This window comes from Manacus candei, unplaced genomic scaffold, assembly GCF_025592945.1.
Source record: "Manacus candei isolate 608988 ecotype Guabito, Panama unplaced genomic scaffold, ASM2559294v1 h1tg000002l, whole genome shotgun sequence".
Lineage (NCBI taxonomy): Eukaryota > Metazoa > Chordata > Aves > Passeriformes > Pipridae > Manacus > Manacus candei.
This window is the reverse complement of record NW_026138050.1, coordinates 6,815,057-7,049,038: the sequence shown is the minus strand read 5'-3', so window position 1 is coordinate 7,049,038 and position 233,982 is coordinate 6,815,057. Positions and strand designations below refer to the sequence as shown.

At 40.4% G+C, this 233,982-nt stretch overlaps 3 protein-coding genes and 1 non-coding gene across 7 annotated transcripts; 3 read left to right on the top strand and 1 right to left on the bottom strand.

Moving 5' to 3' along the window:
* The first annotated feature begins 32,546 nt into the window (after positions 1-32,546).
* Positions 32,547-143,326, top strand: NPTX2 (neuronal pentraxin 2). Of its 2 annotated transcripts, none has more exons than XM_051779567.1 (5): positions 32,547-33,086; positions 34,425-34,641; positions 37,998-38,242; positions 39,943-40,122; positions 143,237-143,326. In XM_051779567.1, the coding sequence occupies exons 1-5, from the start codon at positions 32,640-32,642 to the stop codon at positions 143,246-143,248; spliced, it is 1,101 nt and encodes a 366-aa protein (XP_051635527.1). In that variant the 5' UTR covers positions 32,547-32,639; the 3' UTR covers positions 143,249-143,326. The 2 variants fall into 2 exon arrangements, with proteins under 2 accessions (XP_051635527.1, XP_051635520.1); XM_051779560.1 differs by lacking the exon at positions 143,237-143,326 and adding an exon at positions 41,464-43,100.
* TMEM130 (transmembrane protein 130) lies at positions 137,805-147,189 on the bottom strand. The gene is made up of 8 exons (XM_051779580.1): positions 146,479-147,189; positions 144,735-145,025; positions 143,300-143,468; positions 142,116-142,285; positions 141,392-141,476; positions 140,229-140,431; positions 139,104-139,216; positions 137,805-138,360 (listed from the first exon to the last, which is right to left on the bottom strand). Exons 1-8 carry the CDS (start codon positions 146,534-146,536, stop codon positions 138,184-138,186), a joined length of 1,266 nt encoding a protein of 421 aa, XP_051635540.1. The 5' UTR covers positions 146,537-147,189; the 3' UTR covers positions 137,805-138,183.
* A 260-nt stretch (positions 147,190-147,449) lies between these two features.
* Positions 147,450-222,816, top strand: TRRAP (transformation/transcription domain associated protein). Of its 3 annotated transcripts, none has more exons than XM_051779412.1 (71): positions 147,450-147,542; positions 148,406-148,550; positions 148,890-148,939; positions 149,894-150,004; positions 150,569-150,673; positions 151,306-151,389; positions 152,096-152,152; positions 152,731-152,856; positions 153,187-153,264; positions 153,496-153,584; positions 154,191-154,287; positions 154,649-154,787; positions 155,630-155,708; positions 156,726-156,960; positions 157,718-158,045; positions 158,162-158,259; positions 158,900-159,094; positions 159,645-159,836; positions 161,261-161,426; positions 162,669-162,925; positions 163,438-163,638; positions 164,570-164,721; positions 165,763-165,962; positions 166,992-167,209; positions 167,338-167,535; positions 168,435-168,695; positions 169,675-169,836; positions 170,072-170,168; positions 170,611-170,732; positions 171,835-172,005; positions 172,721-172,789; positions 176,630-176,749; positions 177,074-177,193; positions 177,549-177,713; positions 178,105-178,286; positions 178,553-178,751; positions 179,163-179,291; positions 179,902-180,168; positions 180,739-180,945; positions 181,664-181,822; positions 181,909-182,043; positions 182,242-182,352; positions 183,211-183,357; positions 184,477-184,690; positions 185,378-185,503; positions 186,721-186,867; positions 188,040-188,242; positions 188,892-189,013; positions 189,879-190,092; positions 190,826-191,005; positions 191,207-191,353; positions 192,023-192,142; positions 192,434-192,721; positions 194,020-194,157; positions 194,446-194,558; positions 195,048-195,183; positions 198,160-198,351; positions 200,418-200,613; positions 200,864-201,129; positions 201,855-201,955; positions 204,498-204,699; positions 205,811-205,975; positions 207,089-207,179; positions 208,681-208,880; positions 209,643-209,904; positions 216,452-216,677; positions 217,237-217,454; positions 219,002-219,186; positions 219,438-219,641; positions 220,537-220,731; positions 221,484-222,816. In XM_051779412.1, exons 2-71 carry the CDS (start codon positions 148,451-148,453, stop codon positions 221,766-221,768), a joined length of 11,514 nt encoding a protein of 3,837 aa, XP_051635372.1. In that variant the 5' UTR covers positions 147,450-147,542; positions 148,406-148,450; the 3' UTR covers positions 221,769-222,816. The 3 variants fall into 3 exon arrangements, with proteins under 3 accessions (XP_051635372.1, XP_051635383.1, XP_051635362.1); XM_051779423.1 differs by lacking the exon at positions 147,450-147,542 and adding an exon at positions 147,782-147,854; XM_051779402.1 differs by lacking the exon at positions 147,450-147,542 and adding an exon at positions 147,977-148,046.
* On the top strand, positions 148,673-148,811 carry LOC127469185 (small nucleolar RNA ZL1). The gene has a single exon (XR_007903889.1). It is a non-coding gene; the product is annotated as a small nucleolar RNA ZL1 (small nucleolar RNA).
* Positions 222,817-233,982: the final 11,166 nt, after the last annotated feature.

Below are 233,982 nucleotides of genomic sequence, written 5' to 3'. Positions count from 1 at the left end.
CAGGAATATAATGTCAGAGTCAAAAAATACTCTGAGTAAATTTAGCTGTAGTGTAGGCTCTCCTGTCTAGAATCGTGATCCTAGAGCTTTCCAAGGCCTCAGCTTTGGGACACCTGAAGTTACACTTCTTTTGTTCAGAAATGTGTTGATATCCATGAAAAATATTTGAGATTTATCATTACCAAACACAAGGATGGGATGAACTCGATCATAACATTCTAGTGATCCATGAAGTCAGCTGTGAGTGGAGAACCTTTGGATTTACATCTTATCACTGGAGATGTTTCTGTGTTTTGTCCAGTTCCTTAGTGCTTATCCAGTAACTATTTTACATAAATACAGAAACAATTGATAGTCTGAGCACAATAATTTTCTCTTGTGAAATATCAGCTATAGCTCTGAGTTACTTCACCTTGAGGCAGGACTTGAACCTGAGTGTTTTGGGAGAGAGCTGTAAAACTGTAAGTGGAATGAGCACAGTGTTTCCAACTTTTTTTTTTGGAAGAATGTGTGTAGCCCTTTTTTCTGATTTTTGTTGAAAGGAAACCAGCAGGTCTTAGGAGATGGTAGTTCTTTGAAAGGGTGAGAGAAGTACTTCAGTGTCCATTATCTCTTTACCCAATTTTCATGAATCCCCTGTAATGTCAGGGAAGAAATTAGGCTTCAAATCTGTATCGTGGAAAATTTCTAGTGGAAGTTTTTGTGGAAATCTTACAGAATTTTTCAGAGTAACAGTGATAACAAGACCACAGCTTGCTAGAGATTGATGGGTACTCAGGTTCTATTCATCCTTCTAAATGATAGAAATTTGTCTTAGAAGAATAGGAAGAATCCAGAAAAGCAATTGAGAAGATGATAAAAAGTACTAAAAAATCTATTATGTATGTATTTATGAGTGATATTATATAAAGTAATTCAAAGAACAAATCCACATAGCTTCTGTAAAGGTAAATGATATCTTTTCAACTGCCAAAAATTCTCGAAGGCTTTGATAAAACATAGAATAAAAGAGAACTGAGAGCTATAATATATTTAGACATTTGAAAGGTTTTTGCTGTAGTAACTCGTTCAAAGTTATTAAGGAAAATTGGAGCAACTAAGGCAGGGGGAAAGTTGAGCCAGGCAGGAAGAGGTAGGAGACATAAAGAGCAAGTCTTCTGACTGGGAAGGACTAGAAAGAAGTCAAGTATTGGGGTTATTTGAGGCTTTGTACACCAGGTGATGTATTACTATGTTATCTGCCTAGAGTAATGGTGAAAAGCAGGGTGTCAATACATGGCAATGCCATAAATTTATATAAATTAGACAGTACTAGAAAAGATTACTAAGAGCTCCAGGAGAATGTAATAGAACTTAGTAATAAGATGTCAGATTAAATTCAATTTAGATAAGTGCACGGGAATTAAAGTATAAATCACTTCAGCGTGTGCAGTTCTAAATTAGTCCTTAAGAAAAGTGCTTGATATTATATTGGAGTATTTGAAAAGCAGTATTTTGATGGTGTAAGTAAAGACTATAGTAAAAAATGCAATATAGGCATAGACATTTTAAATCTGTATGGGCTGTATTCTTGCACTTCTGCATTATTGATCATTGATTATAGTGACTCTGTAAAGTGTGAGGCTATGCCAGATTCCAGTGGCTTGGTACAAACACACAAGTCCCATTCACCATGGATGGCTTGACAAGCTGGTACCTGACCTGTAGATTTCAAAGTAAAGGTTCAAATATTAATGTAAATGTTTGTTCTTTTTTCCCCAAGAGAAAAAGAATTAAAACCCTAATAAAACTATATTGAGGTAATTTGGTTTTTCCAAACCTCATCGTTCTGGCACCAGAGCTGTGAAATTTGAGGAGGTCTCTCCTTTCAGAACTTGGCTCCTGTTCTTTCAGTTCTTGGCTCCTGAGTGGGCAGAGGGCCATTTGACCTTTCAGTCTGTAGACTTCCACGGCTAGACAGAAAATATATCATCTTGCTGTAAAAGCTTAAGTTGAAGATAATTGTAATCTTTGAACCAGAAAAACAGGCCTGTTCTGAAAATGGTATTTATAGTTTCCTCTTAGGCAAACTAGATACAATAATAGGCTGTTCACAGCTCCCCAAATCAGGAAAGTTTAGACCCAGCTGGGGGCTGTTGCAGTCCCAGGCTGTGGGCAGTGTGGGGAGCAGACAGAGGGTCCTCCTCAGCCTGCTGAGGCTCAGCCACAGCACAAAGGGCCCCGAGGGAAAGAATGAACAGAAACACTAATTCTGCAGTCTATTTATTTGGGAGTTATGTCAACAGGGAATTCACTGGTCAGGAACACAAATAGTCCAGGGATCTGGGAGTGCAACCAGCATCTTTCCTTCCCTAGCTGAGTTTCAGTATGAAGGGGACTCCTGCTGCAGTTGGATTCTGCAGAGCTGTGGGCAGAGTGGTGGCATCTTTACATATCCTTGCTGAATTGTAATTAGCTGGGAATAGGCACTGAAGTGCTTCTGAACCTCTCTGAGCTTTGCTGTTCAAAACATGGGTGTTTGAATTTAGGTGCTTGTATTTTCTGAGTGCTGCTGGGGAACAGATTTCCGAGTTGTGTTGGATCTAACCAAGCTTGGGAGCCTATTTCTGTAAAGATGTGCAAGTTCCAAAATGTCAAGCTACATGAGCAGGGTGTTCCCTTACAAGTAAAGAGTAACACTGTAAGCATCACTTTTCACTTTCCATAATGAAATGATGGCTGCATTCATATTCCTGAATACCTAAAAATAGCAGCTCTAAACTAAAACCAAGACTGGGAAATCTCAGCCCACATGATGGAAATCAGTATTTTTCAGCCTTGTTTAATTCTGCTGCTTTCCTGAAAGCACTGGAAACTTTGGTGCAGAGAGTGAGAGCAGGATATCACCTGCAAGATTCAGAGACCTGTGTGTTACAATGAAAATTCTGATGAAAACTGTTCATTGTGGTTGCTCTCAAGTGTCTGCAGTAAGGCCATTTATGACTAACTGGTTGTGGATTTGACCACAAGTCTTTTCTGAATTCTCTACTAGTCTGTGCTGTAGTTGACTGCATGTTGGATTTTCGCTGACACTGGTGTTTTCTCCATTGTTTTATCAATCCCTGCCCACTGTGTAGAAGTCTTGAAGGGGACTTCTGCTCTCTGCAACTCTTCAGCAGTCTTTGCATCATCCTTGTAGTTCTTATTCAGTGTGAAATATTCCCTTTCAGTATCCTTATACTTGGGCTCCAGTGAGATTGCTCACCTTGTCACCTGTTAATTTGAAAAATTCTGTATTTTAAAGAGAGGACATTGATCACTTTATTTCTGTGTTAATAATAACAACTACTGTCAAATTATCATGGATAAAGGATGTCTCTTTTTTTTTTCATTGCTGGCAAGAGAAGTATGCTTAGTCACTGCAGTTAATTTTGGTTGTGGTTCCGGAGCCTCATAGTGAGTAATTTCAGTCTCTATTTTTGATTGTCTCTGGAGATCTGAAAAAATTTGGAGCAGTTTTCAAAGTAAGGTGTTGATGTCATCTTAAGTAACATTGGTTGCCTTTTCACATAATTTTGGTGACATCCTTCGCTTTTGTACTTTGTCTCACCAGTACAGCTAAATCTGTCACTCACTCCCAAATGATATGTGCCCAGCCTGCCCTGCAACACAGAGGATTAATACAGACTGCTCACTCTTCCAGGCTTTAGTGCTATCTGGGGGAAAAACAGTTTCCCCACTATCTGTTTCCAGAAGCGTTAAAATGTTTTACAATTGCAGTCCTTATACATTGTCTTCGATAACTGTGTTGTGAAACCATGGCAGCAATAAATCCTTTCTATCTTTAATTGAAATCCTTTGACATCACTCTTTGGGGCAGTCTGCACTTGGCAGTTATTTGCGCATGTTCCGTAGGAAACGTGTCTAGTCTCCAGTCTTTGTCCTTCAACACTGTGAATCTCATGGCCCACAAATCCATCCTGAGTGATCCTTTCTATTTGCTACATCATATTGGATCCTTTTTGTCTTTAGACTCTGTGGAAATAATTACTGTGCCTGTTTGAATCAGTTCAGTTCCTCTCCTTGCCAGCTCTAGTGTGCAGTTCTAGCTCTGTGCAAATTAAACCAGCACTACTCCTGAAGACTCAAGCCCTGGCCTGGCTGCTGTTCTGGCTGTGCAATGCCAGCAGTGGATCATAAGGCTGGCCAGGGAGATGTTCTCCAAGGAGGCAGCAGAAGTACCCAGAGACTGGTAAAGTGCTGGTGCCAGTGGTTGCACCTTCATCTTTCCAGTGTGCTGCTTCCACACTGCCAGTGCCCCACATCCACGGGCTCTGGCTGTGGGTCAGAGGGTTTGCAGGGTCTCTGGGTTTGCAGATTGAGAGCTTTTCTGTGGGGAAGTATTGCCAGTTCAATGTGTCTAGAAAAAATAGGTCTTTGTTTTTTTTTTTTTTTTTCAAGGAGAACCTTGTGAGAGGTTTTTTAGATTTAAGAGTTGTTCAACTTTTGTACCATAAAAGGATTTGCAAAATGGCAACAGTTGCCTGAAACATGAGGCTTAAGAAGTTTCTGTTTGTTTGTGGGGGTTTTTTGGTGTGGTTTTTTTTTTTTTCAAATTAAGGTAGGGCTACTGTATAAGATATGGCATGTGCATGATATCCTGCTATATGGAGCCTTTATAGCACTACAGTGTAGGCAGGGAAGGAATTTCTTTCCCTCTGCAGTCTCCTCCAGTTTCATTTTTAGGTGGCACAGAAATGTAGCTCTATTCCTGACCAAAACAATGTGTTGTACCAACATGCTCTATACAGTTGTTGAATTTTGAATGTTGTATAAAACATAAGCAACATCTTTGCTATTCACACTCTGCTTTTTCTTTACCAGTACTTTTTCTTGTACAAAAAAAAAAAAAAACCAACACAAAATCTCCACTAAAACATTGTGAGAAATGAAGTATAGTAAAGTAAAGTACCCAGTAACTGGGATGGATATGACTGCAGTGAGAAAAGGATGCCATGTCCCTTTAGGGATTACCCTGTTTATATTGCTTTTAAGTCACTGAACATGTCCATGGTGAAATATAGACTTATATTTACAGAACTCTGAACAGTGTCTAACTGAGTTTCAGACTTATGTAGTTAATAAAAGAGCCAATTCTCTTCAGACAGCCCTGAATTCTTATTAAATATATAAGTTTCATTTTAGGCAGCAGGTTTCTACATACTGGGAGCCTGAGGCTAAAGTAAAAAGGAAAGGGAACTTGTATATGTTTGTAAGTGTAGTGAGAAGGGAAAACTTCTGTTTATGCTGCCAGGGCTTCAACTAGTTTAGTTGTAAGATGGGTCTTTTCCCGTTTAAGAAGGGCAGATAAGAAATACAACTTAAAGAGAAAGTATTTTTCTTCTTTCTGTTGCTCTCAAGGAGTTAATGTGATTTAATTAGGAAAAGCACTAAAGGCAGGGGGTGGGTGAGGGAGGGAGTGGGAATAAACTCCTGTTTCTTAATGAAAAATTTTTCTCTGTTCTGCACAAAGAGCAATAGAAGTTCTCCTGAGAATTTTCACTAGAATTAATGGGACTAGCTGTAGAGATGATGCTGTGAGGAATGAAAAAACAAGGTGTGAATTAACAAAGCCTTACAACAGTACTTTGTAGTAAGTGCAGAAACTTCTTGTTTCTTTCAGAGTTTGAAAACTAAGGCAAAGAGAAGTCCTACAACTTGAATGTAGCATCATTTTTGTGTTAGAGCAAGAAAGCGAATCCAAACTGTTAATACTTAACAATATCTTCCATCCCACAGAGAAAACAGCATTTTTAATGCTTGGAGGTGGTAAAACCATTGATGTATTTTTGATAAAGTCCATGTAGTCTACATTTTCTTATTTCAAAAGTAGAGCTGAGTCAAATGAAGCAATACAATAAAAGCTGCATTTTAAGTAGGGTGATATTCACAGCCATGCCAGTGTACTTGTAAAACATACTAATATCAGATTTTTTTTCCTGTAACTTGATTTCAATGTATCACTGAAAAAACCCTCTCATACCTGAGTGACTGCTGAGAGCTTTGCCATTTAACTTAATTGCTTTCATGTCAGGCAAAGCAGCTCCCCTGAATTCTGCTTTACTTTCTTTTGTCTAATGGAAGGCCAGTAATGCTCCCTCATGGAGGCAGTCCCTGATAGCAGGAGGTAGGAGGGCATTTGGAAATGGATGTTTTAAAACTGCTCAGCCTACCTGTGGGTGGTAGAAGTGACAGCAAATTTGACATCTAATAAGTAGGAAATACATATGTATCTCTGGCACTTCTGTCTAAGGATGGATGCTTGAAGGTGCTCAACACAACAGGAGTTCTTGAAGCAGCTGCTGCTGTGAATAAACGTGTGTGAGAGTATTTATCTGGAATGCAAAGCTTAAAAAGCATTTTGGAACCATATCACTGACATATGGTACAACAGTTTAATGGGATGAGCAGAGTCATTGTTCTGATGCAGACTTTACAGATAACAGAGCAGAATTAAAACTTGAGGAAAGGTGCAGAGCCTTATGGAGTGATTTACAGAGGAACTGGATGTGACAACGCTAGTCAGCCTAAAAAAAAATAACAGCCCACAAGTTAAAACAGTGGAACAGCTTTTCCTCAAAGTGAAATGGTGAAGACAAACAGACGAATGTAGGAGGAATAAAATAAATCAGCTGTTAACACTCTCTTTGAAAGCACTTTTAAAAGAGAATAAAATTACTTTTTAATGCTTTTTAGATTTTTCATCCCTTTAAAGAAGAAATTAAAATGTCTCTCGGTTCTGTACATATAAAAAAATGCATTGCCTGATTCTGGGAGCACTTTCACATTGTGATAAGTGTTATGTCAGAATGACAGCTGTCAGTTGTGAGAACACATATCCTTCAGCCTTATTTTTAGCAAGTGCAACAAGATGACTTAACTGCCATCAGCTCTCATGATTTTGGCCTCCAGTACCAATCCATTTCATGCAAAATCCTGGGGAGGAAATGGGCTTCATGCACAGAACAGAAAATTGAGAAATATGGGTCAGACAGAGTTCCAGTTTGGTGGTTTTGTGTCAAAAACAGTCTACAATTTTCTACCTAGACTTTACAACTTGAAAGCAGCATCTGTATTTGAACTCTGAAGCAAAAAAGAGCACAGAATAAATAGTCCTGATATAAGATGCTTAATATGTCAGTTCACCTAATCAAATGATCCCATAATCTCTTGCAAATCCTAACAGAGTGTTTCTGACCTTATCTCCTCCCTATTTCTACAGAAACTAGTATTCTTTTTGGTTCTGAGTTACAAACCTGATTTCCTGGGTGTTAAGCAATTGCAGCAAGTGTGAAGTGTTTTAGGTCTGCCTTGCCATGAAGATACTGTGTGCAGGATGCAAATTCATAGGCATGGGAGTAAAATCAGTGATCTAGACTGTTGTTCTGAATAAATGTAGAACAAATGAAGTAACTGCAGCTCAAGGCAGAATCAAGACTTCCCCAAAGTTCAGAATGGGTGTATTGCTAAGGTTTCATTTACTTCGGGTGGAGGAAGAGTACATTTTTAGTTTTAAAATAGAAATTGCTGCTACCTTATATTTCTTGAAACAAAGCTCTGAAGATTGAGTATTGGGCAGTAATCTACTTTTTTGCTCTATCTCCTAATCTCACGAATTGATAATTACTTGCAAAGTTACTGCCAAGTCAGTAAGGAGTGGAATATTTTTACCTACCTGTGCTGATAAAAGGGATAATAATTTTTTTCTGTTTTTATCCATCTCAGCAGATGTATAACTGCATAAACAATTCTGTTGCTACAGCCTACTGCATGCTTACAAAACTTGAACGGCTTAAAATTACATTTTGTCTTCTTCATGTGTGGGGTTTTTTTTGGGGGGGGGGTAATGTCCCTAATTTCAGTTTGTTTTCAGTGCAGTGTAAGACTCCTTGCAGAATTATTTTCATATTTAGGGTATTTTAGGCAGTTTCAGTCTCCAGGTCTACTGACACTGTTCAGGTGTGTCACTGAGGCTCATGAGCAGGACACATCAGTGGGCAGATGACTTTCCCAGGAATGGGGGGGGTTGTCCCTCCACACCAGCCCCCACACTCTTGTAAGCACTGTTAGAAAGCCACAAAAATCTGTAGAATTTCAAGCAGGATTTAATATGACTAATCATCATCCCACTGGATTTGACTGACATTTTGGTAATGGCTTCAGTGCAGTAGAAATAAGCCTTTAAGAATAAAACATTTTCTGTATTAAAAGGATACCCTTCACATTACTGCAGCAAACCCAACACGAGCAATGACTCTGCTGTGCACTAAAATTAGAGAGCATGTGAGAGGCAAGGTGACAGCCCAGGGTTTCAGCATGTACACAAGGATTTGCTAAATTCAATAAACACAAAGAGATCTAATTCTGATGCTTTCTAACTTGGGCATACCTGACTTTACAAGTCAATAATACTTTTCAGGGCACACTATGTGTACATTATCTGGAACTGAAGAGGTGCCTTTGTCTGTTTAGGAGTGGTTTTTTTCATGAGACAATGCAACAATACACATGGAGTGTCTGGATTTGTTAAAATGTATCCTTTTCCCTGAAAATTACAAATAATGTCTTGGGTATGCTTTGAAAATATTAATACAACATTGTTCTATGAAAACATAATAACATGATGTTTATTGACATCCAGTTGTGACCTTTAATTTCTTTGAAAAACAGACTTCCAACTTCAGGTTTCTGATGTTTTGTGTTCTGTTTGTTAATGGAGGAGATCTTAGCCTGTTTTATCTTCAGAAATCCAAGTACTTATATATAAATTTCAATCCATAAAATTGATGTAAGAATAACTTTGATTACAAGGTTACAGTTAGTTACCTATGTGCAGACTCATAATTTTTTTTATTATAATTTTATTGGTGTCTTGTTCCTTATGATTCCTGGCTAAAATCTGTCATTCCACATCACTCTGTGTGGCCTTTTCAGGGCTGCTGGTTGCTCTGTCTCAAAGTTTCCTTTTTCATTTTGTTCAGCACTGTGTATTATCCTGAGATCTGTTCTCTACAGAAAATTGCCTTTTTAGCATTTTGGTACAATAAATGGCGATGAAATGAGGTGAGTTTTCTAATTGTATAAGAAAATAATGTCATTGATTTTTTCCTTTTCATTGAAAAAACATTTAAATATGTTTTAAAGCTTTTTTAGTCATCTTGGCAGTGTGCAGTGTGTAAAAGCTAAAAGTATGTGACTCAGGAGAAAATATGTTAATACTCATTTTGGAAAAAAACCCAGTTGTATTCATCCAGCGCCTGAGCTGAGGCCCAGGGGAGCAAACAGAACACTCTTCATCCCACACGGGAGGAAATGTGCAGTTGATGTGAATTTTCATAACTCACTTGACTTCAGCGAAGCGAGGCTGATTTATAGGAGCTGAAGGTTTGTTCTTTTGCACAGTGGTGGTGTTTTCTTTGTTTACTTAAAAATCAGCTGTGTTTGATATTGGGCAGAAGAGCACAATCATGTTCCCTGCCCTATATCCTTGTCCTCAGTGAAGTTCTGGATTTACATCAATGGAACTAAGATCAGTGTCTGGTTCAATATATGCAAAACACCGAGAGGAATATCTATATTTTTGGTTTTCTTACTGCTTTGAGCCACTTTCTTGGATCAAAGCTAGTTGAAAGCTGAGCTAACCAGATGGTTGAGGATTTCCCTGAGGAAGACTATCCTGGGGAGACAGAACTAGAACAAGAGATTACTTGGTTGGAGAGTTACTGAGAAGCAGTTGGCCAGTGTGGTTGGGCACAGAGGTGATTGCACACTGGAAGAATGACCTGGGGGGTTGGTGTAATGTACAGCATCCCTAAAGCTGTCCTTCACTGCACCAGGTCTGAGATGGCTGTGGGAATAGTGGAGAGAGGAGGGAATGAGTCCCCTCTTCTCCCAGCTATATGGGGTGCATCTCAGCTTCAGTGAAAAATTCAGTCTGTGAATTGTAGTCTTTACTTGAGAATCCAGAGTTTTCTGTCTGCATTTGAGGAAGTGCTGTTTTGTATGCAAACCTTCTCAAGCAACAGGATGGGAGTATTCCCCAAGGTGTGTTATTGCTGCTTCAAGTGCATGGGTTTGCAATTCATTAAACTCTGCTCTCCGGGATGACGACATTGGTTCATATAAAACCCAGTAACACACATCTACTAATGGCATGTTATAGCCATGTTAGAGTACAGCTCCTTGAAATATATCTCAGTTACTATGCAATTTGCAAATTTAACAAGTGCTATGGAACAAAGAATGTCCTCTGAATGCTGTTGAAATAGGATGTTTCAAATGATGAATATTTTCTATTTTATAATATTCCTACAACTATTTATAATATCACTTGAGAGCAGCCCTGGGGAGAAAGACTTGGGGATATTGGTGGCCAAGGAGCTCAACATGACCTGTCAGTGTGCACTGGCTGCTCAGAAAGCCAAAGTTGTCCTGGTCTGCATCAAGAGAAGTGGGACCAGCAGGTGGGGGAAGTGATTCTGCCCCTCTACTCTACTCCTGTGAGATCCCACCATCCCACCTGCTGTGCTGCATCCAGCTCTGGGGCCCCCAGCATAAGAAAGATGTGAATGAGTTGGTATGACAAGGGGTAATAACTTTAAACTGAAAGAGAGTAGATTTAGATGAGATAGAAGGAAGAGATTCTTCACTGTGGGGGTGGTGAGGCTCTGACACAGGTTGCCCAAGGAAGTTGTGGATGCCCTGTCCCTGGAAGTGTTCAGGGTCAGGCTGGATGGGAGTGGGAGCAACCTGTTTGTGGCAGGGGGCTTAGGACTGCATGATCTTTAATGCCCCTTCAACCCAAACCATTCTGTGATCCAAATATTCTATAAATACCAATAAGGAATAATACTCATAGTATTTTTTAATGGTAAAACTCACCCATTAAATCTCGATGTCACAGTGTCAGTTTAACCTGTGATGACCCAAAAGTCTTGACTGTATCTGCAGCTTGATCTCCAGGGAATATTGTGGCAGCTGAACTGTTTAAACAGTTTGAGTGAGTAGTTACCACGTGCAAAGAGCTGGCAGCAAACTTTCCAGTCAGGAGCCCATCCCAGCCCAACTGATGATGGATGTCATATTGTGGGATGATATAGGAAAATATATCAAATACAAATTTGACATATTTACAAGATTTTTTTCTCATACCATTTGTATTGTTAAAAACTGTGTCTCAATTTAGATGCTATCAGCCTGTACTTCTGGTGTTTATAGGAGTGGGAATTGGCACAGGTGTGATACCCCCACCCTACATACAATTAACAGCAGAAGAAAGGACTTGGGTGGTTTGTAATTGGAGTAAAAGTAATTTATGAAAGTTCAGTAAAGGTGTAATACCTTTAGCTGCTGCAAATGTCTAGAGACAATCTTGGCCAAGCATTTTGGTGATGGAAGCTCGCCCTTAGAATAAGGATTAATGTACATTTGAATATTTATTCATGTGGGGTTTTAATTTTTAGTTTCAGCACATATAATAGTTACTCTCAGTCAAAACATCTGTCTTAATACTAAATGAGAGTGTTTCTGGTTGTTAAGAAAACAGTGTTATGAATTGTGAGGGTAGAATAATTGTCTCTCTAATACAGCATTAAGAAATTCTCTACACAGAGAAAGACAGATTTACACTTCCTTTGTCTTATGTGGGTGTAAGAGATAATGGGAGTATAAATCTCACTAGGATAATAAAATGTATAATTTAGAGTCTCTGCATAAGATGAATGCCACACAGTTTTTTCTTCTTTCTTTCTTTTTTTTTTTTTTTTTTGAGTTCATGGGATTCATATTTTCATGGGTTACAGTTTCCTTATCAATTAAAATTATCAGCTGACCGTAATATAATTACAAGATTTTGCATTTAAAAAATAAATAAATTCATAGAGTTGTTGTTTTTAGGAATAAAATTGTTCCCCAGTAATTTTAGCATAGACTTCTAAAACTCAGTTTTTATTCAGTTGCCAGGACTTTTTATTAGGTATATTTTATGATAGTGTGTTTAGTTTAGGAATTGTTCCTTGTTAGAAATATGGTACCTTGTGATAATGAAGAAGTGGAAATACAGGAAGAAAAAGTGATATGGAAAGATGGAATGTTTTCTCATGTCAGTGTTAGCACTGGCTACCAACATGCAATAAAAATACAGTGATTTTGGGAGATACTTTGTATTATCAAGCCCATTGCCGGGTGTTCATACTTCTAAAAATAAAAGCTATTGTGTCAGTGAACTCTGCTCAGAGACTGAACAGCAGAAGGCTCTAAAGCCCTTTGTTACTGCTTCCTAAGAACTGCTGGAAGGCAGAGGAATTAAGGGGTTGTTACTGGACTAAATTAGAGGTCCCCAGTCCTGGTTGTCCTGAGTGCTTTGGCATTTCACCCCATTTGCTGTGTTTTAGTTTAAAAGGTGAAAATAGGGGTTGTGCTGCAAAGCTGCTTGAGGTTCCAAGTGATTTGGGAAAAATATAAGTGTAACAGGATGCTGTTCCATGACTTTGTTGCTAGGAGTTAGTGTTCAGCATCCTTGTTCTAATAAAACTTCGTCCTGTACTTATTTACCTGCTTTGAAATACTGCTTCTCACTGCATGAGATTGCCCTCTGACAAGTGATTCTAGTGATCATTTTGTCTTTTTAACCTTTGGATTGCTTATTGTCGAATTTCTTTGCAATTGGATTGGATCCATTTTCTTTTTGATGGATTGTAAATGGTTTCTCTTTGAGGTTAAACTTTCACATTCAATCTACAATTCTACCTGGAACTGAGGTTTCATTTTTGAGTTGAAGATCATTTCCTTTGTCAGGAAACCATTTGAGTATTTCCTCATATATGCTTTTTTACATGCCTTTTGTATGTTCATTTAAACTACTGAAATGAAAGAAATGCTTCAGTATTCCCTGGAATTTGATGGCATTCAGACATTTGTTGTTGATACCAGTGTGCTCTGTACTACAGCACACTTCCCTTAAAATCTGTGAACTCAGAATTTTAGCTATTTATTTTTAGGACTTCTCAGAAGTACTTCTTAAATATCCTTCAGCAGATGTGGGTGTGTGAAACACGCTGCAAAACGTCAGTGATTCCAGCTGTTGGGAAGTTCATTTTGCTCTGTCCAGGAAAGCATCACTCAACTATTGCTCATGTTTCCAAGCTCTACAGGGCACCCTGAGCCTTTCTGAGTGTCTCTCCACTCCAGCTTGCACTGTCTGTGTTCATCATGTGACTGTGATAATGCCACTGTTTTAGGACTCTGTTCTTAACCCTTATAATCCAGTTACAGAGAAAAGAAATGCTTTGAAAGCACCTGGCACGTTGTGGATGTTGAATTATTGCAAAGGCAACTGTTTACCCCTCATAAGTAGGCTTGTGTGTATAGGATTTCTGGCAGAGCCTGGTTAACAGGTTTAGATAAAGTGGAGATGCTGTCAGAGGCAAACAAATTCCTTTAAAATGGAAGATGAGAATACTCTGATCTGCTCTTTAAATACTTTCACTGCTCATTGTATCCTGTTTCCAGGATAAAGATCAGACTAGTTTTGTTCCAAATATCTACTGTAATATGAAACATTACCACAAAGATGCTTCCAAACCTCAGTCTTCAAGGTTTGAAAGTGCTTTTTTTCCCTAATTCTTCAACCCATCTCTGTTTTAAGAGTGCAAATAGCAGACCTTGGTCTTTTAATCCATGTTTCTTTCTATTTGTGCCTTAAATGTGTCAGAAAACAGCTGTAAATCCTTTCTTCAATCTTATACAAATGCTGCAGCATTTTCTTCTTTGGTAATCTTAAAATTGAATAATAGTAATAGTTTTACTTAGCTTTTAGTTGAACTGTATTGGGTTAAAAAAAGACCGTGTAAAGAAATTAATTAGGAAAGGCTTAATGAATATCATTGTTTTTCATTAGTTGTGCCTCTCATTGTGATAATTAAAAAGGGTTTTGTTTTTGTACTGTGCAAAGACGCACTGCATCAAGGCCAGCAGAGTGTTTACAAAGGAGTGATAAATGAGCTCTGCACAGCCATAAAATAAAGTGCAGTAAGCTGACATTGACTTGGCTTCTCTAAGTTTCTGTTATTACAGGTTTGTAATTTTACTTGGAAAATGGTGAAAGTTTATTTATATAAATGCTAGTGATGTTGTTAATAATTGTGTCCAGGATCAGCACAGTGCATCAGTGATCAAACCCCTTGTGGGGTTTTTTTTTAAATCAAATGTGAGAAATTTGACAAGCCCATGGTTGTCTACCATAGATTTTTTTCCTGATATGCTCCAGGTATCAAAGTCAGAATTGCAAAAACATCAAAGAACGAACTCCAATTTACAGATCTACCAATAATGGCAGCAGCATCATTATGATTGATGTAATTTATTATAAGATTACATGGGGAAGCTCAACACAAATGATTTCTGCAGCAGTTGTTACTTATAGATTTTACAAGCAGGAACATTTAGAATAATGATCATCTAATATACTTCTCTACAAACCACAGATAATTAATTTCAATTATTGGTTCTACTTGTGACTTGGTAGCTTGTATTGAGGTAGTTACTGCTGACAATTCTTTAGATCCTTTAGTCAGGGATTACAATGTTTAACTTTGATATTACAAGGGTTGTATTTGGCTGTTTTTGAAGAACCCTTTGAGTTCAGTTTACCAAGCAAACTGTATTGTTATTGTTCATTTATTTTCCATTCTATCCATTGTTATCCATTTGGAAATATCACCAGCTTTAATTGCATATTTGTATCAAAAGAATACATTATGTCATGGGCTGATAATCAGTCTCTAGGTAGCTTTTCACCCTAACTAATTGATAATGACTTATTAAGAAATGTAGTAGGAAGAAAGTATTTTCCCATTTGCTATTGCCATAAAGCTTCTGGGTATTCCTGTCTCTTAGAATCAGAAACTTCCATGGTATCGAGTTCAAAGCTTAAAACATGTTCAGAAATATGTTGTTAACAGTTTCTACCATTCTGTTAGTGGGAGTATTTGATCTGACAAGACTGATCTTGTTGGGTACTATGGAATTAATCCTCTAAGAGTAACTAATAATCTTTAATCAGATATCGCACGATTTTCCTTGAAATCAATATTCAGGTGGGTGAGTCACAGCAGTGTGAGTCACACTATTTAATCTTTTGAAATATTGGCAGAACAGTTTATTCTAAGGGAAGTATATCTGCTTTCTGAAATTAAATAAACACAATAAAACAATATCTTGAGACCCGTCTAAGATGCTATTTGTCTCCTGATGGCATTCTGCAGGAGCAGAGAGAATTGAGCTGGGTTTGACGTTAGTTAAGTTTGACTCAGAAAGGATTATTGGTGGGGGTTTGCTGAGAATGCTCTAGGACTTAGAACCTGTTGCTCCTTTGGAGGTGCCATAACAATCTTGTGGCTTCTTTGACATGCAGCAAAGCACCCCATTCAGCTGGGCTCCCAGAGCCATGGGAGCTGCTGCTTTCCCTTGTGAACAGGTTTACAGATATTTACAGATTATAGAATATTAATAGATTTACAGATTTTTAATGCTAATGTTGGAGGTTTATGTTGCCATAATCTTAATTGTCTGGGTGCCTTTTTATGGACAATGAAAATCTGGAGAAGAAGGGGAAGAAACCTGACATTATATACTTGTGCTTCTGGATTGTCAACAGTGGTTGAAGCTGAAGTGTAAAACAGGCAGAGACCTCCCAGCACATGTCAGACACCTGTTCTTTCCTATGGGTGACTAAAAAATCCTGGAGCTGGAAAATCAACCACTTTTCTACACAGGTCTTCTAAAACCTCGGTATCTATTACTGTGGCAGACTTGAGCAGAGCTGTGGTGGGACCCTCGATGGCTGATCTGTGACCTCTGCTCCACACTGGAGAGGGGCAGAAGGCTTTAAAGGAGAGCCACAGCCCCTGATCCTGCAGCAGTTCTAGTCCTGAACCTTCTGGGTCCTGTCAAGAAGATTGTTGTAACTTGTATTAGTGTCAGAAGGACCACAGAGGGGTTGCAGGTTTTGGGAATGCTTTTCCCAGCTCTCTGCTCCATGTTCACTTCCTGCCCAGCAATATGCAGGACACATTTCATATTGGAGAAATCTTCCTCTGCAAAGTCCTCCTTGGGACAGCTTTTGGTTTTGTGCCATGGCAAGTTTTACTAAGTTTTGAGGCACAGTGTTTTTCACAAAGATACAATTAAATTGGATTGTTGAAAACATGTAATCAAAATCTGTCTTTGCATTAATATTTTGATGGAACATTAGTGAACACACACCCTTGTTCATATCCACACTGCATTGCTTTGAATTATTTGAATGCAATAGTCGTTTGAGTTGTAGAAAATAATCTTGTACATGACCTCAATTTCAGCTTGGGGAGTGCTTAGAAACATTTAATCAGATTTGTCAGATCAATGGAAAGAAGTTTGCATAATGCAGTATAAACCACTTGCAGTAGTATTACTTAAATCAGACAGGGGAGTTTAAATTGATTCTTATTTGTTGTTTACTGTTTCAGCTTTATTAAACTCCAATCTCTTTTATAACATTATTTACAGAAGGTGCTGTCCATGTTCTGACTTCTTGTTGGCCTGTTATTTCCAGTTTTGAGCATTCTTACTTTAACTTGTCTTTAGTCTTCTAACCACGGTACTTCCCTCCATTGTCTATATTCTGGGAAATTTTGGCTCATAACTTGTCCCCCAGGTTCAGTTAAAACCTAACAACCCCTCCATTACCCAAGCAGGTGCTGTCTCCTTACCCCCACCCTCAGGACCCAGCTATATATTGATGTATGTTACTCATTCAGCATCTGTTAAAAGGCTTCCATCTTCCTACTGGGAATATACACCTTTCTTTTATACTCAGGGGTCTTCAGAATAATCAGTGCTTTGTCTTTATACACATTCAGAGACCAGGGAACCCAACTCAGTGAACTTCAGTGACTGAAAATCCGTGGTTGTGTGTGCACTGGCACAGTGTGCGAGGAAGGAAATCCAAGGGGAGGGGAGTGATCTCTGCCCCCCCTGTGAGCATTCCAAGTTCCAGCTGGCCTGCTCAGCCCTGTTGTGTGGTGTTACCCACACACTTGCTATGCCAGAGGCAGTTGAAGGTGCAGGCTTGTCTCTCACAGCTGCAGTTCTTTGCCAGATCCCTGTTTCCTGCAGAGCAAACCCATGTGCCCTGGGCCGGGTCAGCATTACAGGTTCCTCCTTCCTGGAATTTTCTCTGCTGGTCATGGTGTGCTGCCCCTGGGATCGAGATCCACCAACTCTCTCCCTGTGGGTGATTTCCTGCTTGCCTGCATCAGTGAGGGGGTGATGACTGTGGAAAGAACTCCTTTTTCCTGCATCTTGAGCCCTTTTAGTCACTGTGAGCTCCAGGCCCTTTTTGATATCACATTTTATTTGGAGGCTGATTTTTTCATTCATTGTTCACATGATGGAGGGGTAAAAGGGGTAATTGTTTCTGACACTAATGAAGCCCAACACAGAATGTTCTCTCTTTATAACACATCTTTCCTTTTTTTTATAATTTTTTATTTTTCCTAAGGAGATGTTGCAGTTACATCTTTAAGCCAGTCCCTGATGCCCGGTGTAGATTTTGCTTTCCAGCTAAGTGTAATTTGGTATTTTGCCAGGAGCATAGTTATCTGTAAAGTACCAGCTCTGACTTTTTTAAGAGATGCTTTGGGATTGTGTTTATCAGATCTGGGGAAAACCATACCTTATCAAATGTTCTTTTTTTCCCCTGCCTGAAGGTTGAAATTTTTTTTTCTGAAGTACATCAAGACTAGAATATGACAGGGCAATTACTTTTTTTTTTTTAATTTATTCAATAGTAATCAATAAACAGATACTGTCTCATACCCATTCAGCATGTTTTGTATATGCAGGTTGGTTTTGTGGAGGCAGATTGCTGTCAAGTTAGGAGCTTCAACACCATGACAGTCTATTGACAGGAATTTGATCATGTAGTATTGGCTGAATCTGGGACTGAGTTTTGGCTCTGGCAATGTTTTTAGTTGTGAGATAGTTGCTTTTTTCCCCTCAGCTGATACTAACTGGTACATAGTTTGGCTGTGCATGATAAATAGCCAATGGCAAAATAGTTTCAGATTTCTATTCCATAATTTATATGAATAATAGCATTATATTTGCTTTTTCCCTTTCAGCTGTGAATCCTGTGTCCTTTCTGTGCCACAGAGCAATTGCTGTACAGGAAAGGAGGAGGCTGCCTGCCCTCCAGAACAGGCACAGGCTGGAAGCTTTTCCTAGGATGGTGGGAGATGCACTTTGAAGCCTTTCAGGCTAATGAGGAAATGGAATCCAGGTCTCCCACTACTGGGAAGAGTTTTCTGATCTCCGGGCAGTTATTTAAACACACATATCAACATAAGCATCCCTATCTTAGGAAAAAAATTTACCAGCTCCAGATTAGCCTGGCCATAGGATGTTCTGAACATACCCTGAAAATAAACCCCTCAGCAAACCAGATTTTAGATGTGCTCAGAGGGGGGTAATTCCAGCCATGCACAGGAGAAGCTCTCAGTGTTCAGGGAGCTTTAAGGTCAAAGTGAAGTGCCTGGGAAGCAGAGGCTTCTCACAGGTTGTGAGGCAACTGTGGCAAGGCTGTTTTGGTTGTACTTTGAGATGTATATACAGAGGCTGTTCCAAATAGTATAACCTTCTTTTATAGACGTTGGGGTATTGCAGTATTGTCTTAAGGGTCACAGTAGAATCTGCATTTTTATGGTGTGAAAACAGGTGAAGACCAGGTAGTAGAGATGACCAGTGCTTTCAGCAGCCACCATCTCCACTGAGAGACAGTGGAATGGCTCTCAACAGTTTATTGAAGTGTTTTTTCCTGTGCATCTCAGTCCATTCATAGTTGCATACCGGTATTTTATTGCGGTGTCTGGTAAAAGCATAACATAATACAAATTATGCAGGCAGATTGCAGAACATCTCTGTGGTTTTCAGCGAGTTTGTTAACTTTTTATATTGTTGACTTAGATAGGATGGTGCCCTGAACAATCACCTGTCATGTGTCCACAGCCAAAAATCTCAGACAGGTTTTTGTGTGAAAAATTCATGCTCTGTATGTTGGACCAGCACTTGAATGGATAGATATAAAAGCCTCTAAGGTGGGTTCTCTGTTGCAGGATGCAATACATTATTCATGACACCTGCCTGCCTTGGCAAGCCTAAATGTATTTCTAGCATTTAACCTCAGCTATGTATCCAAATCCAGAAATTATATGTGACACAGCATCTACCACTTTGATCCAAGCACATCTTACTAAGCCTCTCACATCTCCGTCGGTCACTCGAGAGGAAGGATGTGAGTGGTTTGCCAGAATGTTACTGCATTTAAAGTTTAATACAGTAAAAAAATTGGCTGTTGCCTTGCTACATCATCTTCGTTCCAAATGGTAAACAAGTTGGTAAATGTGAATGAAAAGCCTCCAGAGTATAAATAATAAATGCTTCTTCCTGCTGTACTGGGTGCTTTACGTTTTTGAAATGATGCCAGTATTTTTTATTTTGCTTTTAAATGGATTACATTGTTACACTGTACTATGCTCTCTACTAGACTCTGTGAAGGTCTTTATCTGTGTTCAGAAGTGTTGCTTTTATATAATTACTGGCATAAAACATCATATGCTGCAAATTAAACACAAACAAATGAAATGAATATTCAGGGAATTCTTGGCAATTTGTTGTATTTTGTGTGAGCTCTGTGCAGATGTTTAGGAGTTTCTTAGTTCCTGACAAGTAATAGATGATTTTGTTTAAAATGTCTAAATTATGAATATATTTATGTGTTTTCTTACTACGATCGTGCTGTGAATTTATCTTACCCGATTTATAATTATTACATTAAATCCACACTAATCATAATAGCAAGTGAAGACAAAATGCACCCCTTCCCTCCAACCCCTGCCCCCCAGCATTTCTAACCATAGAATAATTGAAGGTGTGCTGCAGCACTGACTTACATTCCTTTAGGAGTCCTTTATCCCCTCCAGTTTGGCTTCTGGAATGTGTAAGGTTCATACAATTATATCTTAGGCACAAGACAAAAGGATAAATTAGCTATAATTCCTTTAAAAATCACAGTATGAACATGAGGTTCCGGTGATCACTTGTGGGACATTGACTTTTCTAACAGTGAAAAAGGTAATGCCTGTCAGAAAACCACCAAGTGAAACCTTAGGAGCAAAGGCTGAGTTACCCTTGGCAGCTGCTGTAGTATTCTTACTTGTTGTAGATCTGAGAGTTGGTCAAACTCCTCTTTACGTTTCACAGAAGTGGTATCAGTACATGCTATTGAACATACACACAGGGCATTCACATAGGAAGGCTTGGTGGGTCTGCAGTGTATGAAAATAAAACTGTGGGCACTGCACATTTTAATAATGGATGAAAACAGAACTGTTTTTCCAAAGTAGTCAATTTTTATAACTCATCTTTTCAGAAGTAAGTTGCAGGTGAGGGCAAAAAAATAGTTTTTATTGTCTGTCAGCAGCCTGTTGAAATAGAGTTCAAAACAAAGCATATAAACCCAATGATAGTTTTTCTGTGCTGAACTTCTGTTCATTCTTTAGATGAAAGGAAAAAGTGTAAGAGAAAAATACTGTGTGTTGGAGAATATTTTGTAGAAGTCATAAAGCAACCAAGTCACACCAGTCTTTAGGTTTGCATCGTTTTCCTTTTTTAATGTGACTAAATCTATTGCTAAACCACTGTCTACAATTTCTTTCCTGAATTGTCTCTGCTTTAACACATGGATGAAATTCCAGAGAAGTCGCCTTCATTTCCTGAATACATGGTCATATAATATGGCTCTGTATTAAATAGTATCTGCAGATAGAAATTTGATAATGGCACATTAAATCTTATCGTCCCATGGAAGTAAATGGGTATTTGAGCCATCTGTGTCACAGGAGGTGTGATTAGGGTGAAAGGGCAAGAAGTTTTTCAAAGAAGGCAAAGCTTCAGTGACAAATGAAGAATCTTAGCTGCATTTGATATGCAGCTGTACAGTGAATTCAGAGCAGAGACTTGATCACATCTCCTTTAAAAGAAAATTCTTCCTTCTCTCTTTTTTAGGTGAGGAAAATCTCCTGAGGAATTGGTCATACTTAGACTGCAGAATGAGGTACTTAGCTGCTGTTTTGCTGTATTTCCTGCTCTCTGGACATGTACTGCCTCAGGCTGTTCATTCTCAGCTCGCCAAGGCACTGAAGCTCACAATTTCTTATGCCTCTTCTGAGGGCAAATGTATTTGATCTCTACTTTGTGCAGTGCAGTGTTCTGGACCTGTTTCATCATCACGAGTTAAATCCTCTTCAGACTCCTTCAAAACCTCAAAGAGGCTTCACACAGCAGAACTTTTGCAGCTGAACTGCATTGTGCACCAGGAGTGTGTCCCTGGCTCTCTGCAGCACTTTTCTCTTTTCCAGCATGGGGAGGTCTAAAGAAGGAGGCAGCTCCTGAGCTGCATCTGAAGAGAGCTCGGGAGCACGTGCAGGAATTACAGGAACCAAGTGGTAATTGCGGGCTAAAACCACGCAGTCGATAGACACGGACAGTAAACGAATAGTCACCGAATCTGGGAACTCATTTAGGGTTTGGCTCGACAACAGCAGTAAGTGGGAGCAGATGATAATCAGCTTCTGCACTGTTGGTGCAGAGGGTAATGAGTGAACACTGACTGCTGCTGTTCTGAGGAGCCTGCTGAGGCAGCAGCAGCATTTGGCCAGCCTGGCTTTGATTTCATTACAAGTGTGAGGCGCTTGTGTCTAGACTGGTGCTTTGGCAGCTAATTGATCTCTAGCATTTGATATGCTAATTATTTCTTTCATATTATGCTAATATGTGTACAGTGAAAGAACACCTTTTAAATGCTATAAGGATATCTCAGAGGCGTATTTGGAGTTGGAAAGTAAGACCTGGAAATCTTGATGTATATCAGGACAATATACAAGTGACTGAGGGCTTATAGTTGTGGGAATTTAGCTGAAAAATGGGCATGTAAAGGCAGGAATTGTTTAGTCATGCAGTGACTGTTCAGGGCATGTGCAACAGGCTATTCTGCACAGCCCTGTGCAGAAAAATGGTGTGGATTAAGGAATATACTACTCTGTTCAACACTCTTTTTTTTGCTGCTACTATATGGATGGCTTTTTTTGTCAGTAATCTGGACATCATAGTTTTTATCATTTCCTGCAGTTAGAGAAGGAAAAACTAACAACAGAAAAGTCTAGTTGAGTCACCTCCCAGCTCTCCTCCAGGGTAGATGTACCTCTATACATTAAGATAAAAAGGGTGATTGGGCATTGCAATGGGCTGCCCAGGGAGGTGGTGGAGTCACCATCCCTGGAGGTGTTTGAGAGAAGGCTGGATGTGGCACTGAGTGCCATGGTCTAGCTGACAGGGTGGTCTAAACTTATAGGTTGGACTTGATGAGCTCAGAGGTCTTTTCCAACCTGGTTGATGCTGTGATGCTGTGATACTCCTCTAGGCAGCTGCATTACTTGCTGTCTCTCTCTAAATTTCTACCACTTAACTGTTTAAAAGCAGATGTTACTCCACTGCTTTCTGAGTTGTGCTTGTAAGATAGAGTTCATTCCCAAATTTTTTGTCCTTTCCCCTTTTTTGGATTTTCTTCATCCTCTGAGTGCTTTTAAAATACAGTCTGATGAGTCTCAGTGGTTACTTTTCTGTAGCTCCATGTGGAATTATAATTGTACACGTTGCTCAGGCTTTGAAACAAAGGTGCCATCAAGGAGAGTGTTCATGCACATTTTCTTTTGTCTGGTTCCACTTGGATATTTTGAGAAATACTTTTATTAAATATGTATTTGATAGACTTGAAAGGTATCAAAGCATGTCTGCCGAAATATAACTGCCAAGGACCCAGGGCAGAGCTGGAAGCTCACACTAATAATGTAGTGCAGAGCCAGGATCCTCACTAACCTTTGGAGATCAGCCATGTTTGCCAATTGAACAATTTAACTCCATTACATATTTTTTTTTTGTATAGATTTTTTTTCTATACAGACACCTTTTGCATAGACTAATGGTCTGCCCAGTGTCGTTTAGTAGACAGTAATTAGATTACTGAGATGTACTTAAAGTTTTAATAATAGGAAAATGTCTGATCTACATTTGGCTTCAGTCCCTGGCAGTGGATTAGCTGAGCACCTCTCAAGTGTTCTACGTGCAGGGGCAGACTCCACAGCCACTGCTGGGAACAGATACCCTGTCTGATGTGATAAACTTATGTGTATGCCCTAATCACCTTCTTGTTGACAAGAGGGAACTTTGATTTTATTCAGGAGGGTACAAGAAACTGATTATTTAACTCTGCAGACCAAACCAACCCAAATAAGACCATCCATTCATTTTAGACAGCAAAGCCAGTGAACTGATTGCTGAAAAAAGTCAGTGAGCTGTGCTTAGTGAAGTCCAAAGCAGCAAGTCAAAATGTTTTCTTTTGTCAAGAGTTATTATGTACAGTTAAATTCATCCAATAAAATCTTGTAAATGATGTGGAATCACAGTAGTGTTTTAGGCAAAGATGGTCATATTTTTGTACTGAAATTCAGTATGTTATGTTTAGTTTAATTTTGAGGTTCTTCAGAATTGATATGAAGCTGGTGACAAAGTAGAATTTCTCACCCTGATACAAGTATAGGTGATAAAATGACCTGGTCCCCCCTCAGTGACATACATTCCTTCTTGTTGTAGCTTACTTTTCAAACGTGTGATTTTGTTCACTCGTAAATACTATTTTTGGAAGCAACAAGTGTCTGACATCCTGAACCTCCCTCTTAGGCTAGAATTCTCAAGTGAGTAATTTTAATTGAAACTGAAGGGCAAAATGTACTTTTGCATTAAAACAAGGACTCCTTAATAAATCTTATTTGTGACCCTTTACTTCTGGTTCAGAAAATTATTTCCTGGACCCACTCAAACCCTGCAGCAATAGAGCTGAGAATTAATACTTGGAATATATCGTGGACTTCTTTATCTTTTGTCTTTTAGCCCAAAGAATTCCATCTGGTTGAGACCATGTGGTACTTGTACAATGGCAACTGAGTCAGACAAGATTTTAAGAATGTTCCCTTTATTTTCCCCATTATTTTTAGAATATTCCCTTTAGGGGCTTTCATTCATAAGCAATATTTTATGTAAGTATGACAGGACAACACTAGAAATTAAATGTCTATGCAGACTAGTAAATATTATTGCAGCCTAATATTTATTTTTCTTGCAGAAAGATAAATATTTGCCATTTCTTCCCATATTAGGAAGAGATTCCAAAATCTCCTCCTGGTTTTAAGAATTTCACTCATCTCTTCACAGCAAGGTGATGGGACATCAAGTCAGGCCCATCTGTAACTGGTGGCCACTACTGTGCCTGATGCCTTTGACTTCCCAGCTCAAACAGCTTCACACTCTGTTCCTGTTGCTCTGACTGAGTGTGGGCTCTGGGAACACAACCCAGGAGCAGGATCTGAACTTACACATTTGGATCTGGAGCATTTCCTCGAGCAGTGCTGACACTAAGCCTGTTATCAGATCAAACAACAGAAAAGAAATTCCTTGACTAACTTGGCTGTGGTAGCTCAGTGGCTCTGTATTGAATTATTTGCCATTGATCCAGACTAAAACAGCCCCATGCATCAGCTCACGTGGGCTGGGTAACTTCAAGTCATAATTTTTGGCAGGTATGTGGCTGAAGTCATGTTACAAGCAGAAAGAACTAAGGTGATTCAGTCCCACCCTTACAATTTTCACAGACTATAAAGTATTATTGTACTCCCATAATCACAAATAAAAATTGGTTTGGTATCTGCTTAATGATTCAGGGGAAAAAAAAAAGATGACTAAGGCCCTTAGCATTGTACAATGGATTTTAATGTATGGCCACCTAATCATCTTGAAAATTTGAATGTAAGTGCTCTCCTTTATCTTTGCTTATATTACTATTGACATCTGGGATAGTTTTACGAGAGCTTAGATTTTGCTCCTTTAATCCTCAGTTGTTTTTTAATCATTTCATTTGGAAGGGGTTTTGCTCCCTAAGAACTGCTGCAAAAGTGATCTTTAGTTAAACCTGTGAAGTGCAAAAATCATCTGCCAAGGCAGATGCACAACGTTTCTCCTGTTAATGTCTCTCCGGCCTTTAATCCTGTCTTTCCAGTTTGTGTGGGCACTGACAGTTAACTCAAGTTTCAATCAAATCTAGACAAATAGGATTTTTGTCTGCCCTACAGTCAGCTACTCAGACAATCAGTGATATTTTTCACACTGTTCAGAGACTCATTAGACCTTTGTTCAGACTGGCTGAGGCACAGCACGGATGTAGAACATGCTCTTTCATAGTCCACTGTATTTTTCACAGGCTGAACTTTAAGGATTTATAGGCAAAGCATTTTCCATTTTATTTGAAAATGAAATCTAATTTGCAACTGCACATTTTTGACAAGAACAAAAACATTGAAGTGAGATTCGTTTCACAAATGAATTAATTTAATGCCATTCATTTAATAATGCCTAAAATATTGCTAAGCATTTAAATGCAAAGGACTGAAAATTTTAAGACTGCATTACTGCTATTTTGGTATATGTTTTCTGATGAATATCCGTCAGTCTGCAAAGAAAGAAATTTAGTCTGTGAGATCATTTCATGATGGCATACCATATAAAAGACACTGAACACAGCAATTAAATGTAAAATTACCAGTGAATTCAGATATTAGACAATGAAAATATAGATGGGAGTAATATCGCTACAATACATTTGAATATTATGTCAATGGGGAGTTAGATGAGTACTACAAAACACATAGAAAATAACCAATCACTTCCCCCAAGATCTTGTCATCTTAAAGGGTGAAAAGATAACAATGGAACTGGGCAAGCAGCAGGAAGGGTAAGGTAAATCTGTTATGAGCATTAAAATCAAATAAGATGATTTAGTTCCGTGCTGCTTAAAGTGTGATTGCAGCCTGGCCAGATAGAATTAGTACAATGACAAGTAAATGCATTTTTGACAGTTAAAATCTAAAAAGATTTGGGCTGATTTACTCTCCTCACCCACAAGTACCTCTTAGTGCAAATAACCTTTACCAGAGCCCGGGGATGAAATGCCCTCCAGGGGTCAATAGTGGAGCTGCTGTTGATTACAGGAAAGCCCAAACACCTCCCAGGCTAACTGCTGGGGTAACTAAATTAATCTCCAGATTCTTTATTTTGTCATTTCCGTGTCAGTCTTCTTCCATCTGTGTGCATTCTAGTTTCTTGCAAAAACTACCTCCACAGACAATGACTTATTTTTTTCCCCTTGGCCTCCTTGAACTCTGTGGAGCCTCTCCATGGATCGTTATGTTGTCACACTCATTAGAACTTGAGATGAAACCCATCGAGGTGACTTTACATCATCCCAGAACACCTGGTGCTGTGGCATTTCACATGTCATAGGGGTCAGGACATAACAGCATTTCTAATTGTCAGTCACAGGGTGAGACACAAAAATAGTGAAAGGAGAAGGGAAATCCCTGGTGGGAGAACTCAAGGTCATCGCTCTGCTCCAGACAGAATTGAGAAACCACCTCACTGACATGAAAGACAGAGCTGCTTCTATAGTAATGCTCTGTAATGGAAAGGCACTGAAAGATGTTCTGCCTTTTGTCCCGGATTTCTAATCTCTCATGTATTCTTTTCTCTCTTTCTTTGTCACAAAGTGGGTACATAACATTCTATTCTGTAAATTCTACCACTAGATCCAAGTGTGTATTTCTGGGGGGATATCTTCAAAAATACAGTTAATTTGATGTATGTCTGTGAGTGTGCATTTTGTACACATGTGCAGAGATATGAATGACTGAGACAAACATGTATTTGTGGTTCATGCAACTGTCATGGAAAGAAAAAGGAACTTGCCAATACTATCATGACAGTGAACTATCTGGTCAAGGGACACAATTTCCTGGCCAGCAACAGGGAAATTATTCACCTGCTATTGGACTTTAAAGCTTGTAGGACTGGAAGGATTTCAAGGGACCCCAAAAAGCTTATTGACTCCAGAAAACCATGAAAAGGCCAAGTGTGGACTGTAATAATTATGCATACTTCAGTATTTGGAGATAAAGCAGGAGGTACTTTATCCTGCTTCTGTGCAGAACACTGAGACACCTGCAATGGAGTTTAATGCATTTCAGCTCCTGCACTGAGAATTTTGGTCCATGTGGGAAGTGGTGCTAATGGAGTCTGCAGAGAGGAAATGCATCTCACGTGCCACAGAAAGAAGTGTGATATTAGGTCTTTTCACAGTAGCATCTTACTTTTCAAAAAACACCAAATCTAAGTGGGCTTAGAAGTCTGAAAAGCAACTTGAGCAATAAATACCCAGATCTGAAAAAGTAAAAGCATTTGATACACTGCAATATATTTTATATATATGCTGATTTCATAATACGTTGACATGTATTTTGCATATCCCTAGGCAAATTCTGTGATTTGTCTTGCTCTTGGAATTGGCCAAAATTCACACAGTTTCAGGGAGATAGGTGTTAATAATAATTGAGTAATAAATATGAAGCTCTCAGGGTTTGTTCTCCATACAACTAACCTATTGCACTTCTAAAATGCATTTCTAAGCCTGGCATTTTGGGCTAAATGTCTGTAGAATGCCAGGAAGGGAACAGGTCCTGCAGTGGCTGCCCCGCTGTGTCTCTGGTTGGTGATTAGTGACAGGGTGACAGACAGCTTGTGTGTATTCCCAAAAATCTCCTGTTCATGTCCTGTGTTCACCAGCAGCATATGGGAACGCTGGAGGCAGTGAGCTCTCTTTTAAGTGTCTGGTGTTCTTTGAAAGTTCCTGCAGTGACTCTCTCTGACAAAGTTAGTTTTTACAGTGAGTACCTCTGCAACGAGTTCTGTCTTCCTTCTGCTGGAAGGAAGATCATCCAAATTAATGATTCTCAGAAAAGTGATGTATCATTTAAATGATCTAGTGAAATCCTGAATTTATTCAGATCAATGGCAAAATTCCTATTGACTTAAAAGGGAATACATTTTTCATTTATGATTTTCATAGACCAGCCTAGGAAAAGGCAGTATATCTCTTAATGATTGGCTTCTTCTAATATTCTATCTGTATTTTATCCATGAAAACTATATAAGATGGGAATATTAAGCACACCTAAAGTATGTTGAACAAAATCCTCATGCTACAATATCCCTGGATGCTGTGACTTTTAACTTCTGAAGGCAAGCCCAAGTTTCATATTTCTTTTCCTGTAACTGGTTAATTACCTCTCTTCCCCCCTAAATTTCCTAGTATTAATACTTGCCAGATACTGAGTTTCTTGGAACAGGCTTAAAAATTTTGGAGTTCAGTTATGTGGCACATCTCTAGTCAATAGCCAGGAGACTTTTATGCAGTCAGAAGTAGTAGACATCAATAAATAAAGAGTCAGATCATATCTGATTACTTCAGGAAACATATTAAGAAGGATACTAAACAAAATTCATCATTTCAGGCTTCATTGTTGGTGAATAGTTTTATAGTTAATAGAGTAAATGGCTAAATAGTTATATAGTAAGTAGCTAAAATTGTTATGATGGAAGTGAAATTGGTGGGCTTTTGACAGTGATACTTAAGGAATTACTCAAACTATATATTTATTTTTTTAACTTCTGGATGTTGTGAATGGCAGCCCAAGTAGCATTTTTTTGGAAGCAAATGGATTAAATAATCTCATATAACCTAGATTATATACCTAGTGTATATAAACACAAATAGTAAGCAACAAGTCCCATTGTGATACACAGACATGCAACTTCTGCCTGGTGTGAGTTTATAATATGAGAAATGCTAGAGAGGTGTAGAGAAATTAGATTTTTTTTTCAGATGTCCCTGCTTTCTGACAGAGTTGGACAGCTGGCACCTTTGGAAATTTCTCTAGGCAGTTAAACGTTTAACTTCCATTACAATGAGACCTGAATTTCTAAGTCACCTATAAAAAGGATCTACACCTGTTTCTCTTGGTCTGAGTTAAGTTGGGCCTTTCAGATAATTAGACCAATATTTCACTGAATATGTGGACAATAATGAGTGGAACAAACCTGAAGTATCAAGAAAATAAGGTGCCAATCTTTCATCTAAAGTCACTTCTACACTGCCTTTCATGCGCTCAGAAATGAGGCACAGTTTCCTAATTTAATTAGAAGAGTTTGCAAGATGTGTTAGTGATAGTGGTCAGACAGATGTGTGTTAGCAAAGTTTTATGGTAGATCTCCTGAATTCCAGACCTTTATCCTAAACACAAAACCTTTGTCTCATCGAGAACCCAAATACATTTTACACAGGCACTGAAGTTCTGGTGTTAGATACCACAGCTACACATCAAACACAGGCAGCAGTGAGCATGCAAATGCTGTTTCCAAAGAGAAGAAAGCCTTTTTGAAGGCACTAGAAACTGTCAAAGCCAAATTAAAAATTAAAAATCCATTCTGTGGGCTGCTGACACACTAGGCTGCCTGACAGCCACAGAGCCAGGAAGTTTTAAAAACCTCTCAAATGCAACGGTGAGTTGTCTGTACTCTCTGTGCTTCCCCCTCTACCCCAACTCACTTTTATGCTACAGTGAAATATCTCAGTGCCTATGAGCTGTTCATCTTGGTCATAAGGAAAAAAACCCCTCCTTTTTAAAACATCTTGAGTGATCAAGTATTCAGCTTGCTTATGCCTTAACATGTGACATATTGATGTAAAAATGATAGACTTTCTCAAAATTTTAATGATTTATTATTTATGATAATGTACTGCTGCATGCCAGTCACTCAAATGAAGAGTTATATGGCCTTCAACATGAAAAAACACTGCCTACAGTCACCAAAAGTGTTTCAATAAATTATTACATGCATTAAATTTAGGTCTCAGAGTCTGTAAGTGGGGTAAAGCAGGGTAATTCATGTTGTTTGGGTTCATAGAATCATAGAATGTCCTGATCTGGAGGAGACCCAGAGGGATCATCAAAGTCCAGCTCCTGGCCCTGCACAGGGCAGCCCCAAGAATCCCACCATGGGCTTGAGATTGTTGCCCAAACACTTGACCTTTGTCAGCCCAAACCAGCACACAGCACTGGAGGAGAGGCCCCACCTGTGCAGAGCAGAGCAGGACAATCACCTCCTTTTAATTGTGAAATCACTGAAGTACCCTAGCAAAACATTGAGGGTGTCAGGAAGCCTTTCTCCATGTCCTCCACGTTTATACCCCATTTCTTTTGTGTGATAACTGACGTTTCTGAGTGTCTTTGTGGGGATTCTTTCCTGTTTTACTGACTGCCCCTGTCAAGAAGAAACAGTATAGTAATAAAGGACAATACTTTTGTTGTCATGAGCAATTTACCACCATATATGTTACAGAACTCTGGAAGTCAGATGTTTATTGCTTGCTGCTGCTTGTATTACTTCTCAGCTTGCCTGAATAACAGATCATGACAAAAATCTATCTATAATTAAGGAAAACCTTGAAGCTATACATTGCTTGAATTTAAAAGGAAGCAATGCCTTTATCACTGTCATGCATTGAATCAAAATCTATTTGGGAACAGCTCTGACTTGTTAAGTGGGTTTTAAAATCCAGATCGGAATTTTTAAGTTTATTTTGAAGTAATGTGAGGTTATTTTCACAGGGTACCATCACAGTCCATATTATAGAGGATGGAATCAAGCTGTACAAAAGCAATGGACTTCTATTGTCCTACAGTAGTGTGGAGGGCGGCCTTAATGACAGGTAAATCCAGCATTTTACAATTATTTTATTATTTTTTTCAAACCACTTCACATGAAATTTGGGAGAAATGAGCTGTAATGTGATAGAGATGTGACTGATTAATCTTACATGTACAGCAAAAATTCTGGTACATTATTCTGTATAAGCTTTAATATTTCTCAGACTTCTGTGGACCTCTGTTGATAGGTGAGACGTGGCTCATGTGCTGGCACGGTCCTCCTCATTGCAGCATCCAGGGTCTTAATCAGCAAAGTGGTTAAGCCGGATATGATCCTGATTTCCATGGGAGTGAAATGTCTAAGCAGGCATTAGTCACAGCCTCTGTACCTGAGTGGGTACGTTTTCATTCAGCCGGGAAGCAGCAGAGTCTCCTGAGATCTGGTTTCCAGACAAAGGGAGTTCAGACAGAAATCGGAGCTTCGAGTCGCCTTTTGAACTCCGCCCGCCCTCGGGGTTCTCTCCCCCTGAATAAGCAATGGGAGCTGCATCTCACTTGTGCGGCTTAACAGCGGCTGCAGTTGGCTTTGAGCAGTCCTTTCAAACAGGACATCGCTGGAGGGCTTGAACAAACAAACTGGACTTCATGAAGCAATCAGATTTGACTATTCCTGCAGTGCACACTCCTGGAAGCTTGCTGACTCCTGTAACGAAACAATTCTCATGCTAACTGAAAAAAAGCTAAGATTATCTTCAATTACATATTCTCTACTCCTTATTTTTATTCACAATTATTTTTAAAGTTATGTGTTTCACTGTAAGAGCTACTATCGTATGGTAAAATGTCATTTCCATATATAAACTTTCTAAAAATCTGAACTTCTACTCAAAGGTTTGGGAGTCCTAAGAGCAGCCTCTGCTGATGCATGAGGAAATTGTTTCTCTGCTATTTCCAGTGGAGGTAAGAGTTTTCATTGCACATCTAAGAAGAAATTCATATAAAAGAAGTTCGCAACAACTGTTCCGTTGACGTTTTTATGGCGCTTGGAAAAACATATGAGCCTTCACGGATTATAAATTTAAAGTGAAAGTAACTCAAGTAAATAAAGCGAAAGTAATTCAAGTAGATAAATTGATCAGCATTGAAAATATCAGATGCCACAAACAATATAGCTAAAACGTCTTATGGTCCAACAGTGGTTTTATGGTACTCTGCAGAATTTTCTGATGATGCTTCTTAAGACATCCCTGTCCCTTTCCCCTCCATCATGACGCCGATGTGTAGCTTGAACTGATCCCGTTTTTGTGACGGCAAAGAGATGCTAAGGGCCGTATCCCAGGCGAGTGCAGCCAGTCGGGGCAGGGGAAGCGACGATCCCTCTGCTCGGCACTGTCCGGACCACATGGAGATTCCGCGTCCAGTTTTGACCTCTTCAATACAAGAAAGACATCGACGAGCTGGAGTGGACCCAGCAGAGACCACCTGGCGCTGCGTGGTGCGAGAACAAGGGAGCACCGGTGTCAGCAGGAGCCAGAGAGGATCAGGCTGGGCACGGGGAGAGGCTCCGGAGGGCACTGGCCCAGCCGGGCCGGACATGGCCCATCCCAGCCCTCAGGTCCCGCCGACCCCGGGTCGCCCCCGACCCCGCCCCCGCGCGCGTCATCGCCGCCCGCAGCCAACCAGCGCTGGCGGCGCCAGCCGGGCCCCGCCCCCCCCGCGCGCGCTACCCATAAAAACGGCGGCTCGGCGGCGGGCGCGAGAGCGGCGTGTGAGGGAGCGGGACGGGACGGACCGGACGGGGCGGCGGGATCCGCTCCTGCCACCGCCGCTCGGCCGCCGCCCCGCTCGCCAGCCGCGATGCTGCTCGTGGCCGCCGGGCTCCTGCTCGCCGTAGCGGCGGCGGGCGGGCGGGGGTCGCCGGCCGGCGAGCAGGAGAGCCCCCCCGGCAGCCGCTTCGTGTGCACGTCGCTGCCGCTGGACGCGGCGGGCGCGGGCTGCCCGCTGCCCCCCGTGCCCATGCAGGGCGGCGCGCTGCCCCCCGAGGAGGAGCTCAAAGCCACGGTGCTGCAGCTGCGGGAGACCGTCCTGCAGCAGAAGGAGACCATCGGTAGCCAGCGGGACGCCATCCGGGAGCTTACCGGCAAGCTCAGCCGCTGCGAGGGCGCCGACGGCAAATCCGCGTGGAAGAACGAGGTGGGCAAGGGCAAGGACACGATGGGCGACCTGCCGCGGGACCCGGCGCAGGTCATCGACCAGCTGAGCCGCACCATGCAGACCCTGAAGGACCGGCTGGAGAGCCTGGAGGTAGGGCCGGGCAAAGCCTCTTCACGTCTGGCGGTGGCTGCTTGTCATGTTCTTCTGGTTGTTTATCTGCTCTCTGTAGTGGTAAAGAACCTAAAGGGCTCCTCTTGAACGTGCTCTCCCACTGCGTGGGGGGAGATTATGGTTTCCCTGCTTATCACAGCTTAGTTTCTGTATTAATATGTCTAAATCTCTCTTTCTGGGGATGTGACTTCATTGGGGTTTGAGGTACAAAGCTGATGCCTTGGGCAGTAAGACCTCGGCATATGGTGCTGAACAGAGCAGTGGAGATGAGGAGATTGTGTGGGGCAGATTGTGCAGATAAGATGATGTATTTGGAGCTGACATAGAATAAAAAGAACCTGATTTTGTACACCCCTGAACAGAAAGGGGATGTGGTCCAAGCCCACCGATAAGTGATTTCCATGAGCCTTTGGACAGCGACCATATTTTGAGTGACATTCATGGAAATGTTTTATACAGATGATTCCCACAGGATTTGTGCCGGATGTTGTTTTGCTTTTCACACCCTGAAAGCTACACTCGTGTCCTCCTGCTGCCCTCCAAATAGTTAGTGGTGATGTGCAGGTGGTAACTTCCTAAAGCCTGTTCTGGACTGCTTTGCAAGTAGTTTTGAATGATCTGATAGTATACCATCCTTTTGTTACTATTGCTTTCCTAAGCATTCTTTTTAGGGTTGTAGAAGAAAAGCTCTGCTAGAATAATATGGTAGGTGGAACCATTGGTTTCTTCTTGTCCTTAAAGATACCAGTGTTATTTTGAGAGAGCGTGAGGTGCCTTTTTTTTCAGTTTTAATAAAAATACTTTCACTGGTTAATACTTACAGTTGATCTAAAGAGCATCTGACTTCTTTGCTGTACAAACCAAACTGAGGAGACTTTCATTTGGTGAATTTGCTTTCAAAGTAGATTAATTTTTTATTTAAAAAGAAGTGATAGTTTTTCTCTTTACTTGTATTGGCCATGTCACTTACAGTAAGTAAAGCAAAAGTTGATTGATGTGCCACATGTACACATACAAATGGAAGTGCATCAGACCTACTCCCTACATTGATTTTATTGAACTTAAATGTATGAAGGCTCCTTCATATGAAGTGCTGGAAGCCTCTAACAAAAGTGCCCTTTTGTTTCAGGACCTGTTTAGCTACAGTGCTGATAAAAGCACTGAACATGACAAGTGCTAAAAAGCAATGCCTCTTTTGTACTTGCTGGAGAGCTCCACGATCTTGCTTTCTTCCCTTTGAGTCGGGAGCATATCTGCATTTCACAGTTTCTCTGTCAGAAATGACAATTATTTTTTTGCTTCTCCTTTCCCCTAAAGCACCAGCTCCGAGCCAACGTGTCCTACGCTGCCCTGCCGAGTGACCTCCGGGAGATGCTCCAGCGGAGGCTTGGAGACCTGGAACGCCAACTGCTGAGCAAAGTGGCCGAGCTGGAGGATGAGAAGTCTTTGCTCCATAACGAGACATCAGCCCATCGGCAGAAGACAGAGTCAGCCCTGAATGCACTGCTAGAAAGAGTGTCTGAATTAGAAAAAGGTAAACTGCCCGGAATTTAAACACTCCCCCATGCTGATTAATTTTGTTTACTCCCTCCTTCCAGTGCAGTAGACTGAATGTGGGCCTTGAGGGAAAGACATTAAGGTGCTGGACTGAATAGTGGGTGACAGTGCAAATACTTGCATTCTCTTCTTCTTTTGTCGCAGGCTTCTTGCTTGACAGGCTGTTGCATGGCTTTGGCTTCCTGTCTCTTAATTTGGCATGTGTGGGTGGTTAAGATGAAACTCTTAGTGTTTGTGGGATGGAAAGATCTATAGGGAGGCAAGTGGAAATAAGAAGTATGACATGACATGAGTGTAAATAACTATGTAATGTCAAGCATCTAAATAGAGCTGCCTTTCTTTATTTGGACTGAAGATTGTATAGGCTCAATTTAATTAGCACAACTGCCTTTGATGTAATGAATGACATTTTATACCGGAATCGTTTCCTGCTGCTTTTGGAAGTATTGTTGGTGGTCTCTCCTTTAGTTGCTGGTTATGACTTGGGGTAACTGCAGATACTTGAATTGTGCCCTATCCTAAGCTTGCAGCCTTTGGAGTTTGCAGTAGATTACGCACGGTCCACTGGGGGACACTCTCGTAATCCTACTCATTCACTCTGGTATTTGGGTTAATTATTACAGAGATCTCTGTGCTTGAGTAGAATCTGTTTATTTGAATCACAAATGCCTGTGGAAGGGAGCTAAAGCACAGAACTGTCTGCATTGGCTGTGTACATGAATAGAGTGGACTGTGCAGGATTAGAGTGCCAGTAAATATCCCTGCCCCATCCTTAAATGATTTTCCAAGGTGAATAGCTCTCTGCTTAAAAGCAGCCTAATGGACATGCTTTCAAAATGATATAAACATACCTATGTCATGAATTTAAAAATGCAGCCTAATGGAGCCATTTGTGTAATATTGTATCTATTCTTGTTTCATTTAAAAAGTGTGAAGGAGGGGAAAAGGGAAGAAACAAGAAGAGATCTTCTACTAGCTCTGTCTTTTAGTATTTCCTGAGAGCCAAGATAAAGCATAACCTGCAACTAAGGTTAGGGAGAATCAGTGGCCTGTTAATGTCTCATGTGTCAAGTATATTCCCTGTTTCTGAAAGATGTGACTCATAACAGCAAGTCATCAGAAAGAGAAAGGGAGTGGTGGGAGAACAAGAATGTGTAATTTAGTCAAGCTAAAAATAGCCTGTTCCCACCTTTATTTTTTGTGTGGGGGGTGAGGGCTGTCTTAAGTCTCCAGGGAAGTGAAGAATTTGGGACAGGACCAAGACAGTCTTTCTTTTAGTTGTGTAATTTGCTTTCTATTACTGTGCAGCTTAACTGTTCTGGTTCCTTTGTCAAATCAAAGTGAAGGTAATAATGATCCAAGAATTTACTTTTATTATGGATTAAATACAGGCAATATTTCATATGACCTCTTTTGAAAATAGTATTTCTATTGTGCATTTCTTTAAAATACAGTATTGTTCAGCATCTCTTCCTGACAACTAACTAGAGTGTCATAAGTTCCTCATTGTCCCCAGACTAAATAAATTGAGAAAAAAACCTAACCTTATGAGGTGAAACTATGAACTTTGGATTTCTTTATCCCTAATTGTGACAGCTGTTTTAGTTACCAGTGGGGCAGAAGAGTTTGAAGCCTGTAGAACTGCTGTGATTCCTAAAGTCTCCTGGTCATTCCTTCACCGGTTTTCTCCATTGAGAGCAGTAGGTGATGTAGGAGAAATAATCTTGCACCTAGTAGTGCCTGGAGTTCAAAGTGATTCCTGGCTTTGCTGGATGGGTCATTATGTCTAAACCTATTTTCTCCGTCTCTAAAAGGGGATAACAGTATTTCTTGCCCATCTAGTCCAAAAATAGAGATTCCTTAGGAAAAGGATTGTCTTCTTCTGTGCAATGTGTCCATTGCCCAGACCATGAGGACCTTGTTATCATTTTGAGTTATGGATGCTTTCAAGTCATGAGAACAAACTGAAATACACACAAAAAAAGCTGAATTTTGTTTGTTCTTTTTCAGCCCATTATTGCTTTCTGAAGGTCTTTTCATAGAGCAACTAATGTTCTTAATGGAGTATGTTTCTATTTTTCTATGAGAGATTGGTGTACCAGCCTAGTGGAGGTTGCTCAACATTAGCCCTAAGGCACTGGTCTTTTTTTTGCTTAGAATTTAGAATATTTCAGGGTTTGCTCTGCAAGTCTTCAAGACAGATGCAAGCAAAAGAGAAAATTCATTCTTCTCCCACCCCCTCATTCTGGGAAAAATGCAGCCAAAACACTTCAGTTGCTTCTGAGAATGGGAACTGAGAGAATGCCAATGGTTTAAAAAATCCATATGAGAATTGTGGAAAGCTTTTGTAACAACAGCTCTTCATTTGGATTAGTGTGTGAAGTTTGGCAAGGGGACTGAATGTGTTTCAGGAATGTGAGTGAAGGAAGTGAGTGGGGCTCAGAAGAACAGGTAGCTAAAAAGGGTGACATTACTGCAGGACTGGTGGGTTTTATTTCTTAGTACTTCATTCTAGAAAATTACTTGTAGGTGACTACATCAGAAGTATACACAAACTGCATGATACAGAGTATTGCAACTTCAGAAAGTTTTGGTCTCAAGGGTTCTCAATTTCATAAGGAGGTCTGGAATATCTCACTGGTTTTTATCACGTCTTTTAGAAAAAGCTAAATGCTAATTTCTGCTTTTATATTAAATCAAATGTTTAATATTTTAATAGTTCATAACTTGATATTGCATCTTTAATTCAGGTCACTTTGAACTGTTCAGATCTTGTCCTGATTAATTGATGGGACAGAAATCAGTTCTACTGAATTTGGCTGCTTTCTGGACTATGTCGCTTTTTCAGATTGGCCACTCAAAATCAGTGTCAGTCTGAGATCTTAAAATGGGGATGCTGCTCCTTGCTGCTTGTGTAGCAGTAGTAGGAAAAGAAATCCTGGTTTTGAAGTACTGTGATGCTTTAATAATGAGCATAGATGATCCATTTTAGTAAGAGTAAATATCTTTTAAACCAGTTTGAATTGCTTGAAATAGGCAGGCCTCCAACCATGAACCAGGTGATGAAGATTGACTGCCATATATTCTCTTGCTCTAAGTGAGCAGGATAAATAAACCAAATAATTAGCATGGTGTGGATAAAATCTAAGTGTGTTTTTATGTGCTGCAAAATCAACATTCAGCAATACTACTCCAGTACATTTTTTCTGTACTTCTCTAAGGTGCTTGAAGTTCCAAAGATTCTCAATATAAATTAAATCGTGTCTTGACCTGAATTACAGATACATTGTTTAGCTTAATGTTAAAGGTTTTTCTTCCTCAATGTGGTTCCAGGTAACAGTGCATTTAAGTCACCTGATGAATTCAAGGTCTCCCTTCCTCTCCGCACAAACTACTTGTACGGGAAGATCAAGAAGACGCTGCCAGAGCTCTACGCTTTCACTGTGTGCTTGTGGCTGAGATCAAGTGCTTCTCCTGGAATTGGCACTCCATTCTCATATGCTGTACCTGGGCAAGCTAATGAAATTGTCCTCATAGAATGGGGGAATAATCCAATTGAATTGCTAATTAATGATAAGGTGAGAATTAACTAAATCTTTACTGTCCACACAACCAGAATAAGGCCTGACTCCTCAGTTCCTCTCTACTAACTCTTTCCTTCTCTCTGAGAGAAGCCTTTGAGATTGCAATGTCTGTCTGTCTGTTGTTCATTTACTCATTGCAAGTTCATAAAAAAAGAGGTCAAATGGTACAAATATTTGGATGGTGTGACAAAGCAGCATCACATCTAGGTGTGCACACGCTCAGGTGTGTTGTCTGAATTTACCAGCAGATCTTGTCTTTGTTTTTGGTTTTATGAAGCAGAAACCATATTTGAAGCCACACTATTGCAGGAGCTGTGAGATCTAAGTCAGTTGCAGTATTTCTAATAGTAATTGTAGAATTTCTAATTGCAGAAGTTAGATATGTTAAAATGAATTTTGCAGAAGACAGAGAGCAGAAGGCTGCTTTTGTGTCTGCTGTTGTTATGCCTAGTGACTGAATACCAGTTTAAATACAATGTTTTCAGACTTTTTGTACAAAACCCAGCAATTGTCTCTACTTCATACCACTGATGGCTTTTGACAAGCTGCGGAAGGAGACTTGAAGAAAACAAGACCCATAGAAACTTGGCATTAAAGCAGATTATAGATCCTTACTTTCTCCACACCTTCAGTTAGGTTTCCTAGTAACTCACTGCTCTCTGAGGGATCAGGTGTTTACAGGTGTACAGCACAACTCAGGTGGTTTCTCATATGGCCAGTTAAGGGCTTTTAACAATCCCATCATCCTCAAAAATCAATAAACCAATTATTTTTAATGGTTTGTGGAATAGAAGGAAACTTGAGTCTGCTTGTCTTTAGCAATAACTTTTTCTCTTCAATATTATGCTGGTACTATTAATATTCTGTGAGGCTTTTTTTCCTCACACATCACAACTGCTCCATAGCCCATTGCATTTGTGTCTTTATGTTGATGAGTAAGTTTTCAAATCAAATTCCTAAAGGAGCATAATTCCTCCTTGTTGTGAGCCCTATGTAACAGTTCCCACAAGTTTAACGAGAGCAGGCAGATCCCTTTGTCAGAGTTATTACAAATGGTGTTGGCAGCCTCCAGAATTTGAGAGAAAAATTAACATGAGCACTGGATGGAAAGTAATGACTGAGCACTGAGATTTAAACAACAAATGCCACAGATAAATGTGTAGGATGGGGGTTGGTCTGTTTTCCCAAGTAACAAGCAACAGGACAAGAGGAAATGGCTGCAGGTTTAGATTGAATATTCAGAGAAATTTCTTCACCAAAAGGGTTGTCAGGCATTGGCACAGGCTACCCAGGACAGTGGTGGAGCCACTGTCCCAGGAGGTATTTAAAAGACATGTAGATGTGGCACTTGGGGATGGGGTTTAGTGGTGGCCTTGGCAGTGCTGGGTTAGCGGTTGGACTTGGGGATCTTAGAGGGATTTTCTAACCTAAAGCATTTTATGATTATGTGGTAGCAGCTTAGACTCTGCTCTTGTGTCATTTAATTTTAGATGAATCACAGGCTCATATCTACAATAAAAAAGCATGGCTGTGTTCCTGAACACAGGAGATCTGGGACAAAGTAGAAAGATGTGGAGTAACTTTTGCCCCTGAAGTTTTTGCATCTGAGGACAGAGTAAACACTGTCCCTTTTTAGATGTTGGGCTTGAACTGGTAAACTTGGTTTGCCACATGTTTACTCTGTTTTTTTGTAGGTTGCCCAACTCCCTCTCTTCATTAGTGATGGAAAATGGCATCATATCTGCATAACTTGGACAACCAGGGATGGAATGTGGGAGGCTTTCCAGGATGGAGAGAAGCTTGGCACTGGGGAGAATCTTGCTCCTTGGCATCCAATTAAACCTGGAGGTGTCTTGATCCTGGGTCAGGAACAGGTGAGTGAGTGACAGTGTTCCAGGGTTTAAAGAAAAATAAAATCAAAACTCCCCAAACAAACAGAATTTCTCTGTTAAACACTTGGCCCTGATGTAGATACAGTATCAAAAAGAATGAAACCAAGGGAAGTGTTTGTGAGGGTGAACTCTGCAGGCTTTCAAGTATGTAACAAATTTTTAGAGAAGTGGAGACTGTCAGCCATTCAGAATTTGATGTTTACTTTAAAAATGAGCCTGAAGTCAGAGACAAACTCAAAATCAGACATTTGGTTTCTCATTAAAGGTGTAGGTAAATAACTCTCCTAATGCAAATGCTAATAAAGTTTGAATATTAGTACTGCCAACAGAAAATATTATGAGGTCAAGTCCTTTTGAATATGGAAAAAACCCAAAGGATTTTGAATCTTGCTTTTCTCGTTAACACTAGGTAAACAATTTTCTATGAATTGTGTGGCTCTTGGCTTCATGGTTTTTCTCTACCTATATTATACATATACCAAAAAAAGACATTATAATGAATAGCAAGAAATAGCCTTTCTTCAGGATTCCCAGGTTTGCAATGGGGCAAAGAGAAATGAGTTTTGTCTTGATATTGATTTCAGTAGACACTTACCCATGGCATAAATGATGGTAAGTTCAGCATCCTAACCCACTCTGCACAGCAGATGCTCCAGCTCATACAAAGTGTCTGGCAGGTTTTCTCTAACTCTCCTGCCATTTGCCTGCACTGTGCCTGGTTCTGTCCTGTGCTATCAGTTCCGTGTTAGTGTGATCACAAAAACGTGTGATTTCTGTCCTTGAGTAGTGGATGGAGCAAACACTTCTAGGCTTGTCCAGTGGTAGTTGGAGTTACTCATTTGGTACAACCAGCCTAAACCTGTGTATTTAGATCCAAAGATCCCATCACACAGTCCCTGTAGCCAGTTGGTCAAGGGCTGTGGTTACACTTGTAGTTTTGGTGTAATCTGACACATCTATGCAGTTCTTGCTGAAGTTGTCCTTGCTTGCATAATATCTCCTAAATTAGCCTCAATATTTAAAGCTGCCTTCCAACTCTACTGCCCAGGGGCAGGGTTGGTTATGTGTAGCCCTTTTGGGATGTTGTGCAGTCACCACTGATTGCCTTCAGTTGTTTTGACATAATTCAGATTGGAGCTTGTAACTGTTCCATAGAATGTCTTGTTCAATGTGGGTCTTCTAGAAGCTTGAATTTGTTCATCTCTGTGACCTAACTCTGCACCTCCTTCTAGCAGTGTGTCTGGGTGGGGAGGGACTTCAAACTTGAAGAAGAAAATGCCAAAATAACCTTCTCATCTAATCCTAACTCTTGTGTGCCTAAAGGACACAGTGGGAGGAAGATTTGATGCAACTCAAGCCTTCGTTGGGGAGATGAGCCAGTTTAATATATGGGACAGGGTCTTAAAAGCTGAAGACATCATGAATATTGCTAACTGCTCCATCAACATGCCTGGCAACATCATCCCCTGGGTCGATAACAACGTTGATGTGTTTGGAGGTGCTACTAAATGGCCTGTGGAGACTTGTGAAGAGCGTCTGCTAGATTTATAGCTGTGATTATTTCCCATTCAAGTGCCCCCTTTAGTAGGACAATCTTCTGTGCAATCTCAAGCACTTGTTTTTCTCTCTGCCCTTCCCTGATCTTAACTTCTCAAAAGAATAAAACATTGAGTAAACTGCCTCAGTGCAAAGAGAGCTGCTAGTTCAGGGTTGAGCCTGACTATGAAAGGAGCACTTCTTGGCTAGAGCAGCCCTGGCTTTCCTATGGCCTGATCCAAAAATATGCTTTGGCCTGCACAGCCTTTTGTTTGGGCCCAGGCTTAGTCCGTGAGTTCTGCGGGGAGGGAGAAGAGCCCTGCACATGTTCACTGTAGTACTCCTGAGAATGGGAGGTGCTGTCAGGGCACCAGGACTAACAGGCTAAGTGTGAATCCTTCCTTCCAGTCTATTGTCTCCCCTTTGAATCAAAGCCATTCTTTTTTAGCCCTTTTTAAAAGAAATCACTTAATCCTTACACTGCAGTGGTTATGGTGCAACTGTGGGTAGAGCAGAACAGCCACTGTCCGAGTGCAAGGCTCATGCTTTTTAATTTGCAGATTAAAAATCCTTATTTTATGACAAAGAGGGGATGTATTTGAGACACGTTGTACCAGTTCAATGTGAAGAAAGGGCTGTTTAATCAGCACAGCTCCATTGAAGTAGAGATGCTTCAGGTGAGGTTCTGTCCCAAAGCCTGTCCTTTGCTAGCCAGGATCCCAGTGTAGATGGATGGATGAAAGATTGTACTTGTATTTTCTGTAGGCTGAATGTACCGACTTCCTAGTGACCTGGCTTGTAAACTTTTCTCTATTGTTTCTCTTGCTTTAGTCAATGTCTTTATTTTTTTAAATATACAAGCTGTGATTAAGTGAATTTCTGTTTTGTTTTGCTTTGAAAGGCCTTTTTATGAGCAAGTGCCAAAGTTCAGTTTCTGCTTGCTGAGAATTGCTACATATTTTTCCAGCATAAGTCTTCTGCACTGGTTTATATGTTATTATGATGGTCCTATGTAATATGAAAATGTGCTGCTTTTTCAATTCTTGTTGACTGTCTCTTCTGTAAGCACTGGGCTGACTACTATATTTTTTTATCATTTTCTCTCAATATTTTGCAAACAATGTTGCTGTTTCCTTGGCATTGATGTGACTACTTGGTTTGTGGCTCGCAGATAGCAAATGCACTGTACTGGGAAAGAGTTAATACTTTTGTTATTTAAGAGAAAAAGAATTTAAAGGGGGGGGGAGGGGGAATTTATAAAGCTAAATATCATATTTTATTTTTCATATGTTTGAATTGTAAGAATAATATGGTGACAGTCCCATTTGTAGGGTAAAGTTACATATTTCCATGAATATGTAGTATGCTGTTCTTAAAAGAAAATTCTTATAATGAACTTTTAATTAAAATGCACTGTAAAATGAGTCTCTTAATTCCTTTATAGTCACGTAAGACACTGAATATTCTCTTTCATAGCTGCTCTGAGTTTGGCTACTGTCTCCCTAGACTGGTAGAAGTACAGACTTGTAAGAAGTTTTCATTATTCCCTAAATTCCTTAAATCTCAATCTTCAATCAAAGGAGGGGGGACTCAGTTGTGTGGAACCTTAGCTGGGGAGAAGGTCTCTCCATCTGGATGTGGTGGGTGCCTGAGGCTCCAGCTGAGCTCTGCCTCCTCCTGCAGCCCTCTCCCAGGCCCTGGTCTCCACCCTGGGATCCAGCAGCTCCACTGGAGTGGGATGGGATAGAGAATGCAGGTTCATATTTATTTTTACAGTTGTGAGAAACTGGAAGTGATCCCTCCTGGCTGAAAGTAGTGGTTGTAGGCAAGTGTCCCAAACCAGTGAGAAAAGATCTGTTCACCACAGATGACTTGTTGCAGTGGGAGAGCAGAGGCCCTGTACCTGTGCTGGCTGTAGAGGGTTGTGTCCATGGGGTCTGACAGCAAACCCAGTTATCTGCCTGGTGAACTAACAAGTTCTCTGTAAGACAACAATCAGGTAGGACAGGAATGTTTATCCAGCTCTGACCTCTTTCTCTGGCCAGGGAGAGTTTTTGAGATTTTTTATGAAACATTACACAACTTGGTTTCAAATGTTCCCATTCTGACTGGCTTTAAAATAGACACACATGCTGCACCCCCAACCTACAACATGCTTTCCCTACCCTAAGGAAAAACAAAACCCCAAACAACCACAAAACCCACTTGATATCAAAAGACTGTGTCATAAGGGCTGTAGCTCCTAGACCCTGTGTGTGGACAGGGTCAGTCATTTTAAACACTCACTGTTTGGATCCATTGGTTGGTTGAGGGAAGCAGAGAGTCTTCACACTTCCCTTAGCCATGTTAATCTTTATTTAGAGAGTTATGAACCCCCCTCCCCCCTAGTTTTAGGTCTGTCTTAGCACTCACTTTAACAATGAGCACCTGAGTGAGGAGCCCCACCTGCATGGGAAGGTTTAAATGGTGGGGGCTGGACTTGCTTTGTGTTGTGCAGTGGGAACACCTGGGCTGGGGGTGTTGTTTGGCCGGGACTGGTGAGGGCTGGCTGCTTTCTTCCTCGAGTTCTCATCGGGCTGCACGAAGGAGGAACAGCAGAACTCTCCAACGTGGAAATAATACTAAAAGGTATGGCACGGTGCTCGGGTGAAAGGGTCTTTGGGGGCATTTGTCCTGTTGCAACCTGATCTAGAGATGGTGTGGTTCTTCTAAAGATTAACAGTTTAACCCTCTGGTTTGGTTTTTACTCAGTAAATAATCCAGATGGTAGAGACTTTGGGGGGGGGGTTGGGTATGGTTTTTTTTTAACACTGACTCTTTAGGAAAAGTCAAAGCTAAGGAGTATGTATTCCATTGAAAAGGATTTGTTTCATTAATTTTTACTACATATATAGTTTCTTTTGTGCAATAACACCTTTTTCATTAATAAGAAAAGATGTGTATTGATATTTGTGTCTTTATCTTGCAATGAAAACGCTGTTACTCTGCTGCTCCACGCTCTGGGAGTCACATGTTTTATGTGCATATATAAGCAGATGGCAAAACAGGAGTAAATATTACCACATTCCAGCATCTATACTGTTTATGAAGTGTGGAAGTGACAACACAACCTTCAGTTCCCAAACTGCTCTGAATACACAGAAGTAATAACTTCTGGAAAGCTGAGTGACAGCTACAGCACTTGGAACATGCAGTAATGCAGATTTCTGGAAAGTGTGTTTCTGTTTAAAACCAGGCAGAGCTGGGACTCCTAAAAGCAGCATCAGTGATCCCAACAAGCCAACCCTTGGGAGCTGGGGCTGAGCAGGTGTGCAGGGGACTTGGCTTGGCTGTGGGTGCTGTTCAGGCAGTTTCTGTATTGCAATATTCTCTTTGTATGTACTCGATGCATTGGCAGCCACAAATGGAGCATTCAGTGTGTGTAAATCCAGGTTATATTTCTTCAAAGACAAGGGTTTTTTTGACTAACTGGCTGGTCACTAGAAAACGTTGATAATCTCATATGTTTGGTATTTGTTTGAAGGCTCCAGCTCCACACCTGCTGAGCCAAGTGTTGGTGAGGGGAAGGACCATCTCTGCCTCTGGGATCCCCTGGGAATGGGAGACTGACTCCCTGAGCCAGGTGGCTTTTGCTGGGCGGTGCTTGCTCATTAAACTGTGAATTTAGCTCTCAGAAATACAAAGAAGGCTACAGAAATTCTTACCAGCAAAGCTCTATCCTCATTTTTACACACGCTTTTCTGGTGTTTGAGTACATGAGGCTGCTAGGGAGAAGCTGATTCTGTTTTGCTTCAGAGACCAGATTTCCCTCAGGCCTTCCCTAAAGGTGAAATGCAGGCCAGTTGTGAAGCTGCTGTGTTATATTAGGTGTTTAAAGCTGGCACTTTCTAAACCAGAGTAATATTTGCTCTAAAAAAATGTTTATGTAACTACAGATTAGATTTATTTCTTGTTTGCTGCTGGCACCTGACTCTATGTGTAAGGATTCTTCATCCAGCTGATTTTAGTTACCCAGACTGGGAGGGAAGGTCAGGCTTCTATTGCATCATCCTTGAGGGGTCCTGAATCCTGCAGGTACAGGAGAAAATATCCGGGCTGAGGCTTCTGCCACAGATGATGATCCCTCAATGCTGCTGTAGGAATCCAAAGCTGGGCATAGCAAGGGCCCTGCTGATGGAGAGATCAGGTACTGCCAAACTCAATCCACAAAAAGGAAAGGTCTCTGTTGGTAGCCAGGGAATCTGGGGGTTTGAAGGTGTTGTGGGATTTTTCCATAGATCTTTCACCCAAACGTCTTTTTTCTTTCCCTTCACAGAGAAGAAGTGGGACCTTGATAATGTTCAGGGTTTAGCTGGGATGTTTTAATAATACATGAGTTTTACAGAGCTAAAAATCTTCTGGAAAGAACTGAATTAATTGCACCCCTGGCTATAGCTGTTTCTAAAAGGCTGTGCTTAGAAAAGTATAAATTTGCACAAGGAGTTCAAAGGTGCATTTCTTTCTCCACAGGAGGGCAGGGCTCATGTTTTGGCAAAGCTTGGAATACAGAAGTTTTCTGATGTCTTGGTGCCACTGAGAGAAACTGTTTTATTTATTAGAGATGCTCTGGGGTTTCACCTGGGCTGGCTCCCAGCACATGTGTGTGGCAGAGCCGTTCAGCTCCTGGCAAAGCTGTTCCCAGGGGCTCCTGCCACGTGAAGGATGCTGAGCACTTGTGTCTGTGGTGCCCACTTGTTCCTTCACTCCCAGTCAGCTTGTACTGACTCCCAGGGGCAGAGCTCACCTCGCCCAGGGCAGTCTGGAGCCTCTGTGGCACCGTGTGTGCTGCTCTTCTGTGCTGGAAGATGTCTGCAAGAAGTTTGCCCTGGTTTTCAGATCACCAAGCTGTTCCCAGCAGCAGTCCTGGAGTGCTTTTGAAGAATAAGTATTCAGAGAAGTAACTGAAGGACTATTTCTTAGGAGGATTTAGGTGGTTTTTAAGGTACTAGATGCTCTTTGACTTTATATCTTTCAAAACACTTAAACCAGCTTATGGGTAACTTAAAATCCTTATGCTACTGTAACAGAGTTCATCACCCAGCCTTATCTCTGCCACAAGAAATTGCTCTCCTGACCTCACTGGGCAAAAGGAAACCTCTTTAAAGGGCAACTTCATGTATTAAAACAGTATGTTAAAACTTCTAGGTAGCAACACTAGCTAAGCAGGTGATTTATAACTTTCCTTTTTTAAAAATTTTATATTTTACTGGGTGTTCACTGTTTATTTACAGTGGAACACCTGATGTGCCACCCTGCTGTGGTACCAGACAAAGCTGTTTTTTCTCCATGAAGCAGCAATTGGTTTTCCTCTCATTTCAGAGGGCACAGAGCAGGCAGTTGCCTCCTCCCCGATGCAGAGCTGGGAGGAGATTGCCCTGTGCAGCTTTATTCCATCTCTGCAATGACAAAAGGGTCTGGGAGAAGTGATCTGCCATGACTTTTAATTTCATATGAGATTTCCCTGCAGGAGATATTTATGTCTGACAAAACAGGGCAGACCTAGATTTGCTTTCCAGGGAAGGTGTAGCTCACAGGAATGTGCTATGTTTTAGGCCAAGGTTTCCTTTTTTTTTTTTTTTTTTTTTCACTTTTCTACTTTCTTTATGGCAAATTATAAATGGTTGATAAACACCTATAGTAAAATACAGATATGCATTGGCAAATCATCCTCTTTTTTTTTTTTCCATTAAAGGAAGCTGTTATTTGCTGTGTAGAGAGTATGTATCCTCCTAAGAGATCAAATTATTTATGGTAGTGCACTAATTAGCTTTTTCAAGGCTTCTAAGGTCTTGGAAATACTTCCAGCTCCACAGATAATTGCAGGAGGTAAACACCTCTCTGCATCAAGTATAATTTGATGTAACTGGAAAACAGCTGTCAGTATGTGCTTTGGACTTCTGACCTGATGGGGGCTCTTGTCAAGTGGAAAACTGGCACCTCCAAGGCTTTCCAAAGGAGTGATCAGACCTGGCTGGTTGGGTAACTGTGGTGGGCACAGGTATCCAGACAATGCAGGAGGCTTCCAGAGCTGGTTTGGTCCCAGTTTTCCTTGTATATAGCTGTGCTGTCATATTAATTCCGAGGCTGCACCAGCACTCTCGCTTGCCCATTGTTACTCTGGTTTTGATCTCGGTGAGCAGCAGATCCACCTCCCTTCTCACGTCCATCAGCAGCTCCAGTGTCTGTTCAAAAGTATTTGGCATTGTTCAAATATGCTGCTATGGTTACTCAGGCACCACTGACTGCACAGGTCAGCTTGGAAGAGCTTTACACAAAGTATTTGGGACAGAATGCAGCTCTTGCTTGTTAATTTAAGACCCGGCACATCAGTTTGAACAAATTGCACAGAGGATAATGTCTTGCTTTTTTCCCTATGCTCGGGATTTGGAAAAAAACATAAGAAAAACATTGTCTTGACGTGAGTCCAAGCAATGACAGGGGCTCCTGCTGAAAATAGAAACCAGCCTATTTGTTCTGGGAATTGCCTGGAGGCTGGCAGGGCTTTGTGGAGGGAGGATGCACAGAGCAGATCAGCCTGTTGAGGAGCACAGGCTTCCTCAGCTACGTCACCAGCAGCGAGCACAGCCCCGGGAGGGCTGGCTGCAGGTCACTGCCTCAGCAGGACACCTCTGCAAACAGCCAAGGGCCACATTGGACAGCCCTTGGGAAGGGGAAGGGGCTGACATGTGATTCTTAGACCTCAGGTTGCCATCTGATGGTTCAGGGATAAGGTGTCAGCTGCTCACTGCTGGAGATGGGCTGGCATTTACAGGGCGGTGGAGGTACAGGGTGCTGCAAGGATGACCTGTTGAGGGCTGTAGCTGTGATTTTAATCTTCCAATCCTGTTCAAATCTGAGCTGAATTGGCAAGTGGGGTTGTTTAGGTCCCAGAAATTCAATGAGATCTGTTCTGTACTGCACCACAGGCAGTCTGAAAAAGGATAACTTTAGAGATGTGTAGTGATGCCTGCACTAGGCTGTGCCTTTTAATGCCTTTGTGGTTACTTCACGCTGGAGAAATGAATATGACTGAATGTCCTTCTCTGATTACACTGAAGGCAAAATTCCCATAGACTTGAATGGGAGAAGAACAGGAAACTGAGACAAGTCTGAGCAGGCTGGTAAAAATGAAACAAAAAAGTCTAGTGTGACTTTAAAGCTATTTTTAAAAACACAAGCTGGAGCGGGTTACTGTGAATCACTGGAATCTGTTATGTCTTTATTTATTTAATTTTCTCTTTTTCTGTATTTTCCCTCAGTAATTTTGAGGACACAGCAAGAAGACAAGTTTTTAGAGATGGGTTATATGTGTTAAAGAGGGGAATGTGTAGCATTTGCTGAGCACAATAAATATCACTGCCAAATGAGCAGGTCCCTTTTCTGATACTGCAAAAATGTTGTAGATGAGAATTTATATCAACCCATTTCAGAAAACGAAAGAAGGTGGAGGGTTTATTGTTTTAATTGAAATATCTTCATGGTTTCTGTAGGAAACTAGGTGTTGTTTGACATTTGCTGAGTGAATCTTTGGTAAGTGGCTTATGTTGGGGGTTGCTTTGTCTCCTCGTTCTCTTTCCTCCTCACCAGCCCTTGGGGCAAATTTCTGGCAGCTGAGGGTGGGGACTAAAAATAAAAATAACCTACCTTCATTGTAATAGGTAATAGCAGAATCTTACTAATATCTTTTGGATTGTGTCCTGGTTTTCCATACAGTGCTTAAATTCAAAGGCTGATCATTCATATATTTATTTTTCCATTGAAGGATGCAAATTTCAATGGCATTCATTGAGCTAAGAAGCAGCAGTTCTCTTTATGTAGTCATTTTTCCCTGCTCATTGTAGCAACTTTCTTGCACGTGAAGAAAGACAGGGAGGAGGGTGAAACAGCATAAACCACTTGAGGGGAGAAGGGGAAGGAAACTGTGACCATTGCAAAAAGTGTGGTAAGGGGAAAGTTGTCTCTGAATTCAGCAGTGGACACTGGAAATAATGTCTCTGTATTGTGATCATTGCAGAGATGGAAAAACCATCTTCCCCTTGGACTTTGGCTAAAAGTCAGGTTTGTATTTTGGGAGGCAGGACTGCATCAATTGGCTTCAGGCAGGCTTGTTTTTGTTCTCCTGTCCCCTCAGGGGTGTGTGTATCAAACCCCTTTCTGTTACTGGAAAGACAATCATTAGTTTTTCCAGATGCTGACAGGAGGGCTCAGAGCAGTCGGAATTAAATGCCAAGGTGAAAGTGTATTGCTGTAGAAAGCCATGTCAGACTTGCAAATGGTTCTTGTGCACTTCTGGGGATATGATACCAATAAAGACTCTTCAGCTGTTTCTGGGTTTTTAGTGGTCTTGAGAAATGATTCTTCTCTGCTGGTTCCTGCTGCTGTTTAATGGACGTGTGGTACAGTTCAGAAAGGCAGGGAACTGACTGTATGATGGGAGGATCAGGAATCTGCTAAAGCTTTGGGAGCCATCCACTGGCTTTAAAGGGCTTTGGATATAGTGCTCCTGTTCACTGGAGTCTATGCAACACAAAACGTATTGCGTCCCAGGTTTTTTTTAACTTCCAGTAAGGACTTGTTTATGTGGGAAGAACTCACAGAAAACTGTTCCACTGCCTTCTCCTTTCCCTGCTAAGCATAAAAGGCAGTTGATGATGATAGTTTGTAAATTCTGTGTCCTGAAGAGCTGACAGAGACTACTTGATTCTGAAACATTGCTGTGGCATTTCCTTGGCATCCCTTTGATACCTCTGCATCTTCTTGGATTAGCAATGCTGTTGTAATAGTGCACGGCACAAATCTAGTTACATGAGCTCCTTGTTATTTGAATGCATTCTGAGCAGCATTTCAGACATTATTAAAACATTTCTTTATACTCTTTGGCTTTGAAAAATACAAATTCAAAACAAAAGCTCATAAATCTTTGTTTAATCAAAGTATACCTCTAACAACAGTCTACAAGGATATTGTAAGACAAAGAGAGCAAATTCCAAATAGGACTTTGAAAATCAGGCTGGAGCAGAAAATCAAGGCTGGTGGGAGATTTTTAGAGAGCCTTGCTTGCTTCCTAGAAAAATCACTGTACTGTGTTGAATTATCAATGCTTAAGTGACATCTGCAAGTTTATTTAATTAAGAGCTATGCTAAGTATGTTGTATTTGCTAATGCATGGTTTGTCTGAAGATGTGACTGTTCCTGGCTCACTGAATCTACGCTGGTTTCACTGACTGTTGACAGCCCTGTCAGTTGAAAGCATTAGAAGAGAATGAAATTACATTCTGGGCCTTGCCCCAGATGGGAATTGCTGTAATGTTTTAAACCTCAAAAAGAATAGAAGTGTAACAGAGCAACATGACCACAGTAAGATTTATTAGTGCTGCTTTCATCTTGGCTTTGGGCCATCCCCTGTCTGCAGAATTCCTGTTGATGCCCCATCTGGATTTATGTAGAAATTGATGGTAGGGTAAAGCTCTCTGATCCCATCAGTTCACATTTGCATCACTTTCTGTTCTGGATGAGCTATGAAGGGCTGGAAGCACCACTTGTTAAACTCTAATTAGCAGGCAAGCAGAGGAGAATGCAAGGTCAATTTGGCACTTGTGGAATTTAAATTATTTTCTGAATTGGAAGGGTGGGGGAAAGAAATCAAAGCCCATGTCTCTGAGTTCAGCTGTGCTTCTGAAACGGTCCCTTAAGAGATGAAAAGTACTTGAATAGAACCACTGAACTCCAGTGTGCTCTGTATTTTGCTGCTGTAATTGTTATAGAAGTCATACTTTAATGCACACAGTTTGGGTTTGATACCAGTCCTGCTCTAAACACACTGAGAGTTGCTGAGAAAATGGAAATTTCGTTGTGACTATTGATTTCTATTGAGAGCAAGTGGGTGAAGTTTCCAAATCTTAGTCTAACAGCTCCTTTGGATTTGTCTGTCCAAAGGTTTTGTGCCTCCTGAAAGACTTTGTTACCCCAACTCTTCCTACTGGTACCAAAATCAGGATAGTTGTACCTGTTACAGCTTTTCCCTTCCCCCCTATTTAAGCTGGTTGTGTCATTATAGTCTTTAACCACTGCAGGTGGTAAGAACTTAAATTAGGAGGAAGCTACACCCAGACTAAGAGCAGGAAGGAGAAAGTCAGCAGGAGTCCTTGAGCAGGACATGCTCAAGACCTGGGCATGCAGTCCAACCTGAAATTGAGATTTTTGGTGCAGGTCACAAAATCTAACTTCCAAAGAGGAAGGATGTGTGCTTTGGGCATCCTCTGCTCCTGCTGAGTCTGCTGGCTGCCTTGCTCAGGTGTCCTTTGGAGGGTGCTCCCCCTCTGCCCTCTCACTATTCGCTGGATGAACAGGCTCCTGCAGCTAAAGGAAGTTCCTACTCCCTTTAATCAGATGCTCCACCAAAAAACCTTGTTAATGCATTCAGAGAGTGCACTACTTCCTTCAGCTTCAAGCTGAATTGGTTTGCATTATCACCCATTATTTTTGGACTTAGATAAAGTGTTTATGTGTATTCTGGGTCACTGATGCACACAGAGTTATTATGGGGCTGAATCAGTGCTGTGGTACAACTGTCAGCAGTCCTGGTCTCCTTGTGGGTACCCATTTATTCTCAAGATGAAGCTGTAGTGAGTGAAGGCTCATTCTCCAGGAAAGGTGATTGAATGCAGCTGCAGCTGGTTGATTAAACTGGACAAAGAGAAACACTCGTGTGTCACTCAGCACGCTCTGCTACATGGAACAAGGGGATTAGATATGGTGAATTTCTAGTAATGAAAGCAGGCAATCGGGTTCGTCATAAAATCAGCTTAAAAGAGCTTTCTAGATTCCAGAGAGAACTAAAATAACTTGACCTACCTTGGTCCTGTAATCTTTAAATGCTGCTTAACATCTGCTCATCAGCACTTGGCAATAATATTTATTATGGAATTTTTAATAGCAGAAACTGTCTTGTGACAAAATTAATAATGCAGAAGGGTGCACTGTGGAAGGAAAAAAACATCATTACACAGGAGTTAGAAATGAAATGGCAGTATTGGACTTCAGTTTAAAAAATCTTTAGGAGAAACTTGCAGCTACAAAAATTTCGTTGAGGTCATCAGCCTGGTCCAAGTGTGGCCCAGTGGCCTAGGGCAGGGTGAAGCACCCTTGCAGTCCCCTGCAGATGGTTAACATTAGAACCAGTTCTGCTTAAGGGATCTAAGTTCATAATGGAGAATTGTAGAAACTCTCCTCCAGCAGTAGAAAAGAGAGATGTGCTGAAGATGCCCTTAAGATTTGAGCTGTTACATGGAAGCAGCTTTCTTTTCCTGAGACTGGCAGTTTGGAGTACGTTCTTAACTTTGCTGATACAGAGGCCTTTAAAGGCAGAGGAAAGAGTTTGAAGTTCCTTATTGCACGCTGTATTCCTGAAAGCTGTAGTACAAGAATTTAAGGACTCTATTCCCAGCAGTTACCAAAGAAAAGTAAATTGCAATTCTCAGCTTGAAACCTCTTCCAAAGTAACAAGCTCAGTAGACCCTCAAAGGTCCCACTTATTTCTCTGCTGAGCCTGTAATCTGCTCTATTAAGTGGATTCCCTAGAAAGGGGTCTGAAGGTGTCAGCAGGTGCTGAATCCACATTTTCCTTTGCAGTGTGTTCCCGTCAGTTCTTCCAGGCTTCAGATGATGGGCCTTTTTTTTTTCTAATTTGATTTTGTCTGGCTTCAGGTTTTACTGTTGGGCCTTGCTGTCCTTACCTCTTAGGTACCTTCCTTCCCTGCAAGTCAACTGTGGCCATTTTCTGCCTGTGGCAGAAACTGGGAACAAGTTTGGGTACTTCCTGCACTTAACCCTTTCGTGGGTCTTTCATCAACATCAGGTCTGAAGCAGGAATTGGTTATTGCAAATTCCCTATAGAGAAGTCAAATACCATCTCCACTCCCAGACACTGTTCTTGCATTCATGTATTCAGGGATGATATTAGATAACTATGCCACTGGGAATGCCTAACAAATTGCATGTTCTTTCTGTTGTCCAAATCCTTTATTCAACTGCTCTCTAGGATGCAGTTTCTCATATTGAATGCTTGTTGTTCCTAGACGTAGAGCTTTGTGTCTTGGCTCTGTGGAAGCCTATTTTGTTGGAAAGAGACCAAACTATTGGGCCATCCAGGCCACTCTATTGGCCTCCTTCCATCCTAATTTACTACTGTGTTCTTTGTGTAGGCTGTACGTTCTCTGCTAGTAGAATATATATTTATTTCAGTATCATAATTGACAGTGGTGAGTATGCCAGGCCTGGTATGAATCCATGTGGAACATCCAGTCATTTGTTGATACTTCCCTGTAGAATCTACTTCTGAAGATCTGTCACCCCACTCCTAATTCATTTAACATGGGCTTTAATTGAAACTACAAAGTGGTACAATAAATATCTTAGAATTGAAATCCCAGTAGCCTTCAGCTGCCTAACGTGTGTGTGAGGTCTTTCCTCCCAGCAATTCCCCCAGAACTGATCAATTCCTGTTCACTTTTACTCTCTCTCTTTCTTTTCATCCCCGTTTTATTTAGGGGTTGGATCTCAGACTGTTCAATAGAGCGGATACGGTTTCCCTACAAATGGGTAGTTCTTGACATTAACATTCCGTTGAGACTTCTGCAGCAAGCTCAGGTTTTAGCACTGAATTCCTCTTTAATATGACTCTGAACTTTTCTACCCATTTTTTTAAATTTTTGTGATGTACCTGTTAACTTTGTCTTTCTTGGGAGCTGAAACAGGGGGGCTGCTTTGCATCTCTAGTGAATGGCCACAGCTTAATTCAGGGAAACACTTCAGCATGTCCTGAGTCATAGGCCTGGACTGGAGGCTGGCATTTTGTTATGATAAATGGATAATTTTCAACGGTGTTGGTGGGGGTTTTTTGTGTCCTCATTTTTCGTCTATTTGCATTTGATTTTTTCTTTCTCCAAGAGTTGCAGCTGTATGAGGGGGAGAAGAGTAAGTACTTTTTTCCTGGAAGAACCAGTCTGAATTTTTGCTCTGCAAAACAATGCAAGTTCTATATAGAGTAACTATTCCACAGAGTATCTGCACTGAGGACAATCTGTGCTTTTCTGCTGCATTTCCTACCCCCACAATGTGTATCATCTGGTTGTCCCTTCTCCAGAGGCAGTTCTGTTAATGTGCTGTTGTGTGCAATTTTTTAAAAAATAAAAATCCAAGGGTCAATAATAATGTTGGCTGCTAAATCTGGGTATGCTTTTCTTACCTGTGCCTTTATTTGTGAGGTCTTGGATTTTCTACAAATCTCATTTGTGGGACAGCAAAGGTGATGGGCCTGTATTCCCTGTGCTGGCCTAAATCAGGGGGCTCTGCTGCCCAAAATAAGGCTCTCACCTGTAATCCCCAGGTAGTTCTTGCATCCTTCTGCACTACCAGGTCTCTCTCCAGGGCTGCAACTAATCAGGAATAACCACCCACCCTGGGGGGAAGACAGAAGTGTGTTCAGGGAGGGAGGTGCTGCTGCAGAGAGCTCCTGTCTGTCCCTTGGACCACCACCAAGTATGTGCACCCCTGGCTTTTACAAGAAGATACTTAACAAACCAATTATTTTAAAGCTGTTCTATCTTCATTGATATGCTCAGAAAAGTATTATTTTGTCCTCCTTGTTAAAAGTGAACATTTCTTCCTTTGCTTTATCTCTGTGCACAGCACCATGTCTCATTGTTACATATAAGTTGCTGCAAACTCTAAATCAATAATTCCATTAAGGAGAAAAAGGGGGTCTAGTAGCAATAAGTACAATTGCAGAGTTAATCAGATCATCTCTATTCGAGTTGTAGACTCTGTTTACCAAAGATGTTGTAGCTCTACAAAATCAATAAGGGCACAATAAGTAGATTTATTTTCTGGGTATCAGTGGTACAGGGGTGGGGGCTGGATGCCTGGAGGGAACCAAGGGATTTTGCTGCCTGTGAACACAGTAGGTGTGGAAAAGAAACTGTTGCTGCCATGGACTCAAATAACAGAAAATAGTGTATATTTTGGGCACTCAGATGTCTGGGAAATGTCTGGGGGAGGTACAGATTCAGGAATTTTTCCCTTCTTAGTCCATGCCCACCAATTTCACAAACAAAATATGTCTAAAATAGCACTGCATTTTAAGTATAACATTTTGAGTTGGTAGCTACTTATTTTACAGTGTAAAACCCACCTGATTTTACGAACATTCTTTGGAAGAGATGGATGATGTTTTTCTTACCTCCTCTTTCCATCTTAATTTCTAAATCTGGTCCTTACCGCTGATCTCTTCTAGTTTTATGCTACACAGCTATAAAGGCTTCAGAGGAGTCACACCTGGCTGGTCTGGGGAGATTACAGTGAGATTTAATCTTTCCTAAACCAGGCTCTGCAAAACTTCTTCTGAGTAGAGCTGAACCATCTTATCCACAACTATTACCCTTTAAATAGCTATTGAAGATGATAAAATTGAAACCACAAAAATGATGGGCCTCCTTGTTGTTTCATTATTGCTAAATGTGATCCCTGCTGTGCTGTGGGGTAACCAGTGCTCAGCACTGCTGTATCTTGATTGTTACTCAATGATCCTTTAAACTGAACCGAGCTGTATGTTCAGCAGATCAGTGTACTGCTTTCTCCTCACACTGTGCATTAAGCAATAGATCCTGTAACTGTGTCTTAAATATTTAGTATGCTGGTGTTTGCTAATAAAGACTTTGTAGGGGAAATAATGTTTCACCTTGGCACTCAGGCTAATACCCAAGTGCAGCTGGCTGAAAGTGCATCTCACTGTGGCTCAGGGTGGTCTGTCCTGTTTGGAAATGATGTGGCTGTAGCAGAGACTCAAATTGGGAGAGCTGGGAGTGTGGTCAGAGCCAAAGAGCTGTTGAGCACATGTAGAGACTGCCCAGCGGGTGCAGCAGAGTGAGAGGGGCTTCATGCATATGGAAGGAGATGAGCAAAGCTTTCCAAGAGCAGCATTAATTCAGATGGAGCTGCTGTTGTGCTTTGGGTACCTAAACACCTGTCCAAGGTGGGTTGTCAGCAGCTGGAAGAGCTGACCTGTGTTCTGCATTCTCAGCTGCACAGCCTTCATTTGTGATGTGGGAAACACAAAGACATCCCTGCACAAATCCTTTTGGTTGGTTTAGGTCCTAAAATTGCCTCTTAGTTTCATCAAGTCTTGACTTGGGTGAGATCTTCATTGACATGATTCTGAAAGCCCATTTTGTCTTGGGCTGTCACACTGGTTTTTTTAATATAACTAATTTCTTCTTGAACTTTATCAAAGTTTAAATAATCATTAAGACATTCACATGCTGTTCTTGCCAACTGGTCTTTCTGGACTAACTCCTAAATAGTTAAAAAACCACTGTGTTTAAAATGAACAGGTACACTAATAAAGTTTGTATCTTCTAAGGTTCAGTAAGGTTAAGTTGTAATGGCTTAACCCTATTACTGCATAAAATGAACCAGGTTGTAAATGCCACTGATCACAGTAGTCATTATCTGAGAAGTTAGTGCCATTTTGGGGAAGGATAAACTGATTGGTTTGGCCTCATGACTTGTATGGGTTTGTTTACTTTTTTTTCTCTTTCTGATTCCTCACAATATTTATTTTTCCCAGGGAAAATAACTTTTATGTGTATGTGAACGTTGTGTGTGTGTGTTTATCTTGTATGAGCATATTTGGTACATATATAAAATGCTTTCTATACACACAAATATGCACATGCTTCCCCACATGTGTGGCCAGAGGGAGTGACTGAAACTGAGATTCAACACCTGCTTTAAACCACCTTGGCAGTGAAAACCCACCCACTGAGCTGCACCTAAACTTTACAGGAATGTTTCCAAGTAACCACAGGAGCTCTGTCCTTTAGTGCAGTGGGTTATCCTGTCCTGGCATGTGCTTTGGGTCTGTGCACATGTAAATACTTCATGTGTACATCACAGGATTTTTCAGCTTATTCCAGATGTACAGCTGCAGCTGTATTGATTGTGTAGAGGTGTCTGTGCACTGCTTGATCAGCACCATAATATGTAGAATGAATAATGTATATTCCTGAAGAAGGAGCACTGACTGGCAGAAGCAGCAAACTGAATCCTGGGAGCAAGGGAGTGAATCCTTGGCTGGATCATATTTTTTCTGAAGCTCTTTGAGGCAGTCAGGTGGTAGAACAGAGCTAGGATTGTGCCCAAGTGTTGTATCAGGTGGTGAAACAGAGCTAGGAGTGTGTACAAATGTATTTTAGAGAAATATTTAATGTGGATCTTGCCCCCAGTCCCTTCAAGCACACGGACATGTGGAGAGAAAGGAGAGTTAATCTTATGTGGCATAAATTAGTAAGAACCGTGCAAAAGAACTTTTCAAAGACTTGCTTGCTAAATAAATTACTGGTCATGTTTTATTTAAAATGCTCGTGCTGCCAGCAGAGAACATAGCAAACAAGCCCACTTACAATTAAAGTAACAGCCAGGATTTTCCTTCTGGCACTCCTGTGACTTCTTGCACTTGTTCAGCTTCACTGCATGTCACAAGCAGCTGAGCAGATTCACATGGACACACCTGGTTCACGTGGCATCCTACGATCAACCAGTTTATCTCCTTTTGCTTGCAAATGTCCTTTTGGTGAGCACAGCTGGGACACCCCGCTCACCCCACTCTGTTTGCTTGGTTCTGTGACAGGGATGCCACCTGGGTGTGCATCAGCAACCTTGGACTGTGCCTAATGCAGAGCATCCCCCACGATGCAGTGAGGAGCTGATTGCTGTGACGTGGGGATCGGGCTGTTCCCTGTGCTGCCCACGTGCTGCAGGAGTTGGGGTGGATTGGTGCCAAGCTGCAGAGTGGCAGGGGGTGGGTATGGAGGATTTACATTTCTAGCAGGACAGATGTTTGCTTTCTTTGCTCCCAAACATCTGCTCACATGCTCTATTTTGGGAAGTGGTGAGCACTGCTTTAAGGGCAAGGCTGAGGTTACAGTCGGTTGTCAGCCTTATCCCATCGGAGGCTCTTCTTGGTTTAAGACTAATGGAAGAAATGTGTGGAGAAAATGTTTTCTACCTCAAGGGTGAACATTCCTGGAAAATCTGTCCCTTGCAGGACAGCCTATAGCAGCCCCTGCAACCCTGGTGATACAAACCCTTTCTTTTCCTTGGACTGATGACCAGGCTGCAGGTTCAGAGATGAGCCTTGTCATGGGACAGTGTTTGTTCATACCTGTGTTGGTTTTTTTCCCTCACCTACTCTCAGGTGACATCCAAACAGCACACTGCCATCAGCACTGGGAAGTGTCTGTGCTGTTTTCAGTAGGTTATATAGATTAGATCTCTGCAGTTTTTACCTTGAGCATAACATTGATCTGTTCACATCCCAACTTCCCCCTGAAAAATCAAATAAAAGGGCTTGTTGAAATGGCTGGCAGGCAGGGGATGGTGTACAGGCATTTCTTAGGAACTGGGTGGTGTAGCTAGATGGTGTGTTTGTGCCTAAGATGCTTTTTTTAAAGAAGTATCTCCTGAGGGAAGGACAGGAGCCTGAGAAATGATCCTGGGCTAATGGAGCAGCATTTTTGAAGTTTGTAACCTTCACTTGGCACTGATAAAGAACACTTGAGCAAGCAAGAGATGAATATTTGGGGCAAAGAGTTTAACCTGCCAACTGTCAATATAATCCAGAAGAATAATGAAGTGTTGATCTTTTTCCTGTGGAAAGAATCCCAGAGTATTGTAGCAGCTCTGGGACTTCTGAAACACAGTAGCACCTAAAGCATGTTCCTGTTCCTCTGGGCTGTGGCAGTAGTCCTGTGCTTGGGGTGTTTCAAGGCAGAGAATCAGAGTTGCTTTTTTTGCCTCTTGTGTGGGGAAGCTGTTTCTCTGTTGTCTTAGAGATAAAAGAACTTAAGTTCAGGGTATACTGATGGAGGTCATCTCCTTGTAGAACAGTTCTCTGATCGGAAACCCTTCCAAAGTTGTTTTTAAATTCAGGCTCTACCAATTGGGCTGCCATTGAAAAGCAGGGTCCTTAATGCAATCACTTGGTAACACAAGTGAAATGTGCATTCTTCAAAAGCTTCATTATGAATATGACTAAAACATTTTCTGGTGTTATTAAAATAGCCTGGACTCCAGCAGTGACGGGGTGATCTCCATGTCAGCCTGGCTGCTCAAAAATAGCATTGCAGTAGTGGCAGTGTGGCTATTGTGCCTTTTCTTTAATGCTCTAAAAATTGGAATTCTCTTTGGGAAGCCCAGTGAGATAGTTAGGTTCAGGGAGAGATAGGATATTGCTTTTTGTGCAGGATCTAACATATGACAGTCCCTTTCTGTGCTCCCTATGCTAATATCTCATCCAAAGGGCTGTATCAGAGAAACCATATGCACAACAGAAAAATCTATGTCCAGCAGTCTGTGGCCCTGGCACACATCCTTCAGCAACCTCTCTAATATGTGTTGAGAAAGTAGTTCAAAATTGCTGGATGCTTTTGGATTATATAAGATTTTTGTTTTCTCAGCATTAGGTGCTATAAGGAAATCACAAGTTTGGTTTAAAATGCAAATATGCAAATCATGTATTTGGTAATTTTACAGGGTTTCTGCCTTCAGATTTTTCAGTATTTGGCCATTATCTGAAGTCTCTTCCCAGCTAGAAACTTATTTTTCTTTAAAGGAAATTTAAAAAGAGATTTTTATACAACCATGTGTGCTTGTTGAGCTCGAGTGCTGGCTAAATATTTTGGGATTAGCCTTGGTAGTTGCTGAATGAACCATACTCAGTACTGTAGATGTCTCATATTTACAAAGTTTAACAAATGAATAGCTAGCAGTCTACTAATTAATCCAGACAAATTAACTTTAATTAGGTGGTACCTCATTAATATTTTCCATATTTGTTGTAGTTTGTGGTCTTGTTTTTATGGGGCACAGCTTACGTTAAATGCTCCCAGAACCATTTTAAGATCATGAAGTTATTTGGAAGACAACATATTTTTAATTACATTTCAAAAGCTTCAGTGCTTTGCTCCCTCCATCCCCTCAGCATAAGGAGATTAGGGGCAGTGCCAAGTGACTTGCATCACCCTCTGTCATGGGATGTGGCTGCCTGGGCTTTAGCAGTCCATGGAATGATTCACCACCACAGTGTGGTTTCATGGGGATACAAATGCATAATGAGCAACCTTGCGTAGGTAGAGGTGAAAGAGCCTTTCAGAAGGATCTTGCCAAAGTGTTTGGACATGCAGGGTAGAACAAACCTCTAGCTCAGGCCACTGAGGCTGATCTGACCACCAAAATACTGCGAAGGAATGGAGGCTGCAGTCTGGGCCGAGCTCATTGTAGAATAGCTCCCTGTATTTACCAACATCCTTTCCAGCCTCTTTTAACACCTCTAGAAACTTTTCTGCTTTTCAAATATTTGAAGAGTGTGGTTGTATTGCACAGACAAGATCTGATCCTTTAGTTCAGCCAAAAATTGGTAAATATTCATGGCAATTCCTAAGCCTGGTTTCTTGATGATATGTGTCTGACACGTGCAGGTTTGCTAAAGAAAGTCTCGATAGCAAACCCACCCTGCTTCCTACTGCATATTTAATCTGATATTCAGGCTTCTTTTTTTCCCATATTTAAAGTCAATCCCCTGAAGCTTTGTTACATCTAGCAGTGGTTTTCCTTCTACATATTTTTATATTGCAAGGCCACGTGTAGGTTGGAGCACTTTACCAAATTGGGAATGCTTTGCTACTATTTCAACCATGTTGCCAGGAATAGCTCTGTACCTGCAAAGCTGCACAGTGAATTCACTTGAAGACAATGCACAGATGACTTTTGTTGCACTGGCTTGGGCTGGTGCAGTTGTGCTTGTCAAGGATTTGGGAACTTTCTTGTTAAATCAACCTGTACAAGCTCCAGGAGTTAAGATGATTCAGAAAAAAAAAAAAAGGAAAACCACAGAAAACAAAGTAATAGAGGGAACTAAACATTTGCAAGGGAAAACATGCTGATCAGGGGAGTAACTCCAGTTTTAACCAATAAATAAAGATAAATCTTTGAAGCACCTCTAGTGTAGGGCAATATAAAACTTACCACTAGCACAAAAACAAACCCCCTTTGGACAGGCAAATGGCAGATATCTCTCAAATACTGCTGTGCAGAGACTTTGGTTAGAGAACAAGTAGAGGAGAGCATTTTAAACTTTGCTTTCATGTAATGCTGATATTAATGCTAGTTCTAATGCTGCAGCTGTCTGACACCTGCAGGAGAAGGAGGTGGTTTGGAAGGCGTGGTTGTTATTTGTGTAACGAAATCCATCTGACAGGTAACCACATGCTCCAGTTAATCTTAGCTGGGCTATAAGTAGATCTTGTACCAAATGTAATGACTCAGTTACTGATGCTGATGTCAGTGACATCTGCTTCAGCCTCTGTGTTCCTTAAAAATGGATTGGAATCAAGCTTATGAGTGAGTTTGTATTAGGGTAACCCCCACTCAAATACTATAGGTCACTGATTTCTGATGCCAGTAGAGGTGCACTAGGAGAGATTTGCTTCAGTGTGTTTTTTGTTTGTCCATATCCAAGGACACAGCTGCAAAAGATTTGAATGGGTTTTCCAATGCATTAAGAGATTAATCTACTATTTACTCTGGGAAAAGCAGTCTTATTTAATATTAAATTCCAAATTTCCTTTGGAAACTTGTTTACCAAAAAAACAGTGTTTACCAACTCTCCAGAAGAATAGGTGCACTAAATTAGTGAATGTCCCTTTTAATGAGTTGTCTTCTGCCTCTCTTAGTTTGAAAATAATGGAGTCAACACTCCTGTCCCTGGTGTTGCACTTGCCCAGGACTAGCATACTCTGTTTTTTCAAACAACAGTGAATCAAGATGTAATTTCATGTGCTTTCACTCACAGAGAGGGTGGAATCTTTGCTCTGTTAACCAAATTCATGTCCCATTTGCTCTGTCTCACACCTCCCTTTAGACTGTAGTCTCGACTACTGGGCTTAGTTATAACCTGGAGTCTCTCAAGCTAAAACTAAGGATAGCTGTAGATCAGGAGGTTACACATTCAGGGCTTTGGGGTGGTCTCAGTGAGGCACTAAAACCAGGCCACTCTCCCAGCTCCTCTCTAGTAGTAACCCAGATTTTGCTTGGAGACTGCCAGCTGGCAGTTGCACTATAGCTATGATATGTCACTGTAACTTGGCCGAAACTGGCTTCCAAAGGCTTGGAATAGAACAGGACAAAGCCAGATGCAAGCCTCTGGTGCTTGGAAATCTCCTGGCACCAGAGCTCTTTGTCCAAGTTTTCTGCAGCTTTCAGGTCCCCTGCCAGACTTGTGACTAACCACACGAGTGATGCAAACTATTCTTATCTCTAAAATCATGCAGATAAGACATACATATCTCTATATATAGCTATACTACTATAGACTCTGTGTTATGTGTCTAACACCATCTGTCATGTACATGTGTGGGTTTTGTTTAAGGGAAGATCTTTAAAATCTGAATCATTCTTATCTGAAACCAACTCAAAATGTTAAAATAATTTCAGAAGTGGACTTTGACTAATGATTCAGTGCTTTAGGGGAAAATTTAACTTTGCACACAGACTTTCAATCACAGACAATGGAATTTGATTGGCATCAACATTAAGCATTAAAACACACCTTGTCAAGTTTCAGGAGGGGCTATATAGCTTTAAGAGCTTAGGGAAAAGATTCCCTTGTGCTTTTGCCAACATCCTATTACAGATTTCTCTGCTCCCCTCATTCTTAATGATTTCAGTGGGAAATATGATGGATAACTGAAATAAGATCATTCTATTTCCAGTGAAAGCTTTACTACATTGATTTCTTTTTTCCTGTGCTTCTGTTTGTCAAAAGCAGGTGACATACAAAATTCTGTTTGTCAAAAGCAGCTGATGTACAAGATTCAGGTGTCACTGGGAACTCAACCTGTCACTTCTGTTAAATTTTGACTACTGCTTATACCACAAAAAACTTAACTGCTGTGAAAGGTAATTTATTTTTACTGTAATGGCTGATCATTAATGGAGTCAGTGGAAAACTGCACAGCATTAAACTAAAACTCCTGAGTGTAACTCTCATAACACTTATTATTTCTACAGTATAATGCTATGTTGATATAGCAACACTTTGTGCTTATATCACTTTTTATTATGGGATCTGGTGTGTTAAACAGTTTTATTCACGCTTCATAACAGCCCAGTAAGTGCTATCATCCTGGGTTATTAGACAGGTAAGCTGGAACAAAGACAAGCAGAGATTTGTCCAGGGGTGTAACACTCAACCTTGCAAGGCCCTATCTATACAGGTTGAAGCACATGCTTAATTCTACCCCTGTTCAATGACTCAGATCTTTTACCAAATCTGGATCTATGTAACTGAAATTCTTGGTCAACTTGATTAACTTTCATATGATCCCTCCTAAAACTCACAAGAAATCAGTGGGATTTACATCCCTGCCTGCTGTTCAGCTCTAGGTTGGCTGGGGGCACTGGTCAGTGCACAGTTTGAGGGCATATCCTTGAAAGCAGCTTATGGTGCAGAATACCTGGCTACTGCCATTCTCATTCTGTCCTTTCAGACAGCAGCTTTCATGAGTTTTAAACTCACCTATTAACAGGGAAATAGCTATTTTTGGACTACCTAGTGCAGCTGCTGCAGCAAGTTGGCGTCTGGAGCTCCCACCTTACAAACAAAGTAAATATTTACCTGGAGGCTGTTGTTAATAAAAGAACCCTTCCATCCATGTTTACAGTGGAAACGCTCTCAGTAATTTGGTTGACAGGGTTTGAATGTTTCTCATTCATTTTACTACGGGAGCTCCGAGTGTGTGGCAGCCAAGGCAGTGGGAAACATGGTCATTCAGAAGAGTGTTGTTAATTTATTTACCTGCCTTCCTGGAGTTTTGGTTCGATTGTTTTGTTCTTAAAAAACACTGGAGATCTAGGCAATATAAATAATTCATTGTGCAAGCATCACATTTCTGGGAATGCTAGCATGAAAATTGCTAAATATGCATTTAATTTAAGCTTGATGAGGTGACTGATTCTGTTCTAACACAGTCATAATTAAAATGTAGTCCTGTGAGGTTTAAACCATTACAGGTACCCTGTGTTCCATGACCAGCAGGGCTAATTAGAGGGGATCCTCTTTGGGCTGCCAGGCTGGATGTCTTGTTGTGGGGCAGCGACTGGGATCCCAAACATGGGGCTTGGAATGCTGATGGGAGACTGGTTTGTCACAATGGGAGAGTTGAAATATTGCAGAGGCAAATGAAGCATCCCCTCCTGTTCAGCTTGTTACCCTGCAAGGGAGGCCTCAACTCCCCTGTGGGTAGTGGAGTGAGTGCTGCAGGTCTCTGTGTGTCACTTCCCTGCCCTCTTGGGAATTTCAGACCAGGAGAATGGGGATTAGCTATTGGGGAAGCAGCTGAAACAAATCTTGGGATGGAGAAGTCTGGTGGGAACTTTATGTTAGATCCTCTGCAGTGGCTTCTGCAGGAGCTGGGCTGTGGACCTCACTATGAGACCCATCAGAGTTATAAATGAAGCGCTGTTGGGAGTAGGCTAAAGGAAAGCAATTTCCTGAAAATTGCTTGGGCACAGTCATGGGATCACTGTTGAGCTTCTCCTGTGTTGAAGGGTGTTCTTGCTCTAGAGCTCAGCTTACCTCCGGGAAATTGTCAGTGGTATTATTTTTTAAGTGAGGCTGAACTGAAGGCCATGTCCTGCAACCCATCCTTGCCTGAGACAGAAGATATGTCCTGGAAATGCAGATAATGTTGCAAAGCTGGATCACTGAGCTGTTTTTCTGGCTGGTAGAAAGGTGAGACCCGCAACCAGAGATGGCTGTGGGTGAAATCCATACATGGTCCTTTTGCTTTGGCAGTGTCTTGGTGGCTCTGTCCCTGAGACCTGGCAAAAGGGGCCCTTAGTGGGTCTGGCTGGGGACAGGTGTCATGTGCTGTGTGACACTGCTCGTAATGGGTACACCATCAGTGTTAGACTGTTGCTCTCCCAACTCCTGTTTGGATTTTTGTTTTCTTGTTCTTTGTTTTTTGACCCCCTCTTCCCTCTCTCTAATCACCAGAGCTACCTGCTGCCTGCAGTTTTTCTGGGCAGCTCTCCGAGCCACGGTGAGCATGTCCGACAAAGCTTAAATCTTGATCTGAGCAAATCTGTTTTAGGCTTTCCCATTTCAACAAAGCCCTTGTTCAGCTGCATTAGTTCCAAGGAGTGCCAGGCCACTGCTCAGTCAATTATCTGGAAGCCTGGTTGCCTTTAGCATGCACAGAGAGTTCTGACATATCCCTAATTCATAATGTGAGAGCAAACTCTCTTGGGGTGGGGTGGGAAATTCAGGTGAAAATGAACAACAAACCCCTGGTCCGGGAGCAGCCCCACAAATTCTGCAGGGTCTCCTCTGTGCTTGCAGTTTAGCTGCACTGAATCTCACCCCCTTCTTTTTAGGTGTCTTGTGCAACTGGGACCTGGCTGCTCCCTTCTGGTGAGTCCTGCCTTAACTGGGACAGCTGGTAATGGGACATCTTCCCTTGGCTGTTGGAAACCAGCCTAATTGTAGCATGACCATGACAGCACTTAACTCTTTTCTCTGTGACTGACACCACTCTGGTCAGGGCAGTGGTGTTCTCCAAACAGCCTTGCTGAGCTCAGCAGGTTTCCAGAGCAGGAGATGGAATCTGTTCCTGCTACTTTCAGGGAAGGTTGAAATGCAGCTTTTAGGAAATTACGTTTATTTCTCCACATTCTAGTTCTTGATTTTTTTTTTTTGTTCCATGGCCTGAAATATTATTTTCTGAGGGCTTGTACATTTAATAACAGGTTTTGCATGCCAGTTTACTATGAGGCTTTCGTGTGTATATATACAAACATCAGATGAAATGTTGAAAAGTATATTTGTAATTCGAGTTTATAAGTGAAGTGAGTTGCTTTTCTCTCCCACTGGTTACTCTGCTTCTGCACATCCACTGCTACCTCTTCTACAACTTGGAAATGATCTCTTAAAGCAAAGATGTTTTTCTTTGCAGACTGCTTATTGTAGCACATTATGTCCTATAAAATCGTTCTGTTCAACAACACTCTTCTGTTGTGCAAACAGCACCAAAAAAAAAGGAGGGGGAAGGGGAATAAATAAGCAGACACACCAGCAGAGATTTTCCTTTGCTGGTACCTGAATTGCTCTCAGGGAAGAGGACACATTTGTATTCTGTCACTGCTACCATGACCAAAGAGATCTCCTAGTCCCAGAGCTCCAATTTAGAAAACCTTGCTGTATAGTGCTTTGAAGAAAAAGTGTTTCTGAAATGAAAAAAACAGTGACTGTGGAAGTGAATGGCTGATGCCACTGTGGGGTATCTCTGCCACTGCTCTCTGAAGTGGGGTCCAGCCTTGCCTGTGTGGGAGCCCCCGGGCCAGCCCTGTGGGCAGTGCAGCTGCAAGTGGGGGGCATTTTTGTGATCCATGGCAGTGTGAACACGTGAGGAATGGGCTGAACTTGGAGCAGGGGCAGTGCCAGTCTTCCTGACCTGGTGGGTGCAGGTTCCAGGCTGTGCAGCCCCAGGGATGCTTCCCTGGAATGTATCTTCCTCTCTGCAGCTGTGTCCATCTGAACAGAACAACACCAGGAGGAAGAAGGGCAATGGCTGCCCTCTGTGGTATAATCCTGCAGCCCCTCAGACACGTGCTTCTGCCCAGTGCAGAACTTGCTCACTGACACTGAGCTGGGTGTTTGTAGCTGTGCCCCTGTGATCTGATACCATTGCTTTGGGCATGAGTTCTCCACTTGTCCCCTATCCAGCATTGAAGAATCATACCTTGCTTTAAACTCGTGTTAACCTCCATTCCCAAGTCTTGTGTTTCAGGCTTATTATAAATTATTTAAACAAAAAGGCAGCTTGACTGTAATGTGGGCAAATGCTCTTTATGCTAAAGGCATAGATGCCAGTCACACAGCCTGTAGAATTTACAGAGGTATTTATGTACATTGCTACATTATGGAGTTTTTTGTGGCATAATTGTGAGTCAGCAGCGTGATGTGACTGATCCCAAGGACCTCACATGATGTGCTCTGCAAAGAGGACACTCTGGATTCATATTTTGCCAGTGTTTCTGGGAGTTTCTTAAAGCACACCCCTGCCAAACAAATTATCAGCTAGTTCCTTGGCACTGTAGAAATCACTTCCCAGACTTGCCCTGAAGAACGTGCCCCTGCTGTGTGCCAGTGGCAGGGCTGAGATTAGAGCTCAGGTGTCCTCGTTTCCAGCTCTCACTAATTGCCAGCAGCTCCCTGATGTTGTGTGCATGCTAGCACACATTTCTGCAGTGATGAATGAATAAGAATTCAAGAAACTTAGCAAAACCTAAGCTATTTCCCTGAACTTTCTGTTGAATAATGGTAAAAAAGGGTACTAGATTCAGTGATGTCAGAAAACGTGAAAGCAGCTAGCAGCTGCCAGGGAGCCTGAGAATATGCAATCTCCAGTGGGTTGCAGCATAGCCAGCTCTTTTTTTTTTTTTGATGGCAAAGAAAGATGAAACACTACAAAGATATTCCCAGGGAGAAAATAGATGTCATACAACATTTAAATAGATCCTTTCAAGAAGGAGAGCTGTAGAAACCCTTATAACTAGCTCACGAATTTGAACCTGCTGGGTTTTTTTTTAAATAGTGGTAGGAAAAATAGCAAGCTTTAAATATACAGCTCTGTTGTCTTGATATCTTAATTCTATTGTCCAGCTTTTGCCTGAATGTACCAGGTAATAATAAAAGCAATACAGGAAGCAGGTCCATAACTACAAAATGAATGTTTAAAAGAGCTTTGTACTTTACAAAGCAAGACATTTTGAAATAGAGAACAGGGTAAAATGGAAGTTTTAAAGACTGCATAGGGATTCATGGCAATAGTGGGAACACAAGTGACAAGGAAACTTCTCATGCAGAGGAACTGAAATATTGATAACAGGGAGATCGGAGGGGAATACAAGAAATGGAGAGAGCCCAGAAATGGCAATTGCTTTCCCAGAAACCTCTGTGCACTATGGAATGAGGGCAACTGTCAACCTCTAAATGAGGAAGGATTTAAGTTTGATCTGTTTGTATCCAAAGGCAGATCAGTATCTCTCCATTAATTATCAGAAAAATATAATAACTGATCCTCAAACAACCCACCCCTGTGCTTCAATCTCATCTTCCTCCCTCCCTCCCTCCCTCCACTGCTCCCTCATTCCTCAGGGGCTGCTGGTGCATGGAGAGACATTGCAGGACACCACTGAGCAAAATTCTTACCAGAAAGGAAAAATCCAGTTGGATACCAGCTCGATATGAAGTAGTTCCACTGGATTTATTGTGGTCTTAAGAGTTGAACCCGAATTCATTAGTATGTGCTGATGAATTGGATTAGAGCTGGCCTATGTACTAGAAAATGTGAGTATTTTTGAGCTTCAGTATTTCTGTGAGTTACAAGGTGATCTGTCTTTATTTATTTATTTACTGCCTTCATCTTGGGAAAAGAAGGGCCACATTTGAACGAGACAACAGCTCTGTGTGTCTTGGAGCAGTGGATGCAGGTGGCCATGACGGTACAAATGACTCATCTCCAGAGGTGCTGTCAAAGACTGACTTCCTTCAAGTTCATACACAAATATAATTTATATTCCTCTGTCAAGGTGATTTCAAAGTATCTGTGGACTGTGATGGAAGTAAAGATTTTGTGAATTTAGAATTTTTCTGCTGGTTGTAAAGGAGGAAAAATAAAGAGTTATGGAGGCTTTTATGCCATTGTATAAAATGTTTGTTGTGCTCATAATGCAGATTTAAAAGAAAGATATAAAACAAAATCTGCAAAGGAGCTCTTTCCTATTAGTTTTTTTTGTGAATTCTGTACCTCTGCCTTTACTGTCCCAGTCACTAAATATGAATACTAAGTAATAATTCTTTAAAACAGAATATTAATTAGTGCAACACCTTTTTTGGACCCTGTTTGACACAGGCAATGCAAAGCCTGTGTCTGGGGCTCACAGCTGCTTTCTTTTCCCATTTAATGTTTCCCAAGGATGAATTTTTCTTCAAAGCTTGCACTGATATTGGTGTAGAGTCAGGATTGGCTGATCCTGCGTAAATATAAGGAGGGAATAAGAAGATTGCTGCCGAGTTTAGGGGGGTTTAGTTACAAGAGAAATTTTTACTGGCAAGTGTGGAAAGAGGCAGCCCATGGATGACCCACTTGTGGGTACCTGTGGTGTGTGTGTGTCCTTTTCCTACACAGAGGTCTTGTTTCCCATGAAATACCCACAGGAGGGGATATGGAGCAGCAGTGATGCTGAGCTGGTGATTTTGGTGCTGGCTGCAAGGTGGGCTTGCACTGGGAGGGCTGTGCTGCTTGGGAGCTCCTCTGCAACCCACCCCTGTGCTGTGGAGTCAGGAGGGCTGTGGCTTGTGAGGAAAGCTGTCAGTGCCTTTGTGAATCAGCCCCCGGGGATCCAGAAGCTGCCCTTACAAAAATTGTAACGGGTTTTAGAAGCAAAAAGCACCTCTGTCCTGTGAATGTAAACACAGCTCTGCTGCAGGGGGGCAAACTGACTGCTGATGGAGGGACCTGGAGGACAGAGAGCGACCGCTCGCTTGGACCGATGGCACTTAAAATACAGCTCTTCTTATTGTAAAGCTGATAAAATTTGGAGAGGTTTCTTGTACTTACAGCCTCAGCTGAGCAGATTAAACATTACATAATGTGCCTCTCAGGGGCACTGCATGATTAATGAATGCTTACAAAGTGCTTTGTTAAATATGACACAGTACTAATGTCTCTCTAGTAAAAGAAAAACTGAGGAGGCGTTGGTAGAAATTGTCTTCCCTGAAAAGGCATCCCCTAAGTTTTTTTCCTAAAGTAATCCACTGAATGAAGAAAAATAAACTTTGAATTACATGCACAATAAAGCAAAACACCAGATTTCTCTTCTTGTGCTGGGAGAGTAGCTTGGCTGCTCAGGAAATCAGCCATAAAGTCATAAAACCTTTAGAAAAGGCAATGTGGGGCCAGTTATTTAACTGATGACTTTCCTGTGCCATCAAGCATAAAAAAGGAATATAACCCGAACCTAAAAGGAGGCATTTTTGAAATGAATACTGCTGTGATAGCTGAACTTTGGTTTATTTTTGTTATTTTGCATTGACAAATGTGGACAAAGTGGAGCTTTGACTTTCGGATTTCTCTTCCATAAAATAATATTTTGTATGCAATAATTCTAAGAACTCCATTTTGGAAAAATGGAAATAGTTAAACAAAAAATATTCCAAGGTATACATATATGTCTATATATGAAACTGGAATACAAATTATAGGTCTATTCAATTAAAAATCAATATTTATAATGATCCCACTGGAAATAATTACATAGGGCTAGGCTGATGGCTGCTGCAAATCAGCATGGATATATTGGCTTTCACTTTTGACAGCTGAAGATCTGGCCTTCAGTTTTGGTGCCTCTTAGTTAAATTCTGGATAATCTAATATTAGTGCTACATGTGTCTTTCTACACCTTATCCCAGAGAGAATACTCTCAGTATTGAGAGGAAAAATCAATATAGATTCATGTTTTGAATCTTCATGACACTTCCTTGCATTGGCTGTCACTGAGAGTAACGGGGGACTGAGTTCAGAGACAGAGGGATGGCAGGTTAAGCTCAGTTCTGCCAAGGATTTTAAATATTGACCCTGTCCATGAGGATTTCCAGATCTTACCTACTTTCTTCCAAGGAGATCCTAACACTGCTCCAGCTTTGTTTTTCAATTATATTCCAGATTTATTTTTTTTTGGTTGCATTTTTAAATGTATTTTCATTTTCTTTCTTAAAAAGAGAAAAGAGAAAATAGAAGCGGCCGTATTTGTGAAAGCGAGAGATTTAAAATGCTGGATTTTTTTCTTTGCTTGGTAATTTTATGCTGAGAGTGTAAAATTCCAGCATGGTGATGTTTTGCATCCATATTTCACTGAGATAAGTGAGGACATTCACAATGTAATGGAGAAACAAGCCTAGAGGTTGGATCAGTCTGGTCTCTGTTACTCCATATCTTCCCTCCTGTTGTCCCACATGTGTTCCAAGTCTGACTGGGACCAAAATTTGAATGGATCTAAGTTTTACTGCCAGCCTTTCAAGGCACCTCAACCCTGACTTGCTGTGAGTAGTTTGGACAGATGATGAAATCATTCACTGCTGTCATTGTGTCCTGAGAACTCAGGGAAGGATTGATTTACTACTTGGAGTATTTTCTTAGGGACCAGGTGGAGCATTTGCTTTGGGTAAGGCTATGGCTTGTGAAAGTTCATTCCTGGAAAATCAAGCTTTCCTTCTGCTGACTGGCTGGGAGCAAAGGGGCTGGCCAAGCACCAGGGTTTGCAAAGAGAGAAGAGGCTGATGGGAATTTATCTTCAGCTGGGAGTTTGCCAGAAGAGTCCAGAATGTGTAAATTCAGGTATGCTTTCCTTCAGAGCAAACTTCTCTCCTTAGTAAAGAAGATTAGACATGTAGGTGCGTAGGTCTGGAGAATCCAAAAATTCTTTAATCCTTGAAAGGCCAAGCAAAATTCACAATACTGGCAAAAAACCTTCACTGTGCCACGTTTGCAACCACAGTATATGGAGGAAATTTTCTGACTTTAGAGCTGTTTGCAAGTTTCAGACAGTAAGAATTCTTTATGATTTATATGCTGTGAGCACAAGTTTCTGTGGTACTTCCATTCATTTTGTATCATTTAGTATTGCCCTGAGTGCTAAGCAGTATATCTTATTGCCTGTATAAACCACACAGCTACAGTGATTTGTTTTGTACGTGTTTCTTGAAAAAGTAACAAAATTTTATTTAATTAAAAAACTCCCACAAACCCCTTGAAATTATCAAGTGCAGATTTTGCGACATATTTTTTTAAAAATGAACATTCTTGAATATTTAATCTTTTAATAGTGTCATATGCAAAGTCAAGCAGTAAATTGACATTTGGATTATGACTATGAGGTGCTGTACAGCATAAAAAAATGTGGTATTTTTTCTGGTGTACTGTATCCAGGTCCCTTGAAAATCTTACATGTACATAAAACTGCTGTTAAGACCTTATACCCCTGTGTAAATCTTGTGAGACTGAAACATTAATAACTAAAATTAGTTGGTGATTGTGTTGTTAATGCTTTCAAAATGAAAAAGGGCTTAATATTGCTTTGCTTGAGGGTATTAATGGCCACTGTTATGTGGGGTGTATGTTTTGTTTATTTGCAAGGCTGGTTAGTGGTGATGGATATACTCACCTCTTTCATTTAGGGTAAATAGAAAGACCAATTAAGTGCTCCTTTGTGTGGTGATGGATGAAACCAGAGCCAGTTGGGACCCAGGGCAATGAGCTGTGCAAAACTAATGAGCAACTGAGCCAAATGGACGAGAGTTTTCCTGCAGATTAATTGCAGACTCTGGTTTGACTGGTTAATGGTATACCCTTCCATACTTTTGAGAAGTAAAAAAATTAAGGAAAAACACTGCAAAAAGGGAAAGAGGCAGTGCTCAGCCTGGGAGAAAGCCATGAGCAAGAGCTCCTGGTGGGAATAGTGCTCACTGGGAAGGCAGTCTTGGATTTCTGAGCAGAAGACATTACTGTTTGGGGTTTTTTTCCTTGTGTGTTCAGGAAGCAGAGTTGTGTATACCTTTTTTTTTTTTTTTTTGTGGTAAATAAGCAGAACAAAGAAACATTTGATTTTTCTCAGCTCGTTTTCTTCCCATTGGGAAACAAGTAGGCTAGTGAGACTTGTCCCCACCTTGGGTTCAACCCCCTGGGGAGAAAAGGGAGCAGCACACTGAGATGTGAAATGTTTTGGTTTTCCTTTGTATTCCACATGTCACAATGTAAACCAGACTTCTGTGACAGTCATTGTGGGAATCAGGAGGGACATTCAGGTTAAGGTGTTTATGGTTGGATTTAAAGTCTTAGAAACAAAATTACTTGATTAGTTTATTTAAAGCAGTTACAAGCAACAGTGATTAACTGTGAGTGGAGCCTGGGTGCAGCTGGTGTAGACTTGTGTGGTTGTGTGGGGCCCAGCAGGCACATTAAAAATGATGTACTATACCATTTCAATGTTATTATTTTACTGATACTGCTGAAAAAATAGATTCAAGGATTTCTAGAATGAGAATGCAAAGGGTTCCTTGCAGGGGAAAAAAGTATCAAAGGATTTTTTTTCTGACATTGATGAGAGCAAGTTGGACACTTGGGATTTATGGTAACCTCCTGACAGCAAGATAATGCCTTGGGGAGGTGGGCTAAAAACTGCCAACACAGTCTTTATTAAAGAATACTGGACTGTGTGACTCATAGGGAAAGAAATACAGGAGAACAGTATTCATTCTCATACAGCAACACATCACTGCCCAACAAATAGATTTAATGTTTATCCTATTGTAAAATTTTTCTCTCCACTCGTGGATTTGAGAACATCTTGTTCTTTACAGCTTAGTCACAGATGTGTCCCAGTACAATGACTACAAAAGTCCAGTTGGAAGAGCTGATAGCTGTATCTATTGAAATTCATGTTGCAACAGGATTTTTATTTTTTACAGGAGTCATTGTTCTGAAGTGTTAAGCACTTGTGAGAGGCTGTTCTTGTTTATTCCTTCAAAAATATCATTGGTGGGGAAAATTGTTGTTTAGAAGTGTATAATCTGCTTTTTCTGTAGAATGGTCTGTCTTGACTGGTGTATTGCTCGTATCATACATGTGCTCGCTTCAGTTTTGATAGTAATAAAGGTATACAGAGCACTGTAGCAAGTTTTTTCTTTGTATTTGTATGATTTCTCTTTATATGATTTTATATCTGTATGATTTCCCTTCCACTAGTAGTGGAAGACACCAAAACTTTAGGTGGCCAAGCCAAAGCTGCCTGAACCTGGGGGTAAAACTCTTGGAAGGATATGTTGGCTTGTGATCCCAGTAATGAAATGGAGAAAGAGCTGCTTTCATCTGACAGCTGGTAAAGATTTAAGTTTAGAATAAGCAAAGTGGTGTTATACTCCAAGGTACTGCACCTTTCTCAGGAGAAGGGGGTTGCAGAGTAGGACAACCTTCTTGGGAATGGAAGGGAAAAGAAACCCCTGCAAAGCAGCCCACATAGCCCTTGTATGTGCTGTGTGTTTAAAGGCTGAAAGTTAACCTGACCAAAGGTTTCGATCCAACTTTCCAACAGGATTTCAGGACAAAGTGCTTCAAGATGCTGGGTGGGAACTAGGAAAAAGGAGCAGTGATTCATAGTTGCTAATTTGTTTAAAAAACAAACAAATACTACTTCAAGACAATACTGGATTTTTTCCTTTTTGATGGAAACAACATCAGCATGTCTTGCCTCCCTTTGTCTGCCTGCAGTTGCCTGTATTTTCTGTATGAAGTTACACCACAGCTCCATTCCCTGAACCCTACAGAGCCCATGTGTGTCCCAGTCCTACAGGCAGCAGGGATGGATCCTCGTGCAGCCTCTCAGACACCAGCATTGAGCTCCGAGGAGATCAAGGCTTCAGTATTCTCAGAGCCCTGGGCAGGGCAGGTTTGCTTTGAGCTCTGCCAAGGAGGGAGAAATAACAGGCCAGCAAAGGGAGGGATTTTCATTGCCAGGCTATGGGAATCCTTATGCATGTCTTCAAGAACAGCCCTAAAGGCAGGCACTCCAGAAGGCAGAGATGCTCTTTTGGGTGCTCACTTCTCCTCGTATATATAAATTCTGAATAACCCCTCAGTGTATAACATTTAGGTCTGACTTCAGTACACTGGAGACCAAGTTGAGGCCGTAGGCCAAAAATTCCATCTGGCCACTTGGCCCTCACTGGGCTGCAGTGAGGAGCTGGCAAGGCTCATCTGTGAGGATCTGCAGGCTGGGTGGGTTTTACATGGAAGTGGAGCAGATCCTGATCTCTGCTCGTGTAGCCACAGTCTGACCGGATCACTCAGGGGTATAAAGGGACTGTGGGAGGCTGTGGGGCTTCTGGGGTCAACCTGTGTTAATGTGTTTTGGCTGTGCAGTGGTGTCCCAAGCAGAGAGCAGGGGGAAAGGAATTGCTGCTGAAAATTTAATTTGAGTGAGCTTTCACAGGTAACAGCCATTGCTCAGTACCAATTTCTGCTTCTGGGGGCTTGGAACAAATTCTCTCATCTTCCACAAAACCTTGATATAGATAGATATGCTGCCTGCTTTTGCAGCTAAATATTCAGAGATAAATATTCTTCAGCAGTGCATTGAGGGGGCGAAGAACAAAAAATTTCAATTATGGAGTGAATTTCTTGGCTTCCTGTCCTGAACCGTGTCTGTTCAAGGACCATGGAAAGGTGGCTCTCTGCTCCCCATGGTGTTACCTCACATGTTCTGAACCTGCCTGGTGTATTATGAAGCACAAAATCAAGTCAATACGTGAGGATCTCGCCTTTCATTTTGCAGGAGAGCAGGGAAGAGAGGAGGTGGGAGAGAAAAGCAAGCTTTCAAACCAGCTCGAAATAACAATCAGAAAGTGCACAGAAAACTTACCAGAAGCTTAATATTTTTCAGACTATGTGACTTTTTAAGCCAGCCACATGACTCTGGGGTGGGGAGGGGGGCTGACTCATAATATTTGAATACTACAGATTGGCAATGCCGAGCCTCTCTGTTTCCCGGGCGGGCGTAATTACTGCGAGAGAGTGAATTGCCTCCCTCGGATCTTGGAAGGGAGTTGTAGAGCAGAGGAGGAGCTGTGACTCAGACGCGGGGATGTGTGTGAGTCACAGTGACTCTCGGTTGGTAATTGCTTGCTTAGGGCAGCACTTAAAATCTCACGGTCCATCCCCACGGAAAGCTGGGTATTGGCAGCAGAGACAGATGCAACTAGTAAGGAAATAATGTTTCTGGCTCAGAAAAAGAATGAGCCACGGCACTGTGCTCTTATAGGTGAATTAGAAACTATCCTATCACACAGGCTGCTTTCAGTATTTAAATGAATTCTAACCCCTAATTGCTCAAGGTATTTGGGAAGCAGACCTCAATGTAGTCTACAGGAGGAGGAGGACTTGAGATTTCTGTGGTCATTTTCATTGCTTTTATAAAGTATTTGTCAGTCCTGTTTGCAGAGCAGGAATTCTAATGAGTAATTGGCGTTGCTATTGTTTATTGCTTTCATGTGAGATCTATTTTATTTATTTGTTTGGATCTCAGCCTAGCAGTGGATTACTGTTTTATCCATGTCTGGTTTAAAATATTTGCTTTAAGCTTTCAGCATGCAAACTAATCTTCATGTATTTGTAGATGGAGAAACTGTGCAGGTTGCTATTTATATGATATTAAAGATAAGGGACAAGGAGCAATGAAAATGGAACCAAATATTTACAGTTGGGAAAAAGAGAAACAGCAGCATCTAAAATTATGTTCTTCACAAATCAAATGAGAGAAAAAAGGCCTGTAAGAATGTAAACTTTTCTTTGCTGCCTCTAGGAGATACTTGTAGGTGCTGCAGAGTTTAAACTGAAATTCAGTTTGAAATAAATTCTAGGCATGGGCTTTGTGAGAATACAGATAGGAGGCTGTGTGTATTGGAGATGTTTGTATTTGAAATGTCTCTTGTGCAGCCTGTGATTTCCCTCAGGGAGTCAGGAGAGGGATTGTGCTGGGGAAGATGGCTCTGAGACCTGCACTGCTGGCAGACTGGGTAAAGTGGTTGGTTGGTACCTCTGTAGCATCTGAGTTTGCATTGGCCCTGAAGAAATGCTGCTTGGAGCATCTGGTGTGTTTATTCCTGAGCTTCCAGAAAAAAATGAGCTCCTGGGCTTCAAGGACATCCTGGCTGGCTACAAAACTTCCAAATAAGCTTGGCCAGCTCCCCAGGCTTTATTTCAGCGAAATTTCACATTTCACTTTTATGTGTGTCTGAAATGGGGTCAAAAGCCACAGACTTGAATGTCATTTTGTGGAGGAAATTGCACAGCTCCTACTTTGAGTAGCATTTAGAGACACTTTCCAGAGCAAACTGGTGCCCCAGGCTGGCAGGGGCTCAGCAGGCAGAGCTGTGCCAAGGCAGTTCCTGCCAGTCCCACTCCCACCACCCCCAGAAAAGTGTGGATATTTTTCCACATCCAAAGAGACCAGGATATGGAGGTCTCCACATCCAAACAGACAAGGATGAGGAGGAGGCATTTCCTCAGCTGTATTTCCCCCTCCTTGATTAGAAATATCTCAATTGTTACAATTCCTTGGAGAAATCACTGCCACACTCAAAGAATTTATTGTCAAATTAGTCCATCCCCAAGTGATCCAATGGTGTTGAGCATATTTAGAGGGGATTTACTGTCAAAGGGATTCTAGTATTTTAAAAAGTTTTGTTGCTTTAAAAGCAGTTAGAAAACAAACTGCCATTCAAACACTATATCCTAAGACTGCTTGGCTTAATGGTTGAAAAGGATGAACTGGGGAGGAAAATCTGTGCATTTGGAACATGAGCAAAAATATGGAGTGTCTTGTCCTTGTTGTTCATATTAGAGTCTATATTCTCTTATTTTTAGTAGAAATACCAGTTTTATCAGAGGTGAGATTTCACTGTTACTGTAGTGCAAGTGACACTGAGAGGAGAAAAGGTCTTTGTTTTCTTCCACACCTTTTAATTTATAGAGGTCTAAAAATAGTTTTTTTCAAAAAGGCTGGTGTTTGGGTACTCCTCTTCCATTTTTTTCTATTTGTCTGTCCTTTTGTGCATTTTAATAGCATAGTATTGTGCTTGTCTCTTCACACTCTGTTCATGCTGTACTTGGCATAATTAAAATGAGCTATGCAGATATTTTGGTATTACTTGTACACTGGGACTCTCCTGTGTGCCTACTTATCCATATCCAAATGTGCTCATTCAGTGGCTCTAAGGTAAAATCTTTCAGCATTAAATTCAATCAGGGTCCCTCTGGAGTTCAGGGGCCCAGCATTTCATCTCACCAGAAGAAAGCTATGGTGGCAACTGTTGATCTCATGAGCATTCTGCTTCTCCCTAAATTGGTGATAATTTGTGGGATGTGGAAAACCCTTGAAATTGGAATTCCCCTGTCCTTTGGGATCTTGCAACCTCTGCTTATTAATTCTGGCGACTCCACTGACCTCAGTCACGTCAGTAAGAGCTGACACCAGAACAGTGAGAACTGGGGGGCTCAGAAGACTGAGTTTCAAGTATTCTCCTGTCTGTCTTGAGGTTTTATTCATTACTTAATCAGTCTTGTCCTGCTGGGCTCCAACTCCCATCACATCAAGTTCTGCCGGAGCTGAGTGAAGTCCTTGTGTTTGGAGACAAATTAATCTCAGAGCACGTCACAAACTCTGATGTGCAGTTTGGAATCTCTGCTGGATTGTGCTTGTAATGTGTTTAACAGTGCTTTGCCAAAACTTAATTGCATCCTAACAAACAACAGTGCTGCCCTATACAGTATTAAGTTTAGTTAAAATCTGTGCAGTAAATACAGACTTTACCATTAACTGCTTTTCTCCTCTAGACTTTAAAAGTACACTTTAAAAATAGAAATATTTTGCTGGTTGATGTCTGTCCTTTGCTTTGCCATTTTGAAGGTGACTCTGGTCTGGTTTGGCACTCGAGCAGCTTAGATTTTACTCTGGAGTAAAATCAACTTTTATAGGCAATATTGTTTCAGAGTTTTGCTTTTATTTGTGCTAAGCCAGGCTGCCTTTCCTGAGACAGCTGCCTGATGCACAGTGAAACCACCAAGCCATTGTAGAGAGGATGGGCCTTGTCAGGAATACATCTGAAAATGCCAGCTAGAGCAGAGCTAATGGCACTTCAGTTAATACAATTTCTTAATTAGTGCATTCAAAATGCAATGCTGCTGGACACTGGCTTAGTTTTCTTTTCTGTGTCCCACTTTGCTGTATTGATGCATTTTCACATCTAAAAATATCCAAGCTGTTTCCATGATACACTGCACTTCAGTCTGCACAGAACACAAGTCTCTGTTTGACAAAGGAATATCTGCATTATATCCCACAGCACAGGGAGCCTCTGGTACCTTCTCTTGCTTTTCATGACTGAGGAGGAGGTTTGGGGTGAGAGTTTCTCACCTTGTGACAAATCACAGTCTGGGAAAAACAAATTATGAGGGAAGTTGTGTCTGTGACATCCAGCTTGACTCCATCTTCCAGGGTTCATTTCTCTCCTTCCAGACTGGGACAGGCTTACCCCTGCTCTGCACTCCCCTCTCTGTGTTCCCTTATTACCATTCCATGTGGGTGCCTGACAGGAACAGGCAAGTGAGAAAATACTTAAAAGGAAAAAATATTGTTGAAGACAGATATAAAGTTTTAAAGGTTAGGAGAATTTCCTAATGGCTTTTGTACCAGTGCAGCTCAGGCTCTGGCAAGAGAGTTGGGGTATTTTTCCTCTCCCTTTGGGTGCTGAGGGGGTGAGTTGATCAGCTTGTACAAGGAGAGTCTTACAGTCTCCAAGATGAAATGCTTCTCTTGGGTGTCAATAATAAATAGGCTGTTGCTCCTCAGATGAGCTAATTTTGAAATCCAGCTCCCCTGCAGTCCTGTTCCCTGTAAGTCCCATCTGGAGACTCGTGAAATCAGAGGTAGAGGAGGTCTGGCAAGGTCTCCTCCTCTCGAATGAAGGGTAGTTTGCAGCCACAGTGTGAAATAAAAGTGATTGTGTAGAGCTAAAGAGGCAGTTTTGACAGTTGGCAAGGTAAATGAGGGCTTTTTTTTGTTTTACTGCTTTTTTATTGTTTATTTTTTAGAAATATATTGTACCCTGATTGCCCCAGGGAGGCAGTAGGGCTGGAAGAGCACGTGCTAATCCAAGGGCTGCTCTGCCATGATCCCCCACCTGCTGAATCCCAAGCCTTGGGTCTGGTGTGGCTGGCACATGATCTGCAGGTACCCATGTGGTCCCTGAAACCCTCCCTGCACTGTCATGGGTCTGCAACAGTTCCAGTTTGGTTGAGTGGAATTGATTTGAATCTGCTCCAGGATAGTTGGCAGAATAATTTGGTCTGAAATAGCATCGTTATTACCATCTATGGTACAGCTTATTGGATGCAGTGCTTAATTTTAAGAGTTTAATATGAAGCTGAGTAGGGAAGGGTTTTCCTGTCCCAAAAACTCCTTGTGATTTCCACCCCACTCCCTCTCCCAATATTCTTCTTCAATCAGACTGTTTGAGGCCTTTCTGGGAGCACTGGAGAGCACTAGAGAGCAGTGGAAGAAGGGTGAGACATCACCAAGCAGGAAAATGCAGCTGTGAGGCTCAGACACCCCAGTCCAAGTCCATGCCTTGCCCCCCTCTGGTGTTCAAGCCTGTCTGTTATTGCAGAGTTGGTTGCTCAGACTTCACCATCCCACTTGAAATTACTGACTCACCCAGGATGAAACAAATATTTCCTAATGGAGATTTTTTAAAAACTGCTATCAGTCCTACTGAAAAAATGTAGCAAGTTGACACGTCTAATGAAGGTAAAAAACCTCATCAGAAACTTTCTGCCATCTGTGGTTTGTTATCCCTACATAAAATGCATATTAGCTACTTGTTTACTTCTGCTGTTTTGGGATTATAAGGAAAAAATGATGCCAGCACCTTGCACCCTTATAAATAGAGGCTGATTGTCAGCAATAGCAGCTTGATCCAGGATTTCAGGTACCTTTAGTTCTACTTACAGCTGTAATTTATGACCGACATTCTTCTGCTGGTTCATACAGGGATGGAGATGTAAAATACCGACTTAAATATTTATGTAGGTAACACATCTTTGTGAATATTTCTTCATGGTAAGGAAATGCTGTTTAAAGAGCAATACATTGCAATTCAGTGGGAATGACTATGTGAAAGCTGTCAATGTTTTGAACAAAATCTGTGAATGCCATAAAGTGTTAGAATTACTCATTCGCCAAATCTGTGCTTTGGAAGGGAGCAAAACGAGTCAGTTAATGGTACTTTAGTAGTGACAAAGAATTTGTCCAGAAAATTGGCACATCAATTGAGGATATCTGCTTATTGAGCTTAAGCACTTAGGGGTTCAGTGTTTCAACAATGCATGCATTTAATTCCAGCTAAGGGGACAGAACCTGAGGATGCAAGCTGAATAAAAATCAGGCGTCGACGTACCTCACTATCATAGATAATTGGGGACTTGATGATGCTCCACTTTCCTCATTTGCCAAATCTGACAATTACAAGTGTCTTTGCAAAAGCTCTCATTCCCTTCCCGCTGACTGACAGCTGCCCAGTGCATTTGCATGCATAAATCCATTATGCATAAATCCATTTTGCATGCAAACACCTCAGACGAAAAAGAAAGTTACTTCTGCAGAAATTTTGGATCTGTAGCTTGGCAAGAGTTACAGGAACTGATTTGTATGTCTACTCTCTTTTGCCCCCTTTACCCTGGAAATAGCTAGCAAAAAGAGAGGAATACAGTTTAATAAAATCTTGTGAAAAAGGTAAGAACGAAATTAATCTGGAAAACTGTCTGCCTGCCATGGGCTTTATTGGCATTTTATTTTTTAAAGACAGTGAATTCTACTGATTGTAAAATATTAAAGTTTAAGAATATATTAAAATTTAATGAAAATGTCTTAAATAGCAAGCTGAAAGCCAATGTTATCTAATTTTTGTGTGTGTGTCTGATGAAATCAAACTACAGCTGAAATCTCTGCAAGCCTTTCCCTTGTCTTTAATAGATATCAGAGCAGGCTTTTAAAGGAGTAGGTCTATTTACTAAAGGTCAGACACATTTGTAATGAAAATTCCATTCATCAAAATACATTTATATTGTGAAAAGAGCTTATTGCTTCAGAATGGATTTTTCTCCCTCCCTGGATAAAACAAACACCCCTGAAAAGAATGACAGGAACATTTCTCATGGCACCCAAAGGTCAGTTCACAATATAATAGCCCTGAGGGCTTACTCATCTGGATGAAGAAGCTCTGCTCTTGCAAAGTGCCAATAAACAGAGAGATATGTGGGCATTAATATCTATTTGAAATAATCCATCAAAGCTGGTATTTATGATTTTGATAGTAAAATGTACTTGGTGCTGAAGAACCTTGTAGAGAAAAGCTTACTGGTGGATTGTCTTCCTTGAGAGATTGAGGAGGTCTGGCCTTGGCTCTCTTGGTATCTGCAGGATCATATATATATGATTACTGTAACTTTTCCTCAGAAATGGGTTTGCTGAGTTTCCAGAAAGGTTTTTTTTTTTTTTCCTTCTTCACCCCCACCCTGAAAAAAAACACTACTGTTTTGATTTAAATAAATACATAAATAAAATTTTAAAAAATCCAAGCTCCTAGACAGTTGGAGCCTGTCAGAGTTCAAGGAGCATCTGGATGATGCCCTTAGTCATGTGGTTTAGTTCCAGGTGGTCCTGTGAGAAGCAAGGAGCTGGACATGATGATCCTTATGGTTCCTTTCCAACTTGAGATATTCTATGATTCTAACTTCAAGAATACTTCAGTAAAAAACTGAAATTCCCCAAAGGACTTTCAGCTTGGGCATTTTTAAATTTTTTTTTTTCCCAGTTCTTTTTTCCTGCCCTTCCTCACTCCTCACAGTCCCTTTGCATGCTCTTTCTGCAGCTGATGGAAATGGGATGGACTGTGGGAGTTGTAGCCAAAGGAAGGAACATGATATTTAGGGTAGAATTAATGAGTTAACTTCAAATTACAGCTACTACTTGCAGTAATGGTTATCTCTATATTAATTTATTTCTGATAGCCAAAATGAGGGTGTAGCTACTGTAGATGAAACACAGGGGTTTCAGTGGTGTTTTGTACTAAACTGGAGAAAAGGAACCCAATTTACTCTTATCTCACACTAAGCATTTTTTAAGGACTGTGAGTTATTTTCAAGCTGTGCTGCTCTCCCCGCTCTCCCTGTCCCCTCTGGAGCTGCTCACGGCGCCCAGCCCTGCCCTGGCCTTTGCAAACAGAGCTTCTCATTCCTTAAAATGTCTTCAAGCTTGTACCTGCTGCCAGCACTGCCCAGAGATGTGATGCTGTGGGCATCAAAACCAAAGCCTGTTCTGGGAGGCCCCTGCCTCTGCCTGATGTGAGCTAGGTGAAACCTGTGCTATTTTTGTAAACACTTATTTTGTGTCTGATTTGGAACACGCTTCCCTGCACAAGCAACTGCCCCTTTTTCCTCGGGGGGCATGTGCTGCACAGCAGCAGCGAGAGCTGGTGACAAACAGAACAGTGGCTGAAAGCAAACACTCAGCTTGTGTCCCAGAGGTGTCCCCTCCCTGCCACTGGTGGCCCAGCTGCCAGGTCACCATGGCAGGGGCAGTGCACGGCCATACAAGGTGGGGATGCTCAGCCTGCACAGGCAGAGGGCCACGTGTCTCCTCCTGCAGGGGAGAGCTGGTTTCTGTGACCACATCAGTGATGCTCCAGGATAGAGCTGAGCCTCCCGGGGCTGTGGGCTGAGGCAGGAGAGGGGAGCACAGGGAATGGGGCACTTCAAAGCTCTCAGACACAATGTTCCTCTCAAAGGTGTTGGTGGTACACTGAAGCTATTTGTTATTATGCTGTGGATCTTGAAAGGCACTCCTCCCCCTTGTAAAGAGAATATTTGTTATGCATTTTATAGTCTCAGGAATGGCCATCTGCTAATATAGTCAAGTAGACACAATAAAGGAGGTTTATATCTTTCTGGGTTCTGTTACTTCAGGTTCTATTTTTTGATGCAGTAGGAGCCGGCACAGCTGAGCTGAAAGACTCTCAGGAACACACCATGCATTTCATAGTGGATGTGACTAAAGAAAATTTGCTGAAGGACTCGAATTAAAGGTGGCTCATAACAGAGAATTTGAAATGGCTATTGCCCTGCCTTTAGCCAGGGGCAGGTTAGAAGCTCTTTTTTATGTAAGAGACTCGAGACACTTTTATTCTTACGTTATGCAGCCTGTGAGGTACAAGTCGTGTGAACTGCACTGAGATGTGAGTGGTCAGTAACCAGCACCTCTTTTACCAGTAGAGGTATGAAAAGCTATTAATTGCTGTCTGGAGGAGGGTCTGTCATGTTCAATTTGTCTCCTGACACTTGGCAGGCTCATATCTGCATTAAATAAATAATGAAAGAAGCCCCATAATTTTGTGTAGAGAGAAAACTTCAGCTGTGCAGAGGTTCAAGTTTCTTGTCTTTCCTGTAGGATGTCAAAGCTGGGAGTTGAAGGCTGGGAAGGACTCCCAGGTAAATGAACTGAGCAAAATGCTCTTGCAAGCAACCACACTGTTTATTTTGTATTTGTCTGAGTATAAATGCCCTTGAATTCAAAGTGTTTCTCACTTTCCAGAGAACAGTGGAACTTACTCCAATTCAGCCCAGTGTGGGGCAGGTCAGTGGGAACGTGGCCCCATCTGGAGCCCAGTGGTGTGTTGGGTGAAGAAATGCAGTGATCCCCGTTCCTCCTTGGCCTCTGGGCCAGGCAGGAGGAGGGACTGAGTGGCTCTCCCATCTCTGTCTTTGCTGCCCAATGTCCTTGGTTTGTTTGGGGGTTTTGTTCAGTTGGTTGTTTTCGTGTTTTGTTTTGTTTCCTTTTTTAAACTATTTTGTTGTATTTTAACCTTTCAGCCTGCATGCCAGAAGGCTTCTAGTTACTTGTTTTAAAGTCTCTTGCAAGATCTGATTCAGCTTGGCTTTTTGCAGTTCTCTCCTGCAGAGAAAGTGACTGTAGTAGGATTGTGCCCCCCCACTGTGGTTGGTGTAAACTGAGGAGCAGGAGGATGGTGACTCCTGGCTCATCCCACTCCAGCACTATGAATTTCCATGTGTTAATTATGTATGATTAGCTCTCCCTGCCATGTTTCTAATTAGCTGTGGTTTATGCCAAGCTTCTCCCCATCTTAATCTTTCTCTGCTACTGTTTTGAGACTTCTCTGATAACCAGACCAGATGAGTTGCTGTATCTTGTGGTATCTGTGCTACTACATGTTTTGTTTTCATTTCCCTGATCCCCTGAAGAGTGCAGAAGGAAGTGGGGCTCTGAATGAGGAATGGCAAAGAAAGACAGGCACAGAAAATTGCCCTCTCCTTTCTGATTTTCAGATTTTCTGCATGCTTGGGACAGGTCCTCATTTACCTCACTCTCTTGGTTTTCTCATGATTTTCTAGCAAGCAATTGGCTGGGGTGTTTTTCTGAATTCTACACACATCTACGTAATAGGTTTGTGCAATCCTCTGTAGCATTAATTTGTTGTTTTATCTTGCATTTTTCATGTTTTAGTAGCCTTTGCTTTCAATTGTGAGGTCAACAAAATTTTCTTTATTATTTAATGTCTTACTCCACAACAGTTGCATGATTAGATAGCAAGTGTTCAATTAAATTTTGGCAAATTGGCTATGTATCTTGGTATCTGTAATACCTGTCTGGCCACAATTAATAAAAGGGAATATACCCCTGTAATTACGTAATCTTGTTTAAATATCCATGACCTTGAGGAACAGTGATAAGTAGGTAAATAAGAGTATTAGAGTATTAGCTCTGTGGGTAGAAGGATCTTCTTGGAATTGTGCAGAACATTTTGGCATTAATAGCATAGCAGGGGATTCTGCAATGAAAATTTTGTTTAATAATTGGTCTATTTGTTCTTTTTAGCTAATGCATTTTACAGCCAGTGCAATAAATACTCGCAATTCATAACATATGTTCAGAAGAAAATCTCTGGTAATAGAAACTGTTCCATTATCATGTGCTTCAGATATTTTTAATATCTCCTTGCGAGTACACTTACTGAAGTCACAGCATAAATGAATGACCATGGTGAAACCAAAAATAGCAAGAGTGTAATCAGGTGATGCAGTAGCCTCCCCCAGTATCAGGATGTAACTCCTTCAGACACCACCATCAGTGGGCACTGGTGGACAAGCACCTGGAGTGAATTTGTGTCTGTATCCAAACCTGTCTGACCCTGTAATTTCTGTTTCCCCATTACCTGAGGATTTTACAGGTGTAAGGAGAGGATCTTTGGAGGTCAGAGAGCAACGGTAAGGTCTGATCTGAGATTCCATGTGGAATAAGAAAAGTATCTAGCAGGCTCAATTGCTTTATTGTTAGGAGCATGTGATTGGAATAAGTATAGTCTTGGCAGTAGAGCTGACTGGAAAAGCTCTGTTTTATTGAAGCCCAAGTTGTGGGGATTTCTTCACGAATTTAACTATTTTGACATATTTTCCTGAGGGGAGAAAATTATCCAAACAGAACACACTTGCTTTGAAATAACATTAAATTCTGGCTTGAACAGTTCAGCCTGTGTTCTATCCTGAAGATATGAGATAGCTCTGATTTCTGTTAAAAAGCATCTCTGAGGAGGAAAATGGGCCCCAAATTAGTTTCCACAGATGATAAGTAACAATTCATGGGGAAACTGCATGATGCAGTTGGAGGATCTGTCAAGAGGAGCTGGCTTTGCTGAGAGGGAGACACAGGGATCACGAGGCTTTGGGAAAGATGAGGGGGATAAAGAGCAAAAAGGAAACTGCAAATCACAGGAAAGAGTATGCTGTGGGGGGGATAGAAGAAAGTTGTGTTATGGTTTCTCTTGTAGTGATTCTTGTCTTGGTAACTTTTTTCCTGTCAAATGTGCACAGGGACAAGGCATAGGTCTGTCATTCATCTCCACAGCCCTGGCTCTGTTCTGCCATCCCTCCTTTCCAGATTTTGGTGCAGTAGTATCACTCTTACAGAAATGTAATTGCCACATGTGCATGTATTTCTATAAAAGTAAAGGTTAAAGTGCATACAGGTAACTTTGTGCCTGTAAAGACACACCTTTGTGTGTCTTTACAGTGAATTTAAATCAAGAACTGTGGTGGCACATTTCAGCTTCAAAAGGCAAGTGTTGCCCAAGTTGATTTGGTGTTTTTTTTTAAGCTACCATTTTCCTTTTTGTAAGTAGCAGCTCTGATACTCCAGGGAGCTGAGCTGGGCTCTCATGTCTCCATCTTGCTTCACCACCTTTGCATGGATTCTCTGGCTCTTGTAAAAGGAAGCACAGGCACTTTGTGGCATGCTGAGCTCTCCCAGCCGAGGTCTCTGCCTGGCTGCTTGAAACATTCTCCCTGGCTGCCTGGAGATCATTCCCAGCCTTGAAATCCACCTGGGTATTTTCCTCCCACTCGGAGTTCTGCGTCCTCACATCCTTTGTTTCTGTCTCATTGTTTCAGGTCTTCCTGGGGGAGTTCTCAGCCGTTTTCTGTAGATGTTTTTTCATTTTGTTTTGCATTAATAACACTGGAAGGGGCTGGGGGGGCAGAGGGGAAGGAAGCTTCAATTCTGCTGGAGTTTTTCCAGATCGGTTCATCATCATTAATCTTCCAATGTTATTTCCCTCCCTTAAAGATTCTTGGTTCATTATTACCATGAGAAAAAGAGGAACCCTTTGTTCAGTAACAGGGGAATTTGTGTCTGTCAAGGCAGCAGCTTTTTGCTCCAAATTCCATATCTAATTTTGCAGAAAAATACTGTCAGCAAATTGCTTGAGGTATTGCAGTGAAACACAGGGCTTATGTTACCAGCAAACATTCATGCTATTATGTAAATCTTTGCAGAGCTCTATTATCAGCAAAATAAATAAATGGACTGACCAGAAAATATACCCAAAATCAGGATGCAATGGGCACCAAGAAGAGCTGGCTGGCGACACTGTAAAACAATTAGCCATCTGCTTAAATGACACTTCCATTTCGTTATACATGGAGAATTCAGCTTTAATCATTAATTATTGAAAAATAACTTTGAACAGAAGAATATGATTCCCCATATGCGAAATCTGTGCTTGCAAAGCACAAAATCCCAGTGGTTCAAAATGGAAATGTTTGTTGGCATCCTTAGCAGGTCTTCTCTGCCAAAGTGTGGAGTTCCCAGCATCCGATTTCCTACATCTGGACTGCCCAGCTTGGTTTGCTGGGGAACCACCAGCAGCAGTGAATGCAGTGGCAGCTCACCTGGTGCCTGTGGCTCTTCAGGTGCCACCAAAGGGGCTGGTGCAGTGGCCACCCCCAGTGAGCCCTGGGCTGACTTATCTAGGGATTCATTTAGGCAGGGCTGAGGCCCCAGGTACTGAAAAGTATCTAGTTTCTAGCTGGAGGCCAATAAGTACAAAATACTATACAGAGATAAATACCAATATTCCACAGTTTGCATTTTCTCCAGCCTCTGGAAAATAATTCTGTGACCATCTCTCTCTTCCAAATGTTGCTACATTTATCAAAATGGGCATTATATTTAGAAACTGGGTTGTCGTGTTCCAGCATTTTGAACTGTTTGTCTTCAAGTCCTTCGGAGCATTGCACAGATCCCTGGAAAGACCTGGACCTAGAAAAATGAGTAAAAATTTCCAAATGTCACTTCTGTGCCATCAAAGCTCCAAAAAAAATTAGTTTTGAGTTCCACTTGGGTTCTTCCCCAATTATTTCTTACTGGATGGGGCCCAGAGAGCCTGGTGTCCCAAGGACTTCACAAATCCAGTAAAATACTCACTCAGCCCAGCCCACGTGCTACCAACTGCCTCCCCCAGACATATGGTGATGTTTTTTGCCTATCACTATATAAGGTTGGAGTAGGGCAGAAATGCTTCCCTCTCCTTCTCAACGGAATAAGTGTGATAGTTTTTCTAAATTAAAACAAAAACAACTTATACTCGGGAGCGTGACTAATGCAATGTAACCCAAGTGACTCCCAAGATGTGCCAGGGGGCAGTCGATTCTTTGGCCTTGCTGTGTGGTGCAGTTGCTGGCTGTGACCTGCATTTCTGCCTCTGTGGTTCAGACATGTCTAGAACTCCCAGCAAAGGTCTGTGTCTCAGTGCACACGATGAGACCTGACCCTGTAAGAAGGAGACTGGCCATCACAACTCTCCTTGAGATTCAGAGCTGAGTTTTCAGACAACATTACTGTTGCCCGGGATGGAATCTCTTATCTTCTCTAGCAGTGACATTCCTCCAATGGCAGCTAGTGCCCCTGGGTGGCAGAACCAGAGAGATGATGATGCTTACAGTAAAATTTTTGCATTGTTTTTTACCTTAAAGGCACTTCTTTGCTCTAGTCCTACCCTCAGTAGTTACATATGCTTCAAAATTGCTCTATATAGAGATTGTCACTGCAGCCATGTAAGTCCTTTTGCTGCTGGAAATTAAAAGCACAATTGCAGTAATAACCCTGCTGCATCATCAGCAGAAAAATATTGTCTCAGGATTCAGTTACTCTGGCAGATGGTGTGTGGGAAGGGGTTGAGTGGCAGGGCAGAAACAGGGCCTTGCTGCCTTGGGAAGGGCACTGTCTCTGTTGGTCTCTGAACTCAGCTGGAGCTGGGAGTTTTCTCCTTGCACTGGGACAGAACAACATCACCTGGCTGCAGGGAAGCTTTTCAGTCACAAAAGCTGCATCTCCGGGTGCTGCTGAGTTCCTCCCTGTGCCCTTGCTGCCTGAGATTGAGGGGAGCATAACCACTGTGTGCCACAGTGCCTTTGTGTAAAGCTCCCAACTTGTGTGTTCAACCACCTCTATGGATGATCCAGTTGTGAAGGACAGCTGGAATGCAGGGGACTTAGGAATGCATAGAAATTGTAGGAAGAGCCTGAGCCTACCTTTGGAGCAAACGCTGCTGCTGCCCTGGAGGGTGAGCAGCACCACTCGCTGCAGGTTCCATGGCTTGGCTCTGCTCCTTCAGCAGTATTTCAAATATTTTGGGTTTTTTTTACAGCTACTAGTCAGGCTTATTTTTGCAAACTTTTGGGAACAAAATGGTTGAAAATGGACAATGCTCTGATTAAGAGGATTTAGGACTGAGTTTGAAGATTTGCATTCTCCTTCAGCTGAGGTCTTCCTGTGCAAAGTACAGAGAGTCATTTGATCTCTCTCATTATGCCTTGATTCACCTTTGTGAAAACTGGATAATGGCCCTTTACCTTTTATATGTGTATCTATACTGTGTATTGTATGTATATGATAACAACATGGACTTATGCCTGTAAATACCCGATGATGCAGATTTCCCACTCATGAATAGAACTTTTGGTTGTTACTGTCTTACAGTTACTGTCTTACAAATAAGCAATGGGATGGCAATTTCTCTTGCATGGCTATAACAAAATCCCAAATGTAATTTTCATAGGAAAACATTTTGGGGTTCAGAGCTATTTGTTGCACGCTAGTCATTAAGGATGATACTGTTTTCTAGCCAGTGCTGTCCTACTTGAATCTTGAAAACACTGTATTCATTTAGTGCTGAGTGGGAAGGGAGGAAGAGAAATTTAAAACTTTTATACTTAGTTGGTCGTGGGTAAATCTCACAGGTTTTACTCAAAATTCATAATTGATTTTAATAGATCTGCTTAACAAGTGTTGGACTGAAATGCCTTAGGGTAATTAATGCTAATTCTTACATGGCCTTGACACTTCTGCAAGAATTCCTTCTAAAAGAAATAATCAAGGGATAAGTTATTATTTTAGCATATATAATGATGCATTCCAGGAATTAGCGTGGTAGCAACCAGAAAACTGAGTTGAGAGAATCTTCTTATAAGATTAAAGCACTTGTGAATGAAAGTTCCCAGATGCCTTTCTAACTAACCTTCCAAAAATATAATGGGACCAGAATCTACTCTCATATTCATCCCACAGAGAAAAGTAAAGATGGTTGAAAGAAAATATCTGGTTCCCTTTCCTATCTTTGATAAATATGGACCGAATTAGGAAAGCACTGAAGCATACACTTAGAGAAATGCTTAAGTGTTTTCATCAGGGCCCAAAGTAGTGAATTAAAGCAACTCTCTTACCCTTATTCAAATCACACTGATGTCAGTGGAAAGACTCTCATTAACCTCTGAGGATTTTGCATTAGATCTGTGGGTAAAATTCTGGTTCCTTTGAAGTTAGTAGTGAAGCTTCCATTAACCTGTGCCTGGGACTTCATTTATTTTGCAGAAGGAATGTTCTCAGCATAAAACATATGATCGTGTCCTGATAAATATAAAGAAAATTGATGCTATTCATTTAGGAATATCCAGCACCACCAATTAGCAGGAAGTATGAATACAAGAAAAAACCTAATCTAATTATGTGAAAATCCTTGCCGGGTAATAAAATAGAAATGGTTTCTGCATGTCTTACTACAAATGAGAGGGATCAGTATTTAGAGACAGGTTTGAATTTACTTTTATATGTATTGCAAATACTTTTTGCTTTCAAACTGCTTGGTAACTGTTATAGTCTACCAGCCATAAAGCTTCATTTGCCTCACAGTCTGTGGTTGTTTCTCTGTCCCTAGTAATGTTTCGGAGGCAACCTGGTCGTATTTTGAAAGGTGTTATAATGAAACCTGGAAGTTCTGTTCGTTCCGTGTTCTGAGTCATTTTATGTGAAAACCTGTGAAAAAGAAAAGGAGTCTGAGACATCAAGGACAGATAAAATTGGTCTTCAAAAGTTCGAGAAGAGCAACTGCATCAATCTGGAAGAACATGGTTAGGGTTAGAATTCATAAATACAGCCTGAGGGAGTTGAGTGTGTTTAGCATAAAGAAACCACAGTGAAGTGATGAAATGGCATCCTGAGTTATCCTTTTCCTTTTGAGGTGAAAAAAACCCCAACTAAACACCAGTATAACAATAGAAAATACATTAAGGTCTGTAAAATATTACATAGTTGATAGAAAAACTTTCCAAAATGGGTCTAGAGGATGGCTAAATTATACTGTAGAGAAACAGAAGTATAAATATTCCATATTTATTTTAAACTGCGTTCAATTTATTTTCTTAATGAAGAAAATGCTATTTCATCTAAGAATTTGGATTAAAAAAGAAAAAAAGCACAACAGAAATAACCTACCCTCAGAGATGAGCAGTTTCCACTGTGAAAAGTGTATCCAGAGGATGAGATTTTTTTGAAAGTCTGTAAATCTTTGGTAATCCTAAATACCTAAATGCAAAAATAAATGGAGATTATTATTCCAAAGGGCTTATGACCAATGTTTGCAGGGGAAGTCTGAGGGCAGCCTGCAGAGATCTCTAAGAGTGGGGTTTGAGGAGACTTGCAACTCTTCCTCCTCCCTTATGGGATGTTTACGAGGAAGGTGTTGTGATGTTGGAGCAGGTCTGCATCCTCCAGAGAGGCAACTCCATATGGCAATTTGGCTGTGAGCATATGTCTTCAAGAGAACACATTTTAGAAATTAGGCAATCACATCAAATCATGGCATGCTTTGTCCCATTTTTGCAGTCTCTGATTCAAGCAGGATGATGCACTTTGCAGGCACCAACCCTGCCCCAAGTATTAGTGCAGTTGTGAGCTGGAAAACTCATTCACCGTATCTTGTGACCACATACTCTGAGGTCTGGGGGCTCCCAAGTGTCCTGAGCTCATACTGAATTTTTTAGGAACTGAGGGTACTCAACAACCCCTGGGATCATGTCAGGATGGTATCAGGTGAATTTATTTTGGAGTGACTGCATGGCAAACTTCTGTGATATTGTTCTGTCTTGCATTGCCAGCTCTGCATTCCATAATAACTGCATGGAGGAAACCTACATCCAAACAGGTGACATCACATGTGACACCACATGTTTGAAAATGTCATTGTCAAATGCTGCATGTTTTTAAAAGAAGATGAGCACTATCTCCCTGCATGAACTGGAGCCTCTTGTAATGAGATATCTCCCTGCCACCCTCCCCAGCATGTCCAGTAAACTCACAAATGAAGTCATAAGTGCAGGTCTTGAGAGAAGCCAAACAACTGAAGTCAAGCAGCCAATTAATTTGAAAGCACATTTCCCAGTTAATGAAGTGTTCCTGAGTTCCTGAATGCTGCCAAGGAATCTGTGTTGGGAAGCACGTCTTGCTCCAAGGCATCAATTTGCAACAAAAGCCTTGAATGGGATCTGTTGAACAGCTTCTCAGGGCACACTCCTGGTTCAGGGCTATGTTGCTCAGTTTTCTTGACCAGGCTACAGGAAGTCGACCTAGGCTGTATTTCCCAGGGTTTCTTATGTACTGTCTAGTAGGAGAACATAAAGAAGTGCCAGAAAAAATGAAATTACATTCGCTTCACGTATTTGTTCTTCGCAAATCCAGGTTGGCTATTACTCATCTTCACGTCATCTTCTGGTTTCCTACAGGTTTTATATGTCAGTATTTCTCTGCATATTGAATGATGTATAAACCCTGAGATCCTTTCTTGCTTATCTTCTGGTAATCTGGGTTCTCACCTGTCTCAACTTCTGCTCCAAAACCTGAACTAGTTCCCTCAGCCCGCCTTAGATTATGCTTTTTCCTGACTAATGGATATAAAATCCTCTAACTTGGCCAAGTATTCTTCAGTCTCTTCTGATTTTTGTCATAGTTCATACACTAATCTCTCTGTGCCAGCATCAATTTTGTTATCCATCTGATCACAATTAACCTTTTTCGTGAGGACTGAGGCAGAAGAGAAAGTAAATGCTTTGGTCTGCTCCACATCATTTATCAAGCCATTCTTTCCTGTTGAGTAGCAGACTGCCTTTCTTTGACCTTCCCTTTCCTACCAATATATCCTGTTGGCTTGTTTCATTTTGTGTCTTGTTAGCTCTGCCTTTGTTTTTGTTTCTCTCTTCTTTACACGCTGCAGCAGTTCTTGGACACTGACTTAGAAATTAGATGAGTAAATTGTATGTTTTCTGATGCCTCTTTGAAGGACTCAAAGTCTTGCAGAACTAGAAATCTTACCCCTCCAACTTTACCCATAGTCTGCTGTAAAATCTTATGCATTAACATTTAGAAGGAATAATAATCAGAGGATGAAATAGCATTTGATTACTCTTTTGTGGAATGTTTGCTGTAATTGGTAGGATACCAGAAAAATAACTTGCTAGGCCACTAAAGGACATATCCTTTTCTGGATTTCTAAGCACTATTTATAATTCAAGAGAGATGCTTATTATATCTGAATATATATGAGGCTTACCTAAAAAGTATTCTCACTAGTAGGGGTGTTTTGTGGGGGTTTCTTGGTTCTTTTTTTATCGACAGATTTCACTGATTGGGAGACTTTTTGAATACATTGATATTTTTATCCAATTTTTACCCTTCCTTTATCCTTTCATTAATGCTGTGCTTGAAAAAGCTTCTTTAAATGTTGTCTATCACCATTATTGGGTTTTTACTATAAACATTGTAAAGCCACAAAGTTACAATGTTCATACAACAGAAATAATTGATACTGCATATCTATAAACATTAAAAATGTTTTCCCTAAATGTATTTGGAGCTTAACTGGGGCTCAGAGAGATGTTGAGTGTCTTGTGTCACCTGTGATTTCAGAGGGACCAGCTTGGCACAGTGCACCATTTCAGCAGCCAGGCTGCCACTGCTTTCCCTTTCTCCTGCCCAAACTGAAGGTGTTGGAAGTTGTAAACTGTCAGAGTTTCAGTGCTGCTGACAGTGTGTGCTGCCAACAGTCCTGGCCTCTCCCCTGCTGCCACCATCTCCATTATCAGGTTATTGACAACTGTAGGACCAAACACTGTACAACTGAACAGCAGCCTCTGTGCCCCACGGGCTGATGAAAATTGAAGATAATACTCTTTTTGTGTCTAGCTGCCTGTGATATGAGGGGGTTAGAAGTTAGAAGTCTTTTTTTAAAAGATTACCTGTGGTAAAAAGCTGAATGCACCATTTATGTGGCCACTGAAAATAGTATTAGGAGTTAATGCCCAAATCCTACTGAAACTCATCTGATACTCCTTGGTGGTAATGAAAATCTCTTCATCCTAAGCAGAAATATTGATGGGGGTATAATGAAATAATATTTACCTGATTCTGATTCAGGTTTTGAAGACTTGGAAAAGTGCTGTGAGACCAGCTAGTATCCATGGAGTTAAAAATGCTAAACTGCAATATAGGAGTGTCTGGGAAGAACTGCTTTGGGAAAGAGCTGGTGATATTTGCTGGGAATGTGGGTATGTGGCATTAATTCCTATAACTCTTTTTGCAAGAGCCTTCACGGGTCTGGGGGTGGGCTCTTCTCCAGCACCTGCATGGTTTGAGTTGGGGTATTTGACCCCTGCCTCCCAAAAACCTCTCCACCAACTAAAAAATAATAATTAAAAAACAATCAAAAAGCAAAAATATCCCAAACAAACAAATGAACAAAAAAACCCACCAAAGAAAGGAAAATAAGACAAATAAGAAAGAAAACCTCCAACCAAAAACCAGAAAAAAGGGTCTTGGACTGAATCCAGCAGAAATAATCACCTCCATGGAAATGAGAGCCCCCGGGTACCCCTTTGACTGCTGTTGAAAGGATGATGGCTTTGGGTAATAAAAACCATAGTGCTCTTTCCCCACTCCTGTTGCCACCCCACTGCTGCCATTTAATGCAGGGAACAGGGCCTGGGCCGTGCTCAAATATCACTCCTGTCACCCGGGCCAGTGACACGAGCGGCGCTGGGGACAGCGGGCTGGGAGAGCACCGGGCAGGAGGAGTCATCCTTCCCAGCTGATGAAAGGTGACTTAAAAGGGGATGCATAATTACTGAAAAAGGCTTCTCAGAGACCAGAGGTGGGAAGAGTGACAAAGAAGGTGCCCGTGTTGAAAGGCGCTGGGGGTGACGCGCGGGCCCCGCGTGACACCGTGGCTCTTTCATGGCCCTGGCGCACCCTCCGCCTGGGCAGAGCTCCTGCAGCTGGGATCAGACCCCTCTCCACTCATCAGACACCGGGTGCTGATTTTAATGGGCAAGATGAAACAGAAGACAGCTCGGTATGGGTTTGGATTGAGTCATGGCTATTGAATTTGTCCAAGGTACAAAGGTGCTGTTTGCAGCAAAATGAAATAAGTGATAAAAAAAAAAAGAAATCCACAAAGAACAAAAGGACCAGAGAGTAATATTTGTCGCACTCTCAACAGTCTTCTGCTGTTTCTGAAAGATTTATATGGGAGGAAAAAAAGAGTAAGAAACGTGCTGCAAACTTGCAACAGTGAAGTACACGAAAATAAAAAAAGGTTAATGAAAGGAAGCATTGTTTTCACTCAACTTCACAAAACCTTGGATGGGGGTGGGTAGATACGTGGAACTGAAGAAGACCCCAAGCCACAAATAACAAAACAGCAAAAAAAAAGAAAAACTGGGGGGCAAAGCCTTCACAGTCCCCATCTGGAAACCCTATAGATGTGCTTGCTCTGTTACCTGGATGCAGTGCCTGGTTCTGTCCTTGTTCTGGGAGTGTCCATGCAGTGCTGAGCTGGGAGTTGTACTTCCAGACACAAGGTTCCTGCCCACCTGCTTGTGTACACCTTTGACCCTTTTCTGCTTTTGGGTTTGCAAAGAAACTGGATGTGCAAGTCCTTTAGCATTTGAGGTTTGGTCTGTCTCTTTTAGCTCATAAAGATAGGAATAGTTTTCTTTGTCTGTCACAGGCATAACAAGGAGACATGGGTAGGTAGGTGCTTCCATGGTTGTTGTGATGGGTTGAGGACAAAAGTGCAGCAGGACTTGTAGGTAGAAATGTCTTGTAGGAAATATTCTGTGTAGTTATTTTATATGAGTGTTCCAGGCTTCTGTGCACAGTCTGCCCTTAATTTGGCCTTTATGTAGGTTATTTAATCTTTTATGAAGCATTTACGTCAAAAGAAAATGACAATATTGAAACAAATTGGGATGGAAATTGAGTGAGAAATACTTAGAGAGGAACCCTTTGCCCTCTCTTCTTTAAATGGGTATCTAATCAACCTCTGCTGACCTTTACCATTCCATTTCTCAGCTCTGGCTACTTTTCCAGGAGAAAGCAGGTAGAGGACTCCTGGGCAGGTGCCTTTGCTCTGTGTCTGTATGGGTGCAGCCCTCTGGAGTGACCCAGGGGGCTGCTGTCCCCATGTGCCAGTCGCTGCAATTACCCACTATCAGCTTTTGTCTCAGCTGCTGTCTGGAGTCTGTAGAAATGAATAAGCCTTATCAGGAAGGAGCAGTAGAATGAAAAGCCAGCTGCAGGGAGATAAACATTTCTCTCCCTCTCTCTCTCATCCTCCACGAGAGGTGCCGCCATCCCTCGTTAACGCCAGGCTGCCGGCGTCTCGTGTTGCTCCCCAACCCCGTTGCCAAAGCTACAAAATCAGATGCTCTGGCTGTGAATGAAAGAGAACAGTCTCTACTTTCCTCATAGTTTTGCATGGGTTTTGTTCTCTGGTCCAGGCACCACAGCTGACTCCTCTCCATCTTGATTTATTTTCTCTCTCCAAAATCCCCCTCCAGCAGATGTGGTCATCAGGGGTGGGGTTACTCCTTGTCCCGTGGCTCTGTGAACACCATGAGCAGGGTAGGGTTGTTGGTGAGGGAGAAAACTTGTTCAGGGGATACGGTGATGACCTTTAGGAATTGCTCTTGCCTGTGCTGAAGCTGCATTTAACTTGACAGATCTGCTCTTGTTGGTCAGGAGACTCATTCATTTGACTTGATGCTCCACTACTTCTGTATTTCCATGTTTTCCCTGGGGGCTGCTGAGTCTTTCTGGTCCAGCACAGTCCTCCAGCACTAGTGCCTGGACACGTTTGCACCAAAGCAGTTGCAGAGGGTTTTCTGTTGTTGTTTTGCTGCAAGTTGTTTGTATTTCTTTTCAGATGAAAGGTCTGATATTCAGATTGAACTAAAGCAATATTTTACTGATATAAATTAAAAGCTAACCACTCGTTTTCCAGAATAACTGTCTGTATCTTGGACTGCATTGGAGTAATAAGATAAAACTAGTCCCTTTGTTATAGCACCACTTTTGTCAGTAAATCAGCTGTAACTGTGTTTCTGTCTGGTCTATTATTTTTATTCCAATACTATAGATCTGAAATTCTCTGTTCTTACTCCAGGGAAGCAAATGACAATTCTACTATGCCATAACTTTCAGTTAAGCCTTTTCCTACTGAGCCATCACACTGTTGCTCACTGGTGAAATGCACTTAGTGAGCCATTTGCTGTGGGCATTTCTCAAGCTCTCATTGCTCAATGCAAAACAAGGCTTGAAAAAAAGAAGGAAATATAGTTCTGCTGTTTTGCACAGTGATTATTTTTGTGCCCTGACCCTTGTGAAACAGCAGACTGGAGTCACATTTTCTGTCTGTGTCATTGTACCATCACTGTACTGCTGTGGTGGCCAAGAAGGGTCTGGTTTTCCCATCTTCATCATCCTCAGGATGCTAGTAGAGGAGGTGAATAAAAAAATAACTTCAGAAGCCTTTTTGGTAAAATGTCAGCTACCAATATTGGTTTTCTTGCAAAATGCAAGATCTGGGTTATTTGGAAGTAGATTTTGCTGGACGAAAAGAGGGAAAAAATTGAAATGTTTTCTTTTGGTATTTCAAAATGCTGAGTTCAGTCCTGTCTGGATAAACAAGTGATTAGAGGTGCAAGGAGTTAACAGTAAAGGAAATGTCTCCAATGAAATGTGTGTGAGAACAGCGGAACAGCTGAAATAAATATAAAATTCTGTAACTGAAGATGAAACAACTGCTTCTTTATACTGAGTTTGCTCTGGCAGGTTTTTATGAGGGTATTGTAAAGGGAATATGTCCATGACCCTTCAGAGATTTAATTTGCCTTGATGGTCTCAACTATACTTGTATAATTAGTTCTCAGGATGAATGAAGTTTCTAAGCAACTTGAGTATGAACAACTTCAGTCTCCACTGGGTCTTTCCAAGAAGTGCTTGGGGATTTTTTTGTGTGTACTAAGAGTACAGTTTAAAAAAAGAGAAAAAAGACTCCCACCAGCCTCTCAGCCAGAGTAGATTCGTAAGTTAACAGCTCTCTCTGGAGTCTTGGGCTTTTCTTACTTCCCAATAATTAAATTTTCCAGGTTCAAGTCAGATTTCATGCTGTGTCTTGGAGAATGAGAATCTTCAAATACATTCCACTTACAGAAACTTATTAAAAATCCTCTATGTTTCATAAGAGATATCTTTGAACCTTGTGTTATGACTTAAAATTCCTTTTTGTTGACTCTCATATCCTTCACTGGCATTTAGTTACTTTGTCCAAGTAGGGAAGACAAGGTTGTACAAGGAGGCCAAGGACTTCTCTTCAGAATAAGGACACCTGGAATTTTGGCTGCAGTGCTGGGGTCTGAATTTGCTCTTCCAGCTCCCATTTGAAGATGTGCTACATGATAGTCACCCATAAACTCCGTGATAGGTACAAAAGTCCTTTTACTTTGCCTATTAACAGTGTCTTTCTAGCAGAAAATTCTTTCAGAATTAAGATTTAATTATTCTTGCAAAATGCAATGTGATACATTGGTTTGTATCATAGGAGGTATTATCACACTGTAAATAATTGAAGAACCCATAAATTACAGTTGATGGTCTAAATGAAGCACATTTTCTGATGCTTTTTTTCCTGTGAGTTTCCTTGCTGAATTTTGCAAATTAGCAAGTAATTTGTAATGGCTATCCTGAACATTATGTGAATTAGTGAGAGTCCATTGTAATTAGATTTTTTTTAAACCAATTAGCAAGTGAGAATGATCTCATCATTTATTTAGAATTACTCAGAAAAAAAAGTTGTGATTTCATTTGTAGTGTATTTTTCCAAGATTTTAATGCTTTCATTTCCTCTAATAGAGGAACTTGCACCAGGGCATGGAGAAGAGGAATGGTGAAGCCCAAAGCTACCTTCTTTCCTCCTAGATGTATAGGTTCCTTCTCCTCTCAAAAGTTTCTGAATCAGACCCAGCATGATATATGTACTATTCTGCAGGGCAGGGAATTAATTCTGTTTTCTGTTTTCAAGTGCCTTCAACATAAGATCATTCTTTTTCTAGATGTCTTTGCACACATCATGGTACAATATTTTTTTGATTTCCATTTCAACAGAAGTGGAACTTATTTTTCCCTTCTTTTTCCTTTAGTAGTAAATGAATTGTAATAGAAATGGAATTTCATAAAATTTCCAACTCTATCTATGGACATCTCTAGTTTTGCTCTATTTTTCTGTGAAGAGTCTTATGATAAGAGCAAAACCTTGTCTTCCTTTGCTGTTGCCTCATAATGTCAAAGGGAAAAGGATTTGGCTACTGCATATTCATGAATTGCTATAGAAAATGGAAGCACTTGGCAGAGATTCATGTAACAGCTGAGATTTGACTTCTTGGCTACTGCAAGAATAATATGGGCACTCCAGCAGTTTGCACAGCGGGTTTGCAGTCATCAGCACCAAGAAAAAGTATTTTCTATCACTTCAGAGTGGAGGGGTCAGTCATTTCTGCCTGTCACAGTGCCGAGCACCAGCACAGCAGGTGATAATTGGAATCTCTGGGTGATGAAGGCCTGGTGATCCTTATGTGAAAGATGCAACCTGTGTTTGAGGTTCAGCACAGCGAAGCTTCGCACGTAGCAACGCCTCTGTTTGCACTGGAAGGCCAAGACAGCTGATGGATCCAGCTACTCCTTTACAAGCCCCTCCATGGATTCAAGTCTCTGCTGTGTTGCAGCCCAAAAGCTTATTTTTTTTTTTTGTTTTCGGTCTGATCTTATTTCCTGAGATCCACAATGAGATGAAGTCCTAGGGATTTGGGGTGCATTATTCAGCTGCAGAAGTATTCTCTTTTCAGCAAGGTATTCTCTTTCTTTTTCTGTTTATCCTTTGCAAACTAAGTGCTTTGCTGTGTGAGTGTAGTTGTGTGGTCTGTGTGTGTTCTCCTTCCTGCACTGCTTTTGCCTAGTTCTTGTCTTCTTGGATTTTCTGCCATCTTGAACAAATCAGTGGAAGAGTTCAGAACTGAGATGTTTTGTAATTCACAAGCAGTTTAGCTTATTGATGGGACCAAACTTAGAAAAACTCAATTAATAACCAAAACAAAGCAAGTGTTGCTTGAGTAGACATCAACAGGAGTGGGGAGAGCTTAGTGAGACTTAATTGGCAACATCTAAACATCTCACGTGTTTTTAATAGGGTTTAAATAGGTTTTTAAAATTTTTTTACAAAATTTAACTTTCCTTTTAATACAGATGATATTTTTCCATTTTCCACTCTACTTTGAAATGCTTATCAAGAACTCTAAGTAGTTTTTGGTGGTGGAAAAGAAGTTTGCTGAATACATCCACCTTGGTCATAGTTAAAGGTCTTGCTCAGGTTTGGAAGGCAAGAACAAGTGGGCTGGAAAACAGGTGACATATATATATGTGACATATATAGTATCTGGCAGAAAATTTTAATATTTTCCACTCTGATACACACTTATGAATAGATGTATCTTCTAGTAAACCAGCTGTGGGCCATTTCTTGCTCTGCATATAGGTAGCATCTACCTCAAATAAGAGGAGGAAATAAAAAGAAACAAATTAGCCATAAAGTAGTTTTTGTATCCTTCCATTTTCCAAAACAGAAGCTTTTCCAGCTTTAGTAGGAAGTTTAAATTGAGTAGCAAGTACTTAAAAGACTTCTTTCTGAAACATGAGTTTTAAAAATCTAAGCAATGCATGAAAATTTTAAAGGCAGGAAAAGAATTTCAGTTCTGTTTCTGGGCTCCAAGTTACTCCTGTGTTTGTCCTGATTCTTAGAAGCAGAAAAACCCAAACCCTCAGTAACATCAATAGGATGTGTGTGTCCCCTGGTACCACTAAGGAAACCAAGAGATTTCACATTACATTAATTTGCATGGTTTGCAAATATTTCTGAAGTAGCCTGTTGATTTGATTTCCCATTACTGAGTAACTGGATCTTTGCAGGGCCCTTAAGAAATGTATTACTGAGAATAAGATCTTAAATTAATTGTTTACAGATGAAGGAAACTATTGACAGGATATGGACACAATGCAAAGATCATCTGGGGGTATATGGGTAGGAATTTGTGTGTGAGAACAGAACTCCCCCATGCTCACTGCTCTCAAAAGGAGATTTATGTGTCTCATGTCACATTCATGATAGTGGCAGTCCCTTCCTTCTCAGCAGGAATAGCTATCAAAGATGAAAGTATCTTTGTAGGCCGCCATGAACTGATTTCCTTAGTCCTGTGCATGATAATATTTAATTAGACAATTCCTTGTGGTGGTGAGTAGCTTTTCAATGAACCATTTTTTAAAAGCTTTCACACTTTCTCTAATTACATGGCTTTAATTTCTGAGTGAAGGAATGAATCTCAACAGAGAAGAATTCATTCACCTACATTTTTGGGTGCTAAGAAGTCGATCGAAAATCCAGGCAGCAATATGCAGTGGATGAAATATTAATGGCCACTCTGCTTCTTATGCAAGTTATTTGTGATTAGGAAAATGGGTGATGCAGAGTGGGATATGTGGAATTTCTCCCTCCTTAGAAAACTAAGATATGGGACGTTTCTTATAACTGAAAACACTGTGATGACTATTCCTTGGACCACCATCATTTGCCAGTTCAAAACTTGAAGATTAATTCCTAATCAATGGAATTGAACCTAATATGGAAGCAGCCAAAAAGTTTACCTGAAGACCCTCTCATCAGTTTTTCATTAACATTTCACACAAATTGTGTGCGGGTTAATAAGTTACTAAGAGGTGCCACAGGTACCACTTATGTGTCACACGTGCATTCAAGTGCTTGAACATGATAGATGTTGTAGAGAATTGTCTGTGAATGAAATTGCTTTTATATAAACTGCTTTAATTTACATACAAACTATAGAGGAATGAAGTTGCTTAGACTCTGTAGTGACTATTTTATCGTAAATCTATGAAACACGAGTTTTATATAGTATTTCAGCAGAATTTTAACTACCTCTTCTATGCTAGTTCTGACAAAGGAAGTATTTAATTTGCTTTGGCTTTCAGATCTATGTAGCAGCTTAATTACTGTTTTGAAACCCATTTCAGAACATTTCAGAGGAGATGAAATTAAAAACAAGCATTCTTGTCCCAATGGTTAGTGAGCCTTTTAGAACTGAAGAAACTACCCACTGATGAGAAAAATCTCATCAAGCAGATTCAGAAGCAATTGAGTCATGTCAGCTCCTCTTCACAAAAAGAAAAAACTCTGGAGATATTCAGATAATTATTAGTTCATGGTTGTCCAAAGAAACAGGATCGAACTCACACTGGTCATAACTAGAATCTAATTATTTTCTTCCTTTTTTTATTTTAACCTTTTGTTGTCATGATATTTCTGCAAGATATGAAGTATAGCTTGTCTGGTTTATAGGTTGTAATAGGGAGAGTGGGGAATGCAAGGACCTTGTAACAGGATACCCAAACTAAAGCTAGTTGGAGTAGTTTAAGTGGAACCATTTTTTGTCTGAAAAAGTGTAGCATGAAGGGTGGGGATTAGGATTGAATATTAATTAGAACTTGTTGACATTGGCCAAGAAATCTGATAAGGAAAAACCAGAATAAATATCAATCAATTTTTCATTTTCTTGATTTCATGCATTTCTATCCCAATCTGTATTTTAAATAATACAGTATATACTTTGAACCTTTAATAATAGTATTGTTGTTTTATAAAGTTTTGTTGCTTTTGAAATATTTATAGTCGGTAACAAATTATTTAATCAGAATTCTCATTCTGCGCGTAAATAAAAGATTTGATTTTATATTCCAGTTCCAAATACAACCAAATTTTGAAATGGCTGCTTTCCTTGCAGAAAGAAAATCTGCCTTTCTAAGCAGATGTAAACGTGTCTCAATACAGTTTCAGTATCACAAAGATTTTCACTGCATTTGACACTAATTGGAGGGGACAGGTGGTGGTGGCAGTGGGGAGGAAATGTCCTCAGCATTGTGTAGAATTGATAAAAGGATACTCAGAACTAGAGCTGTTTGAAAAATGCATAAATATCAGTTATACAAGAAATTGATTAGTTAAGATTAAAAAAAGAGAAGAAGGAACTGCAATATAAACATGAACTAACAAGAAAGATCCTTTCTCAGTTTTGTCTTCACAAAGGACCCCGTGAAGTTAACTCCAAACTCCTAATGGTCTCCCTAAACTCCTAATTCAGTCATAGGAGACTTTGGCACAGTCTCCCATGGCATTCTTCTGGAAAAGCCAGCGGTCCATGGCTTGGACAGGTTCACTCGTTGCTGGATTAAGAACTGGCTGGATGGCCAGGCCCATTTACATTTATTATGTAAATAAATCCAACTGGGGCCAGTCATGTTTAATATCTTTACTGATGATTTGGATGAGGGGATTAAGTGTGCCCTCAGTAAATTCTCAGATGACACCAAGTTGGGTGAGAGTGTTCATCTGCTGGAGGGTAAAGAGGCTCTGCAGAGGGATCTGGACAGGCTGATGGGCTGAGACCAGGGGTATGAGGTTCAACAAGACCAGGTGCTGGGTCACAACAACCTCCTGCAGTGCTACAGACTGGGGGCAGAGTGGCTGGAAAGCTGGAAAAGGACCTGCAGGGGCTGGTCAGCAGTGACTGAGCATGAGCCAGGGTGTGCCCAGGTGGCCAAGAAGGCCAGTGGCACCTGGTCTGTAACTGAAATAATGTGGCCAGCAGGACCAGGGCAGGGATTGTCCCTCTGTACTCAGCACTGGTGGGGCCTCACCTTGAGTGATGTGCCCAGTTCTGAGTCCCTTCCTTCAAGAAAGGGGAACCTGACCTTCAATGAGGTGCTGGAGAGAGTCCAGAGAAGGGCAACGAAGCTGGTGAAGAGTCTGGAGGGTAAATCCTATGAGGAATGGCTGCGGGAGAGATGGGGTTGTTTTTACTTTGAGGGTCCACTGGTTTTACCAAAGAAGGATGTAAATTACTGAGTTCTCAGGCTTGTAAACCAACAGGCCAATTCCACAGAAACAAAGTAGATACTGATAAAAAACCATGGTAATTGACTTACAAAAGTTAATATTTATTACCAGAAATCCCATGGTGTTATCGTTGTTGTTTAATACTCATAAAACAAGATGTAATTGAAAATTTTCACCATCCTGAGATTTTTTTCATACTATAAATATTTGTCTCTAGAGAGCTTAAAAGCAAAATAGAGAAGTTTGTAAAGTCATATGAGGAATCAGAACAAAAGTGCAGTGGCCTAGAAACCACAAATAGAAAATGGTTGTTTGATGCCCCATGGCTTGAAAAACAACTGCTTTCTAAACATGAAACTCCGTTTTCCCTCTTATAAGCACTGCCTGTGCTCCAGGCACTTACTCAAAGTGAATCAGCTGGAGGATTAATATTTCTGCACAACAACTTTGACAAAGTGTGTGATACCAAACTGTATGAGCCTGAGCAACACTGAGAGAAGGATTTTCCAGAGGAGAAATACAGCACCTTGGAACACCAGTGTGAGTCACAGAAATACTTCAGACCCTTTGATAAACTGAAGTGATGTCTCTGCCTGGAATACTGTAGAGGATTGCAAAGAGAAAGGGTTAAACCAATTTCAAGCAGTGGATTCTCAGTGTTCTTTTTCCCAGTTTCAGCGATGCTGCTGAGATTGGACTTGGTTGTGTCAGTGGTTTCCTGCAAGAATAACAGAGTTGAACAGCCAGTTACTGGTGGAGATCTGGAGTGATTTGGGTTTGCTAGGGCCGGTTTCCAGTTGTGGTGTGTGTTAGTGGAGCAGATAAGGTGTTTTAAAAGACTCTGAGCCCACATCTTGTCCCCGTCAGCTCTTTCAGGGTGAGACATGGCTAAACCCTGTGGTGAAAGTGGTCTGTGGGAGCCTGGTTGTGGTGGAGAGAGACTTAACCCTCTCCCAGGGATCTCTGCTGAAAAGGGCTGCCCTGCAGCAAGCCTATGGTCAGATCCCTTGACTTATTTGACTTTTCTTTGGCAGCTGGGTCAGGTCAAGGACTCAGGTGGAGGGAAGGCAGGACGGAGCCTGGTGCAGTGGCCTTCTGCAGTTATTTATCACCTCTGTATGGAACTTGCAGCACTGAAGCAACGTTATTGCTGACTTATCTAGGGATTGTGCTGTTATAATGCTTCCTTTTTTCTGTACTGCAAATGAGAAGCTGGGAGGAAAAAGAGAATCGTGCAATAGGCTTTCCAGAGCAGAACTGACAGACTGCTGTTCCTGCAGGGGTACATCTCCCAGTGGCAGCTTCCTAGTGCATATGGAAGAGATGATGATCTATCAGTGACTCACTGGATGCTTTTCACTTCATCATAGCAAATGATCAAAAAAATAAAAAAAATAAAAGGGAGAGAAAAGAAATAATACAATTTCCATGGCCTTATAAATGTGATAGGAGCCTGTGATTAGAAATAAGCAGCTTAGCATGTGAAGGGTGAGAGCACGGCAGCAGTAGCAGCAGGTTAGATGTTATTGCTATTATTGAATGGAGCACAGGGGTGACCACACTTTACAAGAGCTTTATTGCTTCACTCTAGTAAAAATGAATCACACTTCTCTCTCTCAGCTCCTCATTTCTTTCCCCTCAAAAGACTGATAGGAAAAAAGATGATAAAAAGCTCCAGCACGAAAAAAAGTTTGACTTTACACGTCAGTGCTGTGTACAGATGGATGATTCACCAGAATCCATCTCTGTATTTTCAAGTTGGCTTTTTGTTTGAAGTGGTAACATGTCAGACTTTGCAGAGATTCCAGGTTTGGGCCTCTGCTAGTACTTGCTTTTATCAGGTAAATTGTTATGTGATGGCATAGAAGGGACTCCTGCCAAAAAGTGCTCCTCTTTGCTAGAGGAAACTTCATGGAAAAGTAAAGAGAAATCTATGTGAAGTCTCCATTTCTGTGCTCTGAGGGGTTATTACCATGGAGGTTTATAGTGGACACTTAAATGGCATCTAGAGGTGCTTTTCACTGTCAGACACCATCCTCTGCAGCATTGGAGGGGGTGAACTAGACAATTTTTGAACTCTGAATCAATTTTGTGACTGTCCAGTCTCCGTTAAGCAGCTTTTGCCTCTTGTTGCTGTTACAGTCTCAGGAGTTACAGGCAGCAGAAGGCTCAGCTACACATCATTCACCAGGCTTGAGGCTTCATGCCAGGGAGTGCAGGGGCTGAAAGCCATCATTTCATTTATGAAGCCTTATCATAAAAGTACTTGCAGATGTACAAGGGATGGGGCAGCAGCCTGCAAGAAGCAAAGAAAAATTGAGTGTATAGTCCTGTAATAGGTGCACATAAACTATGTTTATCATTTTTGGTGCTTGCAACAAAACTGTACCAGTCAATGTTCAGCTGCAGCAGCACTGCTTGCCAAAGTGAAGCCATCCTATCTGTGATAGGAACATGGTGCTTTCTGCAGTGCCTGGATCTGACAGTCCTGAAGCATTTTGCAGTATAAATGTAAATTAAGCTTCCCAACAGCTTTGTAAGGGAGGTAAATACTATCGACAGACATTTCAGCTGAAGCACAGGGCTCCTGTAGAAGGGTATCAGGGTGTGAGAGGGGGCCTGATGGGTGGGTAGCCCATTGTGTGGGGCCAGATTTGTGCTCAGGAGAGCGAGTCTTCAATTGCTGGTGACCTTTCGTGCCAGCAAATTGGGACCTACATCACAGCTGGGACCTCTGCTCTGATTACAGCAGGAAAACTAGCTATGGTAATAGAAATGCTCCATAGACTGGAGTAGCACCATGGTCTGTCTGCCAGGGAATTATTTTGGATTTTGCCTCCAAATCCAAATTTGTATAAGACTAGAATTCAGCTTTTAATATGCACAACAGCTCCTCTTGTTCCCACTTAACATGAAGCTTTTGCTTGTTCCAGGAGTGTGACCTCGCACCTGGGCTGTGGCAGCCCCACAAGCAGTGTCAGGGCACCCTCTGCTCTGGCCTTCATTTCACCCCCGTGTTGGTGAATTGTCAGCAGTCTGTGTGCAGCCTGTCAGCCCTTCGTGTTCTCCCTTCAGTGCTCTTAGTTTCCTAGCAGGAGGAAAAACTGCTCCCGGCTTGTAGCTGGAACCCTTTGCTGTCACACGCCCTTGCCAAAGCCTCTCCTCCTGAGGGCGAGTGCTCTGTCCGACAGCCCCCTCGGAGCTGCCACCTGACATCCGAGGGCTGTGCCTGGTGTTATTCAGACCCATCTGAGTCTGATGGGCAAATACTGCAGAATTTCATGGCAAAGGGGTGGGAGGGAGGGGGAGAAGGAGGCAGACAAAGCACCCAGTGCCCTACTTAGCAAACGCCCAAAGCCTGGCCCACTGCGTTGCCTTGTCAGACTCTGCACGCAGCAGGACTGATTAAATAAAAACCCAACGTGTCGGGGCCAGGAGTTGCCGGGTTCAACGTTAACATCGCGTAAACACTCTCCAACTGACTCAATTCTAGCAGATCCAAAAGTTGCCAGGAGCGTTTTTTATGCTTTCCCTCTCTGCTAAAGCTGAGCCTGCAGCTCCAGCTCCACCACGTCTCCCTGGGACTCATTAACGTGGCACCGCCGTCGCCGCTGCCGGCGTTGGCAGCCACGGGGGACGGTGTCACACGTGCAGCCAGTGGCAACCTTCACACGGGAGCAAAACTGTGAAGCAAACCTGCAGTGGAGGGGAAGGATCATGCTTAATACTATGCAAATCGGCGTAGCATCTCACAAAGATTCGATTTGCGTTTTGAGGCAGCTGCTAAAAATGTTGTTTTAACCCCTCTTGGGAGCGTAAATATATCCAGTAGACACAGACTAGATGGAGGGTGATTACATTTTGTAATAACTTTAATTTTACAAGGTAGAACATTTGAAAGCTGACATGCCTTTCATCCTCGGACTGAGTGTGTTGGGGAGATGCCCGTGTAAGGGTAATTGCATCAGTGATAATACAGCACAACCCTGCCAGCTCACGCAAAAAAAACTGCACAAAGGAAATGCCCTGCAGATTTGTCAGGACGTGAGGAAGTTTTGCTATACATAATGAAACGTGAAGCATAATTCTCAATGCACAGAGGACATACTTTCTCCTTGCTTTTTATTGTTTCATCACAGCAGCCCAACCCTCGGTGGTGCTACCTGGGCTCGACCATCACGTCATTGGGCTGCGCAGCCGCTCCTCTGAACCAGGGGCTTACATACTGACTCGAGAAGGCAGTGAAGCCTGCCTGTTTTCCCATTTGTAAGGGCAAATGATTTGGGTCCTCTGCCTTCCTATAACCAATTCCACACGTTGTTAAGCTCGTGTAACCCAGGTGGCTTTTTATTGCCTGTGCCTTGCAGAAAGCAGCACCAGACTTAATGCAGTCGTTTCAATGTGCCACAGCTGTAAGAAAGAGCAATGTTATGGCCCAGTGACGGTGAGAAGCAGAGAGGTGCTTCAGGAGGCACAGACTTACATGAGGGCTGAGGCCCCGGAGCCAGGAAATGAATAAATGAGCAGCACACTGCTGTGCTAGCACTCAGGGAAGGGTTGTTTGTGTCCTGCTCTGCTAAGTTATTGTTCAGCAGATAGAAAATTGGTATTTCTGTGGCTTTGATCCATTTTGATTTGTTTTTCTGTATTCAAAACATCTGCCTCCAGCTGTGTTCTTGGGTTGAGTTTGACAGAGATGCTCAAATAGACACATGGCTCGTCATCTTCTAAAGAATATCTGTAATTCTCCTCCCTTTAGTTTTTGTTTTGGGCATTTGTGGTAGCAATGCCACTATAAGGGGCCTGGATTCCTCGTTCTGCAAACACAAACCCAAAAGGCAAAGGGCTCAGGAAGTTTCCAGACTGTTTTATTTAGAGACATGTTGCTGATTGCAAATATAAAGGTATCCATGGACTTCATCATACTTGGGTACTGTCCCTGACAAAATCTTCTTAACTGCTAAAATGAGGCCCTGTTGAATCAGAAAAGGGCTGCTCAAAGGCTTTGCCATACTCAGGCAACCTTCATGGCAGCCAGCCAGGAGCCCATTTGGTTTTAGTTGTGCAGGTCTTGCTTCCTCCTGCCCCCAACCATGGCAGCAGGAAGCAGTTGTGCCCAGCTGCAGGATTTGTACTGCTCTCTGACTGACACCTGGAGCCTTCAGCAGGTCTCAGGACTCCCTCACAGGAGGGAGGGAGGGAGAGAGGGAGATTCTACCACCCTGAGACAATCTACTGCTTCCCCAGTGTTTGCTCAAACATTTAATCGTTCTCTATATTACGTCTCACAGGGCACGGTTTTGAATTTGCCTCATCTCATGTAGATGAAGGAATCTTTTATTAACAACTGTTCCCCTTCAGCCTTTTTCTGGGGTCTCCATACAGTGTAAACCAGGCAGCTCTTGGTCTCTCTTTGGGGCTCTTAGTCTTGCAAAACCAGGCACACTCTCTGGTCCTCTAAGAAATTCTGTGGGTTTGCACCTTTCCTGGTTTTCAATGTTATCTTTTAAAATTGGGGTACCAGGGTTTATAGAATATTTCATTATCAGTCTCGCAAGTGCTGCAAATGGAAGTATATTTACATCCCTTTTTGTTATTTGTGCATCTAAGGATCATTTTCTAGGTTGCAGTCCCTTATTCTGCAGCTGAACACTTTTTGTTCCTAGATACACAGCCACAAATCTAGCTTTAAATGAACCTGGTGAATATGAATGGATTTCCCTGAGACACGAAGGTTTATTAAAAATTAAGAAGATCTCATCTAACTCTGCTCCCACTCCTCTGTGCAGGCTCTCCTTAACTGGCTTAAACTATTTATACACCTTTAACATCCTCCTTAGTTACTGAAGAATCAGAAAATATTTAATTTTCCTGCTGCCTTTTAGATATATGGAATAGAAACACGTATTGAACAATTTTACCTCTTCTACATTGTTATTGAAAACTTTGCCAGCTGTATAGCTGCTGTGCTGCTGAGCTTCTTTTGCTCTGTGTAAACTCTGCCCTCAACCAGGCCTTGCGATGACTTTTTCTTCTCTCCTTTTTAGTTTTACTGATAAATATTTTATCTTTTCTAATTTTGTTTACAGCAATTCCTATTGATTTCTCTTTCTCAGTCATTTTATATTGGCTTTTTGTTCCTAATTTCCTCCTTCACTTCTCACCAAATGAAAATGTGCTTTTAGCCAAAGTGTTGGTTTTTTTTCCAATTGTGGTATTGTGGCTCTTGTCCATCTTGTGATTTTTTCCTCCAAGAATCCCCATTCTCACCCTGTCTACTTTTTCAGTCAGTTTTTGGCATTGTTTTGTTCTTGGGTTTTTGGGCAAGAATTCTTTCGAAGTTTCAGTTATAGAATTGCATATGTCACATTTATTCTTCTCCTTTCTGTTCTGTCCTCATTTTTAATACATTTTTTGTCATGTTTTGCATGGTATGATATTAAACTGCAATTATCCAGGTCAAAAACAGTCTCACCTATATGTTCGCATAGCACTTGGAAAACCATGTCCTATATTTCCATAGTCCAGAGCCTTTGGATAGACTGTTTTCTGTTCTATCCTTTCCTCAGTCAATACAATGAAGTTGGACTCCAAGCAGTTTGTTTCCAGTTTGTTCTTCCATTTCAACCCTGAATAAGTACCCATGTTCTTCAGGCTGTAGCTGTGGGTTTTTCTACACACATTGATTGGCATAACAAAGGATATTCCTACTTCTGCAAACCTTGCTTGCATCCTTACATTCCTACAGCACACTGTTGGGAAATAGGATTTGGTTATAATCCTTTTTATGAGACTGCATGAAACAAGGTTTCCTGACAGTAGGAATATACTTCTGCAATGGTATTTTTATATGGGGAAGAGACTATCACAGGGATAAAACTTCTTGTTTGAGGTGCTGAGTTATGAGACCTGTTGCTGTGAGATGCTGAGAGCTCGCATAAACCCAGCATTTGCTCACAGATCTGCATCCAAAGCCACTGCTGCACCAACTGCTATGAAATAATTTGCTCCTGCTGTGGCAGTGACTTTGGGTAATATTTGGCACCTCAAGCTGCCAGAATGATCTTGGTCTTATTGCAGGGGTGTCCAGTCAGCTATTCAGCAAGCTGCAAAGCTAAAAATTCACTGTTTTGCAGGAACATGGCTGTTTGAGTTCTCATTCCTGACCAGAGCCTTACTGAGTCACTTTGCCTTGTCATTGCTGAATCACTGACACTTAACTGATGGAAACTTTTCTTTACGTAACAGATGTCAGGCCTTGCACAGACGTCTGGTGAGTGATCCTGGACTCCAGGACTGATTGGGAAGGTTTTTTAAGTCAAACTGATCTACACAGAGACAATCTTATTTCTTCTATCCTGCACCTGTCCATGCACCCTAAAGGATGCTTTAGTGACTGAGCATGGTCACACTGAACACCATAATCATAATTTTGTGCAGCAGCCCCCCCTCCCAGAAGTATCTTTCTCGAGCAGCTTCTCTGGGATTTGAGAGGGCATTATGATTTCTCACGTGACAGAGGACACTTGGTAGCTCCTAAGATGTGAATGAAGTCATTGTGCTGTGTTGCATGAGCTATAAACCTCCCCAGAGGAGATCCTGAAGCACAAACAGTCTTATCTGAGAGGCTGACAACAGCCAGCTCTGGCTTACAGAACACTCCCAATGTGGATTTCAATGCCTGGGAGAGCTCTTACTTTCCCAGAAAATTTCTTGGAGCCCCAGAGTTGATGACTGTCCTTGATTAAGATCTGCTGCCACTGAGCTTCTCTTCTCCCACTTTCATACTGTGCATCTGTAGCTGGAAAGGCAGAATCTGGCCCTAGCTGTCTGTGCTGATGCTGACCTCTATTTGGCATTTGTGCAATATCTCTCCCTGCTTTTTTCCCTCCCTCCAAATGCGTGTCCCTGGATATCTAAACACGTCCTACCAAGAGCTCAGTGAGCACAGAGCAGATTGACCGCGAGCCCTTCTGACGCTGAATTCAGCTGACAATCAGCTCCTAATGCCAGCAGCTATTCCTGTTTTGTATCCTCTTCCTTCAGTCTGGAGTTGACAAGGTCAAGTTTAGAAACTTCTAACAAATGTTACTTCCTCATTAACAGACAGCCCGTTGGGTGACAACTTCTGTTTTGTATGTGCCAGTTGCCATTTTAATCAGCTCTGTTCCATAAGCTTTGTGTTTGAATAGCTGGTAATACCGGAGTGGGAGTGGTGTAAGAGTCAGTGTGTCTCTGTGCACATTCTTTAGCTCTTCGTAGTTTTTATAGCAATTAATATTTGGATCCCATTTTCCACGTGACCCTGACTGTTCTCCACTCTTTAACGAAGAAAGGATGAGGTGGCAGATCAGGGGACATTGGGAGGGGGAGGGAGGGAAGGATGGATGCATGGGTGGATGGATGGATGGATGAATGGATGCATGGGTAGATGGATGGATGGATGGAGAGCATTATGAACAGGTTGCAACTGGTCTGCAGAGCTGTGCTGTTACAGCAAAACCTTTACCATGTGAAGGAATCCTGATTTCAGACACTGTAATTCTGGTTTTCCTATACTGCACCTTCAGCATCTTCCACTAATCCACCGTTGTCTAAGGGCCACTGAAATTTGCTGGGGACTCTAACTCAGCTGAGTACCTTCAAGCTGTGTGTCCTGCACAGTAAGGAAAATGAACTCCCTGATGTATTTTGGATAATAGGCTGAAGTAAGAGCCCTGCACTTGAGTGATGTCTCTTCTCATCTAATGATCACAGTAATCTCTAACCTAGTGCTGCAGGCATGGCTTCAGATATGCACTCATAACGATTATATAAGTGAATAAATTAAATGTATGTATAAAAGATATTTAATAGGGTGGTTTAAAATTGTAATGTGAAGATGTATATGGAGACTTAGTTTTAACCAACCCCTTTTAAGTATTTGGGAATCTTTCTGCTGCTGTCATAGAATCATTATGGTTGGAGAAGATCTTTGAGGTCTTCAAGTCCAACTGTCAGCAGCTAGACTGGCTTTGGTTTGGCTTCTTAAAGATTTGTCTTAATTACTAAAAGTTATACAGAGGATGTCCCTCCATGACCATCTCAGGGCTGTCAGGTTGGTGGGTGCTCTGTCGGAGTGACGGTCCTGAAAGTGAGCGTCCGTCAGTGATGTGGTGAAATGTGTGAGATTGTTCTTCCAGGCTTGCTGAGGGGCAGTCTAGGCTGTTTAAGGATGAATGAGGGTGGAATGACTTTCCACAGACTGGAGAAAATCTCCAGAACAACCTTCTTGTCCAATATGCTCTGGGATTGATACCCACCATCAGCCGCAATGAAATGGCCCCTCGTTAACTCCAATCGCACTTGTCCCCTACTTTCCATATTGGATAATGAACACAGTTAAGCACTGGAAGGGCTGCTCTCCCTTTTTCTGCTGTGACAGCATTAGATTGCTGTGATTGATACTCTTCATATAGGTAGTAATACGGTTATTCAGTTAATCTATTATTCATTTCACTCATGATCTATTCTTTTCACATTCTCATTCTGTGAGTCAATTTTTCTCTCTGCTATTTTAATAGAGTAGCATTTTAAATTGGGAGAACACCGCATTAAACATGTATAGGATCTAATCTAATTGAAAATGCTTTCTTCTAGCAGGATATGCCTAATAAGCATAAAACTAATAATGTTCAAAATGCTATGGCAAATTAACATGACACATTCTGAAGGATGTATTTTTCAAATAAAGCTAAGCACTAATTAATGAATATCTAAACTACTTTCTTATTCCTTATCCTGAAGCTGTATGATTGACATGGAAGAAGATCTTTTGACAGAATATCATTGCATACAAGCTGCCTTGAAGTTTACAAGTATTTTTTTCTTGCTGTCTAATGTGATATCTTTAAAGAAACACAAAATCAGTGGTATCTCACAGTATTAATGTTATGTGGACACCAAAGTGCTTGTGAATCATTAATCTGCAGTCAATTTAGTGCTGGTTGTATGTGTGACCTCCTGGTTGAAATGGATTTTAGGTTTTGTGTCTGCATCTTTCTGCAGAGATCATGAGTCTGTTCCAGCCTGCAGCATCACAGCCTCGTTGTTGTTTTCTGTGCTTGCAGTTTTAGAGACCCTTGCCAGAGTTTAATTATATGGGCAATAATTATTTTTTCTTAAAATTTGTTTGACAGAAAAATGAAGGTTTGGTTTGACTGTAGACTTGTTCGAAGGAAATTCAGCCTTCTACCTGCTCCTGCTACATGAGAACTGAGTAATTTTGTTTTATGTGAAACTTTTTTGTTTCCTGCTTTGAAATCAGGCTTCCTTTTAGAAAGTTAGGCCAATGCACTTCTACAAAAATACAAAACCTGCCCAGATGAAAAAAAACATATTTTACTATCAAGTGCAAAAATACTTATTCTAACTAAAATAGAATTGTCTATTTTTTTTTTGCTAGTTTGTTTCATTGACTGTTTTCATGACCCCATTTAATGCTCAGTTTTTGATGATGCAAGCACTGTGAAGATACAGAAAATAGTAAAATCCTGATCCAACAGAAAAATGATGGCAACACTCAGGGTTTATTGTGTCTGCACCAGCTCCTGTACTGCACACAGGAGCCCGTTTTTCCTGTCTGTGCAGAGCAAGGCAGAGGGCAGGGAGGCAGCAGAGCCTGGTCTCACACTAGGATACTGGGCTGTGGCCAGGACGAGCCCCCACCATGCACATTTGGAAGCCTCCTCAGCTCTGCTATTTTAGACAGAGCCACTGAAAGCTGCTTTGTAAAACCCAGTGGGAAAACTCATATAATTAAGCACGTCTCCATGTCTTCTGCAGTCCCTGAATCTGCTGTTTAAATCTCCTAGTCGTTATCATTGTATCAGTTTAATTATAGACCTTCAGCAGAGGCTGACGTGCAACAGGAGGTCTAATTGTGCATTCGGTTTCCGGGATTGCTCATTCCCAGCAGGTAACTCCAGGCACATATGGTGGAATTAGCCATTTGCTCGCACTGCTGACCTTCTCCATGTGTGTGATCCTGGTGGCTGCGAGTCCCTGCACTCCCACACTTGCAGAAGGGTGAGCCTGAGGTGATGAAAAAGGAGACTGGGACAGTCTCTGACGATCACTGCTTGCTGTAAGCTGTGCCTCTAATGATGTAGAGAAATGACTAATGCTGCAAGTTCCAGAATACAAACTCCAGAGATATCAGGAGTGCTTAAAAAAAAATACTTTCTAACAAGAGGTCAGAAGGGTATTGGTTCCTTAGTGTGGCTTGGATTCAGTAGTGTTTTTCCTTAAGCATGTTTAAGTTTTGGTAAGGTCAGAGCTTTGCTGAATATTTTTATTTGTTATTTGTATCTTGTTAGTTGCTATGAACTGCAGTTGTAGTCCATGACCTGTTGTGCTGGTAGTGTTGGAACATGAGAGAAAAAGAGTGTATTCGAGGAATGTATTAGGAGTGTACTTAACCCTACATTATCTCTGCTTTGGAACTCAGGTGAAGTAAACTTTTGTGGCAAAATAACTTTTCTGAACTTCACAAACCCAGTATTTGAGTGTGCATGTATGGCATTTTTTTAAACTGAGGAGGTGGAACTCCCCTTTTTAATTCTCTATCACAAGAGGCACTTAGAGAAACTGAGTTAGAGGGTTTTGAGAAACCCAGACTGAGATGCTGGAACTTAAGTGATGTTTCTTGGTGTGCTGGAAAGGAGATTGGGAAAAATGGTCATTCTTGCAGACATGCAAAGATAAAGCAATCATGACTTTCAAATAGGTAAAGAATTTTTCCTGTGTATTCCCCAAGCCCTGTCAGGTGCAGCAGATCCTCTGGCTCGCCACCCCATTGTTTCTCTAACCCTGCAATCCCAGTGAGTTTAAGAAAAAAACCCACTGTGTTCAGTTTTCTGTGGCTGCAGGTGAAAGGTTTAACTGGAACTCAGTCCTTCTGCCACCAGGACTATGATTCTATTTGCAATTACATCTGCATCTCTACAGCACTAGAAAACAAGGTGAGCAGCCCATTTCTGCCCTGTGCTCTGCTTTGCAACACGACCCAAAACCCACCCAAAAAAACTTCCAGCAGTGAAAAATGCTATTATAGCATTGCTTGGTTTTACAAAATACTTCTCCATGAGTGATGCCCTCCAGACAATTAAAAGAGATGGCTTTGGTCTATAAAGCTCTTCCTGTTTAGGATCCTGGATGCCTCAGTGCTGACGTATCTCAAGCTGACAGTCAGTGTCAATGACTATTTGAGAAACTTAGGCCTTGGGTACACAAAGATGCAGCACTTTGTTTTTTTTCATGTCTACCTCTCCCCTCATCTATCCATCTTAACTGTGATGTTATTTCTAGCCTTCTTTGTTTTGCTTCTGCTTTCAGCAAATAACATAAGAGAAAGGTCTGTGACAATTTTAGGAAGCTCTATTGAAAGAGGTTATTGATGGCTGCTACTTCTTCCGTGGGCATTCGGAGAAATCCTTGAAATGATGTTTGGTGGCTTTGTGAAACGAATTATTACTATGGTAACAGCTGCTGCAACGTTACAGAAAAGTTTATCTCTACTTTTCTTTTGTTTGTTTTTATGCTGACATGAAATCTTGTGGCCCTATTACCAATAGGATGACATATTCCTTATGTAGCTTAAAACAAGGGAAAGGAGCAAGTATGTCAAAATCTTCGTATTCAGGATCTGAGCTCAGCAGCAGAAATAAACATCACCCCACTGAAATAAACTAGGAAATGGGGAAGAAAAATCTACACACACCAAGTGGAAGAATCTTATTTAAATGCTACTGAGTTTTTAAATTAAAGTATTATTTCATATAGGATTTATATCACAATTCTACAGGTTTAGCTTCAATTGAGTTACAAAATAAATTGCCTTTACAGCAGAATTTTCATCTTTCTCCCAGCAGGTTCAAATCTGCTCTATGGTTGCTGGGTAAGCTGTAGAGAGGGAAGAGCTGAATGCTCTGCCTGCCTGCCCTGGGATTGATTTGACACAAAGTTTCACATCCTTCTTGATGAAATAAATTGCCCTAAATTATCAGAAGTGTAAATGTCTGCATGACTGCACAAGACACAACAAGAAAGTAAGCTCTGGGCCTTTCGAGTGTAGAAGTCGCAGTTGAGTTACCACAGTGGACACCAGAGGACATGAAGTGTGGAAACTCAAAACTAAAGTTAATAAAAGTTTATTGCAGCCTTTCTTAAGGGGAAGGAAAGGGTTTTCTTGTTCAGTTCTAGGGTGTAAACGGTGGCCACATTGAAGCGTCACTAGTGATTGACAGTGGAGGTGGGCACAAAGAAGTCAATAGGGAGGAAATACAGCCTTTTTTTTAGTCTCCTCATCATCCAGCCAGATTGTCCATCATGTATAGATACCCCAGCCCTGGCAACTCATCCTATTGTAGGGTTGAAACGAACCTTGACAATCCACTACTCCATTTATCTGCTGTGAGGTAGAATCTGCACTTGTGTATGTCCTCTGGACTCGGGAAAAATTTAACACCTGCTCAGTTATCAAAGTAGCTTGAGAAATACAGAGCTGTTTTTCCATAGGAGATTGGAGAAGGTTTGTAATGAAAAAATTTCCCTGCTGTGCTGGGTACATTGCAAGCTCTGCCCAGTGGTTTGCACTGCTCATTCTCAAAGAAAAAACAAGTCCAAGTCAAGGGCAGGAGCTCTTTTTAGCGCAGAGATGGCTGATGCTGGTGCTCATGACCAAGACAAGGTGCCAGTCTTTTAGGTTTTCCCCAGGACACTTGAATAATTGTATACTAATTGTGTTGCAGGAAAGCCTCCAAACAAAGTCATGCATCTGAACCAGGTGGAATGTCACAGACTCTGAGTTTTAAAACTCAAAGGTGGGGCCAGTCCAAACACTGCAGGTGATACCAGCCCAGGAGCCTTTGCCAAGGTGTTACCAGTCTTGGATTTGTCCAGAGTTTGGGATCAGATGAAACCCTTTCAGTGTGTCTCCAGGCTGTGTATCACTTGCACTGCTGCTGTCTGAGTGTAAAGCCTGCCACATGTAGAAGGATGTGTAATGAAAGACAGTTCAACTTCTTTTTTTTCCTTACATTTGGCTGGTATTTTTGGATTAGGACAATGGCAGGAAGATGTTATTAAAGATGTGACAATCTCATGAGATCTGAGAGCAGCTGTAGCTGTAGTCAGTGTGAGCTCAGTCCTACTGCTTAGCCATGGACTTGGGGAAAACCCTGCAAAAACACGTAGTTTACGGATCTAACCCCAGGTTTGAGATGTAGATTTATCATGTCAGTGGGGAGAGAGGCAAACTGGAGTCTGCTCCCTGAAGTGTTCTCCTGGAGTGTTCCCTGGAGTGTTTGGGCTAACTGATGCATGACTTCATATAATGTGTCCTGTGAAGCTCATGCCTTGGCTCCAGTGGCCTGATCCTGACATGTCAAAAAGTTATTGAGATGTTTTGTCATTTAACTCCTCTGTGAAATTCCAGCCAGACTTACTAGATATGCTAGTACCAGACAGTTAGTCTTCATCTCAAGGAATTACTTCTGTTCTGTCCTTTTCAAATTCCTGCTTGCTTTTAGAAGTTAAACCTTTGATGATGGTTAAGGTGATGGGCTTTGTTCTAAGCCACAATCGCTCAGAAATATTTGATTTTAAATGACACTTAGCAAACTTTGGGATATTACTGTCAGCTTTACTCCATTATTTGCTATCTCAGTCCTTCTGCAGCAGCACAGTATTTCAGGTAATTTTGCTTTGTGTAGCAATGGCTGGTTGTGGCTGTCTGGCCACTGCTAATTTAAGCAATGGATTGAGGAACTGTGTACATGGAAAATTAAAAGCTACAATTAGATTAGACAGTGGGAGAAAAAGTGGGTTTGTGTTTGTAAACACCCACTCAGCCCCAAAGCACTGGCACCAGAGAAGATTTTTGAAAAATACTGATTCTTATCCTCTATAAATCTGTGGCAATTAGGAGCAACTCAATCAAATTGAATAGGATTAGTCATGTAAATAGAGATGAGATCGTATTTATGCTTCTGTGCAACCTGTCTTAGCAGGGAGTTGTTTCTGAACAAGACTAAAAGCCTTGGGTTTGAATGCAAATTTTTTTAACTATCGTTTCCATCGATCCTGCTCCTTTAAATCCAAAATAAAATATTGCATGGAGTGCTTTCATAAATAATTTACTTTCTGCCTGACACCAGTCAGGGAGGCATAAAGCTTCCTGTGTGTACATGCTGCTTCTAGCACTCAGCAGTAACTAGATCTGAATTTAAAACAAAAAATCTGAAGATTTTTGTTTTTCTATGAGGATGGAAGAGGTTTGGGGACTCTGAAAGAGTCAATTCAGGCCCCACCACATCAAACACTCTCTGTGGTGTTTGAAAAAGCACCGTTCATTCATCCTGACCCCCCAGAGGGCAGAGGGATGACGTGAGGAGAACTGCCCTTGTGGTTGAGGAACTGGGTGGAATTCCTGGGATTTTGCCTCAAGTCTCTGCTCTGCTCTTGGTGATGTTGGCTGGATACAATGCACTCCTGTGCTGAGATTTCCAGGCTATTTCCAAACAAGCTGGAAAGCAGAATGATTGCATTGATCCCTTGTGTTCAAAGATACCTGCTGCCTGTTGGGTTTAGCTGACACGACAGGTGTGTCTTGTTTTTCCAAACGGTCTTGAAAAATTCCTAAATTTCCACCTTTCCAAGGGAGAGTAACTACTGAGCAAGTTGTGGAGCTGGGAGCTGTTTTTCCAGAAATCCTGCATGACCTTGGGCAAATCACTTAGGTGGAAATTTAGTGAAGTATTAAAGCATTTCAGTCCTGTTGAGTGCTTAGCTCTGGTTCATTTCAGTGGGATTTAGGCTTCCACTTTCTACTTAAGTACCTAAATCTCTTTGTGATCCATACAAATCTTAAAGTTTCACTTTGGAAAAAAGAGACTAATAAAATATCTTGTCTTAGAGGGGTGTTTTGTGGAGAAATTAAAGACTGTGAAAAAACCAAATAGTTTGACTATGAGGCTATGTGGATGTGATAGAGAGAGTGATCATGCATTCCCTAAAATAAATCCTGGAATGTATGCCTGGCATGAGTGTTGTACAAGTGTTTCCATGCTGGCAAAAGCACCCAGTCCACAGTGCACAAAGCTCATTCTATAATTTAGAGCAAACCCCTGGAAAAATATTTCTTTCACTTAAAAAAAAACCCAAAAAATCTGCCTGTGGCATGGCATCTGGAACATGCTTAGCAAGCAGCAGGAGCTCTTTATAATTCATCAAAAAGGCCACACAGATAATGAGACAAGGCTCCTCGCTAGAACTGAATATTTCTTCCCAATGCTGCTTCAAAACCAAACGCACCAAGGTGTGGGGCAGCCCGGCCCCAGCACTGGGGCTGGTGTGTCCCAGGGAGGAGCAGTGCACAGAGCTGCACTCGTGTCTGGGGGTGCTGTTTGTTGCCCTGCCCCAGTGATGCTCCAGCACCAAACACCAAACCTTAAACCTCTCCTGACCAGCTCTGGCACAGAATTCCTGCTAAACTCTCTAAGCTGAGGCTAAATGAGCTTCAAAAAGCTGTCAGAGCTGCCTTGGGAGCTCTGCTGATGCCCTCTGCCACCACTGTGCTTTCAGCTGGGGCTGGGGTGGGAGAGTTTTCTGGCTCTGGACAGAAGCAGAAAGTGTTGTTTGGAAGAGAGGTAAAGCTGGGGTTTGGGCTTGTTTTGTTTCTAGATGACGTTATGGACAGGCTGAGCTGAGCCTGCCTGTGGCCCTGGGGAAAGAAAATGTCTGTGGGAAATTATTCTTTTGCTTGGCACTGTTTCCAGTGGGAATCAGTGAGACTTTCAAAGATATTCCCCCTGATGTGCTAAAGCTTAGCTTAAAAACACAGAGACATGAAAGGGCAGCCTCCTCTGGTGCACGATGAGATGTGACAGGGAGAGCGGCTGCTGCTGCAGGAGCTGGAATGAGTTCCTGGAAGGGGAGTCACAAGCACTGAAAAGTCAAATGAGCAGGAACAGCTCTGTGCAGGGTGATTCCAGTGGTTTCTGGGCTGCCTGTACACATGGTGCTTTCAGTCTTGCTCCTTTTTCATAGATGTGTAATTCCATGGGGATTCAGGGAGAATTCTGAGGTGCCTGGAAAGGGAGGGAGAGAGGGAGAATTGCTACATCATAGAGGTTTGCTCTGCATGCTGGCCGCCTCCCTCCTTCACTGTTTGTTTTTTTTTTCATTTTCTTTACATGTAAAGTGCAGAGACTTTGATTCTCTAACAAAAGAGGAGAGTTAGGTGTCTGTACTCCACTGAAAAGCTGTTTGTTATTTCCTAGTCTTACAGCAGTCTTTTCCAGTCTGCTGTAGCTGTGGCTGAAGCTGTAATGCAGAGATATGGGATTTTTCATCATGTTGCATGAATTTGGGGGGGGGGGGTTGAGGCTCTGTAATTCTGCACACTTTTAGAAGCACAGTCTCTTTGTGGAGATCTGGGTCTGTGTTCTCCTACCTGTGCTGTGACAAACTTGTAGATGTAATGTGAGTGTTTATATCAGTGAATCCATGGTTTCTTTCTTCCTTTTCTCCTGTTTAGTTTCATGAATCTGCTAGAAATTAGTAAGAAAGACTAGGAAATTATGCCCCATCCCTCTGTCTGTGGGACACAATGTCAAATAAAAGAGGGTATTGAAAGAGAAAACACCAGAGTGAAGAGTATGGCGGGATGGAAATGCTTCCTCCTGTTCTACCCTCCCTGCCTAAACTCTGTGTCTAATTGCAAACTAAAGAATGGGAGAAGCAACATTAGAAAGAGGTGTATGAAAGATTTACTAATGTTGTAAGCAGAGGTTTCCACCTCTCCTCCTTCAGTGGTCTCAATAATACTGACTGAGCAACGTACACTTCTGCCTTTGGGATGACAGGTGGCTCTCAGTGACTGGGAATGGGACTACCTACATCTGCTTCCTAAGCAGGGTAAGCAACCAAGCCAACTCTGCACACAGCAGAGGTGTAGAGTTATTGTGGCAATAACCTGTTGAGTCACTGCTTTTTATTGTACAATTATTTGTGTTCGGATCTGATGCCTAAATAATGTGCAATACTGAAACGCTGCAGAAGAGGAAATGAATGCAGAGAGTATTGCTCCACATGGCAGAATGTCCCTGCTGAACACAGTTAATAAGGTCCTAAAAATGATGGGTGGACTCCTTAGGGGCTGACATCCAAGTGCAGTTCAGAAGAGTAGCCTGAAGTTCAGGCACTTCTCTGAAGCTTCTCTCGTCCATTTGAATGTCACAGATCTTCAAACCTGGGCTGAAACCCCTGCAAAGTCACACTTATTAGGTTTTCACTGGAGCACAGAATTCATGTTTCAAGCCCAAACCCAAAAGTTGGTGGTGTACTGGAAATAGGCAGAGATTTAGGGCGGAGGAACATCTTTTTGACTGGTTTCAAACAATGGAGATCCTCATCTTTGTTTAGTGTGGGAAGCCTGTAGATAGCAAATGAGGGAGGGCTTTGAAACTTGTCCTTACTGACTCAATTTCATCCGGCTTATGAAATACCTGTCTGGTGTGAGACCAGTTGCCATAGCCCAGCCCATTGTCATTGCTTAAGCAAAGGCAAAACACACTCCCATGTTTGAACTGCTGGGATTCCTTTTGTAGCTCAAATACCACAGGCAGGTCCTTTTACACGCAGAGCCCCAGGGCTCAGTGCTTTTACATGGACTGAAAAACAGGCAGATCCCTCTTCCAGGGCGGCAGCATCCACATCCCTTGAATGTGGAGCATGGACACCTGCAGGATGGGACCTGGTCACATACAGGACTAGGCTGTGGCTTTCTACAAGGCAGCACCCTAAGGAGGGATGGAAGGTTTCCATTAACAAACATAGTTTCAGTAGGAACCTTCTGTTCTGCAGTGAAATACTTTTTTTTGTGAGAGAGAGAAGGAGAGAGAGCAAGCCACAAAAAGCCTAGCAACTCTGGATTTCTGGATTGCATTCCTCAGCACAAGAGCTGGCAGCCTGTTGAGTACAATCTTTAAGAACACATACATATTTTTGCAAATTGGGCATTAAGCATGTAAGTGAAAATCTTGTATAAAAGGGAGATGGTTCCAATCAAAACTCAACATGCTCATCCAGCTTGTCTTAATATCTTCTCTTTGGAGAGGCAGCATGTTGCAGTTCCTGGCTCACATGAAATGACAGATAAAGGAACCAGGGGTTAGGGACCACTTTTTGTTAACACATGTGCCTCTCAGGGTGCTGTGGTTCCTGTGCTAGCCCAGCAGCTTGCTGTTCAAAATATCAGCTTTATCCTTTTTACCACCCCTGGTTTACCTTACTGACCACCAGTCTCCTGCCCTTGAAGTCCTTCGACATCAGCATGAGTTCTGAAAATCTAATTTTGCCTGAAACATTATTTAGACTATTTAGAAATTGTGTGACTACAATATGACTACAGTTGTGTGACTACGTGTTAAATCTGTGAATGTTGTTTGTTTGGGGCCTTGAAGGAAAGTACATATGAAGGAATGAGGAGGAAGTGTATGAAAATCCATGACTGGAGTTTAAACAATGATGACTAAGGATTGTCTATGCAGGAGTTTCCTGTACGGTGAGGTAGGTTTTGAAGTGAAGTGTTTTACTGAGCTTCCATTTCCATCTGCAGTGTCTGGATCCATCCCTCCCACAGGTTTCTGAGGTAGAGGCATAACTGAGTTTGCCAGGGACAAGGGAGAGGGACCCGAGGGGACTGCTGTTAGTGGAGACCTTGCAGAGTGTACAGGAAACTGGAAATTCATATTTTTATGTGGAGGTCCATATTTTTTACAGTGTTGCTGAAAAATCTCTGCATTCTTTTGAATGTTAGAACACAGACTGGGGGAGTTCATCTATGGTGCTTGTGGAGTAGTCAGGTGGAACATGGACTTTATCATATGTTTGAATGCACATATATGTTTGCTGTGTGTCTGTAGAGCATTGTGTTCTAAGAGCATCTGTGCTGTTTGCCCTGAGTTACTGGTAGATTTGCAGTGTTTCCAAATGCCTGAGAACATACAGCAAGCATGGTACTCTGATAAGCATTTTTAATAACAGAGTTGTTATAAAAGTCCTCAAAAGGACAAACTGCATAGATGCATTCAAAATAAGTGAAATTCTGCAGTCCTGGGTTACTCACTTCATAAAAGCCATCTTGATAAGAGGGAATGTAGAAGGACAACTTTGAAAAGCAAAGGTAGGGCTGTTCCTGGTAGGACCCCTCCTGTTTTGTTGGCTTTCAGTAGTGCCCATGGCCTTACTTGCTCTCTGGGCTTCTAAAAATGTCCAGGCACTTTTGGCACAATTTTGCAAAAAAGATAGAAATGCTTTATTTTATGTGCACACTCCTCTGAATCCTCTAAAATAAAACCACTTTTTTTTTTTTTCTGTTTTCTTGTCAGATTGTCTATGTGACATTTGTCTTTCAGGCTGTGACAGTGAACTTGGCATTAAATGCTGTATTCAGGAATTAGAGAGAGGAGGATAATGCCATCTCTAGCTATTGGTGCTTTAGCTTTCAGAATGTTTAGTGGGTTTGCAGGCAAACTGAATTTAAAGTGTTGGAATGTGAGGACCCTTGTTTTCCTCCCTCCCCCGTGGTGTCTTTGACTTCTCTAGAGCACCAGAGCTCATCCTCCTCAAATCCATGGAGGAAAGCTGAGGAGTTGTTTCAGTGCACCTGACTGGATCCTTGATGTTCTCCTGAAAGCTCTTTGATTGCAATGTTATTTCCTCTCAGAGCCAATGTGGTTCCCCCTGTGCCACAATAAAACCACTTAACAATCTTTCTTCCCTTTCAAGGGAAAGGAAGCAATTTTAAAAAATATATAGCCACATATATCTCCAGCATTTCTGGGCTACAAAATATATTACATTTAAAATGTTGTGGCTGTGGCTCTGCAGGCTCTCCCACATCTGAACAATGCAATGTCATGCTCCAAAACTTCATGACTTGTAAGATTCAGTGCTGGGCTGGTAACTTATATGTTGTATTTTTTGAAATGTTGCAGTGCTGTACATCATTGGAAAGAAAAAATACTGATTTGTTCTCTGATATTGAGCACTGATTAGTAGCCATGTCAAAACTGAATTAGAAATATTTTAAATTGTGGCACTCACCAGCAAATAAAAGGCATATTAGATTACTCTAGAATGTTTTTATGGCTCCATGTGAGTAATTCGACAGATGGTACTGAGGCACTTGGTTATAATGCTAAAGGAATGTAAAAAATTGTCTTGCTTAAGTAAGAAAGTAAAGTCTCAAAGAATTCTGCAACAGTTTCACAAGTGTGGCATGTGCTGCATAGATAAAGGGGAGAATGTGAATCCTTAATGCCAGATTTGCCTTAAAAGCCCAAGTAAAATCTCATGCAAGTAGTAATGCTGTCCCACATGAACCCCGAGGAAACATTTGCATTCCGTGGTTCTGTATCTGTCTTGAAGACTGATGTGTGTATGCAGGTACAGGCTGTGTTCAGAGACTATATGAGTTGGGGAAACAGATCCAGCTGCTATGGAATCAGGGTATCTTTGCAGCATAAATTAGGTGGAAATTTTCCAGATTTGTATTTAAAAATGGCATACTCAAGTGCTTTGGAACTAAACAAGACCCATCTGTTTTAAAAATTATACAGCACTCCGAACCAGCCACAGTATACATCAAAATTTGGGATGTGGCATAAGAAACAGCAATTTCTAGAGTGGAAAGAATATTTCCAAAAAAATAATTTTGTCTGTCTCTTCTTGAAGCAGTTTATTAAATGCACTCACTGCTTAAAACTGCTACGTTTTCAGTGCTAATCATGAACTATTTCCAAGTCTGAATTTCTGATGGAAGTGTCTCATCATGCCTTGTGACTGATCCATATTAGCTGGTAGGTCCTGCTCAGCTTGGAGAGGGCTCTCTCTGGCACCAGCCAACCCACAGCCCATCTGCTGCATAATGGCCATCTTTGTAACAAATATGCTTTGACTGTAGATACTTCTAAACTTGTTTGTGGTTGGTGTTGAATGGCAATCTCCTACGGTACCTGGATTTTCCACAGCCTGTGCATCAAGTAACTGTTCTTCTTGGGACACATGTGTGGGCTCAAGGAGGAGAAGGTCCTCATGAGCAGCAGCACAGGTTGAGCACACATGCCTGCCAGACCTGCTTGCCTTCTGTGATGAACCAACAGGACTTGCGGGTGGGTGAGGAACCTCCCTGTCATTTACCTCGAGTTCAGAAAGACTTTCATGAGCCTCCTGGACACTCCTCTGGCTAGTGTGGGACATCACATTCTGGATGGACAGACAAATCAGTGGATAAAAGAAATGCGTAGTTTAGGTTGTTGATCCCAGGCACATTCATAGGTATGTAACAAGTGCAGTACTCCAGCATCTGTCCTGGGACCTGTCATGTTTGTGACCTTTACCAGTGACCTGGAGGATGTCATGGAGCATGCTTCTGTCAAGTTTTCAGGTAACACCAGTTTCCAGGTGCTATCTCTCTGTAGCTTGAGGGGAGACCAGCCATTCAGAGGGACCTTCATAGGCTGAAAGGCCAACAGGAATTATATGAAATTCAATAAGGACCAATAGAGAGTCTTCGCCTGGGAAGAAAAAGCCTTGTGACAGTAAAGGCTCCAAAAGACAGAGCCAGACTCCTCACTGGTGTGCATGGTGGGAGGCTCAGAGATGGTGGACATAAATTGTACAGGAGAGGTTCATACTGAGTATAACGAAAACTGTTTTCCCCAGGATGACTCTCAAGCAGTGGAGCAGGCTGTTAGAAGGGCTGAGAAGTCTCCATCCTTGGAGGGTTTTAGGACCTGACTGAACAAACCTCTGAGCCACCTGGTCTGACCTCAGGCTGGCACTGCTTTGAGCAGCCGGTTGCACATGGAGACTTCTGGGCTGCCCTCCAGCCTGAATAATCCTGTGACTCTGTGGTCGTGTGAGTGTTTAACACTTTGAGGTTGAACATTTCCTAGGCTTGTGGGTGCTGTAAACCAGAGCTGACCACAGTGGAGTCAGTCCAACATATATGAGCATGGGATTGGGTATTTAAAATCTCCCTAAGAGTCTGGAATGTAACAGGAGATGCAGCTCTGTAAAATGACAAACCTGCTGTACACTTATTGACTGAGTCTGACAGGGCTGCTCAGCTCTCTTTTCTTTCAAGTTTCTCTGCTGGCTCAAACATTGGAATGTGTTACTGTAGTAAACAGCAGAACAGTGGCCACACATCCAGGGTTTGCAGGGGGACATCTGGATGTTCAGTGTACCCAGGAGATACTGTATTGCTGGGTTACTGACAGTAAATTTGCTGTTCTAGGGAGAGAGGGGTAAATTGCCTCAAAGCTGTTGTAAACAATTAATAGCAAGTAAACCAGGGTGTGAACTGAGAGCACATCAGCTAGCGCCCCAAAGTCCTCTGTGTGAAGCAGCTGACTTCACTCAGAAAGTGCAGTGAGGCCTTGGACAGATGCCCCTTTGCAGGTTCAGCTGAGCAGACAGAAGATGCTACTGCTGCAGGTGTTCCTCGGTGCTCCTCTTCCAGGGGCTGCTGCCCCTTCCTCTTTGCTGGCAGGTTTGCCCGAGCATGGGCGCTTTTGGTCAGGCAACCTGAGCAGAGCTGGCACAAACTGGCCGTGTGTTTGGTGTGAGCTGGCCCCAGGGGACCGGCTGATGTGGATGAGGGAATGCTCCCGTGGTTTGCTCAGTGTGGCAGATCCTGTGCCAATGAGTGCTCTGGAGGCGCAGCTGGAGCGGGAGGAGGGCAGCGCTCCGAGGCTAATGGCACCTCACATGGAAGAGCATCTACCTGAAAAGAGAGTGCAGAGGAACTGAGGAGCTGTGAATTCACACCCCTCTCGCTGTGCATTAGCTTTGTTGTTTTCAGAGGGTGATTAGGTTGCTGTGTCACTGCCAGAGAATGACACCCACCTTTTCTGAAAACTCCCTGTTATGTTGTACACAGCCTTGATTACCATTTTCTTTTTCATTGACTCTCAGGAGTGTGTTTTACAGAAGCACAGACGTTACCCAGAGAATTCCAAAGTCATAGAATTGCCTCACAGTTTTAATGCTTTTTGCTTCACTTTGATATTTCCCTAAAGGATTCAATGCCTCCTGTCTCTTTCTGGACAGAAAGTCCTTTTGTAATGCCCTGATAGTGCAGATTTTTTTTTTTATTATTATTTAAAAGCTTACTATGGAGCTGTTTTGCCTTCCATGACAGTCAGTCCCCAGGAATTATTTTGCTTTTACATAATTTGCACATCTGTGTTCAGTCTGGGGTGTGAAAACCAGCAGAATGCTGGTCGTTAATAACAACCATATATCCATTGCTTTCCAATTGCCCCTATGATGCTCCTGAAGTCATTGGCAATTCATCATCTTGTGGTAACTCAAAATGAGCAAGTGCAAGTGGTGAATTCCTACTGGTTTAGTGTGGCTATTAAGTGTCCTCATTGTACCTTACATCTTGAAGAGCTCTTGACACTGCAGGACAGTTTCAGTTCACCTGTCACTGAACTGTGACCACCTCTGCAACAGGCATGGCAAGTATTGAACAGGTTCCTTTTGATCCAAACTAAGCTCTGAGGGTAGGAGCTGTTGATTATTTGTGGCAGACGTTTGCCTGTCCTACAATGACATGGGAGAACAGCTCTTTAAATCACAGTTCTGTCAGCAGCTGCAAACATCTGCGGATGTGAGATCTGTAATCTCTCCTCTCAGACCTTGACATCGCTGTTTAATCTCTGCTATTTGTGTTTTGGTTTTATTTTATTTTTTTTTAGGAGTCATGTAAAATCCACTGCAGGAATGAATCACCACACATTTCTCATTCCAATGGTAGTAGATATTGCAGAAATCCATGCATATGCCTGTATGTGTGTGTATATGTACACATGCACATACATATGTAAATAAGACCACAAGGAACTCTACTGCAAACATACCGTGGAAGCCAAACAGAGACAGCAGTCAGTATATGGGATGGAGCTGTTTAGTTTTCAGGTGGTGCATCACTGCAAGTAGATGTGCCTCAGTGTCCTGGTCAGCCCTGATGGTGACACCCATGAGAGCCCCATACATGCCTCAAGGACAATAAACCCAGAGAGGTGTGATTGTTCCCTATTAAAGCGCTCATTGTTTTGGAACCGACAACTTCCTTTCCTGATCAAAGAGCTGCCTTTGATTAATCAGTTTTGAAATGAATGCATTTCTAAGCTCTCGCTTTTTGCTTTTCTTCGGGGACATATTTCAAAAGCCTTTTGATCTCTGGTGATAGGTGTTTAGTAAAAGGCAGGTATGCTTTTACAAAAAGAACCATGGAAGTCTTGTTGTAAAGGGTAACTAAAGCCCTGATCAGAAAACATTCAGAACACGTGTTCAGCAGGTCCACTGGCTTCAGCAGGCCTGTGCACACTCACAGGGTTGCTCCTGTGCTCAGTCTTCACCAGGATCAATGGTTTTATAAGGTAAAATCAGGTTGCTGGTCTGTGAAAAAAAAAAAGGGTAATATCTACTGCAAAGGTCAGAAAATATTAATGTGGCATCTTACACTAACAGAGTACAGGCAGCACAAATCTCTACAAATAGGCTTCCTGCTGGTAACCAATTGAAATGTAGGAGGTAGTTAGTGTCTCTCAATTGTAAGTGTCATTTGATCCCCAGGGAGATATTTAATGGATGATATTTCCCTACAGAGTCCTGTCTTTTCTTTCTGTACTTCATTAGTAACAGCTCAGGGTCCTCCTGTTCATAAAAAATGTATGCACTGCTTACCTGATTTTTCACATTTCACACACTGTATTTGGAAAATCGATGTTTTTCCTACAGAATTAAATAAAATACTTTACCTTTAATTATATGGTGTCTTCCTGTCTGCAAGCAGGTTTTCCCCACTACTTATTACCAAGCCAAAGAAAAGGAAAGAACAAATCAGGGAAAATATAGTAGTACCTGAATAAAATAATGGCTATTTGCAAATCCACTTGCCCTGAAAGTTTTCCCTCTCCCCATCCAAACTGTATGTTCTGAATTGGTCTTAGGGATACTTCAGAATGCAGCTCCTATCTGTGGAGAGGTATCCATGGGAAATGGATGCCTTGCTCCTTCTGCAGGGGTGGACCTGTGATATGAAACACTCGTTTTACTGAGTATGAATAATTTTATCTGTAAGTGGAATCTTGCAGTTGTTTGACAGGGTAGAGCATTACTCTCTTGCTGCTGTTAGAAGGCGAAAAAAATCACTCAAAGAACTCAAAATACAAGATGTAGAGCTACCTGGAGTAATTTCAGATTCACAACTCAATCTGTTACAAAAATCCAAGTGTTTCCCTGGTGGTTCAGGGAAACTATACTGACCCACCTTTCTCTCTCCTAGGATCAGGGGCTGCTGTTCATTTTCTGATACTGTCTTGGTTGACTGCTCTCATGTTTTCTCAAAATATTTTAACTCAAATTTCCTTTCTTGTAACCTTGATCAACTGCCCAATATGCAGATTATTTAGTAACAGAATAGTAACCTTACTTTAATGGTGTAATTAATACAATAAAACACTTTAACGTGCAAATAGAGAGGCTCCCAGGAACTGTTCTGTGTTGTTGGGGTTCAGTTCAGAAATGCAGCTCTCTCTGCCTTTGTGGCTGCAGTGTTCCTGCATGGGGCATTTGCCTGGGGTGGCAGAGAACACCCCATGCTGCCTGTCATAATCCAGTCCTTTTGTCCCCTGTGGCCCATGAAGATGCTCTGGATTCTTTGCAAGTGGAAAAAATCCAATAGTGGGCTAAAAAGTGCTTTTTTACACTAGACATCAGCTCTGCAGGTGCAGGTGCTCGCTGCAGATGTTTGATGTGGTCCTGAGAACTGGGCTCTCCTGAAGTGAGGCTGCTCACCTTTCCACTGGACACTTTCCACCACCCCAAGGAGCTGCTCCTCCAAGTCTGACCCTGTGTTTGCACTTACACACGTTTGAGTGCTTTGCTGAAGCAAAGCATCCAGTTTCAATATTGACTTGTTTTTGTAAAGTTGAGCATGTTGTGTTTGGTTACATAGCTTGGGGTGGTGAGAGAAATCCATTAAACTTGGAGTTAATTAGTATGGGAAGATTGTAATTTATCTAGATTGCCTGAATGAAAGTAAGGGCATTGCTATTTAATTAGCAAGTGCATTTGGATTTTTAGATTATTTTTTCCTTTTTGATTTTATTCAAAATATTGTGAGTGCTTTGCAGGTAATGAAAGAAGAATAGATTAAGGACAGGAGACTGAAAAGACATTAAAAACCTATGGCATAATATGAATTTTTTTGCTATTAAGTACATGCTTTTGATCAGATAAGAGAACTTCTATTGCTGTGGTCTGTTCTCATTTTTTATCTAAATTATAGCTAGAAAAGATTTTTTAAATAACAAAGTCCTAATTTATATTATCAGGAAAGACCACATTTATAGAATTATTAAACCAGAACATGCCTGTTTGTTGCTTCTTCTGCTTCCCTATTTTTGAGACCTTACACTGAAGTGATGGGTGATTTCAAGAAATGTTTACACTCAGCTGTGTTTTGTACTGTGTGCTGCTTTCTAATTTTCCTTAATTTAAGATAAGCCATTGCAGATTGAAACTTCACTAAGATCATTACTTCTACTAAGTAACAAGTGATAGGACAAGAGGAAATGACCTCAAGTTGCACCGGGGAGGTTTAGATTGGAATTAGGAGAAATTTCTTCACCAAAGGGTTGTAAAACATTGGCACAGGCTGCCCAGGGCAGTGGTGGAGTCACCATTCCTGGAGGGGTTTAAAAGGTGTGTAGATGTGGCACTTGGGGACATGGTTTAGTGGTGGCCTTGGCAGTGCTGGGTATACGGTTGGACTTGATGATCTTAAAAGTAATTTCCAACATAAATGATCTTATGATCCACAGTTACTCTCCCTCATGGACAGTGATGCTGCTTTGGTTCACGGGAATGGGTCATATCCATCCAGTTCCTGATCCTGCCGTGTGCGTCCCGCTGGTGTGAGGGACTGTGGGACGGGGTGTCGTTGTGCAAAGTGCACTGAATAAAGTCCAGAAAGCTCTCTTCCAGGAGCGTTACTGCCTGGACAACATGTTTAGTCTGTCCTTCCATCCATCCATCCATTGCTTTCCAGTGAGGGACATGGGGCTCACCCCACACAGGGCGGCGTTTCTGTGCAGCCCTGACTCAGAGTCACGTCTCACGGCTACTTGGGGCGGCACCAGCCCTGCGGTGCTTTTATTGTGCATAACACGCGTGTTTGCTTTATCGACTCCGGCTGTGCTTTCCCCCGCCCCACTCGAGGCCCGGCCGGGGCTGAGCGCGGCCATGGCGGCGGCGCCTGAGGGACATCCCCGCGCGGCGCGCGCCCCCTGCTGCGCGTCCCGCGCCTTCGCCTCATGGCCGGGCCGTGCCCGGGAGAGCCGGCCGGGATGGGGGAAAGGAAACCTGGGTGTGGGGCTTTCCTCACTCCGCGGGCCGCGGGAAGGACCGGCATTAGCTAGATGGTCATCACCTTTATAATCTCGACTTTTAATGCAGGTATTTACAGCTGCCGTATCTCCATACGGCTCCCTTTTGCCTCCCGCGAGCGGTGATAGTATCGCTTCCCTGCCTCCCAGGACTGCTGTGAGTAAACGCTTTAGAGAATTATTTGGCTGGGGTAGTCTTTTCCAAGTGCTCTGGTAAAATTGGCTCCTGTAGTTGTGTTAGTTGTTGTACAACTGCGGTGTTTTGTAAAGCACGCAGATCAAGGGAGGGGGTTCTGCCCCTCGGCTCAGGTGAGACCTCGCCTGCAGAGCTGCCTCAGCTCCGGGGGCCCAGCACGGGAAGGACATGGAGCTGTTGGAGCGAGTCCAGAGGGAATAGAGCACCTCTGCTGTGAGGGAAGGCTGAAAGAATTGGGATTATTCAGCCTGGAGAGGGCTTTGGAGTGGCCAAATTACAGCCTTCCAGTACCTGAAGGGAGCCTGCAAGAAGGATGGAGAGAGACTATTTACAAGGGTCTGGAGTGACAGGACAAGGGAGAATGGCTTCAAACTAAAAGAGAGTAGGTTTAGATTGGATACTAGGAAAAAATTCTTTCCTGTGAGAATGGTGAGGCACTGGCACAGGTTGCCCAGAGAAGCTGCTGCCCCATCCCTGGAATTGTTCAAGGCCACTGATGGGGCTCTGAGCAACCTGGGATAGTGAAAAATGTCTCTGCTCATGGCAGGGGTGTTGGAACAAGATGACCTTTAAAGTCCCTTCCAACCCAAACCGTTTTATATTTTGGGTTCTACGATCTTCTGTGACTGTTCTCTTTGTGCACACTGCTGTAGGAATTACATGCCCTGGCAACAAGTATTCCCATGCTGAAAGAAGTTTCTGGAACTTCTGCATTCCCCACTTTAGTGGTTGTAATCTAAAAATCCACATTTCTAGTGTGCGGTGTGCTGTCAAAGCTGAGATCTGCAGGATTTGAACAACTTTGTGACAGCTGCAGGATGGCATTTCAGTTTCCATGGAAACTGGCACTGGCTCTACAAAATCAAGGTGAAGTGTTGGCTGATTATCTAATAATAAAGCTGAGCATTTAAATATGAAGTTCTTCACCTTCCTTCTGCTGAAAGAATTTCCATTCCCCCAGCACACAGCAAACACGATAGAGGTCTTGTGATTCAAATTGTTGTCACAGCTTGGGCTGTGTAATCTCCTTTCCAGAGATGAAAGACAGAATTCAGCCTTGACCTGTTTAGCCACGGAGCCTCATACTCTGCTGTTAAGATAAAGGTCCAATTTGCCCTCATAACTGCTGCACAGACCGACACCATTGTTTATATGACAAATTGCAGAATAAAAGAAGTTCTTTTGCTTTACTGTGTGTTTTTATACTATGCATTTCCAGAACATTTTTGTGCTCAAATACATTTTCTTGTAACTAGTTCTCATTGCCTAAACTTTTTATCTGCCCACACTCTTGCTTATCACCTGAATTTAATCTCTCTTTGGCTTTGCACTCACTGGACTCTTGTTTTGAATCAGTGAGTTTGATCGTTTTGCTGAACATTCCTTTTTTCAGGTCATTGATTTCTAAGGTTAACAAAATGAATCCTCCCACTGCTCCTTGTTCCGTCCCACTAATCTCTTTGCTATATCCTGAACCGCTCAATTACCTTTTGTCTTCAATTTCAGATGCATTTATCGAACCCACAGATCAGTCTTTAGTGCAGGAAGCAGTTTCATACTGGATTCAAGAACATGTTCGTGTGAATATTTCTCATACTTACACCTCAATTTGCTAAGGCTGTTTAAATTTCCTTGGTTAATTTGCTTCTTGACATGCCCTTTAAAGTGTACTTTCTCTGGTGCTTATTTTTTGCCAGAGAAGTCTTTCTTTCTAACCTCTATACTTTTCCATCTGCTCTTGAGTAGTATCTTCCACTATTTGATAGTGTTGACTTTCCACTTTGCAGCACTTTATCTTTTCTACCCTTCTGAATCATTTGACTCCTTTGTCATCCTTTGTTCATTTTAGGAAGAGAGTAAGAGGCAATATTCTTCTGAAGGACATTTGCTCTGCTTTCCTTAAGAGGAAATTGGGGATTTTCTTAGGCCTGTTAGTGCTGTTTTATATCACTAACTCCATGTCTCACTCTTTTGGACTGGGACATGATCAGCTGTGTCTCAGCTCGGACATACAGAGGAGAGCACAAAGGCAAAAACCCAAAGCAGCAATGTTTGTGGCCTAACACCCCATGATACCCTCTGAATCACCTGGAAAAAAAATTAATGGAGAAAGGGGCAGAGCATAGGTCTTAATCCTTTTATATGATCTTTCTCAAACCCAAATGACCCCTGTTGCATGTATCTGAGTCTGCTGTCACAGATACTGTCTTTGCTAGGAATGCATTATGGAGAAGAAAGGGCTTTTTACACATTCATTAGCATGTCAAGGGGTTGTCTTTAAGTGTATTACAACAGCAAGGGCCACATATCTGTCACAAATGTAATAAAAGAAGCTCAAACTAAACTTCTGGCTGCAGAAAGCCCCTGTGCAGTCTGTCTAGGGCTTTGTCACTCTCAGCTGCATTTTGCATATCAGAAATCTTTTCAGTGCCCAAAGACCATGTAGCCATTTACCAGCCACACTGACATCCCATAACAAGTCTCTGTACCTTTGGCAGTGGCTCAGAGGGCTGGGATCTCAGGAATAGACAATAAAACTGAAGCTCTCAGGCACAGTAGCTTGTTTGCTAAAGAGAGGTACATTTTTTACAGTAACTGAATATGACTGAAGATAAGAGTCTGATACCAGAACACTGAGGAGGAATACAAAGGACACCACTCCTAATCAACAAGCTTGCATAGAAATACAGTTTCTCTTTAGAAGAAAAGCCAAGAGAAGTTCTGCCTTGGAAAGTACTTTTTGACAAAAACTGGGGTTTATAGAATTTGTTATCTTAGATGATCCCATTCTACTTTAAATGTATCACGCTTATTAACAGAGCCCTTCTGAAGTCCTGTAATTTTGTTCACAGGGGAACTGAAGATCTGGGCTTCTCTGAGGAAACACAGAAGTTGAATGTGTGACATGAGCACCCCAAAAACCTCACAGTAAATCCCCTCCCATTCAGACAATTATCTCCCAATCAGTGCATTTGAGAAATTACGAAAAACCCCAAGCCCACAATACCCATAGGCTTTAAATTAGAGGTGGGGAAGGTGTGTCACATTTAAAAAAGAAATGGCCACAAAGGCACTTTTGTTTAAAAGCCTGCAGGGTACTCTGAAATGCCTCATAGCAGGGGGCAAAGCCTGGCAGAGCAGGAAGCTGATAGTAGATGATAGTCTGCAACAGGCATGGAGTTCATACAGCCTTGAACATTGAGTATGAATTCAAATTGAATATGTTTTTCTGAGCATCTTTGAGTTACTGGCTGTTGCATTTTTTGGAAGAGAAGCTTTAATGAGTAGTTGGGGAGTAATATGAGAAAGAAAAGAAGAATTAACAGCTTGGAAAAAAAACTTTCTGAAAAAGATTAGAGTGTTGTGTCACTTCACAAAGTGGTAGACATGTGGACCCTTGTACAGCACCAAAATACTGCTAGCAGGTAGCTCTCCAAGAGCAGGTCATCAGCCACTACAGTCTGACTAAAGTCTATTAGCTTAAAAAGAGGGTCTTTTAAGACAGGAGGAAAAAAGACAACATAATTAGGTGGTCTGCTTCATTGGAAGCACCTAGGCTGTTCTCAACCTGGACACATCAGTTCCCTTATAGAAGAAATACTCATTCAACAGCATTTTGTGTGACTTCCATTTCCAGTAATATTGTTGTAACATAGGAAACAGAGGTAAGTTCATCTGAAGCATTTTCTTCTTTGAAACAGACAGCAGAAGGAACAGAAAAATTATAGGAGGTAGTGAGTTTAGCAAACTTGCACATAAAACAATCTTTCATAAGAATAAAATGCTGCATTTACAGCTGTAAATGTACACACCTGTATAAGTTAAAAATACAAAGCTACTTTTCTTTTTTAGCTCAGAGAATGAAAAAATCAAGTGCTGGATTTAAAATGGTGAACCTCATTGCACTGGCAAAATGAAACCATTTATGCAACATTGGGCTTTTAACTTATCCTAAGTGAGAAAGTTAGACAGTTGGTGCAACCAAAGTGCAGTTGAGTTCTTCACTGTGTGTACATTTTGACTGGCTTGTAAAAAGAATGTCGAAGTTCATGACTCTCCCTGGCAGCTTCCTTTGATGACTGAAGAAAACATGATCTGCAACATAGTGGGCCACAGCCTGACTCTGAATGATTAGACAGGTGTTCATCAGACAGTGGAGAAAAGTCAAAGTCAGCTACCTGGAAAAAGAACATCAAAGAGATCATTTTTAGTTTTGTTCCTTCTGGTTTAAGTGAGTCCAGCAAAAATACATAGGGCCAGAAATGGCACTTGGTCCTCAACCATTTTCAGTCAGTCACCAACTTCAAATAGACTTCTGATTCAAACCTGCTGCTCATAGGCAGTCTCTCTACAGGTAAGTTATTCTCATTGTGGCACAACGTAAAGGGTATTAGATACTTTGCAAAGCACCATGGAAGCTACTTTTGATTTAGGAACTCGTGCTTCTTACAAACATATTTTGTAGCAAATAAAAGGTGTATCAAAGCTGGAAGGGAGCTGGAGGGATGAAGGTCACATACTAGGAGTAGGTAACAATTCAGTGCTGTTTTAGGCAATGTACCCCTCCTATTTTATTATCCTATATCCTCTTGCACTATCTCTCTGCTTTCTTTTGTGTAACTACTCTGAGGTAGATCCTCTGGGAGAGATATTTCAGTGCAAGCATCTGCTTGAGAATATTACCAAATTGCTCATGGAAACTTGATTTAGAGTTCTCTGCAATAGGCCAGACACACGCCTGTTGCTAAAAGTGTTTGCTTACACTGCTTAGATTTTTCAGTGGAACAGATCATACATACCAGGGAAATGTTCCCTCCTGCTCCACTTGTCTGGGGATTACAGAACCTGTCATACTAAATACCTTTCATGGCTAAAAGATACTTATTTACTGTCCCAGCTGAAAGCAGGAGTAACTGAATACCTCCACAAGATCTTTTTGTTGTGTGTTACTTCGGAAGGTCGTGTACAGCACCAGCAGCAACATCACTGAAACCAGAGCGATGCAGACCAGGACTAAGAAAGCTGGGTGGATCCCTAGGAAAGAGCACAAGGACACATTCTTGGAGTGATACAGTACCCTGAAAAGGGGCAACAGTGAGAAGGAAAAGATGGAGAAGTTTTAGGAGAAGCTCTTGTATTTATAGAACAAAGGAGATGTGTGTAAGAGGGAATAAATTTTCCATCCTGGATTACTCCATGCCTTTCTGAAATCTCAGAAGAGGGAAAAGGTCTTTCCCATTTTACCTGCCTTTTCTCTTGAACAACCTAAAAAACCCCACCCCATTACTTGTGTTAGCCCTGACTGGACAGGGTGTTTGTACCTCTGTGGTACTCCAAGAGGATAGGAAAGGACAGGATTGTTTCACTTTCACAGCAGCCTCCAGGACAGAGGATTTAGCCCTGAATGCACATTAGTGCCTTCTGGAGTGATCTGCCCTGTCTGTACACAAGTGCTGCCCATGGTAAGATGGGGTAACTATTCTGTATCACAAGGTTGCCCTCTGTCCTCTTCATCTGGCCACCTAACCACTTTCCCAGATGATTTGGGAACCCAAGAGGGGCACATGTGACCATGTGTGGGGGAGCCAGCAGGGATCGCTTGCGGGGGGGACAGAAATCTGTAATGAAATGGAGGCCTGGAGAAATCTGCTCTCAAAAACCCCATAACTAAACTAAACTAAAAGGAGAATTGAGACTGTTTAACTAAGTGAGTGTGACAGATGTAGATTTTCCTAATTATCCTTTCTAACTACCAAAACTGGACTATTTAAACTGAAAAATATGTAATTTAAGTAATATAGCCTTCCCAGAAAACTTACTACCTTCAAGACACCCCTGGGACTAAGGGTTCAGCAGACTGCAAGAAGCTCAGAGCAATTACAGCAGGCACATTATAAACTCTCCTTTCTCTTATTCCTATCCTTTTAGGAATCTATACAAAGTTTTCAGAAACCTCATCAGCAGGCAGGTTAATTCTTAATTGTCCTTAACCTGTTTGAGACTGTCAGTGCCCTGACAGGTGGGAACCTCTCTCCCTGCTCCTCACCTGTTGGCCACACTTTTATCCCGTGGTAGGTTTGCAGCATCGTGACGCCGTTCTCCACTCTGATGCTGAGGCAATACTGCCCCGCGTCTCTGAAGGTGTGGCTGAGATTGTAGCAGGAGCTACTGATCTCCACCAGATGGCATTTGTCACCTTCAAGTGGAATGCACTCGGATTTTATAAGCCAGCATAGTGCCAGTGGTGGGCTGAAAGGAAAAGAGCAAAAAGACACGGCAGAAAAAAGTGAAAAATTCACGAAAATTTCAGGTAAGAGCTTGGTTAAACTTATGTAATAATTTTAAAAATAATGAAGGTAATCTAAATACAAATAGAGAAGTAATTAACCTCACAAGTGTTTGGTTTACAGCATTTGCCAAGTGAAAAGGTTCTTTGTGGTGCTCCTGTGAAGGTAAGTCTTTCAGCTGAGAGCTGAATACCTGTGTGGGTCACTGGCAGGCCACTGTGCGTAGAAAACTCCACAGTCATTCTCCAAAAAAGATAAAAGGAGGCTTTTTTCCCTGCACTTCCAAGGGAGTATATGTTGTTTGTTCTTTGTCCTTCTCACACAGAAATCATTGTCTGTGCTACTGAAGCACACCCAAGACTTTTCTAATTAAAAACACCCTGCAGCTGAAACTGGAAAGAATGTAAGATGAGCTCTGGACAATGGGCTAACAGCTGGAAAAGGTAAATTAATTGCAAGGACCACAGCATTCCCTTACAATAACAAAAGGTTTTTATTTGTTATCAAGCAATCTAGTGCAACCCACTTTATGTCCATATGGCTTCTCACCATGTCTAATTGATGCTTTTCACTTACATTTCCAGGCCTCTGTTCCAACTGATGCTGCCCAAACTCACCTTATGCACTATGGACTTTGATTCTGACATCAGATAGAGCTTTTCTTTGCCCCATTTTATTAGTTTTTGTTTCTTATCTCTTTATGACGTTCTCTGCTAAAGAAAGCAGCTCATTTTCTAGCTTTGTTTTTGATAACCCATCTCTCAAGCCTTTGTCATTGCTTCTCTATCTTAAACTCCCATTGCATCAGCCCCAGTCCTGTGACTAGGAGGTTACCAAGCCTGCTTTTAGTGACCTCAGGTTTGACTGTAATGGTTTTTGCTGTTTTCACTTTTTGGGGAATGAAGTCTTGTTTGCTACTCACGTGCCATTGATATGAAGAGATAAATTCAAGTTTTCCATTACGTGAGTTTCTCTGGAGCCCACTACATTAATACTTTTAACAGCATCTGAAAAGAAATAAAAAGGCAGCATGTCACACTCCACATGGAAACTTGAAACTCACTGGTTTTCCAGTGAAGGTTTGTTTTCAGAGTCTTAGCAGATTTGAGCTCCATCAACCACACAAATAATAATATTTGTCTCATACCCAAAAAGGAAACCTACCAGTAGAGATGTTGTAAGTTTTCTGAATTTTTGATGATTTCTTTTTAATATATAATCAACTACTTTATTAATTCTTTAAATTTTTCCTTCCATGTTTATTTACTCCTGAAGCTGACCAAATTAATGAGACTTTCCTAATGCCTGTTTTAACTTATGTATTGTTCAGGATTAGCTGGTATAAACTGACAAATCCAGCAAAAGTTATAGTCAACATTGTTTTAAGTGTATGTGAGATTTCAAAAAAGACAGTAAATTTTTGTTGTAGGTTAAAAAGAAACAGAAGATTTTATATGTTTTCCCCCCATTTTTCTGCACTAGAACAGCACAAAGTCCATTTTGCAATGAAAACACTTCATTGAATCATGCTGGCCAGTTCTTGCATGTGAAACTGTGCTGAAGTTGTGTTACCACTTTAAAGCTAGATTTTATCTGTACAAATATAGCAAGTTGTGGATTGAATATGCAAAATGTTTTTTGATTACCCAAGAGCTCCAGAGCTGTGGTAAAATCCCCAGTTTTCTGCATAATTTCTCTTTCGTGGATGATGCTTCCAATTTGCTCCCATTCAGCTACGACTTTCAGGTGCACCGTGCGGTTCCCCAGGGAAGAGCAGTTACAGTAGACAAAGGGTTCCTTGGTAATCTGGTAAACTCTGTGTGAAACAGGAAAAGGTTTAGAATCCAAATTGCCTTTTACCAAGTGCTTGCAGATTTCTGGTTTAAAATAGGACAAGCTCCAATATATTTTCTTTACAGACTCCAGTCGCTGTGATTCTAATTCTGCTTTATGTCCCTGTCAATGAGGATTCATGTCTATGGCATTATCTATAGAACTACAATCACCATAAGATCTGGAGTAAACTTGTGCATTTTTAATCAAAGAAACTAAAAATTATGCTAAAAGAATTCACAAAGTGAAATAGGAATAGTCAGTATATTAAGAAAACAACTTTCATAGCAGGCAGACTTAAGTTAACTGAAAGTAAGGTGGGGGGGAGAAAGAAAGAAACAAGATAGTATTCAGAGACTAAAGCTTACATCTCACATCTCTCTTTGCCTATACATGTAATCATCTTCAAATAAGATAAATAACTGAATGGTTTTTTCCTCCCTACTGCCATGTGACTTTACCCATGGTTTTATTTCTAATGGTTCTGAGTGCTGTTCTACCCCTGGTAAAGTGCACCTGCATGTTGAGACACTCTCCACTTTCGAAAGCTCCTCACCAAACTGTTGTATAGTTATGGATAGCTGGTCATGATAACAGCTCCTTGTTACCCAACCACTGCTTCCATTCTCCTTAAGTGCACAAATTATTCACATACACAACAACCACCTGTTAATGGAGATCTGCAGGCACAATGATGTTTTAAAATAATTTACAAGCTGCTTATTCCATTTCACTCAGTTTGGCTCATCACACACACAGGGTAATACATGTAAGCATATATCTGAACAAGAAATCTAGGTCTTTAAAACATCATCATTTTGTGAGCACCCAGTGAATTTAGATTTTCACAATTCACCAGGGTGACATGCCAAGGATGTACCAACTCACAAAGGCATATGCTTTGTCTTGGGATTTAACTATGATTTTTCTCTAGATGAGCATCTGAATCAGACCCATCTTGAATACTCCTTCAAGCCAACCAAGTAACCACACCTACCCGTCTCCAAAATCCCAGTTGTAGACAAATGATGCTGACTTGAAGTAATGACTTGGGTCGTGAAGAGAGAAGGAAATCCGGGTCACTGTGCCCGTGGAGGAACTAGAACCCCGTGTGACAACTTCACTGTCTTCTATCTGGGCAATGGTGAGATTCCCTGTGATAAATTCTGCAGAATAATAAGGTGGGAAAAGAATGACAGTATATGTCACTTCCATAACATACTTTGTGTGTGTATCAAAACATTACTGCTTAAGTTTTTCTGTGTCCTACTCCAAGTGGTTAAGTGTATTTTATATCTATTATTCAGTGTTGTTACATATGTTAATGAGGCAGTGAAATTAAAATACTCATTTAGGGTTATACAGTAGGTCATGATAAAACTTCTAATAGAAATAATCTTGGACTGATTAAGGTCAGTATAAACTTTTACTCTTGATGTAAAAACAAGTGGGATTAACAACAGTGTCTAGATTTAGAATCAAACCACTACACACACCCTTCATGTTTGGGGTGCTGGGGTTTATTTGTTTGTTTAGGGAGGTTTTCTATTTTGCTGGGTTTTTGTTTTTTTAGTTTTTAGCTATTTCTACATAAATTAAAATTTGACTGTGAGGAAGAACAGAGCTCTATATATTGTGAATACAGAAAGGATTAAGGTTTGATGTCTATGAGAGGTTTTATGTTGGAATTTGTTTACAAGACTGATCTAAAAGAAACACTCTAACCTGTGAATAAAGAGGTATTATGATGACACGGCAAAAAGCTGTCACTTGATGATTTCATGTCAACCTCCTGTACCAGAAATTGGGTTAATCATACCACCCCACTGGTTAATTTGTAAAAAAAAAAAAAAAAAGCATATTTATGGTTATGAATATTCCCAATAAGCTGAAATTGCACTTAGCAACATTTGAAAATGCAGCCATGATTTCATATCTGATTTCAGTACACTCATTTAGAGCTTTAAAAGAAAATGTAAAGGCTCTGTTGTGGTGATGGCCTAAGATCTGCTGTGTCATGCAACAGGGAAAATCAGCAGCCTGTCACTGCTGCTGGTCATCCTAACTTTAAAAGTAGAAATGCTGGGAAGCATTGTTTTAGGACTCTGGATGTCTCTGAACAATGCTGATGTGTGAACTGCAGCTGCTGAAGCATCTGCTTTCTAGTTCAGTTTCTCCAAGTGACAGAGGCAGGAAAATATGGGCAGGATCACACTTTATCCTGGATGTAGATAGGCTGCAGTGTGGCTCTAACTGTACTAATTGTACAATGTCACCTAAACTCACCTTCAGTCAAAGGGCTACACAAATCAAACTCTGTTGTCAGGAGCCATATTTACAACTGACTTTAATTTTCCTGGTGCTAAGAAAGGCAGCCAGCACCCTGAATACTGAATTCCTGAAGGTGTAGAGGTTGTAAAGGCAAATCTTACCTGTGATCTGAAGCACAGTGACATTTCTAGCAACCGGCCGACACAGCCAACAGTTCCTGTGAGTCACCCAGACAGATACAGGAAAAGTCCCAGGAAATTCTCCAGTCACATTAATGACAGAGTTAAACCCCTGCTCAGATTTCTCTATCAGAATCAGAGGAGCATAAATCCAGTTAAAGTGATACATGTCTGATGTGACACTTTCATTCTTCACACTTAGAGTGGCCTGAACAGTAGCTTGAGCTCCTGTTGTGATGGGACCATTGTTGGTTATTTCTAGACCATATGCCTCTGCGGAAATGAGAAGAAAAAAAGCAAACCAAACCTTGTTGTATTGCATGTTAATGTTATTTATTTATTTGCACATTTTAACTAGTCAGTTGAACCACCTCTGCTGCTCTGAATGACTCACTTTTATCTTCTCTACTTCAGCTCTTGCAACTACTGCAGTGGATGGAGTGTGAGTGAAGTTGGGTTTTATGGAAAGGATAGATTCAATTTTTCCAGAAAATAGCAGTGCAGCAACACTAAAGGATCTGCATGTGTTAAAAATTAATAAAAAACCAAGCCTAAAACCTCGAAACAAAAGGAAAGGCAACAACCACCAATAGCTGTGAACTTGGACAGAGCAGAGGATCTGGTTGCCTCCAATATGGAGCATGTTCCCTCCCTGGCTCTCCTCTCACCAGCAGGGCTGTGAGAGCAGCAGAGCTGGGAGGTTCTCATGCTGGTGCCTTCTCTCTTTCAGGAGCCACCAGATTGCTAACAGGGACAGGAACCCTTGAGCTTCAGAATGTGCATTTCTCACTCATCTGTGACCTGTAATGTGGAGGGAGCACTGGGGTCACCCAGCTCCTGTGCTGGCTTTTCTGCACCCATCAGCTTGGGATAGGGTGGAAGAAGATTCCAAAACATCTACTTAGTGCCCACATTTTATTTTACTCATCACAGGTGCTGAGCAATTCTGGAGGCAAAAGGACTGTGAGAAATGAACTGTAACATTACTGCCCGAGCAAGAACTCCACTGTTCACATTTCACAGCACAAGAAATGCCCTGAGTTCAGTTTTTTGAGTTAACAGAGAAACGCTTGTGATTTGATGAAATCTGGCACAGAGAGGTTTCATGTCTCTAGAATATTCACGCTATGCTCCACTTCAGCAGAACTTAGGAAAAAAATAGCTGGTTACCTCATGCTTATCTAGCACTTCTCCTTGGAGGTTATCGTTGTGCTGCACAAACCAGGGCCATATCGGCCCAACAGCTGCAGCAGCTGGAGTTTCAGTGGCAAACCCAAGGTCACTCAAAGAGTGATTGGCACAGCAAGACATTCCATCCAGTTCAGGGATTTCTTCTACCTTTCCGACCTCTCTCTGCAGAACGCAGCTCTGCGAATCCCACAGCGAGGGACAGCGGCTGCCCAGGTGCCTTGTGACCCGCGGCGCGGGATCAGAGGAGGGAGCAGAAGCGCAACTTTTAGGTCAGATGTGCAAAGCAGAACCCCGGCTGCTCGGGATGCCCCACCTCCACTGCAGGCTCCAAGGTCGCAGCGCCCGAGAATAAAGTTTGGGGTGGTGGAAAGGTGCCCGGAGCTGCCTCCATCCCCGGTCATAGCTATTAAGCTGGGGCAGCGAACCACCTCCCGCAGCAGTAATGCAGCTCACGGCTAATGTGTGACCTCTAGTTCTCCGCAGCCCCTCGCCCGCTCCCCGGCGGCGATGCCAGCGCGGCGCCGCGGCCCCTTACCTGCCGCCGGGAGGGCACCGAGCCCGAGCAGCAGCATCACGCAGGTCAGCCGCACCATGCTGGGGGCCGCGGGGGCCACGGGCCGGTGCCGGTGCCGGGTCTGGTACGAGGTCTAGGACCAGGTCTAGCACCGGCTCTGGCCGCGCTGGGGCCGGCGCTGCCCCCGAGGCTCTGCGGCACCTCCGTCCGCGCCCCCGGGCCGCTCCCCCGCGGCAGCGCCCAGCCCGCCTCTCCCGGGGGCAGTTCCTGCGGGATCGTGTTGGCAGCGTGACGGGGCCGCGAAGCCGACGGGGAGTTTAAACAAATAATCAATAAAACAGCGCACAAATGCCGCCCATCTACGGAGAGCGCGGGGACAGCTCTTAGGGTTCGGACGGGGTTTGTGCTGTGCTTTGGGGATGACACGCACGGGTTCGGTGTTTCTGAGGCCCCGGTGGCGCGGGGACGGCCCGGCTGCGGTTACCGGCACCTGGGCTGCGGTTACCGGGCCCGCAGCGCCCCGGAGGGCCCGTGACGGGCGCGCTGCCGCGGGGAGCCAGAGCCAGAGACCCGCAGTGGGCTGTGGGATTTTAAAATTAATTTATTTTATATTTTTTCTTTAAACTCCTCATTCGAGGCCCTTTGTCACTCCTGGTTGCGGTTTCGTTTCTCCTGGCGGATCAGCCCCCTCTGCTTGGATTCCGGCCCTGCCGCCGCTCTCCCGGGGCCCCGGCGGGCTGGGTCGAGCCGTGCCGGCCGGAGGGACCGGCAGCGGCCGCGTCTGCCCCGGTAACTCTCGCCCGCTGTTACTGGGGCCGAGGGGGCGGGCGGGGCTCGCCTCAGGCAGCGCCGGGCTGGGGCGGCTCAAGGCAGGGGTGGCACCGGGGCCGGTGAAGGGACGGGGCGGTAACGCGGAGCTCCGCGCCGGCCTCCGCCCCGGGAGAGGTGCGGGAGGCGGCACCGGAGGAGGCGGCCGGAACTGAGCGCGGGCGCTTCCGTCGCGCCCATGCGCTGCCGGCGGCCTCCGGCAGCAACAAAGGAGGGACCCGGGGCGCCGCGGCCGAGCCGGGCCCGGGAGTCGCGGGGTGAGGAGAGCGGGGGCAGCGCCCCGGCGGGGCCCGGGCCGGGGTGGAGCAGAGCGGTGTGGGGCGAGGCCGGCGCGGCGCTGCCGGCGGGGCGGGACCGGCGCGGCGGGGGCAGGAGGAAGCGGCTGGAGCGCCGCCGGTACCGCCGCCGGAGGCCTCGGGCCGAGTGCGGCACCGGCAGCGCTGAGGGGCGGGGGAGGCGCCGGCGCGGCCGCTCACGGGTGCCCCTGTTCGCAGGGCGGAGATGGGGCCGGCGTGATGGCGCCCGGGCCGCGGGGAGGAGCCGGTGCGAGCAGCGCTGCGGCGGGGAAGGTGAGGGGCGTCCCGGGGGGCGTTTGGGGGCGCCCCCGGCCGTGGAGGCCGTGAGGAGCGCGGACAGAAACCGCCCAGGGCAGCGGGGAGGCCGCCCGTCTCTCAAGATGAACGTGGTTTTAGGTTTCTTTACAAGCGAGAAAGGCAGCTCGTGGACAACTTCGGGTACCGCTGGGAGTGAGTCCCGCCGAGGTGTGTCCGAGGGGAGCTGTAAGTTTGGGATCCTGGGTGACAGGATAACAGGTGTGCGGTGTTGGGAGCATTCCCGAGCCTGGAGCCTGCTGCTGGGAGAGACGGAACCAAGTAAAACGCGTGGATGTTTGGGCTATGGTGGAAAGAGCCCAATAGCCACTTGTATCTGTTAGTGCATTCCTGTTGCAGTGAGTGCTGTACATGCTTGGCATTGTATTGGTAAGCTTAAGTAAACGTGACAGCTGTGGTTTATGGAAAAGGTGGTCCCCCTCAATAGGTCAGAAAAATGGATGTAGTGATCTGATAGCGGCTGTTAACCAGCCATATAAACTAACAAATACTTCTTTATTCTTTTGTAGGTGTGTTGATTTTAGGTACTGAAAGCTGACCTTTCCTCCTTCAAGATGGCATTTGTTTCAGCACAAGGGCCTACGGTGGTGGACCAAACCACTTTGATGAAAAAATACCTTCAGTTTGTGGCTGCTCTTACAGATGTCAATACACGTAAGAGAGTTTTTTCTTATTGAAAATTACAGTTCTTCAGTAGTTTCACAAATGTTGCAGTACTGTTCAGGCAGTAGATCAATGTCAAATTCACTTTGAATTTTGTTTGAGTTTTGATTTTTGAAGAAGCAAAGTGATGAGCAATACTTGCTTGAGCCAAAGTGAGTGAGTTGAGTGTATGTGTAGTTGTGTGGTGGTTGAGAGAATGGTGTGCCTTATAATTGGGCGATGATAGCTAAACTGATAAGATCTGATTGCTTCTCTGATCAATGAGCCTGGTGTTTTCCTTCATGATCTAGTTTTACATTTACATTTTTTTGCTTCAATTTCCATTTTCAGCTGATGAAACCAAATTGAAAATGATGCAAGAAGTCAGTGAGAATTTTGAGGTAAATAAAAAGAAAAAAAGCCCAAACAACAAAACCCCAACAAAAAAACCCCAACCTTCTGCAGTGGCAGCCTTTCATGTGCTTAGTGTATGTTGGCTTGATTTCTGGTTTTATGTGGTTGAAAGATTAATGTTAGTATCTTGTGACTTATAATTTAAACAGTTACAGGTCATTGATTTTAGGTTTGTATTTAGGAATTAGGCAGGTTGTTGAAGGAATTACGTTTGAACTTATAGAACTTTCATTCCCTAGTTTTTTATTCAGTAAGCATTTAAAAAAAAGTGAAGTCAGAGATTTTTCTTCCATTTTTTGAATGGAAATCTCTGTATTTAATGCTTTCCTTTATTTGGTTCAAATGTGTGTTGTGCCCTTGTGAAACAGAGGCCCTTGTGATTCCTCTGAGTAGTTCCATAGTATAGAAGTGAGAGAGGAGTTGTCAGATGCAGCAGAGAAAATGTGGGACTCAAGTTAACCTTGTGTTAGCAGAAATTATACTCTAGGTGAATACTTAGTTATTATGTGGCCATTCTGAAATTCATGTTCAAATTCTGTTGGGTGCATTATTGGTTTGGATGTAGAACTGAACATGGATTGATGATTCTGGAGGACTTCTTGAGGTGAGGTTTAAAACTGAGGTGCTTCCCCACAGTATTACCTACGTGGCAGTGCCAGTTGGGCTGGCTGTTGGAATGTTGTTCTGGGCTAGCAGAGCATATGGCTCTTCTAAACCAATTTCTGGATGAAAACATTTGATAGATTTGATTCTTGTTTCTTAAAAAGTTTTTGTTTGAGCATGAGTTTTTTTCTTCATGGTTTCTTCATAGAGAATAAAGGAATTAATTTGTATTCCCCTTTGCTTCACTGGTAGTGCTCTGTAGTGCCTCAGCAGAATGTAACTAAATCTAATCTGTGTAATGTCTATTAGATACCTCTCCATTTTTTGTTCTTAATTAGAATGTGACATCATCCCCTCAATATTCTACGTTCCTGGAACACATCATCCCTCGGTTTCTCACCTTTCTACAGGATGGAGAAGTTCAGTTTCTGCAGGAGAAGCCAGCACAGGTAGACTGTTTGGAGCATCTCTTGTCTTTTTGCAGTGAAGTCCTTGATTAACCTAATGAACTGATTTATGTATAGGCTTGTTAAAAATAGATCTGTCATTTGGAGTGGAATTGAAAAAGTCCAGTTTCTAAGTAAGTTACAGATAAACTTTGCAAATCTGGGCTTCTATGAAAAATAAGGAAAAATTAGGTGTGACAGGATTGGCTTTCTTGCAGAAATACTCTACACTGTTATGTTACAAATTATTGACTTTACTGAGGGTTAGGAATGAAAGGCAAAAGTTGAATCTTTGTCATTAAATACTTTAAATTGCATTCCTTAAAAAAAGTTTGAAAACTTTCATTTTTCAACTGTAAATTTGTTAAATTTCCCTTAATTCACATATGTGTAGGAAGCATTATGTGTTTGTATATAAGCCTGTATCTACATGAAATAAAATGGCTTTTTTTTTCTATTTAAGCATGCAGAAGTCTTAAGCTGAAAAAGATGTTGTAACCCCTTGTTGGGTTTTGAGGGCTTTTAAAAAAGTTCTGTCATATCTTTGTTTTTGTTTTTTTTTTGCAGCAACTCCGAAAGCTTGTGCTTGAAATAATTCACAGAATCCCAACCAATGAACATCTTCGTCTTCATACCAAAAATATCCTGTCTGTGATGTTTAGATTTCTAGAGGTACTTTTTTTTCCTTTTAAAACTGTTTCAAATTTTCAGAAGTATTTTCCTCTACTTTCTTCATATCCAAAATTTGCTGGGAGTGGGATTTTCAATAGTTGTGCTACTGGATCAGGAGTGGAAGGGCATTCTATTTAGGCTTCACCCATGTCATCTCTTAGCACAAACAGGTTTTCTGCATGTTCTGTTCTGCCCTTTGAAAATGTGGATTTTACAAATGCAGGGAACTGTTCTCATGCTGGACAAGATTTCTTGGCAGAGAGCTTATTCTAGAGAGTTGGTTTTCTTTCTTGGAATTGAAAACACTGTCATTTGAAGCTCCCAGAAAAGAACCTACTCTAGGCAGAGGTGTTTAAATAGCCCCACATGGGTCTCTCTGTCTGAGAGGCACTAGGAACAAGTCTGATGGTACAGAGTGGTTGAAAGTTCTGGGTTTTGTTCCCATAGGGTTGGATTTAATTTTAGCCACTCTAGGACTACAAGGTATCAAAGGAAAGGCATCTTGCTCATGCAAATTCATATTAATGGAGCACTTTAGATTATTGAGAAGAATATAATTTATAGAGTTTTGAAGTACTTACAGAGTAGTTGAAAAATTTAGCAGTGAACTCACTAAAGATTCTTTTTTTCAGACGGAGAATGAAGAAAATGTACTGATTTGCTTAAGAATAATTATTGAATTGCACAAACAGTTCCGACCACCAGTCACTCAAGAAGTAGGTCATAAATCTTTTTATGTGCTATAGAACTTACTGCCATGCTCTTCAGAATTGCTGTTTTCTTCTAGTGGGTTGGTTGATTTGTTTTCCTGCTGTCCTTTTATGTTGCCTGACCTGTTATGGAAACCATGTATTTAATTTTTTTTTTGACCATTAAGTAATTTTTAAAAGGATTGCATAGTGCTACCAACCCTGATTAAAAACCAAACTCTTTAGGTCTAGTTGTCCTATGGGCTTATGGACAATATGATCAGACTAAGGAATAGAATTCCCATACAAAGGAAGAGAACTGATGCCTTTTTGGTTTGTGAAGGGAAAATCCTGGAACAGGAATTTTATGATTATCTTCCCCCTATCCCCTTCTTTTCTCCTGTCACTCATCAAGGAGTATTTAAAAGTTGCCTTTTTTCCATGGTCTTTTCCTGTGAAGACTTAGTTGTTTCATAGTAATTTCTAATAACACTGTGTTTGGAACTATGTTGAGATGGTAGGTGGATTGGAGTCTTTCCAAGTGAAATTCATATTAATATTGACATAACAGAAGGAAATAGGAGGACACTTTCAGATTATTTTCAATTATCATGAAAAATATGCTGTACTGTTGAGTAGAGATTCTATGTAATTGTACTGTAAATACAGAGGTTCTAATATGGTGGGGGTTTTTTAAAATTTATTTGTGGTAAACTGACTTCTTCCTTCCTAGATCCATCATTTCTTGGACTTTGTGAAACAGATTTACAAGGAACTTCCAAAAGTAGTGGTAAGCTTTTTATTTCTTAAATTGCCCTTGCTACAGTCAGAAAACTAGTTTTTATTTCTTTATTTTATCTCATAATTATTTTTGTATCTAGTGATCCAAATTAAATACAGTTTTAGTGGCTATATTTATAAAAAATACGTCTAAAAATGGAGACATTTAGATTTTTGATTTGGAGAACCTTCTGTTTCTAGCACAGAGAAAACAGAGGCGAACTTTAGTAAGACACTAAAGCGCCAGTGCTGTGGCTACAGTTGTTTCCATGTAGCCAAATGTGTCTTTTTCTGGGGGAAGGGAGGGAGGTGGATGTCTGAGCTTCCTCCCTGATACAGAGTAACTGTTTGGGTGTTTTTGTGTAGCAAAAGAACCCCCTTGGTTGGGGTTGCTTTTCCGCTGCTCTCTGTGGTGGGGGAGGCCTCAGGCTGTGTGTCCGGCCCTGACAGACCCTGCAGTTGGAGCATCACACATGGAGAGGAAAAAACTGCTCTGGGGAAAAATTCTATGGGGCAGTTCTAAGGGGAGAAAAGGCCTTTTGACTACTAGTAGCATTATTATGTATTTCTTCTGCTCTTTGCTTGTAGAATCGGTATTTTGAGAATCCTCAGGTGATTCCAGAGAACACTGTTCCCACCCCTGAGATGGTTGGCATGATCACAACCATCGTGGTGAAAGTAAACCCTGAGCGAGAGGATAGCGAGACCAGAACAGTGAGTATTCCAACTGCTCCTTGCCTGTGAGACTGTCTGTATCACAATACCACAAATTAGAAGGCCAGGTAAAAATAATAGACTCTTTTTGCTTGTTTTTCTTATAAAAATTTATCCTCAGAAGCTGATTGACACTTTTCAGGTATTTTCTATGCAGCTGTAATGACAAGATTTTTGTTTAATATAATGCCAAATGATTTTGTGCTTTTTAAATGTTAGTATTGCCAAGTGTAGTGCTATTAAAATGAGCGGTTTTTGTAAAAGTGTATTTTAAATACTTTTTTGAATTAATAGTTAAGCTGTTTATAAAGCATCTATTCTTTCTTCCAGCATTCAATAATTCCCAGAGGATCTTTATCGCTGAAGGTCTTGGCTGAGCTACCTATTATTGTTGTCCTCATGTATCAGGTTAGTATACTGCAGTATTTTGTTTGTAAATACTTCCTATTTCTGAGTGGTTTGTCTAACTTCTGCTGGCTCACATGTTAGTAAAAATGAATGTAATGTATTTTTGAGATTAAAGTATCATCTAAAAATAAGCTGCTGAGATGTTTTAATTTTTTCTGATTAGTTCTCAAATAAGTTGACTGCAAGTGTGACTTGTAAATTTCTCTGATAATACTTTATTTTTTTTTTAAGCTCTACAAGCTGAACATTCATAATGTAGTAGCTGAATTTGTGCCCTTGATTATGAACACTATTATAATACAAGTTTCTGCTCAAGCAAGGTAAGAACATTTTGAAAGTATTTTGATGATGTTTGGGATAAACAACTTAAACCTGCCATTCAGTAGGCCCTGAAATTTTGTTGTTTTATATTTTGTGATTTTTGCTTATAGTCTTACTGCTTTTAATCTCAAAAGTAGCAACAGTTATCTGACTAAAAATAGTCCAAGTCCTTTAGATGAAGTAATTAGCAAATCTGAATATTTCCCTTATATGCCTCTGATAAAATCCCTGGTGAATAAGTGGTTGAAACTTGAGAGAGACAGACAAGTCTGTGGGAGAGAGTATTGCTTGGAGAAAAAAAATTGCCCCAGTTAGGGGAAAGGAGCCAAATATTTGATGCTTTGTATTGGCTTGGCTTTCTGTAGGAAGCTGAAAATTGTGTGGCTGCCTCAGGGCTGTGCATTTCTGCTCGGAGCACACGGTGCTGCTGGGAATGGGAATGACAGAGGGCTTGTTGAAAATGGGCTCTCCCGTGGTGATTTTATTCCCTTATGAAGCAAGAGCCTCACTAGAAGATGATGTAATTAGAAACTTTGGGGAATTTGTTGAGTGAAGGCATTAAAGAGGAGGAACAAAATCGTAACCACTGTTCAATTTACTTTCAGGCAACACAAACTTTACAACAAGGAATTGTATGCTGATCTCATCGCTGCTCAGATTAAAACATTGTCTTTTCTGGCTTATATCATCAGAATTTACCAGGTAGGATGAATTTTTATTGCTTTGTTACTTAATACAACAGATTTCTAGTTGCTTTATGGCAGGCAAGTGACCAGCATGACTGCAGTGCATCAGGGACTGGAGAGAGGAGCATTTGTGTAACAAATTTGAAGGTAGGGCTGTACCTGGTTATCCTCTCAGAAGCATCCTCATGTGAATGCAAAGTGAAAATGCTCCATTCCCCCTCCCTGGGCATTTAGGGAATGACTGTTGTATTTTAGTTTTAGAAGTAGACTTTTTAAAGAGTAACAAATGAATTTTATTTGAACGTTATTTTGCAAATGTAAAACAAGAACAGAATGTCCTAGTAGTTGTTGTACTCATGTTATTTTTTTTGTTGTAGGAATTAGTGACTAAATATTCTCAGCAAATGGTCAAAGGAATGTTGCAGTTGCTCTCCAATTGTCCAGCTGAAACAGCCCATCTCCGGAAGGAGCTTCTGATTGCTGCTAAACACATCCTGACCACAGACCTGAGGAGCCGTATGTAGAACTTCTTACAAATGTACCTAGAAACTGGGAAGATTTCAGCTATTTCTGTGTATTCAAGAGGCAGATTGCTTATTTGTTTTGGGCTGTGACATACTTCTGATTGTTTTGGGTGCAGGTGTGATTTTTGTTCTGAGTTTTTTTCTTTTTCCTTAAAAAATGAAGTCATCTGAATAAGGTGGCAGACTGACCAACTGGCTTCTCTAGCTTTCCACGTAATCACCATGTGATGATACAAATTTGTGGTGGTTTGTAATTGTGCCTACAATTGTATGGATATTTTACAGTACTAATTTGTTAACCTGAATGGAAGTAGTTCTGTCAAAAGCTCATACCATATGTTTGCTCATCATAGTATTTGTCTCTAGCATTTCTGGTCTGCCTGAAGTAACTAGGTTTGGTGGACATGTCCTATTCTGGCAGAATTGCACAATTGGAGATGAGTGTACTTACTTGACTGTGTGGTCCCCTTCCTTTTCCTTCTGCTAACAGCAGTTCTGGGGTAGTGCAATGTCTCAAATCTTGTTAGATTGCCAAAAGAAAAAGCTAAGCTTGTTTCCTAGTCCTGGAACTTACTATTGTGGTCACATGGAAAACTGTTCCTTTGCTATTTTTCTAAAGAAATTAGCTTATTTGTTCTACATTTTTCAGCCTCTCCTTAATAACATGACCTTTTATAAGCTTCAGGAATTAATTTTGTAATAAACCCACTTCCTGACTTAGGTTTGAATACCTAAGTTGAGTGGTGTAATGCTTAACTATCTTATTTTGATTATTTTCTTTGCCAATCATTACGTATAGCATTTTCATTTTTCTCTCTGTTTTTTAAATTATAGAATTTATTCCATCTATGGACAAGCTGTTTGATGAATCTCTACTTATTGGCTCTGGATACACTGCCAGAGAGACACTAAGGTAGGACAGAGTTTAGAAAAGCTATTTAAGTGCCTGGCAGGGGTGGTTACTTTTGAAGTTATTAATATTTACAGGAATGTCTGTATAGGGTCCTAAATCTTTGCTTCAAAGAACTAATTTTATTAGATTGTTTTATTGGCAGGACTTGTGCTGCTGTAAAGAGAGGCTGTTGTTTAATATTAGCATGGTAGGGTGAGTGTAGGGCAGAATGAGATAATGGGTGAATGAAAATGATTTCATTTTTTTAAGTGGCAGAGCAGAGGCAAAACAGTGGTCACAGTGGAATCAACTCAATATCTGCCAGTATTTCATGAAACACCTTTAATCTTATGTCCAGTGTAAAATCTGAATGAGATTTAAACTGTTTTATCAATGAGTACCTTAAAACTTACTCATTTGCAATTGAAAAAGTACATGGGGACAATACTTACTTTCTGTGTCTTCAATAGTCTAGATTTTAGGTGAGCTTGCTGACCATAATAAAGTATATGAACTAGGAGAATTATTTCCTCTTGCTTAAGTATCAAGTGTACCTTATTGACAACATGTATTAGATTTTGAAGTATTTGCTGTACTAGATGCTTAACCTGGTGGTTAAAAGCAAATGATTTTTAAAATTTAACAGTTTTCATAACTGCTTTGGCAATTATGAATCAACAATGATTAATTGTGAAACAACTCACCAACACTACTCAGAAGGTGGCTTAAAATGTGCTAATTTGCTCTGAACTGTATGAAAATATGTGCTGGGATGTTCTGTGGTGGGGGGAAGAAAGATCAGAGAGGTAACAGCAGTGTTGTGGGACAGATTGCTGCATCTTTGGGTGGATTGCACAGGTCATAATTCTCTTGTGTAACCAAAAAAGCCTTGTGAACTCCGGGTTTGCATGTGAAAATAGAAAATTTACATTTAGAAATTTGGAAGTAACTCCAGGCAGGAACTATCTGTTAAGTCCAGTTACCAACAATTTTAGCTGTACTCAACGTGTGTTCTTCCTTTCCTGTTTTTCCCGACAGACCCTTGGCTTACAGCACTCTGGCAGACCTGGTTCATCACGTCCGGCAGCATTTGCCACTCAATGACCTCTCTCTTGCTGTCCAGTTGTTTGCCAAGAACATTGATGATGAGTCCTTGCCCAGCAGTATCCAGACCATGTCTTGCAAGCTTCTGCTAAATTTGGTAGACTGTATCAGGTCTAAAAGTGAACAGGAAAATGGAAATGGTAGAGATATTCTTATGAGAATGCTGGAGGTATTGATTTGTTTGAAGCTTTTCATAATAAGTTGAATATCCTATTTTATAGTACATTGTCAATCACATTTTAATTTCTCCTTTCTTCAGAAATGAGGATGTGTAGAAACAGCCCGTGGACTGTATTTCACTTAAGTGCTTCAGAGAAGGGTTTTTTAGCAGGCTGTGCAGCTCAGATAATATCTCAAGTGTAGTGGAGATACTTTGTGAAATCGGCTTCATCCAGGGACTTGTTTCAAAGCAGGAAACTGAATATCTGAATGTCTGTTTTACGGTAGCTTAACTGCTGGGTTTTTTTTTTATTATTATTTTATTTTAAATTGTAGTTGTAACCTTTTTTCCCTGCTTAATAACATATAAGACTGGTATTTTTTAATACCTTCTGGTTATGTGTGAGTTCTTTTTGGTGTGTTGTTTTTTTTTTAAACCTGAAAGAGGACTTTCTCACAGGTCCTTGGTATAGCACAACACAATGTGTAAAATTTGAAATATCTTCACTTTGAAGACCTACTGATCTTTTTTTTTTTTCTTATAAATGGGGAATGCACCAATTGTTTAAACTAAGCAAACTACTTCCATAGGCTTAAAAATGTTTGCTTCATTTGAATGACTTCAGAAATGGTTGTTTTATTGATCTCGATATGCTGACTTGCAGTATTAGTATTTTTAAATTTAGATTGATTTTTGAGGAATAAACATTTTCTTTTTCCTTCCCTCTCCCTTCCTCTTTCATTTGCTTTTCCTCTTTGTGCCCTAGGTGTTTGTTCTGAAGTTCCACACTATAGCCCGGTACCAGCTGTCTGTGATTTTTAAGAAATGCAAGCCCCAGTCTGAGCTCGGCGCTGCCGAAGCCGCATTACCCGGGGTACCAACAGCAGCAAATGCAGCCCCTGTTCCTGTTCCATCTCCTGCCCCAGCCACTCCAGTGGCCCCTACGCCAGTACCTGTGTTAGAAAAACAAGGGGAGAAGGAAAAAGAAGATAAACAGACAATCCAGGTCACAGATTGCCGGAGCCTGGTGAAAACTTTGGTCTGTGGTGTCAAGACAATCACGTGGGGCATCACGTCGTGCAAAGCTCCTGGGGGTAAAGCTGCCTAATATTTAATTATATTTATCTTTCATAAGTCTACAGTTAAAACTCTCTAGCATGAAAGCAAATAGTATTTTTAATGGCTAACCACTATCTTATTCTTCTTTCAGAAGCACAATTCATTCCCAATAAACAGTTGCAACCTAAGGAGACACAGATCTATATAAAACTGGTAAAATATGCAATGCAAGCTTTGGATATTTATCAGGTATGTAACCTGCCCACATCACACTTTGATTTATACAGTTGATTTTGTGTTAGATCTTTTAATAAGGATTTACTTGTCAGCTGAAAGACAAATTTCACATGTAGTATTTTTCCAGTAAGTCTTTACCAAGGATATTGAGAAATTCTCCAAATTTCAAAGTATCACTTGCAAGGACTAGATTGTTTTCTTAACAACCATTATTGTCTGTGTTTATGCAGGCAGGTCAGACTAAAAATAGTTCTTTCACATAGTGGATTAAATCTTTTCTTGAAACAGATAGTTTAGCTATCAGTCCAAGCATTCACATGTCTGTGTTAATCTTCTGCAGTTACACACAGTACTGATGAAATGTAAATGTGTGTGATTGGGTATTAAGTAGCTTTACAAATGCACTGATATCTCCTGCTCTCATCTTTTTCCGCTCCTAATGTGACAGTTTTAAAATCTGTGCTGAAAAAGCTCTATTTTAATATTTTTGTCATGATTGGCTCTTTTGCCCAACTTCTAATTGTATGGGGCTTGCATGTGAAACCTGTTAAATCTAAGGTTTTTTTACCAAAAGACTTTTAAGAATAATGGGGGGGGTAAGTTACTCAAATTCTGTAACTAGTATATGTGTTTTCTCAATTGCTGTATTTAGGTTCAAATAGCAGGAAATGGACAGACATATGTTCGAGTAGCAAACTGTCAGACAGTCAGGATGAAAGAGGAGAAGGAAGTTCTGGAGCATTTTGCTGGTGTGTTTACAATGATGAACCCTTTAACTTTTAAAGAAATCTTTCAAACTACTGTTCCTTACATGGTGGAGAGAATCTCAAAAAACTATGCTCTTCAGGTATGTTTTTGTTCACTTTTTAAAGTTGATAATAAAAAGCATGTAGGAAATAGCTTATGCCTTGAGGGACATATGGCTGAAGTGGAATTATAACTAATAATGTTGAAATTAGCATGTAGGACTGGAAGCAGTCTATAGAAAAAGTAGTCTATGAAAATAATGTGAACGTGGATTTTCAAAAACCTTACCAGACAAAGTGATGCAGTAAAAACATGAGCACTTTTAGAAGATATGAATGAAATTTATTCTTGAACAGTATTGAAAACTGTGGAGTTGCTATTTTGTTCAGGTTGTTGTGTTAATGTTCTACTGTTTTACAGAATGCAGATCTTATAATATCCATTTAAAATTAAACTTTAAACTTGAACATTAACTTAGATATATGATTGTTTTCCATTGAGGACAACCTGAATCACTTGGGTAGCAGTGGAGATGGGGAAGGAAATCAGTCTTAGGGTTTGTTTGGTTTTTTTTTTTAATGGATAGTGCTTTTATCCTTTTGTTCTTTTTCTTACAGGAGTATTAACTTCTTTCTACTTTCCTTTTATAGATTGTTGCCAATTCCTTCTTGGCAAACCCTACTACCTCTGCCCTCTTTGCAACAATTTTGGTGGAGTATCTCCTGGATCGGCTGCCAGAAATGGGCTCTAATGTGGAACTCTCCAATCTGTATCTCAAGCTGTTCAAGTTAGTCTTTGGCTCTGTTTCACTGTTTGCAGCTGAAAATGAACAAATGCTGAAGGTAAAGGTCATTTGTGTTAAAAACAAGTCTGCTTTAAAAACAAGGCTCTTAAGAGTTTTATGCTGTCTAGCATTTGAGAGTCTTTTAATGTTTGAAGCACTCCTAATGATCCATCTCCATTTTTTCCAAATGCCAAGTAGGTTGTCTTATTTATGAGAGGTGGTTTCTGTGAACGTTTGCTTCATATTTGGAACTCTGAAGTGGTGTACTAATTCTGAGTATAAATAGCCAGCCCATGATTGTGTTCTGTGATTGCCATAAACCCATGTAACTTCATGGTCAGAAGATGCACATCTAACATATTTTTCACCTTTGTTTCCATGTTAACATAGAAGTTTTGCTTGGATTGAAATCACTTTTTTGTGTGTGGTGAATGTTGTTTGCTCCTGTCATATTCAATGACATCTACCTCTTGAGTCAGATATTTCTATGCTCTTGAAAAGTCTGGGTTTAAGGAATGCTGCTTTTTTCCATTTACAACATATTGTCTGTGTATTCCAGGGATCTATTTATGTGGATTAGATCATCTCATTATTCAGTGAATTTAGAAATGCTGAGCTTGAAGCAAGACCGTGCACTTCTCCTAAAAGCAACAGCTGCCTATACTTAGAAAAGATATTTAAGATTTTAATGGAACACTGATTGTTCTCTCATCATTTCATTTCTCTTCCTTCTACCTTATGACAAACAAAATTTCTGATACAGGCAGCTGTGTAGAACAGAGTGGGGCCCACCAATATTTCCAGGTTCTTTGGAAGATAACAATAATATGAAGCAGTATTCATTAGTAATATGAAGCAGTATTTATGTAATCTTGCTTAAGTTCTTGTAGTTTGTCATCAGAATCAAGGTCATTTGGATTTTATAAGCTGGAGATGAAATTTAAAGAGTGTAATTTACTACCTTCACAGTTTCATGCTTCTGTTACTTTTTTTGTTTCTGCAGGATTGATGATAGGGGCCTTGGGTAGACAATTTAATTGAATGATGGAGGCCATTTGCAACATTTGCATAGCAATGTGGAGAGCTTTTTAAATGTTAATAAAATCCAGAATTGTGTTACTGTTTGTCCCTGATCTGTGAGAATACTTGTATTTATCAACTCTTTAATGATTCCTTCAAACTGTTATTGTCCTCTGCTCTAGAAAGGCCACCACTTCTGTAACTTTTTTTTTTCATTTAAAAGAATTTGCTTTCAAAATGAAATCAAGAACTATTGATGAAGTTAAATCAGGAGTAAATTAATATTGTCAAGTGTCTTCTCTTGTCATTCTGACACCTGATTTCAGCTCCACATCCCCGGGTTCTCTAGAGCAAAGATTTTTCATTGCGTCAAATTCGCAGAATCTCATGCTGAACTCCTGTACAGTACGGTGATGATAAAATGGGTATTTTATTAATCTTCAAGCTTTATTTTCTTTATAGCCACATTTGCACAAGATTGTGAACAGCTCTATGGAACTTGCACAGACTGCCAAAGAGCCCTATAACTATTTCCTGCTGCTCAGAGCACTGTTCAGATCTATTGGAGGAGGCAGTCATGATCTGTTATACCAAGAATTCTTGCCGCTGTTACCAAACTTACTGCAAGGTAGAACAATACCTTCTTTCCCCACCCCACCTTCTGATTTTTTTTTATGTAAATAGTAGTAATAAAGTTATGTTCTGTAATTAAAACCCACCCCCCCCCAAAATTAAAGCCCTAACCCTGATAAGTAGCTTCTGATTTTTAGCTTAGCAGTTGATTAAATATCTTGAATGTGGCTTATTTTCATTTACTATCAGCTGCTTCAGGCTCCATAGTTTTGGCTGCTTCACAATTTCTGCTGCTTGTTTTTCTGCTTTTTATTGTGGGGCTTGTGGGCTTTTCTTGTTTGTTTCTTTTGGTTTTTTGGCCGTGGGTAACTTTGTTGGCATAAAGCATTGAGGGATGAGTGAGTAGGAGAAGCAACGTTTCCAGGCCGTCACTGGTTTTGTGGGAAGAGCATTGCAGCAAAGCTCTGGTGGTTCTGCAGTCGAGGGCATGTGTGTGCACCTGCAAGGGCATTATAAATAGAAATGCAAGTAGTGCCAGTCTGCAGAAAGAAGTGGAAATAACAATCAGTTTGATTAATTGAGCATTTGTGCTTGCAAGGACTGTGTTCCAGAGATATTGAGGGTGAACAAGGAAATGTGGAGAACTACTTAAACCTAAGGACAAGCTAATTGGAACTATTCCAGGACTGTAACTGGTTCTCATCTACAGCTGTAGGAACAGTTTTTATTGTGGTTAGGAAGTATGTCCATTAACAATAAATCATTATGTAGAACGTGTCAGTGTAGAAGAGGTTGCTTGGTTTATGGAGTATGTGGAATCTTCATGGGGAGAAAAATAACTTGGGGAATATGCTTAGGCTGTATGGGACAGTGAATGTACTTGAACTCATTAAATGTTTCTTTTCAGGACTCCCAATATTTTAAAAACAATTTGTTCTGTGTGGGATTTTTTTTATAGTTACAAGGCTGAAGTTTGAGTCCAGTTATCTTTTTTCTTTTTTTATCTGCTGTATTCAAATGCTGCTTTGTTGAATCTAGTATCAAACTTTGCAATATGCATAGATACTCTTCCCTTCTGTATGCATGTACCTATAAAAGCGTTCTCTGCATGAAATCCTTCGATGTAAGTTAGAATTATGGATTGTATAATATTTTGTAAATCCATTATTTACAGACCTATAAGCTCTGCAGAATTTAAAAATGTCAGGTTGTTCAGCATTTAGGAAATAGCAATTTGTAACAATAAGCTGGGTACTATCTTTTTCCTTTGAGTGTGTAACTTATCCATGATTTTCAGGACTTAATATGTTACAAAGTGGGCTTCATAAACAACACATGAAGGACTTGTTTGTAGAGCTCTGCCTCACTGTGCCTGTTCGTTTGAGCTCATTGCTGCCCTATCTACCAATGCTGATGGACCCCTTGGTGTCAGCTCTCAATGGATCCCAGACCCTGGTTAGCCAAGGCTTAAGAACTCTGGAATTGTGTGTGGATAACTTGCAGCCAGACTTCCTGTATGATCATATTCAGCCAGTTCGAGCTGAGCTAATGCAGGTAAATGTGTTGTTTCCTGTTAGACCACAAGAGGTCATTGATTTGCTAAATATTGTTAGAAATTTGTATGAAGCTTTGGTTATAAAAACTTGAAAAATCTGTCATGAGAACCATACCAGCCAGATGTGTGTGTAAAAGGACAGTTGTTGTTGTGCTGTTAAGCTGAAAACTCTGAAAATTAGAAGTGAATGAATTGTTCCTTCTATATACTTGGTTACAGGGTTGAAGTTAAGATGTGGGACTCAGTAGCAATAATTTAATGAGAGAATAATTGGAATTGGATCATTTAAAAAACAAAACAAAAACCAAGGAGAGCCAATTACCTTCAACACATCATTAAGTCTTATGTATGCAATGAAGATGATGTGGCTGAAGTTCAGAACAATGTTTTAAACGTGGCTATTTCCCCTAACACAGTGCTTGCACATGCTTTATCCTCGAGATGTTTTTTTGCATTAAACTTGAAGAAGTTGCAGTAGTTCTGCTCAGCCCATGTCCCGTTTGGAATGCAGGCTCTGTGGCGCACGCTGCGCAACCCCGCCGACAGCATCTCTCACGTGGCTTATCGTGTGCTGGGCAAGTTTGGGGGAAGTAACAGGAAGATGCTGAAGGAATCACAGAAACTGCAATATGTGGTCACAGAAATCCAAGGACCCAGTATTACAATTGAATTTTCAGACTGCAAAGCATCCATTCAGCTCCCGATGGAAAAGGTAAGGGCTTCACTTACTTTCAGTGCTGAGAAAGCAACTTGAAAAGTATCTGTAATAAAGGAAAATTTACTAAGTTTGTTTGCTTGTAAAACCTCCATACAATATGTGGTGTGTCTGCCAGTTCTTTCTTTATTTCCCATATAAACTGTGTCATATGTCACCCCCAAAGTAATGGATTTAGACATGCTGTTCTGCTCTTACAAAGTGATAGAACAGAGAACTAAACTGGCACAAGTAAATGGTTTCACACAATTACAGACTGGGTAAGGTTGCAACTTTCAGTGTGTTGCTTAGGTGAGGAGCAGGAATATATATATATATATATATAAAGCATAGACATTTCCTAAAGAGATGTACCCCCCCTTTTTAGTCATCTTCATATCTTAAGAAATTTCTTTGAATTATTCTCAAATATATTAAATCTTGCAAAAGAATGCTATTATTTCCATTAAGAAACCGTGTTTAGAAGTTGCTTACAGGGACATTTCATCATGCGTGGAAAATACAAATTACTCTGTTGTAAGACAGAGTATTTTTGGTACATTTACATGTGGATATAAATGCACTGTACACATATAGTATGTAGGGATTAGGAACAGCAATTACTGCTGGAGGGAAGGTGAAGAAAATGTCTTTTGAGGGAGAGGAGAGAGAGAGAGTGAAGGTTTGCCTCACTCATAACCTGAAATGCTTTCTGACTGTGGAAATAAATGTATCTGCCATGAAACTTAACACGTATAAAAGCACAGCAAATACCATAATGGTTTTGAGCCCCCTCTCTCAGGCACTCTGTGCATTTCTTAACGTAGGCACTCCAAATTGTGCATACTTTAAAAGTTACTTTTAATATAAATTAATGATACCATTCCCTTGATTAATTGTAAATGCAAAGAGCAGAAGAGTTTGGTTACTCTCTCCTTTCCCCTCCCAGGCAATCGAGACTGCCCTGGACTGTTTGAAGAGCGCCAACACGGAACCCTATTACCGGAGGCAGGCGTGGGAGGTCATCAAGTGTTTCCTGGTGGCTATGATGAGCCTGGATGACAATAAACATGCATTGTATCAGCTCCTTGCACATCCCAAGTATGACAATTCTTTAAAGCTAAATGTGTATGTAGAATTTATAGTGTCTATGGAACGACCTGGTTTAGAGGCAATGCAATTCCTGGGATTTTTAACTGCTGGCAAAAAGGAATTTTGTTAGCATAGTGTTTAATGTTGGTGACTTGTGTTAATGTTTCATAGTTTATTTTTCTTCCCCTAATCACAGTCTAATGTATAATCTATTACATATGATCAGACTTCTTTTTAAAATGAATTTTAGTTTCATATATTTAAATAGTTGGAATAGTCCGGTACTCAATTGTATTTTAAAGATTAATTTAGGCTGGGATGTTTTGTATATACATTTAACCTTTTACTAAAGTGAAACAAATTTCACTTTCGTTTAATCACTAAGCTATAGCATAGTCACACACATAACCTCCATTTGTCTTGGTGTGGGAGCTTTTTATTGAATTCTGTTTTATCTCTTCTACAATTTTAGTCATTGATACTTAATGAGTATATTATTTTTAAACAGCTTTAATATCTCTGCCCAAAAAGTGTGTGCTGACTTCTACTCTTGAAGTGTAGTAAATGTTGCTGAAGAGCATAATAGCTTTCACAGTTTGGACTTCTTAAATTTGACATAAATATGGCTTTGCAATGAATAGGTTTTGTTGGGCAGTGATTTGATAAATACTGTTTCAATCATTCAAGATTAAAATCAAATGTCATTTTAAAAAAGGGGAAAATGTCAAAATATTGAAAATGACATTCTGTAATTGAGTTGCTGCGTGGTGCCTGTATAGCTATTATTTGTATATACGTGGCTTCTTCTAAACCACTGCCTTGAAATGTTCCTGATGAAATTGAGCTATCCATCATGTTTGAGACCAGTGGTTGACAAAATTAATATGGACCAACTGAACTGGTCTAGCTCTATCAAAATAAGTGGAAAACAGGAGGTAGAGAAGGAGTTAGATATCAAGAGCAAACTTTAAATCAAGTGCTTTCCAATGGTTTTGAAGGAGGTGCCAGTGCTGCAGTTTGGGATTATAATGAAGTTCTGTTGTCTTTCAGCTTTACCGAGAAGTCCATACCCAGTGTGATCATCTCCCATCGGTACAAAGCACAGGACACTCCGGCTCGGAAAACCTTCGAACAGGCGCTCACGGGGGCCTTCATGTCCGCGGTGATCAAGGACCTGAGGCCCAGTGCCCTGCCCTTTGTAGCCAGCTTGATCCGCCACTACACCATGGTGGCAGTGGCTCAGCAGTGTGGTGAGTAAAGGGGACACAGATCCTGTGGCCTCTCCTGAGGGGAGTGGAGGGGTTTGTGCTTTTACTTACAGTAATTTGTTTAAGAAACCCATGATATTGCAGTTGCCTCTGTGCAACTGTGTTGGGTTTTTTTGCTGATGGATGAATTATGTCTTAATTCTTTTGAGTGGTGAAAATTAAGCAGGTTTTAAAAAACAATCACCTAATAATACTCTCCAAAATGCTGCAACCAATGAAATAATTGCAGCTTGGAACTGTATATAGTTTTTAGGATGAGAGGTCACAGTCTTAAGCTGCAGCAGGGGAGGTTTAGATTGAACATTAGGAAGAAGTTCCTTACAGAGAGAGTGATTGGGCACTGGAATGGGCTGCCCAGGGAGGTGGTGGAGTCATCATCCCTGGAGGTGTTTAAGAAGAGACTGGATGTGGCATCAGTGCCATGGTCTAGTAGACAAGGTGATGTTGGGTCAAAGGTTGGACTCGATCTCAGAGGTCTTTTCCAACCTTGTTGATTCTATGCTAGTTCCAGAGCATTTGTGTAACTTGATGCTCACAGTAATTTTTGTGGATGATCTTTAATTGGGTTGTTTCCACTTGTGGTTTTGAAGGACCATTGGAGGAACTAACTGAACATTAGAGTGCTGCAGTGTCTTGTATCTATGTTTTTGTTTGGATTTGGGCTGCATGACAAGTAATGGGGGAAAAGACATAGGGTAGACATATCACTCTTCATTGTCACATTAATGTAACTTGCATTTTTATGATTCTTCATTTTAATTAAATCTTGCAGTGCACAGTCTAGTGCATAGAAGAAAATATTCAAGTAGATGTAATCTTTTTTTTTTTCTTCTAAAAGTGAAGAATGCTTTACAATTCATTTATATGCAAATAGGCACAGGGCTTACTGGTTCCACCGCTGGCTAGTCTGAGGAGTAGTAAAATTTAATTAAGAGACTATTCATATTGAAATATCTATTGTTTTATCTTTGTTTCCCCCCTCTCTCTTTTCTGCCCCTTTACAAATTGCAGGTCCTTTCTTGCTGCAGTGCTATCAGGTTGGAAGCCAGCCTAGCACAGCCATGTTTCACAGTGAAGAAAATGGGTCAAAAGGCATGGATCCCTTGGTGCTTATTGATGCCATAGCAATCTGCATGGCATATGAGGAGAAGGAGCTCTGCAAAATAGGGGAGGTGGCTCTAGCAGTGATATTTGATGTTGCGAGCATCATCTTGGGTTCAAAAGAAAGGGTGAGTTGTTTTTTTTTTAAAAAATGCATTTAAATGGTGTAGTTTCAGTCAATGCAATTTTGCTTCTAAAATTTTGGAGGCTACCAATGAGCTGAAAATGGCAAACTGACCCATTTCTTTGTTTCCAGGCTTGTCAGCTCCCCTTGTTTTCGTACATTGTGGAGCGTTTATGTGCTTGCTGTTATGAACAAGCCTGGTATGCTAAACTGGGAGGTGTTGTGTCCATTAAATTTCTTATGGAACGGCTGCCACTAATTTGGGTTCTCCAGAACCAGCAAACTTTCCTGAAAGCCCTTCTCTTTGTTATGATGGATTTGACTGGAGAGGTATGTAATGAATGAATTATATCAAATGGTGTGGGGAAAAACTTCTGTTCCTAAATTCACACAGATTGAACTCTTGTTAATCTTGATTTTATTGAACTTCAGAATGCATCGTATCTGCAATTGTTGGGAGTGAATTTTAGTCATTTTAACTTAAACCAAGACCTGAAGTTAGGAATGAGATCAGATTTTGCACGTAACTTTGCTGAAGTTGTTGGGATTCCACTTGTTTCTTTCAGAGTAGAAAGGTACAGGCCCCATGCAGGTCACCAGAAGAACATGGATTCACTGTCACTTGTCATAGAATCACTGTTTAGTTGGAAATAATTATCAAGTCCAGCCATTAATGAAATGCTACCATCTTCACCACTAAACTATATCCCCAAGTGTCACATCTATATATTTTTTGAACACTTACTGCTTCCCTGGACAGCCTGTTCCAATGTTTGACCATCCTTTCATTGAAGAAATTTCTTTTCCAGTATCCAATCTAAACCTCTCTTGGTGAAACTTGAGAACATTTCCTCTTTTCCTGAAAAACATGCACAAAACCCACTGATTTTTTTGTTCATTTTGTGTTTTACCAAAAAACTGTATGTAGTTATATGTACCTAGAGACCCATCTGCCTGGTCATTTCTCATTGTGAATCACCTGGTGACAACATTGTGAAGGATTCCAGTGCTTGAGGTCATTTATAAAATTATGTTGCACTGCAGCTCAAAATTTTGGAATGATTGATGGGAAGACTGTTGGAATATGTGTTCTGTTTAAGTTTTATTTTTATATGGTTTTAACCATTTGCACAGGATTCATCAAAATGAAATTCTAAGTAGTGAGTAGTGTGTAGATTTGAGATCTTTATTCTGTACTTAGTTAATAAAAATAATCTGTGATGCCCCAGGTTTCCAATGGAGCAGTTGCTATGGCAAAGACCACATTAGAACAGCTCTTGATCAGGTGTGCAACTCCTTTAAAAGATGAAGAAAAAACAGAAGAAATCCTGGCAGCACAGGAAAAGTCTTTCCATCATGTAACACATGACCTTGTTCGAGAAGTAACCTCTCCAAACTCTACTGTGAGAAAACAAGCCATGCATTCATTGCAGGTGCTTGCACAGGTCACTGGGAAAAGTGTCACAGTGATTATGGAGCCACATAAAGAGGTAAGCAGAAATACCTACTGAACCTGAGTTTAAAGTTGTTTTCCAGTTTGGATTTGCGGAAATGCTTTCCTGGGTACATTTTTCCACATTAGTAAATGAAGTTCTTCGTGCTTTGATAGCATATGTTTGTCATTTGCTGAGTTTCATTGTTTTAAAGTACATAGTGGCTGGAGCACTATAGAAATTCATACAGCTGTGCCTGACTCTTGGCCAGTATTTATAGTGTCTTCAGATTCATTTACTTCCTTAAATTATGGACTGCTCATCCAACCACCAAGCTAGGCTGTATAGATACTGCATTTTGAATGTCCACTTTGTGTTATTCTCTAAATATGAGGCATATTGCTATGCCTTTCCCTATCCAGAAAGGGACTATAAAGATCCAAGCTGGTGTTGAAATAACTTTTAGCTAGATACTAATGCTAATAGCATTCATTCTCTCGAAAGACAAGTGAATGTACATGAACCCTAAGGACCATGACAACATACCAAACTAGAGATGTCATTACTGTAGTTTGGGAACATACAGACAAGCCTCCTAATTGATATCTTGTTTTGCTAAGGATGTTTATGGAGGAGAGTGAGAAGTTGGTGTAATGGAAAGAAGTTACACTGACTTTTTTGTTTTTCTATTTCGGGAGCTTAATATATTCTTGTTTCTTTACTTGAATGTTTGAAAAGCTTCAATCTATGAATTTCTTTCTTGTTTATAACACCATGTGAAGTTATTAAATATAATAGATATATTTAAAAGAAAATATGTATTAATTACAGATACTGCATTGTTTTGTGAATTGGCTGAATTAAATTAGTTCAGAGAAATACTTTTGTTCTTACTTAGTAATTTCTCAAGCCATACATCTGGAGCAAATGGATAGAAATGTGCAGCCATGACTACTAGTGGTGTCTTCTCAGTGCCTAGGTCTGTGGGGTCATTTGAATAGGATACTAATTCAGTCATTTAAATTGTGTTGTGTAGGTTCTCCAAGACATGGTTCCTCCTAAAAAGCATTTACTTAGGCATCAACCTGCAAATGCCCAGATTGGCCTGATGGAGGGAAATACCTTTTGCACAACCCTGCAACCCCGATTGTTTACAATGGATCTAAATGTTGTGGAGCACAAGGTTTTCTACACAGAGGTACTTTCTCTTTATGTTCTTATATTTGAATGCAGATACTTATCAGTGATGGTGTTAGTACTTTCAGTGTTAAAAATACGCATTTTTCTTTGTGCATTTTAAAACTTTCAAAAGGTGAAATGTGAAGGTTGATTAATGTGTTTCCATAAACTTGACTCTGAGGAAACAAGACTCAAAAGGTACCATTTCAAATGTGAGTCACAATGCCTAAAAAGGCTTGTTTATTTTTTCCTAGTTATTGAATTTATGTGAGGCTGAAGATTCTGCCTTAATGAAACTACCTTGTTACAAAAGTCTTCCATCTCTTGTACCTCTTCGAATTGCTGCCTTAAGTAAGTAAAATTCCTGAACAAAGTTTGGTGTAGTTAAGTATCCTTGTGAGCAATGGGCAGTTTGCTTCCCAGGATCAGCAGAAAACCTGAGCCCTGGAAGACTGATGACTGCTTTCCAGAGGTCACAGTTTAATGGAGAGAATAATGGGAAAGTATTGCTGCTTTCTTAATGACTAGAATTTAGTTTCTGAAATGAACCCTAAACAGTTTGAGATTAATTATGTTATATAGCATTAGGAAAACTTAAGAACACTAATGGAGTTCCCATTCTTTTACTGTTTTATGATGTATCTTGGTTTTGGCAATGCATGTAATGCTTTAGCTGTTTGTAATTTCAGATGACATAAAAAGAAACTAGAAGTGGTATAGAATTAGGGTTTATTTTCCCCTCTCTTTTGAAATTGTGTTAACAAAGAGAACAAATTTCCTTTGATATTTGCAGATGCTCTAGCTGCCTGCAATTACTTGCCTCAGTCAAGAGAGAAGATCATTGCTGCACTCTTCAAGGCACTGAATTCAACAAATAATGAACTGCAGGAGGCAGGAGAAGCATGCATGAGAAAGGTGACTGTGTTAAACAACATTCCTTTTGAGGCCATTGTTCTTTCTGCTTTACTTCCTTGGTACAAAACTTCTTGGGAAAGTTCTCTACAGGGAATACTGGCTGCTCTGTTCAGTTTTTGTTACTGACTCTGTTAAAAGTTTCTGTCAGATGTGGTCTTCTGGGGGCCTGAACTTAGCCATAAAAATTATCCATCTTGAAATTAAGCATTATAAGCTCTTGGATAAGGACCATGGTAAATCTTTTCAGTCTCTCTGTCCAGCTGGAAGGGCAGGGAAAAAGATATTTGTTCATCATGATTTGTTATCCAATAACTGTGCCTAGTTCCAATTCAGCAAGATTTTAATACTATTCTTCTAAATGAAAACAAAGCTAATGAAATTACAAAGGTGCTGTAAGTAATGCTGTGTAGATTGGCTGACATGTAACAGGGAATATAACTGTTTGCATTTGTTTATGCCATTGACTGACCAAAAGTCAGGTGTCTTTTCCTGTCACTCTGGTCATGAGAGGGAATGTACTTATTATTTGTGGCTTGTTGACAATACAGTTGGGTTGAGATGTAAGAGGGAGCAAATAAGGATTGTTTGACCTATACATCAGATTTTTCTAGTTTTTTTTTCCTGTGATAAATTCACACCCACAGGATGTTTGGTTATGACAGGAAATATTGTCTCTGACTGCTTGCAGACAGGTTCTTTTGACCTTTTATGTTGCTCAGGATGCATGCAGATTGTAACACAGAAATTTGCTCTATTGCCTTTGGCCACATTCACAGGCAGTTCTTAATAAAGCAGTGTCTAAGTAGTTCATCCATAGCTATGTATTTAATTTATAGCTGTAGCAGTTTTTCAATCTGTCTGTATTAAGATCTCCTACTTGATTATTTTATGGAATATCCTCCCGTGTGTCAGAAATACTTCAGTGCTTCCCAAATCCATCTTGTCACTGGATGCTTTTCCAGCACTAAGTGTTGTTTGAGCTATTGCATTCTGAAAGTGCAAAATACAAGAAGAAAAACCAAGTCAGCTTTCTTTAAGAGAGATGCTTGCACAGAAGTCGCCTCCCTCCCCACCTGTATCTTAGTCATGTACTCTCTTGCAGTTCTTGGAAGGAGCTACCATAGAAGTGGATCAAATCCACACCCACATGAGGCCACTGCTGATGATGTTGGGAGACTATCGAAGCCTGACCCTGAACGTTGTGAATCGTTTGACATCGGTTACCAGACTTTTCCCGAACTCTTTCAATGATAAATTCTGTGACCAGATGATGGTAAGCCTATTCAAGTCTTTTCTTTAGCTCTTCCCAAAGAAATTTTCTTCTAGCTACTGTTTGTATTGGTGAAAAGTCAAAGAACAGTTCAGTAGTGACTCAATGTGTGTATTGGAATTGAAAGATTTTTGTTTCACAATTAATAAAAATGCGATTTCTTTAAACATTTTGAGTTAATTTCGAAAGAGCTGCTAAACCAAAAAGTTGAGATGTTATTTTTTAGTGAAGACATACCTACTTATGCTAAGGTCTGCTTGGACAAATTTATCTTTAAGCAAGGTGCCACCAGTACCTTGAAAATATGTTTTACTTCCTAATGGACTAAGTCTGTGTTGGTGCTTTCTTGATTTATTAAATTTTGGAAGGTATTGCAGTGTTTATTTGCAGTTTTTAAACTGTATATGGGAATTCTTTATCCTTTTGGCATGGATATTTAAATGCATCCATATCAAGCAAATGATTAAACAAGTGTAAACCTATCAGACTTAGCTTTTTGTGGTGTGTAATGTATGTACTCTTATAATCCCTACTTAGGTGAATATGGAGAGGGCTTTTAGTAACAGAAGACTTTTTAATCTGAGGGAATGAAAATAGCTAATAATTTTTCCCCTTGTTTTCTTAAAGAATTATTTCTGCCTCTACTTCTTTTCTTTTAGTTTATGCTAAAATGGAACAGTTAATTAGAAGAATAATACTGATTATCCTCTCTTTATAGCAACACCTGCGTAAATGGATGGAAGTTGTAGTTATCACACACAAAGGTGGACAACGGAGCGATGGAAATGTGAGTTAATGAAAGCTTTTATGTGAGAAGAGAAGAAATAAGTGGTATTAACGTTTTAGAATTACAGACCTCATTCACTTGTAAATGTTGACATGACTGATTACACACTGATGCTTTGTTACAAGCTAATGAACTTGTATCTATATTGAATGTCTGTTAGAAATCTCAGCAAGAGAAGCTTCTTATCTGCTTAAAAGGGTTACTTTAAAGACTTTACTTACAGGTTGGTGTGGGAACAGCTCAAGGATTTTTTTTTTTTCCCCCCTCAGGATTTTCTGCTTAGAAATCTGCTCTTCATTGGAATGGCTGATGAGCTCAGCAGCATAATCCCTCTTTTCTTCACTAATATGTTTGATGTTCCCAACATAGTCTTTTGAAAATTATACATAATGATAATATAATCCCAGTTAATTGTGAATTACATTTATTAAAACTAAGTTCAGTATTTACTTGTTGAGATCACATTAAAATCTCTCTCCCATTGAAACTAATGGTCTCAGTGTTAACTATGGGAAGCTGATTAGTTGTCTTATAAATGGAAAATTGTACAGTAATGTCAATGCTATGTGCTCTCAGCAATACAGCACTGATGGGAATTCCTGCTTCAGTGTAGTTTTATGTGGATTGTCAGAAGTGCCATAATTCTATTAATGTTTTACTTATCACTTATATTAAGTGTTGAGATTTATTATTGGAACTAGGAAAAAATGGGGGGAATTTCATTAATATCTTTGTTTTTCAAATTAGGATGAAATTAGATTGGCTTTTTATTTCCCTTAAAATGTGGAAATGGCTTAATGGCTTTTCATTTGTCTTTCCTGTCATTGCAAAGAGAACTTTTAAATGTGAATTTGATAATTTCTTTGTATTAGTCCTGGATGTTCTCTAATGAAGGTGAATAGAATTTTTCTTATGTTTTTAACTAAAACACTGTCCATTTTTCAGTTAAACACATTTTATTTGGGTCAGAGTAGTTCTAAGGCCTTCATATTCTTCTCTTGGGATTTGCTCTTCAAAAGTGATGATTACAGATATCTTGCATATCTTTTTATAGCAACAGTCTTTTAGACCACAATGTGGCACCTCTAGACCAGTTTTTAGTTGTGCCTAAATCATATTTAGTTGGGAATTCTCCTGCTTTTAATGTTTTTTATTAATGTTTTCTATGTAATTGTGTGTTTAGTCTCCTAAATCTGTGATTTTTTTTTTTAATGTTGTTTTAAAACAGTGGTATGTTGAGGGGAAAGTGCACACCAGACACTTGAGAAAGAATCTACTGTCACATCTTGAGGGAGAGAAGTCTCTGGAATCATTTCAGATAGGACTGTGTGACTGCAAAGCTGATTAAATGTTACTTTTCTGCTCCCTAGTTGTTGCTCTAAAGTTTCCTTAAAAAATAAAAACTCAAGGGGGACACGGACAGCATGGTCCATGTGCCAGTTGCTGTGGCAAGCAGGTGTCATTGCTGTCATTGTATCTTCTAAATGTAGAAAAAGTGGAATGGTGAGACTGGTGGTCAGTTGTTGTAGCTGGCATTTCACTTACTCTCGTTTTTTCCTGATCATAATGAGATTCCAAAATCTGAGATACTCACTTAGGAGCAATGCTGGGGAGTTTTATCAGGGTTGGATCATTCAGACCACGTGGTTAAATACTGATGATGGTAAAAACACCTTGGAGGAGAGAACTGATTGGGAAAGCCTGGTGTTCCCTACCTGTACAGGGGGCTGTTACAATCATTTCATCTCTTTCCAGCAGCACTGGGTCAAGGGGCCATTTGATGGCAATGGTGGTGTCATGCAGTTCTCCAGCAGGTAGTGCCTGGTCAGCAAGGCTTCTTCATGAATGGTTCAAAAGTCTGGGGAATGAGTTTTCGTATGTAAATGGTAACTGTAAACAAAATAAAAACTTCATACATTTCAGTTAAAAATTCTGCATAATAATTGATGACTATCATAAAGATCCACATTGATGCCAGAATAACTAAGCCTTTTGTTCACCTAAATAATTTATGACAGTCCTACTGTGATCTTGAACTGTGACCTGGCTGTTTAGAGAAATGAACAAATTAAAACATAAAATATTAACTAGTGATTAAAATCTAATTCATTGGCCCAGCGAGTGAAATGCTTGATTTAAACCCTTCTTCCTCTCTCCCCTACCTCCCTAAGGAAAGGCATGGGATTTTAGGTCATGTCTGCTAATTGAAAGAGTTAAGTTTTGACTAGATGGTTGCCTCCAGCTGTCCCTCTTGTGAGAGGGTGGAAATTTCCTTGGTGGAATTTCCATGGTGGATATTCTGCATTACAGCCTAAGAGGACTTTGTAGCTTTAGGGGGCTTTATAGCTTGACAGTTGGAGTACTGAAAATGGTTTCATAATTGGTGGTTTCATAATTGATCCTGGCCAAATTTGTCTTTGAAGATGCTAAAATATGGTTTCTCCTAACTTAATAATCTCTAATATCTCTTTATTCAGTATAAATATTTGAGAAACTGTGTCTAATCAGTGTACAAGTAGGAAAAAGGATGCTTTTCATCCTAGTTCTTTGGAGGGCAATTTGGAGCATGTGAGATACTCATTGTCTCAATTCTTTCCATTTGAGATGAGAAAGTAACTGTACTGAAGTTAGACTGCAGCCTGAAGAATAGCATGTACTAATTTGTACATTTATTTGATATTTTTGTGGGCTTTTTCTTTTCATGCTGTGACTTCTGTTTTGGTTCAGCCTGCTGCAGAAGGGCTAGAGGTGAGAAAATCAGTGGAGGCACAGGAATTTTTTTTTTGTTGTCATGGGTTTTTTTGTTGTAGTTGTTTGTTTTTATTTTTTCTTTTAAACTGTGGTTTGTTAGTTTTATTGTTGTGTTTTGGGCAGAGTGCATTGTGCCTTTGAGTGCAGTGCTGTGAATTGTCCCCTGTTTGTCTGTGGCAGAGTTGTTTTGATGCCATTGCTGTTAAGGATGTTAAGCATGTTCATGCTGAGAAGAGCAGGAATTTGTTTCTCTGAAGGCATAAGTGGTTTCAAAAGTTTTTACTCTTGTTCTCAGTCCTGCACTTCAATCCAGGAGAGTAGTTTTGTAGGGTTCTGTCTGTGCAGATCATGTTAAAGGAGTGGGGCCTAATGCTTTGTGTTTAAATTCAGTTGAGGAAATGCAGTGCCTTGATAATATTTTGCACATTAGAACTTGGTTTTAGAGAGGTGAAGGTGGATGTTTTGGTTTTTTTTCCTTTCCCTTTTCTTACTGAAGGAAATCCACACTCTAGCTGACTGAAATACAGCCTCCATTTAAATCACACAATGAAAAAGAAATGCAAAATTATCTTAGACTTCTGGAGAATTTAATATCTAGTGGGAGAACAGAGCTGACTTTTCTTTGAAGTAACAAGCTGTTTGCAAGACAGACTGAGCAGTGCTGTGGGAAAACTGTCTCTCTTCCCTCACATGTAATCTGGGGGTGTGGGGTGTGTATGAGAAATTGTTTAGATGGGAAGGTATGGCTGTCTGATGCACAAGCCACTTGGTGTGGTGCAGTGAGCACTGTGGAACTCCCCCATCAACAGTATTGTTGCACAGTGTTTAGCTCTTACCTGTAAAACACCACTATACTGACAAAGAAAATAAAATTTAAACCATGATGTTACAGGGGGGGCAGGGCAGACTTCCACAAGAGCAATTGTTTCATACATTGTGGTAAGTAGATGCTGTATAAATGTTAACCCTTTACATTTGATTGCTGGCTATGCTAATCCAGAGAGGAACAAATAAGTAAGATGTGAGATACTGTTTTTATACATTGTAGCTGGCAATGTTTAATTCAACCCTGTTTCTTTTTACCTGTAGGAAATGAAGATTTGTTCAGCAATTATAAATTTGTTCCATCTGATCCCAGCTGCCCCACAGACTCTGGTTAAACCTCTCCTGGAAGTTGTTATGAAAACAGAACGAGCAATGTTAATTGAGGTAAAAGTGGAAGTTAACATTGCTGAAATTTTTGCTTTATGGTATTTTTAAACATTAGTGTATAATAATTATAATATTTTAAATGTGGCATGGGAATATTTGATGTGATAAAATGTGCTCTTCAAGCCTTTAGGAGGTATTAACATTTGTCTTACACTCTTAGAAGTTAAGTTTTTAAAGTGTCAATAAATTGTCATCATGAAAGTTCTGAACATTTTGTATCTGCATGAATGCCAAGTCAAATGTATTTTTCTGAGTGGTAGCAAATTAGTTGAAAATACTCTATACTCTGCATTTTTAATTTAAGCTTTGTGAATTTTTCAGGCTGGCAGTCCATTCAGGGAACCACTGATAAAATTTTTGACACGTCATCCGTCCCAGACTGTGGAGCTGTTCATGATGGAAGCCACTTTAAATGATCCCCAGTGGAGCAGAATGTTTATGGTAAGCTGTGTGGGAAGGGGAACAGGAGAAAGCCCTCATCTTCACAGATCTGGTGAACAAAAAGCTTTTCATCTTTTGCACCTTTTTTTGCTGTATGACCTTGTAGTCCTTGATCATGGTCTTACTCTGACTGTAGGGTGCCTATTCTTGGGTTTGTATTTGTTTGTCCTGAACTGTTGATTTTATACCTTTCCACATCATGTAGGGCTGTTACTGAAGTTGTAGGCGATGTTTTTATATACGTGAAATACGACCTCTGCAACTTTAGTGAGGGATATAAAAGCTTCAGGATAATATAACCTTTTGGCATTTTGGCTTTTAAAGGTTATTAAAATTATTTCTTCCCCTTTTGCAGAGTTTCTTAAAGCATAAAGATGCCAAACCCCTGCGAGATGTCCTGGCAGCTAATCCCAACCGATTTATCACTCTGCTCTTACCCGTCGGTACCCAGGCAGCTGTGAGACCTGGGTCTCCAAGCACCACCACAATGCGTCTGGATCTGCAGTTCCAAGCCATCAAGGTATCATTTATTCTTGTTTATCTTTGCTCTAGACAGTTAAAACCTCTTCAGCTGCAAACCTCTTACATTACAGGCTTTCAGTGTGTGTGTGTGTGTAGCTCACAGAAAAACACGTGAAGTGTTTGTAGTTGGAGTCACTCTGAGAAGGAAAGAGAGACTCAAATTAACTACACTTTTTTATCAAGTAGAATACAAGAGGAAAACACGGCAGCAGAAACAATTGTTACAGAAATTTTTTTTTTTGATCTCAACTAGTTTGTATTTCACTTTTTTTACTGGTGAATATTTCAGAACTCTTAATTGCCCTTAAAGAAGTGTTTTTATGTCACCGTTTCTACTGACAGACCTGCTGTGTGTTGACTGTGCATTTGTCTTGTTTTTCTTTGGGCAGATCATAAGTATTATTGTTAAGAATGATGAATGTTGGTTAGCAAATCAGCATTCCTTGGTGAATCAGCTGAAACGTGTGTGGGTGAGTGAAGCTTTCCAGGAGAGACACCGTAAGGAGAATATGGCTGCAACAAACTGGAAGGAACCAAAGCTGTTGGCTTATTGCTTATTGAATTACTGCAAGTAAGTAAAAATGTTGATTTCCTATACTTTGCATGAATTGTTTTAAAAATTTTAGTGCTAGAAAGGTATGTAGGGCTACTAAAAATGGTTTGCAGTTATTGAAGGGAAAGTGTAATATATTTCATAATACTGCCACTCCTCTAAACCCATGCCTTTGGTACTGCCTGCTGTTGCCTCTCTGCTCCTTTAAAACCAAGATTAGTTTCATCAGCATAATAAGTTGTGTATTTTTTCACAGAAGCTTTGTATTTTATGTGTTTTTACAGAAGGAATTATGGAGATATAGAGTTACTCTTCCAGTTGCTACGAGCTTTTACGGGTCGATTTCTCTGCAATATGACTTTCTTAAAGGAATATATGGAAGAAGAGATCCCTAAAAACTACAGTATTCCCCAAAAACGGGCTTTGTTCTTCCGGTTTGTAGACTTGAATGACCCAAACTTTGGAGATGAGCTCAAAGCCAAGGTAGCTAAAGCAATTAAATCAAAGAAGCCTGGTATTTAGGTTTAATTTTCTTCTTGGGAACTAGGGCAACAAAACTTGCTTACTTAAATGTCAACGAGTTCGATAATTGGCAGAGCCATTTAGGTGCAAATATCATACCTGAAGAAGAGTGATAATAAACAGAGACAGCAATTCATCTTGCTTTTATTACTGACTAGGTTACACTTTCTAAGAATCTTTGCCCTTGGAAGGGAGAAAGAGGGGGGAAAAAAAATCTGTGTGTGTCTTTTTCTTAGGGTTTTATTTATAGCTTCCTTTTGTAACACGGTGAGTGTGTCCAACATGCAGCTTTGCATATGAAAGTATTGAATGTTGGCTGCCATTACAGGAATGCAGTAGTTCAGGCTAACTTTTTTTGTTTATATTCTGTAGGTGCTGCAACATATCCTGAATCCTGCTTTCCTGTACAGTTTTGAAAAGGGAGAAGGTGAACAACTGTTAGGACCTTCAAACCCAGAAGGAGATAATCCAGAAAGCATCACTAGTGTTTTTATTACAAAGGTAACAATCCTTGTTTACACTAAAGTGTTTGAAAATTAAAACAAAAAGTTGTTCCTCTCATTTGGCTTTTCAATCCTAATTTGAATTAGTTGTGCTATTCTGAATATTATGATCTGTTACATCAAATGGCTTCGTAGCACTGAACATGAGATCCATCAGTCATCAGTAGGGCTGGACTACAATTTTCACTTTGATACCTTCAGAACTTGAATATCTGTCTTTAAACATGGCTGTAATCCCAGTCTTATAAGGAAAGCTTTCCATGACTGAACAGCAGTACCTTTCTAATTCACTGCTGTTTCATGAAACCAATTATAAAAAAAATGTTGAAGATAAAGCTTGGGGTTTTTGATTTATTTATTTTTATAGGCTAGCACTTTGGAAATTCCCAGATGTGCTCATTATTTAAAAGTTCACACTTCAGGAGTTTGTTTTGAGGGTACTAAACCGAGTCAAAAAAGTAATTACAGGTTTTAGTCTTCTTAAAAACCACTCAAAAGACAAAAGGCTAAGACTTTGCTTTCATAATAATAAAACTTATTGGGTTTTTTGTCTTCTTTTTCTTTTTTTTTTTTCCCCTCCCTCGCTTTCCTTCTCTCCTCATTGATAGGTACTTGATCCAGAAAAGCAGGCTGACATGCTGGATTCCCTGAGGATACACCTGCTGCAGTTTGCCACGCTGCTGGTCGAGCACGCCCCGCATCACATCCACGACAACAACAAAAACCGCAACAGCAAACTCAGGCGCCTCATGACCTTCGCCTGGCCCTGCCTCCTGTCCAAGGCCTGTGTGGACCCAGCCTGCAAATACAGTGGCCATTTGCTTCTGGCACACATCATTGCCAAATTTGCCATCCATAAGAAGATAGTTCTGCAGGTATTGGGCTTGTGTTCGTTTGTTTAAGGGATGTGGGTAAGTTCTGCAGTGTGCTTTATTTTAAGATTCAGGGTAGAAGCTGCACAGTGGGTTTGAATACTTAGTATAAAGGGAACAGTTAAATTCAAATACCACAACTACAGAAGGAGCAGGCCAAATATTTAATATGATTTCCTTGTGGATAGGAGAGTGTAGAAGAAAGTTTGAAGGTAAGTGAAAACAGGGAGGATAAGTGGGACAATGAAAAGTCCTTGGTTGAATTAACAAAAATTGGAAATGTTTCTTCATTTAAGAGACAGACACTTCATTTGAGACAGAATATGGGGACCAAGGGAAAACTTTGAATTGGACAGTGGAGAGGGAGGAAGAAAACGGAGTGTAAAGAAAACAGAAGTACATGCTGTATACTTCTGATGATGATATATTGTCGTATATTTAACAAATTACGGACCTTTAAGGAAAAAGTGCATTTTTTTAGAAAACATGTGTTGTAGTTTCTCTTTCTTTGTAAATGCTTTGTTTTTGTAAATACATATAGTATTAATGTTGATCAGAAACTTTGGTGTTTAGGTGTTTCACAGTCTTCTGAAGGCTCATGCCTTGGAGGCCCGAGCTATTGTCAGGCAGGCCATGGCTATTCTGACTCCAGCTGTGCCTGCTCGGATGGAGGATGGACATCAGATGCTCACTCACTGGACGCGAAAAATCATTGTGGAAGAGGGTCATAGTGTTCCCCAACTAGTGCATATTTTGTACTTGATAATACTACATTTCAAGGTACTTGTACCAGTGATTCTGGTAGTCACTGTATCTCCCATATCAAGGACGTAAACTGCAGTTTGACTAGAAAAATAACATACTCTGATGTATATGGTTTAGCTGCAAAATATATAATATGTAATGTATAATCTGTCTCTAAAGATACTTATCTATAACTGAAAACAACTATTTAGTAGCAAGTAATTTATTAAGCTCTATCATGACTGAAGTTAAAACTCAGTGTCAGATGAGATGAACTCATTGCACAAACACGAAACAAATGAGGGAATGCTGCAGAATGTCAGCATAGGATCACTTGAAAATGCATATTAAAATGCAGTCCAAAGGGACAACTAATACACATTTGAGGCACTTTTGAGGAAAGATGCCTCAGCCCTTTTTGAAGAATGTCTGAGTGTGTTCAAATGTGAGTTGAAGCTCTCTAAAGGGTTGGCAAAAAATTGGCATGATTGGTCCTGGAGAAAAATCGTGAGTCTTAAAAAGAACACGTTCATTTGGGTACATGAAATCAGGAGTCCCTACTGAAAATTGTAGCCAAAATTTTATTTCAAAGCACCAGTTACTTTTCAAGATGGCAAAATTTGAATGTGGTACAGATTTAGCAAACTCTGGGATTGATGACTATTTTACCATTTTGCTTTATTTCAACTTTCTGGGTTTTTTTGTAGAATTTTATTGGTTAATGACTAACATTTCTGTGAAACCATTTTTTCAGGTTTATTATCCAGTGAGACATCACTTGGTTCAGCATGTGGTTAGTGCCATGCAGAGACTGGGCTTCACTCCCAGTGTTACAGTAGAGCAAAGAAAATTAGCTGTGGATCTTGCTGAAGTGGTTATTAAATGGGAATTGCAAAGAGTTAAAGACCAGCAGGTAGGAAGTCTAAATAAATGGTTAAAGAATGAACTGTTACACAGTTAAGTGTAGTTTTTTTAACATGCACTCTGCTGATATTTCAGCCAGATTCAGATATGGACTCAAGTGCAAGTGGAGAAGGAGCAAGTTCTGCCTCATCTGCTGTTAAAAGAGGATTGTCTGTGGATTCTGGCCAAGAAGTTAAACGATTCAGGACGGCTACAGGAGCAATAAGTGCTGTAAGAAAAAATCAGGGTTTGTTCAGAGACTCTGAAATTACAACCTGCACTGACTAAGCAATTCAGCATAATTTTTTTCCCCCCATAACTCAAAGTCCCTAAATTGAAGGTTTTAGCTTTAGAAAACATTTTAAATCCGTTCTTGTTGTTTTCCTTCTTCAATCTTGCTTATGGGTTTTGTGTTTTGTGTGCATGCAGGTGTTTGGACGTAGCCAGTCCCTGCCAGGAGCCGATGCCCTCCTTGCCAAGCCGATTGACAAGCAGCACACAGACACAGTGGTGAATTTCTTGATTAGGATCGCTTGCCAGGTAGTGTGTTTGTTCTGATATGCAAATACCAGTGTGGCAGTAGTAGCCAAAACCATAAACCCCTCTCTTCATACAGGCCCTTTTATGCTTGGATTGTTCTAGTGTTCCTATACTTTGTTTCCTTGATTCATTTATGTGTTTGCGTGGTGCTGCCAAGTATGGTTGTGCTATTGCCTGGGTTAAAGAGCAAGAATACTTCACCCCAAAACTAGATATTTGGAGGGTTTAATAGGGAATGACTATCAATTACATATGTAAGGATAATGACTGTAGTTGTATTTTCAAGATCCAATACATGGGATTATTTTTGTTTTTCATCCAGCTTGTAGAACTAAAGCTTTTCACCAAATTTTCAGAGAACTAACTTTTCTAGAGTGGGGAAAATTAGCTGGGTGTAGCTCAAAGCTGAGAAGTTTTATGGCTTCTGCTCCTGCAGCAGACTCAGCTGGTAATTAGCATGGGATTTTATACACCACAGTCTATTGCACAGAGTAGATGGGCTCTTAAGTATATAGATGAATTGAGTAAAGAGCTGCATATGTTTATGGGTACCTTGCAAACAGTAAAGATTAACCATCTTGAGCACGTTCAGAGTTGTAGCAATAAAGTATGGGATGAAACTTTTTTTTTAAATACACCTTTGATGGGTGATTTGGGGTAATTAGCTGGCAATTTAGACACCAATTCTGGTGTTTACTATTAGTTGTCAGCTTTTTATGCATTTAAAGGCTCTGTGACCGTACTGATAAAACTACTTAAGCCTATCTGTTGCAGAAGTAAGAAATGATATGCTTGCTTAGAATACATAATAAATGAATGAGTTGGTTACTGAAGGGTGTAATTCTGGTGAATTGGTAGGTAAATGACAACTCAAACACTGCTGGATCTCCTGCGGAGTTGCTGTCTCGCCGCTGTGTCAACCTGCTGAAAACAGCCTTACGGCCAGACATGTGTCCCAAGTCAGAGCTGAAGCTGCAGTGGTTTGACAAGCTGCTGATGACTGTGGTAAGTTATGTTCTAGTCCTGGAGGGCTTTAGGTTTCACTGGCACGTGAGATACCTGCATACTGATTTTTACAGTACTGATCTTTTCTTCACTGTAGCGGAATAGATAAATTGTGAAGTGTGTGAATGGCATCAGTGGTTATAATTTGTAGAGCTGCAGTACTTAATGGTTGGTGGGCTTTTTATTTTTGTGATTTTTTTTTTTCTTAATAGGAAGTTTTACGGATTGATTTTATTGATTCCTGGTTTTCTGACTACATTATGGTACTATGAAGTTCACTGAAAGGCTAGCTCTCTGTAATTGATGGCGCAACATTTTATTTATAGTTTTTATGCTGTTTGTGTGCTTTCTGCCATATAATAAGTTTTTCTACAACTATTTTGTTTGTATAATACTAGATACAAATATTTAATAAACTAGTAACTGTTACTAGATGGTCCTTGAAAGGGCAGATAACTATTTCCATCCTTTTCTCCTTCTCCTTTTGGAAGAGCTTTTATTGTGGCTCCATTTGTTTTGGGTTTACAAGTGTTGATTGTGCTCCAGGGAGCTCATATTTGTTGCTTTGCTCACCTTTTCCCAAGTAGTGTGCAAAGTGAGTGAAAATTGCCATTAAAATGGATAATTTATGAATAATTTACTATCTTAATGATAACTTAATTTATTTACAAAGATACATCCAGGAATTTTTTTTCATTGGGTCCAAATATTCCCTTTTCTATCCTTTAAACTATAACTTATTGTAAAATATGCTGGTTTAGCTCTTCACTGAAGGCCTGTGTCTGAAAGGTGTTGACAAGGAACACCTTTCTCTGTTGACAGCATTTCTAACCAGCAAGGTTGCAGGCAAATTTCCAACCTGAGCATCACATCAAACACCAGAAGGAACATACCTGTACGTGCTCAAGTAGTACTTTTGTGGTTAAAGATTTTGTAGTGCTTGTTTTTTTACAGTTTTATACTGCATGACTTATCCAAAAGATTGATCTGAAGCATCAATGTTGTAGAAACCTCAACTTTATTATAGACTTCCAACAGATTTGAGCTGAACTTGGTAATCTGTGTAATTCTTACGTGTTTTATCCCCCACTCACTGCCTTTTTGCACGTTTCTCTTTAGGAACAACCCAACCAGGCCAACTTTGCCAACATTTGCACTGGTTTAGAGGTCCTAAGTTTCCTGTTGACTGTGCAGCAGCCCCCTGCTATCCTGAGCAGCTTCAAGCCCCTGCAGCGAGGGGTGGCAGCCTGTATGACCTGTGGGAACACCAAGGTGCTGAGAGCAGTGCACAGTTTGCTCTCTCGCCTCATGGGTATTTTCCCTACAGAACCAAGTAAGTGGGATTTTCTTCCTCCTTTTGGCCTTTATTGCTGAATAACTGAAGTGGTTAAGGGTGGGGTGAAGGCACTTTTTGGAGTGTGCGAATATTCTGTTTTATGATTCCTACACTTAATGGTCCATTTTAGCTTGCACTTTCAACCTCTGTTTAAAAAGGAAAAGATGAAATAAGTAATCATGTGGAATACATCATTATCCATTGACATAAAAACTTAATAACCTGTGGCTGTCATAACTTTAGTTCAAGGAATGCATGCTATAAATTTAATGTATTTTTGCAATTAGAATTTTTCAGCTTCAGAAGTGCAATTTTTTAGTTGTTAAGCTTTGCTGTTTTGCTGAAAAAGGAAGGGAGATAAAGTGTAAAAAAGAAAGGCAATAGGTAATATGCTGTGTCTTAATAGAAACTAATTTAGGTAATCTCTTGGAAAAAAATAAATCTATAATGTAAAACTGCTCCTCAAATTGAGTTACTCAGAAGTGGTTTACTATTATAAAATACATACTGGTTTTATAATAAAAAGATTTATATAAATGACAGATCTCCTTGTGTTACCTTGGTTTGTTGACAAGATGAAACTCCAGTGATGTTTTATCAACTGAGTGTTCAGAGTGTAACTGCTCCTTGCCTGTTCTGTGGCTAATCTTACCAAAAGCAAACACACCTCTCTCTACTCTGCAGGTACCTCAAGTGTAGCTTCAAAGTATGAAGAGCTGGAGTGCCTTTATGCTGCAGTTGGAAAGGTTATTTATGAAGGATTGACCAACTACGAAAAAGCCACCAACGCCAACCCTTCCCAGCTCTTCGGTACGTGTCCCGCTTCTCTGGGAGCTGGATGTGGAATGCCCTTAATGAGTCAGGTCTTTGCCATGAGCTTCCAATTTGCCATGAGGAAGTTGCAATCTGATATCATGCAGAGGAAGCTGTGGGAAGCATTTCAAGCTACCTTGAGATGAGCTCGGGGTGTCTCATCTGTGGGGAGAGGGACTGGAGGGGGGTTCATTGTGTTCTGTCTTCTCCCAGTAGCTGGTTTGGGAGCAATTATTGGAGCTGCAGCTGGAATAGATGGAAGCCTTCTGTGTGCAAAGTGCATAGGAAAAAAGGTGCAGCATTCAAATTAACCAAAAAATAAAGTGAAAGTTACTGGAAGCTGGTTACATGGAAAAAACCAAATCCTGCAGAGTACTCTGAAATAGAGTAGAATAGTTCAAGGAATCTGTGTACACAGTTACTGCCTTATAATTTCTTTTCCAGTTTTTTTAAAGTCTCATTTATCAGATTTAGACAGTGTAGAAAGATTTATGTATTCATAGGTCTTAAGTTCTCAGTAAGCAAGAAAGTACAAAAATGCTATTTTTTCTTGACTGAGAAAATCTGAATTTTTAGTGTATACCGTTCTGAAGAGCTGAAATGTTTCTTTTTTTTTTCTTGGTTTTTTTTGTACTTACTTAACTGGTAGAGAACTCAGATGAATAATAGAATGACAAAGATGTATTGGAATAATAGAGTGTGGTCCAGGACTGGTTGTGTTGGTAATACAGACTTGAAATTGTACAATGTTGGAAAAGTTGCTGATTTAAATGGCAAATGTCCTTCACTATTCTATTCTGTGAGCTTTGTAGATGGTTGTAATTTCGCCTTGGGAATTGCCTATTTGTCAGATGTCAGGACAAGCTTTACAACAAACTAACCAAGAAAGATGTTTGTTACATTTTGTCCAGAGCTCCCTTAAAAGCAGCACCACAATCCAGCTGTCAGGTCGTGCATATTGTAGTAATTCTGTGGCCCAGAGGCTGAACTTTGTGGGCTAAATGTTCTGCCCATCTGAGCACAAAAAGAAATGTTTTTTTTAATGAGTATGTTTTTTAATGGGCACACACAGGATGTGTGTGCTTCTTGAAATCTTTTTAGATTTCTAGTGTTTGTAACTTGGGCAGTCCTGTGCTTCTTTCATGGCATCTGTATTTTACTCAGGTCACATCCAAGAGAGGTTTTAATTCCTAAAGTCACGTTTTTATCTCTAGGGACTTTAATGATCCTGAAGTCTGCCTGCAGCAACAATCCCAGCTACATTGACAGGCTGATTTCGGTTTTCATGAGATCCCTGCAGAAGATGGTCAGGGAACACTTGAACCCACAGGCAACAGCAGGAACTGCAGAAGCAAATACAGGTATTTATATTATATCACCTGTTAATGATTAGAAATGTTGTAAAGTATTAAAATCTCTTCACCTCAAAGAGATTTAAATGATTTTTCAGAGTTTGTGTGCATTATTACATGTTAGAAAATACTTAGTGAGAAGCATTACTGAAGTATTGAAGACTAAAAATACACTTACAAATTCCATTTTCCAGCTTAATATATGAATATCAGTATAACCCAAACTTTCCAGTGGATGGTTAGTGAAATATTTGTTGAGCTGTAGCATAAATAGAAATAGTGAAATTCTTTGAGACTACGGTGTTGAGGGAAGAAGGGCTGAATTTTTTTGATTGTTCTGTGCTTTCACTTTTTTTTACTCCTTCCTGTATTATAATATTGGAACAACTGTGTGTGAATTAATTTGTTGGAGCTGGTGTTTTTTTCTTAAAATAGCATCTTTTTCAGTCTGTACAATTCTATCATCAAATGAATTAGGTCATGAATCATTGAAAAAATCAGATGTTGTAGAAGAAAATTCAGTGCTAGTAAAGAGCTCTATAATTTACTAATGAATAGGCTACTGAAGAAAATACTCTGAAAGAATTGCTGCTGTTAGGTTTCCAGCCCATATTTTGATTAGATAAATGAGAACCTTGCAAGTTTTATTAAAACTGAGAAACAATTGGAAAATTATTAAAATTGACAGATAAGCAGGTCAGGAAATTAGCTGAACAGAATTAGATGTGCTGCATCATAGAGAATTTCTTTCACAGGGATAATGGCAGTTTTTTCAGTATTGGGGGTCTATAATACCTTTTACTAAAGATTTACTGAAAGGAAATCACACAGGTTTGCCTTTAGAATTTTTGAATGGATTTGGTTTTAGAAGGAATCATAGAATCATAAAATGGTTTGGATTTGAGGGAATGTTAAGGATCATTTAATTCCAACCCCCTTGCCATGGGCAGGGACACCTCCCACTAGACCAGCTGCTCCAAGCCCCACCTAGTCTGGCCTTGGGGTCTGTCTTAGTTGTTTAGGAATGAAAAGTAGTGATTCTGAAAACATTATTTCTAGGGATGTATTTCCAACTAAAAGATATTGTTGTTGCTATTGTTCAAATTACAGTAGCTTATCTTGAAGGTTTTTTTCCGAGGTGTTTTGTGTACACAATTCTAATCCTTTCTTTGCATCCATAGCAGGTACAAGTGAACTGGTAATACTCAGTCTGGATCTTGTGAAAACTCGTCTGGCTGTGATGAGCATGGAAATGAGGAAAAATTTTATACAAGCCATTCTAACATCTCTCATTGAAAAATCTACTGATGCCAAAATTCTTCGTGCAGTGGTAAAAATAGTGGAAGAGTGGGTGAAAAACAATTCCCCAATGGCAGCTAATCAGGTAAATTGAGTAGATAAAATCATTATTGCTCTCAAATACTAAATAACTATAAGCCACTCTTATTCATCAGTTTTGACAGTGAGGTTTGTAATGATCTGTTAAAAATGTTTAGATGCTCTCAATGAGGTTTGGACTACCTTGCATTCCCTGTGAAAATGGCTGGAGTTATAGATGCTTGGCATTTTGTGGGCTTATTTTCGGTGGGTGATCTCAAGTGCTGTTGAGAAAGTTTTAAAATGGAAGTTCTAAAATATGTTTCACGTTAACCTGGATAGAGAGATTCTTCAGGAGGAAGATGACTAATACTGCTATATATCATGCTACTCTGTAACATTTTGTGACCTCCTCAATTTCCATGTTTTCTGTTAGAGCTGAGTACTTGATAATCTAGTGCTGTGTTAGATTTTTGTAATCATTGAACAGCTTAACCCTGGTAAAGTCACAATTTTAAAATTCTCCAACATATATTAGAAGGATAAATGCTTGAGTTACTTTTCTTTTTAAGAACTATGACCTAATAAGCTATTTTTCAATACTTCAAAAGTGCAAGAGTCCTATAAAGGATGGCTGAGTGGTACTTTGAATGTGCTAGTCCTCTGCATGTTTGAAGATGAATTGACAAAATTAATCATGTCTTCTTTTAACACAGACACCTACTCTCCGGGAGAAGTCCATTTTACTGGTGAAAATGATGACTTACATTGAAAAGCGTTTTCCAGAAGACCTTGAATTAAATGCCCAGTTCTTAGACCTTGTTAACTATGTCTATAGGTAATTACAGCAATTAATCATTTATTGCAGCTTATTGGTTCATAATTTGTACCATATATGACCTTTATAACATGTCATCAATCTTTTTAGGTCTGAATTAAAGAGATTTTTTAAATGCATGTTTTTTATTCTAAAATGCAAAATCCATTCAGTTCAGTGAGACCACAGTACATATTTATGGAAAGCAATTTGAAAATAGAAGTTCCTTAGAAAGGATTTTTCCTTTTTGGCACTGATAAAATATCTCCACAATCCCAACTGCTTCCTTTCACAAGATCCCAGGGCATCCTCATAGCTGACTGTATACTCAGCACCGTGGTGACAGCTGAAATCTGTGTTTTCTCATCTGTAGGATATAAAGATTTTTTTTTTTCCTGGAAACTTTATTATAAATTAGACTTTCAGGAGACTTACTTTGCTAGGTAGACTGACAAGTTTTGAATCATGCTGAAATAATTTAAATAGTCACCTTATCAACAAATGCCAGGTATTTAATGTTGTGCTGCTCATTCCCATTATTTTGCAGTCCCTGTTTGCTGCTGGACTGTTTGCTGGTTCCCTGTGCAAAGCCTTTGTGTGGACACAGTGCTCAGAAGTTTTTATCAATGAATAACATTTGTCATTTCAAACAGAACACACATGTGGCTCAGTGGTTTACAAATATGATAAGATTTTGTTCTAGGGCAGCTTTCTAAGGAGCAGCAATATTTTCTTTGCTGTTTCTCTCAAAACACCGCGCCTGGATGTGTTCCACACCACAGGGGCTTTTACAGAGTATCACCTCTGGATTTTTAGTATTTTATATACAAAACTTAGGAGGCTTCTCTTTCTAATGTCTCTGTTATTTCACCTTTACTCACTTTAGGGATGAGAATCTTTCTGGTAGTGAACTTACAGCCAAACTGGAGCCAGCGTTCCTGTCGGGTCTGCGCTGTGCCCAGCCGCTCATCCGAGCCAAGTTTTTTGAGGTCTTCGACAATTCCATGAAACGTCGTGTTTATGAGCGTTTGCTTTATGTGACCTGTTCCCAAAACTGGGAAGCCATGGGAAATCACTTCTGGATAAAGCAGTGCATCGAGGTAGGGAAGTTATTTGTATCAGAAATACAGTTAGAAATATGTTTGGTTCCCTATGCTTGTAGTGTGTATTATCCATATCAAAGCTGAAAATACCAGGTCTGCTGTCTCAGATACTTCCTGTGGTGCTTAAAAATAAATACAATGTCTAAACCATTGAGATGCTGATGCTTGGAAAGGGGCTTTAATATAAATGTTTAAAATCTATTTTCTCTGCCAAAAGCTTAATGGCCAGGTTAATACTTCTTAAGAAAAACCCTCTCTCACAATTGATAATGATTATAAAAACGACAAGAATTGTTATAGTAGATGGTTTCCAGAAAACTACAATGTTAAAGCTACAATGTTTGCTCTGGTGGTATGACAGGTGTTAGGTGGGCTTGCATTGAAATGAAATTGCATCTTTGCTTATTTAAAACAAGGTGGGACCAAACCTTTTTATTTTAACAATGTATGTATTAAAACATGAGTTTAAGGACTGTGAACATCCTTTTTAGGATAGCAGTGAGAGTCTGTATACGTTAGTGGATTGAGGGCACTAATTATATGTGTTAAAAAGTACAAAATGGAGGCTTTAGGTGCAGAAGATTCTATTGAATAAAGGTGATAAATAGACCTTAAACACACTATTGCAACTTTTCCGTTGTTTTTAAAAATTAAACCGTAGTGATGTTTTCTTTGAAATCCTACAATAAAATGTATATTTAAAAACTCCTCTTGCTTTTCCATGTCTCAGCTCCTGTTGGCAGTGTGTGAGAGGAACACCACGATTGGGACAAGCTGCCAGGGGGCCATGCTGCCCTCCATCACCAATGTCATCAACCTCGCTGACAGCCACGACAGGGCAGCCTTTGCTATGGTGACCCATGTCAAACAAGAGCCTCGTGAAAGGGAAAACAGTGAATCCAAAGAAGAGGTAACTGACAGAAAATACTGTGGAAAAAATTGCACTCCAGCAATTACATATCTGAACCTGAAGAAGTAGCAGAAATAGTGAGACCTGAAATAAGTTGATAAGGAGGGTATTTTGTATTGGGGAAAAAAAACCAAAAGTACCTATAGCAAAAGTTATAGAAGATAACTGTGTTTACTTACTAAGTTATTTACCTCTGTATAGGATGTTGAAATAGACATTGAGTTGGCTCCAGGAGATCAGACCAGTACACCAAAAACCAAGGAACTTTCGGAGAAGGACATTGGGAATCAGCTGCACATGTTGACCAACCGACATGACAAATTTCTTGACTCTCTTCGAGAAGTGAAGGTTGGTACAGCTTGTTGGTGACAAATCCCTTTAATACTGAAATCTTCTAACTGATCTGAGGTGTATTTTTCTTTTTTCATCTCACACTTCTGATTTTTTAAACTAAATTTTCTTGTGTAGACATGTCTTATAATCTGATGTAATTTCTTATCTGCATATGGTAAAAAATTCTTAAACCTTCGTCAATAGTTGTTACTGTATCCCTTTCCTACAAAATTGAATTTCATCCTCCTTCACCTCTAAGTGTGTTTTGACTGTTTGGTTCAGAAAATAATGATGGCAAAGACAGGGTATAGAATCAAAAATGTGTATCAGCATCTTATGATTAAATAATTTCTAAGAAAATAATTGTAGCTGAAAGCTATGTTGAAATAACTCTCACAGTAGTAACAGCTCTATCCAATTAACCTGATCATTCCTATTACCAAAGTCATCTTCTTTCCTTTTTCCTTCTTTTTTTCAGAATGGTTACAGCAATGAATCAGAGTCTTTATCAACATGAAAATAGGATGAATTTATTCTTACAAGTGTATATTGCTAAAGGAAACTTATTTTTGTTGGAAAAGGCATTTGCATTACTACTTACTCTGTATTAGTACAGTATAACTGAACTGTCCTTCCACGGTATTAATTGTATTTTCCTATTTATGTGAATCTCTTTGTTCCCAGACTGGAGCGTTGCTGAGTGCCTTTGTTCAGTTATGTCACATTTCTACACCTTTGGCAGAGAAGACTTGGATACAGCTTTTTTCACGACTTTGGAAAATCCTGTCTGACAGACAACAACATGTGAGAATCTCTCTCTCCCACTTACAGATTCCTCTTTCTAAATGACTGCTGTTTCAGGAAAATGTATTCTTGTGATGACTTTGTTCACTTACCTGGAGAAGTTTGCCATTCTTTGACTAGTGAATGCTGTAACCTCTATCAACACATCTTTTGAAAGAAATAGGGCCTTTCAATTTTCAAAGAGAAATATACTTGTCAGAGGGTTGTTCCCTGAACTAAAGAGATTTTAAATCTAGATTCTCTAATTGAACAATCTGAATGATCAGATAACTATTATGTTTTTTTTTCTAGGCTCTAGCAGGTGAAATAAGCCCTTTCTTGTGCAGTGGCAGCCATCAGGTGCAGCGAGACTGCCAGCCCAGTGCCCTGAACTGCTTTGTGGAAGCAATGTCACAGTGTGTTCCTCCCATTCCCATCAGACCTTGTGTCCTGAAATACTTGGGTAAAACTCACAACCTCTGGTTTCGTTCTACACTGATGCTGGAACACCAAGCCTTTGAAAAAGGACTGAGTCTACAGATTAAGCCTAAACAGACAACAGAATTTTATGAGCAGGAAAGCATAACTCCTCCTCAACAGGTAGTGTTATATTAATTGGAATACCTTATGAAACATGAAGAGGAAAATGTAACACTGACAAGTCCTCCTCTAACCCATGTCCCCAAATGCCACATCTACATGTTTTTTACACACCTCCAGGGGTGGTGACTCAACCATTGCCCTGAGCAGCCTGTTCTGGTGCTTGACAACCCTTTTGGTGAAGACATTTTTTTTAATATCGAATCTAAACCTCCTCTGGTGTAACATGAGGCTGTTTCCTCTTACCCTATTGCTTGTTACTTAAAAAGAGAGGTTGACCCCCACGTTGGTACAATCTCCTTTCAGGTAGTTTTAGAGAATGATAAGGACCCTCCTGAGCCTCCTTTTCTCCAGGCTGAACCCCCAGCTCCCTCAGCTGCTCCTCATCAGACTTGTGCTCCTGACCCTTCCCCAGCTCTGTTGCCCTTCTCTGGACATGCTGTAGCACTTCAAAATGTTTCATGTAGTGTGAGGCCCAAAACTGAATCCAGGATTGGAAATGTGGCCTCACCAGTGCTGAGTACAAAGGAGCAATTGCTTCTAAATCTTTGTATTTAGAAGCCTGTTAAAGTGGTGTTGTTTTTTTTTTCCTTCAGTGAAGGAATTCCTGTCCTTGCATGTTTGTGAATAGATGAAATATTTAGTACTTTGTCTTACCTACTTCTCATGCTTTTCTTTGATCTGTCATTGATATTTTCACAATTTTTTCTCTTGATCCCTCTTATCCATCTGCTTTTGACACTAATTCCCTGCAGCACTGTAGAACTAGATATAACCATTTCTGCCCCCAATTTTAAATCTGAAGTAGAAGTCAATACTGCCCATCTCCCTCAAAGGGAATATACTTTCCCTCATCAAATCTGTTGGTGTGTGACTTTAAAGAATTATTAGTTAAATAAAATAGAGTTCCTTGCTGAGGTGCTGTTGTGTTTTTAATAGTCTGGCAGGTATGATCTGCTTATGCAGTTCAGCTGAGGAAGCTTAATATGACAGATTTATGGTTTTTTACAATAAAGACCAAGTTGCTGGCTCATTGAACAGTTCTGTTTTCTATGATTTCATCTGTTGTGTTAAGAATCGGTGTACAAGCCTTAGGATTTTTTTGTTATGCAGTGTTCTCAGTACGTGGTTGTTAATAACTGCTTGCCTTCTAGAGTTTTAAAGAGCTTTTATTATAGAGACATCTCTATATCATGTCTTTCTCAGCTTGCCTCAGTGTAGAATGTGAAGGTTTGCTATCTGCTGTGCTTTATAAGGACAGCTTGACTGTGGAGAAATACATATTCTTAACATTCTAGGAAATACTGGACTCCCTTGCTGAGCTCTACTCCTTGTTACAAGAAGAGGATATGTGGGCTGGACTGTGGCAGAAACGCTGTAAATTCCCCGAGACAGCAACAGCCATTGCCTATGAACAGCATGGCTTTTTTGAACAGGTACAGTCTTGATATTAGAAATTATGAGAATGAGTATTCTGGTCAGCAAGAAAAAACTCTGAACATTAATTATTAACTTTAGTCTTCTAAAATATAAGGTACCACAGCTTCTCTACTGTCTATGGTAGTAGTTTAAGGCCGTGTAATACATAGGTAAGGTGAGATTTTTGAGCACATCCACCAATTTTTCATTTGTAAAGGTTTTCTTATCACTTGTTTTTAAAAAGAAAAGAGTGAGTTATTGTGTATACAGCAGATGGAAAAGTAGAATGGCTGAATTTTCTTTAGGCACAAGAAACTTATGAAAAAGCAATGGAAAAGGCTAAAAAGGAGCACGAACGGAACAATGCTTCCCCTTCCATCTTTCCTGAGTACCAGCTCTGGGAAGACCACTGGATTCGGTAAGACTGAATGTAGAACAAGTATTTTACCCTGCAATAGAAGGGAAATACCCTGCTGCTGATTTAAAGAATAAACTTATCTCAGGACTTAGCTCAGATACAGGGAAAACTTAAGGGAATTAAATAAACTGGTTTTTATTCCCTTAACAGAGCCTCAGAAGTGATATGCCTGAATTGCTATAAAAATGTAATTTGTTATTGGTGGAAAAAGACTGGAGTTAAAATTTGTTTTTCCTATTTAAAATGGTTGTTCTGAGACACACAAAATGCAGCTTTTCCCTGTTCACAGATTTCTATATTATAACTGGTAATAAATAAATTAAAAAAAAAATCTTCCCATCTGGATAAAACTTTTGCAGTGCTTGCAAAGCTGCTTGTAGACAAACAAATATGCAGATAACATTCTGATATGCAACATCTGTAGTCAGTTTTATTGAAATTTTGGGGGTTTTTTTGTAACCAAATTGACACTGCTTTTGATTTTCTTAGTTGTTCAAAAGAACTGAACCAGTGGGAGCCTTTGACAGAGTATGGCCAGTCAAAAGGTCATATAAATCCTTACCTCGTGTTGAAGTGTGCATGGAGGGTCTCAAACTGGATTGCTATGAAGGAGGCTCTGGTGCAGGTGAGTGGGGGCTTTTTATGCTCATGTTTAGTTTCTCCTCATCCTCTCTTAGGTATCTTCCCAACTCTTTTAAGAGCCATTCCATGTGAATAAAGTGGTGATTATTGTTCTTGAAGCTGCTATAAAAAGCCAGGCCATACAACCATCTTGGGCTTCCTGTGGCAAATGACAGATTTCTGTGTTGGAGTCACCACTGGATTGTCTGGGATTCTTTTTAACATTGTATGTGGTGTTGCTGTTCTATAAAAGATGGATAATGTTGGGGGATTTTTGTTTTGGTTTGTTTTTTCTTGGCTGTGTTTTTTTTTATTTAATTTTAAGGAAATACATCCTCTTTTCATGGTAGGTAGAGTTGTTCATTTGTGCTTCGTTAATATAGAAACACAAACCAGATGTAGAACTGAAATCTGAAAGGTGAGAATACTGCATTAAATCACAAGTGGAAAGGAGCTTGCTGTGACATTACTGGAGTTACTCTGCTAAAGATGCCAGAATTTGCAATAAGGGGGTGAATTGCATATTTAACATACAATTTTACTGGCAGAGCTCTGAGCAAAGCCTTAGGCTGTGTTTTCTTATGTTGCAGGGAGTGAACCAGAACAATTAGTCCTTCAGTTAAATAGAGTTTATTATTTCATCAGTACTGTTTAAGTTTTGAACCAATACTTACCAGTTAATAGTGTTACACATCAAATTGACAGTTGGCTGTATAGTGTCATAAAATTTGGAAAAGATACAACATGATTATGGAAAATGCTGAGCATCCTTTAATTCCAGTATCTTGCAGAGTTAAGTTTCTATATGTAAAATATTCCAGCCAGTTGCTTCATTGTGACAACTTAGTCTCTCATGAGAAATATGAGAGTTGTGTGTCTCTCTTACTTCCTTCAAAATCTGGCTGAATTATGCATTTTTTTTAAAAATGTAGTTATGTTTATTCTGCTGTGACACTTTCTTTTGTCAGAGGGGAAAATAAGTGGATGCAATCAGTATGTTTTGCTTTAAAGGCTAAACTGTGAAAACCATAAAAGTTATTACATTGATTAAAGGTAGTGTTGTCTTTTGATGGAACCTAAGTTAAGGGGGTTCCAACCATTGCTGCATTTGAAATGGTATTTTTTTATGTTTGTAGTACTGATGGTTCAAATTAAATAGGTGTCTCTAAATATGGATTTTATCATTTATCAGCCCATGTGAAGCCAAATCTGTAAGTACCAAGCTGTATATGCAACAAAAATTTTCTTTAGGGTACTATTTACGTTTTGATTAACTTCTTTTGTTCTTATAACTTTTGGTATTTTGTGTGTTATTTAAGTGTGCAGCTTCAGAGGCTAATTTTAAAAATAAGTTTATTTGAGAAGCTTTTAAAGGCTAAAATAAGAATTGTATTGTACAGTGTGTTATAAACCTTGAGCTCGAACAGAATAAGATAGATCATGTCTGACAGGTTCTGGGTTTGGAGAATTGCAAGTTGAGTGGAAGTGCCAACCTCGAGTAAGTGCTGATGTGCTCTAGCTGCAGTTATATTAAATGAGGTATTTTCAGTAATGAGACATTTACTAAATGACTAAGGAGAAGGTGCTGCTGAAGCCATAAATGGAGCTTTTGTGGCTCTACTCAGGTTCTTGTGAAAGTGTCAGGACACGTTTGCATAAATATTAGGATCTGGAAGAATAATTGATTCTATGCTGCTGTACTCACTACTCCAATTCTATTGATATTCCTTAACATGGCTGTTTTTTATCAAGTTCCATGGTTGATTCACAAGAAAGGCCAGAAAGAATGGCAAATATCCATCAGTTTTCATAAATCTTTGTGAAAGATTTTTAATAATCTACCCATTAATGTTGAGCTATTAAAACAGCAAGTAGCCTTTGATAGGACCCAAGACTCATTTCCATTTGCTCACATTGCCATTGTGTTTAATGATGCAGTAGATAATGTAATAAAGAAAGAGATTGTTTTCACTGTGTAAGTGTAAGGTTGCTACCTGGCAGTTTCTCTTTGCTGGCTCAGGTGTAAAAGTCAGCTGAGGATTACAGAAATAACAATTGCAGTGGTTACCATACAGTATATCAACAACAGGGTAATGCAGAGGGATTTCTGGGTTGCACATCAAACCATAAAGGGCGTGATGTAAAGCAGAAGAAAGAGGAGTGGAAAAGTTGTAGATTAAAAACCTGCAGTGTCAGTTGGTGAGCACTGGCTCAGTGCAAGTTTATTGTAAAATGCTCACAGAATTTAGGTGCTGGACAATTCAGGTGCCTTGCTGAGTTTAGTTGCCATATTTCTACTGTTCCAAGATTTAAGAAAGTGGTTTAAAATTATTTTTTAAATTATTTTAGCACTGTAACTTGACTTTGCACCTGTGCTCAGCAATTAACATAAATGGGAAGGTTAGTTGTAGATTACTTGAAAAAACACTAGCTGTTTATTTTCATAAACTAAGCAATGCCCTAGAGCAGACAGTAGGGAGTATAATGCTGCATAATGTGCTGACAGGAAGGGACAGGATCTTTTTAAGTGAGAAGCTGATGTTACTTGTTCTGGAGCCCCTGAAGCATTGCAGAGGTAGTGTGTGTTGTTTTATCTGCTGAGAAGCATCTTTTTTGCTTTTTACAAGGTGAATTGGTTTGCTGTGAGCTTCCTGCTCCTGTGGCAGGGCTGCTCTCACTGCTCAGCTGCCTTGAGCTGCACTACAGTTGTCGGTGTAAAAACACCCCAAGAGCAGGTTGGACCCAGGCACTTCTACTCTTGGGCAGAACTGGCAATTTATTTGCCAGCCTGCCCTTGCCAGTAACATTAGGAGAGGTGAAACTCCTCTAGTGACATAAATATTGATGCTTTAACCTGATATTTTTAGAAAACAAGATAATATTGATAAACATCAAAACTGTTTGTTTAAGAAGGCTTTTAAAAAAGTCATTTAACTGTTTGAGTACGAATGAGCTTTACCAGATACCATCTTATTACCAGGTGGAGCTGAGCTGCCCAAAAGAGATGGCCTGGAAAGTGAACATGTACAGAGGGTACCTGGCAATCTGCCACCCTGAGGAGCAGCAGCTGAACTTCATCGAGCGGCTGGTGGAGATGGCGAGCAGCTTGGCCATCCGGGAATGGAGGAGGCTTCCTCACGTGGTCTCACACGTTCACACCCCCCTTCTCCAGGTAAGAGAGAAAAGGCCAGTTGTTTTCCAGCAACAGGTTTGAGAACTTTTATTAACTATGAGTGTAAAATATTTTAGTCGATAGTTTTTTTTCAGAATGGTATTTTTTTGATTAAAACATGCAGAGTGCGTGTTTTACTTTTTTTTTTCAGTGTACTTGTTACTAAGAGTTCGTGAGAAATTGGGACCATTTTTTTTTTTTTTAAGACCTCCAGAAATACTTTTGGGAAGCTGCTGGCACAATTCTGGTTATATGGAATATGCAGTTTAATTATTATGTGAAATGAAATAACGTGCATTGCATGGTGAAAAATGTATGGGATGTGTCCATTGCAACTTTCATACATATGTTGCCATAACAAAAATGGACTTTGGTTTTTCCTTTTGAAATGTGTAAAATATCAACATGCTGTTGTTTTGTCTTGGATTTAATGATGTAAATAATTCATCTTACAACTGTAAGAGAAGACTTTTTGAGAGTAGATATTATTGCCAAATTGAACTTAATGGAAGTAGGTGCCTAAATCCATCTTTAAAAAATTGAATTTGGCCTTGAGTTGCTTTCAGCAGCTTCTTGAAAATGAACCTTGTGTCCTCTGACTTGTGTGATACAGCTGGAGCCAGTGTGGAAGTGGGGCTGGGGCAGGATTGTGCTTGGCTGTGTGGGGTCTGGGCAGAACATGCTATTCATTTCTCATTTAAGCTGACTTTGTCCCTGTTTAAGTGTCCTATAAACATATACCTGATGAAGATTAGATCTTGTTCGTGTGGAGGAAACCTTTCATCCCCAGGGGAGCAATTATAGAATATCTCAGTGCAACATTATCTGAAATTTCATAACAGGGATGCATTTCTTGAAGGGCCATTGCTCAGAACTATGAATGAACCTGTAGAAGTGCAGAGGACCTTGATTTCTGAGTTCTCTTTGATATAGTGGCTTCTATAATTCTGTTTAAAATGGATAGTTTCACCCTGTGTGTCATGCTAGGTGTGATTCATAAGTAAGTAGTCTACACTATCTAAGAAGGTACCTCTGGTAAAATTACCTCTACTAAAACTACCTCCCACAGCAACTCATACCTTGGAATTTTTATAAGTGGATGCATCAGATAAAGTGAATGAATATGGAAGTTTTCTCCATATTCAGAGAAAGTTGTCAAGTAAATAGGTTCAGTTTGTGAGCTCAGAAAGAGGCTTCTTGATGAATTTAATTCCTTCCTACTAAGTTTTCACACGTACTTCAAGTATTTTTCCCCCACCAAGAATGGCAGCATCTGTAGCATGAAAGAATTAATATTGCTAAATAAAATGCTTTCAGATATCAATTAAAATGAGCTTTTAAAACAATCTAAAATGTATATATCCCTCATGAAGAAATGATAAATTAGTCAGTGACTGACAGAGGTACAAATGCAGGCATGAATTTGCACTGCAGTAATTACTTTTTTTTTAATATCAGATAGTATGTGATTAAATACCCACGAGAAAATTAAATTTATGTGATGAATGGGTGTAGGATGAAGGTTAAGCTATTGTGAGAGCTGATACTGAGATGACTGTAGGAAAATATTACTTTAATTTATTTTGTTTCAAGAGATTTCACTCTGTAAATTCGAACTGCCTTTTTTTTCTCAAATAGTTATCTCATTTAGTTGATTAACAATGAATACAACTGTTATCTGCCAAGTGGTAGCTTAGAGAATACTACATTGGCTTTATTGTACTACAGGTAATTAAATTCCATTAAAGTTTGTGGGCCTTTTCTTCAGGTGGTTGAAGTTTTAACAAACTGTCTGCTGCCTTTAGTAGGTTCGAGACTACTGCCATCTTCTGTTTGTTCCTCTCCTTAATTTGGGGATAGGAGAGGTCAGTGAAAACCTGTTCTAAACTTCAGTAACTTCCCAAAGCTCAGGTCTTTGCAGAATCTAAGTAGCATATCAGGGGCACGTAGATACTGTTTCTCTGGTCATTCAGGCTTCTATCAAGAAGTCAGAGTATCTATCAGTATCTATCAAGTATCAGAGAATCGATACTTAATTTATATTTATATTGTTTAATGTTTTCTAGGCAGCACAGCAAATAATTGAACTTCAAGAAGCAGCCCAAATAAATGCAGGATTGCAACCGACTAATCTGGGGAGGAACAACAGCTTACATGATATGAAGACTGTTGTAAAGACTTGGAGAAACAGGTTACCTATTGTGTCAGATGATTTATCCCACTGGAGCAGCATTTTCATGTGGAGACAACATCATTACCAAGGTAAATCTGCCTGGTCCAGTGTGCATTCATCATAGAATGTTCTAGACATTGTCTGAAATAAGTTCTTGGTTGTTTTTTTTTTTATTTCAACGTACAGGAGTGTTGATTTTGACAAGTTTTTGATTTTACTCAGTTTCCATTTAAGTGTTTCATTACCTTAAGTCATCCATTTCATATGTGTTGCTGTATAAGGTGCCACTGTATGTATAATTTTATTTATAATGACAAACATTTCGTGGTGTATTTCCAGCCATTGTGACTGCCTATGAAAACAGCTCTCAGCATGATCCCAGTTCCAACAATGCCATGTTGGGAGTTCATGCCTCTGCATCAGCAATTATCCAGTATGGAAAGATAGCTCGGAAACAAGGGCTGGTCAACGTGGCGCTGGACATCCTGAGCCGCATCCACACCATTCCGACCGTGCCCATCGTGGATTGCTTCCAGAAGATTCGGCAGCAAGTGAAATGTTATCTGCAGCTGGCTGGAGTCATGGGCAAGAATGAATGTATGCAGGTACAGCAGCTTTAGCACTGCAGGTGTCCTTGGAACTTGTGGGATTACAGGGGCCATGAGATATATTGATTTAAACAGGCTCCCTGTATCCAGGACAGGGGCTGAATTTCCTTGGCCATGTTACGCCCTGCAGGGAGTGGTGTTTTAGTACTGCTGTTATAGTCCAAAGCATTTAATGTCCCCTTTGAACTGAAAACTGTGAATATATTAAAAATAGCTGAACCAAAAGTAAAATGGAAGGATATTTTTTGAAATCTTACAAGATTGATAAATGGAAGGGACTTGAAAAATTAAATTACTTATATAGGAAGAAGCCCCACTACTGCAAGACTAACTGAAGCTCCAAATCAATGCTAAGTGCCTAATTCATGAGTGGTGAATGCTGTCAAACTGAAGTGAAATTGTATGTGTTGAAAGGGGAAAAATGTGATTTCAGGCAAAACCCACTGGCACGTGATCAGCAAATGGACCTTGTAATAAATATAACATAAAATAAATAATATTATAACTTAAAGTGAAAAAGATAACCTGATGAATGTTGTCTATGCGTATTTGTTTTGCATAGGCCAGTGGAAACTTAAAATTGTTTTCAGTCTATTTTTTTTAAATGAAAATTAAATGCTAGAAACTCAGGCTATTTAAATTTCAAGAGAATATTTTGGCACTTTCATCTTAATAAACTCTTCCATTTTAAAAGACTTTTCTCACTAAGACTTATTTAACAGGGTCTTGAAGTTATTGAATCAACCAATCTGAAGTATTTCACCAAGGAGATGACTGCTGAGTTTTATGCACTGAAGGGAATGTTCTTGGCACAGATTAACAAGTGAGTATCTGGCTGGAAGAGGCACCAGCACACAGCTGAGAAAAATGCAGCTGAAGTATTTCAACACAGGGAGCAGAAAAGCTGGTCCATATGTTTCTACCAGCCTAAAATTTGTCACAACTGTATAAGAAAGTAAAAGTATCTGTGAGAGTTTCTTTGCAGTTTGAAGATGTAACAGTTGGTCGTATTTCAAAGTATTGGAGGAAATATCTGGTTAAAGCAAACATTGTGCCAGTTGGATTTTTTCCAGGTTTTATATTTCATGGGATGAGATGGAAGAGGCAGGGAGAATAGGTTTGCCCAATTGATACTTTTTTTTTCTTCTCTTCTTCTGTGAGTGCTTAGAAAAACTGATGTTTAACTGATGTCTTTGTGTAGTTGGCAAATGGAGGTTGCTTTGTTTCTCTCATTTCTGTTTCATTGTCATTGACTGTGTCCCTGTAATAGCTGCAACTGGTCAAGACATGGGGAAATGTGTGGTGATGTAGTTCAGAGTTCTCAGGTAAATCTGGTGTGTGGAATGTGGAAATGGAACATTCATTTCAGATAATTGAATTGAAAAGCCTCATGGTGTGTGTTGGAGACATCTTACACTGCAGCAATTAAACACCTAAGTTCAAGCCTTGCTTTCACACAACGACTTTTGTGATGGTTTTGCTTTATACTGACAGGCATTTTACTGTTTTGAGAAAGATCTCTCTTTAATTCAGTGAACAAATATCTCAGCAGTCAAATTTTGTTTGGCGATGCCAAAAACCCCCTTTCCAATTTCAACAGCTTTTAATATGCCTGGGATTTAATGGCAACATTGCTACGTGTTACATATGGAAGGAATAATTCCTTTACCACTACATTGTGGCCACTTAAGGAATGAAATCCATCAGGTTTTAAGCTGTGCATTGCAACCTCACATAGCAATTTAAGTCAGGAAATGATGAATATCTTCTGTGGATACAAGAGAGAATTTTAAATAGGCAGAATGCAATTACTTTGATGGAGAGTGCAGTGGGCTTTTATATGGTCACAGGCTTAATTTTAGTTGAGGTGTAAAGAGAAGGAAGTGTACCTCCCCCATGCTTTTTAATTTTTTTAAATTCTTGCAGATAAAAGCAGCTAAATTGTCTCTATTCCTTCCTTCAGGATAAAATGGATAAAAGTTTCTGTTTAAAACATGGTTCTGATGTTTTTTAACCTTACCAAAAAATATGCAGGCATGACCATGAGGTGAGGAATTTAAGAAGGTTTCAGCTGGGACCAAGGACAATGTTGAACCTGAAAATGTGACTGTGATTACTTGCGTGTCAACTAAACTGAAGTGAAAGGTCACCTCTGCTCTTGCATCACCCTGTGCTGCCCAGTGGCTGGGCAAGGTGATAGAAACCATTTTAAGAAAGTCATCTGAGGTGTCAAGGATGATGGATTGTAGAGAAGGAGAAAAGAAAACAGAGAAGTTCCCTTTGTAGAGAGGGGAAGCAGTGATACAAAGTCATCCATCAGCTGCTGCTGGGGTAGTTCGCTTCAAAACCTCCATCCGGGGTGCAGGAAGCCTCTGAAAGCAAGGAACATTAATGTAGCCTAGAAACTAATACATGACAGATAAATGTTTTCCTTTTCATAGTTTGGCTCAATAGCTGGTCATTTTAATTAAGTACTATCCTCCAAGCTAATATTTTTGTAATAAAAGTACAGGCAATTTTACAAAAATGAGTCGAACAAGCATTGCATTACTTTTGTATGGTTGATTTCAATGCTTATTCTATAAGGGAGAAATGAGGCTTTCTGTTAATAATGTCTTCATTTCAGTAATGCTTATGGGAGTTTTCTCATCCTTTATTTTTGTGCCTAAAAAGTAACATAGATTCAAGGGCTATATATATTGGGATGAATCATGCCTCATCTTGGACAAGGAACACTTGAGGAAACAGAGAAAACTTCAGAAGTATCAAACAAATAACCTTTTGGTTACCCAGAACTGTGATTAACCTTCAAATTCCTTCACTTTTCCCACTGAAAAAATAAACTGTTACAGCTGTGGGGATGAGGACCTGACTGTTTCCAGAAAATGATTGTAAAATTTTTCACGACTTTGCTGGGAGAGGAGTTAAATAAGATGCAGTTCTCTAAAAGATAACTACTATAACATCTTCCTAATGTCACTTTAGTCCCTTTTTATGTTCAGCAGAGCAGCATTCTTAAATACATTTGCTTCTGCTCCCCTTGTGTTATCATTTGCTCTTCTTACTCCCAGTGTCACTGCTTGAGTTCCCATTGCAGTGCACTGGAAGCTTTTTTCTTTTTTTTTTTTTTAAGGGAGTATCTGGAGATCTTAAACACTTAAATAATTGTTTCCATTATAAAGCATTTACTTCTGTAGGTGCTGAACATCAAGGACTGCAATGACAAAACAGTCATAAGAGACCTTACTAGAGAACTTACACTGAGTACTAAGAAAGTAATTGCCTGCCCTGTCAGAAATCTGATTTCTATAATGTAGTAACTATTTCTTAGCATAAAACTCATATTCTTCCTCGTCACTGTGCAGGTCTGAAGAAGCAAACAAAGCTTTTTCTGCAGCTGTGCAAATGCACGACGTGCTGGTGAAAGCCTGGGCCATGTGGGGGGATTACCTGGAGAACATCTTTGTGAAGGAGAGGCAGCTCCACCTGGGGGTCTCTGCCATCACTTGCTACCTGCACGCCTGCCGGCACCAGAACGAGAGCAAGTCAAGGAAATACTTAGCAAAGGTGAGACCTGGAGGTTTCAAAAAGAATTGGAGCCTTCAGGAAGGGCTGGGATAATGTTCGGTGCCCAAATTTGTGCAATTGGAGAAACAATTACTGAGGGAAAGCTTTCATTTTGGTAGAAAGTCTTCATGGGGCTGCTCTTGGTTGCATGTAACTCATCTGGGGTTTTTTTACTTCATTGAGAAGTCTGGGGTTTCCTGTAGTTGTGGAACTTTTTTGTAGAAGGAAGAGGACAAATCACATCCAGCCTTTTTGCTACATAATGCAGTGAAATACCTGCAGAGAGGCATCCTTTGGTCCTTTAAAAAGTAACATAATTTGAGCTCTTTTAATCGTTACTATGGATAAATAGTATTAACTTTTACCTCAGTATTGCATTTTATTCCAGATAAGCCTTTTCTGTGCATTTTTACTCTGAAATGCAACAAAATTTTGCCCCAAAAAAGCTATTTGTAGTATATGTTGCTCAGTTTGGGGATATTTAATCTCTCTCATGAAGAAAATTAAAAAAATCATAGCAGGCCATGGAAGACAATCTGTTCTGAACATGAAAAAACACAGAAAATACTCTTTGAGATTAAAGGTGACCTCAATAGCACCCTGAAGTTTATTAGTCTCCCTTTTTGGCTGCATAACAATTAATGATTTTTAGTCAATGCTTAATATATTTACATTTAAATTAAACTAGAAAAAGTATCATTAAGGGTGAACTGTTAAAATAATTAACAACACCCAAAGAAATAATCAAGTTCTTGCATCAAGGTTCATTTATCTGAATTGCATATTTTAGGTTCTAGAAACATGCCCTTATTTTCTATCTGCACCTGCAAACAAAACCCAAAGAATTCCTGGAATGTAGTCATGTTCATTTGCTTCTTTCTGTCTTGTTTCATAGCAAGGAGTGCACTTATATTTATTTTTACATCCTTTAAATATTATTTCTAAGGGAAAAAAATAACATTGGCAAAGCATAATGAATGTAAGTTCTTGTGTCTGAGGCAACTTTAACACTTACAAAGACTCCACAGTCATACCAGTAAAATAGCTCTGTGTTTTTCTGCATCATAATGATTGATGTGTCTTAAATTTAAGCACTGAAATTCTCTTGTAGGTTCTTTGGCTGCTGAGTTTTGATGATGATAAGAACACCTTGGCAGATGCAGTGGACAAATATTGTATTGGTGTCCCACCCATCCAGTGGCTGGCCTGGATCCCACAGCTGTTGACGTGCCTGGTTGGCTCAGAGGGCAAACTCCTCCTGAACCTCATCAGTCAGGTGCAGAAGATAATCCCTAATTCTCTATTGGCTGTAATCTTTGTTTTTAGAATGAGATGTCTTGCAACCCCAGTGTGCTCAGCTGTCTTCTGACAGAAAAAAACAGATTTCAACAAGTTGTAGTTGCTTTTTTATTTGTTGAGATCTGTGTAAAATCTTTAGATGTGACTGCTTGCTTAGAAGTTGTACTGTAGTTGGAGCTTAGACTCATAAAAGTCACAGATACTCCTGTTTATCTTGCCTTTAGACTTCGGGTCCGTTGAAGGGATATAAAACTAAAACATACCAAATTTTCTGTGTTACTATTTTAAAACTCTTCAAATAACTTTTTGAACTACAGCGTGAAGCATTTGTGTGTCAGGTTAGTGAGCTGCCATGAATATCATATTACTGAACATTTTGCAAAATTTCTACCTCTTACCTTATCCATTTGGATGAAGAAGGGATCCATGATTTAATAGAATTGTGGCTGGAGAAGCCTCAAACAATGTCTTAAGAAGTGCTCTATCATGGGTAGTGTGAACCATAGTAGACGTGGTTCTTTCCTTTAATAGATACTGAGATTTACAGATTTTAAAGGGGATGCTGGATGTCAACATCTCTTTAGCTTTTTTTCTTTTTTTAATGGAAGCCATAAAATCCTTTTTATTTTTGGGTGCCATTGGTATCCCCTTGCATTAAGTGCTACAATTAGATGGAGTAAGGTTACTCTCTAATGGGCTTTCTTACCAAGTATCGTGGGGCTTGCTGGGAATTGTGGCCTAATTTAAAGACTAACCACTGTCATTATGTCTGTTTTTCTTCCATTATGCACATGAGTAAGATCTTTGAGCTGGCCCAGCTGGTGCTCTGACATTATGCTGTTTTCAGGTTTATTAGGCAATATGATCTGGAAGCCCTAATTAGGTAATGCCTGAACAGTGTGTGTAGGGAGTTATCATTTCATTCTCTTCATGTTTCTGTTACTGAAAAAATCTTTAATTTCCATAAACTGTTATTTAATACAAAGAGCTGATTATTACCAAATTGTACTTATTTACCACACAATCTGTACATGTTGGTGTGATCTGTAGCCAGTATTCCTTGCCTGAGTATATGTGTGTCTCCAAATAGGTGGGAAGAGTCTATCCCCAAGCTGTTTACTTTCCTATCAGGACCCTCTATTTGACCTTGAAGATAGAACAGCGAGAGCGCTACAAAAGTGGTGAGCTTGATCTTGATGAAATTATTTGTGCTCTTTGTAATTTAGTTTTAGTTTGAGTTTCACCTGATTTTACTGAGAAAACAGACTCTCTAGAAAATGTACCAAATCAGCAAGGTTAAGGAAGAAAATTCTTGATAAACTTTGCTTGCATTGATTTGTTTCTGTGAAGTTAAATCTACAGATGGCTTGAGCTGTCTTGAATTTTCTTGTAAAAAATATTCACCAAGAGGACTTTCATCTCCTTCATTTTCCTGTCATCTTAATTGAGAATCAAATGTTCTCTCATGGATATTTATCTTTATAAATTTGTGGAGAAGTAGAAAATTCTTGGTTTATAAATACAGAAGAGCATCACAACCTTCTAAGATGTTCTAGTCTAATTTTCATTGGCAGCATGAACCTTGCAACATTCAATTTGTTTTCAAAGGAACCACGCTTGTAAAATGAATGTCTCCATATTAACTTCTTATGGTGAATTATCAAGTAAAATGAACATCTAAGTTTACACAAAATAAAATCAATATTGACTTTGAGAAATGTTTGGGAAGTGGAGAGAACATTCAGCAACTTGCACAACACCTTTTTTCCCCAAGAACAAATCAAGTTTAGAATAGTTATGTCAAATGATTCCACAGAATTTAGTTGTTCTTTTGTCTCCTAATTTCCTGGGAATCCCAGGAGAGCTGCTTGAAGAACTCTGCCTTCAGTTGTGTGTTCTTTATTACAAAGTGCATTGTTTATTTAATTGCCTTTTTCACTTGAGAATTAGTTCACTAAATTTCTGCATGAGATTTTGCAGGACACTAATTAAATAATGTTTTATTTTTCTTTGGCTGCTCCTTTGCAGAAGGAGGAGGTGCCCACATACCCTAATAATTCATTCACATCCAACAACAGAAGTTTCTGTGCAAAATTCTTGATATTGCCCCACGCACATATATAATAACCAGTAAAATATTTTCCTGTAGGCTCTGCCACAAACTAATGCTTTGTCTGTGGGTTGTGTGAGTTAGTTGGGGTCATCTGATAAAGCAGAGCTCTGTCCTGAATCACTGTCTGACGAAGTTGTCATGCAAGAATGTTCTGTACTAAAAGATACACACTATGACAATTTGTCTGTTGTTGGCATCAGCATATTTATTCTTCAGTTACGTGTGAAAGATCTCCCCAAAAGGGAGGGGAAGGAAATGCCCATAATTCAAATAGTTTGATCCTATATGAAACAATGTCTACCTCAAGAGCATGGATTGGTAATTTAAAAGCCAAGGCTACACACCTCCTGTGGGGCTCTGAGGAGTGTTTATTTTGCTTTAGTATTGAAAGGTCTGTACCATTAAACAGCATTTTTACAGAAGTTTTTCAAAATTCAGATTAATTAACATGATTAATACCTAATGTAAATCTAAAGCCAGTTCTTGGAACAATTTATTTTATTTCATACAGGAACGTATCAAGTTCATGAAAGGTAATTCTTATTTTCTTTTTAATTTTCACTTCCCAGATTCTGGGCAACAGCAGCCAAGTTCAGTTGGGAATCAGTCCCACTCTGCCTCAGACCCTGGGCCAATCCGAGCCACTGCACCAATGTGGAGATGCAGCAGAATTATGCACATGCAGCGGGAATTGCATCCAACACTTTTGTCTTCTCTGGAAGGCATTGTGGATCAGATGGTCTGGTTCAGAGAGAACTGGCATGAAGAGGTATTTGGCTTAAATACACCTTCATATCTGTGTATCGTCTCAGGAAAAGTTAACTGCAAAATATTTATCCATAGTTAATTTTAAGCATTAAAACATAACTATTTGTTTGGATTAGTAAACTGATGTATCTGTAGAACTGACTGTTCTGATTGGAGTTGAAGGGTCTTGGTTATTTCTGGAAGCAGTACAGAGATTTTCCAAAGCTATTAATTTGATGAATGCATCTAGGATTGAAGCTGTTCCTCGTACTAACTGAAACTGTATATTCTTACACTGGGTTTCACAGATACAGTTTCCCTGTGGATCTGGTGCTCTGTGACAGGTTGTGATTATGACCTGAAGTTTGAATTACAACAGAGAGCAGATGGACCTGCCACTCTGACTCTGATTTGCCTCTCAAAGTGTTGGGCTGTTCTGTTCTGCCTAGCTAGAACAGTGTTTATTTGAAGAAGGTTTCCTCATATCACATAATCTTTTCAAGTATCACAAAATATGAAATCTGAAAGTTAGCTGCTGTTGGAAGAGCAAGGTGTCCTTTGTGTTGCAGCATGTCCCCTGCTCAGCTTGTTTGCAGTGCTGGTGAGAATCGGTGCTGTCATTCTGATTGACCCTCTGATGCAATTGAAGAGCAGAGTTTTAAGTAGATGTTTCTGAGAGGATAATTTTACTGCACAAAACGTAGTGCAAGAATAAATATTTGGTGTCAAATCAGAAGGCTTAAATCTTCCTGACTATTTTGCCTCTTTTATTTTTCATCCTTAGGTTCTTAGACAACTGCAACAGGGCCTGGCCAAGTGCTATTCAGTTGCCTTTGAGAAAAGTGGAGCCGTTTCAGATGCCAAAATCACTCCTCATACACTAAATTTCGTCAAGAAGTTAGTCAGCACTTTTGGAGTAGGTCTTGAGAACGTCTCTAATGTGTCCACCATGTTTTCTAGTGCAGCCTCAGAGTCATTAGCTAGGAGAGCACAGGCAACAGCTCAAGATCCCGTGTTCCAGAAATTAAAAGGGCAATTTACAACAGGTAAATGTTTAAAATGTTTTCTTAAATGTTACTTTTAATCTCCAGAGAAATCTCCCTCAGTTCAGCTGTGAAGGCATTCTGCTCTTTTATTCCAATATCTTTCCTGAGAGAAAATTTAGAAAACAGCACCTTTCTGTCATGCACCAAACCTGAAATAGTTTGTTCCAATCTTCTGTGGAGTAATAAAGGTAATTCAAGTGAAAAACAGACATCAACATAGAGAATGAGTATATTGTTGTATTTTTATTACCTAAAGCTGTGGTTTGATCACAGATGTGTTTAAAGATAAGTTAGATTACTTCACTATAATATTTTGCTATTTGCATAGAACTGCCTGCTGGATCTGAGGGACAATAATGATCTCTGCTTTACAATCATGACAGAATTTAATGCAATTTTCACTGCAGAACTCCAAACTGACAGTATTATGTGAGGTCTTTCAAAATAGTCTACTTCTGATGACTAAGATTAGTGTTTTGGATAACTAGATTATAAAAATCCTATTACCCAAATTTACATCATTTGGTAAATTGAATCAATAACTTTAATCAGATCTAATAAAAAAAGATACTTAAGGGAAGTAACTTCTTTGCTTCATTCATTTTCTCTTAACCAGTGGTTACATATTTGAGTATCTGCTGTTGATTTAAAATTCTGAGAAAAGCTTGTGTACAGGAGAACATGGGTTTGATTTGTTTGGTGAAAGGTGTGAAGGCCACACAGCTCATACATAGCAGAGGGTGACCCTGATTGGCATCAGTAGTTTGGATTGCCAGGATTTGAGGTTTGCATCAATTCCTCCTCAAACAGAAGCATTTGAGAGCATTTGACAAGTAGACTTGTGATGTTTTTCCAAGCATTTTACTGATAATATTGTGAAAATAATGATCTGATGGGAATCTTGTGAAAGTAACTCAGTTGCAGGCATGACCTACATATCTTGTGGACACTATGGATTGCACGATGTCCTTTCTGAGCACAACAGTTGCATGACAGCAGATAATGAAAGTCCTGAACCATGTGATGAAATTTTTACTGGATGAAGTGTACTAGGGAGGAAAATGGAAGTAGAAACATTTTGTGTGTCTTCAGTGGGAGCATACAGGGAGGAAAAAAAAAATTATTGGGCAAGGATTAATGGGATGAAATGTAACCCATCCAAAATATTGGATTCTGTACCTAGAGCTGGGTAATAATGCCAGGCACAGGTGTAATTTGGGAGAGGAGTGGCTGGAGAGCAGCCCTGCAGACAGGGATCTGGGGGTGCTGTAGATCCCTTCCAGCTGAAATACTCTACATTAAATGTAAGTTTGGACTTATTTTTCAGTTTTAGTAATCATTTATATGTCTTTGCATTGCAATAGTAGTATAACCACTCATATATACTCAACAAAAATAACTCAAATATAAGAAAAATGTTGGTCTGTTGTAGTATCTCCTGGTTTCTCTCCTGTGAGCATCAGAGAGGTCTGAGATTTCAAAGGTGTAAAGGAAATGTAAATGCAACACCAGACTCAAGTCTGCAATATCTGAAGCAATATTTCAGAACATTTCTAGGGAAACATTTAAGAGAGTTTAATTACAATTCAGTTACAAGTTTTAATTAAAATAGAAAATGGGAAGGATTTCCAGTTTTTTTATGCTGGTGTGAATTTTTTGCATATCTGGGATATATAAATGGCAGTTAAGGTTTTCAGATTTTTTCCCTCTTAATCACAGCATTTATAAAGAATAATATGGAACAACATAAAACTCGAAGAACAACAACATAGGCCTGGACATAAAAATCATGTAAAGTCATTAAATGCAAAGTGTTTCTCAGTAAACTTATGTTTAATAACGGTAATTAGTTTTTTGTTGAAGGTTTCATGTTTTATTTTCTAAGTATAATGAAATACAAGTGTCTGCAGGATACAAATAATTATTTTGCTTAGTGCTGGAATTGATTTTATTCTAATCTAATACATTCAGTGTTTTAATTCACAATTTAAATGTGGGAAAACAGCAGAAATTAGACCAATCAGCATACATACTAATTTTTGTAATGTAATTTATTATGTGGAAAATGAAAATAAGTTTTTTATTGATTTTGTAATAACAGTAAAATATACATAAATAAATGAAGGGGGTTGTAATTATTGTATTGAAGTTAGGAAAGGCTGTTTTAACGCTATGAGAAACCATTTGTAGACCATTCCTAATGTGTCCTTCTGGCACAGTAGAACCTTCATGTTTGCTTTTCTGAATCTCAGTACCCCTTGCATCTGGGTGATGGACAGATAATTACAGTGGTTGCCTTCCATTTCACAAGTATCCACACTGAGGAGCTGTCTTGGAGTAAACTCTTTTCTCCAATTATTTCCAGATTAATGCTGACAGCTGTGTTCTATACGTACATTCAGCTGGGTTTGGTTGCCTAATCATTTCCATCAATATCAGAGTTGCATCTTGATTCCTGTTTGGAGCCACTGGGGACTCTCACACCATTTCTTATATTCTAAATACTTTGCAGCAGTCTAGACTGTTGGAGCTGTGATAGGTCACTTTATCCATCCTAATGTTGTATTATAAAAACAAATTTTACTTTGAATTTTTTTTCCTGTAACTTCAAATGCATAGTTCTTTGACCATCTGTTCTTTGTTCCTTCTCTCCTTTTCTGCTAAACCTTTGACATCAAAGAACAGGCAAATGCTGAAAAATGCTCCCTTTGAGAGCTCTCTCAGCAGTGAAAGCAGAAGAAAAGCTGCCTCAATTGTCCTTTTGTGGGCAGATGATGGTTTAGAGTTTGGATCAGCTTCCTTCTGCAGCCATCTCTCCACTCAGGCTGAATACAAATGGCAAATTCCAAAATATACCCTTAAAGAGCAAGATAATTTCCTCAAGAGTTTTGTCACCCAGCACAATGAATTCTTCACTGTGAGTGGAAAGTGCAGGCAGAAGGAAGCTCCTGGTGTGGCTCTGAACTGTGGGGAGAGGGCAGGGAAAAGATCTGTTAATAGTTTTCAGCTTTTTTAAGGATTTCTTCTCCCCCCCTCCCTCAAGTTTGAGCATAGCATCCCTTTAGTAGCTCTTTCTTTGCTTCCCTTCCAATTTTTAGATAACAGGATGTTATCCAGGAAATCCAGATCAAGAGATTGGAGTTAGCATCATATTTGACCTTGGTGTCTGGTCTATGCAGGCTTGGTTTTCTGGAGCTGAGTGATAAACCTGAAGTTCTGCTTCATAATTCTGCTTTCCTGTCACTGAGATTTTTCATCTTTGTTGGTGCTTTCCAAAAGTTCTTGTGAGATTAGGAAGAAGTTTTGGGAAACTGTAGAATATATAAATGTTTGAATAATAACTTCTAAAGCAAGACAGTGCTTCTCTCTTGGAGAATACTTGGATGTTCTTCAGTATCATGTGCATAAAAAATTTGACCTGTTCTATAAAGCTAAGCTTGTATTTCAGTCCTGAATAATATCTTACATGATGGATGTCACGTTTTTTTTGTTGCAGATCCTTGGGTTGGAAACTTTAAAGTGTAAACATGCTTTGCCTATGCTGAGAATAATCTTTAAAATCTTCAAGTCAACTGGTGCTTGCTCTAAAAGCATTAAGTTGCTTTTCATTGATCAGAACTATTTTCTGACAGTATTGCAGAAGGGGTTTATTTTTTAGTTCTGGAGACTTAGTTTGGAAGTCTTTTCTTTGTTTTCCTGATGCTGTGTTAATGTTCTGTAGGTCAAGGATTTGGATGACACAGAGGATTTGGTACTCTAATTTTGCTACCTCAAGTGTATTTTTTGGTGTTACTTCATGACAAGTGATGGTACAGCTCTCAATCAAAATGTGTTAAGCTTTATCTAGTTGTGTGAAGAGCCATCAGGATTTTTTTAGGTCTGTCTCACTGGGAGGAAGATTGGGCCCTGTTTGTCTTTGCATTGGGAGTGGCAAGAAACTTGAGCAGCTTTGAGAAGAGAGAGCAAACTGCTTCTGCTGCAGTCTGTGTCATGGGCTTCTGGGAACATCTCCATTAAAGATGGGGGGGAAACTTCCCATCCTGTTTAGAAAAAGATGGTGCAAGTAGTAAAGTATTTTAGACCAGCGTGTGTTAACTTGAGAAAGCTCTTCTTCAGTACTGTGTACTGAAAAAATGGATTTTTTTGAAACAAAAATACTGTTTATATAGGTTAAGATGTCTGCAAAGCAGAGAGACTTTGTACACAAATGATGTTTGGTCTTGTATTTCCCCTTCTTCCAGCTGAAGTGATTTTTCTTCTCAGATGGGCTCTCTGTGACACGAGCAGAAAGACTAATTGAACTCTGTTTTTCCCATCTGCCACTGGGAAACAAAAGAACAACAAAAATCCCAAAATAGGCATTCAACAAACTAGAGTTGCTCTTGTGGAACTGAAGGACTTTTTTTTTTGTAAGGAATATATATTGATGTGTATTTTTACCACTTTGGTGGATTCACATTAGCACAAAAACTAGTTGCAGTTGGAGGAGACTCTCCTGCACTTCAGAGAGTCAGGAGATAAATGATGCAATAATTTTGTCACTTTGATGAAATGATTTACTCCCACTGCTCACTAGAGGGTAGGCTTGGGATTATAATAAGAGTGTTTTACAGTGGTATTGCAATAGATGCACTGCCCAGGCAGAGAAAGAAAAGGGAATATCACAGAGTTATGCTAATTTCCCTCATCCATAAATATGAAACTCTATTTTTCATTATAGACTTTTTTTCTTACAGAAATGGAAAGGATTTTGTATGTGGTGGGTTTTTGCTGAGTTTTAGACTAGTAGACTTGGGACTTTCACTGAAAGCTTTCAACATATCAGTATGTTGTGGATACACAATGAAATATGTTGGATTATGGTTCTCTGATATTTTGTTTAGGTATCAGAATAGCAAAATGAAAGAATCCTGGGCTGCATTGTTTCTTTTTGCTATTGGCATCTTTACATGTAAAGAAAAGAACTAAGAGTGTATGTATGGAATGATATGAACTCTTCTTGCTAAAAGAATGAATGGTCTGAGCTTGTCAGACTTCTGAGGGGTTTAATTGTGGTTGTAAGAAACTTTATATGCAGTAATTGCTGTGTGCACATACTTAATTCATTCTTGGCACACTTGCAGATAGATGTTTGTAGCATATTTATGTGGTCAAAATTTCTTCTTTTAGCAGCACTCATGTTTGTTTTGGGTTTTTTATCAACTTAGAAAAATACTGAGTGTACGTAATATTGAAATGAAGGTTCTGCAATAAGAGTTAAACTCATTTTTGAGACTGTGTTAGCTTTCTGCTGTATTTGCATCATAATGATGATTCTGCTCTTCTTTAGTTGTAAATATCAAAAATACCAAATTGACATTCTCTTTTTCTTGCTGTTGTCTTTTCACTTGAGAGATGTTGAACTTAAAATGGCGTCTTTCAGACTGGTGTGGAAATGAGTTTTAAAAATTCAAGTCTGTTAGTTCACTTGCACAGTTTGGATGCCATAACTGATGAGGTTTGCAGAGAGCAGTTTGTCTTCTTATCCAAGTGTGTGTAATCTCTTTGTAGTGGTATTGAAGTGCCCAACCATCCTTTCATTTATTTGTTTATTCATTTCCCCTCTTTTGGGAAATGCAAAGACATTTATTTATTTATTTGTTTGCTTTGTTCTGAAGCTGGAGTGAGAGCAATGTTGGGAGGATGGTATTGGTGTGACCCAGAAAATGATCAGTATTGCAGTGATTTCTGTTACAGAATTACTTGCATGATGTACTGAAGACCATGTACTGACCTTGAGAAAGTTCTTTCCTCATGTGCATGTAGTCTAAAGGAGATAATTCACACTGTAATGCTGTTAATATTGCAATGGAAACGTTGGGCTGTTCACATAATGTTGTCATTTTTGCTTAGACTCTTGTATCTGTTTTTCCTGTAGTGACTTTCAGTTGTTATCTAAGTCAGGAAAGAATAAGAATTTTCTTGCAGCTGAGAATAGGAGAATAACAGTAATAAGAGTCTTATTCCTTGTCCTCACAGATTCCATGTTGTGTCCTCAACTGAGGTTCTTTCATCCCTTTTAGAAGCAAAAAGTCCCCATTGATTTAAATAAATAAATGAATGATGTGTAATGAAACAGGCAGAAAATTATAGTGCTACACTGTAAAATAAGCCTACTTTTCCTCTTTCACAAATGGTCTGATCTCATAACTTAGGGTTTTTACTGTTTTTTTTTCTATTCCATCTGGTTGCAGTATGGAGACAATTCAATACATTAATAGTATTTAAATTTTTCACAATATATTTTCTAATGTTTGACTAAACCAGGAAAATGTTGGGAGGTTCATTATATACCAAATAACAGAATATTTTAGAGCTGTATGCAGAAAAGAGGTAGCACATTCTGACAGGTTTAAGGTATATATAATGTTAGGTCTTTGCTGAAAGGTTTTCTGTAGAGCTGAAACATTCAAGAGTCTGTCTTTTAAAGGCAGTGCAGCTCTGGGGGGATTGTGTGTTTGATTTGCACTATTGAATTGGGTGACTTGTTTTTGTTTGTTTTTTTCAGATTTTGACTTCAGTGTGCCAGGGTCAATGAAACTTCACAACCTTATCTCTAAACTAAAGAAATGGATCAAAATTCTGGAGGCAAAAACTAAACAGCTTCCAAAGTTCTTCCTCATAGAGGAAAAGTGCCGCTTTCTAAGTAACTTCTCAGCTCAGACTGCAGAAGTAGAGATACCTGGAGAATTCCTTATGCCAAAGCCAACACATTACTACATCAAGATAGCAAGGTAACCTAAAAATACCCTTTGGTAGATGTAATTCTGAAAACAGAGGAGAAATTAAAGCCTTCCCATCCATTCACTTTGCAAAAGTAGATGTTGTGTACATTTTATATATATAAATTACATATAGAGAGTCATACTTTAACACCCTTTTTATTTTATCCTTCAATAATTTTACATTGCATCACTAAACGAGTGTAGTTAAAAGAAGAGTATATTTGGTTTTCTTGTATAGTGATGTAAGTTGAGATTAGTGCTTCTGTTGTAATCAATAGAGATACTATTCTTCAAAACAGTGGTAAAGGTCTCATCTAATGATTAATTGTGCTCAAGGACTGTGTTTTCTTAAAAGCAAATAAAATGCAGCAGGACAGCTTTTTAAACTACAAAATAGAAACCACAGGCCAGCTGGATAATAGAATTGTACTTTGTAATACACTTGTACTGCCTTATTTATTTTGTCTATTTTTATTTGGTTTGGGTTTGGGTTTTTTTTTTTTCTCCATCACGATATAATCAGAGGAGATTATCCCAGGTGCCTTTATTGCCCCTTTCTTCCTGCCAGGTTTATGCCAAGGGTGGAGATAGTTCAGAAGCACAACACTGCAGCCCGAAGGTTGTACATCCGAGGCCACAACGGGAAGATCTACCCGTACCTGGTGATGAACGACGCGTGCCTGACCGAGTCGCGCAGGGAGGAGCGGGTGCTGCAGCTCCTCCGCCTCCTCAACCCCTGCCTGGAGAAGAGGAAGGAAACCACGAAGAGACACTTGTTTTTTACAGGTACTGAAAAGAGAGAGGCTTACGTTGTTTTTTAAATGTTATACTCGAAGGTTATGTTTGCTGAAGTTTTTTTTGACCGCTGCTCATCGCTGATTGTGAAGGTTTTGGTTATTCAGAAGGGAAATTCATATATGCCCAGGTGATTAGTCTTGGCTGGCACTGTAGCACCTCTCTGAAGAGGGGTGTTTTGTGTGTTGGGAGGAATTTTCTGTAATTTGGGGGTGTCTATCCTCAGGCAGCTTTGGCTTCATCAGCCTTGACTGTCTAATGTCAGCTTCACTCCCTTTGAACAGATTTCTTCATGAATGAGAACACTTGCTGGCAAGCTTTACATTAATAAAGGAAATCTTGCTGACAGCCTCTATCCCCCAATTTCTTTTTACTGAGGTAAACCAGCAAACAAACATGCAGGTGTAGCATATTACCTGTAAACAATGCTGAAGTGTAAAAGAATCAGAAACATGGATAATGAAGAACAGAGGGTTAGGGTTTTGCATCAGTCTGAGGCAAGAATAACAGAAATGCAATAGATAAAGCCTTGAAAAATATGCTAAACGTGGCCACTGATAGAAAAATAAATCCTGTATATATAACAAGCTTCATTAGATGGCATGTTTTCCTTCAAAGAGCTGTTTTTAAACTATAGTGTTTTGTGGTTTGATACTATTTGAAAGAACCTGAAGAACGTTCATTTCTCTGCTGCCAGAGGTTAATGGAAGCAGACCAGGAGGAACAGCTCATTAACACCCTTTCTGCAGCAAGCATTTTCTTCTTTGAGATTGAAGAAGTTACATCAAACAATTTAAATGCATTTAAACAACTTTTCCTTATATTTCTGAGGTTAATGATGAGAGAACAGTTTTGGTGGTAACTGGAGGTCGCTGTCAAACAGGGCCAACAGTGTCACTGGAAAAGCCAGCTATGGAAGAGGCCTTGTCTCTCTTTATGTAGGTGGGGATGCACAGAAGACTTGGTAGAATAATAAATCAGTTACGCACCATAAAAGCACAAATAGGGTTTTTGCAAGTTTGCTGCCCATCAAAGGAAAGCTCAGTGGCTTAAATTTTCTTATTATTGAGTATTTTTCTCTGTCTTCAGTATTTTACTTCCAGACAGTGTGATTTAAACATCTATTCCTCAATCGTGTCCAGATTTTTTTCCTCCAGTTTTTCTGAATCACTCTAAATACCCTATTAAGCTAAGTAGTTTTGTCCTTCAGAATAATTTTTATTGACATAATGCCAGTCTCATGGAATCAGACATTATGAACCTGTTTGCATCAAGCATTACCCTTGTCCTAAAGCTAAAGAAAAGTAGGAAGAATGATGAGTGCTCAGTTTTTTTTGACAACACTGTTGATATTTCTGTTAAGATAAAAAAACCCCACCACACTGCTGTAACACTTTTTTAACTGAACTTGTGAGTTATGAGTGCAGTAATAAAAATTTTCTCTTGACACACTTCAGGGGCGTTGTAAGGGCTGACGTCTCAGTGTTTGGGCTCTGATGAGCTGCTAAGTTGTTCTGCTCTCTCTGTCCCGTTCCCAGTGCCCCGTGTTGTGGCGGTTTCTCCGCAGATGCGTCTGGTCGAGGACAACCCGTCGTCGCTGTCGCTGGTGGAGATCTACAAGCAGCGCTGTGCCAAGAAGGGCATCGAGCACGACAACCCCATCTCCCGCTACTACGACCGGCTGGCCACGGTGCAGGCCCGGGGCACTCAAGCCAGTCATCAGGTAGAACGAATTTGATTCCAGGGCTTTCCTTGAGCACTCTGCTGGTCCCTGTGCCCCAGCCCGACTCTTCACCTCTCGTTAGGTGTGAGGCAGAAACAGCACCAAACATTTCAGAGTTCAAGTTCGGGGTGCTTTTCCCGAAATGAGATACAGCAATTAAGAGAAGCTTGCTAGTTGCTTTTGGTCTATTTGTCTGTTGCTAAGAAGTGTATTAAAAATGACCTCTTTCAACTGATACTTTTCCTGTGTAGGTTCTCAGGGACATCCTTAAGGAAGTGCAGAGTAACATGGTCCCACGGAGCATGTTGAAGGAATGGGCCCTGCACACGTTCCCCAATGCCACGGATTACTGGACTTTCAGGAAGATGTTCACTATCCAGTTGGCCCTGATTGGCTTTGCAGAATTCATCTTTCACTTAAATAGACTCAACCCTGAAATGCTGCAGATTGCCCAGGTATGCTGTACTTTGTTCTAGGTGTGTGCTGTTGTCCTTCATCAGGTGGAAATTTGGACTATACTTCTGAAATGAGTCAAAATTCAACATATATAATTAACAGTGCATTTCAGTAAGGTTTTCATTTATATGTGATTGCACATCTTGTAGGTAGTAATTTAAACTGCAGTCCCTGTGGGCATCAACTCTGCCTTCTGTGAATTTAGAACTTTGTCTGTAAAACCCTTCTTAGATATTGGAATTCTTCATGTAAATGACTGATAAGTCTCTCTTTTTAGTCCTCCTTCAAATATATTGCTTTGAAGATACCTCTGTGTCAAACAGATTTAAGAAAAATAAAATTTAGGGGCTTTATTTTCTTAAAGGGCCATATCCCTTTTCAAATACTGTTCTCTTTTCAGCATTGCTACAACTCCTATTAATAGAGATTTTTTTCTGTTTTAACCCAACATTTAAAATGAGCCTTGCCACCCTAAGGTGGTATTTTTAAAAGTCTCAATGTCATTTTAATGCATGGAGGGCTGTAGTCTGTGTAGCAATTAAGATTCTTTAATCCCTCCAGATAAAATCAGCTGCTGATACTGAACGCTGACCCAGAGATCTGTTGGCAGTGACTCCTTACAGATTGTGCTACAGAAGAAACTATTCCTCAAGTTTGGTATAACAATAACCTGTATTTAGTAAGGGGTTTGGACACAATGTTTTGAGAGAAATACATACTTGATTTTTGCATACCTTTTTTCCTCAAAAACCGTTTGGCTAAATGAGTGAAAAGCTATTGAAATACTATTGATACTCTGAGTATTAACAGTAAACAAAAATCCATCTTCTTTTGGTTTTATGAATGGAAAATTGTTCCTTTAATTACTTTGGGGCATGTTTCTTTTAAACCCAGGACACTGGCAAGCTGAACGTGGCTTACTTTCGCTTCGACATTAACGATGCCACCGGAGATTTGGACGCCAACCGTCCCGTCCCGTTCCGGCTCACGCCGAACATCTCGGAATTCCTCACCACCATCGGGGTGTCTGGGCCCCTGACTGCATCCATGATTGCAGTAGCTCGCTGCTTTGCACAGCCAAACTTCAAGGTTTGTGCACCTTTTGCAAGATTATTTGCCGACTGGTATTTGGCACTTTATAAACTAAACATTTTTGGTTCGGGTAGAAACCGAAAGGTGTGTGTTTGTTTTGAAATGTTACCCAGAGGTTGTCACAAAGGCCAGCTGAAATGCTGGAAATGTGCCTTTTTGGAAACGTTTTAGTTGTTACAGGAAAACATTTGAGTCAGACTGGACACCTAAAAGTTTGTTTTAGAAGCTTGAGACTGTTGGAGTTGACAGATTAATATCAATAACTCAACTCAGTGATGAGAAAAAACAGGAAACTATTTGTTGCAGGCATTTCTTTTTCATCCAAGTCTAGAACTGGCCAATATACACACATGCATATATAATAGATATATGTATGTATGTTGTAGTCAATGCTCTTGCCCTGTTTGGCAGAAAACAGTATTCCCTGAGAGTGTAATGACTGTGCAAAAAAACCCAGCTTTGCAAAATACTCCTGATCTTTGCCCAAGACTTCTGTGAGTGTGTGTGGGGAAAGTCATGAATTTAGTGGAGTCACTTAAAAATAGAATGTACACGACTTTTTTATGTAAAGAAACACCTTGAGAAGAAATAATAAAAGACTTTTGGAAGCCACACTCATCTTGCAAAGACTGAAATTGCAGAAGTGTCAAAATGCTGTTGATTAAAATCTAGTTACAATTCTGTAATCTGAGAGAACCTGATGGTTCTTTGGATTAAATGTAACAGTCTGATTTTTCTTCCTCATTTAGGTTGATGGCATCCTAAAAACTGTGCTGAGGGACGAAATAATTGCATGGCACAAAAAAACCCAAGAGGACACATCCTCTCCACTCTCAGCAGCTGGGCAGCCCGAGAACATGGACAGCCAGCAGCTGGTGTCACTGGTCCAAAAGGCTGTCACTGCCATCATGACTCGACTGCACAACCTGGCTCAGTTTGAAGGAGGAGAAAGCAAAGTCAACACTCTGGTGGCAGCTGCAAACAGCCTGGATAATCTGTGTCGGATGGACCCCGCCTGGCACCCCTGGCTGTGACTTGAAAGTTTCAACAGTTTAGTTTTTGTTTGTTTGTTTTGGTTTTTTTGTATTTTTTTTTGTTTTCGTTTTTGTTTCTTTCGTTTTGTTGTTGTTTGTTTTGGGTTTTGATTTTTTTTTTGCTGTTGTTTGTGCTGTGAGCCATACATTGCGTTAAGAAAATGTGAAAAAACTGCTTTCCAGCCCGTGGCTTACCTGTCACGCTGCCTTCTGTCAGTTTTTATTGTTGTGTTTACAGTAGTACGGTGGTTTTACTGTTTTTTTAATTTCATGAGATGTTTCCTTCTGTTTAAGAAGTTTGTTTTAATATGCAACAGCAGCTTTCACAAGTAGATTAAAGTGAGGAGAGAAAAATAATATACAGAAAAATCTTATTTTATGATGAAGACTATGAAACTAGCATTGTTAGATTTAGGGTCTGCCATTCCTAATAACCTGCAGTATATAAATTTTTTATACAGTAGTAAGTAATTTTAAAAAAGAAAGATACAGTATTCCCTGTTACTGAATTTTACTCTGTGAAATTTTACTTAATCACTCTCTCTTCATTATGCCAAATTGAAGGCACAAATAAATTCTCTTCCTTTAAGTTTGCTTCAAATTTACATGAGCAATGTTAGTTTGTACAGACAATTTTGTACCAAATGTTATAGAGGTGAGTTTTTGTTAGGCACTGAGAAAATGATGATCAAATTGTGCTGACTTTTCCTGAAGCACAAGCTATGTACAGTAAAAGTGTAAACCATTTAGAGTATTTGGGTTAGCTGTGGACAGTGTTTGGGGGGGAAGTTTATAAAAGGATGGAAAAAGCCATCCTTTCATACGTGTATTTGGCTGTAATAGATAAAAAATGAAATCCTATGAAATTCTCTTTACTGTTTAGAATTACAGTAGCTTCTTTAGAATGAATCTGGTCCTTTGTAATTTAAGAAAAGAGCAGTTAATGTTTCACTTGTCTTTCTGTTGTGTTAGCATTTTTATAAAACTTCGATGTTGAGAATGTTAAATTTGTACAGAGTGATTTTTTCAAAATAAATATTTTGTAAAACTCTGTATGGTATTCATTTCATTTAGAACATTATTAATACCAGAATAAGAGTATGGTTCTTCTTTGTATAATGAATCAAGCATGACCTCTTCACTCCCATGCTTGGTTTCTCTGTTCCTTATGTATGGAAGTGAGTAGGATAGAAGGAGTCATGCTGAATGCCAGTATGTACAAGTGGAAGCTCAAATAAATGAATGTTAAGGATTATAACAGGATTTGGAAAACAAACATATCTTTTCGGGGGTGGGCAAAGATTTGCTTCCTGATCAAAATCATGTTGGCAAGAATAATCTGAACTTTCTTATAAAACAGCGCTTCCTGCATGTGTCACAACATGCTCTGTCTGCAGTCATTCACAGCTCAGAGCCTTCATGACTTGAAGGGAATTGTTGGCTTCCCTTTATTGAGGATTGTAACGTTTGCACAGGCTGTGTCAGAGGAGTTGCAGTGTCATTTCTTAATCATTTGCACGTCTTAGATATGTGTGACTCTGAGAGATTGCAGCATTCCCCGAAAGGAAGTGAGCAGATAATTCAGCCACTTCTCTCTCCGTGATAGAAATCACAATGGGAACAAGTTAAAAGAGACAAACTTTGCTGGTTTTAGATTTGTGCCATCTCTTGTTTAGTCGAATATATTTCTAAAAGAAAACATGGGGTGGGAGGGAGCAGAGGCAATAAGAGAAAAAGAGTTAATGAGGTCCCTGATGGTGTTAATGTGCAAATGTTAACACCTGTTTCTCTTCTTTCATGAGTGTATGCTATGGCTTTACCTCATTTTGGGAGAAGGGTTACACAATCTTAACCCACAGTTTTACCACCAGCTCCATCTGAAAGCTTTGAATCTGAAAGCTTTTAGTTATCCATGAGCATTCTCCAGAGCCTGGAGGAAATCTCTGACACATCTTGTCTCATCAGCAGCTGCCCATTAGCAGGTTTGACATAGTACAGGAGATGAAGTTCCTGATTACCTTCACGAACATGTGACATCTATCTTTGCTGCATTTAATATTTTATGATTGTAGATAAGGGTTCCCTCTATCACGTTAGTTCAGATCTGCACTCAGAATGCATCTTGCTGAGCAGGTACTTGAAAGTGAACTACACTAATTGTCAATTCATTCTAAGTATTCCCTTTAAGATATCTTCGCTCAGATTAGATATTACACCAAAAAAGCCCATGTTATTACTCCACAAAATCAAATGCTTGAGAATTAAGAGAGGTCAAATTTAAAATTGTCTCTGAAGTTGTGTGCACAGGCATTATGCCATTCTGAAAATCCCTCCTGTTGTGTTTATGTTTTTTAACTGCTGTAGAGCCCTGAACAGATTTAGCTGGATCTTCATGAGGGTAACTAGTGACAAGTCCTTGACACCAAAGTTGTGCCAGCCCTGTTTTAAGTCTGTATAAAATGCAGAGATGTACATGTTGGTAGACCTTGGCACACATACACGTGTTGGTGTGCAGTGGGTTTTATGGGAAGTCACTCAAGGCACAGAAATACTGGTAACTAAGAAGAAAACTTGGCATAAAAAACTACAGACAAAAGTGTAAGCTGTGGATATTACATGGAGAATAAATAGTTGTCAGGTTTCTCAAATTATGCTGTATTATTTGTCTGTTGATTTCTGTAATCATATTTGGCTCTGTCTTTATTAGACAATGCTGCTGCAATTTAACTTTTTATTATTACAGTCTGCTCTCAAATTAGATTATCAGAATTTATTTGCCTAAATGAACTATGCTCCAAAACAAAATCATTTAACATTAGTTGAGTGTTTGAGTCCACCCTCTGAAACTGGTGTGCTGCTTTCCTCTCCTGTAATTGGGCTGTCCATGAATTGTCAGATACAGAGAGAGCGAGTGAGAGATTAGTTATTACTGGAAGAAGATGACTCAAAGCATTTCAGCAGCAGACAATGAAAGCTCTGTTTCATAATGGCAGTAGAATAAAGTTGCTTTTAAGGCTCCAATCTGTTTCAAATATGATGTATGAAATGTTCTTTTGTGGTGTGGAAACCTATTCAGAGAGAAGAATTCACACTCACAGGAGCTTTTAATCAGCTCAGTGTGGGTGCATTTCACATTTAAGAGGTTCAGGAGAGCACATGTGAAACAATGGGTGTCTGGCATGTGGCTGGATGTGTTGGGGTCTCCGTGGCCCCGTGTGCAGCTGCTCCAGGCTCGCTCTGGGCTGGGGGTCAAATGGCAGTGCTACCTGGGATCTCTCTTAAAGGAGGGCTCAAGGTGTGGCAACACAGGAAAAAAATAATCTGTGAAATTTTTAACTTAGAGTTTTATCTCTCGACTGTGGCCTTTTCATTTTCTCTGACTGAGCGTTGCCTTTCCCCGAGAGCTTCGAGAGCAGCGCTGAGGGAGCACCATTTGTGTCAGGCATGTAGCACTCCCTCTCTGCTTTCAAACTTCTCCCTCCCCTGTTATCAACTCATGCTTTACTCCGAAAAAATCTTTTATTTCTTTCAATTACCCCTCAGAAAACACATGACACAGGAGTGTAGGGGGTGTAAATTGGGCCTGGGCCACAGGGGCTGTGGGAGGAAACAGGTGGGGCCCTGAACTCATCAGGGAGCTCTGGGTAACTCATCCCACCTGTGCCCAGGGAAAGCAGCAGCCAGGAGGGATCCTGCTGGGTGATCCCTGTGGAGGAGAAGAGAAAGGATCAAGGGGTGGCTGGCAGGCACCATTATGTGCTGCCCCTGCCCTTCTCCAAGGGGCTGGGAGCAACCAAGTGGAATCCACTGCAAAAACAAGGGAACTTCAGGCAAGGAAGCAGGAGAGGTGGCAGAGGCGAAGCTGAGCCTGGTGAAACGGGAAGAAAGAGGCTGCCCCTAAGGTTGGTTTCATTGGTTTTTTTTTTTGTTTCCCCTCAAAAACTGAGGTTTATGTTAATTGTTGAGATATTGAGTGAAATCCCTGCAGCCCAGACTGTTCTGCTGACCACAGGGAGCAGCCTGGCAAATGTTTTTAGCTGTGGTAACTTACTCTGATGGCTGGGTCTTGCATGGCCAGGACTCTGAGGACATGGAAGCTTGTTAAGGGACATTTTGATGTTAGAAAATGCTTTGTTTGCTTGTTTGTTGGTTTTCTTTTTTCCTTTGGTAATGTTTTTCCCTCTTACTCTGCTGGAGCACTACATGTGGTTAATGTGCTCTGGGCAAATCTTTCTTGAGTGAGCCATAAAACTTGTCCTGACTTTGTCTAGCCCTGGAGGATCCTATTATGCTGCTTGTAAGAAATGAAGTGGCAAAGTTTGCTGTGTCTGTGCTTCCAAGGGAGAAACAATAAGGAGTGTGGGTGCCTCTCCCCTGTTCCCCTTTTCGGCAGTGTGGTCTGCTGGACTGACCAGGGCAGGAGCAGTTTATTTCTCATCGTTTTCAGCAATGCAAACCTCGTTAGTGCTTTGTATGAACACTTATCTTAACATTTTATCTGTGCTGATTGGATTTCTTGGAAGAAAACTGTGACTATCCCATAACGAAGCTTGTTTCCAATCCACCTGATTCTTGTGCTTCTGAACATGTTATAGATGTGCTGTATTTGGAGGTGATATTAGCTTTGGTTTGTAAAATTCATGTGCTCCACACCCTGATACCAGGCTTCACTTGCTGCCTGCAGCCTGGTTTTATTTTTTTGGGAAAGGATGCTTATCCAGGCTCTAAGATGCTGTTGGGATTGTACCTTAATCAATCAGTCACTGCTCACCCTCAGTGAGCCCACCTGAACTCTTACAGTACCAGCTGTACTAAAGGAGCTTTCTCGGTCTGATATCTTGGAAAGGGCAGACCTTTGCAGGCTCAGTGTTTCTCTTGATACTAGCACATTAATTACTGTCTCTCTGCTCCTTGCTGCTGTTTGTAAGAAATTGGCATTAAAGAATCTATTCTGCTTATTCAGCAAGAGTTCTCATCAGTAGCAATTCATAAACCACTGTGGAGTGGGTCAGTATTGCTTTACCATCCCTTGAAGCAATACTAAGCAGCACAGAACTTTTAATTGAGGTCTGGTGGTGTCACTGAAATGTTATTTCTCTGTGTAGTAGCTGCCCCTAGTCCTTTCTGTAATAATAATAATAATAAAAAAGCAATTATCAAGTAGAGAAAGACTCATATTAAAATTTTGTGAATTACCTGCATGTGTTGTTGTAAAGGCTGTTTTTTAAAATCTCATGCAGTAAACTGTGCTATCCATTAATATTTTACCTTGAGCATGTGAAGGAACTACTCCCTGTCTTTGTGAGATTGTGTGGAGGGCTGGGGGTCAGGGCTTCAGAGTTCCTTGTCTAACTCTGTGAGTGATGCAAACTCCCCACTATGAAGGAAGAGGAGGAAAAGGTTTTGTTATTTTTGATACTTACGGGGGTGGGGGTGAAAAAAAAGTGGCTCTCAGTTAAAATAATCCTCTTGCCTTTCTTGTTTAGATGCTGCAGTCTGGGTGGTCCAAACTCAATTTTGTTGGCAATTAAATGAGTCTGGAGAAACTTTTCTGAGGCAGTGTCCAAAATTCTGTGGTCTCCCATAGCCCCTTTAGCCTCTTCTCCCTTTCGCTGCATATGGTTGGGAACAACTAGCAGAGAGTAAATGTATGGACATGCACAGATACCCAGGAGGTGGCACAGTGACAATAAGAAAAGTGAGGCGTGTCAGAAGAATTTGCCTTGCAGGCTGTATCTGGTTTCCAGATGTGGAGCTAGATGCACCCTGTGTGAGATGTGTTGCTCTTGCTTTAGCCTTTGGGAATTTCTGAAGAGAAAATAGTATTTTTTTTTTTTTTTTAGTGTGGTGTATAAGCTTTTGGTGGAAGTGTTGGGATTCTGGCTTTTTAGAAGGCAGTTTCTGCATTTTGCTTATGTGGCTTGTAACTGCAGTGGGTTTTCTGTGCAGTCAAGAATGCTTGGAGAAGTGTCTGAATGATACCTTGGTAAAGGATTTACCTGCATCTCTACGAAAATAGCTCATTTTTAGTACCCTCTTAACTTGAATTTGAATGTTGCCCAGAATCAAGGTTCTCCTCTAAGGAAGCACACCCTCCTCTTGTGGTGGCACTTGCAGTTCAGGTTGGCTATTTCTGGGGTGTCAGCTGGCACAGAGCTTCACTCACAGAATTCCACAGTCCTGCTTCAGGACTATGTGGCATTCAGATGAACTTGACCCATCCCAGTGGAGCCAATCTGACAGTAAGCAACTTAAACCAGCCCTGTTGCAAAGATGTGGTTCTTAATTGCTGAGTGTAGCTATAGATACTAAATATGCTCATGAGAGGTCCTTAAATGACTGTGGTGGGGCAATAATTTAATCCTAAACCTGTGAATTGAGTACAGTCTGGCACAAAAATTGTCATGCAGACTAGTCCAGTCTTCTACAGCTCTGACAGTTCCCCTCTTTCAGCAAAATATCTTAATAGGCCTGTCAAAATATGCATTGTGGTCATTTGTATTCTGGAAATGGATCTAAGCCTGAAGACATTAAACAGACTGGAATAGTGGAGACCCTTTCTCTGACCTTCTACTGCTTGGTTTTGATCTGGTTATTTGGGAAGGGCTCAAACCTCCCGAGCCTTTCACAGCCTTTCAAGAAAATAAACATTATTTTGTGGTGAGATGATGACTTGCTTGTCTCTGCCTGGGCTGTTTCACTGAGCTGGTGTGTTATGAACAAGGTAACAATTGAAAAGGCAGAAATGGCTGTTTCCTTCTTTTTGTGACAGATGTGATGCTGTAGAGCTGTGGGATGGTTCAGCACAGACACAAATTCTGTGCTCAGCTCTCAGAACAGGCTGTCAGTCAGGCAAGGAGAGCTATCTAGTAAGACAAGTTTAGCTTTCATTCAGGTGTGTTTCTGAGGAGTTATGTGTACTATGGGATTCATCAGTTCTTTTCTGCGACCTGAATGAAGTTCTGAAAATGGTGCTTTGCTGTAGGAATAGTTACACACAAGGGTGCTCAGCTTTGTTTGTAGCACTCTCCTGAAACCACCCCAGGAGGAGATCTCTGCTTTGGTAATTGTTTCTAACCCTGGATGTGCCCTCTTTGTGAAATAAGTTTGTAGTTTGATGCAATAGTTCTTTAGTGGGGCTGATTTAATGTCTAAATTTAGTGTCTAAAATCCCACTTCTTAAAAAGAAGATTTATTTTAGAAAACTTTTTGCAGCTTTTTAGGCTGTTGCTGAATAAGACTGGATACTTGGTTAGGCTGTGCTTGTGTGTTTATTGCAGCATGATAAGCAATGCTTGAGAAGAGGATTTTCACCAATTTTTAGTCCTGTTTTTGTAAAATAAGAGAACCACAGATTTCAAGGGATTTGTTAAGGAGCAACTCACAATTTAGTGGCATAACCCCTCATTCCAGATTACAGTAAGACAAAGGACTGATGCGTTTCCTTTGCAACGAGACACATTGCCTTCAACTTCCCAGTGTTTCCCTTACTTACAGTAAATGTCCTTCCTGTATAAATAATGTGTTGCTCTTCAGCTTGGGTTGGTTTCATCACCCAGGAACTGGATGCAGACACAGAAAAGAAAAGCTGCCTCTTTTACCTTTAGCAGAGTTCTTCCCATTTAATTTATCTGTGTTAGTTTAGGACTTTTTAGGTATTACACTTCTCTTGGAGCAAAAGACAACACAAACACACAAGTTAATTGCCTTGGTTGCAACATTTTTCTTCCCATGTTTGCAAATTTGGTAAACAATTATATTTTGCCCGAATCCATGGTAGGAACTGCACCCTCAGTTATGATTCACCTCTCTATATGCTTTTAATGTTATTCAGAACCAGCAGGGATGAATGCTGTCAGTTGAGGTGGTAGATTACAGAACATGAATCAGTGATAAAAATGTGCAAATGGACCTGACATCAGTGGTGTAGCTGAAATATTTTTTCATGATTGCTCTTAGGGATTTGCAGTATCTGTTTCCACCATCTTTAATAGGTAGCTGTTCATGAATCAAATAAAATTTCAGTCAAGAAGCAGCGTGCCAGTGGGAGGAAGTGTATGAACATAAATTACATAATTATTATTCTGCTTGCTTTTATGCATTTAATCACAGAAGAGCAGAGGCCTGAAGATACAGAATAAACCTTAAAGGCATCATAATCTTAAACAACAGTAGCAACACACCAACGTGTGCCCTGTAAAATAGAAAAAACATGAGTAAAAGAGTGATCTGGACACTTTTTAATTTATTTCCTCTTTCGTGATCATTAGACAGTAACACTAGGTTGGTGTACCTTGTTTGCTTACTAAGTCAACAATTCTTGTAGCAAAAGCTGCAGAGAACTGGAAACTTATTGGGAAAGGGAGATATGTGGATGGTACCTCCTCCTATTAGAGGAGAAGAAAAGGAGGGGTATTTATCTGTATTTTCTTGCAGCAGCTATCACTGTGTGATAGATATCACCTGATGTCTGCCTGGATTTGCAGAGAGCCTGAAACAGTAGAGCTGAGGGGAAAAGTGCTTCATCTTTAGTGGCTGGTTGCTGACACTGGAGTCAGTCATGGATTTTTTTGGGTGTCAGCGTTGTGAACTCTGTCCCTGTTTATGAAAGGAGTGCAAGAGTCATGCAGTGGATGCTTGTCATAAAGAGATAGAATGTCTTTTGTAGTTAGTTAATAATCAAAATGAAATTCATTCCTCTTGCCTGTGAAAGGATAGCTCTAATATTTTTACTTTTTAGATACATTTCAATTACTAGCCTTCCTTGAAGCCAGGTACAGAGAGGAGAACAGATGTTTAGTACTTTATTATGCCCATAGGTGTATCTTTTGGAGATCAGAAGCAGTATAAGTCTAGAGACACTGGCCTAGGCAAGGAGACATTTTGGCTTTTGTAATGGCAGACTTTGTATCCCATTGGCTTTTTGCCCTTTCAGCAGTGATTTTGCCTGTTTTTCCATTTTTCCCTGGGCTGAACCACCTCGGTGTCTGTAAACTACAGCACATCTGGTTTGCCCTGACTGTGAGATCCCTGAGCCACTTCCAGACTCACAAACAGCATAAAGTTCTCAAACAGATGATATGCCCAACTTGGGGGATGGTAGAGCTCATCAGGTGAGGCAAAACAATGGGGCAGTTTGGCCACGGTGCTTTCAGGATGAAGGTGGCTTTGCACAGCCAAGGCTTCTCTGTGCTCTGTGGATGCAGCTGCTGGGTGCAGGACATGGGATGTGAGTAAAGCTGGCTGAGGAGTGAACCTCGCTGGAGAAAATGGCCCAGGAATCTTAGTTTGGTTGGTTTAATTCTGTGTACACCCCAAACAAACAGGCCACAATGGGAAAACCATTTTATCAATGTACTGTGTCAATGATATGGAGATTAAGGGCAGCTGAATTCCAGCACAAGCACAAAACGTTGGACAGAGTGCTCCTATACAATTTAAGCCTTTAATCCATTCAGTAAATAAATGTTTTTGATCTGAAACACAATCACTTTGATTACAGCAGCAGAGGGGAATATTTTTTAGTCTGCTGCGTTGTGGAGGCTAAATAGGAAAAAGACTGATGGGGGTTTGACAGATTAAGCCTTATAAATATACTGTCTTCCTGTCCTTTAGCCAAACTAATCTTTGGATAAGGGCACTGTTATTAGTGGAATATGCCAGGGCTCAGTTTCTTGCCATTGATCTCTCAGTATGATCAGTGTTATTTCAGAAGAGTTTTGTTATTGCTGGGAGATAATTTGGTGTTTAACTGAAGCTCCACTCTCTAAACTGCTCTGTGAACACCCATGTGGTCACTTTAGGTCATGGTCCTGCACATTCCAGCCTTGTCTCAGTCAGGCTTCAGATGTGGTATCACACCACCACCACATCCTGTGGGAAGCCAGAGTTCACCCCTTCCATGTATTTCTGGTACACAAGGTAGAAACAGGTCAAAATGTCAGCAGAAAGTGATGAGAAATACAGAGCCAGCACCATCAAAGCATTTCATTGGTTCATTCAAATTTTATGAAATTATTTCAAAAGAATGGTTGTTCTTTCCTAACCAGTTTAAAAAAATATTGTGATTATATTTTTATTTCAAACAGGTTTTTTATATTGAAAATTTTATTTTCAAAGTTTAAAAATAGTCAGAATCCATTTACTTATTTATTTTTCTATTAGTTCAACCAGAAACATAGTGAGTTGCAGCTTTTTTGGCGGGGTGCAGTTGGGATGTTCTCAGCTTCACAAACACTCTATTTCATACCAGTTTAATGTCCGACATTGTATTTACCTTTTTAAATGTTAAAAAGTAGAAAAGTTGTTGTTTCTTACTGGGTTACTGTGGACTTATATTTGCTGATCTGCAGCTGGTACTTTAAGAACCTCTAGTTCTTACTAAATTGCACTGGCCTATGTTATGCTTTGGGGCTGCTTTGCCTTGGGGCTCCCCAATTAATTAATGCAATTGTGACCCTGCTACAGTGCTGGGGGAGCAGATCACTGTGATTAAAGGTAAAGAGTTATTCTGAGAGAATGAATTTGCATGAGGTGAAAAATAAAGGGCAATTTTGGACCGAGGCGTGTTTAACAAAGAATTTGAGAAGATCTCTCCAAAAAATGATGAAGCCTTGCACATACTGAGGGAGGCTTTAAGTAACCAACTGGTATTGACTGAGTTACTTGTATTCCTATACTTTATGGAGGTGTTTGTGGGGTGAAATGCTAGAAATGAGGGAAGTTGGGATGTTTCATTCTAAGCTTCTCCATGCTGGCTGTTAATTACTGATGGTGACACTGCCCAGGGTTCTGTGCCAGAGCTGCCTCCCCCTGGGTGCCATCCAGGGCTGGAGCTGTGTCCAGGGATGGGACTGGTGGTTTAAAAGGGAAGGAGAACTTAAGCAGGATGGATTATAATAATCTAGTTAAATTAATTGAGATCTAAATGGGGCAGGCCTTTGAACATCTCCTGAGTAAATATTGGCAGGAGTTAGGGAGGGCTGAGTTTAGTTTGTCCTTCAGAACTTCCTCTTGGCATCTCTCTTTTGTGTCTGCAGTGTGGCTCCTTGAGAACTTTTGTTTATTTCTCTCTATTAATTACAGTGGTACAGTTCAGAAGTCTCATGTTTACTCTTGATTTGCTTTAGTCTATTTTATTAGAAGGGCTGTTGGACCCCTTAAAGACATTAGACATTTTATTGTCTAATGTCCATGCCTGATTTCTTTCTGTCTTGATTTTGCATCTCAAACCTGTTGTCCTTTTCCAAAGGTTTGAAAATATCATCCCAAATCACACGTGGATCCAGCTTTGGTGGCCTTTGGGAGTTTATTTAAATTCTGAGTTGTTTGTAGTATCCTTTCTCCTGAAATGTGGTAGAGCACATTATTTCCATTTATTTTTCTTTAAAGAAAAAAAAAAGAAAAGGTTGTGGATCCAATTTGATTTTTAATATAATAAATTATACTTTGATATTTGCATTATCCACCCATTGTGATGTTTCAAATAGATATTTTTAAATGTAGAGCTTAAAATTTTTGTGAAGGAACTGTCATTTTCTAGATTTACATGCTGCCCACCACAGCGGGGTATTTATTCATCTGAGCTGTCCCAATGTAAAGTGATGAGGCATTTTCCTCAGAAATCCAGAGGGGCTTTTTAGTACAATTTTTTTTTAAAAATGTAATATTTTAAATCTGATTTTTCCACCCTACAAGCTATAAATCATACCTGTTTACAGATATGTATAGAATTCTGTGGACTAATGATTTGAAAGTGCTATCACACGAAAACAATGGTGTCTCACAATACTTGACTCCCCCAGGAAATTGCAGAGCTATCTCAGTGCTCAGGAGGTTTAAAACTGTCAGTGCTTGGTAAAGATGAGTAATAGCAATCCTAGGTGTTCTCAGCCTTGAGTTTTAAAATTGTTTTCAACTCTCAATGCAAATGCCCCTTTCAAGGTGAGAAATGTCACACCAGAAAGGCTGAAAAGTTTCCAGGCAATTACGTTGGTGAATAAGTGTGTATGGATTCTTGAGAACTTCTAAATAAGCTCTTTTAAAGTAAATAATAACAGTGAAAAAGACAAGAGCCTCTTGTAATTTATATATGGGTTGACTGGACTTGAGAAAATAAGGCATTGAGTAGGTCTGTAAGGCTATTTACTGAGTGTTGAAATCTAAAAACCATTTATCAGTGCTGCACTAAGGCTGCCCCTACAGACCCAGCTCC

Excerpts from the sequence above, each read along its gene's own strand:
- TMEM130 (XM_051779580.1), bottom strand. The coding sequence starts at position 146,536 with ATGGTGCGGCTGACCTGCGTGATGCTGCTGCTCGGGCTCGGTGCCCTC. Across the intron at positions 143,469-144,734 it reads CACTGTGCTTCAGATCACAG|AATTTATCACAGGGAATCTC; the intron begins GTAAGATTTGCC and ends ATTATTCTGCAG. Across the intron at positions 142,286-143,299 it reads AACTGGGATTTTGGAGACGG|AGTTTACCAGATTACCAAGG; the intron begins GTAGGTGTGGTT and ends TGTTTCACACAG.
- NPTX2 (XM_051779560.1), top strand. The coding sequence starts at position 32,640 with ATGCTGCTCGTGGCCGCCGGGCTCCTGCTCGCCGTAGCGGCGGCGGGC. Across the intron at positions 33,087-34,424 it reads ACCGGCTGGAGAGCCTGGAG|CACCAGCTCCGAGCCAACGT; the intron begins GTAGGGCCGGGC and ends TTTCCCCTAAAG. Across the intron at positions 40,123-41,463 it reads TGATCCTGGGTCAGGAACAG|GACACAGTGGGAGGAAGATT; the intron begins GTGAGTGAGTGA and ends GTGTGCCTAAAG.
- TRRAP (XM_051779412.1), top strand. The coding sequence starts at position 148,451 with ATGGCATTTGTTTCAGCACAAGGGCCTACGGTGGTGGACCAAACCACT. Across the intron at positions 154,788-155,629 it reads GACCACAGACCTGAGGAGCC|AATTTATTCCATCTATGGAC; the intron begins GTATGTAGAACT and ends TTTAAATTATAG. Across the intron at positions 177,194-177,548 it reads AGTGGAGCAGAATGTTTATG|AGTTTCTTAAAGCATAAAGA; the intron begins GTAAGCTGTGTG and ends CCCCTTTTGCAG.